Source organism: Solea solea, chromosome 19 (assembly GCF_958295425.1).
Source record: "Solea solea chromosome 19, fSolSol10.1, whole genome shotgun sequence".
Classification (NCBI taxonomy): Eukaryota; Metazoa; Chordata; class Actinopteri; order Pleuronectiformes; family Soleidae; genus Solea; species Solea solea.
The window spans coordinates 17,227,925-17,513,586 of NC_081152.1; the positions used below are offsets into that span (position 1 = coordinate 17,227,925).

At 39.2% G+C, this 285,662-nt stretch overlaps 11 protein-coding genes across 17 annotated transcripts; 5 read left to right on the forward strand and 6 right to left on the reverse strand.

The window, feature by feature from the left end:
* Window positions 1–68,647: 68,647 nt before the first annotated feature.
* Window positions 68,648–94,345, reverse strand: galt (galactose-1-phosphate uridylyltransferase). 2 transcript variants are annotated; one of them, XM_058616460.1, is made up of 12 exons: window positions 94,209–94,345; window positions 93,214–93,383; window positions 93,062–93,137; window positions 92,900–92,948; window positions 91,779–91,908; window positions 90,213–90,269; window positions 85,722–85,844; window positions 81,916–82,048; window positions 79,439–79,522; window positions 69,748–69,902; window positions 69,179–69,284; window positions 68,648–69,082 (listed from the first exon to the last, which is right to left on the reverse strand). In XM_058616460.1, the coding sequence occupies exons 1-11, from the start codon at window positions 94,249–94,251 to the stop codon at window positions 69,192–69,194; spliced, it is 1,113 nt and encodes a 370-aa protein (XP_058472443.1). In that variant the 5' UTR covers window positions 94,252–94,345; the 3' UTR covers window positions 68,648–69,082; window positions 69,179–69,191. The 2 variants fall into 2 exon arrangements, with proteins under 2 accessions (XP_058472443.1, XP_058472442.1); XM_058616459.1 differs by having other exon boundaries at window positions 68,648–69,284.
* Window positions 94,346–94,695: 350 nt separating this feature from the next.
* sigmar1 (sigma non-opioid intracellular receptor 1) lies at window positions 94,696–98,521 on the forward strand. The gene is made up of 5 exons (XM_058616509.1): window positions 94,696–94,936; window positions 95,055–95,106; window positions 96,440–96,588; window positions 96,734–96,826; window positions 97,179–98,521. Exons 1-5 carry the CDS (start codon window positions 94,792–94,794, stop codon window positions 97,406–97,408), a joined length of 669 nt encoding a protein of 222 aa, XP_058472492.1. The 5' UTR covers window positions 94,696–94,791; the 3' UTR covers window positions 97,409–98,521.
* Window positions 98,522–99,892: 1,371 nt separating this feature from the next.
* On the forward strand, window positions 99,893–108,269 carry katnal2 (katanin p60 subunit A-like 2). Of its 2 annotated transcripts, none has more exons than XM_058618202.1 (15): window positions 99,893–100,219; window positions 100,795–100,865; window positions 101,242–101,408; window positions 102,067–102,094; window positions 102,294–102,384; window positions 102,474–102,563; window positions 102,803–102,886; window positions 103,652–103,750; window positions 104,582–104,645; window positions 105,666–105,784; window positions 105,875–105,966; window positions 106,143–106,253; window positions 106,825–106,987; window positions 107,914–108,016; window positions 108,115–108,269. In XM_058618202.1, exons 1-15 carry the CDS (start codon window positions 100,166–100,168, stop codon window positions 108,252–108,254), a joined length of 1,476 nt encoding a protein of 491 aa, XP_058474185.1. In that variant the 5' UTR covers window positions 99,893–100,165; the 3' UTR covers window positions 108,255–108,269. The 2 variants fall into 2 exon arrangements, with proteins under 2 accessions (XP_058474185.1, XP_058474186.1); XM_058618203.1 differs by having other exon boundaries at window positions 100,169–100,219; window positions 100,795–100,873.
* A 95-nt stretch (window positions 108,270–108,364) lies between these two features.
* Window positions 108,365–112,587, reverse strand: hdhd2 (haloacid dehalogenase-like hydrolase domain containing 2). Of its 2 annotated transcripts, none has more exons than XM_058618204.1 (9): window positions 112,518–112,587; window positions 111,044–111,182; window positions 110,841–110,943; window positions 110,409–110,514; window positions 110,055–110,139; window positions 109,782–109,947; window positions 109,567–109,617; window positions 108,873–108,936; window positions 108,365–108,729 (listed from the first exon to the last, which is right to left on the reverse strand). In XM_058618204.1, the coding sequence occupies exons 2-9, from the start codon at window positions 111,142–111,144 to the stop codon at window positions 108,626–108,628; spliced, it is 780 nt and encodes a 259-aa protein (XP_058474187.1). In that variant the 5' UTR covers window positions 111,145–111,182; window positions 112,518–112,587; the 3' UTR covers window positions 108,365–108,625. The 2 variants fall into 2 exon arrangements, with proteins under 2 accessions (XP_058474187.1, XP_058474188.1); XM_058618205.1 differs by having other exon boundaries at window positions 112,411–112,545.
* Window positions 112,588–114,074: 1,487 nt separating this feature from the next.
* ier3ip1 (immediate early response 3 interacting protein 1) lies at window positions 114,075–116,607 on the reverse strand. The gene is made up of 3 exons (XM_058617420.1): window positions 116,457–116,607; window positions 115,384–115,485; window positions 114,075–114,959 (listed from the first exon to the last, which is right to left on the reverse strand). The coding sequence occupies exons 1-3, from the start codon at window positions 116,545–116,547 to the stop codon at window positions 114,904–114,906; spliced, it is 249 nt and encodes an 82-aa protein (XP_058473403.1). The 5' UTR covers window positions 116,548–116,607; the 3' UTR covers window positions 114,075–114,903.
* A 146-nt stretch (window positions 116,608–116,753) lies between these two features.
* Window positions 116,754–227,418, reverse strand: skor2 (SKI family transcriptional corepressor 2). Of its 3 annotated transcripts, XM_058616442.1 has the most exons (14): window positions 227,245–227,418; window positions 220,184–220,271; window positions 169,394–169,454; window positions 160,730–161,036; window positions 145,584–145,780; window positions 133,298–133,369; window positions 123,350–125,354; window positions 122,800–122,866; window positions 121,985–122,062; window positions 119,577–119,642; window positions 119,375–119,473; window positions 119,200–119,267; window positions 118,354–118,421; window positions 116,754–118,167 (listed from the first exon to the last, which is right to left on the reverse strand). In XM_058616442.1, the coding sequence occupies exons 6-13, from the start codon at window positions 133,318–133,320 to the stop codon at window positions 118,365–118,367; spliced, it is 2,463 nt and encodes an 820-aa protein (XP_058472425.1). In that variant the 5' UTR covers window positions 133,321–133,369; window positions 145,584–145,780; window positions 160,730–161,036; window positions 169,394–169,454; window positions 220,184–220,271; window positions 227,245–227,418; the 3' UTR covers window positions 116,754–118,167; window positions 118,354–118,364. The 3 variants fall into 3 exon arrangements, with proteins under 3 accessions (XP_058472425.1, XP_058472427.1, XP_058472426.1); XM_058616444.1 differs by lacking the exon at window positions 121,985–122,062; XM_058616443.1 differs by lacking the exons at window positions 133,298–133,369; window positions 145,584–145,780; window positions 160,730–161,036; ... (1 more) ...; window positions 220,184–220,271; window positions 227,245–227,418 and adding an exon at window positions 126,858–127,104.
* A 2,594-nt stretch (window positions 227,419–230,012) lies between these two features.
* On the reverse strand, window positions 230,013–249,434 carry smad2 (SMAD family member 2). Of its 2 annotated transcripts, XM_058616950.1 has the most exons (11): window positions 249,262–249,433; window positions 243,873–244,400; window positions 239,207–239,296; window positions 238,322–238,515; window positions 236,799–236,933; window positions 236,574–236,648; window positions 236,409–236,462; window positions 236,101–236,313; window positions 235,843–235,980; window positions 234,625–234,769; window positions 230,013–233,780 (listed from the first exon to the last, which is right to left on the reverse strand). In XM_058616950.1, exons 2-11 carry the CDS (start codon window positions 244,127–244,129, stop codon window positions 233,657–233,659), a joined length of 1,425 nt encoding a protein of 474 aa, XP_058472933.1. In that variant the 5' UTR covers window positions 244,130–244,400; window positions 249,262–249,433; the 3' UTR covers window positions 230,013–233,656. The 2 variants fall into 2 exon arrangements, with proteins under 2 accessions (XP_058472933.1, XP_058472934.1); XM_058616951.1 differs by lacking the exon at window positions 239,207–239,296 and having other exon boundaries at window positions 249,262–249,434.
* A 1,658-nt stretch (window positions 249,435–251,092) lies between these two features.
* On the forward strand, window positions 251,093–256,049 carry si:dkey-175m17.6 (N-acetyllactosaminide beta-1,3-N-acetylglucosaminyltransferase 2). The gene is made up of 2 exons (XM_058617570.1): window positions 251,093–251,239; window positions 253,405–256,049. The coding sequence occupies exon 2, from the start codon at window positions 253,434–253,436 to the stop codon at window positions 254,784–254,786; it is 1,353 nt and encodes a 450-aa protein (XP_058473553.1). The 5' UTR covers window positions 251,093–251,239; window positions 253,405–253,433; the 3' UTR covers window positions 254,787–256,049.
* Window positions 256,050–257,607: 1,558 nt separating this feature from the next.
* On the forward strand, window positions 257,608–258,569 carry LOC131446458 (heat shock protein 30-like). The gene has a single exon (XM_058617687.1). The coding sequence runs from the start codon at window positions 257,678–257,680 to the stop codon at window positions 258,353–258,355; it is 678 nt and encodes a 225-aa protein (XP_058473670.1). The 5' UTR covers window positions 257,608–257,677; the 3' UTR covers window positions 258,356–258,569.
* A 3,300-nt stretch (window positions 258,570–261,869) lies between these two features.
* Window positions 261,870–262,966, forward strand: LOC131446428 (heat shock protein 30-like). The gene has a single exon (XM_058617646.1). The coding sequence runs from the start codon at window positions 261,917–261,919 to the stop codon at window positions 262,700–262,702; it is 786 nt and encodes a 261-aa protein (XP_058473629.1). The 5' UTR covers window positions 261,870–261,916; the 3' UTR covers window positions 262,703–262,966.
* A 1,661-nt stretch (window positions 262,967–264,627) lies between these two features.
* On the reverse strand, window positions 264,628–265,549 carry LOC131446425 (heat shock protein 30-like). Its single transcript, XM_058617642.1, has one exon. The coding sequence runs from the start codon at window positions 265,408–265,410 to the stop codon at window positions 264,775–264,777; it is 636 nt and encodes a 211-aa protein (XP_058473625.1). The 5' UTR covers window positions 265,411–265,549; the 3' UTR covers window positions 264,628–264,774.
* Between the last annotated feature and the right edge of the window lie 20,113 nt (window positions 265,550–285,662).

The following is a 285,662-nucleotide window of genomic DNA, read 5'->3' on the forward strand; positions in this document are numbered from 1 at the left end:
TTGAATTCATAAATCTAAAAAACGAGGCCTTAATTAGTATTAGTAACTCTTTCAAAATCTTGAAAATGTTAACACATGGGAAGTAGGATTTTATGATTCTTTTTGGAATTTAAAATCTCAAAATTATTGGTAACAGTTATTTAAAAAAAAAAATTATTTACCGAATGCCTCTTGCAGAAATATAACACAGATTATATTTTCTGCCTCTCTCTAAATGACCCACTGCAAATATCTAACTGCTCGAGAGAAACACACAGCTAGTTGTTTCCTTTCAGAAATCTGTAAATTGAAGTTTCTCTGTCTTTTTTTCCCCCACATGTACAAACACAGATATTATGTGGGGCTGGTGCAACAGTCTGTGAAGACAAACACACTGTGCTTTTATTGAAGTGGAGAAAGGAAGAGACACACACTGAGCTTCACAGCTGAAAAAGACCTGAAGGGACAGTGGAAAGGGGAAAATAGAGTGGTAAGGAGGATGACAAACACGGATTCACAGGAACACATGACCTCCTTGGGGAGGGGGGGAGAGAGAAAAGAGCAGAGATGGAAAAGGAAAAACAAAGGACAAAAAAAAAAAGGAAAGGGGACGATTAGAGGAGGACAAGCACACAGCTTCATAGTTGACAAGACCACCTGCTGAGGCCCACAGGGGAAAGGGGATGTTTGGGGAACACAAGCAAACACAGGAATGGAGAGAAGCTATGACAGATGTGAACCAAGCTACTGCTCAAACTCAAGAATATCAATATTTTTTGAAAGCAAACTTGAGAAATACCTCTTTTATACCCATGGATTTATTTAAAATTTGAATCTTAAATTATATTCCTTCCACTGACTTCACTTAACAGTAATTCTTATTATTTTACACTTAATATAGCATGTACTTTCTGTCATTTATCTAATATTTTTGTCAGTTTTACTACATCAAAATATTCTTTTAATTGCTTCATGTTATTTACTGTATTGATATTAATTTATTTCGTATATTTATTTATTGCTGTTCTCTGGTAATTAATGAGTATTTTAGTCTCAGTGCTGAAATTTACATTCCACACCCCCCTTTTTCTTGTATTTTATTTTGCTAGATGTGTGATCTATTTTAATAAGAATGGGTGGTTTTTGTCCTGTGAAGCACTTCAAGTTGCATTGCTTTCTATAAAAGATTCTATTAAAGATCAGGTTTTCATTTCCTCTCAAAGTAAAAAAAATATGACATTTCGAGGAAACCTGTACAGACAAAAGTTCAAGTCAAAGTTTGTCATCCATTTCTCCTCTGCACAATTGCTGTTGTGCGTTAATCATGTGACGCCACAGCTCTGCTCAGCAAAAACAAGTGCCGTGCATAAGCAGAGCGACGGCGAGTTTACAGCCTGTAAAGCTGTCTCCAGGCTTGTTTTCGCTCCGTGTGGGTGTGTTATTAGGAGGTCAGCGACGGGCAGATTGAGTAACTGAGCCAGCGCCTTTGTAAACAAATAAAAATGACAGTCTGCGCGAGCTGCAGACGGGTCATAACAGAACAGTAACGTGGGATAAGACACACTTTTAACTGGGTTATTTGGGCAAACCACACACGGAATAATTTAAGACCCAACATCTCCGTCACTGAGGTTTTATTCACATTCACACATGCTGTGTAAGAAAAAAAGTAAAAAAAAAAACAAATAAAAAAGCAGGTTATTTATTCAAGATTTCCATTTAAGGGCAGCAGCGTACAGGTTTAGTCTTTGTGCTGTTGACACCTGATCACTCCTCTCTTTCAGGACGGATTATGGCGGAGATTTAGCTTTGAGCGCTGAATTGCTTCAATGTTCAAACAATGACAAGAGCTCAGTGTCCTAATCTGTATCCTAATAAGCGTGTTTGATATAGTTTTAAGTCTCTGTCATGGCTGCCAGCTGTGCTCTCCAGTGCCAGCAAGAAGCTGTAAGACTGTGATCAGGACAACCACGGAACAGAAAAGCAAAGCAGGAAATCTCTTTCTTTGTGTAAAAGAAGAGAAATATGTGTGGCCTTAAAGTCTGCAACGCCTGAATGAAGTCTCTAGTTCCATCCCCTGGAGGCTTTGTATTAATAATAGGAGCTTTTCTTCAGAATTAGTTTCCAGACAATAGAGGCTGATGAGACTCAGTGACAGAGATGATGGGAGGACGACATAATGGAAATGAGCAGGAACAATTCAAATGCTGCATTTTATAAATAGATACGTCCTCATTAGGGGACTATTACGCATGAATCCAATGACGTACACCTGCATTAAAACCGTATTTTGTATTTACTTGACCAAAATCTGCAAGAACCAGACGTACATTTTTACTTTCTGTATTAGTTACTTTTTGAAGATTGACAAACTCTCACAAACCAATTCACAACGCAAAAACGTGACAAGAGCAAATTCGGTGCAGACAATTTCTGACAACTTTACTGCCGCTTCAACAACACCCATTATAATGTTTGAATAGGTAAATCAGCCAGAGATATAATCTTGATAAATGGATCACATATTTATATTGAATAAGTCTGCAAATTAATTTGACAACCCAAAATAAATCTACCACTGACGCCTCCATTGATCCCAACCAAATCTTTGGGAATGACTGCGTTCGTCGTTCGTTGCTCTTTGGAAAATAAAGTGACGCACTCATGAGCGGAGCTGTTTACAGACATGAATGAGCTGAGTCATCTCCAACGCCGCACTCACGCATACACATAAATTTAATGCCTCATAGCCCGATGCTTGGCGGCTATCAGAGGATAGCAGAGCAGTGTCTGTCGTGGCAGAATCTGCAGCTACCGTTTTTCTCTTTCTCCAACAGAAAAACTTCAGTAACTAGAGAAGATGACAACCTTGTCCAGAAGCTCCATTTGAGCTAAACATGATTTGATGACTGGCCGGCGCCTGTGCTGGATTATGTGCACGAGCATCATTTGATTGTCTGTTGCTTGATCTGTTCTCAACTTCTGCCACGTACAACACGAGCAAAGTGAGGCAACAGGCCCACAAGGCTTGCTTTATCATTAATATTTTACAAGTAAATATAGCCAGAATCTTATCACAACCATTAACTTTTAAGTTATGTGTATGGTAATGTTGTCGGACAACATGTGGTGGACTATAAAATAAAAACTTTGGCAGTGCAGCAGCTTAGAAAAAAGTAGCTGTTACCATTATATAGTCTCCATGGGTCATGTTTCAGTCACTGCTTTGTAGTTTGTTTTCCCGGGTTTGACAACAGCAACAGAATATATAAGATGCTTTATTGAAATACTGTATACAGAAGCTGAGAGAAATGTCATTATAGGATGTTATGTATAAAACTTAGTAAGTAACATTTTGTGACTTCCATCCCTCCATTGTCTACCACTTTATGCTCCACTACTGGGACACGCTGGACGGGTCAGCAGCCCATCACACAGAGATGAACAACTATTCACTCTCACATTCACCCACTGACCGCGCCATGAACCCACAGGCAACAGTGCTAACCACCACTCTGCTGTGTGGCCCTACATTTTGTGACTTCTCAAGCATAATTCAGCCACTTTCCACTGAAACCACTTTAAAAAAAAAAAAAAATACTGCCAAGAAAAGAAAAACCAAACAAAAAACACATGATTAGCACCTCTGGACAATTTGAAACTAATAATAGGTTCCAACACTATGATTAATTTTTCTTTTGCTGAGTGCTTTAGTCATCACTGTTTTTTCACAGGCAGCATTAGTGTAATAAGCAGAAAGCAGGGTCTGAGAGTTCAGTTCATCTTCTTAATTCTGTTTTGATTTATCTTGTCATCACACCACAACGTATCTGTCAAAAACCTGCTTAAATCACATGAATCATAATCTCAGAAATTATACCTGTGCTTTACTGGAACTCTGCTGACGAGGTGTGATCATCCGCCGTGATTGTGTATAACTATGATGATGATGATGATGCTGCTGTTGGCAAGTGCCAACATTTTCTTTGCTGAAACGTACTAACACTCCAACCAGGTGATTACACTGATGAGCACCTTTAAACCAAACGATGACGAGGTAATCACTGGAATTAGCTGCTACCCTTGTTTGGTTGGAATTATATCCTGTCTGGACTTGGATTTCCTTGGCATAATGTTTCAAACCACGAAAGGGCCAAGAAAAAGAAGAAGAAGAAGGAGCGAAAACATTTACAGAGCAGAATCATTTTTGTTTGCAAAAGCACTGTCAGACCAGAACACGGCATTTAAGATGATTTTAAGAAGAAGAAAAACTACAGGTACAAAATGTTTGTCCCATTTCAGTTATTTGCTCTGTTCTCTGTTATTTCTCTCATACTCACTTTTAATGCTGCATAAATGAGAACATGACCTACAGACATCACGTAACTGTACCAAGATTTTAACCGTTTCACGATAGGTTTTGTTTTTAAAGAGGCCATAGCATGGTCCTATCTCACTTGTATGTGAGATATGGAGGTTTACTTACAAACATGAAGTCGTTTTTATGGTCAAAAACGTCCGAGTCGCTACAAACGAGCTGATGTAAATGTCTCATCACTGACACTCTCGTCAGCCGTGCTGTTTCAGACCAAAACCACACCCGCAGAACACGGACTGTCTTGTGATTGGCCAGCCAACGAGAGCTTTCCCACTGTCTTGTGATTGGCCAGTTACCTGGTCAGCTCTCAGACCCGCAGCGCCCCCTCTGGAAAGGCAGATGCACCGCTAGCAATTATCAAAACATTGAGTAATGCCGTAATCCCTTACGCATTTGATCCGGAGTCTGACCCAGAGTCAGAAGACACTGTGACCAGTGAAAGACTGCTGCAGGACGCCTGTAGCTTGGATAACGTTGTGGTTACCGAGATGATAAACACACATGCAAATGAAACACGAGCGTAGCATGTATCCAGCTATCGCTAATGCTAAACGACAAAACAAGCACACAAAGACAGTTTTACGGTTTGTAAAAATTGTAATATACGTATTGTTGGCACTGCTCTTTCCTTTAGGTGAAGTTTGGTGCTGTGTCCTGCTTTATATTGCTACTTTCAACCGTAGAAGAAGAAGAAGAAGAACGACTCTCGTAGCTGCTGAGCATATCAGTTGTACGGAGCTCAGCAGCTACACAGGAGTAGTTCTTCTTCTTCTACGGTTGAAAGTACGTCACCGGATGTGCCCAAACTCTAGTGCCTGGACTAGGAGGCGCTGCTGTTTAGAGGAGAGGTGAAATTCACCAGTGACGTAACTAGTCAACGGAAGTGCTGTTCCACTTCGTAGAGCTCAGGAAAACAATCAAACCCTGCGCTCTCGGCGGTGGCTGAACTGATTGTTATGGCTTCATAAACGAGGTAATGACGCAGATACACACCAAAACGCAGTGTTAATTGGCACTTCCGGGCTATGTCCTCTTTAACCACTTTAAATATCTATTGTGAAAGTTAATTATGTTTTCTGATTAAACTTAGTTTTTTGGTTAATTATTTAGACAATAGTAAGTTTTCCTTTACCTTTATGTTAACCAGTTTTGGCGTCTGTCTTCCATCTTCCTCAGAACTGTCACCTGATCTTCCTGTCACTGCAAACGGCAGAACCATAATGAATTGGGAAGAGGCCAGAGTCTTTGGCACAGAAGAAAAACAACGGTGGATCACGGAGGCAGTGGAGATACGGAAACATGTGCAAAGAAACTGGAAACTGGTCAACTGGACAGCAGGAGGCGTGACTGACCCGTCAAGTCTGACAGGAAGTTCACACCTCTGTAACATCAGCTGATAAGGCACGTCGCCACCGAACATCAGGTGACAGTTCTGAGGAAGGTGGACGATGCACGCCGAAACTTGTGAACAAAGGTAAAGGAAAACTTACCATTGTCTAAAAAACAAACACTTTAAATATCCTTAATTAATGGGTGTCGCACAATAGTCCTTTACTATTTCAAAAACTTGTGAATGCATCCTGCAAGCATTGAGCATATCAAGGATTACGCCCTTCTTGCTCAGGTGCACCCATGTTAAATTGTTGTGGGAGTAATGCACAACTCCTTATATGGATATCCTGGGGGCGTGTGTGTTTATAGGTCACATATTCAGGCTTTAAAAAAATGTGTTCTTTTTTAAGTTTCTTATGTGTTGTTGAGTCAAAGTTATGAATTATTTTATATATTGCATTTTTACTACTGATATAAAGTAGCAAGTCAAAGGATATAAAAAAGGATATAAGACATTCTTATACCCTCTGTATATACTGTACATTTAAACATAGGAATGGAAAAAAGCAGCAGAAATGCGCTTAAACCTGGATGACACATGTCTACTTCTCCCCACTTCAAAAACATAGCAACATTTCCTTGATACGGGTGCTGGCATCTTGCATTTAGTGTATAATTTAAGAGCCTGAATCTCTTTCATACACCAATCCAATCAACGGCAAATCAGTGTCAGTCGCGGTCTTGATAGTATCCACAGCTAACTAATGAAAACCTAATCTATCTACTTGAATGTACATCAGTTCTCACTTTAATTCCACTCATGTCCCATCTGCTGACACAGAGAGTGCCGGGGTTTATGACCCATAACCTTCACCTGCAGCCAGCCATCCAGATGGTTCAGCCTGCACATTTTTGGGGGGAGCCGTCACGTTGTTCATCTTCATTAACAGTCGATGGGTCGTCCCAAAACCCATGCAGTGTGTGCAAGTAGACTCCAAATATTGTCCAACAGAGAGTGCTTGACTGGGCGATCAACTCTACCCCGAGTGGTATTCTGATGTAATGAAAACATCACGAGGTCTCCCTGTTGAAGAGGGACATTTCAGGTAAGCTGTCGGGCAAAGATGCAGAGACAGGGTCTGGAGAAGTTACCAAGAGTATCTAGTAATAATACTAATATTATACATACAAGGATTGCATCTCAAAGTGCTTCACAATAAAAAGAAAAGAACATTTAAAAAACAAATACAACAATAAAACACAAAAATTAAATTTAAAAAGCAAATACAACAATAAAATACAACCCGGTGGAATGAGAAGGGAAAAGTCTAAAAGTAAAAACAGTTTAAACATTGAGATAAAAACAAAAGATGCAAATAAAACTGTAAAATACAACCAAGGTGGAATAAACTAGGAAAACCCTTTATTTTTTTTACTTTAAAATAAACTGAAAATGCAAATAAAACAACACAGGGTGGAATAAAAAAATCTGCTAGTCGAAGTAAAAAGATACTTCTATTTATAGATAGTCTTTTAAAAATCTAGTGATAAATGATATCATTTAATGGAGGCTGTACACTCAGAGAGATGTGCTTTTATCGCCTCACGATGCTGAATGTTGGATGGATTTATATTGATTTTATGACTGTAGAATTGTCAAAAAAGTGTATTTTCTGCTCCTTTTTCCAAGATAACTTTCACTTTTGATATCGGCAGTTATACAACCATTTAGGAATGAGCTGACGTCACAAACGTGTGGCGCGCTGATGAATCTTGTCTGTGAATGGACGGTCGTTACGTGGAAGGGAAGTCCTGAGGTTCCTACTGTAATGACAAGTATATGGGCGCAAAGCTCTATTTCTCTGCTTTCCGGTATCTATCCATCCGTCTTCTACCGCTTTATCCTCCACATGAGGTTCGTGCGGGGGGTGCTGTGCCAATCTCAGCGGACATAGTTTTTGAATCTTCTAGATATCATAAACCGTCTAGGAGTTACATTAATGAGAAGTTCCTACTAGGTTTCACTCTCTGGGTGCCGCTACTTCATGTCTCCTCACGGTGGCGCTGCTCAAACTTACCTGCCCAAAGAATCAGAATGAGCAGGAGGACTTTCCACAGATGTTTTCTTCAGTTACACAGATATCGTGATGTATGACTGTATGACTGTCATTGCTATATCGTTGTATCGCGATTATATTGGTATCACGGACCGCGTAGCGCATCGTGAGGTTCCTTGTGATTCCCACCCCTGGTGGGAAATGTACTTTAATCTCAACTGCGGTGAATGTTTCCACTGATCGTGAAGGTTTGCCGAGCGAGTCCCACAGTATATTCTATCCGTCCTCTTTAATACAGAGAGCTGTCCTCAGCTGCTGGTGTGATTTCATGCAGCGTGACGCTCTATAGTGATGTGTAAAGCTTTGGCAGAGCTCCGTATCACACCCACAAAGGAGCGGTGATAAGTTTCTGCCCTTGTGGCTTGTAAAAAAAGAAAGAGAGAAAGAAAGAAAGAAAAAGAGCAGCATAATAGATGTAATCATGGCCAAAGGACTGTGAGTGAAATAAGTACCATCTCGAGGTCGATGCCGCAGCAGATAAATTGTGTAATAGCGTAATATTTCCGAGTGATACCATTAAATCTAAGACTTTTCATATCGCAGGTTTACTCTACAGACTGATAGATGAGAGCGTAGTCGTGTCTCACAGACAGCTGCACGCTGAAGCTGAACGTTCTATTATTCTAAAAAAAAAAAAATGTGTTCAACAAAGCCATTTGTTACCCGGTTATGACTGCTGAGTCGGTATTCACGTATTTATCTCCATCTGTGCTTCGCTATGTCTGTCCCTGACCACAGGAACATTCACACAGATCACCTGATCGCTCACTTTGAGTTTTAAAAGAGGAAGAGTCTAGTTTCTTTGCATTGTGTGTGGCTCAGCTTTTTCTCATATCGTCCTCTATGTGACACAAAGGTTTGCCTACAGTTTAAAGAACCTTTACTTCACCTCAGTGCTGTTTCTCACTTTAACCTCCCATAATGCACTGCTTTGAGTGATTTTACTCTCTGTTGTCCTTAGTTTTTCACGTCCGGACGTAGTTTAATTAATCTTTGGAGTCTGTGAGGTGAGTCCAGCTGGTTGGACTAATTGCGACATCACCCATAAGAATCTTAACTCTTGTTTTGAAGCCTCCAACCACAACTTAAAGGCGACATAGACCAGAAGCTCCAATTAACGCTGCGTTTGTGTGTGTATCTGCGTCATTACCTCGTTTATGAAACCCTAAAGTTTCAGAACAACAGTTTAGCCACTGCTGAGAAAATAGTGTTGTATTGTTTTCCTGGGCTCTGCGAAGCGGATCGGCACTTCCCTATGCTGATGATGTCATCAGAAATCCTCACCACTCCTCTCACCACCGTAGCGCCTCCTGGTGCTGGCACTCGTCTGGGCCCATCCGGTTGCGTACATTCAACCGCAGAAGAAGAAGAACTACTCTCGTTGTAGCTGCTGAGATGCAGAGCATCCACCGTGCCAGAGGGGGAGCTGTGTATCTGAGAGCTGGCCTATCTATTACGTCACTTCCAGGTACCTGGCCAATCACAGGACAGTGGGAAAGCTCTCGTTGGCTGGCCAATCACAACACAGTCCACGTTCTGGGGGTGTGGTTTTGGTCTGAAACAGTACGGCTGACGAGAGCGTCAGTGAGGAGATATTTTGATCGGCTCGTTTGCAGCGACTGGGAGGTTTTTAACCATGAAAACAAGTTAATATATGTAAGTAGACCCCCATAACTAACATATATGTGACGATATCACTTGTCCGTCACACTGGTGGCCACTTATATTTGCCTGTTATGACCCTCGGTCTGAACTGTCCAGGGTGTACCCCGCCTATCGCCTGATGTAGCTGAGATTGGCACAGCACCCCCCCGGGACCCTCTGGTGGAGGATAAAGCGGTAGATGATGACTGACTGACTGACCCTCGGTCTGTTTAGTACTTCCTCCCAACCTTTCCAAACAAATCCTGTGTCTAACGTTGCTAATGGGTATGGTGTAATAAGTGAATTCTGAAAACTAAGGTAAATAGATTCTTTGCTTTTGAGTTTTTCTTGTTTATTTAAGATAAATAATAATTGTAATATTGTTTGAAGAGAAATTGTTCATCTTTAAGGTAAAATGTAGCCGTAGTAGGAGAGTGAATCCATTTTTGTTTCATCTTTCTTCCCCCCTGTTTTGAGTTAGGAGATTAGGTAAGTTTTTGTGTCAGAGTTGTGTCAAGTTTTGGTTTGTTATTTTTTGGCATGGATCCTCTCTGAAGTTAAATAACACTGCTACACTTCTGAACAGACTTTGGATTTATGTTGGCTTTGTTTGGAAAGACGAGGTCGAGGACACACACGTTACCCTGGGTTTCCCTAGGACAGGGCAGTAACATTACCATACTTTATCATCTGTTTACATTAGTTACATTACATTAGTAATTAGTAGTACCTGAAACAGAACACACAAACTCCAGCATGCCTTGTTCTGAGTGGGTCCAGAAACTGGGTCTGGGCCTTTATTCACATTGTTATTGAAGTAAGAACCAGGCTAAATTTCCCTTCTAATTAAAAAAAAGAGTTATTTTTGCAAGCGGTGGAGTCGCCCCCTGGTGGCTATTAATTATTAGTCTATGTCTATGGTCTATGGTTTCAAACTGCCATCTTTGGCTGATGCAAAGATGTGAACTGTGTAGTTTCAAGTCCATTGTTTGGGATTCTTGGTAGATAAAAAGTACATTGATCCGTGCAGGTTTTAGCTCATTGCAGAAGAGACTAAGTAAATAAGTCCTGACTTTGTTAAAAGGAGATGATATAATGATATTTGCATGCACAAACTGTTATTTTCTATGGAACAAGGGCAAATTTCTGGCTGCTTCCGTATCTCGTCTGTCCGTCTGACACTGACGTGTGTATATTATAAACATTTAACCTACCCTGGAGGAATTAGCAGGTATGATTTTAGAGTCTACCTGACTGCAGCTTCCTTATTAACTGTGTTCACACTAAGAATGATTGGTACTTTGTGAATTGGCTCCTTTTTCACTGGCAACCCAATGCTCTCACATTACCATTAGTTTCCACATTTTTCTTGTGTATTACTTTGGAGCTGTCCGGCAAATTCGTCGGTTTATATTTGTGATGGTATCATTTCCTTCTTTTTTTTATCCTGCGCCGTAGGGTGAATTGTTACATAATGAATAACCGTAACCTTAAGAGGAGCAGCGAGTAGGTGAAGCCAGTAATAAAACACCTGCTCCGGTGTAATCTGCATTAACAGGATGTAATATATTACACACTTGATTTCTAATGCTTCCTCCCACGATAACAAATAAACTCAATGTTGCTACTTTGTGTCAGCGTTTAAAAAGCATATAATGAAGAACAATGTTACTTGTTGTCACCTCATACATCACAATGGCAGTCGGTTGAATTTAAAGGAAGCTTCTTGTGCTTAAACAAAGAAAAAAATGGTTCCTTGACAATTTTACTCCACATTTAGACATTAAGATTTCACACTTCAAACTTAAAAAGAGGCTTATTGAGATTTAATACGGCAGCAGAACTGTCGTCCATTTGTAGAGAATGGAGCCTTCAAATCATCTCTGTGTGGTTAAACTAACAAGACCGGGAAATTAAACCGGGACATTTTCTTTGTTTCTTTGCCCCATATGACAAAGAAATCGTTAAAACTCAATCATCATCAGTTCGTGGACAATACAAAGACAGTTGAGAACATCATCACCATTTTTTAACGTTTTCTGACATTTTACAGACCAAACGATTACTCGATTAACCGTGGAAATAATCGACAGATTAATCGACATAAAATAATCATTAGTTGCATCTCTAACCATATATATCTTTCATTTATAATCCCTTTTTTTTAATTTAGATTAAGCGTCATCTATGGAGTTAAATGTTACACTATGTTTTAAAAACAACATAAGCTTAGTGAGATAGGAATACAGATGATAATTCTCTTTATGTCCATTTCAATAAGCAATACTTTATCACTATATAAATAGATTGTTGTCATAGACAATATTGATATAGGACATTTTAAAGTTTTGCTGTTTGGGTAAAAAAAAAAAGGGAATATGAAAGCATTGTAGTTTTGGAAGTAGTGCTTGTAAGTTGATTGATGAGTTGAACATTGTGACAATATAAATGTGTTCACACAGTCACGTCCTGAACCATGACCAAAAAAAGAAAAGATACTTTGTATTAAAATGTCAAAATCCAATTTGTTGTGGCATAATAAATGTTGTGCAGCGGCATTTATTTTTTGCCATGTACAGCAACATTCACAAATGACTTGTCTTCGCCGGTCAAGTCGTACGGAGATGAATTAATTCCAGTTGTTTGTTTTGGATTTGTTCATATTTGTGTTCCCCGTGGTGAATGACTATTCTTCTTCCTATTTTTTTCATCATCACATCCTAAACCTGCTCCAACATCCCCCACCCCCCCGTCCCCCCCTTACTTTATACTTTCTTTGCAGGATCTGTCTCCTCCTCCTTTTGCTCTGCTTCCTTTCATTTAGCTTGTTCTATACCGGGGCCAGGTATAAGCTAAGAGTGAGGACAGGACATGCAATGACAGCAGAGGCTCATAAAAAAAAGACATCATCATACTTCAGCTCTGCCATTAAACGTTAATGGTTCATTTGAACCTGCTCTTTAATAATAATGCTGAGGTGTAGCTGAGCCTCCTCTGAGCCAGGCAGAGGAGTCTTCACTTTATAGAAAGCCTACAGGGAAACCATCTGTGTGTGTGTAACAAAGAGTGGGCAGTCTGTGAGCAAGTGGAAGGGAATTCAGCTTGTAACTGGAGGGTTTGTCGTTTTGAAATCTGGGACAGGTCTAGGGGCTGAGGTGATCAATGATTGGTGTGTGTGCAAAATGAGAAATTCTAATTCACTTTCTACAGCCTCCACAACAGTGAAGAAACAATGCCAGATACTTTGGAACAATCGGCATGCGCAAACTGAAGCTCCACCCCACCGGTAGGTGGAGTATACGCCCCGCTCACCAAGCAGAAACAAACAAGAAGTAGTCGCCAAGGATAGTCATCCGAGCCTCGACCTGGCGACCCTTGAACCGGCTGACACCCCGACTCCCCTGCCTGATGTGTCCCAGGGAGCTGTAGCATCGTTTTCTTCTTCTCTTCTTCTTAGGAATGCGTCATATTCCCTGCGCCCAGACTTGTACAGCCACCCGATGGTGAAGTGGGATACTACAGGACCCTGACGCGCGAATATACCAGGGTCTGCGATATTCGACGGGCAACGCTTGGAATGCTGGGGCCTAAAGACCAACATTGTTGCATTATCAGGTGAGATGTCCAATGATGGAGTCTCTGGGGTCGGTGATGAGTTAAGTGGAAAAGCTTTATTGATGAAAGCTCAGATCCGAGGAGAATTAAGACGATGCCAAACATGAACGACAAGATGTTACCAGTTAGGCGTCTTCTCTCATTGTGCCAGTGAAACCTGGAGTTTTAGGGTATATAACTTCAGAGCTTAGAGGAAAGTTTATATCAAAATAATGGGAACCAAGGTTGCACAGAGGTCTTGTAAGACTATGTGATTTGTGAGTTACAGCTGGTTTATTATGAGTTTTTATGTGGAAGTTATTAATGTATTATTTTCCCTTACAAACACGACCATGGGTGAAATTTGCTGTTAAAACAACATGATGGTAAAAATGACAACTTCTGCCACTTCTTCTCCTCCCTGCGGGACCTTCTTCCAACCTCTTCCTCCTTTTCTTCCCGTTTGTCTCTTCTCCTCTGCTCTGTGGTCAGAGCTCTGCTCCGTGACAGTTTCTTAGAGAGGGAGCGAGTTAATTGGTCAGGGGGAAAGAAAGTTGCTCTGCGAGAGTCCCTGCAAACATTTAACTCAAAGCCGGAAGCCACAATCAATACAGATTTCTTTATTTTCTTTCTTCTTTTTGAATATTCCTCTTCGGCTGCATTTTACTTCATCGTCTCCATTTCTCTCACTCACTTACGCCTCACTACTTCTAATTAGGCTGCTGTTGACACAGCAGTGTTGCCTCCATGTTTGTATCATATTCACAGACTTGTGTGTGTGTGTGTGTGTGTGTGTGTTTGCTTCAAGCACAGAACAGACAGTGTTAACAGGTCGGCCAATTAGATAATGAATGTGCCCGAACACTAAGACTGCGCTTGTGGTGGCGCCGTGTTTGGAGCACAACTTTGACTAACATTCAGATTATTGACTGGAGAGATGAAAAGAAGCCAGACAGTGTGTGTGTGAGTGTGTGTGTGTGTGAGTGTTTTTGAATGAAGTGGGAGGTAGCACAGCTGAAAAGATTTTAATTATGAATCGGTTTCATTTCATTTCTGAAATATTAGTGTCAGTGATATGGAAAATATGTGGAATAATATTAAGAAGCTTGGGGGGAGGAAACTTGATTATAACCAGTAGTCCTTGATAGTAACTTGATATTATTCCTGCAATTAAGCTGGTGGGCCTATAAACAAAGGATTTATTCAAAATGAAATGTCTATGTTGTATCAAGGTTGTCATATCCTGAACTTTACTTGGGGTTAAGCTTAATTAAGTACTGGACATAAACAGTACTAGAAAGTAGTCCTGATATCATCACTATAAATGTTTTAATTAAGTCTCCAGTTGGCAGTTAAATTAAATATTTAAAGTGTAAAATAAATGTTAATTTAGTTATTTGGGGAAAGTGAAAAATTACTGGCAGAAAAAATACAAGTTTTTAATGTGTGGAGTTTAATTTGATCATATAATTCTGCTATATCTGATTTATTGTTTGTTTGTTTTTTATTTAATTATATATATATGGATATGCACACACAAATTGTTTTCCATCTAATGAATAATGACTTGCAGACATTTTTCCATAATTCCTAATTGAGCTCCAAATGAGTCAAGTATCTCGACTTGTGGACGGTGTTTGTTATCATTAGCCGTTTGACTAGATGACTTTAATTATTCATGCCACATATACCATACTTAGCACATTAGAATTAATATAATGGATGATGATGGATATATATATATATATATCATATGTCAAACACTACTATAATATGTGTCTTCTTGAAAAGACACGACAGGTATAATTCATTACCACACGCTGTCATTCGTCTTCATTTTTAAATGAATGACTCTTAATAGATGATTTAATTTAAATGCACACTCGTGCTATTCAGTGAAATGACAAGTGTATGTATAGAATAAGCATAGGTGGCATGAGCTGAACTGAAGTTTGCGCTGTCACCAGCACAGCTGCACGGATTGATTTCATAATTACCCTTTCATCCGCCACCGTTCTTACAACAGTGTATTCCGTGGCTGCTAATAATAAGATAATTTCATGGAAATGACTTTCCTCTATGTTGAAAGGCTCATATTATAGGTGCCCATTTCCATTTTTTTTTTGCCTTTTTGTGATGTGTAAAGGTGAGCTAACAACTTAATTATAGGCCCCGTGACCCCACTGCATAGTGATTCATCTGTCTCACCAGTCACACTGAGCGAAATCTGGGGGAAATTCAAGTGGAAAAAAGTTGATAAGGAGTGAAGAGAGACACAATCAGTTAATATAATTATTCAGTATAGAACGAGTCATTTTCCTCTTTTTTTTCCCCCTCCCTCCACTTAGAGTCAGTTTGAGTACAATTTCACCTTCAGCTTTGACCATGAGTGCGTCACCTAAGGGACAGTCTCATTCACGGTGAGAGAAGCTGCCGCAGACGCTTTCCATTTAAATAAAACCTCAGGAATGTGTGTGCTGCTTTTTAACACATTGGTGAAAGAAAGAAAAAAAGAAGATAACCAGATTGTCGGCAACCTTGAAGCTAAAATAAAATGAAATAACTGTCCTGAAAGTTAAATACAGTCAATCTGACCTTCATGAGACCATAATCTTTCGTTATTTAAGTTTAACCCGTGTTATTTCTTTATATATATGGTTTAAACTAGGTGTTTTTGGGGTTTCCTATTCGTTTTTTGATGTTATTCTCTAGGAACCGAAGTCGTTTTCAACACATTTTGTGAGCTTCAGTGTGCTATCTGACCGTTTCTGACCTCCATAACTTCTCCTTTGCTCTTGAATTGTACATCTAACTCAAGTGGCAGTTGCTCATCTTGACGTCATCTGTAAGAATATCAAATCCTGTTATTAATCCTCGAGGTAAGCGGTTTACAAACGTGAGTTCAGAGGCGCCACCTGCAACCAGGCTCTTATAGCACGATGCTAGCCGTCAATCACACTGGTGTCCACACAAATTTGTGGAACATAATTTATTACAGAGTTACCTGAAAGCCCTGACACTAGTGACTGAGACCATGACTCTTCAGGAAAATGAAAAATCAAGTGAGACGTAGAAGCTCATTTTCCTATAGACTGATTTTAGATGTTTATATACAGTCTATGATGTAACCTCTTGTGTGTTCACACACTGAGTGTCAGTTCTTAGATTCTTTACATTTTTTAAGGTCAGGGGAGTGTGAGAGAGACGGAGAAGCGGCAGGATTAATTTACTGAGTTGCTCTTGAGCCCGTGGCTTTGCGAGGACACGACGTGAACCATCAGCTGAGCTGATGGGACATCCCAGGAGCTGCCACTGGGAAGAAGAGGAGTTGTGATAGGCACACACTCTTCATCCTTGGCGGAGCTGGTCCTTTTTTGACCGGAGCTTATTTGCCACAGCCCGAGGCTATGAACACTTTCTTCTCTCCCTCAGACTCGGTCTGTTTACCTCTCGCCACGTCTTTTCACCTCTGTCTCACCTGCCCCCTCCCAACACCCACCCTCCCTCATTGCACTCTTGTCCTTTACAAGAGAATTTTTTGCCATTCTCCACAGCAGGTAATGAAACGCATTCTCCTTCATCTAATTCATTCAGAGGATGCTGTGTGTGTGAAGACTGTTTATGAATACATTACTTTATTGCCGAGACAGGATGAAAGAGGAAATAGATAGCCACTGTAGCCTTTTTTTCACTCTCTTAACACACACACACACACACACACACACTCTATATGAGCCTGCAAGGCTTTTTTAAATAATAATATTAGAGAATTAAAGAAGTTCAGTCATACTCTCAAAAAACAGACGCCTCCACATGAATTTAAAACACGTCTCTCTTTGAACTTATATGCCCTTAAACAAGTAGTTTTGGCTGTGTCTCAATTTCATATTCCATATTAAAGCTGTAGTGCGTAACTTTCGGTGGTGTTTGTTGCAGATGTTATTTTTCTGCCTGTGTTTAGTGTTCATAAACAGAAATAATGTAACATTACATGCTGAATCCTTTCTCTGAAATTGGGCTCTATCAAAGCCCTGTCAGACCTGACTACGGTTTTGCAGTCATCTCACATTACCATCCTCTGTCTGTCTTGTCTTGATAATAATTCACTTCCTGTGGGCAGCTGTGACAATGTCCCCAATCAACATGAGATCTAAACACTGCTGTACTGAGAAACACAGAGAGTGAGGTGAAGCTGACAGGCTTAATCTGGATTTTATAAACTCATTTGACAATGGTTTGAATATAATATAGACACACACTATAGATTTAATTATGTTGAGTTTTTGAAGCCAAACAGGAATCATAAGACACACATTGACCGACATCTGTTGAAATGCAACAAACGTAGGGCTGCTGTTTTGATAATCTTGATCATTTTCTGGTTTTCATTGCTCCATTTGACAAAGAAATCTTTGAAACTGAAACATTTTTTGAGAAAATCATCATTTCGAGGTTTGGGAGACACCAGTCAACATTTAGTTTTGATTCCTAGGTTGTCTTGAAGTGTTGCCCGATACACAGGAGGCAAATCATGTTGAATATTAGAGAATACTATAAATAAACCAGGTCATTGTAAGATTAAAAATAAAAAACCTCATCAAATCCATCACTTGTTAAAATTCTAATTCCAGTGTCAGTCAGTTTGAATCCGTCAGCTTCACCGTCTCCTCCTTTCACCTCTTCAGTCGAGTTTTACAAGACAAACATAGCTTTTTGTTTCAGAATCAGCAACAGCGAGGCATGAATTCACTGCCCTTCAACAGAGGAAAACTTGAGCATGACTGTGTTTCACTGCCTCTTTTACTCTACTTTCTTGCCAGAGGCCTGAACTCAGGAACCTTAATTGCGACTCCTTTCACTGCAAAATATGCCACCTTCTTGCCCGCCTTACTCTGTCCTCCGTCCTACACTTATATGCTTTGCTGCTGTAATGACTCAATTTCCCCTTTGGCATGCCTGGTCCTGAGGGATCAATAAAAGTTAATATTATGTTCCTTGCCTTATCTCACCTTGAATCCCAGCCTCATTGGAACTTTCGCCATATGGGGAACTGCATAAAAATTGGGCCTATTTGGCTGTAAAAACAAGTCTATGGGTGTACTTCTATTGGCAGCAGTGGCAAAGTGTTTACATAAATCTTGATATCAGCCTCGAGGGAAGTGTATTTCTCATTTGTATCTCTGACTGAAGACACTTTAATATCCCTTGTATTGTGAGTTTGTGGAAGCTTTGTGGCTTCCTGTTCATCTGTCACACAGACAGCTGTTCATATATAAAAAAAAAGAAAAAGAAAACAAGCCACACACTTCTCTAAGTAGTAGTAGAATAGAATATAAGACCAAGAGATTAACTGTGAGATCATTTGAGGTCTGTCTTTTTCGATCTTACTACTGCTCTGACAGGTGGGTAGAAACCTATCACGCTGCTAACGTGCATGAGTCCAATAAAAAGCAGTCAGACCTCTAAAAGCTCTTTTGGCTACGCCATCACTTGCAGTTAAAGCCTTAGGTGAGTGGATAAGTGGTGTATTGTTATTCTTAAGACCAGGGGAAACAACAAATATAGTTCTGTTCCATATTAATTCTGAATATATTGAATCATGGTGCCAGTACTAAAAAATAAAAAAATCCTTATTTTCCCAAATGATATATGATAGATCATTATTCTAAGAGTTTTAGTAAGTAACTGGAGGATTTGTTGGCTTTATGATCAATATCTCTTTGTTGTTAATACTATACTCTCTTTTTGGTTCATTTTTGTCTTCACAGCAATAAGTCAAGGAGGCTTATTAACCTCTCCTCTGCACACACACATTATTAGACAGCATACTCAGTAAAGACATAGACATAATGCATACCCTTACCCTTACCTTAAAGGAATACTTCACCGATTTGCGTTTAGCTTTGTATTGCTAGAATAGGGGTTGTATTTTTGAAAAATGGTGCTTTCCAACCTCCGTTTCCCCTGAGTTATTTTTTGTTACATGCCCACCAGTGACACTTGGTCCGAGGCTTAAAACTGCAACACCAATTCCGCATATTTAGACCCACTCGTAGAGGGACAGGACCTCATTCCCAGAATGTAAACAGTGTCCACCATCTTTGCTTACAGTTATGCTAACAGGACCAAGTGTCACTTGTGGGCACGTAACAAAGAAAAGAATGAAAATACTTCAACTCAGGGGAAACTGAGGTTGGGAAACACAATTTTTTAAAAATACTAGCCCTATTCTAGTAATACAAAGTTAAATGCAAATCGGTGAAGTATTCCTTTAACCATCACAACTAGATGCCCAACCCTAATGCTAACACAACCCTAACCCTTAAAGCAAGTCTAAACCCTCAAAAGTCCTTTTGAGGGTTTTTTTTTTTTTTGCTCACAAAAATAGGTTAGAATCAAGATTTCCCTCACAGCCTGCTAGAGAAACGCACACATGGGGTATCACGTGGGGTATCCGTGCATGCATGAGTTATCCCATCAGTGTGATTGCTGTCTTTTGGGTGCTAATGTTGGACCGCGCCTCTCTCAGGTCAGCTGAACCCTGCCCCGCCGTCTTGGTGAGGAGTCAAAATGGCTAATCTTCCAACTCCCGGCTTCCAAAGTCAGCACTGGCTGCCTCCTTGATTTAGCTCATTAGCTAAGTGACAGGGAGCTGAGCTGTCTGGCCCGCAGCTTAAAGGCCTTAATGAGTGGAGGGCCTTGTTAGCGCGGTGTGGACGGCGAGAGACAAATGAGCTTGTTGAGCCAAAGCAATGCATATTCTTAATTAGCCTTTTTGTAGTGTGTTTGATCATTCAGTGTGTGTGTGTGTGTGTTTGTGTGTGTAAAATGTTGTGAGAGGGACGGCGTGTGTGTGTGTGTGCACATGTGTGCAACATTACAAGCATTTAAAGCTGATGAATAACGGCCCTCATGTTGCCGTGCTGTAATATGGCACCTTCAGGGCAGACGTTTATTATCTGTAATTGTCTGATCTCTGCTTTTATGTCTGTGAGATTTGTACAAAACTCACCACTGTTAACAATTTACTGAACAGATCTTTTTTTTTTTGCTATGAATATTTTATTACATAGTCAATTAAACACAGAGACATATGCAAACTTCACAGAGCGGCTGTTGCTTTTGTTTGTAGCAGCATATGGGCTTCTACGTACGCTCTTAGCAAGGGCCCAGGAAACAAACGAGGAATAACAACACCTTATTAATATCATTGATAGTAATAGTAGAAGTAGCTAAAATCAAACAATGAATAAACCTTTACAATTCAGATTGGGAAACAAGTATGTAAATGCAAATGAAATGCATTTTGAGAAAAAGGAAAATGTTATTAATATTTCAAATTGCAGACAATTTTGCCTGCACTGTGTTTTTATGTATATGTAGCCTATGTTGTGAACAAATTAGGATGCAAACAGAAATAAAAAACAAGTCAAAAATATATGATGAAAGTGACGTTTAAAATGAAATTTAAGGGAGGATTTGCCTGTCTGTGATTTCCCGGCAACAACGTTCCACAGCTAACCCTCTTACGAATCCATAAAATCTATTTAAAGTGTATGCATAATTGGTACCAGGCTTTACTGGGACATTTAATCCAGCGCCGTACATGTAGCAATGTAAAAACAATGTTATCATTCTGCATGGTTTGCCACAGGGGCATCATGTACATGGCAAATACAGGGGGCCCAAAATACACCCTTGGGGCACGCCACAAATTAAAAATGCATCTAAAGAATCTTCAAGCATTAAAGAAGATGACCTTTCTGACTGATAAGACTATCATGACACAAAATGGCAGTTACAAATAAATATGTTGTTTAGCATTCATTGTATTTTTAGACCAAACTGACACACAATTGTGTGAAACAAAAGATGTAGAGAGGTGAATAACCTCAGCAGAGAGGATATGCAGATTAGTGTGTAAACTGACAAATTGTTCCTCTAGAGATGGATAATAAAAACAAAAGAGCCTCTTTCAAATTAGCTGAACTGTTGGTGCAGTCGCTTCTCCTGCTGGCAGCTGCACAGCTCATGGGATTGAGACCTTTAACTGGTTTCACTGTAGCTGGATAATGACGTCCTTGGAGTCCCAGCTGGCTTTAAAAACTAACACCACACTGCCTGTTAGCAAAATAGTGTCTTGTATGTAGATAGATTATCCAACTGGACCTCTGCATATGTAAACCACCTATCTATCATGTACATAATCATTCAGTTTTTTGATAACTGTAAATGATTTATCTTGGTGAGCCGTCCCTGCTCTCAAACAATCTGTACTACTGTGACTTCCTTCCTCAGTGTTTCCTGATATAAAGATGGCAAATGATGGTGACCCAAATCACAATATAATTCATGATAAGAGCAAAATTGTACATAATATAGGGACTAAAAGGTTGGAAAAAATTAGTTTGGGGACCCCCCAAAAAATCTCCTCTGGCCCATCTGTGGGTCCCTACCCAGATTTTGGGAGCCACTGCTTTATATTGTCACCTGAGGACAATTGCCTTGTCTTTAGAAGAGTCACATTCTTATATGCAGCACCATGCTGCTTTCTACTTTTGTTTTGGTTTGATTTTTCCTTTTTTGCCTTTCTTTTTCTTTTGTTTTCATTTCTTTTCTTTTTTTGAACATATTGTGGACAAGCTGTCTGGCAAGTGCTTAATGCTCAAACAGTTGATGGCAGGCTTTTCCCCACAATCAACAGTTCTCTACATCCTTTGTTTGAACAGCTTTAGGTTGATTTCTAGTAAATAAATAACGACAAGAAGCCATTCTAATCAAACAAAATGCATCAGCTGGCAGCATATTTATTACTGACAAATGTACTCTCCACTATAACTGTACTGTTGCAGATAGAAACTAGGTTGTAAAAACCTGCTGTGCCAATTTTTATTCAGTATTTTTGTGGGATTTTCTTTTTCTGTTTGTGACAGTTATTGACATCCAGTAATTGGCCCCTTTTGTATAGAATCAACATTTGACGCAAATAATCATTAAATCCTCCTCGTATTTTACATGTGATTCAAGTCGATGTCTTCATTTTCAGAAGGATGGGATTAAAATTAGTAGGGATGCATGATATTGGACTTTTTGATGATATGCCGAGTGCTCGTGCCAATAAGCGATACCTATATCTTTCCTGGTGCCCAACTGCAGAGGTCATTTAGTCTCTTCTGTATTGGAATTAACGTGATATGTTGCATACTCAAGGCACAGCAAATGTAGATATATGTTCTCTTTAGTGTGCAAAATAATTGTTGGTGACGGCGCAAGCATAGAAGTCAAGGAAGAAGCAGACTATTCATATACCGATGTCGTTCCGGTAATATCGAGCCTACCTATAAATTTGTATGACCTATTTTTTGCAGCTCACAGTTTTACAAGTTAACAACAGGCAAAATATTAAGCCTGAAGCTAAAGGCCCTGGTAGCGTGCGCAGAAGTATAGCATAGCATAGCATAGCATAGTAGTAGCATGGTTCTCTTCTTCTTTGGTAGGAATGTGTCCTGTTCCCTGCGTCCTGACTTGTACCGCCACCCAATGGGGAAGTGAGATACTACAGGACCTTGACGTGCGAGTATACCAGGGTCACAACACATACTTTGGCGCTAAGGCACACAGCGCTGAAGTATACCAGGGCCTTAATGTGTTTGAAAACACCAGCTCTGCAAAAGTATCCTTGAGCTAAACACTAAACCACTGTCAGTGTTGGTGACAATCACTCGTGATTGTTTGCCCAAAAAGGCTAAACTTTTCAATTTCAAATAAATCAGTATATGTTACATATCAACAGATATAATGGATATTACTTGCTAAAAATACCTTTTTTGGCAATTAACCGTATTGTTCTAACTGCAACAAGGAGGTGGGTAAATGAGCAGTTCAGTGACAGTTCAGTTTAACTGGACTTTGCTCAACGTACCCGAGGCAAGAGCTTGGCAAGCATGTCTAAGTGTTTAAACACTTCACATTTTAAACTGCACTTAACATTGTCCCGGTGGCAAATTACTGTCTGTTGGATTAATAAGTAATATATCAAATTAAATAATTGATAATGAGATTCCATTAACAGTTTCACGGTAAATTGACAAAGCAATTAGCCATCTGTTGATGGAGCGGATCTGTGGGCGCACGGCGACTGGTCTAACCCCTACACACACACACACAAGGATAGAGATTGGAGGATACAAACTTGTGTGTGTGTGTGTGTCAGGGAGTACCATCTGTTGTCGCAGGTTTAGGACCACGGTTTGTGTTTTAACAATTATGATCTTGAATCAACAACGCGGTTCTCTCACCTGTGACCAAACCACCTGACAACAGTGCTTAACACCGACAACGGTAAATGACATTGAACTGCTCCTGTGTGCGTCGTTGTGTTTTGCAGCGTTTCTTCAGTGGAGATCATTATACTGTATTTTCCTGGAGTTTTAAAGGTCTGGTGGGGAGAGTTAGAAGAAGCACAATAACAGTGAGGAGCTGTGTTTAACGCTGGCAACAAGGTTATTGTCCTCCAACTGATTACAGGGGGGGGAGGGGGGGGATTATTACACACAATAAAGCTTTACGAGTAGATTTGAATCCACACTGAGTTCAAATATGACCATAACTTCACAAGGTTGAATTGGCTTTTATAAGAGTGCGCTGATAGAAAGTCTCAGATCTGTTAGTAAGTCTGAAAACAGAAGGCTGACATCTGCATAAAACACAAAAACTAACACTTTTTCTGCCAAGATAAAGTTCATTGTCCTGCTGACAGAGGAAGCCAGTTGCCCCTTTAGGTCAGGGCTGCCCAAAAGTGGGACCTGGGGCCAAAGTTGGTCCACCAAAGGGTTTAATTTGGCTCGCCAGACTTATGTTTAAAGATATTTTTTAAAAGGTATTCATTCATTCTAAAAAATAATCTAACCTTAATACCACTGTTTATGTTGGTCTCTTTTTTTGTTTGATCGAAATGCAAATGCAATCAGAAATGTGCAGAACGACAGAAAAAACAAAGCTGCAATCCTTTCCATTTTCTGTTTAATTTACTGAGGAGGGAGAAAGCAGAAGGCACAGAACCACAGCACACCTCAACAGCAGTACCTTGAAACTGAAAATACTCTACGGGGGGAAAAAAATAAATAAAATATTCAGGCATTATTAAATGTGGCACTTTCCTGAAATTGTAGTGAAATGCAGGTGTGATCAATAGAAGACCTTCAACCCTCTATTTCATTTTAGATCTATTTATAGCTCTGTCTGAGCAGATGTGTCTCTTTACAGGCTCTGCTTCTTTCAGCTGCGACAAACAGTATAAAAATGTTGATAAATGGCACAGCAACTGGACATAAAGATTTTCTCATCATAATTCGGGCATTTTTTTATTTCTAGTTTTTGTTTCCATTCGCGAGTGACCTTGACGCCAAAGTCCTGCCCCTGAATTTGCGCCCACTCAACTTGTTTTTTTATCTGCACTTCCTTGACACTTTTCCTTCTCTGCTCTGCTCTTTCTCCTGCTCCACGTTCATCTCTGTCTCCTCTCGAAGAGCATTCGTTCTTCATTCTGTCGTCATTTTTTTTCCCTTTACTTTTGCTCTACTCTGCCTTTTTCATCTGTAACGACTGCTTCCTATTTCCTCTCCTCTCCTCTCCTCTCCTGACAGCTAATTAATCTTGCCCGGTGCTAATTCCTCATGAGTGCCATTTAGTGGCAGCTCAGTGAGACGATCCATAAGGATTTAATGTGTTTATTAAAAGTTTGACTGCTGGTCGATGGAGACTTCTCTTTCCCCCCACAGCCAACTCTCTCAGTCTCTGCAAGCAGGACAATGCTTGTGTCAGAATGTTCGTCTGGAGTGTAAATTCCTCCGGGCTGCTTCTTAGTAAGTGATTTTCAATATCTGTGACACGTTGGGTGGTTGAAATGAAACAACGCTGAAGCGTCTCGACACGACTCATTTTCTTCAGTTTAAAGAAAAAGTAATCGCAGAAACCAGGACATTAACTTGTGGGTCATTCGTTGTTTGTTTCACAATATCAGCAATCGACAAAACGCTGATGAGATTTTAAAAATGTTGTGACACTTGAGGATCAGAGGGTTTTATTGTATTAGTTTATCTCTGCAGTCACTTAACATCTAAGTAGTTGTTTACCGTTTTTAACAGTTAAACATGAACCCTGCGTCTCTATCAGTGTTAATGTATTATTTATTATTTCGTTTTAATTCTATGGTTTTCATTTATTATTTGTTATCCATTTCAATAAAACTGGTTAAAATCTATCCTCCGTTATGTCCTAAAAAACATTTTTACATTTTATTACTTGGGGGGATTAGAAATAAAATGGCATTAACATAATATTACTTCCCAATAAAGTGTTAAACATTCAATTTAAATTCATAGCTGTGTTTTCAATAGGTCAATTATGACCATAGCTTATATCCAATAATTGTGTTTTAAAATCACTCCAATAAAACAATAATAATAAATAATACTTTACTACTAATACTAAAAAATGTGATTAACAACAATAAAATGACTCTACAGTGTTCGCCAGCGTTCACTCTCAACATAATATACAAAATTAACCACAACGCCAATTGTCAGAATGAGAAATACCCATTTAATACTATTAAATGGGTAATAAAAATATATAATGTAGAAATATGAACACTCCAGGAGGAAATTAAAACTTAAAAAGAGAAATTTCCAAGCGTCCTCCAACCTGCTGCCTTGTTTGACTGTTTCCTACAATGTTTGAATGCACTTATAATGAATGAATCTCCTCTCTGAAAGAACCAGCACTTTCTTTGACACGTTATGTGATTTGTTTCATTGTACTTCGGCATAAATTTTGCTTTCCATATTTATGTAACTAAAGACCCCGCTCGGTGACCGACAATGTCTTTTTCTCGAGCTATTAATCCCTCGCCGTGCACCGGAGGCCACAGACTCACATTTTCTCCTCACTTCATTTCTGAGCTGAAACAATGCCAGAGCAAGAAAGTTGGCAGACGTGAAGAATGAGAGTGGGCAGCGGGAGGCAAAAAAATAAATAAGTGCTCATATTTCTTAACTCGGTGACAACGATTTGAGAATGGTTGTTACCGCAGAAGAATTGATGTTCATTATCTCACCGTGTTCATTACAGACTGGTATTTGTATTGAAGCTAAATGGATAAATGATTGATTGTTATTGTTGTTCCAGAGGTAGATAAGCATTTACACTTATTTTTGCCGTCAACACGGAATGATTCATTGACATTTTATAGTCACAGTATAGTCATGACTCAGAGAAGGAGTGGGATTTCTGACTCAAAGTCACCTCAGGCTGTAACTTTAGTCTTGCATCTCTCCCTTCAACTCCCTGAGTGTGGGCCTTCCATCCATTGTCTATCAGGTCACTGGAGCCAATCCCAGTTGACGTGGGGTGAAAGGCAGGGTGCACCGTGCACAGGTCGCCAGTCCATCATAGGGCAAACACCTACAGGCAATTTAGAGTCTCCAGTTAAACTCTGCATGTTTCGGGACTGTGGGAGAGCCCACGGAAAACACACAAAAACAAATCCAAAATGTACTCTTGCCTTTGCAGCAAAAAGACCTGGGTTCACGACCCGGTCAGAAAACAAGGGCCTTTCGGGCATGGAGTTCTTTCCATGTTCTTATCGCCTATCCCACCTATCGCCCTGAGATTGGGCGATAGGAGGGATTGGCACAGCAACCCTCATGGGAAGATGAAGCAGTATTAGATGGATGAAGATCCAAAAATGTCTTTGATCCCACAAACCGTTGCATTTTTCCACTCGTACAACTATGATGTTCAGCTGGTCTGCGTTGTGGAGATTTGATCAGGTGAGAAGACCAAGGATGGAGTTTCTGGAGTCAGTGATGAGTTAAGTTGAAAGGCTTTATTGAAAAACAGCTCAGATCATAAGAAGAACTGAGACAATGCCAAACATGCACAAAGAGATGTTAACTGTTGGGCATCCTCTGTCAGTCTGCCTGTGAGTCCCAGAGTTATGGTTTTTAAAAGGTTATCGGAGAAAAGGTGGAGAGGGGAGAGACTTCAAGTCCAGATGTCTGGCTAGTTGTGCAAAGTGCATAGCTGAGATATCGGTCCTTTGTCCCACTTGGTTTATGTACAACAAAGATATAATGAGGCGCACTCTGTAAACAAATGATGGGTGCCAGGGTTACACAGAGGCCTTTGTGATTTGTCAGTTCCAGCTTAGGAATGCCAATTGCTAATTTAAAGAAGGCCGAATTCTAAATTTTTCCTCTTACAGTTTGTACAAAGATGGGATGTAAATGTGAACAGAGTCGCTGCAAACCCAATTTCCCCATCAATCGACTGAGTCAACTCACTGGCTCAGTGAGATGAAGCAAAACTCAGCAGATTTCAGAGTAGCCGGTGGTTCAGCACCATGGACAGCTCCACCATGCGAGAATGCCAGAGCGAGCTGCTGTTCTTCAGAGAAATCTTGGAACTGGACTGAGACATATTGTCCTCGTGTGACTGTAGTCACCCTGGCTTTTTTCTCCCTCTACACTGTGCTTCATTCACACATGTCTGTCTGTCTGTTAAACGCCGAAATGTTGTTATCCCCTCGGTGACGGGGTTTAGTTGAGCAATATTATCCGCCAGAGGGACAATCTGTCAAAGTCAGGACAGGAAGTTGGCAAAGGAAAACCCATGAAACAATTCCAGATAACTGAGAGGCTCACTGCCAAGATATAGTGAGGGAGTAAACCAGAGAGAGAGAAAGCAAAAAGTGAAGGCAGGGGTGAAGTGAGGGGTCAGGGGTGAAGGGAAAGAGACGTGAGGGCAATGAAGTGGGAGAAAACATTAGAGATAAAGAGAAAATACAGTGAACATTTTCCTCCATGTTTATTTGTATTCAGGCAGTAGTATCACACCTGGCTGAGGGAGTGTTTGTGTGTATACAGCAGCAGCACAGAGTCAACCATTTATCCCGTCAAACTGCTGAATTATTGTTTTATTTAGCAGTAGAAAATAAACCTTTTCATGTGTTCTCCTTTGTGTTTTCAGTCATTTTCAACCTGTTTGCAGTCGCTTCACTTTACTAGCACAATGTTGCTGTTGCCTCCAGCTGTCTTTACATAAAATGAATCACTTCCTGTGTGCAGCATGGGAATAAACACCACTATACTAAGAAACACAGAGAGTCGCGTAGAAGCTGGGGGACTTAATCGGCACTGTGTGAACTCATTTGACATTTGTTTCAATTTGAAAGTTACACACTACACTTTTCAATAATCCCTGCATTAGTGCCACAGTTACGGTCCACATTAAGATTTGTGAAGCCACATGTTGGAAGTTTAAAAAGCACTGCATTAAGAAAACATGCTTTAGGGGCTGTTCAGGCTGTTCATCTAAATCCGGGAAGTGAAATTAACATTTTAAACTGGATTTCCTGATCATTTCTCCTCATTGTTTTTTTTTTTTTTAATCACTAATGCATGAAGCGAGGTCTGCGGTAAAACTGAGCCCGGCGCTTATACAGTATAAGTACAGCAGTGAACCACATCGTATGGGTTGAGTTAATGCAAAACATTGCACTATTTCCCACATTTAAAGAATAAAATATATGTGATGTGTTTATAAAGCTATCATCACCTCAAAACCCATTTCTGATCATCATATTTAACATTTGACTGTCAACATCCTGTTGTTGAGCCTCAAAGCCGCTACATAGCACTGTTTGTACAGGATTTACACAAACTGAATACAAATAAAAAGCACAAATCACTACTGATAAGGATAATGAATGAAAAAGAATAATCAATAAGTAAGGTTGAATTAAACTTTCATCTATAATCATCTGCATTTTCCTGGGGCTTCACCTGCCTTTCGGTCCCCAACATGACTGAGCGCTTTTTTTTCCCCCAAACACTAATTTTATTCACGTTGCGTCCCACAGCGAAAAGATCCAAAACATTGATTTCACACTTTCTGAGGGCCAGTAAAAGTTTTCAGCTGAGTCATTTTCCCCGGTTCAACCTTGATTTGTCTTTGAACAACCTGCAGTTAAAGCTCCTTAGGGTAAGGAAATGCACATAACAAGTTCTCTCTCTCTCTCTCACTCACACTCACACACACACACACACACACGCGCGCACTCTCTTAAAAGCTTTAAACCAATCCACGCATAACATTTGAGACAGTTGGAAAGTCATCACATTCTGAGATACCATTTCATGGTCCCATGATTTAATTTCTATTTTTATTCATAAGTGTAATTTACTCAGCACTCGTTTGCACACACACTCGCACGCTCGCACCTAAAAGTCCCTCAGTGCAGACTGAAGCACTTAAAGAACTCTTTCGTGACACTGTCTGTCAAAGCCGCGAACAGGAGAGCAGCTCCAGTTTGTACTCAACAGCCACTTTATTAGGTACACACTGTTCAAGCGCTCGCTAATGCAAACATGTGATTAGACGATCACGCGGCAGCAACTCAGTGCATTTAGGCATCTAAATGATGTCCTGCTGTATGTATGTTTATGTGGGGACATGCTGGACGTTACATACGCTGCATATCGTCTTTAAAATTCTTAGTTGTAGTATTACGTAGTTTATAGCTAATTCTATTTGGAACTTTGGGAGGTGTAGCAAATTTTGCGTGTCTTGTATTTTAGTTAAATTGGACACTCTAAATTGACCGTAGGTGTGAGACGATGGTTGTTTGTCTCTATGGACTGAGGATCTGTCCAGGGTGTACCGCGCCTTTCGCCCTATGTCAGCTGAGGTTGGCACAGTGCCCTGCACGACCCTCATATGGAGGATTAAGTGGTAGAAGACAGATGATGGCTCCAGGGGTGCAAAGACTAGTAGTAAATGAGTCAATAATTAATTGAAACGTGGAAGTGGCTGAAGTGATGCTAATCCATCCATCTTCTACTGCTTTATCCTCCACATGAGAGTCGCTATGCCAATCTCAGCTGACATAAGTGGACACCCTGGACAATTCGCCATTCCATCACAGGGACACATATAGAGACAAACAACCATCCACAGTTACGGTCAATTAAGAGTGACCACTTTACCTGATCCCCATATTGCATGTCTGTGGACTGTGGGAGGAAGCCGGAGAAAACCCACGCACACACAGGGAGAACATGCAGAAAGGTCCTTGTTATGACCGGGTCGCGAAAGGCAAGAGTGCTAACCACTTCACCAGCCGTACGACCCAGTGTTTGGGAACCTTTCATACTCGAACCACAACTAAGACAAGATTTGTAAGATGACCCTCGTTCACCACGGGGTCAGATCAGCTATGCATGAAGATTTGAACATTTTGGAAGATTCAGACGCACCTCAGTAAGGACATTAGCTCCTATGCTAGTGTGCAGATGGCGTTAAAACAAGAAAATAACATTTTCTTAACAGTTTCTTAACAGTTTTTTTGTGCAATTCATAATCTGACTAGTCGTTACAGTAGTCAGTGACTAGGCAGTTGCAGTTAGTTGCAGCCCTAGTTGTCTCATAACTCTCCATATGTGTGTTGTGAGTGTGTCATTTCAACTGTAGATACTTGTGTCCAAGAAATAGATCAGATAAGATTTTCTATTTTTTTATTTTTTTCCTAGTCCCTTATCTCTGTAGCTACATCACTTAGCCCATAACTCTTAACTTAACTTTCAAGATTTCAATCTGTGCACATTAGTCCAAATTTAAGCAAGATTGGATAAAAGCCTGAAAATGACTGGAGTGGAAGTCATTAGGTATGTCGTACTAATACTGAAATACTGACTGCTCAGTGCGTATGTGTGGTTTTTTTTACTGTAAGTTTGTATGTGTGTATATATATATATATACTGTATATATGTAGAGAGAGAGAGAGAAAACAGCCAGGAGCTGCACTCCATTATCCTCAGTCAGTCTCTAACAAGCTCAGAGACCCTGTACAACCCAGAAGCTGCCATTTATTGTCATCTAAGCACACACACACACACACACACACACACACACACACACACTATCTAATGTACCGAAACACACCCATACATCTCGCTGTGAACACATGCACCTTTCCCGCTGACAACCTCCGTCCCACATACACACGCACGCACCTCTGCAGTCATCTCAGTTGACGGGCTCATCAATTTTTTAATCTGCATTGTTCTTAGGACAGCAATTACTGTCCTTCCCTCTTGTCACATTGCCCAATAAAAAATTGGTCACACAGGGTGAATAGCTTGTTATTGCGGTAATTATGCACAGCGGTTATAATTCTCCTGTCACCATTCGACTGCACTCCCCTGTCTGTGCATCTTCCTTCCTCCTTCACACTCGTACTTTATCTGTTCTCGTTTTTTTTCTGGTTGTTATCAGCAGCTCGACCAGATCTGTGCCGGAAAACACGATTTTGTTACATGCGTGTGTGAAAGTGCGGCTACTTCCTGTTACCGCTGTTGTTTTACCACACGGAAAAGTAAAATAAAATGTGTGGTTTTTTGCTGAGCATCACTTTAGAGCTGCAACTAACGATTATTTTCACAATCGATTAATCTGCCGAGTATTTTCTCGATTAATTTTGTAATCGTTTGGTCCATAAAATGTCAGAAAATGTGGAGAAACGTTGATCAGTGTTTGTCAAACCTGGAAATGATGATGAGCTCAAATGTCTTGTTTTGTCCACAAACCAAAATGATTCAGTTTTAATGATTTCTTTGTTATATGGAGCAAAGAAACCAGAACATATTCACATATAAGAAGCTGAAACAATCAGAGATCTTGTTTTAAAAATTTAAAAAGCTTCAAACCGATTCATTGATTATCAAAATAGTTCACGATTAATTGATTATTAATCGATTACTAAATTCATCAAGTAATTGTTTCAGCACTTCATCACTTTTAAAGAGGAAAGACGCATATTTGTTTATGATAAGTACTAAAACAAAAAGTAACATAAAAAAAATGCATGTTTTTGTTTATAAAAACTTCTAAAATAGAATATAACATTTGATATACAATCACTGATACTGCTGAAAAGTTGTTTTGACAGGAAATAGCTTTGCACTTTGTACGTAGGGTTTCTGGTAACGATCGGGGAATTATGGTATGTTTTTCAGCGTCTCTGTAGAAACAATTTGCTGTAATTTCTTTGGATTTGTCATTTTTGATTTAAATCATCCTGGTTTAGCATAGAATTCTTGCTCCAAATTCTTGATTTGTCTTCCATTATTTCACAATCATTGGACTCTTATTTTGTAGTTCACTTTTTTTGTTTTACAATGGAGTATGTACCGTGAAATAATCAACTGCAAATTTATGTCACGAATATAAAATGTACGTATATAAATCATTCAATATTAAAAGAATTAATTACATAGTGATGCAATGGGCAAAAAGTCATTGCTGCACCTGCATATGTATATAGTTTTAGGTTTTTTATTACCTCTATTATTATTATCTTTTTGTACACTGAAAATCCCGCATTTGAACCTTTCCATTAGTCCATAGTTTGTGTTATAACGTATAACACAAACCTCTGTGTCTAAGAAGTCAGGAAACCGAGGTTACGAGCAGTTGTTGCAGTATGGCTGTAATGGGAAAAACAAGGATTTAATAGCTGGAGACTCATAAAAACTCACAAAAACAATCCCAGTTCTTGCTTGTTTCCATTCTTCCTTCCGTCAACTTGTTTGTTCATTTGCTCAAAGATACAAAACCCAAATGGTTCACACTGAAGCCACGTCACTGTGAAGCTTCAGCTTCGAAAACGTAGAAACTGAAAAACAGCCACTTCCTAAAACGAGTATTTACTTCTTGCTCTGCTCAATAACATCTGTCTTCTTGACTTTAACCAGCCAAACAAGTTAGCCTCCCTCGCTATTATTGCTGAGATGTTTGCTCTAACTGCTTGAGGTGAAATGAAATTTAAACCCTAAGTGCTCACTTTATCAGAGCTGTCACTTGTGATTGAATTTTTTTGTCAAAAAAAAAAGAAAAATGGCCCTTGAATGCAGCACATGAAGAGAGAGAGCTACAGTATATCAGCGCCGCAGACAGGTAAGTGTTTCTCCGTCTTGTGCTCCAATCGCGTGTCAGTTGTTGTAGCGAGAGGAGAAAATGACCAGTGAGATTGGAAAGTGTGTTTCAGATCGTGGACATTTTTTCCACCGCTGAGCCGGAGTGTTATTATGTCACGTGGGATCCAGAGGTTTGTGCAGTAAGAACAGTGAGAAAAAAAAAACTCAGCCGTCCAAAACAAGTAAAAGAATAGTCACAAGTAGGGTTTTAGTCATTTTTTTCCGATTTATCAGAGCTTTTTCAGGCTTAAGTATAAGTATTAAGTATTAAGACCACTTTATTGTTGGTGTTGTCATCGTACAACACGATCCAGTCAAAATGAGACCAGTGAGAATAGTCAGTTGTGTGAGGTTGAATAAAAACTGCAAGTTCAAAAAAAAAAAAAAAAGATTCACCAAACAAACTTTTTATTTTAACTGCTTCTCCGTGTTTCATCAGCCTGCTAAATGCTTTGGATCAGAGGTGCCAAACTCGCGGCATGCGGCCCTTCAATTGATTTCATGTTAATAATTGTTTGTCTTTGATATTTGTAGATTCATTTGCATCATAAATATGTTTTAAATATTGTCACAAATGTTGTTATTGCTACAACATGAGGGAATATTGTGATATAACTTAACGCTAATATCACCTACCCCTACTGAACTGTTGTTTTCCTCCACACAGTTGGACGTGTTTTGCCACTTGACTGGCCCTTCCTTACCAGACGTGAAGCTCATGTGGCCCCCAGTTCACTTCAGTTTGAGACCCCTGTTTTATATCATACCTCTGCTATAAGAACATTTTTGGACGATGTCCACGAAGACCCATTTCCTCATGGTTGGCCTGGGCAAACACGCCATAAATCACAAGCACCTTGCTGGTGCAGCAGCGACCCGTCTTTCTTCACCTCACACTCAGTCAGGTCGTCCTTGTGACCCGTGGCATGGGTTCTTCCCCGTCGGGCCGACAGATTGGTAGAGACCTGATAGGGTCCGGGGCTGGCTGTGCAGGCGGCTGCTAACCGGCTGCACTCTGACTGTGGTGTCGGTAACCTACAGCTGTCAGGCTGTTGGACGTAGCCCAGCTGCTGATTCACTGATTGGCTTGTTCTCACCTTGAGAGAATTAATGGCTGCTCAAAAATGAAAACGGAGCATGTGACCCTGAAAAACTTTACAAGTGACCTCTATTGGCAAGGGAGCATATGGTTATACAAGCACATGATGCATATGGTGCAACACTTTTTTGCTTATTTTATCAGTTACTTGAGGGATTAGAGGAACTTCTACCAGATAAACTTCACTTTCACTTTTGTGGTTTGATTTTGCAGCTCACTACTATTAAAAACTAAATTGAAATTGTTTGCCAAATCATTAATCAGTAATTTTAATGACAAAATAAGGTGGAACTTGGGGCAAAGGGTTCTGTTTAAAGCGTAACTTTGCAAATCAGTCAGTTTTTCACTTTTTTCTCTATGATTATCACAGAATCGTTGTATTGTGATATTATTGTTATCGTGGACCATGTATCGTGTATCGTATCGTGAGGTCCCCTGTGATTCCCGTCGCCAATACCCAGTGGATTGATCGCCAATCAAGTGGTGAAGTAATAAACACAGTGCAACAGCAGCGAAACAGGAAGTAACACTGTATGTTGTCGTAGCATGTTAGCTCATGTTTAGCCACCATTGTTTGTATTTGAAGTGGTCTGAATATTTCTTGCTTCTACCTCAGCATTTCATTATTGCAGTTATCGAGACAGCCCTACGTCACAAACCTGAGAAACTCACAACTCTTCCACTCTCCCTCTCACTCTGCCATTCTTACCATCTTCTTTGTTTGCTAATGCATTGGACTTGTATATGTACATTTACATTTAAGCATTTAAGCATTTTACAAAAGAGGAGTAAGCTACATAGCAGTAGTGTTGGATAGAACTCCACTAGATAGGAACAGAGGACTGATAGAGGGTGAGCGTGCCGAGGTGAATCCGAGTGCAGAAGGAGATGGTGCAGGGGAGGGGGTTAAGAAGATGCTCTGGGTTTTTCAGAGCTTCTTGAAGAAAGACAGGTACGCCCCTGTTCCGGTAGTGCTCGGTAGGTCCCTCCACCAGTAGAGCCATTGTTTCTCGTTCCTCTTCAAAACGTGAATTACACATGCAATCAGGCTGGTGTAGGAAAATAGCAGAACAAGATGGAGGCCTAATCGTACAGCAATTATAAACAAAAAAGTACTCAGGGTCAAGTATATTCAATTTCTGCCGTTGTACATCCTCCAAAATGTAGGATGAAATAGACCAAGGATATGACGGCCAAGTAAAGAAATCTCTGGCTACATATGTGTATTCCTTAGCACCATGTCAGAAAATAATGATTAATGTGGGGGAAAAAATACAGAGAACGTTTTACAACTGTTGGTTTGCATTAATCTTAATCTTAATCTATCCACCAAACTATTTGGAAAATTGACATAACTGAATTTTCTGACTGACCTGTCTACAAATTACAGCTTCTGTTCACAGGTACTAGAATTCAAATTGTCCACCCTTGTAGCAACGTTTGAATATGTAATGAATGCTACTATCTCTCTGTGCACCTCATCTCTTCTTTGAAATACATTTTCCAATTAAAATGAGTCCATTTGTCTTTCAAACTGTGTGTTTCCCACTCATAGTGATCCAAGCAGCACTGCTAGAGCACGCCATGCTACATAAAGCTTGATGCTGCGTAGGGTTGTGGGTTAAATCGCAGTAAACAGTGTTAGAGGAGGCACTTTGAAGTTAGGGCTGGATGAAGGACCGATTGGGGTCAATGTGAACAAATTAGTGGCTGTAATTAAAGTTGGAGCAGCAGTTTGGGCCAGCAGAGTGTGATTAATACTCTGGTTGTGCTGTTGTCTTCGCGGGAGCCAACTGGAAAGAATATACAGTCTCTTTCAGCTACTGTGTGCAAACTTATGATCACACTGGGACACAATCTCCCAAGCCCACGGCTCCCGGGCCTGTGCTAATCACAAATGTCCTGTCACGGTCTTTGTTGCTGCAGTTGGCTTCCTCTGCCTCTTCTGGTTTATGGTAGACTTTTCCGCTTGTCTGCCCATATTCTCTGTCGTCCTCCTGCTCTGTTCTCCTATTTAGCTGAACCATGTAAAACCATAAGAAATCAACCCTGTCGGCCTTTTATTGTCCCGTTGCATGTGTCCTCCTGTCTTGTTTGACTTCCCTATAATAATCAGGGTCAAATATATGGAGTTTGGAAGACGGAATCAGTTTCATCATTAAAATCCACCCTTAACAGCAAATATAATTTATTTTATTAACAGAAAATTAAATTAATATGCAGTATGTGCTTCTTTGTACTTGCAGAACCATCCATTTATTAGTTCCTTATCTTTTAAGGATAAGGGTTAAGGGCCTAATCCAAGCTGACTGTGGGTTAGAGGCCATCAAAGAGTCTTCTCGTTTCCTCTGTGAAGTCAATCAGGAAGCAAGTATATAGTGAACAGCCACTAGAGGGCAACTCTTCAATAGAAGTTTATTTCATACATTTTGCAGCCTTTAAGAGGATTGTTTAATTCCTATTGCCTGCAGGAAATGCCTCTTTAGAGTTCCCCCAACAAGCTTGAGTTATACAAATAACTTTCTAATTCGATTAGATTATAATAGAACTGAATAGTATCTGCTGTAATTTCTCTTTTGGTTTACACATAAAATTATTTACATTAGGCCTGGGAATCATAGGTTACGTCACGATACGATACCAAGATAACAATAATATCATGATACAGCGATTCTGTATCATATGGCTATACATTGCGATATCTATCTAACTGAAGAAAACAAAGTTAAAGTGCAGGATTTCTCTGCTTTTTCTCAGAATAGAGAATAAAGTGCATAAAATCTATGTATTTAACGTGGACGGCGCATCTCTTAACGTAGCCAGGTAACTTCCACCCAAGTTTCATTCATTTGCCGCCATGAGACATGACGTAGTGACGCCCCGCGAGTGAAACTAACAGGGACTATTTACTTTAGATTTGTCAATTAAAATACCGATATTTGCTCTGGCGTATCGATTATCATATAGAAAAAGGAAGGATGATGATTTATCACCAAATCAAAAGAGAGTACACAGCGCGTAGTGATGTAATGATCAGGTTTTTATAAAAACTGTTTTGTCCAAAGTTTGACCTTTATCATGCATCATCCCATCTCTATATATCTTCATATTTCCCGCTGCTCTCCACTGTCTTTGTATACTTAAAAACAAACAACAACTAAATGTCATAAGAATAATCATATTTGTGTCTGATCTATGATGAATTTCTCCACAGCTTCACCGTTTGGGAACATTGGCGCAAAAACAACTGTCTGCTCTCAGACGGACGTCGCTCTCATTTGCGTTTATAAGCGGGTGACATTTGCAGCCGCCGCCGGAGGAAGTAGCAACATGTCCCGCTATCAGAATCAATCACGGCTAACTGGAGACATAATGTCACACAGTCTGCGCCCGCTTGTTTCCCGCGGTTGAATGTGAAAATATCACCAGTAAATAACAGCGTTGAAACCTTAAAAACAGCTGCGTATCCTCTTCCCCCGTCGACCTCTCGGCTCCGCAGGTGAGTGGAAAGAGATCTGAGCTCTTTTACATCATTTGCAGTGTAATGAGGAACAATGCGCTTCTGTGGCAGGAACAGTACGGGCTGTCTGAAGGTCACCTGTCGCACAGGTGTGTTTGTGTGTTTGTGTCTCCGCGCCGATGCAGACGGAGGGAGGCTGAGACTCAAGAGTGTGAAATGCATCTACAGCGGCAGGCAGTGTATAAATAGACCGCGACGGCCTTGGTCAAGGCAGAGAAGGATAATGTGTTTCCCATACGGCTGTTTTCCTTTTGTCGCCGTGTTCGGATCAATAAAGGGTTTACATCGCTGCACATTCCTCACTTTGTTAATTACAGCAGCAACACGAGGAGCATTTACATTTGTTTTGGTTTAAAAGGATTTTGGCAGATTTATGGGGGGGCGGGGGGGAAAAATCTCTTTCCTAATAACTTTTAAGCCTAAACACTTTGGTGATGTGTCTGACGTACTTTGGCTTCATCAAGACATCATTTGTTTTTGTTATTTTTCACACGGTGAACTTAAAGACTCCACCTGACGTCTTGGTTAATACACAGTTAAAAATGTCAACTCATATTCTTAGTTTTAAACGTCAGATTTGATCAAACCGTCATCAAAGAAAGCGAAAATATGACTGAAATTTGCCAACAAATCAACGACAATTTGGGAAAAAACTTGTTTTGCCTGCATCGTTTCTTTACCCACAGATTGTCATTGATGTTCGAATCAAATGTTCTACCCCCGGAGTAATCACAAACTTATTATGCTTACAAAACTGTGCACGCACCACAATTGCTTCTAAACTTTTCTTTATTTTTTTCCCCGCAAACTTTCTTTATTTGAAGTTAGTTTTGGGGGAAAAACTAATAACTTTTGATCAAACGCTCATTTTTAATGACTTCTCGTCAGCTTGAAGTTTGAGTTCTAATCTAAATCGTGACTTCAGACTTGTCGCTAAACATTTATTTGACTTCACTTCCTTAAGTCTCCTCCTTCCAAGTAAAAGAAAGTTGCGTTATTGACACGCTGTGTTTTAAACACGTTGTCTTTGGGCCAAAACTAGAAGTTTAAAAAAAATAGAATTGGATTTGCAGAGTCACAAAAACTGTAACGATCATGGACAGAAGCACTCCCATTCTCACCAAATACAAATACAACACATTGTTTTTAACCGTGATTAATACCTTGGAATCCTTGAAGGTTTGTGAAAAAAAATAGATATTGGGTCATTGAAAGTCCTCGAATTTTGTGCAAGAAAGAAGTTGATATTTAGGTAAATGTCTCCCTTTGTTTTACGACGCCACCTACTGTTTCATGTCCTGCATTGCTTCATGTATCTAGACTAGAGTCGTAATTACTAGCAGTGTTTGTGGATGCTGTGTGTCTCTCCGCCGTTGACGTGAGATTCCATGCAGAGCAATGAGCGAGTAAAGTGAAGCAAAGAGAGAGAACAAATGACAACGTGATGCCTGGGAAATAAAAAACATTCCAACATCTCTGTCTCACTGAAAGACAAATTACAAAAGACTGACTTTGAACCAAGATCCCAAGGACGATCACTTTGTCCAGATGCAGTAAGCGTGCTGCAATTCAATAAAAGTGGACGCCATCATGGGCGAAGCGGCTCTTACAAGTTCCCCTTGCATCTTAAGGACACATTCCGTTCTTGAATTTTAGGAAAAATGGTCCTGGAAAGTCCTTGAAAAGTGGTGTTATATCTGATACCTAATTTGACAAAGACTTTCTAATAAGAAGCGATTGACCGTTTTTACTTTCTATTGAATGTCACCTGCACTTTCTGCTCTCTTTTAAAGCCTTAAATCAGGGACAGGAGGATAATTTGCCAGTTTGACTGGTTGTTGTTGAATTCCAACATAACATAACATTTAGAGGTGCCGCATGTACAGATCACCATCATTAGTGTCACTTATTTCAAAATATCTGATGGAGGAAAGAGGAGAAAAAAAAGAGATCTCATCTCTCAAGATATTATCGTTTCTCTGGATGAGACCAGAGGGAAAGATTTAGGGATATATATATATATATATATATATATATACATATATATATATATATGTATATAAATATGCGTGTGTATGTTGTTCTAGTATTATATATATATTATAATCTGGCAGCCATTTCTACAGTTTTTATGAGGTGGAGTTGAGGGAGTCGTCTGTGTGTGTGTGTGTGTGTGTGTGTGTGTGTGCTGATCTGCGGCAGCAGCAAAAATCCATCTGCTCGTGAATTCTCGTGGTGGCTGTGAAGCCTCTACATCACGGCCCTGTGGGGCTATTGATTATATCTATAGAAAGAAAGAAAGATATAACAGCTGCATAGTCAACACTTGTTGTTTTGAAGGATGGAGGAGGAATGAATCAAGTATTAATTGATTAATTGGTTTGTGTGGGTTGTTTTAAAGACATTTTTCTGCTTTTTTTTCTTTCTTTTTTTTTTTACCTTTTATGGACAGGACAGTGGAGCATGAAGCTGGACCCTAACCCGGATCAGTTTTGAGTGTTTCTCTCTGATATTTTTACATTTCTCTGCTCCATATGACAAAGAAATCATTAAAACTGTCTAATTGTCACCTGTCAACAACAAGTCTGCTAATGAAGTTCCCTTGTCCTCAAACTCCTCAGTGCTGTGTTGCATTTTTAAGTCTCTTACTGCCCTCTGTTGTCCGTGTGTGTGTGTGTGTGAATGGAGCAGGTCCACACCCTGTTTTTCTTTTTTAACACACTTTAAGTGATAACACTGCCTCTGGGGTGTGTCTTGTTTTCAAAGTGTTTTATTCTTTCCTTTGTCGCACCAGAGAAGTCTGCCCATGCCATGAAAACCGTCGCTCTTTGTTCGCTCTCATTACAAAAGCGCTGCGAGACTCCAGGACCCAACTGTGAGAGTTTTCAGGCTCGTTTGAAGTCTGCTGCTGGTCTGATTTAAAAAATAAAATAAAAATAAAAAAAACATGGCTTCAAGGCAAAGCAGAGTCATGGTTGTTGTGAGGAAAAACTCTGTCAGAAGAGAGTGATGCATGCTCCAGAGTTTGAATTTTAACAAAGTTAATTTAGATCAACAGATAGTTGTTACACCCTCTGTGCATTTTTTTTTCATTTTTTTTAGAAAGTTTGTGCGACAGCAGAACAAGTGCCGTGGCGATGTTTTAAACATGTTCTGGTCGCTTTTATTTATTCTTTCTTGAAGCTCTTACTCGAGAGCCTCCCTGTGGCAAGAGGAGAAAGCGTCCCCTGTTTACTCCCATTATTCCAGCACTGCGTGGTCGTGGAGGCTAACTGTGAAAGTGTTTGTTTGAAGAGAGTTTTTGGGGGTTTTTTCAAATAAAAACACAGACTTGTGACTCAGGGAAAGATTTAATTTCAAGTTCATGGCTGTTGCCTTCTGGGTTTTTTTTTTAAGGGAAAAAGATAGATGTCTTGGACTTAAAAATACACATTTTGCGAGTTTGAAAGTTGAATCTTGATGCACGTGTTTGCTAATTTAACAGCAACTTGATATGCTGATAATGCAGTATGGAGAATAACGAGAATAATGCATCTAGTTGTGGTGGAATTACGCTATAATTTAATCCTGAGATGAACAGCCTCACATAATGCTAAAATGTTGTTTTGTATTGTTGAGTTTTATCTATGATCAGTTACCCCAAAAAGTCTCTTTTCAAAACTTTGATACAAGACAGCTGGAGGTGACAGATTAATTGAGGAATCATTTGGCTAATTTTCTGGATTTTCTGAGGTTGCACTTCATGTTTGTGTTGACACATCATGAGATTCTACTGTTTTTGACATTGTGATAAGTATGCGGACACTTCCCCATGCATGTGTGGGGACAAATTAAACTATGTTGGCTCTGTGATGGACTGGTGACCTGTCCAGGGTCCAGGGTCAGCTGGTATTGGCTTCAGCTCCCGCCCCCACTCTTAAAGTGAAGGATAAAGTGGTAGAAAAGGAGGATTTTAGAATGTTTTGGGTTGTACAGAAGGAAAAGTACAGAGAGGCATTTGCTCAGGTTCCTTGACCTCTTTTGGTTTTTATGACATATTGTGGCACAAAAAGGCTTTTAAAATTTTCTTTAAAAATTCAAATGAGGTGTCCTCACTTCCTTCTGTGTACCAGACGTCATGTTCTGTTTTTCTGTTCAGATCTCTCTTTCATTTTCTTCCATCGTGCTCATTTTAGTATGTACAGCAGCCAGTGAGACAAATTAGCGAGGGACAAGCTCACTCACGCCTCCGTCTAATCGAGTCTACTGAGCTGTTGGCTGTGTCTGCATTTATAGCACACTCACTAGTCAGAAGAGCGGTGAAGAAACAGAAAGGAGACGGATTAAAACTTCTGTTGGCGTGATTGTCAGTACCATAGTGAACCAAACACATCTTTATATAACTTAAATACAGATGTTGAAAAAGTCAGTGACTTGTTTGTCAAGGGCCTAGCGGGGACTCTCGAGGGTTCGAATACCTGACTTACCCCGTGGCGCGCCTGAGAGCGGTCCAGATCGAGGTCGACAAGTTCTGGAAGCGGTGGAGCCAGCTGGCGGGCCCGGGCCTCTTCGTTCGGCAGAAGTGGCACGCACCCGCAAGGAACGTCACAGTGGGAGACTTAGTGTGGTTGGCTGACCAGAATGCACTGAGAGGCCAGTTTAGAGATGTGAAAGTGAGGACGTGCCAAAGTTGCCCGGTTTTCAGTGGACAACGTGGGAAAGGCAAAGAGAAGGTGAACTGTCCCTCCACCATCCTTCACAGAGATGTCAGAAGGCTGGTGGTTCTGTTAACAGTGGATAGATTCCCCACCACATGATGGTGTGTTTCGGAAAAAGGGATCAAGACCCCCCCTCCACCATCCTCCACGAGAGGTGGTGGTGTGTTTCGGAAAGAAAAAGGATCAAGACCCCCCCCCCTCCACCATCCTCCACGAGAGGCTGGTGGTGTGTTTCGGTAAAGGGCGCCACTGTGTCGTCAAGGACAATGTGAAACCTTTATTTGTCATTTGTATCTGTCATTCATATCTTGTGTAATACGTTCGTACCCAGCGATGTAGCTTTATGTACCCATTTGAAAGGTGAAGTCGTGTGTAACACATTCGTACCCAGCGATGTAGCCATTTCGAAAGGCAAAATTTGTGGTTGTTGTGGCCTACTTGGATTTAGGAATCAGTAGGCCAAGTGGGAGGTGTAGAACGTTCTAGCAGGCAAAGCTATTTGTCTTCCATTCTATTTATCTGTTCATTGTTGTAACTGGCATCAAAGCACCGTTGCCTTTAAAGTGCCTTTAAGGTGCATCGTCAAAGCCATGTTTTGTTATATATTGCCTTCGTATGCGCCTTTGTAAATCTATCAGTGATGGTGAGATGAAGCCTCATGAGGCATTGAACCACTTGAGCCAATTGGTTCGAGAAAGGGTTCATTTCTCGAAGCTTCATGTGCACACGAAACCACCTACTGGCCAAGTGTATAATCACAGGCAGCTGTATCTGAACCACATAATGTGTGATGAATTGAATTGTTGTGTCTGTTAGAAATGACTATGAATTACAAAAAATGTATGACCAAACAATTTCTGTTTAATACATTGTTTGAATCTATTGTGTGTGTATATCTTCCCAAAATGGTAATATCATAATATGGCAGGTTGTGCAATGTTTTTTCTGAAAATGGCATCGGCGTAATCAGGCAGAGGACAATGAAAGTGCTTGTGGAACTAGGAAAAGGGCACAGATTATGCTTGTGTAACTTGGACAATGATGAGCCTCGCTGGCTCCATCCTATATCACCTATCCTACTCTCCTCACTCTCCTAAATCTCTCTCTCTCCCTCTCTCCCTAAACTCTCCAAACTATCTCCAAACTATATAAACGCTATCCAAACTGTAGTATCCAAACTCTCCAAACTATCCAAACTCTCAACTGACCGCAACTCTCCTTCAAAAACAGTTTGAATGGAGCCTGAGGGGTCTATATAGCTGTAAAACCTCGCGCAAAATCTGAACCACTTCACGAAGCAATCACGTGGTACAGCCGGGCAGCGAGGCTTCGGACGTCATCATTTTTGGCTCCTCCCCTAAATGAAGCAAGCCTCGATACGCGCATCGCGGAAACGCCCCCTCCCCTACTCGGCACACGCTTCGAAGCCTCGAAACGGAACGCCACATCACTACTATCTATCATTAGAACTTGTACGACTAAGTACAGTCAGTTAGACAGTCAGTTAGACAAACTGACTGTCTAACTGACTGTACTTAGTAGCTAACAAGATGCTGTCTAACTAACTTCAAACTAATTTCAACTTAACTTAACTGCTGCTTAACTGTGTATGCGGAATAAACCTTCAGAAAGACAGTCGAGTTTTGCCCGCCGTACTTGTTCTGGTTACCCTTTCCAGAAGGGAGCATTGAGCTGGAAAGACCAGCCAGCAGAAATCTGGACATCCAGGGTTTGTTGAACTGCGTCCGTTTGACAGCAAAATCCTGTCTAAGCAAAAGTATGACTTTTTTGTCAAATTGTGGACAACGTGCAATAGTATGACTTTTTTGTCAAAATTTGGACGACAAACTATACTATGACTTTTTGTCACATTTTGGACGACATACTAACCTATGACTTTTTTGTCTCATTTTCGACAACAAACTATACTATGACTTTTTTGTCTCATTTTGGACGACATGCTATAGTATGACTTTTTTCACATTTTGGAACACATACTAACCCATGACTTTTTTGTCAAATTTTGGACAACATACCATACTCTGACTTTTTTGTCACATTTTGGACGACATACTAACCTATGACTTTTTTGTCAAAATTTGGACGACATGCTATAGTATGACATTTTTGTCAGCTTTTGGATAACACGCTATAGTATGACTCTTTTGTCAAAATTTAGACGGCATACTAACCTATGAATTTTTGTCAAAATTTGGACCACATACTAACCTATTACTTTTTCGGCAAATTTTGGACCACATACTAACATCTGCCTTTTCCATCAAATTTTGGAGGACATACTAACCTCTGACTTTTTTGTTTCATTTTGGACAACATACTAACCTCTGACTTTTTTGTCTCATTTTGGACAACATACTAACCTCTCACTTTTTTGTCTCATTTTGGACAACATACCATACTCTGACTTTTTTTGTCATATTTTGGACGACATACTAACCTATGACTTTTTTGTCAACTTTTGGACTTTTTTGTCAACATTTGGACAACATGCTATAGTATGACTTTTTTGTCAAAATTTGGACGACATGCTATAGTATGACTTTTTTGTCAACTTTTGGACCACATACACATTGACTTTATGTGAAAATTTGGACGACATGCTATAGTATGACATTTTTGTCAACTTTTGGATAACATGCTATAGTATGACTTTTTTGTCAACTTTTGGATGACATGCTATAGTTTGACTCTTTTGTCAAAATTTAGACGGCATACTAATCTATGAATTTTTGTCAAAATTTGGACCACATACTAACCTATTACTTTTTCGGCAAATTTTGGACCACATACTAACATCTGCCTTTTCCATCAAATTTTGGAGGACATGCTATAGTATGACTTTTTTGTCAAAATTTAGACGGCATGTATGACTTTTTTGTCAAATTTAGACGACATGCTATAGTATGACTTTTTTGTCAACTTTTTGACGACATGCTATAGTATGACTTTTTTGGCAACTTTTGGATGACATGCTATAGTATGACTTATTAGTCAACTTTTGGATAACATGTTATAGTATGACTTTTTTGTCACATTTTGGACCACATCCTATGGTATAACTTTATGTCAAAATTTGGACAATATGCTATAGTATGACTTTTTTGTCAAAATTTGAACGACATGCTATAGTATGACTTTTTTGTCAAAATTTGAACGACAAGCTATAGTATGACTTTTTTGTCAAAATTTAGACCACATACTATAGTATGACTTTTTTGTCAAAATTTGGAATACATTGTATAGTATGTGGTCACATGGTATAGTATGTGGTCACTTGGTATAGTATGTGGTCACATTTTGGACCACATACTATAGTATGACTTTTTTGTCAAATTTTGGACGAAAATTTGGACGACATGCTTTAGTATGACTTTTTTGTCAACTTTTGGATGACATGCTATAGTATGACTTTTTTGTCAAAATTTGAACGACATGCTATAGGATGACTTTTTTGTCAAAATTTGGACGACATGGTATAGTATGTGGTCACATGGTATAGTATGTGGTCACATTTTGGACAACATGCTATAGTATGACTTTTTTGTCAAATTTTGGATGACATGCTATAGTATGACTTTTTTGTAAAAATTTGAATGACATGCTATAGTATGACCATTTTGTCAAAATTTGGACGACATACTAACCTATGACTTTTTTGTCACATTTTGGACCATATGCTATAGTATGACTTTTTTGTCTCATTTTGGACCACATGCTATAGTATGACTTTTTTGTCAAATTTTGGACGTCATACTAACCTATGACTTTTTGTCTAATTTTGGACCACATACTTACCTATGACTATTTGTCAAATTTTGGACCACATACTAACCTATGACTTTTTCATCAAAATTTGAACGACATGCTATAGTATGACTTTTTTGTCAAATTATGGACAACATGCTATAGTATGACTTTTTGTCAACTTTTGGACGACATACTAACCTAGGACTTTGTCTCATTTTGGACGACATACTAACCTATGATTTTTTTGTCACATTTTGGACCACATACTATAGTATGACTCTTTTGTCAAATTTTGGATGACATGCTATAGTATGACATTTTTGTCAACTTTTGGATAACATGCTATAGTATGACTTTTTTGTCAACTTTTGGATGACATGCTATAGTATGACATTTTTGTCAACTTTTGGATAACATGCTATAGTATGACTTTTTTGTCAACTTTTGGATGACATGCTATAGTATGACTCTTTTGTCAAAATTTAGACGGCATACTAACCTATGAATTTTTGTCAAAATTTGGACCACATACTAACCTATTACTCTTTCGGCAAATTTTGGACCACATACTAACATCTGCCTTTTCCATCAAATTTTGGAGGACATGCTATAGTATGACTTTTTTGTCAAAATTTAGACGGCATGTATGACTTTTTTGTCAAATTTAGACGACATGCTATAGTATGACTTTTTTGTCACATTTTGGACGACATACTAACCTATGACTTTTTTGTCACATTTTGGACCACATACTATAGTATGACTTTTTTGTCACAATTTGGACGACATACTAACCTATGGCTTTTTTGTCAAAATTTGGACGATATACTAACCTATGACTTTTTTGTCAAAATTTGGACGACATGCTATAGTATGACTTTTTGTTCAAATTTCGGACCACATGCTATAGTATGACTTTTTTGTCAACTTTTGGATGACATGCTATAGTATGACTTTTTTGTCAAAATTTGAATGACATGCTATAGGATGACTTTTTTGTCAAAATTTGGACGACATGGTATAGTATGTGGTCACATGGTATAGTATGTGGTCACATTTTGGACAACATGCTATAGTATGACTTTTTTGTCTCATTTTGGACCACATACTAACCTATGACTTTTTTTGTCACATTTTGGACCACATACTAACCTATGACTTTTTTGTCACATTTTGGACCACATACTATTGTATGACTCTTTTGTCAAATTTTGGATGACATGCTATAGTATGACATTTTTGTCAACTTTTGGATGACATGCTATAGTATGACTCTTTTGTCAAGATTTAGACGGCATACTAACCTATGAATTTTTGTCAAAATTTGGACCACATACTAACCTATTACTCTTCGGCAAATTTTGGACCACATACTAACATCTGCCTTTTCCATCAAATTTTGGAGGACATGCTATAGTATGACTTTTTTGTCAAAATTTAGACGGCATGTATGACTTTTTTGTCAAATTTAGACGACATGCTATAGTATGACTTTTTTGTCACATTTTGGACGACATACTAACCTATGACTTTTTTGTCACATTTTGGACCACATACTATAGTATGACTTTTTTGTCACAATTTGGACGACATACTAACCTATGGCTTTTTTGTCAAAATTTGGACGATATACTAACCTATGACTTTTTTGTCAAAATTTGGACGACATGCTATAGTATGACTTTTTGTTCAAATTTCGGACCACATGCTATAGTATGACTTTTTTGTCAACTTTTGGATGACATGCTATAGTATGACTTTTTTGTCAAAATTTGAATGACATGCTATAGGATGACTTTTTTGTCAAAATTTGGACGACATGGTATAGTATGTGGTCACATGGTATAGTATGTGGTCACATTTTGGACAACATGCTATAGTATGACTTTTTTGTCTCATTTTGGACCACATACTAACCTATGACTTTTTTGTCACATTTTGGACCACATACTAACCTATGACTTTTTTGTCACATTTTGGACCACATACTATTGTATGACTCTTTTGTCAAATTTTGGATGACATGCTATAGTATGACATTTTTGTCAACTTTTGGATAACATGCTATAGTATGACTTTTTTGTCAACTTTTGGATGACATGCTATAGTATGACTCTTTTGTCAAGATTTAGACGGCATACTAACCTATGAATTTTTGTCAAAATTTGGACCACATACTAACCTATTACTCTTTCGGCAAATTTTGGACCACATACTAACATCTGCCTTTTCCATCAAATTTTGGAGGACATGCTATAGTATGACTTTTTTGTCAAAATTTAGACGGCATGTATGACTTTTTTGTCACATTTTGGACGACATACTAACCTATGACTTTTTTGTCACATTTTGGACCACATACTATAGTATGACTTTTTTGTCACAATTTGGACGACATACTAACCTATGGCTTTTTTGTCAAAATTTGGACGATATACTAACCTATGACTTTTTTGTCAAAATTTGGACGACATGCTATAGTATGACTTTTTGTTCAAATTTTGGACCACATGCTATAGTATGACTTTTTTGTCAACTTTTGGATGACATGCTATAGTATGACTTTTTTGTCAAAATTTGAATGACATGCTATAGGATGACTTTTTTGTCAAAATTTGGACGACATGGTATAGTATGTGGTCACATGGTATAGTATGTGGTCACATTTTGGACAACATGCTATAGTATGACTTTTTTGTCTCATTTTGGACCACATACTAACCTATGACTTTTTTGTCACATTTTGGACCACATACTAACCTATGACTTTTTTGTCACATTTTGGACCACATACTATTGTATGACTTTTTTGTCAAATTTTGGATGACATGCTATAGTATGACTTTTTTGTCAAAATTTGAATGACATGCTATAGTATGACCTTTTTGTCAAAATTTGGACGACATACTAACCTATGACTTTTTTGTCAAATTATGGACAACATGCTATAGTATGACTTTTTGTCAACTTTTGGACGACATACTAACCTATGACTTTGTCTCATTTTGGACGACATACTAACCTATGACTTTTTTGTCTAATTTTGGACCACATACTAACCTATGACTTTTTTGTCTCATTTCGGACGACATACTAACCTATGATTTTTTTGTCACATTTTGGACCACATACTATAGTATGACTCTTTTGTCAAATTTTGGATGACATGCTATAGTATAACTTTTTTGTCACATTTTGGACCACATGCTATAGTATGACTTTTTCGTCAAATTTTGGACCACATGCTATAGTATGACTTTTTTGTCAAAATTTGAACGACATGCTATAGGATGACTTTTTTTGTCAAAATTTGGACGACATGATATAGTATGTGGTCACATGATATAGTATGTGGTGTCAAGACTGGCTCAGATGACTTGACAAAAACAACAGGTACAAGAGAGATGCCAGCAATTTAACATTTATTTATAATCAAAACAATAATCTAAACCAAACATAACCTATATCTGTAATCAGGTGAATCAGTTGTAAATGCAAGTGCATGGATGTGTGTGAGTGTTGGATGTGAAACTAAGAACAAAACAATGTGAGCTGCAGGACGCCAGCCAGGCTGGAAATGGTGAGAGAGTGAGCACGGCTGGACTGTTGGGCTTTAAAGGCACAGCCCCGCCTCCTTGGTCACTGCACACACCTGTGATGCATAGGCTTGATTGCCTGCCTGCCTGTGTGAAACAAAGAGAAAGGGAGAGAGGCACACCTACACAACCCCACCCACTCGGGGTCGTCACAGTGGTCACATTTTGGACCACATACTATAGTATGACTTTTTTGTCAAATTTTGGATGACATACTAACCTATGACTTTTTGTCTCATTTTGGACCACATACTAACCTATGACTTTTTTATCTCATTTTGGACCACATACTATAGTATGACTTTTTTGTCAAAATTTGAATGACATGCTATAGTATGACCTTTTTGTCAAAATTTGGACGACATACTAACCTATGACTTTTTTGTCACATTTTGGACCACATACTATAGTATGACTTTTTTGTCTCATTTTGTACGACATACTAACCTATGACTTTTTTGTCACATTTTGGACGACATACTAACCTATGACTTTTTTGTCACATTTTGGACGACATACTAACCTATGACTTTTTTGTCACATTTTGGACCACATACTAACCTATGACTTTTTTGTCACATTTTGGACGACATACTAACCTATTACTTTTTTGTCTCATTTTGGACGACATACTAACCTATGACGTTTTTGCCACATTTTGGACGACATACTAACCTATGACTTTTTTGGCACATTTTGGACGACATACTAACCTATGACTTTTTTGGCACATTTTGGACCACATACTAACCTATGACTTTTTTGTCTCATTTTGGACGACATACTAACCTATGACTTTTTTGTCACATTTTGGACCACATACTAACCTATGACTTTTTTGTCTCATTTTGGACGACATACTAACCTATGACTTTTTTGTCACATTTTGGACCACATACTAACCTATGACTTTTTTGTCTCATTTTGGACCACATACTAACCTATGACTTTTTTGGCACATTTTGGACGACATACTAACCTATGACGTTTTTGTCTCATTTTGGACGACATACTAACCTATGACTTTTTTGTCTCATTTTGGACGACATACTAACCTATGACTTTTTTGTCTCATTTTGGACGACATACTATAGTATGACTCTTTTGTCACATTTTGGACCACATGCTATAGTATGACATTTTTGTCAACTTTTGGACGACATACTAATCTATGACGTTTTTGGCACATTTTGGACGACATACTAACCTATGACTTTTTTGTCACATTTTGGACGACATACTAACCTATGACTTTTTTGGCACATTTTGGACGACATACTAACCTATGACGTTTTTGCCACATTTTGGACGACATACTAACCTATGACTTTTTTGTCACATTTTGGACGACATACTAACCTATGACGTTTTTGGCACATTTTGGACGACATACTAACCTATGACTTTTTTGGCACATTTTGGACGACATACTAACCTATGACTTTTTTGTCACATTTTGGACGACATACTAACCTATGACTTTTTTGCCACATTTTGGACGACATACTAACCTATGACGTTTTTGGCACATTTTGGACGACATACTAACCTATGACTTTTTTGGCACATTTTGGACGACATACTAACCTATGACTTTTTTGGCACATTTTGGACCATATACTATAGTATGACTTTTTTGTCTCATTTTGTACGACATACTAACCTATGACTTTTTTGTCACATTTTGGACGACATACTAACCTATGACTTTTTTGTCACATTTTGGACCACATACTAACCTATGACTTTTTTGGCACATTTTGGACGACATACTAACCTATGACGTTTTTGTCTCATTTTGGACGACATACTAACCTATGACTTTTTTGTCTCATTTTGGACGACATACTAACCTATGACTTTTTTGGCACATTTTGGACGACATACTAACCTATGACTTTTTTGGCACATTTTGGACCATATACTATAGTATGACTTTTTTGTCTCATTTTGTACGACATACTAACCTATGACTTTTTTGTCACATTTTGGACGACATACTAACCTATGACTTTTTTGTCACATTTTGGACCACATACTAACCTATGACGTTTTTGCCACATTTTGGACGACATACTAACCTATGACTTTTTTGTCACATTTTGGACCACATACTATAGTATGACTTTTTTGTCTCATTTTGTACGACATACTAACCTATGACTTTTTTGTCACATTTTGGACGACATACTAACCTATGACTTTTTTGTCACATTTTGGACCACATACTAACCTATGACTTTTTTGTCACATTTTGGACGACATACTAACCTATTACTTTTTTGTCTCATTTTGGACGACATACTAACCTATGACGTTTTTGCCACATTTTGGACGACATACTAACCTATGACTTTTTTGGCACATTTTGGACGACATACTAACCTATGACTTTTTTGGCACATTTTGGACCACATACTAACCTATGACTTTTTTGTCTCATTTTGGACGACATACTAACCTATGACTTTTTTGTCACATTTTGGACCACATACTAACCTATGACTTTTTTGTCTCATTTTGGACCACATACTAACCTATGACTTTTTTGGCACATTTTGGACGACATACTAACCTATGACGTTTTTGTCTCATTTTGGACGACATACTAACCTATGACTTTTTTGTCTCATTTTGGACGACATACTAACCTATGACTTTTTTGTCTCATTTTGGACGACATACTATAGTATGACTCTTTTGTCACATTTTGGACCACATGCTATAGTATGACATTTTTGTCAACTTTTGGACGACATACTAACCTATGACGTTTTTGGCACATTTTGGACGACATACTAACCTATGACTTTTTTGTCACATTTTGGACGACATACTAACCTATGACTTTTTTGGCACATTTTGGACGACATACTAACCTATGACGTTTTTGCCACATTTTGGACGACATACTAACCTATGACTTTTTTGTCACATTTTGGACGACATACTAACCTATGACGTTATTGGCACATTTTGGACGACATACTAACCTATGACTTTTTTGGCACATTTTGGACGACATACTAACCTATGACTTTTTTGGCACATTTTGGACGACATACTAACCTATGACTTTTTTGCCACATTTTGGACGACATACTAACCTATGACGTTTTTGGCACATTTTGGACGACATACTAACCTATGACTTTTTTGGCACATTTTGGACGACATACTAACCTATGACTTTTTTGGCACATTTTGGACGACATACTAACCTATGACTTTTTTGGCACATTTTGGACCATATACTATAGTATGACTTTTTTGTCTCATTTTGTACGACATACTAACCTATGACTTTTTTGTCACATTTTGTACGACATACTAACCTATGACTTTTTTGTCACATTTTGGACCACATACTAACCTATGACTTTTTTGGCACATTTTGGACGACATACTAACCTATGACGTTTTTGTCTCATTTTGGACGACATACTAACCTATGACTTTTTTGTCTCATTTTGGACGACATACTATAGTATGACCCTTTTGTCACATTTTGGACCACATGCTATAGTATGACATTTTTGTCAACTTTTGGACGACATACTAACCTATGACGTTTTTGGCACATTTTGGACGACATACTAACCTATGACTTTTTTGTCACATTTTGGACGACATACTAACCTATGACTTTTTTGTCTCATTTTGGACGACATACTAACCTATGACGTTTTTGCCACATTTTGGACTACATACTAACCTATGACTTTTTTGGCACATTTTGGACGACATACTAACCTATGACTTTTTTGGCACATTTTGGACACATACTAACCTATGACGTTTTTGCCACATTTTGGACGACATACTAACCTATGACTTTTTTGTCACATTTTGGACCACATACTAACCTATGACTTTTTTGTCACATTTTGGACGACATACTAACCTATGACTTTTTTGTCACATTTTGGACCACATACTAACCTATGACTTTTTTGTCACATTTTGGACGACATACTAACCTATTACTTTTTTGTCTCATTTTGGACGACATACTAACCTATGACGTTTTTGCCACATTTTGGACGACATACTAACCTATGACTTTTTTGGCACATTTTGGACGACATACTAACCTATGACTTTTTTGGCACATTTTGGACCACATACTAACCTATGACTTTTTTGTCTCATTTTGGACGACATACTAACCTATGACTTTTTTGTCACATTTTGGACCACATACTAACCTATGACTTTTTTGTCTCATTTTGGACCACATACTAACCTATGACTTTTTTGGCACATTTTGGACGACATACTAACCTATGACGTTTTTGTCTCATTTTGGGCGACATACTAACCTATGACTTTTTTGTCTCATTTTGGACGACATACTATAGTATGACTCTTTTGTCACATTTTGGACCACATGCTATAGTATGACATTTTTGTCAACTTTTGGACGACATACTAACCTAAGACGTTTTTGGCACATTTTGGACGACATACTAACCTATGACTTTTTTGTCACATTTTGGACGACATACTAACCTATGACTTTTTTGGCACATTTTGGACGACATACTAACCTATGACGTTTTTGCCACATTTTGGACGACATACTAACCTATGACTTTTTTGGCACATTTTGGACGACATACTAACCTATGACTTTTTTGGCACATTTTGGACGACATACTAACCTATGACGTTTTTGGCACATTTTGGACGACATACTAACCTATGACTTTTTTGGCACATTTTGGACGACATACTAACCTATGACTTTTTTGGCACATTTTGGACGACATACTAACCTATGACTTTTTTGGCACATTTTGGACCATATACTATAGTATGACTTTTTTGTCTCATTTTGTACGACATACTAACCTATGACGTTTTTGCCAACTTTTGGACGACATACTAACCTATGACTTTTTTGGCACATTTTGGACGACATACTAACCTATGACTTTTTTGGCACATTTTGGACCACATACTAACCTATGACTTTTTTGTCTCATTTTGGACGACATACTAACCTATGACTTTTTTGTCACATTTTGGACCACATACTAACCTATGACTTTTTTGTCTCATTTTGGACCACATACTAACCTATGACTTTTTTGGCACATTTTGGACGACATACTAACCTATGACGTTTTTGTCTCATTTTGGGCGACATACTAACCTATGACTTTTTTGTCTCATTTTGGACGACATACTATAGTATGACTCTTTTGTCACATTTTGGACCACATGCTATAGTATGACATTTTTGTCAACTTTTGGACGACATACTAACCTAAGACGTTTTTGGCACATTTTGGACGACATACTAACCTATGACTTTTTTGTCACATTTTGGACGACATACTAACCTATGACTTTTTTGGCACATTTTGGACGACATACTAACCTATGACGTTTTTGCCACATTTTGGACGACATACTAACCTATGACTTTTTTGGCACATTTTGGACGACATACTAACCTATGACTTTTTTGGCACATTTTGGACGACATACTAACCTATGACGTTTTTGGCACATTTTGGACGACATACTAACCTATGACTTTTTTGGCACATTTTGGACGACATACTAACCTATGACTTTTTTGGCACATTTTGGACGACATACTAACCTATGACTTTTTTGGCACATTTTGGACCATATACTATAGTATGACTTTTTTGGCTCATTTTGTACGACATACTAACCTATGACTTTTTTGTCAACTTTTGGACGACATACTAACCTATGACGTTTTTGGCACATTTTGGACGACATACTAACCTATGACTTTTTTGTCACATTTTGGACGACATACTAACCTATGACTTTTTTGTCTCATTTTGGACGACATACTAACCTATGACGTTTTTGCCACATTTTGGACGACATACTAACCTATGACTTTTTTGGCACATTTTGGACGACATACTAACCTATGACTTTTTTGGCACATTTTGGACACATACTAACCTATGACGTTTTTGCCACATTTTGGACGACATACTAACCTATGACTTTTTTGTCACATTTTGGACCACATACTATAGTATGACTTTTTTGTCTCATTTTGTACGACATACTAACCTATGACTTTTTTGTCACATTTTGGACGACATACTAACCTATGACTTTTTTGTCACATTTTGGACCACATACTAACCTATGACTTTTTTGTCACATTTTGGACGACATACTAACCTATTACTTTTTTGTCTCATTTTGGACGACATACTAACCTATGACGTTTTTGCCACATTTTGGACGACATACTAACCTATGACTTTTTTGGCACATTTTGGACGACATACTAACCTATGACTTTTTTGTCACATTTTGGACGACATACTAACCTATGACTTTTTTGTCACATTTTGGACGACATACTAACCTATGACTTTTTTGTCACATTTTGGACGACATACTAACCTATGACGTTTTTGGCACATTTTGGACGACATACTAACCTATGACTTTTTTGGCACATTTTGGACGACATACTAACCTATGACGTTTTTGTCTCATTTTGGACGACATACTAACCTATGACTTTTTTGTCTCATTTTGGACGACATACTATAGTATGACCCTTTTGTCACATTTTGGACCACATGCTATAGTATGACATTTTTGTCAACTTTTGGACGACATACTAACCTATGACGTTTTTGGCACATTTTGGACGACATACTAACCTATGACGTTTTTGGCACATTTTGGACGACATACTAACCTATGACTTTTTTGTCACATTTTGGACGACATACTAACCTATGACTTTTTTGTCTCATTTTGGACGACATACTAACCTATGACGTTTTTGCCACATTTTGGACGACATACTAACCTATGACTTTTTTGGCACATTTTGGACGACATACTAACCTATGACTTTTTTGGCACATTTTGGACACATACTAACCTATGACGTTTTTGCCACATTTTGGACGACATACTAACCTATGACTTTTTTGTCACATTTTGGACCACATACTATAGTATGACTTTTTTGTCTCATTTTGTACGACATACTAACCTATGACTTTTTTGTCACATTTTGGACGACATACTAACCTATGACTTTTTTGTCACATTTTGGACCACATACTAACCTATGACTTTTTTGTCACATTTTGGACGACATACTAACCTATTACTTTTTTGTCTCATTTTGGACGACATACTAACCTATGACGTTTTTGCCACATTTTGGACGACATACTAACCTATGACTTTTTTGGCACATTTTGGACGACATACTAACCTATGACTTTTTTGTCACATTTTGGACGACATACTAACCTATGACTTTTTTGTCACATTTTGGACGACATACTAACCTATGACTTTTTTGTCACATTTTGGACGACATACTAACCTATGACGTTTTTGGCACATTTTGGACGACATACTAACCTATGACTTTTTTGGCACATTTTGGACGACATACTAACCTATGACGTTTTTGTCTCATTTTGGACGACATACTAACCTATGACTTTTTTGTCTCATTTTGGACGACATACTATAGTATGACCCTTTTGTCACATTTTGGACCACATGCTATAGTATGACATTTTTGTCAACTTTTGGACGACATACTAACCTATGACGTTTTTGGCACATTTTGGACGACATACTAACCTATGACTTTTTTGTCACATTTTGGACGACATACTAACCTATGACTTTTTTGTCTCATTTTGGACGACATACTAACCTATGACGTTTTTGCCACATTTTGGACGACATACTAACCTATGACTTTTTTGGCACATTTTGGACGACATACTAACCTATGACTTTTTTGGCACATTTTGGACACATACTAACCTATGACGTTTTTGCCACATTTTGGACGACATACTAACCTATGACTTTTTTGTCACATTTTGGACCACATACTATAGTATGACTTTTTTGTCTCATTTTGTACGACATACTAACCTATGACTTTTTTGTCACATTTTGGACGACATACTAACCTATGACTTTTTTGTCACATTTTGGACCACATACTAACCTATGACTTTTTTGTCACATTTTGGACGACATACTTACCTATTACTTTTTTGTCTCATTTTGGACGACATACTAACCTATGACGTTTTTGCCACATTTTGGACGACATACTAACCTAAGACGTTTTTGGCACATTTTGGACGACATACTAACCTATGACTTTTTTGTCACATTTTGGACCACATACTAACCTATGACTTTTTTGGCACATTTTGGACGACATACTAACCTATGACTTTTTTGTCACATTTTGGACCACATACTAACCTATGACTTTTTTGTCACATTTTGGACGACATACTAACCTATTACTTTTTTGTCTCATTTTGGACGACATACTAACCTATGACGTTTTTGCCACATTTTGGACGACATACTAACCTATGACTTTTTTGGCACATTTTGGACGACATACTAACCTATGACTTATTTGTCACATTTTGGACGACATACTAACCTATGACTTTTTTGTCACATTTTGGACGACATACTAACCTATGACTTTTTTGTCACATTTTGGACGACATACTAACCTATGACGTTTTTGGCACATTTTGGACGACATACTAACCTATGACTTTTTTGGCACATTTTGGACGACATACTAACCTATGACGTTTTTGTCTCATTTTGGACGACATACTAACCTATGACTTTTTTGTCTCATTTTGGACGACATACTATAGTATGACCCTTTTGTCACATTTTGGACCACATGCTATAGTATGACATTTTTGTCAACTTTTGGACGACATACTAACCTATGACGTTTTTGGCACATTTTGGACGACATACTAACCTATGACTTTTTTGTCACATTTTGGACGACATACTAACCTATGACTTTTTTGTCTCATTTTGGACGACATACTAACCTATGACGTTTTTGCCACATTTTGGACGACATACTAACCTATGACTTTTTTGGCACATTTTGGACGACATACTAACCTATGACTTTTTTGGCACATTTTGGACACATACTAACCTATGACGTTTTTGCCACATTTTGGACGACATACTAACCTATGACTTTTTTGTCACATTTTGGACCACATACTATAGTATGACTTTTTTGTCTCATTTTGTACGACATACTAACCTATGACTTTTTTGTCACATTTTGGACGACATACTAACCTATGACTTTTTTGTCACATTTTGGACCACATACTAACCTATGACTTTTTTGTCACATTTTGGACGACATACTTACCTATTACTTTTTTGTCTCATTTTGGACGACATACTAACCTATGACGTTTTTGCCACATTTTGGACGACATACTAACCTAAGACGTTTTTGGCACATTTTGGACGACATACTAACCTATGACTTTTTTGTCACATTTTGGACCACATACTAACCTATGACTTTTTTGGCACATTTTGGACGACATACTAACCTATGACGTTTTTGCCACATTTTGGACGACATACTAACCTATGACTTTTTTGGCACATTTTGGACGACATACTAACCTATGACGTTTTTGGCACATTTTGGACGACATACTAACCTATGACTTTTTTGGCACATTTTGGACGACATACTAACCTATGACTTTTTTGGCACATTTTGGACGACATACTAACCTATGACTTTTTTGGCACATTTTGGACGACATACTAACCTATGACGTTTTTGGCACATTTTGGACGACATACTAACCTATGACTTTTTTGGCACATTTTGGACGACATACTAACCTATGACTTTTTTGGCACATTTTGGACGACATACTAACCTATGACTTTTTTGGCACATTTTGGACCATATACTATAGTATGACTTTTTTGTCTCATTTTGTACGACATACTAACCTATGACTTTTTTGTCACATTTTGGACGACATACTAACCTATGACTTTTTTGTCACATTTTGGACCACATACTAACCTATGACTTTTTTGGCACATTTTGGACGACATACTAACCTATGACGTTTTTGTCTCATTTTGGACGACATACTAACCTATGACTTTTTTGTCTCATTTTGGACGACATACTATAGTATGACCCTTTTGTCTCATTTTGGACCACATGCTATAGTATGACATTTTTGTCAACTTTTGGACGACATACTAACCTATGACTTTTTTGTCACATTTTGGACCACATACTAACCTATGACTTTTTTGGCACATTTTGGACGACATACTAACCTATGACGTTTTTGGCACATTTTGGACGACATACTAACCTATGACTTTTTTGTCACATTTTGGACGACATACTAACCTATGACTTTTTTGTCTCATTTTGGACGACATACTAACCTATGACGTTTTTGCCACATTTTGGACGACATACTAACCTATGACTTTTTTGTCACATTTTGGACCACATACTATAGTATGACTTTTTTGTCTCATTTTGTACGACATACTAACCTATGACTTTTTTGTCACATTTTGGACGACATACTAACCTATGACTTTTTTGTCACATTTTGGACCACATACTAACCTATGACTTTTTTGTCACATTTTGGACGACATACTAACCTATTACTTTTTTGTCTCATTTTGGACGACATACTAACCTATGACGTTTTTGCCACATTTTGGACGACATACTAACCTATGACTTTTTTGGCACATTTTGGACGACATACTAACCTATGACTTTTTTGTCACATTTTGGACGACATACTAACCTATGACTTTTTTGTCACATTTTGGACGACATACTAACCTATGACTTTTTTGTCACATTTTGGACGACATACTAACCTATGACGTTTTTGGCACATTTTGGACGACATACTAACCTATGACTTTTTTGGCACATTTTGGACGACATACTAACCTATGACGTTTTTGTCTCATTTTGGACGACATACTAACCTATGACTTTTTTGTCTCATTTTGGACGACATACTATAGTATGACCCTTTTGTCACATTTTGGACCACATGCTATAGTATGACATTTTTGTCAACTTTTGGACGACATACTAACCTATGACGTTTTTGGCACATTTTGGACGACATACTAACCTATGACGTTTTTGGCACATTTTGGACGACATACTAACCTATGACTTTTTTGTCACATTTTGGACGACATACTAACCTATGACTTTTTTGTCTCATTTTGGACGACATACTAACCTATGACGTTTTTGCCACATTTTGGACGACATACTAACCTATGACTTTTTTGGCACATTTTGGACGACATACTAACCTATGACTTTTTTGGCACATTTTGGACACATACTAACCTATGACGTTTTTGCCACATTTTGGACGACATACTAACCTATGACTTTTTTGTCACATTTTGGACCACATACTATAGTATGACTTTTTTGTCTCATTTTGTACGACATACTAACCTATGACTTTTTTGTCACATTTTGGACGACATACTAACCTATGACTTTTTTGTCACATTTTGGACCACATACTAACCTATGACTTTTTTGTCACATTTTGGACGACATACTAACCTATTACTTTTTTGTCTCATTTTGGACGACATACTAACCTATGACGTTTTTGCCACATTTTGGACGACATACTAACCTATGACTTTTTTGGCACATTTTGGACGACATACTAACCTATGACTTTTTTGTCACATTTTGGACGACATACTAACCTATGACTTTTTTGTCACATTTTGGACGACATACTAACCTATGACTTTTTTGTCACATTTTGGACGACATACTAACCTATGACGTTTTTGGCACATTTTGGACGACATACTAACCTATGACTTTTTTGGCACATTTTGGACGACATACTAACCTATGACGTTTTTGTCTCATTTTGGACGACATACTAACCTATGACTTTTTTGTCTCATTTTGGACGACATACTATAGTATGACCCTTTTGTCACATTTTGGACCACATGCTATAGTATGACATTTTTGTCAACTTTTGGACGACATACTAACCTATGACGTTTTTGGCACATTTTGGACGACATACTAACCTATGACTTTTTTGTCACATTTTGGACGACATACTAACCTATGACTTTTTTGTCTCATTTTGGACGACATACTAACCTATGACGTTTTTGCCACATTTTGGACGACATACTAACCTATGACTTTTTTGGCACATTTTGGACGACATACTAACCTATGACTTTTTTGGCACATTTTGGACACATACTAACCTATGACGTTTTTGCCACATTTTGGACGACATACTAACCTATGACTTTTTTGTCACATTTTGGACCACATACTATAGTATGACTTTTTTGTCTCATTTTGTACGACATACTAACCTATGACTTTTTTGTCACATTTTGGACGACATACTAACCTATGACTTTTTTGTCACATTTTGGACCACATACTAACCTATGACTTTTTTGTCACATTTTGGACGACATACTTACCTATTACTTTTTTGTCTCATTTTGGACGACATACTAACCTATGACGTTTTTGCCACATTTTGGACGACATACTAACCTAAGACGTTTTTGGCACATTTTGGACGACATACTAACCTATGACTTTTTTGTCACATTTTGGACCACATACTAACCTATGACTTTTTTGGCACATTTTGGACGACATACTAACCTATGACCTTTTTGTCACATTTTGGACCACATACTAACCTATGACTTTTTTGTCACATTTTGGACGACATACTAACCTATTACTTTTTTGTCTCATTTTGGACGACATACTAACCTATGACGTTTTTGCCACATTTTGGACGACATACTAACCTATGACTTTTTTGGCACATTTTGGACGACATACTAACCTATGACTTATTTGTCACATTTTGGACGACATACTAACCTATGACTTTTTTGTCACATTTTGGACGACATACTAACCTATGACTTTTTTGTCACATTTTGGACGACATACTAACCTATGACGTTTTTGGCACATTTTGGACGACATACTAACCTATGACTTTTTTGGCACATTTTGGACGACATACTAACCTATGACGTTTTTGTCTCATTTTGGACGACATACTAACCTATGACTTTTTTGTCTCATTTTGGACGACATACTATAGTATGACCCTTTTGTCACATTTTGGACCACATGCTATAGTATGACATTTTTGTCAACTTTTGGACGACATACTAACCTATGACGTTTTTGGCACATTTTGGACGACATACTAACCTATGACTTTTTTGTCACATTTTGGACGACATACTAACCTATGACTTTTTTGTCTCATTTTGGACGACATACTAACCTATGACGTTTTTGCCACATTTTGGACGACATACTAACCTATGACTTTTTTGGCACATTTTGGACGACATACTAACCTATGACTTTTTTGGCACATTTTGGACACATACTAACCTATGACGTTTTTGCCACATTTTGGACGACATACTAACCTATGACTTTTTTGTCACATTTTGGACCACATACTATAGTATGACTTTTTTGTCTCATTTTGTACGACATACTAACCTATGACTTTTTTGTCACATTTTGGACGACATACTAACCTATGACTTTTTTGTCACATTTTGGACCACATACTAACCTATGACTTTTTTGTCACATTTTGGACGACATACTTACCTATTACTTTTTTGTCTCATTTTGGACGACATACTAACCTATGACGTTTTTGCCACATTTTGGACGACATACTAACCTAAGACGTTTTTGGCACATTTTGGACGACATACTAACCTATGACTTTTTTGTCACATTTTGGACCACATACTAACCTATGACTTTTTTGGCACATTTTGGACGACATACTAACCTATGACGTTTTTGCCACATTTTGGACGACATACTAACCTATGACTTTTTTGGCACATTTTGGACGACATACTAACCTATGACGTTTTTGGCACATTTTGGACGACATACTAACCTATGACTTTTTTGGCACATTTTGGACGACATACTAACCTATGACTTTTTTGGCACATTTTGGACGACATACTAACCTATGACTTTTTTGGCACATTTTGGACGACATACTAACCTATGACGTTTTTGGCACATTTTGGACGACATACTAACCTATGACTTTTTTGGCACATTTTGGACGACATACTAACCTATGACTTTTTTGGCACATTTTGGACGACATACTAACCTATGACTTTTTTGGCACATTTTGGACCATATACTATAGTATGACTTTTTTGTCTCATTTTGTACGACATACTAACCTATGACTTTTTTGTCACATTTTGGACGACATACTAACCTATGACTTTTTTGTCACATTTTGGACCACATACTAACCTATGACTTTTTTGGCACATTTTGGACGACATACTAACCTATGACGTTTTTGTCTCATTTTGGACGACATACTAACCTATGACTTTTTTGTCTCATTTTGGACGACATACTATAGTATGACCCTTTTGTCACATTTTGGACCACATGCTATAGTATGACATTTTTGTCAACTTTTGGACGACATACTAACCTATGACTTTTTTGTCACATTTTGGACCACATACTAACCTATGACTTTTTTGGCACATTTTGGACGACATACTAACCTATGACGTTTTTGGCACATTTTGGACGACATACTAACCTATGACTTTTTTGTCACATTTTGGACGACATACTAACCTATGACTTTTTTGTCTCATTTTGGACGACATACTAACCTATGACGTTTTTGCCACATTTTGGACGACATACTAACCTATGACTTTTTTGGCACATTTTGGACGACATACTAACCTATGACTTTTTTGGCACATTTTGGACACATACTAACCTATGACGTTTTTGCCACATTTTGGACGACATACTAACCTATGACTTTTTTGTCACATTTTGGACCACATACTATAGTATGACTTTTTTGTCTCATTTTGTACGACATACTAACCTATGACTTTTTTGTCACATTTTGGACGACATACTAACATATGACTTTTTTGTCACATTTTGGACCACATACTAACCTATGACTTTTTTGTCACATTTTGGACGACATACTAACCTATTACTTTTTTGTCTCATTTTGGACGACATACTAACCTATGACGTTTTTGCCACATTTTGGACGACATACTAACCTATGACTTTTTTGGCACATTTTGGACGACATACTAACCTATGACTTTTTTGGCACATTTTGGACCACATACTAACCTATGACTTTTTTGTCTCATTTTGGACGACATACTAACCTATGACTTTTTTGTCACATTTTGGACCACATACTAACCTATGACTTTTTTGTCTCATTTTGGACCACATACTAACCTATGACTTTTTTGGCACATTTTGGACGACATACTAACCTATGACGTTTTTGTCTCATTTTGGACGACATACTAACCTATGACTTTTTTGTCTCATTTTGGACGACATACTATAGTATGACTCTTTTGTCACATTTTGGACCACATGCTATAGTATGACATTTTTGTCAACTTTTGGACGACATACTAACCTATGACATTTTTGTCAACTTTTGGACGACATACTAACCTATGACTTTTTTGTCACATTTTGGACGACATACTAACCTATGACTTTTTTGGCACATTTTGGACGACATACTAACCTATGACGTTTTTGCCACATTTTGGACCACATACTAACCTATGACTTTTTTGTCTCATTTTGGACGACATACTAACCTATGACTTTTTTGTCACATTTTGGACCACATACTAACCTATGACTTTTTTGTCTCATTTTGGACCACATACTAACCTATGACTTTTTTGGCACATTTTGGACGACATACTAACCTATGACGTTTTTGTCTCATTTTGGACGACATACTAACCTATGACTTTTTTGTCTCATTTTGGACGACATACTATAGTATGACTCTTTTGTCACATTTTGGACCACATGCTAACCTATGACTTTTTTGTCTCATTTTGGACCACATACTAACCTATGACTTTTTTGTCTCATTTTGGACAACATACTAACCTATGACTTTTTTGTCACATTTTGGACGACATACTAACCTATGACGTTTTTGTCACATTTTGGACGACATACTAACCTATGACTTTTTTGTCACATTTTGGACGACATACTAACCTATGACGTTTTTGTCACATTTTGGACGACATACTAACCTATGACGTTGTTGGCACATTTTGGACGACATACTAACCTATGACGTTTTTGTCACATTTTGGACGACATACTAACCTATGACTTTTTTGGCACATTTTGGACGACATACTAACCTATGACGTTTTTGTCACATTTTGGACGACATACTAACCTATGACGTTTTTGTCACATTTTGGACGACATACTAACCTATGACGTTTTTGTCACATTTTGGACGACATACTAACCTATGACGTTTTTGGCACATTTTGGACGACATACTAACCTATGACGTTTTTGTCACATTTTGGACGACATACTAACCTATGACTTTTTTGTCACATTTTGGACGACATACTAACCTATGACTTTTTTGTCACATTTTGGACGACGTACTAACCTATGACTTTTTTGTCACATTTTGGACGACATACTAACCTATGACTTTTTTGTCTCATTTTGGACGACGTACCAACCTATGACTTTTTTGTCACATTTTGGACCACATACTATAGTATGACTCTTTTGTCACATTTTGGACCACATGCTATAGTATGACTCTTTTGTCACATTTTGGACGACATACTAAATTATGACTTTTTTGTCAAACTTTGAACTTAGTATAGTATGACTTACTATGATGAGTTGTCCAATATACAGTAACAGTACCAAAAAAGTCATAGTACATTGACAATAGACACTAACATGGTTAGAGAGTGATCGTGTGGTTACTGTGGAGCAGTAATCTGACCACCTGTGATCGGTCAGATGTTAACAGCAGGTGTGAACAAAGCGTCAACAGAAAATCTAAGAAATGTGTGCATCATTGAAGCAGCAGTTATCACGTTTGTCCCCCGCTGGTCCTCGTCCTCGTCCTCTTCCTGCTTCCGTCTCCTCCATGGCCTTTAAATCAGTAGCACCTGTAATTAATCAGTGTCCGAATTGAACAAATCCACAATGGCAGCTGAAATTGTAGTCAGTTGGTGACAATATAATGCACAGAAGAATAAGGCAATAACAATAATCGAGAAAATAGGGAAAAAAAAAAGTCACATTTCTCCCAATATCACTTGCATTATTTAGGTCGAGGCAGATGACTGCACATCTCTGAGCCTGGTTCTATCAGAGATTTCTTCCTGTTAAGAGGGAGTTTTTTCTCTCCACTGATGCCTAGTGTTTGCTCATTGTGTGAACTGTTGGGGTTCTCTGTTCTCCCAAATAAAATTGAATTGAATTGAATTATCCAACAAACTTTAAAGTTGGCACTGGTGTCTCACTCATTCAACACTTGGACAGACAGACAGATGCAACTTCCATATATAGACCAAAAACAATCTTTAAATTTGTTTTTTTTTTTAAACTCCACCATATGTTACAATGTGGACGTACAGATTTTCCCTTTTTTTACAGCATTATTGGCGTCATTAGCTGCACTGGGACAACAATCCTCTACCACAACCGAGCTGGAAAAGACAAGCGGCAAGAATTTGGCCCGAGTGTAGCTCCGTCTGCTGCCAGTGAGCGGACACACGGGGACAATTCACAAACACACATTCCTCGCTGTCTCGGGAAATGGAGAGATGGAAATATAGTCTATATCTTGAACACACACACACACACACATATATATATATATATATATATATATACACACACACACACAAAGCCACAAAGGAGTGATGAAATAGACGAGAAGAGGACTACTGGGTAAACAGTAACCTGAATGCATGAGGTCCGTCACAGTTTATATAGAAAAGGACACAGAGAGACAGAGATTGAGCTCATACTCTTTACCAGCACATGAATCAGTCCCATTTCTCAATACTCCAACACTTCCATCTTGGAACTGATGCAGCCTTAAAAGTAGCTGAAACACAGTTCCCCCCTTACATGCTTCTTGGATAAGACCAAACGGTAACAAAGACAATAAAGGAATTACTTACCATTCGTGATGATTCTTGTCGTACTCGCCTCCATCTTGAAATGTCAGGTCATCTCCACTCGGGAATCTAAATTTTCTTCCAATTTCCCACTGGAAATCATGACGTGAAGGGGTGCTCGTGCATTTTGCACATTGGGAACCCGTATTTACCTCAATTCTGGTAGCACCTGAAGGCAGCACGACTTAAAAGGAAACCCACTTTTTTCTAAAGTGTGGCTACTTCCTGTCACTCCTATTGTTTACCACGGTTGTGGTTGCCACCCTCCATAAAACAAAAGAACAAACCCTGACCTCTAACTTGCATTTATTTTGGAAGAGTAACTACTAACACAAAATATAAAGTTTTATTCCTGACAGGAAGTAGTCTGTGTCAACAGGAAGTAGACTTTAGTTTCCATAGAGTTGGTTAATCTGGGGAAAAACACTGAAGCACGTCAATGAAAAGTCTTTATTTGGAGAGTTAATTATCCCTCTGACTGGCCCGAGTATTGAAAGCAAGGAGCAAAATGGCAAAAAGTACATAAACTTGCTCTTCCAGCAGACTCTGACGTCTGACTTCCTCGCTCTGGGAGAAGTGTTCACTGACTGAGGAAAGTGGGGGGAAAAAAAGCCATGGAAGGGTTTTAGTTAAGGTTCAATTCTGAGCTTAAATCCCAGGTCGTCCTCCCAAACTTTTTAAGCAACACTACCATCTGCTGTTGTTGCCGTGAGTAAACATATCAAGAGTTACCATGACATTTTGAGTTTATAGGATATTTCAAAAGTGCAGACTAACCCTGAGACTAACTTAACATTATGTTTTTGTTGTCTCTGGAAAAACAATGCTGGTGATGATTGGACAAGTTGACTTTGCCTTTTTGCATTTTAAGTTGTATAAATATCAGCTCAAAAAAACCATGACAATCCAAGTTGAATTTTACATTTATTTTTTATGTTTTAATCATTTCAAACCCTGACAAGTGTATTTTTCATGTTCAAAAACCCCGGCATGTATAGAAATGTTCATTCTTTCAAGGTATTAAACTTTACACAATCTGTGAAGCGGGTCGTTAATAATTCAAAACATTTAGAGGGAACAAAGGCTTACATTAGAATCACAAGTGTGTAAAAAGCTTTTTGTGGTTGAAGGCTTTGCCAATGTAGAAGCAAGGGAGAAAAACAAAAAAAAAACCCTTTGCTCGTTATCAAACCATAACACGGAGGAGAGGATCAATTTCATAATTAGTGCGAGGAGCCCAGTATCAGCTCTGTGCACACAGAGAAGAAACAATGGGCTGAGATTCACTTGAGCGGAAAAAAATATGTAAGTGTGAATACGTTTCAGGCCTTTGTTGGCAAAAATATCTGTCGAAGACAAAAGAAAATCATGAATCATGACATACCCTGACGTCATACTGCTGATTAAAAGTGATCATTTGAGTTTATTATTTGTGTATTTGCCTGTTTTCGCTGTTCACTTCATTCCTTTTTTATCTTCTCCTCCTTTTTCCTGCTTCCCTCTGGTTTTATAATGCTCGTCAGGCAGGTTTCTAAGCTTCTCCGCAGCCTGAAAACACAAACACACACACACAAACATGGCAACCTTGAGCTTTCGTACAGTTCTGAAGACAAACACGGTGACAAAGAAGGGGATTCACTGCAATCATGGATTTGCATTATAATTAGTGTGCGGGGAAAAGTCAACTTTAGCTGTCATTTTGAGGAAACTTCTGCACTAGAAGTGCATCTTGGCTCTTGTAATGTCTTTTTTTTCATTTGGATTTTTATTTTAAATCTAATTTATCATCTATTCAAGTATTTTATGTGTTTTATTATCATTATCTATTATTATATCATTATCTACAGGGTTTTTTTCCCCCTTTGTGACCCACGTTCAGTTTTCTACATCTTCAAAAATAATGTCCTTACCTTGATAATGAAAAACACTTCTTTACAACACAATAGTGGGGGGTTGAAATATTCATGTCTGTGTCGTATGTCGTGTGTGTTACGTGTAATAAATGACTCACCTGTTCAGGAGTGAGGTCTCTCTGCTCCAGGGCGAGCATCTCGTACCCGACCATGAACTTCTTCACCGACGCCGAGCGCAGCAGAGGAGGGTAGTAGTGAGCGTGCAGCTGCCAGTGGGAGTTGTCGTCCTTTAAGTGGGGGCCAGTGGGGGCTCCTGGGTAAAGATGGCAAGACGTGAGAGTTGAGTTGAGGATTGGAGCGAGTGGAGAGAAAACTCTGTTTCCCTCACATCCGCCTCTTGTCTCTTAGCTGTAAAACATACAAACTAACAGACTGTTTATCACATCTTACATTTTAGAGCTTTTACCTGAAAGTCTGCAGATGATGTTTATGTTGTGATCAAGTGAGGAAGATCATAGAGGAAATTTTAATTTCAGAGGGTGCGCATAATACAGTATGTATTCGAGTGTATGGCAGCTTAGTTATTGCCCCCTTCCAAAGTTATTTTTAAGCTTGTACTTGTCAAAGATGTCTATAATACCTGAATGAAGAATAAAAACCCTATGTACAGTATGTTAGAGCATTTGGTATTTATTTGAACTTTGAATTGAAGGGCACAATTGACACACAAATGTCAACATGGGTAAAGAGAAACAAAGGAAAAATGTAGCCTTTCAGTAGTGCAAATCTCTGTATCTGTATACCATTGCACAATAAACAGGGCACTATCCAACGCTTAAAGGTGACATGGAATGCTGGTATAGCACATATATGTTAGTTATGGAGGTCTACTTACATATATTAACTTGTTTTCATGGTTAAAAACCTCCTAATCGCTGCAAACGAGCCGATCAAAAAATCTCCTCACTGACGCTCTTGTCAGCCGCGCTGTTTCAGACCAAAATCACACCCCCAGAACGTGGTCTGTGTTGTGATTGGCCAGCCAACGAGAGCTTTCCCACTGTCCTGTGATTGGCCAGGTACCTGGAAGTGACGTAATAGATAGGCCAGCTCTCAGATACACAGCTCCCCCTCTGGCACGGTGGATGCTCTGCATCTCAGCAGCTACAACGAGAGTAGTTCTTCTTCTTCTGCGGTTGAATTTACGCAACCGGATGTGCCCGGACTAGTGCCCGCACCAGGAGGCGCTACGGTGGTGAGAGGAGTGGTGAGGATTTCTGATGACATCATCAGCATAGGGAAGTGCCGATCCGCTTCGCAGAGCCCAGGAAAACAATACAACACTATTTTCTCAGCAGTGGCTGAACTGTTTGTTCTGAAACTTTAGGGTTTCATAAACGAGGTAATGACGCAGATACACACACACAAACGCAGCGTTAATTGGAGCTTCTGTGTGGCGTTAGTAAAGCCGTTATATTTAAACGCCGTTACTCCCAACACTGGTGATTGGTAGAGTTACTAAAATGCAATTTTTTGGCTTTCTGATCTTAAAGGAAGGTAGAGAGTTGACCAGGGGAACTAAAACCAGCTGTCTTAAAAATAAAAAGAATAATTTAAGAAAAGAAAATGACTGAATTTACATTGAAATATCATCTTTAAAGATGCTTTCCAGAGGCTGATTAGACACAGACGGAGCTGACAGAGAGTTTGACACAAAGGAAACTAATGAATAAGAAAAGGCAGAACAAAGACGAGACTAATGACTCGAAACAAGGGTGGACGCTCCTATTAGGAGACAATTATGTCCTTCTTAATTGTCTTTGGGTGTATTTGTTCGCACTGCAAAGCGTGTGGTCACATGAGTGTGCGCCTAATTCCCGACATTTGCATAAAAATAAAAAGGTACAGAGAGCTGTTGTTGCAGTCGCCGGAGTAAAAATGCTCAGGGATGAATCATGACAAGCATTAAAGCAGGTATAGCTTTCCTCTAATCCATGATTTCCCAGGTGACTCCAACACCATCCAACCACGTCTCACGCTCCTCTCCAACATTAATAAGCCCTAAAAAAAACAAAAAAGATGGCTGCTTCTAAATGAGCCAAAATAAGGCAGCAACACAGATGGGGAGATAAAGATACTCATTATGCGAGCCAGGTCTGTCTGTGAGTGTGTGTTAGCACTCTATTTTCCCTAAATCCCAAATGCTAAAGTTCAAAAACCACTTTTAATCTTTAGCAGTTCCCTTTAGGAATTGGAGAAGCTGTGCATTAGAGTATTTTCTTGAGCCACTGTTAGATTTGCTGTTGCTTTAATGATCATAGAGTATAATCACATTACAGGAACACATCCAGAAGACGCACGCGCACACACACACACACACACACACACACACACACACACACACACACACACACACACACACACACACACACACACACACACACACACACACACACACGTTGTTGCTGATAAAATAAGACCAACTTTCAGTCGTCAATCGTTCCAGTACAAATGCCAAAGATCACGGAACATAAAAAAAACAACAAAGCTGCGGAGACGTTTGCACAATACTGTATATTTTACCTCCAACTCGTCAGAGGATTGTCAAACAGCTTTGGTTCGTCAATATTTGGACACATTTCCCACAGTAGTTGAGAAGTGATTCCATTCTAATTAGAATTTTTAACAGTGCAGATGGCATATTAAAATAATTGATCCATTGGAGGAGCGTGGTGTGGTGGTGGTGCCGTTTATTTCTGAAACCTCACTCCTCCTCGTCCTCCTCCCACTTCCCTCTCATAAGTCTGCCTGGTAAAAGAAGACGCAGCTGGACATGTACAAATATACGAGCAGGCCTTGGATTTTAATGTTTACACAACATTAATCAGACAACAACTTTATAGATTTAAATGTAAGATGATCACAATAAACGTTTTGCCAGTTTCCACTTCAGAGATTTGCCATCCGATGGAATAAAAAGCTCAAGGTGAACCAGTGACCGCCTCCCACCGTTTGGGAGGGAGTGTATCATCTCTCCTTTTTTTTTTTTTACAAAATCTATCTTTCATGCTGTCTGGCTCTGAGTGTCAGAAGACTGACAGCTGCAACAAGTCAGTGACCCGGGCAGTGAGCTCAGAAAAGATACAGATTTCAAATCTCAGAAGCAGATGAGAGGATAGAAATGTGGTTCCTCTGGTTTCTCTGAAATATCAGACAATGGAACTGTGGACAAATCAGAAAAAGGTTGTTTTTTGTCCAAACAGCCAAACAACTAAAAATGAAGTAAAGCCCGCCCCACACTAGAGGATACTTGGCCCAGATTTTGGTCCCAAACTGGCCCTTCTGACAATCGTGGGTGTCTTTCGATTTTAGGCTGATTTGAACAGATTATCTGGCCAAATTATCCTCTAGTGTGAGGGATTAACAGACACACATTTAACATCACCGGACACATCAGAGTCTTTCCGATTTCAATTAAACATGTTTGATATTTTTAGGACTGAACAGCGATTGGGTCGTGAGCAGAACTCCGCAATAACCAATGAGAGCAAGTTGACCGGGAAATGGATGGTGTGTACTTTAGTTTAGAACCGTCAAGTTGATTCCATTATTCAGCTCAAAACATCGTGCGCACACAACAACTATTGATCGACGACGCCAACAGTCTATATTCTGAAATCAGGCTAAATCACGCGTGGATCATCTAGTTTGTAACCGTTTTTCAATGTTTTTAATCGTGAGAAAGCACAAAGTCCGTTGTGTCTGTGGTCTCACACGTTTTTAAAATCACGTCAGAAATCCTCTAGTGTGGGGCAGTCAAAATCTTTCCAAACGTTGGCACGTATCAGATCCTTTTGGATGTTTGTTTGATTTAAATGGACTTCCCTCCTCATCATTAAATGATTTCATACAGAAAAAACAACAAAGAATACTTAACTATACTATAAATAACTTACTCTCTTCTCTGACGCCCGTTTCCCGGTACGTTTGGTTTATTATACAACTGTGTGTTGTAGGTAGTTCTGCGATTTTTATTATAATGAGTCCATTTGTCTCTCAAGTTAATTGTGTGTGATGTCTTGACTAATTGTTTGTTTCACGTTACCTGCCTTAGGACGACGGATGTAATGAAGCAATTGCTCTAATTGCAACATATTTACGTTGAGGCTTTCTGCTGATTTGTTGATTACTGTGTGTTTGTTCTAATTCAGTAAAACTCCATATTTAACTCAGCGTTTTTTTTTTTTTTTTACTTCTCCAGACTGGTGTGCAGTCAGCGAGCAGAGAGGTTTCCTCCCTCTCTCTAAAAAAAGTCAGCAGGACGGCGCTGCTGCTGCTGCTGCGGCTGCCTCCGTCATACATCACCTCTCTCCCCGGTGTTGTGTCAGGGGCTTAACTTGCAAACTTTTAGCTTCTACAAGGATCACTCTGACCGCTCAGCCATAGTGACACTGCCCTCTATGCTGTCACATACCGCATCACTGCACTCTGCTAACCTTTATTCCACTGCCTGCCAGGTGTTTCCCTGACACTGTGCACAAAAGCATTTCCAGTGCAGGGATACTACATCAGGAAGTGCATCTGCTATGCCTCAGTTTAACAAGACAGATGTGGAGGTAAAGTACAGTTCTGTGTGTTGATGCATGCTGCGTCTCTGCAGCGGCCCAAAATCTTGACTTGCTCAGACACGGAAACAATTGAATTTCTGTTATTATTTTTGTACGTTTAGTTTCAGATCTGTTCATTATCTGGGACATTGCAGATATTTTAAGATTTTAAAGCCACATAGACCGGAAGCTCCAATTAACGCTGCGTTTGTGTGTGTATCTGCGTCATTACCTCGTTTATGAAACCCTAAAGTTTCAGAACAAACAGTTCAGCCACTGCTGAGAAAATAGTGTTGTATTGTTTTCCTGGGCTCTGCGAGGCGGATCAGCACTTCCTTAATTTGATGTCGTCATCAGAAATCCTCACCACTCCTCTCACCACCGTAGCGCCTCCTGGTGCGGGCACTAGTCCGGGCACATCCGGTTGCGTACATTCAACCGCAGAAGAAGAAGAACTACTCTCGTTGTAGCTGCTGAGATGCAGAGCATCCACCGTGCCAGAGAGGGAGCTGTGTATCTGAGAGCTGGCCTATCTATTACGTCACTTCCAGGTACCTGGCCAATCACAGGACAGTGGGAAAGCTCTCGTTGGCTGGCCAATCAAAACACAGTCCACGTTCTGGGGGTGTGGTTTTGGTCTGAAACAGCGCGGCTGACGAGAGCGTCAGTGAGGAGATATTTTGATCGGCTCGTTTGCAGCGATTAGGAGGATTTTAACCATGAAAACAAGTTAATATATGTAAGTAGACCTCCATAACTAACATATATGTGTGATACAAGCATTCGATGTCACCTTTAAGTTTATTTGCCATGCACAAACAGTAAATCCAGGAAAAAAGGCAAGAAAAAAAGAACTGCACGATACAAGAAAAATAAATATAAATAAACACTTAATGCTCAGTAGCTCAGAATATATATGTACGTATACATATATACGTACATATATACATATATGTATATATATATACACATACTTACACATATATACATACATATATATGTATCTATATACACATATATACATACATATATGTGTATATATATATATATATATACACACACATATATACATACATATATGTGTATATATATATATATATACATACATACATACATACATACATACATATATATACACATTCCCTGTTAACATAAATATACAAAACCTAAAAAATGTAAACAAAGTGTTAATCAAGTATATAGTTGTATAGGAATGTCTACAAACCCTTGAAGAAAAATGGTAATATTTATTTATATTATTGATCACTCTTGTCTTTAATGTATCTTTTTGTAGTGCTTGTTTTATCCGTCTCAAAAAATTTATGATTTCATGTATTTATTCCTTCTTTCAATTCAAGACTCAGTGTCCATTTGTCCAACACTTGAAGACAAACATCACTTTGCAACAGCAGCCATTTTAACAGATTTTAACAGGAAGAGCACAGGTGTTACTCATCACTGTCACTACTCTACTACTTCCTGTTGCCTCTAACAGTTGTGGTTACCACCCGCTGTAAAACAAAAGAAGAAACAACACCCTTATAAAGATAACTAACAACTAAAACTAAATATCATATTGTTTTATTTTAAATCCTGAACAAATCCAGTTTCCGGTGTGGATCAGGTAGCAACAGCCACATTAACAATGAGTAGGATAATATGACAGTAAACCAAGCAAGCTAAATGGAACTCAGCCATCATTATGGACACCTGTGATGTTCCTACTGTGACCTGTCAAAGTGGCTGCTGTGCAAAAAGGGCCCATTCATAACTGCCACATCCTCCCTGTTGTGATTCAAGTTACTCGAGCACAGACTACGTGGATGTTGTTGTCTGTTTCTATGTAAATGCGTCCGTCTCTCTGCATGTTCTGTCACAATGAAAGGATAATTTGGCCTCCGATAGCAAAGGTGATAAGCGCCTCGTCTTCTGCGACATTGTTTTCACGCTCCCCTGCTCGTTCGCTCACTCCGCGCGTCTCGTTACTGCTTCGTTTCCTCTGACCTGCGCTGTGTTTCTGTGATGTCAAGTGAAAGACGAGCGACACAGAAAAACAGCCCGCAGGATCAAGAGACATGAGTTAGTAGTTCAGATTAGTTCAGATTCAGGATTGGAGAACTGTGGAAAACTTTGAAAGTAGCAAACCCTGATAAAATTCAGTTAATGCGTCAACATAGTAAAAGGCCTGTTGTAAAAGTGTCTTCCCTCGCTGTGTTAAATCACTATAATACAATCTTGCCCTTTAAGATCATAACTCCTCTGCAAAAATGCTGTGGTTTCAAAAGCAAAACGCTGACAAAAGGAAATGTTCACATCCATACGAATCCCTGTGATATAAAGGATCTCATTACAATCACTATTTTACATATTTCTTTTAACCTATTTATGTCACTGCAACACTAAAAAAGTGTGTAAATAAAACAGTTGTGAGAGTCTGTGCTCTTAACTGATGACAGCTCATTGTTCACTTGCTAAAATACACGAAGGAATAGGAAGAGTAAGCAATACGAGGTTGGAAAGTTAATATAACATTTAAAATGTACAGTAAATTCAGATTTTTCTTTGCTACGTTAAAGGTCCAGGGTGTAAAACTTAGAGACATCTAATGGTGAGTCTGCAGATATGCAGATGTTCACTCACCCCTCCATTTCACAGGCAAATCAGGAAACTACTGTTGTCTTTGTTTAAAGGAAAGTAGGGCTGTGCAATTATTGGAAATATTTATGGCCCCAAAGGATTACAAAAGCCCAAAAAAAATCTAAGAAAATCTAAACAAAAATGTAGGGGCTTTTATTCTGAAAATAACGCTTTTAATGTCGTAAAAAGGTGTCTGACTTCCTGTCCCGCGCGTCAACTGACAAGAACACACGCATTCAGTGGAATACCCAGGTTACACACGCATCATGAGTAAAGATATATACAATAATTATAACTATCACTATAAATAATACAATTCTTTTTAGTAATTTTAAGGTAAATTTAAAAAGTTCACTCAAAATTTCATGTTTAAATCTACTCTGCGTGCAATAAATTCTATTTGTTTCAAATTCAAGGTCAATGAGTCATCATTTGAAATAATTGTGGTTTAAATTTTGACCCAAATAATCATGATTATAATTATTTTTTCCATAATCAGACATCCCTACAAGAAAAAACGTAATTAGTTTTTTGTGTAGAAAGCTTATGCTTCTAAACAAATGGTGGCATTTATGTAACTAAAAGGCTTATTTTAAAGCCATGTAAACCTAAATCATTTTATTTTAAGGGTAGTATATTTAATTTCTTCCAACACATCCTCCTAAATATTTTACACTGGCACACACTGCATGTGAAATGATATCGATCTCATGTTACTGAGAGTGTAATGCACAGTGAAAATTCACTTGAAGGAGAAAGAAGGGGGGCGGGGACGTAAAGGACAGAAGGACGGGGACACGAGCAGAAGGTGTGGTTAGAATAGAGATGGAGTCGTTCTTTGGACGATAATTAATGCTGATTTTTTTTGACAAAATAAAACTGTTTAATGGTAACAAATAATACAGAAACTTCATTAACTTGCAGTAACCAGTCATTGAACATTAAAGGTTTGCCTCTTCAATCTACATTTTACTCTATATACAGTATTTTGGATGAAAAAATAATGTTTTACTGGGTTTGCAATATTTCTAAAGCTTCTGAGAACAAAAGTGCATAATTTGTAATAATTTGCAAAAGAATAAATCATATTTGGGAGATGCTGATTATTAAGAAATGTCAGATATTTGCTAATTGGTCTCCCCCTAGTGAAGATATAAACTAGAGAGGAAGAAGAGTAAGAATGTTGGACAGAGAAAAGCTAGAGGTGGCATTTTTTCTGTTGCTTAGGGACATACAGTAAGTAGAAGTAGAGGTGGAAGATATTTTGTGTATTAAATTTTACAAGCCATCATAAAAAACCACAGGTGATATTTAGTGCGAGTCTTTCCTCTTTATGCACTCGTCTTTTCCCGTTGAGGTGGAGGATTTTAAACGAAAAATCACGACCGATCTTTGCAGATTACAGTCACATTCGATGACACTGCCTTCAGATTCCTGTCAGCACAGCTCAGTCACATATTTCACTGACTATCTTTATACTTTTATGCCACTTGGATTTATTATTCAAACAATGCCAAAGTCGGCATTGCGCACCGGTGCATATATATATATATATATATATATACATACAGTATATATATATATATATATTATAAGCTCTTGTATTTGTTGCTTTACACAGAGCATTTACACTGCTTTTTTATATTACTACAGTGTTAAAATGTACAGTATATACAGAGGCTATTAGAATGTGCAATATAGTGTCATATCCTTTTTACTATATAAAGACATCTAATCAGAGGTCGCTTGGCTCGTTTTTCATATTTTTATGAACAAAAATAAAATAAAACTGCACAATTATTGTAACATTATAAAACTACCAAAACATGTACCATAACTTTGACTCAACAACACATAAGATGAAAAAAAAAATGCATTTTGTAAAGCCTGACTATGTGACCTATACACACACAAACACACACACACCCAGGATGTCCATATAAGGAGTTGTGTATTATTCCAACGGCAAATTTTCCAAGGGTTAAATCATGCAGCCCCCTTACTTCTTAATATTATGGTTCTCCACTCTCAGCTTTATCACTCATGTCTCTTTCCTTTAAAGTGTCCTATACATATGTATATATAGATATATACTGTATATCTATAGTGCCTCCTCTGTATGTTATCCTCCATATTCAAATCTCCCCACTATAACTTCACACTGCACTCACACACACACCACCAAACAGTTAGTTAGTTTTGTCCAGCCTGCCTTAGTTAGTGCTGCCATATTATGGTGTATTATCATGTCTTGCTACACGATTTCTTTTAAAAGAAGCCAAAATGCATTCATTCATATCCCGTCTTGTATGTGAATGGCCTCCAGTTTGTATAGCAGCACATTCTCATGTCTTTAATCCATTTTTTTTCCTCCTTGATCTGTCACTCGACAGAAATTGAGATATTTCTTTGTCCTTTATTGGACAGGAAAGTAAAAATGTGAAAGAGGGAAGACACGCAGGAAAGCACCACGGGTGGAATTGAACCTGGGTCACTGTAAATGGGCCCTTTGCCCAACAGGGCGCCAGCTTTGAGGAATGACTTTGAATACGTTATCACCTTAACTTCCCTTTCAACTCTCTTGCCCTCCCACTGCGAGTCTTACCGTGCCAGCCCATGGAGTAAGGGAAAGAGACTTCAAAGAGATTGTCGTATTTGGTCAGCAGTCGCTTCATGATGTCAGCCAGACCTGGCAAACAGACACAGAGACAGAGATGAAGTGAAAAAAAATAATTGATACATTAGATAAATATAACATGCAGACGTGGCTTGGAGGGAGAGAGACGATGTTTATTAGTGGATGTGGTTCATAATGAATGTCGTGAGGAAGAGGAGCTGCAGGTGAGCGGGAAACGTGAAATAACTGAAAGTGAAAAATAATCTTATATGAAACTTTTATTCTTCTTTAGGGGGAAATTAAATATGAAGGAAACATCTGAATACATGATAAACAAGTCAGGAAAAACTTGCTGTGCTGTAGTGGCTACAGTGGCTAAATTTTAAGTATACACAAAGTATTAGTAATCAATAAATCAGCAACCGCACGCTATTGAATCTTTAATTTTTACAAGTGATGTGATATCGACTGTATGAGCAAATTGGTCCAATGTCATTTTATAGATGAGATCATATATTGGGCATTTGAATAATTCACACAATAAACAGTGTAATAAGTCTGGCTGTGTGATATGACAACATAAGTCATGTGACAATAGGGAAATGGCTATAGTTTCATATTATTTGCTATAATATGCGCTGAAACAAATCATTTCATGATACATTTTTGTCATCAGTGGGGAATTTGCATGAAGGAATCATCAACAAACACGAGTGTGAGAGAGAAGGACAAAACAAGGAGCTTCACGTAAATAATATTTGGGTATGTTAATAAAAAAAGAAGATGTAATCTACTGTAACTTCTCTCTATTTTGGGTTAATAACAGCTCTAGTTACCAGGTAACTTCTGTGACTTAAATAGAAAGTAGTGTTGTCAATTAAGTTACAGTTACTTTGCGGTAACTCACATTCACCAAAAACTTGTAATCTTATAAAATACTTTAACTATGTTTTACAGTAATTACCACTTTCTTTTTACTTCCCTGGCAACTCATTTGGCAGATATTTGCTAATATATATAAAAAAACAATAATTTACTTTTTGTATGTTTGGAGAAATAACAGCGTTAGTTGCTAGGTAGCATCCTAAATACGAACAGAACACGATAAAGATAATGTTGTAAACTGAGTTATGGTTAATTGTTTGTTTTCTGATAAAAACAATAAGTTGATGTAATTGTAATACAACAAGAACTTCTCGTCTGTAATCTTGTAAAATAGAAATCATCAGTAATTTTACTTCCTTTTTAATTTCCTGGCAATTTCCTGGTGTTTTGTAAAATCCTACTGACAATTAGTTACAGTGTAACCGGATACGAAAAGTCTTGATGTAGAGAAGAAGAAAAACATCTTTTTTTGGGGGAGGGACCGACTTCTCTTAATGGTAATTAACTGATTACTCTGACATCAGACTCAGCGTGAATACATTAAACTGTTATTCTACCAGCTGCAGGCAAACGACAGGTATAAATTGTGGATTCACAGTTTGATATGATGTCAAGTGTTGAGAATGAGAGACGACACAAACATCATCCCCTCTGGGGTTCACTGACGGCAGGAGCTGATTTCAATTTGTTATTTAATTCTGATGCCTCTCTCCTGTTCAGTGTGGAAAAATATTCTGCAGTTTTCTGAGGATGACAAACTACTAAATTAAGATTTAATTTCTGTGTTTTTTGTTGAGTAGTGTGCGAAAACACTGAATAAATAGAAATCTGTATTTCTACTTGTGTTTCTTTAATTTACATCATCCTATTTACTCATCAAACTCCTTATGAAAGGAAGGATATATTGGGTACTACTAGCTAGAGTGTGTTGTCTTTAGTTTTTTGGTTGTATTTGCGTATTTGTCACTAAAATCATTGACGTTTGCTCCTCATTCTGCAGCCAAACCTCACCCCATAAGAGTAAACCAAACTAAATAAAAAGACACCAACTCCCATGATCCCACGCTGCATCCTAACGTCATCAAACTAAGTCTTTTGTGACAGAATTTACAGCATTTGTGCGTTTGAGACAACAAAAACCTTTCAGTGAGTCCTTGGTTCATTTGCCAACCTTGAGGGAAAGTGGTGAGTTATCTTAACCAGAACACACTGATCCCATGAGAATCAATTTTCATCAATGTCAAAATCAAATATCACCCATTAAGAACACGCATCGATTCACTTCAACCTTCAAGCTGAGCAAACCTCTGAGATATATTAAACGTCATTTACTGGATAAATTTAAACTTTCTCGCTCACAGAGGATTTAAAATAAATGTTTCCTCGTCTGGGAAGCTTGACTGAACACAGAGGGTGACACACAACACACACACACATACATAGCTGGGGATCAAACCTGCAGGCTCCCAACTGAGCTGCTGACTTGCCATAGACGTCTCTAAATTGTCTCATTGTTCTCTCAGTCACTCACTCTGTCAAAACACACACACACACACACACACACACACACACACACTCACCCTCCTTCTCATCTGCTGTCAGGTCACTGATTCTGAGGATGTGTCGTCTTGGTAACAGCAGTGTCTGGTAGGGCCACGTTGCCCAATATGGAACCACTGCCAGCCAATCAGAGCTCTCCACCACCACACGCTCCTAAGAGGAGAGACACAATTATGAATGCATTTTAATGTTTTGAGGAGAAGGCACTGTCTTGTATTTCACTCGGTGTCTACGGAACAAGCCTGTGGGGCAGAGTTATGATCTCTAGTTGCTTCAGTTGGTCACGTAGTGTTTTTACAGAGGCAAGCACAGGTTCCCCTCCAGGCTCTAGTTCCATTTGGAACCTCGGTGCTCGCAGGGAACCAGTCTTGTTTTCACACCAGTCGAGCGGTGCCAGAGTTCAAATCGCATCAATGTACCCCCATGAATGGAAGAAAACACAACGTGAGCTTCTGTGAGGATTTTCTCCTCTGGAATTTAAGGGGTTGCCCACAAGTCCTCTAATCACTTTGTCTCTTACGGAGATACTGCATGTTCTTTGTTTGTTTAATAGCGTAATAGATTCCTAAAAAGCTCAGTTCTCTTCGGGTGCTTTCATGCCTGTATTTCGTTCCGATTCAGTGAGTAATGTGTTACTGTTGTTGGACTTAAACCGTAGTCTGATTTGTTTTCACACAGTTCTCTGGATGGTGATATACCAGTGTTTGGTATACAAATGTTTCCAATTTGAGTGAACAACTAGGCTACGCCGGTAAAACGATGCCATATATGTGATGATGATAAGAAGACACATCCAGAGACCTCATCAACAATGAACAATATGTTTTCTGGAGGCATATAATGACTGGACAGCTGACTCTTTTCAACATGTAGCTCAAACTCTGTTTACCAAAGTTGTGTCTTGCAGTAGCACAGTTGCAACAGCGCTGTTGGTCGTACCAGTTCATGGGTGAATGCCACTCGTAAATTGTGTACACAATGCAAACAAACCGTTCTGTGGAGCGATTGAAACCGAGTTGAGACCACCCTCTCTAGGTTGATTTTTGCCGCTTACTAAGTGCTGATTGCTGTGTTCACACAGGCCCATTAGAACCGGTCTAGGGGAGAAACAAGCTAGGTATGAAAGCACCCTTAATGGACTGTACTCAGAGCACAGGATTCAAGGAAATGAGAAGGGAAAAGCAGGGACCTGAATTAATATTAGTATTTAACAATAACAAAAAAAAAACTTTGATAAGATTAATACTGGAAAACCAGGGTGGAGAGACCATTTTGAAGAGGAGTGAAGTGGACGATGTCCATGAAACACACACCACCTCAGAGAAGTCCTGAAGAGGTTTTATTCAATTAGCTGAGAAAGTTTTGGTTTCAAAGTCAAGTGCGTCACCTGGGAGCTGAACTCCAATTCAAACTCCTCCAGACGCCTCTGTGTGCCAATTTACGGTCCTAACCTTAGGTCAGACCGACAGAGGCAAAAAGAGAGGAGCACGTACGCACAAGAACTGGCACAAGTTGGTAAAGTCATTCCTGCAAACCACACACACACACACACACACACACACACACACACACACACACACACACACACTTCTGCTTCCACTTTGATTTTATAAAATCCCCACGAGCAGCTGTCGAGGAGACTGTAAGTGTCAACTCTGCTTTTCTCAGAACCTATGCCATTCTCTCCGTCTCACACACACACACACACACACACAACAGGTATCCGCTCATTCCCTGAATGAATCAGTGGCAGTATCTTTTTTTCTTCCCCTCCTCCTTCTTGCCCTGTGTCTTTGTTTCTGTCTCCACTTGTCTCACTCCCTCCTCCTCTTCTCTGCTTCTGTCCTACTTTGTACTCAAAACCCCTCTTTGGTTATTTTTATATTCTCTCATCAAGCTAATTCTCCCTCTCCAGCTATCCCCGGAAGAGGAGTGAAACACTTTTTTTTCTTCAGTCACACAAAAGAATGGGCTTTGATTCAGAAGAAAGGAAGCGGCCTTCCTCTTCAGATCGATGTGACGTGTGAAGTGGCTAATGAAAAAGTGTCTGTTATTTCTCACAGCAAAAGAGAACAGAAAAAGTTTTGGCTACAAAAAAGGCCAAAGGATTGTGAAAGACTGTTATGTTACTTTATGCTGATCTATGTTAAAGCTCCAGGTAGGGCTATCTATCGCCCCCTTATGGAATTTGAAGTAATTACCAAACACTGCTAGCATTTCCAACTGACATATGCCTTGGTCCATGTTGTGTATTATGCTCGCCATGCCACACCGTATGTTGCGCTGCGCGTGCATCTCAATACAACAGTGGAGCAGGGGGTGTTTTTGTTTATTTGTTCTTTTTTTTTTATTACTCTTTTTTTAATGAGCACTGTTGTGAGGAAACACAGATGAGGCTCGTGCTGCTGCTGCTGCTGCTGCTGCTGCTACTTCAGGCTAAAACTCTAACATTCTGACTTTGACAAACAGGTATAAAACACAATATCACTCAGCTTTGGTCCAACAGCTCACAACACTTCACATTAATGATTTATTGTCACTGCTAACTGTGGTGCTGTCGACAAACACACAACACAATTCTCTCTGTGTCTTATACACAACACAATTCTCTCCTAACCTTAACCTAACCACAATTCAAATCTTAGTTAACCAGTTCCTCAGAAATAAGAAAATGGTTCAGCTTATAAAGACGCGCAGATTTCAACAGTCCACCATGTGTTGTTTTTTTCTGTCTTTGAGTGTAACATTACTTCTCAAAGCTGCAGGCAGGTGGTTTTTTAGGGAGAACTTGTTTTGCTTTGCCTTCCTATGGCAGACATTGTGATTTTTATTTTTATTTTAAAGGGAATGTATTTGATAATGGTTTGAATATGATAGACATTTGTTTGTATTTAAAAGGTACGCACTACAGCTTTAAACTGTCTTCACCACACAGACATGACAGTTCTTCTCATCTTCAACACTTTCTGAGCAAAAAGCTGTAGTTCACAACATTTTTCTTTCACATAAACATTTTAAATATTTCTTTTTCTTATTGCATAACTACAATAAAATAAATGAAACCCGCAAACCCAGTTTCAAGGAGGATTTAGCTGTAAATAAAGAATAAAGTGACGAAAAATAAGTCTCACTGTTCTTTCAACAACAGAGACAAAAACAAGTTCTGGCTCTGTCAAGTTTAATAGAAAGTTCATCCATCTGCTCAGTAATAATAATATGACTTTTTCCAGCATACTAATCATGTTCAGACCCTGTCTGCATTACTGCACACACACACACGCAGGTTGAAGATGCACGCCACAGCGTTATGCTAATAAGCATCACTGCTGTCCAATCACACGGTTCACTGACCAAGAAACAGGCAGAGGATGCTGATGAAGAGAGAACAACGTGAAGGAAGGAAAGGAGGAAAGAAGGAAGGAAAGAAAGAAAGATTAAAGATCATATTATTCATTCACCCATTGTTTACCGCTTTATCCTCCACATGAGGGTCGTGAGGAGCTGGAGCCGATCCCGAGTTCACCGTGGACACGTCACCAGTCCATTCACTCTCACATTCACACATGTGGTCAATTCAGAGTGTCCAAATAACCTCTGAGTGTTTTTGGACTGTGAGAGGAAACTGGAAAATATCAGTGAGTGTTTAGTAATATAAACCGCACAGTGGTATAGTGGCCAACCTGCTCTGACCGAGTGTGTGTATGCAGGTGTTTTGGGAAATGTAGAAACCAGCTTAAGGAGACTGAATTACAACTTTCTATGTGTGAAATCGATTTAAGTCAATACTTTGGTTATATGACGTGTCTCTGTGTTTGTATGTGCTCACCTTCCTCTCAGCCTCTTGTTTGGCGTATTGCAGCAGCAGCGGCTCTCCGTGTTTCTGATAGTACGCTCTCTGACAGCGGTCCGACAGAGCTGGCTCATTAGGCAGGAAGTTGCTGGCCCACACCTATGACATCACAGGAAACAAAAAAAAAAGAATCATACACGTGCTTTGTTTGCTTGGTTTTACCTCAATTCCAAATGTCTGTATCTCTAATAACATTATAGATAAATGTATCACAGATTCCAAATTTCAAACCTTTAATTACATTTTTTCATTTAGCCATTTCAGATTGATGAGTCTGTTTTCCGCTGGCAGCCACCATTTTCATTTATTTCACTACAGTGTGAAAACCAACTTGCAGACACTAAAATTTAATTGCGACAGGTAATTCATCACAGCAAACAACATCAGCTGCAGTTTCATGCGCAAGCAATAAAAGCTCTCCTGCCCGGCTACGTGTTTTGCAGAATATCAGCATGACATTATCTGTCAAAAGTGGAAAAAATTAAACTTGTATCACATGAGAAATTGTCTGTTTTCTCCTTTATTAAGGTCAATGTGCTTCAGTGTTGAATACAAACATTATTTTGGTCTTATTGGAAAAAATTTTTAATCATGTTGATTAAAAAGATTTTTTTTTTTTACTTTTATGTGATTCATAAAAGTAAAAAAAAGTGCATATTATTATTATTATTGTTGTTGAACTCTGTGAAACAGGACATTCTGTCTCGATTTTCTGTTCTTCAGTCACAAAACCACTCTGTTCCCTAAGCAACTGCATTTTCTGGCAAAGTTTAAAAACTCTCATTGACCTGATTTGAGTCTAATCTGATTTAGAATAATATAATAACATACATTGTTATTAAAAACCATGTTCCCATGTTTGTGACAGTGGGGTTTCTGAATGTCTGTTGGTAAAAAAAGGTTCAAAACCACTCACATCCTGGTTACTATTAGCAAATTAAAGGTTGGGATAAGAACCTTATCCCAAGGATATGATGTTTGCATGCACAACAGATAATTGAAATCACTTCAAAGACCAGATTATGACAATAAAAATAAGTAAAAAAACATTCGATCCATCAGGCGCCCTTGGAGTTTTCAGTCGTTTACTCAGTAAACAGCCGAATGTGCAGTAAAGCAGCCGTTTCCTCCCTTCAGCCAGATTGTCTATACCACTTTGTAACGTGAACGCACACACAAATGCACAGCGTGATTAATAACTGCACAACAAAAAGATTTACACATTTAAAAACAGCTGTTTCCGGATCCAACTGAGACAAACACATTGTTCACTCTTCGCTCTCATCAACCACCAGCTGCTATTTTGTACCAGACAGAAGTCACACAACGCGAGGAAAGATGGTTTTAAACTGTGATTGAGGAGGTAAACATCCCCGGAAATCGTAAATAAATCTCTGGCGCCCTAAAAACAGATGAGCTCTACAGCTGATTTAGAATAATGCTTTTATTCTAAATCAGAGTAAAGGCTGCACACATAAAAAAAAAGGCTGGAAAAATTAGCTTTGTTAATGTTCTTCTACACTATTTTAGAAAGCTTTTTATGGATCGCAGTGAACGTCATGACAGACATTAAAATAATTATACTTTATTGTATTTTAAATAAGAAAGGAACTCACTTGGGCTTTGACTACAAGTTCCAGCGAATGCACACTGTATATTCATGGTCTGAGAGCGAGACCTTCAACAAAACACTCATTATTGTTGATTACTGAGGACTAAATGTGCACATAAGTACTAACAAAAGGAGCTCTTTACTTTGCTTTACACATCCACAGTATAGTTTCACGGAGAGTAAATTATTTATGCCAGCGAGAGAACTTTTCTTTTAATAATCAGAGGTGTTTTCTGCTGCTTTTAGCTGCACTGCTTCGGGCTGCATGATAAATTTCTGTTTGATTAAAAACCCAGAATTCAGTGCAAGAATCACACTGTCATTGATTGTTATAAATGACTAATTTTCCCTTTTCAAGGGGAAGGGTAAAAGAAAAAGTGTTATGCAAGTAGCTTGACGAGGGTCATCTTACAGATCAATAGCTTTGGCTTTTTTAATATTTTTATTATCTTATCCTTCTGGTATTGGCTCTTAGGTACTTTAACTCTAATAATATTATTAAGGCTGCAACAATTAATCAATAAATGGATGATGAATCAATTAATAAAGGAAGAGTAGTTTATTTTAAATAATTAAACCAAGTTTCAGCTTCTTAAATGTGAATATTTTAAACCAAAATGAATCAGTCTCAATGATTTATTTGTTTATATGGGGCAAAGAAACCAGAAATCCCTTCATAATAGTTGAGTAATCGATTAATCATTGATGACTACATGTGTTCCCCAACACACTTGGAAGGGAAGGCGGAGGTGAGAAATACTCAGTTGCAGCAACTTCACCAATAATGTTGCTAACTTTAACGCACTGTACCTTTGAGAGTGAAAACACTGTTCTCTCTATAACGGTCCCATTCTGAGGTGCAAATGTTTTCAAACACTTGTTTTCTGTGCACTTCTCAGTATTAATGCAGTATATAAACACTGGGCTACTTATATTAAAACATGATATTCCAGAGGCATAAATGTATTTTCCCTCCTCCACTTACATGAAAAAATACAAGTCTTTCCAGTGAGATTACAGTTAACAGAAGCAGCGCTGCCTCCAGAACATGATTAACATTTTCTGTTAGTTGTTCCTCAAACTTTTAGATCTATTTGCATTGCATGATTTGGCCTGAAGGGGTTTTTTTTGGCGGCACTCTCTCTCTCTCACACACACACACTCACTCACTCACTCACGCACGAACAAACACTACAACATTCATGAACTTTGATGTCTTCAGAAAGTAGAAAGTAAAAAAGCTGCTCAAAAGCTTGGATACGGGATCGAGTGTAACATCTGTGAAATACCATGAAAATAACAACAAAACAAAACAAAACTTTTAAAATAATTCATGCCTGGTTATGTATGTACATTTTAAAACAAAATAAAGGGATTTAAAAACATAAAGCTGATGTATTTGTCTTCACAGAAGCTATATGTTCCTTTACATTAAAGAAACAAATTAAAAACAGCTTTGAAAAGTAACAGGTGTGTCATATATCCTGTGATTATGAAGCCTCACACTGCCCTCTGCTGCTTATATTTATACATATTATATATGTATATATATATACATATATATGATATTTTATATATATATACACATTTACACAAATATATGTATGTATATATATATATATATATATATATATATATATTTATATATATATATATATACACACACACATATACATAAATATATATATATATACACATATATTATATAGGCTTCATAATCACAGGATATATGACACATCAGCTTTATGTATATATATATATATAAATACATATATATGTATATATATATACATAGAGTACATATATATGTACTCTATGTATATATATATATACATAGAGTACATATATATATGTACTATAATTTCCAGGACAACTACAGGTTTCCAGGCGTAGAATCAACCTTTTCTTTTATTTACAGTTAATCAATGTGTTCTTAAAAGGAATAGTTCAACAATTTATGAATAAGATATAGCCTGTGATAAGTGAGCTTTGTTTGTTTGCTCCAATTTTTCAAAGGAAAAAAATAAGAAGCTTATTGAAAAATGTTAAATGGTCTGCTTTAGTTTGGGGATTTTTTTGTGCTGCCTTCAGCACGAATGAGACTATTTTCTGATTACGTCTAAAGCCAATAGTGGTTTTCATCAGTTTGACATTTTTGTGTATTACATTACTGGATTGTCACACAGTAATGTCCTCATCTCAATCTATTATCTCCAAAAAAAAGTGGGAGTGTGTGAACAACTTCTGTAACTGAGCATAAAAGCCAGTCTTCTTTTTTTTCTTCTTCTTTGCTGCGCAAACAACTGAATTATTTTTTTGATATTCAGCATATCACATCGGTCTGCCACTGGCTTTCTCTCTCTCCTGATTGTGCTCTTTCTCAACATCTCACAGTGAGAAGAGAGTCTGACAGGAAACGTCTCCGTCTATCTGAGTTGTTAGGTTTGCTTGAATTACCTCAACGAATAGACTGAAAATGAAAAGACATGAAAGCAGCCAGGCAGCAATCCAGGTGTGACAATATATGAAAAAGCAATAAGGGAGGAAAATAACAGACACACAAATACGCACTGACACAAACTGTGGCATAGTCGCTCAACTTCATCTTCTTAGTGAATCAGAAAAGCTTTCTCTGAGGTGCAAAACTGTGGATAAGTGATAAAAGCATTTGTTGTTGTTGTTTTGTGTGTGTGCTTATGCTGCATCTTAAAAGCAGCAGCACTGAGTGAAGGACATTTTTCTTTTATCCTTGTAGGAAGAAACATAACAAAAAAAAATAATTATAATGTTTACACATTTAGCCAAAGGTTATAAAAGAAGACCTTGTATGTGAGGAGTTTGTGTGAGTTTGTCACCTGGCAGTGAGGATGTGGATTGGAACAACCCATCATGGCTCCTTTATTCTCAAAAATCTACAGAGACAGAAAATAAGAGGATTGGTTAGTTTTCCTCTGGCTGAAGAGTGAATCAAAATATGAATAGCAAAATTTCATTCAAATATGAACAATAATTTTAAAATCTAAATTGAAACTCAGAAGACTGTCTTCATGCAAACGCTACAGGGCTGCAGCATCAACCAAGAACATTTAGAAACCAGTCTTTCATACTAAATGCAACAACCAGGGTTCCCATGGGTCCTTGAAGTCATTAAAAAATTGTGAATTTGCAAAAAAATTACAAGGCCCTTGAGAGTTTTTCAAAATCACCCTTAACAGATGTCATTGAAAGTGCCAGAAAGAAGTTAACTTGATATTTTGCCAAATTTCTCCCTGCTTTGTTACGATGCTACATACTGTTTCATGCCTTGCATTGCTTGATGTACGTAGACTAGGCCTTCGCAAGACAATCGTCAAGTCAAAATTACTAGCCATGTTGTGGACATTGGCCACTGTCTCTCTCTCTGTCGTTGACGTGAGATTCCATGCAGAATAATGAGCGAGTAATGTTAAGCGAGAGAGAGCAAATGACGTGATGTCTGGGAAATGAAAATTCCAAGATCTCTGTCTCGCCAAAGAGAATTACAAAGACTGACTTTGACCAAGATCCCAAGGACAATCACTTGTCCAGATGTAGAGCGTGCTGCAAATCAATTAAAGTGGTCACCAAGGGCTTAGAAGTTGCCCTCCCATCTATTAATAAAGTATTCTGATTCTGATTCAGCTGTGTCAGCACATTCGGACCTTGAATTTGAGGGAACTGGTCCTGGAAAGTCCTTGAATTTGATGTCAACCAAGGTGTGAGAACCCTGAATAACTTTTCTGTACTTGTCCTTATGAACATAAGATATACAACTATAAGATATTTCTGAAGAAATGTTCCCATATTGTGTTGATCTATAAATAAAAGATAAATATTTAGACACAATACAATGTTTACAGGTACATATTATGGGCTGAAATCCACAGTACACAGCATAGATTGGTCATGCGATCGTGTCAAAAACTAAGAAAATAAAATATGAATTTTGGATGAGTTCAGCAGCGATAGTGCAATGATTTATTCATTATTGCTCAGACTGTTTCTTGGCTCTTCACATGAACATGTACTTTACATCAGCTTGTAACCTCAGAATCCATAAAAAAACATAGCATCTTAAGATCCCCGGCACACAAAGGAGAGGAAATGATCAATATTCGATGGAGAGGTAATATTCAAATGCGGCTCATATTAATGTTGACATCTTATTTTAGCCCTACTTTCCTCACTGCTGCTACAATTTGGCTTTGTGAGTTTGCCCCGGAGCTATCATTAAAATTTAATCTAATGCAATACAAGACACACGTTAAAATGAAAAATCGGAAAGAGCAGAAAACTGGATGATCAGTTCGAGGTGAAGAGTTTATCTTTTTTTTTTAATTCCTTGTGCAATTTTACAAGCATCAACCACTGAGAAAAATCGAATCTGTAAAACAGTGTGTTACCTGAACCCAGGGGTACGTCGAGCCAAGTTCCTCAACAAGCTCTGTCCACTTGTCGATCACTTTGACAACCTCGTCTTTTTTCATGAGAGGGAGGGTGACATCAGACCAGGGATGGAAACACATGACCTTACTGTAAAAGAGGAGGGTGAAAGAGAAGACAGCAGGAGAGAGGTTAGATATAGCCAGGTACCCTGAAACCTGAGGTTTTAATTTCGGTTTGGTTAGATTATCTTAGTTTAGGTTACCAACATAGCAAAAGCATACTCTGTAAGGCTTTACATGCTTAATGATAAAAGACAGAAATTGTCTTTTATCATTAAGCAAACATACATGTTTTGGACGTAATGGAGTAGAATCTGCCAAACACATGCGATTAAAACTCCAACTCCAGAGTTCGATGCACACATGCTGCATAATGAGTCTATTCAATCCATTATTCAGTTGTTTTCGGGTGGTTTGTTCAGGAATATCTTTAAAAATGAAACAGCTTCACTTCAGGCAAAATACTCTGGAGGCTGTCATATTTATTATTAGTATACTCTCCTTTGTGTTGTTGCATGTAAGTGAACACATAAGGCTTATTCAAGCAGCTATGACTTTGAGTGCAACTGAATGCCAAAGTCAATACCTTAGAATCACTTTTTACACAGGGAAAGCTTCCTTACTCCCTGCTCAGCACAAGTACACCGGTTCTCAGATAAATATGATTATACTGGATTTTAGTGTTTGAAATCATATCATATTTCCAGCAGCTGTGGATGTTTTTACTGAATAGTGTGGAGACATCCCCCTCTGCTGGTGGTACATGAGAAACACACATCTACTGTATAATATATAATGTATACAACATGACTCAGCTTCAGTGGGCTGATCAAAATGAGTGGATTATGATGGTGATGATTATTACAATTAAATGAGAGCTGAATGAACCAGAGCAAAGTAATTGCACTCATCTGCTCATTTATAATTAATCGTAAATTTGAATGCATTTTGTTGCATCACTCGATAAATTCTAACTTTCTAAACACGTATTAATTAATAATAATATGTGTTTGCACAGTATAAAAGCTGATTCTGAGAGACAGTTGAAATTTCTGTTTGTCATTAAGGTTCACTCTTACCAAACACCCCTGGCAGCTTTAGACTGGAATAAAGGGTGTGGACACGAACCTGTAGAAAACAACAGAACAAAATATACAAGTAGTTTAAAAATATAATGATGTGTAAATGTAGTTAACTGATCAAGATGTTAATTGAATAACGGCATCAGAATTGACACTCACCTGGATCTGGAGCATGAGGCTGGAGAGCAGGGAAGTCGTTTTCAAATTCAAAAGTGCTGTCATAGTCTGGATTTACCTGGAGGGACATAACATTCATTCAACAGAAAACCAAGAGGCTAGAAGAGTTCATCTAAAGATCTACCTGGTCTTACCTCTCCATTTGCGCGTGTGTTTCCAGGACAGAGTGGGTTGTGGGGGTCAAATCTGGGAATGTGCTCCTCGGGGGGTTTTTCTACCTGACCCGCCCATGGTCTCTTCATGCGGTGGGCCGACACCAGGACCCAGCTGTCCCGCAGAGGGTTGTAACGCAAGTGCTGGTGCTCTGTGGTTTACCAGACATGCAAGAAGACAAGACAAGGCAATACAACATAAAACATGGATCTTTTTAATAAAGTACTAGTTCCAAAAGTGTTTATTCTTGTTCTATATAAGTAATGAACCATTATTAACCACACACAAAGCACTGAAACTTTAAAAATGAGGGAAGCACAGGATGGATGTTTGCTGTTGCAGCAGGAGCAGAAATTCAAAACAGTGAAGGCAACAGGAACTCCAGTCACGAGGTTGCACAGCTGTCTAGGTGTGTACACAGTGAACAGATCACGATTAGTGCAGTCTGACAAATCAGCGTCATAATTACCTGATGTCACTGAGCAAAATCAACCTGACATCAAAAATATACTGATTCCAGCAGACCTAAGCTAACAAATATGCAGTCCTTAACAAAACTCCATTGAAAGTTGTGCCAATTAGACACTGACTCTCATATTGAACAACGCTGCTTCATGGTAGAATGGAGCCACAGACATTTTATGAATTGCTTTGACCTACCAGTAAATTCGGCAGGCAAACGATTCACGAAGCATCGCTGTGATTCGCAACATTACTCACTTTATAATTATTTGCTCGCAAGTTCTATACATTTTGATATAAGCTAATGGAACAGTAATTCTACAAGCTGTCAATATCGACGGAACGAGTCCAGGAGAAGTTCAACAGTAATGGGTCTCACTTATTAGTCTGTTCGTGTGTAGTTCAGCAACGTGAAGCTAAACTGTTAGGTTTTAAATGGGGGTCTGGATTTCTGCTGTTACCCCTATCTAAATAAATTAGCTCTTTAAGTTTGTTTTGTCGACAGCGTGCCTACCTTTTGGGTCAAAACGGACTTCTTCTGTGCCGCTCGTATTCATTTTGAGAGTTGTCACCTTTACGTTAAATCACTGAACTCGTTGTAACTCTTTGTAAACTTTAGGTAGCAGCTTCATTATTGCCCATTGGTTTTGTCAACACCAGCCTACTTCCGGTTGTTAGACAAGCGGGGGGGGGGGGGGGGGGGGGGACATGCTGTTTGGGACGAAGTTACGTGCGGAGAATCCTACAAATATCCAGAAACACTTTGCGCAAACGCCACCACAAGTCATGATAGCAAAGAAAATATTTTTTTTAGATGTATATTAGAAATATCCGTTGTGACGTATTTATAATGTAAAATTAAAAGCGATTTTTAAAAATCAGAAAACGGGGGATTTTACAGAATGCTGGCAACCCGAGAGTTACCGCTGCTTGTGCACAGAACTCGGCTGCTGATTGGTGCAGCAGCGACGCCCCGCCCAGAACCAAGCAGGAAGAGCCTGTCAGGCTGATTCCACGCCTCCTGAGCTGATGGTGTGTTTTCACATGTAGTTAAACCTGCTGCGTCTGTTCCACTGTCTGTACGCGCCGTCTCAGTCATGTCTGTGTTAAAAAGCATTTTTAAACTGTTCGTGTTCGCCTCAGTCGCCGTCGTGGTCGCACTGCTGCTGCAGCATTGGATGGCCACCAAGCAGTACGTTTTCAACAAAGACGACGTCGCGAAGTTGGCCAAACAGTATGCAGGTGAGCCTGGTTGTTGTTGGTTTATGTGTACAAATTGAGAGCTGCACGTCACTCGCATGGTAAAGAACAGTTTCCCTCCCTGACCTCTTCAGTGACTGTAAACATGTGTGCTCCTCAGGACAGGACCATGAGCAGGCCTTCTCCAAAGTGGTGGTGGAGCTCAGGAAGAGGTGGCTATTTATATCTCCTTTCACTCATAACCTTTATCTTTATTACCTTTATTATGCATCAACTGATTTGTGTATTTCAACCTGCTTCATCTAAGGTATAAAAGATGCAAAAAAAAAAGGCTGCACAAAGGTCAAAAGGTACTGGTGTTTGAGCTGATGTAATGATAACAACTCTGAGCAGGATAGTTTATGTGCTGTTCACTCATTAATCTTATACCGCTTCATCCTCCACATGAGGGTCACAGGGGGGCAATCCCAGCTGACATAGGGCAAAAGGCGGGGTACACCCTGGACCAAATAGAGACAAACATCCATCCACTCTCACACCCATGGTCAATTTAGTTTGTCCAATTTGCTTAATCCCCAAATCTGCATGTTTTTGGACTGTGGGAGGAAACCGGTGAACCTGGGGAAAACCCACACACACACACACACGCAAAACTTGCAGGCAGAAAGGCCCTTGTTCCAACCTGGTTGCAAACCCAGGTCTTCTGTATTTTGTTTTTATTTGCTTTCACATTTAAAATACACACTTTGAACTTGTCACTTGTTTTTTTCCATTATAGTTACTGAACCCGTCTTTCAGCCTGTGTCTTTAATCATGTTCTGTCATGTTCATACATTTGAAACCACTTGCAGATTTGCAGCAGGGCCTTGTTTTGAGCATAAATCAAAAATAAAAACGGCAAATTATAAAGACTGCAGATGTTTCAGGCTAATTTAAGAAGAGTAATGTCACCTTTAGGTTCTCATTCTTGCATGACATTATAGAAGTTAATATTTTGACGGTAACTCGTGGTAACGCTCAAGCTTGAATTAAATAGTGAAATTAAATCAGTCAACACGTCTGTCAGAAAAATCTTGACTGGATATTTTGTTTTAGTGCCCTCACTTTTTCCACTTTCCTCAAGATTACTTTTGATTATGTCAATGATAAGTTAAGTATCATTAAGATGTTACTTAATAATGTCTATCACAGGGATTAGGAAAGAAGATTAAATCAAAAGAGGTGGTGTGTTTCTCTGTTAATCTAACAGATCCAGGGTGAACTTTGTTATTATTGTAAGGCCTTTCAAAGTTAAGTAACTACAACTTACTTTTCAAACTGGTGGTGCAACTTTAATCCCTTCTTTGCTCCCAGTTTTATGAAGCTATGATCTAAGTATGGAAAATACAAATAAGCCAATGAGATCTGTGGTCAGGGAGTGGAGATAATTAAACCTCATGCTCCCTGAGGCAGTGAATATGTTTTTTTTAGTGGATTATATGAGTGTTTGTAGTTGATGCTTTGTGTTTTTAAAAAAGATGGGATAACTGAGTGTGAATGACACAGGTATCCGGGCCATATCCTGCCTGACGAGGACCTGCAGTGGGTGTTTGTGAATGCTGGAGGCTGGATGGGCTCCATGTGTCTGCTCCACGCTTCGCTCACAGAGTACGTGCTGCTGTTTGGTACTGCAGTGGACACAGGAGGACACTCGGGTGAGGAGTGAGGGGGTCAAAGGTCGGGGGAGGTTTTGTTGTGCCATACATTCAAGGGAAAAACAAATGGGCTGTATAGGTCATTTTCATGACAAGAATGATCAAAAACTTGTTTTACTCACTGTCCACTCCTTGTTTCTCGCAGGTCGTTACTGGGCCGAGATTTCTGACACCATCATCTCCGGCACTTTCAGACAGTGGAAGGAGGGCACGACAAAGAGTGAAATATACTATCCTGGTAACGTATTAACATATTAATTTCTATCTGAATATTGGTCTATTAAATAATAAATATTAGGATAAATGCATCTTAATGACAGAAACAAGAAAGACTTGCTATTGATTGAAAATGCTTGATGCAGCAACAATATCAGTGTCTGGACTTGGGCACTTATTTTTCATTCAAAGTTTCCATTTTAACAAAGTTCTGTCAGTAGCACAAAAGAAATGAGGTTCGATACCTACTCCCAAACTCACAAAAGTAGCCTTAATTTCAGTTGATACAACAATATTGAAGATCCATACCCAGCCCCGGAAACATGGAGTGTTGTCCTTTCTTTTCCCTTAATGTTACATCTCGTGTCCCACAGGTGACACTATCGTTCACACTGCAGGCGAGGCCACGTCAGTGCAGTGGACCGCAGGGACGTGGATGGTGGAATATGGCCGAGGTTTCATCCCGTCCACGCTAGGATTCGCTCTGGCTGACACTCTGTTCAGCACCCAGGACTTTGTCACAATGTTCTACACTGTACGAGTCTACGTGAAGGGAATGCTGCTGGAGGCAGGTACACTACTTACAGAAGCTGGAGTTTTCTGAGGCACCCTTTTTTTAAGGCTCAGAGATCTACATATGGACAGTAACATCAAAGGTTTACTTTGGGATGCTGTTCTATCCAGGATGATGCACACATCTGTGCTGGATACTTGCAAGTTTAGTTTTAAAAAATGTACTACAATTTCTAGACAATCCAAATTAGCTTCAACACCATTGATACCATTATCATCATCAAAGTGCTTTCCCCTCATTTACGCCTTTACATCACACTAATGTACTTACTTACCAGAAGAGTCAGCATTCCTCTGAGAGCACAAACTGCCTAAACATTCTGTGAGGTCTTCAGAACCTTGCAACCACTTGCCCAAATGTACGGTAGACAAACCTTAATTTGGCTCATAAATCAAATGCAATATTTATATAGTACAAAACCACTATTTTCTTAGTAAATATCTATTTCCTTTTTATGTGCTTGTTAATTCTCTGTAAATTAAGAACGTGTTTGTATCAAGCTTCATTAAGACCATTTCCTGATCATCACTGACCTGTTTGTACTATATGTTGTAGTATATGTACCAAATATACTTTATAACTGATCATAAATGGGGAATTAGCTGCTCAATCTCCACCCTTTCTGATAAAGAGGTTTCCATGGGATTGAGAATATACATAAATGACCCCAAAAATATCCAACTTAATTACAGCAGCGACTGCTTGGTGTGTTCTCAGATGGACTGTGGACAAAACAGAAAAAGTGCTGGACATAAAAACCTCAGTGTACCTTAAAGCTGACAAGCAGATGTGCAATTTACTGTAAGTTAACGATGGAAACTGTGCTGGAAGAAATAAATATTTCTGATGGAAAATGATAAAAGTCTGTTGATCAAGATCGATATGAAAGAACTGGCCAACAGTACTGACCATTTATTGTCAGTTATTGGCATTGAGAGGTCAGCTGATGTTCACTCTTTCATTTTATACAGCTTTATCCTCCACATGAGGGTTGTGTACAAATACTTTGTTACTGTATTTAGGTACAAAAGTCACATATCTGTACTTTGTTATATTTATTTCTAGCAACTTTTACTTTAACTCCACTACATTTCCTCTAACTGTCTTTGTTACTTGTTACTACCAAATAAAATCAGCAGAAGAGTTGGTATTATGGTCTGTATTTATATAGTGCTAGTAATAGTCTTGATGAGCTGCTTTACACTAACACTTTTAAGACTTTTAAGTAAGAAGTATTATAAAAAAGGTGACTTCATCTTCTACCAAAGTCATTTTCTGGTAAGATACTTTACACTATTATACAAGACTAAATGCAGGGCAAACAAAGAGAGGAACAGCCATTCACTGTCCTGTTCAAACCTATGGTCAAATTAGAGCGTCCAATAAACCTCTGCATGTTTTTGGACTGTGGGAGGAAACTAGAGAACCTGGAGAAAACCCACACACACACTGCACCCTGTGGCCCACTTATAACTGGCACCCGCTTCATTTCTACAGGTGCAAATACTACTCTGCAAAACAATCCCAGCAAGACGTTCATGATTACTCTTGCTCTGCTAAACAAACAACAACTACAACAAATGCGGGTCATTTTTTACGAGGTAAACAAAAGGTCAGTAAGCTCACAGAATTGAACATGCGACGCATGGAGTTTTTGTGTAAAGCTTGGATGAGGTGTGAGTCAGTGAGGAGGAGGTGGAGGTTATTCAATGAAAGTAAATGTCAACACAGATACAAACAATGTGTATTCTGAAAAGGTCTGGGTGATGAGAGAAAGTGTATGTATTTTATAATCATGCATACACAAACCACTGCTCATGTATACACACACACACACACACGGTGATGTCCCTGCCCGTCTATCCATCTGTGTATGTGTGCATCGCCACATTATCCCAGATATAGATTTAATGTCAGTCTAACAAAGTGGCCTGACCTCACTGCTCCCCTTCTCTTTAAGCTCTTTAAAGGAGATGTATTCAGAATCGAAGATAGGTGACCGGTGCTGAAATACCAAGCTGCCCGTGTGGCAGACGCACCTTAATGGGAGCGACGACGGCCTTGTTGACTAATCTCCTCACTTCTTCCAGGGTGATAATGGCCTCCCGCCACATGCTGGGACTTTATAATTGAACACACACACAAAGAGACACAAACAATCAAGGATGTAATTAGAATATGTTACACAGGGTGGAAACAAACATGGTTCCATGTCTGAAAAGTCACATAACATAAGAAAACTCAGTTCACTCGCAGCAAAGATAGTTACTGCTCTCTAGTGTCACAAACTGAACAATTCAGTTGAAATCAGCTGAAAAATATAGGAGATAATGACTCAAAAACAAACAAATAAGTAAATAAAAACAAAAACAGCAGAAACAGGAAAACAATCGCTGACTCTGCATTCCCAACTAAATATGGGCATTTTTATATTTGTAAATGAATATATTTTTTAAATATCAGTGGGATGTGAATTCCCTATTATCCTCCAATCCAGTAGGCGGCAGTGATACATGTGATTGCAAGACGTCAAAACACCTCATTAGAAGAAGAAGAAGAAAAACGGCATATCTGTTTACTGGGTGTAACCATGGCAACCAGAGGACCCGGACCCGAACTAAAGAGACTTGTTTGACTTTGAAGTCATGGCATGACATAAAAAGGAGAAGAAGGAAGCAACAATGCAACACTGTGCATGCAAATCACCGTAGAAAAACAATAAAAGAAGAAGAAAAAGGGGAAGAAGAGGAAGAGGAGGACTCGCCGCCTCTCGAACCTTCCAACATCATGATGGAGTTGTCATATCAGTCCATGAAAATCGCTAATCAAGTCCGGGAGGCGGTGAGAGAATAATGATTTATATCTAGAAAGTTGTTTATTTTTTTAAGTCACAGCAGCACACAGGTCATAAAATGTCACCTGAGCCATGACGTCACTGTGTTATAGATATAATAGTGTAGCAAACGACAGCTAAATCACTGCAACGGAGCAGTTAGCGGTTAGCAGTTAAGCTAACTAGGCTAAGGATACGGAAAGTCATCGGCGTTTCGTAGTTGCCTAGATACCAAGATATTTGCGGCAATTTGTCGCCCTCTAGTGGCTAAAAACGTTGCTCCCCTTGACAATTTGTCACGCGGGGTGGAAAGGGGATTACAATTTTCCAGTAAATATACTAAGTAAAAGTACAATTACTTTGATATTTTACTAAATTACAACTAAAACATGTCTAAAACTACATTTAAGTTAAAGTCCTACTACTTTACTTTCTTTTTAAAACCTGCTCGTAAAAGTGCAATGACCTTGATTGTATTTTACGTGAGTAAACAGGTCTTAAATGTACTCAGAAGTACTATTACTTTAATGACATTGTAGTGAAGTACAAGTAAAAACCTTGTGTTTTCCACTGTCGTCAACAGGATGATGTAAAGACTGAGATGAGGAAGAAGAGTCTCCTCATCCTCATTCACCACCACCTGCTGGGACAAGGGTCAGTATGTATGTTGGCTTTGTTGATTTTAAATATTCTCTGAAATAATTCTGTTGTATAATTTCGTTACGGTGAGGGTTAGTTTACGGCCAGTTTACCCTCAAACAAGAGTTTTCTCTGCCTTCTGTTCTGGTAAAATAAAAGCTAAAAATAAAGTGTGTCTACTTGATGATGAGTGAGGTGGAGACTTTGTGGTGTTTTCACAGTAAATGCTTTAGTGACAGGTTAAATAACACGAGTATGGATACACCCAGTATCCATATAAAATGAAAACGTAAATCACGTTCACTCACATCATAAGAAAGAGCAGAACCATTTAGTTGTGTAACTGTTTGATCTTTGAAATTGTGTGCCTGTGTGTATGTGTGTGGACCAGCTACATGGACACAGCAGCAGTCTTGGACCAGGAGACGAGTGGGAGTCTCAGGAAGTTTGATGTCTGCGACAACATCGACCTGGAGATGGTGCTGATGGAGTTTGAGAGCTATCAGTACGTCAAATTCCAGAAATATCCCAAGCTTATCAGAAAAACACTGGAACCAGGTACGTGACCACCACTCAGACACTGAGCAACATACACAGTTGGTGTAATTTAGTTTACTTTATTACATCATAACAGCAGCTTCCTGTCACACATCCATTCATATGGACATCCTAAACAATCCCTTACCTTAACCATAACCAATTAATGCCTAACCCTAACTTAATCACAAGTCAAAATCTTAGCCCTAAACTTAACCAGTTCCTCAGAAATGAGATTCTGCTTCATTAGAACCAGGTTTTGGTCTCCCTGAGGACGACTGGTCCTGTCAAGGTTAGTGTTTATGCCAGAAAAAGTCCTAAAGAGGTGACAAATACAAGTACACATACACATTTGTACACCAAATTATTGGTAAGGACACTCACTGACATAATGAATAATCCTAAATGCCACACCCTAATGCCAGCATAAACCTAATTCTAATCCTAAAACCCAGTTTTAACCCTGAAAAAGACCCTTAAAAGTTGTGAGGATCAGCAAATACTGTATATCTTTCCCCTGAATGTCCTCACTTATTATGGATTGTCAGAGGTTTTTTTAGTCCACCAAAGATATGCACACACACAAAATTCTGTCATTAATGTATCAGATTGATGTTTATGTCTGCTCATTGTGAAATATTTTCTGTTGTATTTGGGTTTTTTTATGGTCACGGTCAAGACAGATCCAGAAGTGGTGGAGTGAAACGGTAAGATTGTTATCTCACGTCCAACATATTAAAGTCATACACTGTCTCAAAGTGTCTACAATTACATTTTCAACACAACATTACAAGTTGTGATGTTTTAGCAAGTGCAATACATGTGAGCCACTTCAAACAATTTCCAATAATCCCTCACCTGGTTTCCTCCATTGATGGATGTCCTTTGCGTCTCTTTGTCCCTCAGGAGTCCCTGCTCAGCCTTGAGGCGTCTTCCCAAAATCAACGCACCCCAAAGCTCGCAGTCTGGAAGTGGATCCAAAAAGACTGCAATCAGTGTATGTACAGCATATACAGCATTAAACACGTCATAAAGCATATTTAAGTCCATTATATTCATTTAATTGAACTGTTTTTCATTTTCCAGGAAAATGTCTCATCTGCTCCTCCAGAAATGTCAGACTTTGGTCTCAACGTTACCTCCATCAAAACTGGACCAACGGGGGAGGTCAACATGGTATTATTTATAAAATACACAGACTTTATTGTAGTGGGAATTACTGGGTTTTGGGCTTCAAATCTGTCAAGAATGAAAACTACACATTTATTCTGAATGACAAACTGAAACTGTGTCCACTTTGTTCTTATGTACACAGTATATTCACTTAAAAATTACAAAAATAGCATTTTCTAAGGGTAAACTTTTAAAACATGACATTTTTTCTAAACGGCATAACATACTTGTATTGATCTCAGGTTCAGGAACGTCTGCTGAAGCCCCTCAGTGGCTTATCCGCCATGGACGGTGAGATGGCGGAACTGGCCGCAATCATCAGCAGGGTACGACACACACACAAACACACACTTAAATTCTCTGTTGTAAACACAGGAACACATAAATGCTCAAACACAAACATATACAGTGCTTAACCAATTTACCAGACAAGAAAACATTATTATTTAGTTGGCAAACTAAATTCACCTTTTTATACCCAAATTTGAGTTGGCAAAATAATTTTTCTGTTCAGGAATGCAAGTAAATAACTATAATTTTATATCTTGAATCAATAAATAATGAATTCTGGTTCTTGTTTGTAAAATAGTTAATTAGAAAATTAATGTATAACAATAATACTTATATTTTAGCATTAAAAATATCAGCGGTTAAATAGCTTCTACATACTGGTGTATTAATCATTACAGAAACATAAAAAATTATTTTAATCATTACCATTGCTGTTAATTTGGGGTGGCTGTGGCATAAACCTTACATTATTAGATGCTCAAACTCAAACACGAATACATAGATGAGTTGATTTTCACATAGCTTAGATGCCAACATTTCAGAAAATATCCTTTAAATGATATCTGTGATCCCTAATATGTCCACTAGAGAGCAGTAAAAGCTTTGTTGGGAATGAATTGATCTGTTGTATTAATGAAGGCCCATCAAGGCTCAATCTATTTCCCTTATCTGATGTTTCATTCTAAAGGACACCTATTTAAGCCTAAATGCACAAGGAGAGTGTGTGTGTGTATCTGATATCTCCCACATACATCCCTCACTCTGTGTGTGTGTCTGTGTGTGTGTCCTTACCCCTAAAGGACATCTATTTGCACAGCCCCAACGTGCACTGGAAGGACATCATCGGCCTGGAGGATGCCAAGCGATTAGTCAAAGAGGCCGTCGTCTATCCCATTAAGGTGCGGCCCGCTGCCCGAGCACGTTGGTATTTCAGCGCCGGTCACCCATCTTCGATTCTGAATACATCTCCTTTAAAGGGCTTAAAGAGAAGGAGGGCGACGGGGTCAGGCCAGTTTGTTAGGCTGACATTAAATCTATATCTGGGATAATGTGGCGACGCACACATACACAGATGGATAGACGGCAAGCGGAGCGCACGTGAAATGCCATGAAAAATTCACATTATAGTTCACAAACCGGCGTTTAAAACAATAATTGTGCATCTGCATATAAAGATGATTCACGTGCAATTAAAAGGCAAACACATGAGCAACACACGGGTAAAATACATACATACACATCTATTATCATCACTCAGACCTTTCTCATGATGACAACAAATCAGGACGTCTGCATCCTGTTGACATTTACACACAGAGATGAGGACTGATGTGTCTATCTCCTATTCCACCGCAGCCTTTTATTGAATAACACCGTCCCCTCCACCTCCTCCTATCTCCATTATTATTCATTCCCTGCGATATAAGGTCAGTTTGGCCTTTTTGAGTCGGGGGGCCCTCCTAAAAAAAAATTCACTCTTGATTTGTGGCGTGTGGTATTTGCAGCACTGACTCAGCGAGCTCTACATTAGGTAAATCAGGTTGCTTTGCACACAGCTCAGCAAGAACACAGAAATGTATGTCACGCTGCCGAAAAGGTGATAACGAGTTCAATAAATTCCTTTCATTCTGACATTTGTTTAGTTTTTCTTTTCACTTTATTATTATTTCCCTTTTTTTCTGTATTATTTGCACATTTTTGACACTTTTTTCCTCACTCTGTCTTTACAGTATCCTCAGCTGTTTACAGGCATCCGCTCTCCGTGGAAGGGCCTGCTGCTCTACGGCCCCCCAGGTAAGACCTCCAGTGCTGTATGGCTTTGTCAGGGTCTCTGATAGAGAGAAAACATGTTATTGTTGTTGTCTTAGCATTTCAATCATAACCAAGCTCCTTGTTCCTTGAAACAAGGAGCTTCAATTATGGTGCGTTTCATTTACAACGGAAGTCGGACCTGGGAGAGGCATCACCTCCGAGTTGACTGCGTTCTATTTGAGAACTCAGAGAAAACATGGAACCAAACGTATCTCAGATTAGCCACCGTTAGCAATACCACTCGAAAACAGCGCTCTACATCAGGCGTCTCAACCTGAAATGACCTGGGGGCCACTGAGTGTCTCGTTTGGTCAGTAAGGGGCAAAAAAATAATTTCACAGAATTTCAAAATTTCAAATTAAAGTGTTTGTTTTGATGTGGAACGATAAATAGTTCACAATACGAACATATTAATGACGCAAAATGAGTCTATCAATTTACAGAAATAACTCATATGTAGCGGGCTGCATGAAATTGATTTGGGGGGGGGGGGCGCAAGTTATTTTGCAAACAGTATTTTGTAAATACAAACAGAATATCAACATGTCCACAGAGAAGAATCTGAGCAGTACTCTAATGTGAAACAAATGAGACAATTAACAGTCAAAGTAGCAGAGTCATCTTCATTTTTTAAACTCGCGTTCAAAAATGTTAAGACCTTTTTTTCCGAGGAACAGTGAGGCACTTTGGATTCGGTCACGTGAGGCAGAGCAGCAAATTAGCTGAGTTTGACTAACTCTTGTGGCAACTTGAGAGTCAAAGTGCTATGAGCTGCGTTATAAGGCGACCACAACAAAAACTCCAAGTAAAAAAAAAAAAGGCAGCGGGTTCAGAATAAATTGCCGGAACCACTGTTGTCTGTGAAGCCAGTATATCAATTTAACATGTTTTCTGAATCTCTGATGAAGTATCATGGCTTAATACACTATATTTCTTTCATAATGTACCATTAATTTGTGGTTGAAAAGTAGAATTGTAAACATGTGGTTCATACACACACAGGTACAGGTAAGACCCTGCTGGCCAAGGCTGTGGCCACTGAGTGCAAGACGACCTTCTTCAACATCTCTGCCTCAAGCATCGTCAGCAAGTGGAGGGGAGACTCTGAGAAACTGGTCAGGGTAGGTGAGACAAAAGTATATTAATAAATAATAATAATAATGATATTAATACAATGTCATGTAACATACTTTGTGCATCCTTCTGTACAGGTCTTGTTTCTGCTGGCCAGATACCACGCCCCATCCACCATCTTCCTGGACGAGCTGGAGTCAGTGATAGGCCAGAGAGGAGCCGGCATGGGGTGAGCTTTGACCACAAAGTGCGCTAAATGTAGCTGTGGCTGAAGGTTTGGGCGTACTGTACTGTACTAAAAGTGTTTCTGACCCCATCGTTACCCTGTGCTCGTGTCACTGTAAAGAGCTTTAAATTATTCATGTGCAGTTGATGTACGAGTGGACTGATTCTTGTTTCTTTCAGAAAAGAACACGAGAGTAGCTACAGGATGAAGACTGAGCTGCTGGTGCAGATGGACGGACTGGTGAAATCAGAGGACCTGGTGTTTGTTCTGGCTGCCTCCAACCTGCCGTGGTAAATACGTACCTAATAATTTATAATTTGCACATAAAATCACCAAAGACTTCACTTCTATCAAGTTCTTTTCCAATAAAACAAATACAGCATATTCATTTTAACATTGGCTCCATCTTGTGCTAAATCTATAACACAGTGAACATTGAGCTCAGGCTTGACTTAATAAAATCACAAAATATGTCAAAAACCCCAACCAGAATTAGATTTTTTTTGCCCAAATTGTTCTGCTCTTTTATAGATCTGTGCTGTCAACATATTAGTGAAGAAAGAAAAACTTGTTTTTAAACTTCCTACTGATTTATGTCCCCATCTTTGCACACATTTGGTGAAACAGTAATAGATGTCATTATCATCTTAAACATCCAATTTGAAGCCACTGAGAATCAACATTAAAAATAAATTGCACGAAGAAGCAAGTTGGTGATAATAATGACACTTTTCTTGCATCCTAGAACAGGAACTTAAATTTTTATAATTGACTGTAGTTTGTTAAAAAATAAAGGGGAATAATGGCATTTTAGGGAAAATGTTTACCTGCTGTGTGAACAGGTTTGTGCTCTTCCTGCAGGGAACTGGACCACGCCATGCTGCGGAGGTTAGAGAAGAGGATTCTAGTGGGTCTTCCCACATCTGGAGCTCGACAAGCCATGATCTCTCACTGGCTGCCTCCACTGAACTCCACACAAGGAGTGGAGCTACGGACAGAGTTGGACTATGAAACCCTGGCAAAGGTTAGGGTTATTATTAGCAGTTAGTCTTTACACACACCGTTTGCTTCTTCTGCCTCTCTGCAGACACGGACACCAAACCAAGTGACACAAAACAGCTTTAAAAGTTGTTTATTTCTGTTTATGATCTGTCCAGTGTGTGACCCCGCCTATCGCCGTATTACAGCCGAGATTGGCACAGCGCCCCCACGACCCTCATGTGGAGGATAAAGCGGTAGAAAATGGATGGATGTATAGATCTCTCACAACCTACTGTAGTACACCTTCACGGCCACCAGGGGGCTGTCGCAGCCCACCGCTTTGGGAATCACCTAAAAACCTTACCCACGCTCAGTAGGAGTTTAAAACTACATACTACACCAACAACTGCCCGACCACGTGCCTGCATGTGCCAATCACAGCTGCTGCTGTTTCCTTCAGCATACAGCTCCAAGTTTTTTGGATGTAGTCTGGATGAGTAACTTTAGAAAAAGACCGATAAACACATAAATTAATACTTAAGTACTGCAGGAAAAACTTAATTCTCTTGCAGACAACACTGCTTTGTTACTCAGACGTCCACACTGTAGCTTTAATATTCTTTTTTGTAATTACGTTTCAAGCAAACATAAAATATCCTTTAAGAAAAAGAAGTAATTTTTCAAATTGTCATTTATAGATAATATCTAAATATATTTAAATTATTATTATTATTATTATTATAAAACAATATTTTGTATCTTAAATATGCCACGGCCTGGCTCAGGGTTCCAATTTATTTTCAGTCTGTTTATGAAAATACAGTCTAAGTACTAAGTAATCTTTGTTGTTGTTTGTTGTTCAGAGTTTTGGTTGCAGACGATTCTTAGAGATTATGCTTGTTTTGTTTTTTCACTAGCTTCCCTTTAGTAGAGAAGATTACAGTAAAGTGTTTTTTTCTTGTGTTTCAGAATACGGAGGGTTACTCTGGCTCTGACATCCAACTTGTGTGTAAAGAAGCTGCCATGAGGCCAGTGCGCAAGATTTTCGATGTCCTGGAGTCACATCAGCACGGTGAGACGACGACAACATACGCAAACGCCAACAGCTGCTAAATTATGATAAAAATGCACGTTTTAAAACATGACCTCGTTGTCCCTGTCCGTCCACAGAGACCACTGCCCTGCCCGACATCAAGCTGGAGACTGTGACCACAGCGGACTTCTTAAACGCCATCACACACACCAAACCCTCAGCCCGGAACCTGATGGACAAATACACAGCGTGGGAGAGAGAGTACGAGTCTGTCTGACACAGGAATGAAACTAAACAAGACCAAAAAAACACTTCAAGAGAACGCAAACATTCGCCAAGGCTGCTCTGGGCCATAATCTAAATCTCCAAGGAAATGTCCTAAAAATCCAGTGTTTACTTTTTTGAGTTTTATTGCTCATGAACAGACAAACATGGACAAAAACACATATCAAGAAAAAAAAACACCCAGACTGTCACGTATGTTCTATGAACCACGTGCTGATGAGGAAGATGAGGTGTTTAGGATGATGAGGATCCTTTTAGCGCTTCCTCCAGTGATAACTGTGTGTGGTTAGAGTGTGGTCTTGGTTCTGTGCAAATCAGTGCATTTTTTAAAAGAAAACGGAATGTTCTGCTGTTACTTGTCGCTCATAGCAACTTCTGCAGGATGTGTTCAACAGCAGCCGGGAAGCTATCACAGGTCAGGTGAGGAGGAGGGTTGATTTTATTCTCGTCGCCTTCTCTGTATTTACCTGGAAAAACGACGGGCAGAGACAAATGGAAGGACGTTAGTCACATGACAGTGAGGATGAGAAGATTCGGTTTCATTTGAGACAGAGAGACAAAATTAAATGAGGGAAAGGAGGAAAATAAACTGAAGAAATAACATTCTCACCAGTTCTGACTAGAATACCCAGCATCCCTACATTCTGAGCTCCACTCACATCATCTCTTGCATCCTGTAGGAAAACATCAAAGAGACACAAATCACTGCAGACGAACAAAACACAAAATGTAACATTGCTAGTACAACTATACTCAGATCTGCATGCTGTTTAAACCACTGGATAGTCCGTTATGAGTCTTTCGGCTAAATGCAGAGAGCAAAAAACAATTATTTTCATAAATCGGTTAATCTGTCGATTACTCTATCGGTTAATGAATAATTGTTTGGTCCATAAAATGTCAGAAAATGTTGTGAATCGGTGTTTCCAAAATCTGGAAATGATGATGTTCTCCAATGGAGCAATAAATAATTGGAGCAAAAAAATTCACATTTAAGAAGCTGAGAAATCAGGAAATACTCCAACAGATTATCAAAATAATTGACTATTCATTAATCGAATAATAATTGCTTCAAATCTTAAGTGTAGTCATTGAGGATAAAATAATAATAATAATACATATTACTTACAAGTGTAAAATCACCTGATTTTGGACCATCATCTTTCGAGTTTTGATGCTACACAGTTTCCCCAAAACACTTGGTACCTATTCAGCTTGAACTTCACCAATATACTGTATGCTGCTACATTTTACACACTGTACCTTTTAATGCGCTGTTAATAAAAACAAATAAAAATACTTACATCTCCTATCATGACCGCTTCATCTGGACTACAGCCTAAATCTGACAGAGCCTGTTTGAAGGAAACAACCAGAGAAGACATGTTTTTAATTTAACAGTTAACAGTTAATTAACTCTGAATCCAATTCAGAAATACTTTTTAAAAATGAATAACAAATAGAGGGAAAACTTTACAGTTGGTTTAGCAAATACTAGAGATTTATCTGACTTTCTAACCTGTGTGAAAAAGGTCTTTTCTGGTTTTCCCACCACAGTAGCTTTACAGTCTGCGGCATACTCCAGTCCCGTCACAAAGGGCCCAGGACCGAGGGCCAAACCGTCTTTACGTTTGTAGTAACGGGCCTTATGAATGGCAATGAGAGGAGCGCCGTCTAAAATCATTCTGTTAGAGAAATACAGATGTTAAAACAGACTGAATAATCTTATCTAAGAGACAATAAGTGATGTTTCCACATCTTAACTGGAGTCTAAAAATGTCACGTGATTCACCTGAAAGCCTTGTTGAGAGTTTGGTAGTTGAAGTGATCGGGAGCGAGTCCAAAGACAACAGCGTTTGGTTCTGACGTGTCAATACCTGTAGATACAGAGTGACTGATTATCTAATTATCAGTTAAATATTTGAACTTGACTTCAATCATCAAGTCATATCTAAAGAGACATAATAAGCAACCTGCAGTTAAATTAAATATTTGTTTGCTCTTGTTAAAACAAACTAGTTTGGGCTGTGATTTCATTTATTTGGGTAATAACTGACTTTCAAAAGTTGAAAATGGGTGGGAAAAATTAACAGTTAAGCCTTTAACCATTCTTTTTCTCAAACACACTTCACTTTGAACCCAGTACCTGTGAAGTCCTCCAGTGCGCTGTCATCCACCAGCAGCAGTGGCCTGTGTTGTTTCTGCTCTAACAGACTCCTCGCTGCACTCAGAGATGTGAAGATCTCCTTTTCCTGCAGAGTGAAGTTCATTCGACAGAACACGCAAAGACAAACACACGTTAAGACCTCCACCCTTAAGTTTTTACATTTTTACATATTACATCTGGATCTGTATAAAACTTAACCTGTTTCTAGCTATTATAATCTTACAAAAACATGACAAAATTCATCCTGATCAGTTAGGATGTCGCTGAGCTATTAACATCTGAACTTGTTTAATGGGACTGAACCAAGTTAAATCTAATTCGCAGCCAAATCCATAATCTGGACCAGATACGGAAGAAACTTAGTAGAGTCTGATCCTTGGCAGAGAAAGTTAAATAACTCTGGCGTTTTACCTGAACGTCAAAGTTGAGACGTCTCAGTCGATCCAGTAAGTGCCTCTTACTCTCTTTGGTCGTGTTGGTGACAAATTTCACAGCGACAGGCGCCTGTCGTAACCTGAGAGGATGAGACAAGAATAATTATACACCTGAAATACTGGGATTTTATCAAGGTATTGTTGTTTCTTGTCCCTGGTTTTGGGACAAATGTTTCTTACCTGTTCAGTGCGTCCTGTGCTCCAGGAACCGCTGTGTCCTCGATGTGCAGAGTTCCACTCAGGTCAATGAGGACAGCCTTCAGAGCTCGTCTTCCTGCCATGCTGCTGCAGTGAAGATGAGCCCAGCTTAGACTGGTGGCTTTTGGGGGACACAGTAGCATATGAGCATGTTAGCATTGGTCTCAGATTGACATTCAACACTTTCTATATACACGGTTGGATTAGAGCTTCCTGTACTTCAGTCTCTGATTATGATTTTCTAAACCTCTAAATAAAGTATGACTACAGTTCACTTTAAATAGAGCTTCACTCAGTTTAAAAAAAAAAAATCCATAATTTTAGAGATTACACACATTCGTAATCATAATTCACATCAGTGATGGCAGAACTGATCAGATTACTGCTTTATTCAAACCTACATTGGGACAAACTGACGGGATTATTGACCGGATTGTCTCAAGTATTTATGAGTTTGCTGCCTAGAACACAGATTTTTGTATTTTATTAGTAAATGATTTAGATTGTGATCTCCTTTTATTTAGACATGCTTGGATTTCTGTCATGTAGTTATCAATGTGAGGGCACATTAATGCTCTTAATGCCCACACAGACACACACTCAGTCTGTACTTGTACTTAGTGCAACAAAGTCAGGAAACTGTCAGACATTTATCTGATCAGTGCAGTGATAAATGGCACTATTTTAATGTTGTTGTTTTTTACTGCACTTTATAGTGACATTTATACTTTATTTATTCAGTTTTTAATTGTGATCAGAGGAGGAAAAGTACTACTACCTTTTACATTTTATAGTGAGATCTTGTTGTGAAGAGTTGACCAACAGGGTCAGGTTTTAGAAAACAATCTAGGTATGTTGCAATAATCAGTATTACTAGCACTAGTATCAGATATTAATCAGTTACTAAATTAATGGATTATTTTGGTTTTGTGGTCAAAACAAGACATTTGAGAACATTATCGTGTAGATTGTTCAACATTTTAGAGACCAAACAGCTAATCAATTAATCGAGAAAATAATCTACAAACTATACGACTATGAAAACAACCGTTAGTTAAAGGCCGACTGCAAGTCGTGAACAACTATATCAATATATTACACTTATTATTTTCAAATATTCTACAGATGTGATGTAGATTTTAAGACACTATTAAATGAATAGAAATGCAAGGCTGTTACTTGTTTTATACGAGCTTCTGCTCCGTCATTGCTTGAATGTTAGCTTACGTTTTAACATTTTTCAAACGCTGTTACGAGTAAAAACTGTAGCTACACATGATAAACTGTATTTAAAAAAGCTGTTAAACATGCAGCTATTTTCACTCTTTAACGAAAAAATGAAACCTTACCGAAGCGAATTCACTTTTATTTCAAACACACTGCTGGTTTCGTTCTATAAAAACAACATGACAACACATTAATTTTAAAATAATTGAGATTTAAATGTGAGGCTAACCTTTAGCAACAACAGCAGCCGCCCCTCTGTTTTCTTCTTCGTCGGATAAATTTTAGTCTTGTTTGATTGTGGTCGGTGCTGCCTCCTGCAGGTCAAAACTTGCAACTGCTCCCCCTCTTTACTACAGGAATGTGCTCAAACGCGTTGTTTTCTTACATTGTTTGGGGAAAAATAAGACTTTTAATGTCACTTCTCTTTTAATATCAGTCTTTCTTTTTGATACAACTCTACCGTTCATTCTCTATTATTCAAATTTTATTCCAATTTGTGTGTTATAATCAGATAAGAGGCTTATTATTCTTACCCACTTAATCACTCATTAAAATAAATAAATTAAAGAAACATATGTGTACAATCCCACTAACAAACTAACCACCAGCAGATGCATCACATTAGTGCATCTCTCTGGTCAGATAGATTTAATAGATTTAATATGGTGGGAGGTATTATTAAAACATTAAACCTTCTCTCTCTGCGTGACACCAAAAAAAAAACCATTGATCAAATCCTCTTTTCGCCACGTAGTGAATAACACTGATGTTTTTTTGCTCCTTATAATTTTGTGTTCGTAAATATTATGTAGCTCAGATCAAAACGTTTTGATAAAGGATGAAAAAGTCATTTTTTTACTTGTGAGGACTAAAAATCAAAAATCTGTTGTTTTGGGGTTAGCTTGTAATTCAACATTTTTTCTTAACTTATTTTTAAGTAATCACATTTATTACATTAAACATTCTACATTTTCTTTTAAAGTGTTCAACTGGTGATACTGTTTTAGGATTAAATTCACACTAAAATCAAACACTAGTCATGAAAAAGCTTCAGTTCATGTCACAACACTGTGTTTCATGGTGTTTAAATGTGGTTTTTAAGATCTTCTTTTCCTCTTTCATTGTGCATTTTTTTCATTTATCAACCTCTATTCACTGATGTGTTATGTGTGGTTGTTGTTGTGCAGGATACTTACATTTATCCAAAGGAATGAATAAGAGTGTCTGATTTTTCCCGACAAAACCAACATCCTGACCTGTGAGGAGCAGACACTCATCGCTCACATCCACCGGCCTGTGATCGCTGACTGATTTCCCTGCGATTCCACAGCTCAGCTCGGGACTAATCACAGCTCAAAGTGGCTTTTCTGTGCAAATCTCTCTGATAAACATATGCTGCTAATTCCAGCTGATCCCCATCTACTTTTTTCCCCTCTTACTCTTCCACCGATGCATCACATATCAAATCAAACGTTCATAGAAAATATTTGTGGAGATTAGATAATGGCAGGGGAAAGTGATAATTCACAACATATGTGGATTATTAATGAGGATGTGCAGAGATAAACGGACAAACACGGTGTTTATCGTTACGCACAAAATGGTGAGGAGAAAAAAAAGAGAATAATATGAGAATGTCAGAAACTGAAGCGCATTGTTATTGTAATTATTTCTAGATCTGCTAATTAAAATCTAACATTATTTAAGTTGAGACAGTATAAATTGTTATTTAGTTGTTTTTTTTTACTTCATCCAAACCTAGATTAAGACAATAAAAACAACTTAATTCTTTCAAAAAGGTCTAAATAACACTTGTTTTTTTATTATTTAAAAGCCAGTGAGATTTGTGGCTTTGAGAAGGTGTTGATGTGTAAACATACAGCGTTGAGTTGTGTTCGGCCATATTGCCTAGTTACATTAAGTTGGAACAAATGCTAACAGGAGAAAAAATAAAACATAACTTCTTTACACTTCAGTGAGTGAAACTTAAAATTAAACTTCAGATTAAAAGTGTTTTTTTGACAAATCCTGACCACCTACCTCTGTCTTTGCTGATGTCAATAAAGTCCAGTTTTAAAATCTATGTATGACAGAAAGACATATTATAAAATGCTCTACATTTAGGTACAGAAGACTGCATTAAGCTGAACTCTTACAGGAAATAAAAAAAGGGAAATAATGTCCAGCTTTTCTGCCGATGAGACCATTTTATACCATTTATAAAAAAAGTAACAATCTCTCACTTGCAAGACTAAAATAAAACATGACACAAATCATCATGAAATCAATGAAACTGATTCCCCTTCAATGTGTCTGATGATAAAAAGGTTGAAGACAAGCACTGCGTATTATTTTGATGTTTTGACCTTTTGTTGCCACGGAGGTTTTCGGGGCCAACACAAGCCATTTTTTTATGACCTTGTAGCCACTAAAGTCTTAAATGTTTCAGTTCTGAATATCGTTTTTTGTTGTTTGCCTCTTTTCTGGATTCCTCTGCCAAACATAGTGAAAAACCCTTTTTCCACATGGCTGTAAACTGGAAAAGGTAAGCGTCCCGTGTGTTTCCGTGCGTGTGTAGTTGTTCCTTGGCTCATGTCTGGTCCTCAGGCACAGAATTAACCAAACAGCAGCAATAGGACTATGCAGCCTGAATTCACTATAATTAAAGGCACTGTAAAGACAAAAAAGAGAGAAAGACAGATGAATAAACAAACCAAAATGTATATTTTTGGTTGCAAAATCAACAGACTATCAGTTATCAGGTTTGTTGCCATATCTGATGGAATATATTTAATTTCCCTTATAACTTATATCCCTTATAGACCTTTTAGAACTCTATGGGCCAGGCTTCAAAATGTGGGTGTATATCTTTGTTCCACTCCTTAAGAACGAAAGAATTGACAGAAACTCTCAGTGGCTTAGAGTCTCTTAAACCCTTTTTTTCCCCAGGCAAAGTTCATGAATGGTTCATGTAAGTTTAAACACATTTGAAAGCCAGTACATTTGAGTGAAATAAAACAAATGATCATTTCCCTTAATCTTAGATGATCAATTACTGCCATAAGGAAACAGTATCTTATTTTTTCCCCACAAACCTCTCATGACAGTCCGGACTGAGCGGATGAGGTTGAGGATCTGGGCTTTGACTCCCGGATCATCCCCAAAACCTCCAACTCCCTGCTCAACGCCCCAGCCGACTGAAGGAGGCAAGAAAATAACAAGAGTTAACAACACAGGAGGGAGTAAAGGGTTAAAGGGGTTAAGCATATTGCAGACTTTAACCCCTTAACTATGGCAAGCGGTTTTAACATTTAATCAGTACACAGGATATCTTGGAACGTCATTCTTACTAGTCAAAACTACAGTTATAGATATGTACACTTCAGTTTCTACAATGGTATTATGACTAGTCATAATACCAGCTCCAGATACCTTTAATTACACTCAACTCAAGAGATCTACATTGTCCTTTATTAAAGATATCTTGAATTAAGTATCAGATAGTCAGAATTAAGTTGTATAAAACTGAAACTGGAATAAGAGTTATCCAAGTGTCTATACAAGGACAAACCCCATACACATGAACGGCAAAAGTGACGTCATTCTGACTAGTAAAAAGTTTTTTTAACTGAAGAGTTAGACATGTACAACATAACACAATCAGAGGTAGAACATGGGAACATAAGACGTGCGGTATACATACAATAACAGAACAAAGTTTAATATAGTTGAATATCTTTAGAAAAAGCAAGAAATAGAGGGTTTTTTCATTGCCAAAATTTGCATTTATGCAAATACTTATAAATACTTAAAATACTTATGATAAAGACGCATTTCGATGAACCACATTCTCCCATAGCAGTGCAAAGCCTTGACTAGTCTTTACAACTAGTCCAAATGACGTCACATATATCGGTAATGGTAATTCCAGATAGTCGAACAATAAAACAAAACGCTTGCCATAGTTAACCCCCTGATATTTCCCTTTAGAAGTAACTTTAAAGCTTGAAAAAAGTATTTCCTTTTAAATCACAACAGAAACTGGTGATGATGATGACGATGTACTGTAGTTCCACTCCTTGCTAGCTGCCATTAGCGCGTTAAACGCTTAATTACTTCACATAAAACACACGCTATAGTTTGTGTAAAACGTGGCGGAAACACTTACTCTTGCTGAGAAACCGCTCTTCATGCAGCACAGCGACGGCATTAGTGCATAAAATAGCGGTCTGGATGAGAGTGTAGAGAGTAAACGCCATGCTGGCAAAAACAAATTCTCCTCCTCCTCCTCCTCTTCGTCTTCTTCTTCTACCACTCCCAGAGAAACAGCAGCTGCCGTAAAGCAGCAGCGGAAGTCGTGCAACAAGTATGCAACGTCTTACGAAAAAAAACAACTCTTCTGGTTATTGTATAGACTTTTAATTTACACATAAATAAATAAAAGAGAAACTACAAGAACATATTTAAATACATTTTCATTAACAGTTCATAATGGTAACATTTGTTGTTGTTGTTCGTTTTTTTCCTCATTAGGTGACAAATTTATATCCATTCAGTCATTTCATTTTTATAAAGAACTTGAATTTTAATTTTTATTCACTCACTCTCTCTCATCATCATCATGTCTCTTTCTTTTAACAATGCCATAAATAATATTCTCACAAACAGGGTCTGATACTTGAATGAATGAATGAATAAATAAATAAACAAAGAAACACATAGACAGACATAAGAATTTTTTTTTCTTTTTTTTTTTAGTGGTGTGAAATAATTTACAGGCAAAACAACACGTTCTTTTAAAGAGCAAATAAATACTTGGAGTTGGACTGTAATTTCCTGCCTTAAACACAGTTTAGAGGCAAATCCGGCAGCCGGTGGGTGCTGCAAATTTAATTTGTCACCCTCAAATAAACAGTGTAAATGTGATATGATGTTTTATTTTAAAAGTAAAACAGCAGCATTGACACTAACACTGTAGGTACTTTTTCATTCACAAATAAAACAAACTATGGGTGGAAACTCAGTCTGCATAAAGTGTGACACCACCGGTCAAAGTGCAGCTCCGTGAGCTTTAAATCCTCCTTTGTGCTCAGATCTCTTCGCTCTTTGTTCTTCATGTGGCATCTTCCAGTTGAGGGGACAACTAAAAAGTCTGTGTATCGAGTCTCCAAGAACTTATCCTCAGTGTTTATTGATCATGTAATAATGATTTTTGTTCTTTTTTTTTTGGTCGGTCAACACAAATAAGACACGATGAGCAAGAATCCCTTTGGGACTTAATACTGACGATAATAAATAAAAGGTGGAGGTGTTTTGCTCCTCTTGATGTTTTCAGTGAAAAAGTCTCGTGTGACGTCCTCATCCTCGTGGTGATCTGGTGTATGAACTGTACAACAGCAAAGGTCATAGTCAGACTTGAATCTATGATCTTTTTTTAAGAGTTTGAAAAATGTTTGCGGGGTCATTTTTCTGCCATCTTGTCGGTCTTCAAAAGCCCGAGTGAAAAGGTCACGGTCACTTTGGTCCTGTTTGGGTAAAGCTTTGAGTTTTTTGACTGTGCAGTTCAGTCGGTCTGGAAACTTAAAACGTCACGAAGACGAAAGATGAAGCAGAGCAAACTGGTCCAAATGAGTTCTGACCGTGGTCGTTACCCGGGGTTCAGAGGGAATAAATAATAAATGTACAAATTCTGAGACCAGTTTCAAATCATCAAGGTATTGGGAAAGAGTGACTGGTCCCCACTGGTATATATTTATATTTACAGTATTTATGTACAAGTTTTTGTGCGAGTTTGTTTGTTTTTTATTCATGGTTCTTGGAACATTCACAGAAATCCAAGCAGCTTCTCCCTCGTAGATGACGTTTTTTTGACTCCGAGTCTAAAAACAATTGTAAGAAATAGCAGAATCAAACGTTAGTATCATAGCTTTTTGCAACACAAGGTGTACAAAACAAACACATGTAGATAGAGGTTAATTTCCAGCTGTTACATAGCAAAAAAAATTATTTTAATAATCTATATTTAATTTAACAGTTTGCACATCTAAAAATTAGAGAACACTCACCTTTTTTTCCGCTACTTGTTGAGATGTGAGCTGATCTTTTCTTTTCTGATGATGTTTGCGTAGGGAATCTGAAAGAAACGACAGTAAAACAGTAAAGTTAGTTAAATAATGGACGGACAAGACTTGGACCAAACCACACGAGAAATAAGACAGAAACAAAACAGAATTTAGATTTCAGCAACATAAAAATCAATAAAGTTGGGGTTCATTTTAACGTCTTTGTGAAAAATGAAAGTCACTTTTACTCTCAGACGCTTCCATCTGCTCCGTCTAGACGCGTTTGTGTCCGTAAATGAGTTTGAATGCATGTTCAGCTGCGTAACTTTGTGGTTACAAGAATGCAGCTCTCTCTCTTTGTATGTGAGTGTTCTTTGCGATCATGTGCACACAAGCGTGTACTGTACTGTAGTGTGTACAGTGTGTGTGTGTGTGTGTGTGTGTGTGTCAGAAACAGCCAAAGACAAACACCGTCTGTCAGCGCGACTGCCAGCTGCTCGCGTGATTGATGTGGACGGAAACGCTCGGCAGAGGAACTCGTCACCCGTGAAAGACAAACTAGATGATTGCTTCTGTCTTTTGATGGACAAATAAGCAACAACACAAGTGTCCCCCGCTCAGTCCTTTTGACTTTATTTTGTCTTCATTTCCAACTCGACTGCAGTTCTGAGACACGGCTTAGAATTCACAGTCAATTACGAACGTGATATGTGCAGAATAATAAAGCCACATTTACGACGGAGGACTAATTTATTGAGATGTAACTCATGAAATTGTATTTCGTCTCAAAATGAATACCAATATTGGTCGTTTTATGTGTCAAATAAAGATAATGATCAGCAGTCTCACCATCTGTAGCTGTTGGACCATCTCCTCTCTATAGGCAAGCTCCCGTTTCATCTGGTCTTGGAAATTATCTGGAATTAGCATAAAGAGCTACGATAAGTGACTCATCAAATACAGGAGAAGACAGTTAAGAGGAAGAAAAGAATGGAACTGTTAAAACGGTCCAAAGGTGACTTACGGAAGACGGGGAACGGCGTGGTGCCTTTGAGAGCGTGGAACTCCTGCTCCAGTCTCCTCCTGAAGTCGATCTGCTCCAGCAAAACCTTCTGAAGCTCCTCTGAAGAAGAGAAGAGAGAGAGACGGGAGGTTTCTGTTAGAAATAAATTCAGTCGTACCGTGTGCAGATGAGGGAGAACTCAGATTAAACGTCTTCACTGTACCTTTCTCCATGTTCTCCACGTCCTTCTTTAGTGGAACAGGAGAGGCAGCTCTTTGGCTCTGATCACCTGCAAACACAAAGAGATTTAAACTGTTATAAAGCAGATTAGCACAAAGAGAATGATCCTCATCATGACACCAGACGATACATTTCATTTAATTTAAAACAATGTCTGAGACACAGGAACATCCCAAAATTCTTCTTCAGACTGTATTTATGCATTAACTGTGTGAAAACAGCTTCATTTCCGGAAACTTTCTCAGTCTGTTTATGATATAGATAAGGGTTGTAATTCCCACTTTGGCCTCTGGGTGTCAGTGTAAGTATATGCTACACTATATATATACTATTACACTACATGTTCAGGGTCCTGAACCGGTAAGATCATAATATATAATATAAAAATAAACATTATAAACACCAGCAAATAAAAAAAATTAACATAAAAATGGAATAGGACGAAAAATATGAAATATCATGGTAATAAAAATAGAAAAATATGTATATAATATAGCCAAAATATAAACATTATGGGCATGAAGTTTGCAGGTTACTGTACTCTGAACAATTGCAACTATTTTGTATCTTTTTTTGTTGTTGAATGCAGCTGCCAAAGCTGAAGGAGCCGTAAACAAGAGTCTACAAGTGGAATACTGTACAGTATTCCACTTGTAGACTCTTGTTTACGGCCCCTATTTTATAATCATGTTTATTTCTGCTGTTTAACGCTCGACGCGATCACTTGTTGATTCCACAACGTTGTCACCAGTCTGAAAAGTGTTTGTGTGTGTGTGTGCAAACATTAGAGCCTTAAATGAAGCAATCCAAACCCCGTCGATATGTATATTCTCCTCCAGTTGTTTCATGTATCGGCTCCTTAAGCCTCTCTCTCTCTCTCTCTCTCTCTCTCTCTGCTTCTCTCCCCCTCTCATTTAGAGCAGAGAGATCTCTCCTCTCCTCTCCTCCTCTCTCTGTCTCATTTGACAAGCAAATTTGCAGACAGTGCCCGAGGATAACAACCTCGTTTGACAGTCAATTAACCGTGAATAGTCAAAGCCAAGGCGGTTTGCATTACATAAATGGAAAATTAGATTATTTTTTCTCCCTAGAAACAGAGGGAGAGTTTAAAGACAGTGGAGGGGGGGAGGGTGGGGGGGGGTAAGGTGGTGGTGGTGGGACTCGTAGGAATCAGGCCTTCTAATCACGTAGAGCTTCCCACCGCCCAGGGAGACGTTTGGCAATCAGGGGAAAGGTGGTCTCATTTAATTTGTTTCGTGTAATTTTTCGAAATACATTATACATTATGCGCGGGGATCATTACGCTGTGTGTGTGTGTGTGTGTGTGTGTGTGTGGAGGGGGGTGTAAGAGGGAGTGTGTGTGTGTGTGGGTGGGGAGGGAGGGGGGGGTTGTAGATATAAATGTTGGCACAGATGTCATAAAGCACTTTTAATGTCTTCCTGACAGATATAAAAAGGCAATAAGCTGTGATCTTTTTCAAACAGGAAAGGGTTTTTTTGCGCTGAGGAAGGGGTAAGAAGAAAAAAAAAGGCAATTACGTGTCGACGGCAATATGGTGCCCGGGATGAAGATTGCTAACGCGACTGCTTATCTCTGAGCTGATGTTTTCTTGTTGAACTATAACGGCCCCCCAAAGAGTAACAGCCGTGGCAGCGACGACGACGACGACGACGCTGCTGCTGCTGCTGCTGCTGCTAAAGAGAGCGACTGTGGCAGGATTTGGATTTTTATAAAGTTATAGCTTTGTTTATTTTTTTTAACAGTGTTTGTCCATCTATAAATCTGGTGTTTTAGTCAATTATTGTACTTATTTTATTCTCATCTTTTTTTAGCCTGTTTGAAATGTAGTGTTTTAATTTTGAGGCTTTATATGTGTGATTTAATTCTATTCTATTCTATGTGTGCCGAAGGGAAAATTAATTGTAGCTTTTGCTGCTATATCAAACAAATTTAATATATTAGTGTTGGTTTTTATGTTTAACTTAACTGTATTTCTCATTTGCCAACGTCTGTTTTGAGACAAACGTCACTTTTACTTTGAAAGATTATCTTTAGTTATTTAATATAAATTGTGTAAATTTGCTGCTCTGGGATACGAGATTCAAAATTACAGAGGAATTTTTTCACATTTTGCTTTCTTTTCTTCATTTATTGTTTTGTTGTTTGGTACAGATGTTCTGCAGCCACGATAGAAATAAATAAAAACATAAGATTGTCTTTAGTTATTTGATATAAATCGTGTAAATGTGCTGCTCTGGGATACGAGATTCAAAAGGACAGAGGAACTTTCTTTTGCTTCTCTTTTCTCTTCACCTTGGGTGCAGATGTTCTGCAGCCACAGTGGAGATAAATAAGAAAAACATAAGCGAGCACACAGTACAGTTATGTACCTGAGCTCTCCCTCCAGTAGTCCGGTGCTGTCGTCTCGCTCTCTGGTGCAAAGAAACTACTCTGCTCTTTGTTATCGTCTGAGAGAAAATGAGAGACACAGACAGGAGAAGGAGAAATTCAGTAAGGCCCATTGGTCGAGCTGCTTCTTCCAGACACGTGGAGATAACTAAGTGTGGGCACGGCGTGTGTCTCCTTTCCTTTCCCCGCGTGTATATGCACATGTGGGCCAACGCGGTCATGCGTGTGTGTGTGTGTGTTTGTGGGTGCAATGTCACAAAACACAGAAATAAAAGGGTCAGAGTGAGAGATGAGAGGAGCAAATGAAACGTCACAGGAATACGAGCCTCGCGGGGACGCGGCGAAACACTATAAAACCACTCACTCAGACAATAAATGAAACAATAGACGCTATAATACACCTGACTCGGGCGTCTGATCGGACGGAGAGAGCGTAATAGTTTGCTGAGATAGATTCTGTAACGCTGCTTTGATCAAACGCTGTAAAAAAATCTGATCGAAACAAGACACAGTAAAACAACTGCAGGCTGGAAGATGTAGTGTCTGTATATATATATGTGTGTGTTGTAAGTGTTTCAAATAGGCTTTTAAAAGCGCTGGCCAATAAGTCAATATCAATTTATCACAATATAAGTTTTTCACTATCAAGATAACAAAGGTTATATGAATAAAATGTTTTTCTAACACACTTTGAGCCACAATACAAGTTTTACAAGAGAATTTTAAAATATGATTTTTCTTTTTAATCTTATTTACATGAGGAGAAACAAATAGAATGTAAAAGGTCTGTACTCACCCGAGATGCTGGAGCTGTCTTTGGTTGTTGCATACGAAGGTAGACCTTCGTCTCTGTTTTTGTGGCTCTGAAAGTCACATAAACAGTCAATCAGCATTTTTGTATAACTACACAACACGGCAGAAGATTATAACTGTCTTATAAAGTCAGAGTAGCCCCTGTGTGGTGTAAAAATGGAACTAATTTAACTGGTTAAACTCATCTCCCTGTGAATGTATTTGCTCTGTGTTACTCCTCATAAGTCTCTGTCTCACTCCCACCTCCTCCTCCTCCTCCTCCTCCTCCTCCTCCTCCTGGTTAATGTGGGAGTCGACAGGTTAAAGATTAGAGTTGCCCTAACAGGCTGAGGTGACAGAGGGAGAACAAACACACCGTGGCTATTAAACAATCCACGCCCGGGCCTATTAGGCGGGATCAGAGTGGGGTGACTGTTTCAATTTCTGCAGGGAGGAAAAGCCGCCTATCAATCTGCTTATGCAGATCACATCACTGCCTGACTGCAGCACCATTTAAATAATAATTAGCTAAAGTGGCCTGGGGGGATATTTACGTTTTTGTAAGCCAGGTCCTCTCGGTGTGGTGGGTTGGAGCTGGAGAGCGGCAGGCTGGCTGGAGGGGAGGCGGGCAAGCTGGGGGACTCCTGCTGGATAGGGTCCGAGGAGGAGGAGGAGGAGGGAGGAGGGGAGGCACTGGGATACGTGACGCCGCCGCTCCCTCGCTCCTTCCCTCGCTCCTCTCCGGCGCTGTCGCTCAGCACGGGGAGGTACAGGTTGGTTTGAGTCTGTGGTGGCCTGCTTGTGAAACTCCCTCCCTCCTCCTCCTCGTCCTGCTTCGACGACTCCACGTCCACCTCCCCCTCCTCCTCGCTGTCCCCTCCTTCCGCTTCTACCCCGCTCTCACTTCCGTAACTACAGCTGCTGGTTGGCGATAGCCGGTGATGGCGATCTGACCCAGCAACGACGACCCCAAAGTCCTCATCCGTTGCCACGGTGACTCCTCCACTGTTGCTGTGGAGTTTGGCGATGCTCTCCGAGTCCTTGACGACGGGACGGAAGGCTGAGCCGTAGCTCGGCTTCCTGGTTTGGAGGGTCGGGGTGTCCAGGAGTTTGAGCCAACCCTCTGATGTCACAGGGCGGAGGTCAGGGGTCACCGCTGAGCAGTCGGGGTCAAACAGCCCAGGTCTTGGTGTCGTGGCTCCACTGCCAGAGGCTATGGTTGCACCGACACCAGTTCCACTCCCAACTACAGCTCCAGGCTCACTGGGGTCTGACAGATCCAGGAAGGCCTGTCGGAGGGAAGGGTTTTCTGCCAGGGATGAGAGCGCGCTGGGCTGAGGCTGGAGATAAGTAGGGACGGGGATTCCTCCGGCTGCTCTTGGTGGCCAAAACATGCAGAAAGGAGGATAAAAAGTGTCTTTGCGGCCGGGCCACAGAAGACCGGACAGCCCTGCTCCTTTCTGCCCGGTGGTAACATCACTGTCCTCTTTTTTCTGCTGGCAGAGGCCGAACGCCGGGAATGGGTATGGCGATGGGAAGAGTGACGTGGGAGGGAACTTCTGCAGCATGCCGAAGCTTTTGCTTGGGACGGGGATGACCGGATAACTGCGTGGCGCTTTACGGGGAGATATGCTGCCTCCATCCAGATCGTCGTCGTCTTCAAAGCGGGCTCTTTTCTGAGCGCTCAGGTCGGGCCCCATCATGTGACCACCACCCGACAGGCTCTTCATCTGCCCCAGTGAGGAACAGTGTGATGACGAGGGCAGCGCTCTCTTCCTGCTGCCTCCGTTAAACATGGCTTTGACGTCCTCCCACGCATAAACCAACTCGTCCGCTGGGATTTTGTCGCTGAGTTTGAGATGTCGTCGCCAGGAGTTGAAGTTGGCGGCGTCGGGCTGCGTGTACTTGGCGTCGGGCGTGCGGTGGGAGTGAAAGATGAACTTATTCGGGGAGAAGTACATGTTACAGAAGGAGCACTTGATGCACTTTGCTCTGGAGCTGTTGTAGCGTGCCGGGATAAAGTTGCCACGGCAACCCCAGGCGCACTCGTGCGTCACATCGAAGGCGAAGTTGTCGGGCAGTTTGGGCGGCGCGTTCTCTCCCAGGAAGGACTTGCACAGGCGCTCGGCTTCGCGCTTGGTGATCATGCCGCAGCGGCGCGAGGAGATGGGCATGGCGCCGGCACGACGCAGGATCTCCAGCTGCACCGGCGTGCACTGGACGCAGGTGATGCCCAGCGCCACGCGCCGGTTATGGATCTCATTGTAGCTGTAGTTCTTCAGGAGCGTGTTGGAAATCTGTGCCAGGCAAAGTCTCTCGTTGTTGTCGATGACCAGGGACACGATGGGGACTCCGTACAGGATGACCTGGCCCACCTGGTTGGGCTTGAGGGGTGAGGAGGAAGAGGAGGGCGAGGAGGAAGATGAGGAGTGGTGGTGGGTGGCTCTGGGCGGAGTCAGAGGTTCCTGCTGGTAGGAGCCTGTTGAACCTGTCATGATGATGTCACTGGAGCCGGAAAGGTGGGATTTGTCCATGCTGGGAGGAAAACTGGGGAGCGACCTGGAGAAAGAGAGAGAGAAAGAGGAGAAGAAAGAAAGAAAGAAAGAGGAGAAGAAAAAGAAAGAAAGAAAGAAAGAAAGAAAGAAAAAAGAAAGAAAGTTAATCAACATGTGTTGGTGCAGCTGTTAAAAATGTACATTTGTGTGATTAACAAATAAGTATTAAAACAATAAAAAAACTATTCATTTTTATATGAAAACATTTAATAAACAGCATTCATTTAATTTCCAAATTGTCAGCCAAGCACCACCAAATAAAAACCTATATTTAATGAATAATTTAACATCAATTGAAATTTAGAATATTATTTGCAATTATTAAAAAAACAAACAAAAAAAACTATTTTAAAAACAATCACAACATTACATTCAGTGGGGAGCTTTGCTGTTAATACTACATAAAATGCATGTATTAATACACGTTAAAAATATTACAGAGCTATTTGAAGTTGAGTGAATTGCTTTTCCTAAAATCACACCACACAACACATTTCCATTCACAGCTTCAAAGGTATGTGTCTGTCCGTTATTTATTTTATTTAAAAAAAAAAAAAGCAAATTGTCATGAAGAAAATCATGAAATATGATGATAAACATTTACATGGAAATACATTTTAGTCTCACACACATATGCCCCAAAACATTAAAGGTACAACTTTACACATCAATTGACTCTCGAGTCTTAAATCTCACTTGTAAAAATTAATTTCTAGTTTTTAGGTTGTTTTTTCCCCCTTTTTTCTTATTGTTTTTTCAATAATAAAAGTGCATCACAATAAAATAATATGCTTTCGTTTTTTAGCCTTTCTTTACAAGACTATAGAAGAGAACGTTTGTAAAGGCTCTACTGTGATTGACTTCAATAAATGACACTGAGTTTACAAAATAATTTTACAATGATTTTTGGAAAATTGGTTTTATGATCAGTTTTTCATAAAGACTCCGTTTTATTTATTTCTGAAAATGATCATTTTATTTCTAACAGTTCGAGCATCACATTTTTAGCGTGTTAAAAAACAACAACAAAAAAAACTATTACAGGGGAAAAACATACAGGAACTGCTGTCAGTTTTGTTTTGTTCTTTTCCATTGATTATTGTTGGAGAGATGTTTGTTATTATTTTATATTGCAGAGTAATGACAAGACGGAATATGAAACGAAAAACAGCGTCTGTGTGAATTAACTTGTGACTAAAAATTACGTAGCAATATATAGACTATAATAACATAATTTTAATGATGTGAGCTGACGAAAGACAACTAAACTAAGTTCAGAGCGATGAAAATATTAATACAGAAATACATTACAGTTTAATAATTCAAGGAGAACAGGCGTTCAATAAAGAGCTGCACGAATACCGTAGAACTTAAAGAGTAGAACGAGACACTAATAATAATATTAATAATGATAATGTCACTGCTGTTAAAGCACGCGCACATTCAATTTCCTTTCTTTTTTACATTTCATACAACTTTATATCTGAAAATGTGGACCAATTCTTACCTTTGACTCCAGGAATAATCCCAACTGCGTCAAAAAATTAATAAACAAAAAATAAAAACAGACAAAACAAACAAACTACGTCACGGCAGAAATCGATGTTTCCTGGACAATTTTAAAACACGCATTTTTATCACGTGAACAACAAAAAGGACCTCGGTTAATTATATCCGGTATATAAAAAGAAGAAACGGAACCAGCTCGTGACGGACGCGTGCGCTCCTGCTGCTGCTCGTGCGAGATGTGAGTAAACTGCGCCGCTCGCGCCGCCTTTATTCGCCTTTCAGAGACGCCACGCGCCCTCCTAATCTCTCTCTCTCTCCCTGCCCCTCGCTCTCTTTCTCTCTCTCTCTCCACCTGCCTTGAGTTTGATTGGCGTGCAGCGGGAGCTCAGCCCACCATTCACCACACACACACAGCACATACACACGCGCTGCCACTCAGAAAAGTCAAACTAACGGCACCGACAAAAAACCCACGAGCCGTGGAGGTGCAGGAACGTGCACATTTGCGCGTGCACGAAACGACCCCACACACCAACACATAAAACCCTTAAAATGTTATTTTGTTTAATAAAATGTTTTAGCAAATGTAATAATCACCGTATTAGTGAATGAATAGATTAATTTTAAATGAATTTGACACCAGAAGAAAGTGACTACACACATGCACAAACACAGCAAACGTGTTCTCTTTTCAACACAGACAGTGTGGACCAACATTAGAGTTCACATAAGTGTGTTGGACACAGTCTAAGTTCCATTTTATTTTTATTATCATAATATTTATATATCTATATTATATATTCATTAGGGACATCACTTTTTTGCGTCTGATACCGACACCGATATCACAACCCTCGACTTTGTACTGATATCAGTGCAATTTCAGTCAACATTGCAACCTTTTTAAAGCTGTTAAAAAACGCATACTTCTCCGACTGTGTAAAACAAACATGACTCAGCTAAATTGCTGATAATTTTTTTTATCATTATGAATATTTTCAGTCTTTCTCTCAGATAGATAGGCGACGAGTGATACCGATACTAACAGTATCGTATCGGCTCATCTCTAATACTCACTCATACATGTTAAAATGCATGGTTTATTATATTGATTATTGATACTTTACTTTTGGACATGTCTTTGCTGTTACATTGTGAATCCAAGGATCTTATATTGTGATATCCTGACTGTAAGACAGACAGACAGACAGACAGTGAGACAGACAGTCTGCACAGGGATCAGAGTAAAGTCTGTCAGTACAGCTGATACCAGGCACATTCAACGCTGAGGAGGCTTTTTTCGAAACACGACTCTCCTGATACATCTGCAGGTTGTTCCCTGGAGATGAGCAGCAGCAGCAGGAAGCACACACACATATGCATATACATGCATGTGTGTATATATATATATATACACATATATATATATATATATATATATACATATATATATATATATATATATATATATATACATACACACACACTATACTATGCTGCGTTCAGCTCTATATTATCTGTTGTAATTGAGGGTCAGGAGAAAGAAGCTCCCAGCTCTGTAACAACCTGTGCTATAAATAGCAGTGACAAGTCACCTGAAGACGGCCTCAAAAAACACACACACACACACACACGCACACACGCACACACACACACAGTGTGGGATTATTTAATGTCACAGGAAAAAAGAACAGGGGGAGTGATTTTCCATCTACTCGCTCACCTCTGCTACTAAAAATATCCATATGGAACGTGTACAGGTAAGTAATGCAGGCAAATACTGTATGATGTCTGCAATAAGAGAAAAATAAAATAAATAAATACATAAAGAAGGGATCTCTTTAAAGTCTGAATAATGGAGTGAAGACTTCTTCTGTGAAGTGCTTGGCCTTGTTAATTAAAACAACTTAATTAAATTCTTTCCAGGACAGATTATTTTTGGACCATGTTTCATGTCTGGGACAGGGAAGGGAAATGTGATTTTTTTTCTATTTATATTTATAGAATAGAGCAAAATAAAAGTACTTTTAAGGAATAGTAGAGGTGAGAAGTTGTTTTTAAAAAGTGCATGTTTAATGATAAATAAAGGTGGAAAAACTTCCTCTGCTGTTATGTTGTGCATTCATGTAGAATAATAAAGGTTCTTTTGGGGGGACAAATAAATCATTTCATTAGAGTTGCTGCAATCTGTAATCCCTATTCCCACCCTGGATTGTTACTTTACAATTAAAAATTAAAATAAAAGATTTAATTTACTCGTTTGCTGATCAGTTATATACTTTTACTCCAAAGTTATAAATCAATAGCTTCACTTTAATATGACCTAATTAAAGCCAATAAGACACTTCTATTGAGTATTTTGTTTTGATTTAAAGTGTAAATGTGGTTAAAACGTTGGCTATCAATTATTTTTCTGACAATCTTTCTCTCTCTCTCTGAGGCGCTTTTTTAAATCAGTGCACGTGCGCGGTGTCAGTGGGCACGAGCCCCATCTGCTCCGTTTCAAACCAATTTAAAAAAAAAAAGAAAAAAAAAAAGGAAGGGGTTGTCACCGCCGCCGCGCGTGCTTTTGTCTCGCGGATGAACGCCACGGGAGCACACGCTGCGATAAAGTGTGTGTGTGTGTGTGTGTGTGTGTGTGTGACGTCACAATGGAGAGATGAGAGCAAATAAAACAGGTAGCTATATATAAAAATATGACATTTTAAATGTGTTATAGAAACTTTACTAATGTTGTTTTATTCATGTCACAATATTAAGCCTAAATAAAATGCTATGGACATAATCAAATAACATAAAAACAATAATTGGCTGATGATCTCCCTGTTTTTTTAACGAAAATAATAAAATTTAATTTATTTAATGACACGTACTTTTATGTGTGTGTGTGTCACGAATATGTGGTTTATTGTGAAAAACAATAGAGATAATAATAATAATAATAATATTAGCCCCACTGGAATACATTTCACTGTTTTTTCGTCCTACTGAGAAATTAATCATGCGTTTAAGAAAAGAATTGCTCGTGTGACCTCCGTGGGTCAACGTGTGTGTGTACGCGCGCGCGAGCGTGCGTGTGCAAAACATAACAAATTAAGAGCTACAACACTAAGTGAGCTCGAGACATTTCACATCAAATCTGTCAATAAATGGAACGTAGCCCCGGGTGAGTGATTAACATATACTGGAATACACGCGTCACCTGCGCGTTCACGTCCACACAGCATCTAAAGTAAGTTCAACATTTTAACATGAAAATAATACACGTCTAAAGATTTGATCTAAATAAAATAAATAAATAAATACAAGACACGTGCCACGTAGCAGAATCGAGTGGACATATTTGTGGATTTAAAGGCAGATGTAGGCTACAATATGGCGCAGCACTGTCTGTCCCGCAGTTAATCCTGAGTTAATGCTGTGCAAACACACACACACACACACTGAAGATTTACTGTGCACTACAATTAACACACGTCTTCAATAAAGAAAATATACATCATAATAATCATACTTATTATTATTTTGTAGTTTAATCCGCTCATGCATGCACTTCTTCAGATGATGATGGTATTGGGGAGGGAGTCTGGGTCGTGCACGCGCGCGAGTTCTGCTGTGCACGCGGATTATCAGCCTCTAAATAAACTTGCAAAAAATATTATCATTGCTATATTTATTTATTATGATTGCAATACATCAGTCCTGCAGGCTGCAGGCATCATGTGTTCACAGAGAGTGAACACATGATGAAGGTGTCACCCCCCCCTACTCCTTATTTGGTTTGTTCCTGATTCACGACTGTTACATTTGTTCGCTGTCCATGGTGGAACGAGCTCCCCATCGACATCCGGACAGCAGAAAGCCTTACTTGTACATCGCACTTATGACTAGCACTTTATAGTTTGGCCTACTTTGTTGAGGGTCTAGCTCCACCCGTACTTCGCTTTGGATAAAAGTGTCTGCTAAATGACATGTAATGTAATGTAATGATTGATTGATTGATTTTTTATGTACACCTTTTTGTTTAAAAGTAAAACTGTTAATAACAATAAAAAAACATCCGTCCTTACTAGGGTTTCAAGATTAATCAATTATTAATTGATTCCTAAACTGACGGCTACTTATTTTTGATAATTTACTAAATCCAGTGATTTCAGCTTCTCAATTGTGAATATTTGCTCCAAATAAGACAGAAATCATTAAAACACAATAATTTTTCATTAAAACCAGACATTATCATTTCAAAGTTCTGACATTTTATGGATCAAAGAAGTAATTGATTATTAGAAAAACAGAATATAACATATTTTATGTATAATACCCTTCCAGCACATAATGCATGTATTTAATTGATTGATTTTTGTCATGTTTCTTCTCTACAGTCTCCTCATGCCAGAGGACAGAGAGACAGCTCTGATGTGACTGAGACTGAGTTTTGCCTGAGGACACTTGTACCAATTAGCACTGTGGACAAACCACTAAAGATTCCCATATTTCATCAAATATCTGGAACATTAGTCAAAATGAATTATTAAGAAATAAATCCATTAATCATAATGGCTGTTTTTTTATCACATTTGCCTTAAATCCTCCATAAAATAATGCAAACGATTCATTTGTTTCTTTAAATCAGATTTTTATCACTATTCATTTAAGAAGCAAAAATGTAATGGGTATTTTCCCCCCTCCTCAGACCTCTACAAAATTATTAATTTGACCATAATGTAATGAAGACAATGTAAAGGAAGGCCAAAGATTACCATTATAATTATTATTACTAGTTTAAATGAAAATAATGACTCCAGACAGAAGATTAGATTTGTGAGTGTTGTGCTGTAGCTGTGATATTCCTGCATGAAGAATTAAGACGTAAAAATAAACAGATGTTTACATCAACGATTTAACATTTAGGTTAAAAAAATTATACATAAACATACTGTTTGACTGCACGATAATCTTAATACCATTTTACTTTTTTTTTTAAATATTAAACATTTATTTTAAGATTATATAGGCAGAGATTGCACGCACAAGTTTAAGATACTCATAAATTTCATGAGAGAAATCCCACTGTGTCATTAAATGTCCTGTCTAAATGTATAACTTAAGAGACAGCTGTTATATATATTGTATATCTGAATAGCTCCTGATCGCTCTCTTCTGCCTCTACCTCACCTCCCTCTTTCCCTTTCTGTCCCCCATTTGTCCTTTCACCACAACCGGTCTAGGCAGATACTGTACATTTTTAAGAGATTTCATCCAGTTAAAATTGAATTTTGCACTGCATCTGCACTGATGCCTAGTGTTTGCTCATTGTGTGAACTGTTGTGTTTATTTTCTCTCTATAATATTGTAAAGGTTTCTGTCTTACCATGTACAGAGCCTTGAGACAATGTATTTGGCGATGTACAATTGAAAATTGAATTGGTCCATTTAGAGTGTCCAGTCAACCTAATCCCAAATCTGCATGTTTTTGGAATGATGGAGGAAGCCTCCATGTCTTGACATAAATAACTTCCTGTGTGCATGTCACCGGGCGAGACAAGATCTAAATACCACTATATTGTGAAACACAGAGCTGAATGTAAAATTTCAAAGTTTTAAAGTCTCTCTGGGGTCAAAATGGTTCCTGGCATGCAGTTTACATGCTTAAAATCTCTGGAGCATACAATACTGTCATGATGCTTGGACCCAGGGGTCTTCACTAAAGTGAAACGTGGATGGATCAAGCCAAAACCAAGTTGCACCAAATTAAACAAAACTTGGTGGAGACATTTTATAGCCCAAGATGAACAAAAAAGTCTATTGGGACCATGGCCAAAACTCAACAGGAAGTCGGCCATTTTGAATTTGGTGCCCATCTTTGGTCAATTTGCAATCTTTGTAAATAAACAAACTAGTCTGAGCATTTATTGTTGTCATTGTACAGCCCTTTCCGCAACTGTGTTGTTTATTAAATGTGCTTTATTGGATTGGATCGCTCCAACATAAAAAAAAAAGTGTCAGTTTGTACAAGTTGATTTTTATTCTCCTTGAGAATTGTGACCTTTAGATCTTCAGCAGCACTTCTGTACTCAGAGCTGCACACTCGAGGAGCAGTTTTTCCAGGGGACGGACTGAGGATGCAGCACAGTCAGACCAGCTGGGAGATGCAACTTTACTTACTGAATGATCCCGGTTTGTAATTAAAGGCTTGCTTGACTTTTAACGACCCCTAAACACAAGCAAAGTTGTGGAAGTTATTATGATTATAAGTGGAATGAGTAATGAGACGGTTAAAAGTGAACGCTGGGCCGAAGACAATTAGCTACAGAGCAGACAGACTGCTGGGCGCTACAGTGCTCTTTAAAGGCAAGCTGAGAGACGGCAGGGTCAGAGGGGGCAGGGCACTCTCGCTCCCTCTCACTCTGTGTGTGTGTGTGTATTTGTATTTGTTACCTCTTTAGGACCCCATCTGCCATAAACACTGATCTTGTCAGGACCAGTAGTCGTCCTCATGGAGACCAAAACCTGAAAACCAAGATGCAGAATGGAACTGGTTAAGTTTAGGGCTAACATTTCAATAGTGGCAAGGTTAAGGTTAGAGATAACACTTTGGTGACACTGGCCCCATTACATTACACATTAAAACACATTACATTAAAAATATTTGTGGCTTTGTGAGGACCAAAAAAATATCTAAACTATAGGGAGTGAGAACATTTTGGTAAAGTGAGGACATTTTGGCTGGTCCTCACTTCTTTAACCCTTCTGTTATCAGTCCTGTCATCGCTGACTGGAATTTGGAATGCGTACTTCTCATTGCCGTAACTCCTAAACCATTTGTAATATCAATTCAACAATTCAAAAACAATGGACTGGCAATCTGTGCAGGGTGTGACCCCAGCGAGGGTAAAGTGGTAGAAGACAGCGAGCTGGATGGATAGATACCGGAAAGCAGAGAAAGAGAGCTACAGTAGAACCTCAGGACTTCCGCAGAAACAACCGTCCAATCATGGACAAGATTCACCAGCGTGTTGCATGTTTGTGACGTCAGCTTCTCAGTAAGTTATCTTGGGGGTGGAGTGGCTCAGTGGTTAAGACCGGTACCCTGTGTGCGAAAGACATCATGGTTGCAATGGTCGCAAGTTCGACTCCACCCCTGGCTGATTATGCTCAATTCCATTGTAAGTCCCTTTGGATAAAAGCATCTGCTGAATGACATGTATGTATGAAAAAAAAAAACGCTCACTCATTGAACATTTTTGGCAATTCTATAGCCATGAAACCATGCCTTTTTGGGGTTTAAGACCTGATTTTAGGGTTAGGGTTAGAATTTGGTTTAAGGTAAAGGTTAGAGTTAGGCCTTTAGTTGTGATGACTAAGGAGAGGGATTGCAAAGCCTTTGCTAGAAATCCTATATGCGAGGACATTTGTTATGTTAGTCATAATGTTATGATGTATTTTTGCACTATCCCTGACAAATAAACTAATAAACAAACAGATAAACATTTGTAGTTATTTAGAGTATTCGCAGTCCTCTACTTTCAGCAGGGTGCACAGCAGTAAAGTTAAAGCAGTATGGTCAAAAACCTAGATAATGACAATGAAGTCATCCTATTCTCTGGCTTTCAACACCATTTAAGTTGATCAAACAGATTGTTACCTCCTATTATGAGGTTATTTTAGGCAGATGGCCAATAATGATCTCTGGCTTTGTATTCCCCCCAAAAAAATAAAATATAATATGCCCATTGTCCAGCTTGTGTTTCTCAATATCTCTCAATATATTATTATATACACATTAATCCTCGATCCACCAGTGTTTTGGAGTGCTTTAAACAGGAAGAAACTTTCCCTTCTACAATGAGCATAAGGTTAATAACAATGACAAAGTGCAGTTTTCACACACGTGCACACGGCAAGAAAATCCTGAGCACAGGCCTTATGGGACGACATTTGTGGTAATTCATTCAGAATCCATTTCGACGCATTGTGCAGGCCTAAGTGCCAATCTTCCTTTTTGGTGAGTTTCCATGATTTTATGTCCCATATAAAACGATGCAGTTTTCTCCACAATGGCCTATTTAAGTTACATTACCGCCGAATATTCCCCAGTAAAGAAAATTAAGCCGCGATACTGTGAGATCATCTCGGTTAGTTATCTTCTCCCTGCCGAGATGTGTCGCTTTGACACCCCGCGGAGAACTGAATGATTCTCATGGACGAGAGATAATAGTCCCCATACAGTGTGATGCTTGCCTACGATCTCTCTTTTTTCCTTTGTGCCATTTTCCTCTCTTTTCAAATCTGATCCGGAGCTTTATATGTTTGTGTTGCAGGGATAATTAGGTTTAACATGGCTTGAAACAACAACAACAATGAAAAACAACAGTAAATATGTGCGGTACAGTAACTTCTACCGAACCCTTATATTCAGTAGCAGCTTTGGTTAACAACATGAGGAAACATGTAAATATGACTTAGGTCAAACACTGCAAAATCCTCAGGTTTATAAACAAGAAAGCTACATTTACACAATATTTAACCCATTAACCCTAAAATAGTTTTGAGTATTCATTGTGGTTTATAATACATTTTCTGAACTTAAACAAACAAATCAAAACAGCTCAAAATAAAACCAATTAATTATATTTTTACATATATTATTATACAATTAGTAATAATTCATGAGTATAAGTGTAAGTGTGAGTATAAGTTTCAGGATAATTGTAAGAAGGTCTTTCCTTCCTTCCCTCTCTCTCTCTCTGTATTCTCATCTTGCAGGTTGCAGGATCAAGATCCAGTTTTCGAGGCTATCCATATCACACATATCATCACCATTATCATTGTGCTATAATTAAAAGTCAATATTAGTATAATTTTTATCAACACTCTCTGTTGCTGCTTTATAAATTACATTGTATTGCTATAATTAAAAGTCGATATCATTGACTGTATAAACTTGTAACTTGATACAGTTGTTGTGTATCTGCTCCTGGTCTCTCTCTCTCTCTCTCTTCTGTCTCTACCTCATGTCCCTCTTGTCCTTTCTCTCCCTCCTTTCTGTCCCCCACCTCTCCGCTGTCCCCCATATTCCTTTCACCACAACCGGTCGAGGCAGATGACTGCACATCTCTGAGCCTGGTTCTGTCAGAGATTTCTTCCTGTTAAGAGGGAGTTTTCTACCTCTCCACTGATGCCTAGTGTTTGCTCATTGTGTGAACTGTTGGGATTCTCTGCTCTCCTTGATGTTGTCTATGTACAGTGCCTTGAGATAATGTATGTTATGATTCAGCGCTATACAAATAAAATTAATTTAAATTGAAGTATAAATATAACTGAGTATAGGTGCAAGTAAATATCACTATAAGTATGTATAAATAAGGGTGTGTTCACACCTGGTTCATTTGTCTACAGCTGATGAATATTTGATACGTTGTTTCATTTTTTTTTTAGCAGGTTCAGTTTATGTTCGCAAAGGCAAATCTCAAACACCATTATAAATTGCAAAAAAAGTATTGAGGAAGGTTCTTCCTTCCTCTTAGTAGCGGATATAGATGACAACACGGTCTGTAGCCATAAATACTACACTTTCAGTGAAAGGTGTGTATACCAGAGTTCATTGCAAGCGGTCTGAAGGTACCTTGAATGTGTGGTCCACATCAGAAGTCTGGGACCCAATTCACACCGACCCTAACAAACCAGTGTAGAGTTTGATTCATCCACACTAAACGAGGCATGTCTGAACACACCCTGAAGCTGTGTTTCCATCAAGGTACAGTTCGGTTTGGTACAGTACTGTACGAATTGGAACGTCAAAGCCCTCAGTCAGGCTTGCGTTTCGAGTCGGAACAGTACCTTTACCTGGCCGTGTCAAAGAGATACGGAGCGTGACAACAAACAACGACACTGATGAACGTGACACGGCAGACAACAACGGAGGACATTTTCCTGCTCGGTTTTTGGCTGTTTATCTCAACAAGACGTCAAGATTGTTATAAGAATAGACTGCAGGCGGTGAAGAAACACTGGTCGCAAGGGCAGTTTTTCTGTCGCTCAATCAGCTGATTGTTGAGGGTCTAGCTCCACCCATAGTGGACCGTACCAGTACTCTGGTACCACAAGGGAAGTGTACCCAAAAATGGAATAGTTGGGGCCAGTTATTTTGGTAATATTCGGAAACATGGCTTAAGTACATGTACTGTATGCATAACAAAGTACATGTATAAGTAAGTATTAGTAAGTAGAGGTACAAGTTAGTATAAGTATGTTTAAGTAAGTACAAGTAATGATATTTACTAATAAATACACTTGTCTTGTAAGAGCTTTGATTGCAACCCTACATTTAGCAGCTTCAAGTCCCAGCAGAGAAAAGTATTACAAAAACCCTCCCAAGAGAAGTGTCAATCACTTAGTTTGGCCTCACAGTTTTACATCCATGTGAGTTTATGTGCAGATGATTGATGCATTTATGTGTCACATCGTTCCACTTTTTTTTCCATCTTGTCCGTCCATCTCCATTCCAAGTAAACAAGAGCTACATTAATGTGAGCGTTAAGGGCTCTATTAGTGCTGCAGACAGGAAGCGGACGAACCAGGGCTTTTTCTATTTGTCTATTATTGATGAGGACTGGAGGTTAATCTAGTGCTTAATCACCAGGCAACATAGAGAGTGATACCGATGATGAGAACAGAGGGGGTGAGTAAAAGGGGGCGAGTGGAAAGAGTTGATTTCCCACAGAAATTAAACAGAGGAAGTGAGAGAGCGATAAGAGGATACTGATGACCTCATCAACCATGATATCAATCTGTGGATGTGTTATAAAAACACAACAACTCTGTTACTGTCCATGAGACAATTAGTAAAAACATGAGATCATCCCATTAGTGCACTGTGGAGTAAAATGTTGTCCCACTTAGGTGAAAACAAGCAGGATTCACAGAGGCGAAAAAAAAATGGCAAACCTCAGAAAATATTTTAAGGTGCAGATCTCAACATTGCTGCAATTATACACATAAACAAAATCTTATGATAATGCATCAGTTTTTTTACACTGATACAGGAAAACATTTCTTCCCCAAACACTCATAAAAGTAATTAAGTCAAAGTTAAAGTTAGTGGCATGAATGTTTGCCGTATCTCTCAACAGTTATGATACAGCACATTTAAGAAGAATGTGAATTGTTGAAATTGCCTCAGGAAATGTGCGTGGAGGTAGAGACCTAAAATATCACAGAAATAGAAAACAATCCCAACTAATAATAATGATGCTAAACAACTGTGGAACTATATGTCATTTTGAGCCAGTGAAAGATGAAGCTATTAAAGCTCAGTGTTGATTTCTAGGAATAACTCATGTAATAGCATCTTGCATTTGTTTACCTCTTTAGGACCTTTTCTGGCATAAACTCTTGTGTTAAAAGTCCAATTTTAGTCAGACTAAGACAATAATTCAGTTTTCTTAATGTCATGTAAACATGTTAGTCTGACTTGAATCGAGCTAGTCTTAGTCGGACTAACATACCTGGATAATGCGATTCATAGTCCGATTACTCCTGCATGTATATGCTTAGCGGGACTGGAGTCAGCGCGATCCATCTCACCATTCGCTGTTTGTATTTCTGTGAGAGATATGGAGAGATACAGCGCCACCTCCGGAGGCCGAGTCAGACAATAAATAGATTTTCTCCTCCAAATGTATAGTCAGACTAGGCAGGTTGTCTTAGTCAGTCTACACCTTAGCTCAATTAAACTGTGCATGTAAAGGTACTGACTGACCTTGTCAGGACCAGTAGTCCGCATGGAGACCAGTTTAGGGCTAAGATTTGAATTGTGGTTAGATTAAAGTTAGGTTTAGATGTAAACTGGTTAACACATTGGTTACACTGTCCAAATGACTGGAAGTCATTGCAGTGTCCTGAGAAGAATAACTGAGCAATCCTGTGTGTGCGTGTGTCACAGTGTCACATCAGCGTGGCCTCACTCACCCTGGACAGGCTGTAATTGTGTAATCCTGTGATACAGCTTGTAATCCCCTCAAACATCCATACAGTGCAGACAAGATCGCTGACAGATTATACTGTGAGGATTTGATCTCTATTTGTTGTTCATATTTTGTTAAAAAAAAGAGACGAAAATTTTCTTTTTATAAAATGCAAATTTTTTGACTACAAACTACATTTAATAGTCATTTTTTGAGATTTTCAACTCTCAATGTCATTGTAAAATAGGAGTTTAAAGCCAGAACCAGTTCACGTGTTTAACTAGCAATTAATGTTCAACCCAGGCAAAAAAAAGCACTTTTGTTTCTCAATTATTAGATTTTTAATTATTTGATATTTGTGTTAAATGCATTTCTGCTCAAGGGCTCGCCATTATAGATAGAGGCTCAGGTTTAAAGAGAAGCCACAAGGCAAAATGGTAAACAACAGAATTAAATGCTAATAATTATTGTTCCAGGAAATAATTATTGTTCAGCTGCCCTATCTGCTCTGGTGTTTAAATAACAACAAATATAAGCGGTCTTTTTTTTCTTTGCAAATGTGTGTGCGTGTGGTTGCTTAGGCTGAATCACAAAGGCGCAGAGCATACAATAACACATACATTTACCTGTACACAGCAGGTTATAAAGATAAATTATACATTTTATGTATGTTATTTTAATGAATTTTTACTTAATTTAATTAAATATTTGATCATTTTTGTAGAAATTGTAGTAAATGCATTTTTTTACTACTTGAGGTATTAAAATCATGACACACATTGGAAAAACATGGCAAAATTTGGGGATTTTTTAAGAGCACAATAGTAATATTCAAGTTTATTTCATTTTCTTTTCATTCATGTCATTTCCCACTTAGCTCTTTCCCATCTATCTGCAATAACTTTTCATTAACAAAACCTTTTCTCCATCGTCCAAACACAATTCTCTCCTGTATTATTGTTTTTGCCATGTTAACCTCACATTAGTAGATCAAAACAAGCCATAATCCTTATTATTGTTAGTATTATTATTGTTATTATCATGCTTGATCTGCCACTGAATTACTGCTGATCCATTGATGCGTAAATACCCTTCTACAACAGTGGGAACTATGGGATTAGCATCGGGACTGAAAGAGACACGGACGGCGTTAAACATCACAGAAATGTGAGCCTATGTTGTTTTTCCATGGCATCACATGACCAAATGTATAAACGTGCAAACAATGTGTGCCGGCTGACGCAAACACCATATACCAACAGACTGAGCTTTTGACACGGTAAGATGTTTTTCACATCTGTTTTCGGGTTAGGATTAAGTTTCTCCCTGTATAATCTATTTTTCACAACCTAATGACAGATGTTATGAATAAAAGACAGAATAAAAAAACATGGTTAATACTAAGCACGGTGTAAAGGCACGGAGGTTCATTCATACAACAACAATATCCTTATTTAATCATCAGACTTAAGTTTGAATTTGATCACATTGTGGATTGATAATCAGGGCATATGTAAATATACAGTCACTCAGATTGAAGAAAACCTGTTGTTGGGCATTAATACTAAATCTTAATTTGGAATTTAAGTGACTTACAATATAGGCCAGCCAAGCTGCACTTACAGCGCCCTCTATTGAATAGCGTGGTTATTACTTCTGAGGTACTCCTAGGCTGTATATTTAACCTTAAAAAACAGTTTTTTAAGAACTGAGTTTGAACTTTCTCCCCCAAGATTGAATGGATATCTGAATTTGGAATTCATTTAGCCCTATCACCTACCCATTAAAACATACCATCATACCAACCACGTGGAACCCAATGTCAAGTCAGACACTGTCTGAAATGATCGAGACGTTCTGTTTTTTAAGGTCATTAAGTCTCTATCATGAGGAGTAATATATTTGGATAAAAAACAAAAAAATAAACTGATCTGAAGGCTGGTCTGGTTAGTTAGATAGTTACGTCACTGATTGTTAGAATGAACTGGATATTTCTGTGCAACACATTGAGAACAGTGTAAAATGTTGATTTCAGCTCTGTTGGCCTGAATTGGCATCACTACCCTGCCTCTGACTCTTGACATACTCGTCCTTTACCAGCTTTCACTCTAAAACATGGATTAAAAAGCGTCGCTCAGAGCATAAATATGTTTGTGTCTTTATCGTGTCTACTGTATTTGGGTTTTTATGAAAATCCCCACAGCATATTACACTTACAGGGGCTCTGCGCGCTAAGTAAGAATCACTGAGTGTAAAATTGACAGATGGGGCTATTTGGGTTTTCTTAAGTGCTCAGGGACACTCGCAGAGTTTGGGTGGGTCTCTTGTCATCAATGGTACTTTGGTTAATAATGACAGCTGCACTCAGTTGTGACTTATTTTTAAAAGAGAGAGTTATCCCTTCAATTCCACCCACCCTCTTTTCCTCCATCATATGAAATTAAGAACATGTTGACTTCTAAATCTAAATATTGAAAAAACATATGCATTGCATTAGCATAGTCCTCCAGATGTTACAGTGGTAATCTTCAGCCCTCTGCCTTTCTGATTGGCCCACAACTTTAATCATGAGATTCTTAAAGCACAGCTCAGGAAACAATGAAAGTGTTCTGTGTGGCAGGAGCAGTGACACGCAGAGGTGATTTTCTTTTTTAAAGCAGATTATCATGAAAAAAGTAAAGTGGCACACACACAATGATGGGACATGATATGTGGCCAATGGCAGATGGTTGGGAGGTTGTGCAGTTTCACTTGTTGTTTAAAAATACCATTGATAACAAGGCCTTTAACAATACTTTTAAAGTGGGAGGGTAAATTTGGTTGATTTGCGTTGTGGTGTTCCCCAGAGTTTCGTCCTGGGTCCCATTCTGTTTGGCTTAATCATGCTTTTCAATGGGTGGGAAACCCTTTATACCAAATATTCATATCACAGTTAGTGTATATATATATATATATATATATATATATATATATATATATATATATACATATATATATATAGATATACATATATATATATATATATATATACATATATATACATATACACAAGTAAAAATATAGAATGATTTTCTTATCATTCACACTGTGCTATAGTGGCTAGAATTGTTGGTCCTGTGATTGACTGCCTATGCCAGCTGGGATTGGCTCCAGACCAAACAACTCTCATGTGGAGGATAAAGCAAAAGAAAATGAATGAATGTTCATCCTACACAGCTGCATGAACTGTCTTTTAGCTTAATTAATCTCTGTTGTTTTTGCCTGAGCCTGTATAGGTGACAGAATGTGTTGGTTTTTATCATCACTGTTGCCAAATGTCTGCCTCTGAAATGTAGGTGGCACCACCTCCCAAAGACCTTCTCTTGACTACTATCTAAAGGATGTTTACTTCATGCTATAAGATGAACATTGTGAAACTCTATACTATACTCTATACTATACACAACGGTACTATTCTAACCCTTCTAACCACTCCTCTTGCTGTAGAATTGCACTCCCTGGATTATTTACTTTTCAGAAGGGAGGGAGCTCATATAGTGCCCACTGCTCAGGACTGAGATGCACTGAGCACAAGTTCAGCTCAGTTCAGGAAATGTGAGGTCGTGTGGTGCAAAAAAATAAATACATCTTAAGGTGATTTAAAAATGTGTTATTTTCCAGACACATTTTTTTTTTTTAAGTTGATCTCTTTGAGTGTCTGATCTCTAAACGAACATTACAGATTTAAATATCTCTCTTCTTCCACTCTCTCTGATCCCAACTTTATGATAAACCTCTGAGTTGTACTTTAAACCCAGAGGCCACAAACAAGATATTTAAGCGAGCGCAGATCTTTAAATATCCTGCGTGTGTGTGTTGCAGCCATTTGGTCGATAGCTCCTAACAGATGGAAATGGAATGGGAAGACCTCAACAACCAAACAAAAACACAAAACTGTGTTTTCTCTCACTTTGTGCAGTTGTGGAGGTGCTGTATCTACCCAGAAGAACAGTATCTAACAACATATACAACACAGCACAGTGTCCTGTGGTTCTGATCAGAAAATAAGGACACCCATATGTACCTGTTTTCTAGAAAGCAGACCAAAGTACAACTTGTACATTTTAAACAGAACTAATGGCAAGTAGTAATCTCATTACCAGTCACACTTAGTGACTGCCAGAGTGTGAATCCTACATTTCAGAGATGAAGGATTAGTTTGATGCAGATCACAGTTTCATAAGCCCTTGAGATGTACTTGAATCATAAAGTTCACCCTCGGCCACAAGGCAAACACACTCCACAAATAGCTGCAGTATGCGTATGTACAGTATATGTAACCTATACATCATTCCCTGTATACTGTATGCATCGTATGTAAAGGGTAGGACTGGAACTGATTATTAATATCACACATTGTAATCTAGTTAAAGTCATGTTCGCTGCAAACACCATATTAATTAAATGCCAAATGTTCCTGATTATTTCTTACTTGATTAACATATTGCGAGAATTAAATATTGCCTTGTTAATAACTTTGTGTGTATGCTCCCTTTCATGCCATGCCCTCAATTACAAAACCCTGTCCATAAACAAACACAAGCAAACAAATGCTCGTCTGTAACTAGGACTGAAATCATTAATCAAATAGTTGATCAATGGACACATCAGTCCTGAACAATTTTTAATAGCAAAACAATTGCCATTTATCTATTTATGTAATCATTTATTTATTTACTTTAATGGTCACCATAGGGAAATTCTCCCACTGTACATTATTTAACTATCTTCTACAAAGGTTCTACTAAGAAGCTTACAAGAACGAGGACCATTGGGCAGATACTGAGTAAAGCCCAAAGGGGTTGGGTACCTTTCTCTCCAGCCCTTTACCTGTCAGGATTTGAACCAACAACCCTCCAGGTACAAGCCACATTCTTGTTTCCACTTGGACAATATCACAGACAAAGTCTCAACACTTTAAACAAGTTTAAATCAAGTTAAAGTACTGATTATGTTGGATTTACTGGCACACAACAACATGGGTATAGATGCATTTGACAGTAATGTGGTTCATATAGGTCAAATAGGCATCCAGTCACTTAGCTGCTGTACTAGGTAATCTGCAATGACTGCTTACTGTATTAATGAGGGCTCTCTTTCTGTCTCTGTACATTAAGACTCTATGGTATTTACAGCAGCTTTAACTTATGGCATGACATCTGTACAAGAAAGTAATTGAGAGCCGTAACAGGATAAAGGGGCCATGACCAAGAGCGGATTTCGATGCCAAAGGGTTAGAGGCAAGGTTAAATGTTTCTTGATCTTAGGGGATGTAAGTAATGTTGTTTGTTTATGTTACTTGAGAATTCTATACAAATCTAAATTGAGGAGATAAAAAAATAAAGAAATAGGGTACAAGGGGCATCGAAAGTGATTTGCTAATACTAATGTAGTCACAGCTTAGCGATACAAGCTAACTCTCCAAATGTAAGTAAAAAGAAATAGGAATTATTGGCCCCAGATGTTTCGATGTATTACATGGCATAGGTTTCTTGGGATTAAGATTTAACACATAGGCAGCCCATGTTTCAGCATATAACAGTTGCATATTCCCATAAAATACAATTGCTTAAGAAATTCAATGTACTGCTTGTTTTCAATTCATATTTAGTGGACAGAATATTGGTTATAATCCACAAACACTGGATCAGTTTGTTGACATTTTCTCTGGAAATATTAAAGATTTTATCAGGACAAATAATGTGATTACCACGACTATGTCAACATAATGGTAAATAACATAATGTGGATGACAGCAGTAGCTTGGACTTCTCTGTCGCCTTGTTGTTCACTCCTGACTCTAAAGTTGAGGGCAGCCACTGTGCAATAGAAAGTCACTGCTCACTTGAGAAAGCAAATTTAATCAGGTGGTGACAACTGAAATCCCATGAACCATATCCTGTCTGGTCTCAGACTTAGAGAGCCAACTTTTATACCCAACATTTACCCTTGGCAACAAACCATCCCGACACATACTGAAGTATTGTTGTGCAGTGATATCAGCAGAACAAACTCAAAATATTCACTTTCTTTTTGGGTCCATTTAAAAAAAAAAAAAGAAGGTGATTAATATGATTCCCATTATCAGTGGGTGGTCTGTGTTTCTTTGTTTCACCCCAGCGTCGCCAGTTTGTGAAATATGATGTCACAAATTTGTCAGATGAAAATAAAAACAAGAAAACAACAATTACAACACAATGAAGCTGAAGCGTTACAGGCATTAATTACTATTTGACTCATGTGACCTGAGAATGAATGCTGATAAAATACATTAAATCCCTAGTTTAAACATTTTTGAGCAAGCTTTTATTGTCTAATATAAAAACTAGCTTGTGGTCATTTCACTGGCTCACAGGGTGAAGCTAATTTTACTTAATTTTGAGTGTTTGGCCCAAATTTGCCTGTAAAGGAATAAAACAGAATGTGGTATACTTAGTTAGAACAAACCGAGCCTAGAAGCATAGGCTCGGTTTGTTAAACTTTTAAATGAACTATTTCTATGATGAGATAGAGAGTGAATTAAGCCATTCTCTGTGGGGTATGACGTCACTATAAAAAACAACTACTTATGTCACAGAGAGGACGGAGGTCCATGACCCAGTGTGTATCTCATTGCAAAGAGATTATAACTGGACTTAAAAAGGAATAAAGATTTTTCAGGTCTCCATAATTTTACCAATTCCTGTGGCGCCTTTAAAATTACACATATTGAAACTTACTTTTGTGAAATCCAGCAATCCAAGCCTCAATATCCTTGAGGGATGCTTTGGTTTCTAATCCTTCCATCTGTGTCACTGGGCGTTCCTCTTGAACCTTTGGAGAAGACTTGACTGACGTTCACATGCCCCTCTTCCTCCGTCTCTTTGCCTCCCTCCTCGTCTCTGTCCTTCCTCCGTCACGTCACACACAGCAAGTCCTGCGGGATCCGGGAAATGATTAAGGAAGACAGTTTCAAATACCTTTCAAGTCTCTCCCTGATGGCACCACAAAGTAGGTGGGCACAAAGAAGATGGGAGCTGGTAAGAGGAGCATGCCAAGCTGCCCAGTCGAGACAATGTGAGAGAAGGTGATTTCTTTTTTATGTGCAAACGTGTGTGTGTGTGTGTTTAAGTGAAAGGGATCATTTTTTTATAGCAAATTGAAAGAAAAAAGACAAATTCACAAATTTGACCTTTTGACTTGTAGCACACTTCACATAGGGAATGCTTTCATCAGTGACATACATACAGAATCCCCTCAGAGTGACACCCGGCTCGCTGGCGTGTGCAGGAGGGAGTGCACACGTCTTGAGCGTGCGTGTGTATGTGCTCGTGAATGGGTGCGTGTGGGTCTTTGTGAGGGGGAGAGATAATGAGATCTTGTTCAGCTGAGGCCTGGTCTTGATCCCCAGAAGCCCTGGACTCATTTCAGTGAGAAACCTCTGAACAGAGTGAATACGAAACTGAGCACCTCTGGCAGAAACACAAACCTGGTCTCAAGTACTCCGATACAAGCACACGATAAGCCCCGTCGTGCACTGTAAAGCTGGCTGGTCTTTGTTCTTTTTGTTGGATAAACCTAGACTTAGTTCAAGTACTTGGGGTTTTTATTTGTGTTCGCTGGAAAACCTCCTTTGCTGAACTGCACTTCTGCATCTCAGCCACTACTGCAGAAAGAACAGGGTGCAGATACAATTTCATTTTCACAGAAGTGTTTAGCAACAAGGGAAGCATCTAGTTGTCAACTGACCAACTGTTACAATATTTGAAAGCACAGAAGCAACGTGATTGTATCTATATCAATCAGTTTTCAGATTCCTGTGTCTGCAAGACAGCAGAGCAAGAATAATAAAGGAAACATGACTTGTACTAGTAATATTGTAAGCTAAGATAACACACAATGACATATTTCAAAAGCCAATTCGGTACGGTGCGGTACGTTGTGTTTCCAATAGCAATAGTACCAAAGTAACCGGTGCCAACCATTCTGTACTGTACTGTTCTCAGTCGAAACACAAGCCTGACACAGGGCTTTACCTTACTAAACCATACCATACTGTACCAAACCCAACCGTGCCACGATGGAAACGCAGCAAAAGTAAACACACAAACGGTTAGCATTATAGCTACTCCTTACCAACCAGACACATGCAGTTGCCTGTCACTAGAAAAACAAATGGAGTTGACAGATTACATTACAAGGGCAGCCGTGGATCAGTGGTAGAGCGGGTAGTCTTCCACCTGGAAAGTCAGGGTTTGATTTCAGGCTCTGGTGATCTGCATGCCGATGTGTCCCTGGGAAAAACACTTAACCCCAAGTTTCTCCATGTAAATGGGTAGGGCAGATGTGTGACAGAAAAAGAGCACTGTGGTAATGTATGAGTCAATGAGTGTGAATGGGTGAATGGCAAAACTGTAGTGTAAGGGCCAGGTCATACTGCTTGACGTATATTTCATTATCTGTACATTTCAATAGCGGTACATGCATTGACTGGACATGCTCCCTCAGTTGGTGGCACTCTCTTGTTTTGGTCAAAGGAGAACACGAAGAAGACGGTAACCAAGGAAACTTACTTAAGGTTATATGAGGAAGTCTTATTGTAACCACACATGTACAACTTGTTGGTTATAGAATACAAGTCGATACAAAAAAGATTAATAAACGACTTCACGTGTGAGGATTCCTTGAATGACACGGAACCTCTTCTAAGTTTGAATGGAACTGCAGGTATGAACCCAAAATGCAGAAAAGTTAAGCAGACCCAGCACTAAAGTATTTTTAGTGATCTTTAAGACTAGAAAATCACAACATTAATATAGATATTTATCACTTACTGTAGTAGTTTAGTGGAACTCTGTCACCTATGGATACTAAAACACCTTTTGTGATGCAATAACTTCACAAAACAACACAAACTATACTAATATTCTACTCCTGATAACATCTCCAGCCCAGTCTGCAGTGACTCAGTTATGTAACCAAAGGTTTACGTAAGACTTCTTCCATATTATTGTTATTATGGAACATCTACAGCAGACTCTGTGGTATAGGCTGCAACATAAAGGCCATTTTGCTGTCGCTCCCTATATTATTGCTATAATTATTTACAATACAATACTTAACCCGCACTGGTAACATTAACGCTGCTGCATTAAAAACATTTCACAGCTGGTAGGTCTTATCCTACAGAATTCAAACCGATGTGGAACATTTTAATAACCTCACTTTCCCCTTCCTTCTTTCCTCTCTTTCACTCATCCCTCCCTCGCTGTCATCTTCATTCCCGTCAGCCAGCAGCACCACGTGAGTTCGCCAAAGCTATCACTGTTCCCGGCACTTTTTTGGCATTGTTCAAACTAAATGGAAACAAGGTAATTAGCTTGTTACAATTAAAGCGAGACGAGCGGATGAATTGTAATCACCCGCAATGGAGTTCCTGCTTTCTCCCCTGCAGCCTCCAACAGGCCAGCTGAGCTATTCTCATTTGCATAATTAAAATATACAAATGATAATGGATTTTGTAGTCAATGTCCAGAGGCTGCAGAGGCAGGGATGAGAAGGAAATATGAAATCACAATAACAAACCACGTCGGCTCTGCCTGGAGGCGACGGGATGGTAAAGATGGCAAAGGGGAAAACGGGGAAGGCGATGGGAAGAAAAGAACGCGGTGCCACTGGAAAAGACGGAATGAGAGAGAGAGATGTAAAGATAAATAAAGAAGAAAGAGAAGACGGCGTGAACATCGGGTGGAGCTGAATAAAGGTGGACCAATTACATTTGGAAATAGCACACGTCTGGCCCTGGCCTGCGTTGCCCTCCCTCTAGGGAAGTCTTTCGCCTGATTACATGAAATTGGGATAGAATTAAACATCTATGAGTTGTCCTAAGACAAACCAAAATGAAATTAGAACCCGACTTCCTTTTTACCTCGGAGCGCCACAGAGCCGCACGACAGGGAGGGAAGGAGAGATGGAGGGATTTTTGCAATTAGTAGAGGGACAATGTCAGTGAAATTAGGCCTTAGAGCTGAGTTCTCACTCCTCCTGCCTTTTTTTTTATTTTTTATATATATATATATATATATAAATCCCCTCTCTTGGATTTCTCTGTAATTTCCTTGCTTTATTTCGCTGTGAAAGTTTGGGGGTGAAACATCTGTGATCTCGTGGTGCCAGTGTCTGCGAACACATACGACCGCCACTACACCAAAACACATTTACACACACACTTGAGCCCTGTTGCTTTGGCCTGCACAGCAGCTCGGTGCACAAAGAGTGTGACATTAGAGTGGTGTGTGTGTGTGTGTGTGCCGTGGGCACCGGGCATGGGCCCCAGAACACCAGCACAATGGCTCTCCAGTCATTGAACAAACAAAATTGTTTGTTTTCTGCAGCAAAGGGTTTGAGGGGAAGGAGTTCTTCTGTGGTGAGGGGCCTCTCTGAAAACACAAGTGTTACTTTCCTTGTCAAACAGAAAAAAAACCATGAAAGAAATGTGTATGAAATGTTTGCTTTGGGGTTGAATTTGATTCTCTGCCTCTTGGAATTTACAATTAAATTGTATTCCACCTGGTAGAAATATCAAATAAACCAGTAATTCAAGAACACATCGCATAAGATGAGCTTGTTTGTAATTATGATAATGACACAAAAGAAATACAAATGCATGCACATTTTCTTCAGCTCCAGTGCATTCAGACTTTCTTCTTTCCACAGGGATTAATAGAGCTGCACTTAATATAATATATTCTGAAAAATGCTTGATTAACAATGTGCTGTTTTTGTTAGGGCAATAGACCGGTTCTTCCCGAGGACGCCAATGTGGAAGTAAAAATTATAATGAATAACCACTAGGGGGCGTCTACTTTTGTGGCTGCATAAAATGTATTTAATTCATTCATTCATTCATTCATTCATTCATTCATTAAATAACCAGTGGTGTTATAAATCCTGCCCGACATAGAGACTAAAGGACAGCTGTCGTTAAATTTGAAGGGCTGAAGAAAACTCAAACTCAAGCGCTCGCCTCTTTGCCTTCTCTCTGCCTTCGTTTGACGAAAACTCCCTCGAAAACTATATAAGCAGCATGGTGTGCAATGAAATGAAATGTTCACGGTGGTGTTTTCGACAGGTCCCTCAGTCTCTCTGTTTAAACAGTCATTTCCTCTGTTCTCCTGCATTTCATTTCCTCCATGTGTTGGGAACGACGCACACAAACACTTCTCTTTAATCTCCCCTTTCTTTCCTCCTCATTTTTTTTTCCTTCATCACACTTTATTCTTTTGTTAAGCGTTAATATGCGTGTGCTTGTATAAACTGTACGTATAACTCTGTATGTGTTTCCCCGTTAGCATTGGTATCCCACCTCTCTCTTTTTCCGCCCGTGTGTATGTGTGTGTGTGTGTGTGTGTGTGTGAAGCAATAACAGTGGCAGAGCTGTAAGTAAATAATGAGGAGTAATCAAAGTTAATGGAACCCAATGGGAGCCACAGCTTCTGTGTGTGGCAATAATCTCATTTAGAGAGAGAGGCAGATTTAGTGGATAATTGGGGCCTAAGTACTCACTGATTCCCCTGCTAACTAACTGACTAACGGAGCTGCCGACGCTCGTTTTGTTTGCAATCACGCCGACACAGATGGAGCACAAACAAAGAGGAGACGCTCGATACATTCCCTCATCTTTGCTGGCCTTCTTGCGCTCTTCCTCTCCTTTTTCCCCCCACTTTTAGCCCCTTACGTCTTCATTTTATTCTTCCTCGTCATTCCCACCTCCTTTCCTCCTCTCCTACCACCTTGTCACATCACCTTCGTTTCCACTTTTCTTCCATCACCTTTGTTTTTACCTCTCTCAAAAGCTATATCTTCCTTCCTTCTTCTCCCCTCCATCTGTTTTCTTTTGACTGGTTTTCCTCTTTTCATCATCTTCTCCCTTTAGGGGTCGCCACACCGGATCATCTGCCTCCATCTCGTCCTTTCCCCCTTGTGTCCTCTTCTGTCTCACTAAGTGTCCTCATGTCCTCCTTCACAATATCCATGAACCTTCTCTGTGGTCTTTTAATTTCTTCCCCCTTGCTGCTCTTGTCTCCTTATTATGTTTCCTTCTCCCTTCCCCTCTGTCTTCTCCTGTTTTCTTGTTTTTTTTTTTATCTCATATCATCACCTCTTCCTCTCACCTGTGTGTGTGTCTATGTCATCACGAGAGAGACATGTACTTATGTGTGTGATGGGGTTAATGGAGGATGTTGTCAGTGGCCCAGCGGGGGTTCCACTCGCTCTTGGGGAAGCCCTGCCATGCTTTGTTGCAGGTGTGTGTAAATTTCTATGGCACATTTGAAAACAATCAGTGGGTTCTTTAAAAAAAAAAAAGTACTTTGAAAAGTCAAAAGGTACAACAAGGGACATAAAAAAGTAAAATATTACAATAATAAAGTGGTGAAAATCAGGAATGATGTGTCCGGATCAGAGTGGGGGGGTCCTTAAATAGGGATCATTTAATTATGGAATATCAGTGCCATCGAGTTCTTTTCCTCTCAACTTTTCCTTTCCCTCTCACTCAGATGTTTATGAATCTCAGATGAACACACAGCAAAATTAACATGTGAAATAATTAACAAACAGATAAAAATGTAAGCCGCCATCTGATTTCCCTCCCGTCTCTTTTGTTTGTTTACACCTTTTTTTTTTTTACTTCAAATCTCGTATTAGTTTTCTTACCTTCTTTCCCTCACTTTTTTTTTTTTTTTTAACTCTCATCGCCGTCTATCCTTGTTCCTCTGCAACGTTGTGATTAAAGTATGATGGAGTAATCCCGATCAGTCCCACCTCCATCACAACACACAGTATCATAATGGACAACAGCAGCTAATGGACGGACCTGCTGCATTATCAGACCTACTGTATGGAAGAGTCTAACTCCAGGTCCCAGTGGCAATTAAATCTGCAACTGTGGCAGCATTAGCGCCTTGCTCTTGCTCTAATCTGCAGAGAGTCATTACTCTAACAGGTTTTTTTTCACTCTCCGTTCGACTGCAGTGCAGAATTCGATCATTCCACGTTGTTAAACACTCATCAGGCAGAGTAATATTTCCGGGGTGCCAAAGAAAGCCTCGCAGGTCAGGTCACATATTTAAAAGTGCAATTTTAAAAAGCCTTCCAGCTATGTTTAATATTTTTAAGTATGGTTATGGCCACTGTGATTATAAATATGTGTTTACAGTGTGTGTGTGTGTGTGTGAAGACAAGGAGGCATCTAACGATGATTGTGTGTGCTTGTATTTGTTGCCTCTTTAGGACACTTTCTGGCATAAAAACCTGACCTTGTCAGGACCAGTAGTCCTCATGGAGACCAAGACCTGGTCCAAATGAGGCAGTACCTCATTTCTGAGGAACTAGTTAAGTTTAGAACTAAGATTTAAATTGTGGTAAGTTTAGGTTTAGGCATTAAATGGTTATGGTTAATATGAGGCGTAACACTTTGTTTAAGCTGTCTAAATGAATGGAAGTCAGTGCAATGTCCTAAGAAGACTAGCTGCACAAACCTGAGTGTGTGTTTGTTATTGTGTGTGTGTGTGTGTGGTGGTGGTGGTGGATGGGGGGCGGGGCACACACCAGCTTAAAGCAGCACAGCAGGGTAAAGCCAGACTGTAAAAGATGTATTTAATCAGAAGATATTCAACTCAGGTTATTTTTACTTACCATCACTTGGTATTAAAAAAAGCACAGTTACTGTTATTGTAGAGTCAGGGGGTAGTTATGATTATTTGAGGGGACCTTAATCACTGAGCACGCCCCCACACACACACTCACTGCATTTAAGGCCTCTAGAAGCTTATGCACAGTGTCTCAGTAAAGTCCCCCATTACATAAATGAGCAGGATAAGATGCTTAAATATTATTTAAACACGGGGCAAGAGGGGATTAAGATGGAGCCCAGTCCATCCCTCCTCCTTTTGTTTCACCCTCTTTTCATCGTTTCTCATTTTCTACATTATTTCCCATCGTCCTAACTTCTGTTAAAGGTTTTACAGATTTACCTCCTTCATTTCCAGTAGTATTTGTAGGGTTGTTTGGCAGTCATGGGGCAATATGAACATTTCTTTTAACTTTAAATGTTGTTTTTTTTAATATGAAAATGTAAAAAAAGCAAGGCTTTTTTACAAATGGTAAACAGAACGTCCTCTACACTGTCCAACTTGCATTGATACATTATTACAATATTTTCTGGTACCAATCAAGGGTTAGTACCAAAAAGAGAGAATAAAATGTTGCGATAAGTTTGTATAACGAAGTAAAATGGTGCATGGGATTTTCTGTTTGCTGTTTGAATCCTACTGCAACAAAACAATTTGTTTTTTAACTGAACAAAATGTTGTAAAGTTGCAAAAAAATCTTTCAGGAAACATATTTGTAGTGAACATTCTGAATTAAAGAACATTTTTAGAGCATTTTTTTAAATCACTCAACCGAAATTTTAAAGATATTACGCAACTCACAATTATACCAATAATGAAAATTCACCACAATCCACTTTTATCAAAATAACTGTATTTGTAGTCCCACATCCTGTATGATGCAAGTACTGTTTAATCCTTTATTTGCTTCAGTAATTGATATATAAGAGTAATATAAAGTAATATATGACTATAACAGAAAAAACTGGGTGGTATAAAAAAGTACCGTTGTATGGACTTTGTCGTACAAACAGTACAAAGTCCCGGAGTGAGTCAGGGAGTAAATCGACCTCTGTGTACGAGAGCTAAATGGAGCGACCAGTCATTCTGTCAGAAGTCCTGATTGGCTCATTTAAATAACGCTCAGGTGTAATTGGCTGGCAAATTAAACTGTCATTATTGGACAGGTGAGGAGCGGGGAGGGAAAAAAAGTGCACGGAGAAGTGACAGGACAAAATAGCCGCTTTTCTCCCAGGGGAAAACTCCGGGGAAATAAGAGGAGACAGACCTATACACACACACTCAGAGGCCTCATTGTAAAGTACATGCATGAACTCACTCAGACATGCATAAATACATGCGGGACACTCCAAGTATTTTCCAAGACAGAAACTATACATAGGATGTGCTTTTACTTGAGATGAGCTGATACGATACTGGACAAAAATCGAAAGAGTCAAATTTGACATGATCTGTAAACATGAAGTAAATGCTCCACTAAACACTACTTTAACCGTCAAATGAACTGGGGGGCCTATGATTGTCTAGTCTGGTAAAGAGGGAATAAAGTGGGGAAAACAACCATTAAATAGCAGGTGGGTTTGATATGATCTTCAAATTATGACACAATATTCCATCGTGATATTGCAATAAAGATATATACGTGATGATATTTCACAGATTTCAAACTAAAAGTCTTTGTTTTGATATGGAATGATGCACACTTCAGGATTAAAAACATGTCTATGATGCAAAATAATATGACGCTGAGATAGTTAGTATTATATTCTGAAGAGGTTGTGGGCCATGTTTTCATTATAACATGATATTAAGTGATGGGCCACATGTGGACCACCAGTTTGACACCTCTGCCTTAGGTACTCCCGTGGAACGACCGCCCAATCACAGATGAGATTCTGCAGCGCGGAACACGTTTGTGACGTCAGCTTCTCAGGACCGTATATTCCTAAACGGTTGAATAACTGCCAGATATGGAAAGTGAAAGTTATTTTGGAAAGCATGGCAGGCCTGATGAGGGTGCGCCTGAGGGTTAAAGAGAGACCACCACCACAACTGTCATGTGACAAGGATGTGAGTGAGGGCGGCAAATGCCGACCAATGTGGGTTTTTCTATGGCCAATAACAAATTTGAGAAATTAGTGCTTAGTGTTAAATTAAAAATATACAAAAAAAAAAACATGTTTTACATAAAAATAACCAAGAAATCAGTCTAGTATTAGTTGCATTATAATGTTTTAGGTTGGTTAAATGTATCAGTACAAATGACTGATATCAGGAGTATTGTATTGGACACAAAATAAGTGGTATTGAGTTATACCTATTTACTTAACTTGGACTTCATTGCTTTCATTTCTATTTTTTTCCAGGCCCACTTCCCGAGGAGTCTCCATTTCAAATTCACTACACTCCGTCTTGCGTCCCTCATCCAGTCTGTGTTTTGACACGAGTCAGTAATAAAACTGATGGATGGATGGTGGCCAGAGCTTCTCCAGGTGAACCCTGACCTCCCAGAGTGTGTGCGCTACTATGACCCATCTGTGTGGGCCGTTAAGAGGCTCTCTTTCTTTGCCCTCTTTTTCTGACCCACATCCTCAGCGGTCAACACTGAGAGCACTCAGACCCCGGGGAGTGTGTGTTACTGTGTGTGTGTGTGTGTATTTATTAGTGTCAGTACACGTAGGGGTGAGTCTTGGGAGGGCAAACACAAAAAGGCGCACACACGCGCTCACAAAGAGTTTTTCATGATCTCATCAATGGATTGTGAATACAGTATTAACGATGGCTGGGCGGCCCCTGGCCACTACTTACTGAATCAGATATGTGACATCTGATATGGCTTCAATTCAAAATCCATTTGTAATGCAATATTGCTGTGTGCTTCATCTGAAGGTCAGGACCCAAAGTTGGATCATTGAAAGACCGTAATTATTTAAAAAGCCATTGAACTGCCTCAAACCCAAAACCATTTCTGCCTTATTCAGAAATTTGGGAAGCGCATGGATGCACTGTCTTATTGAAGCATTAAAAAACACTATTATTGATGGAATATCAAGGACATAATCATTTTTAAAAACCTCATTTACAGCTTACTTTCAGTTACTTTATTATATTTATCTACCAGTAGTTTTCTCCATTAATCATTTAAAGGAACATTTAGGAGGTTTTATCTTTGCAAGTGTAAAATGGCTTTAAAATAAAAATATTTTGGTGTCTGTAGCCTTAGAATCAGCCTTTTATATGAACAGAAAAAACTAGCCATAGAGTGTGTTACAACATCCTTTCTGGTATGTGAAGGCCACCGTAGTTCCCTGAGGGTGAGCAAAGGAGTTGTCTATTGGTTGTAATCTGCAGTCTCACCCTTAGAGGTCACTAATTCTTACAAACTGGACCTTTAATAATTTAAAATGACCACTTACAGGTTTTAAACAAACTAGTTTTGCTGATATTGATACTTTCATGTCATTCATGTTTCAATATCACAATTCTAAATAATAGTTACAACTTTTAATATGAACAATATTACTTGTGTAATATTAGTGTAGAGAGAAGAAAATTCATCACACACTATTTCTTCAAAATGCGTCAATTACGGTTAAAAGTAGACGTCAAGTCTCACCCACAAGCCATCCACGTATTTGTAAGATGACCCTTTACGTGTCTTAAAAGGGGCCACTAAATAAAATGTATTATTACCATTATTACTAATACTTCTACAGTTAAATAATTACTTTTAAAATGTACACCATCAGGTAAACTCACAGACTCCAAATCTCTTAGCTCGTGGTGCTCATTGCTCAAGGACACAAGGAAATGGACACAATTTCCTTCTTCAAGTTTCCCCAAAAGAGATTTTCCCGGTCACAGATGTGACTGATGGCACTCTGGGCTACACTTACACTGTTATGGCGTATGCAAACATCACAAAATTAAACCTGTGAGGTTTAATCGGGGACATTAAAATGTTTGTGTCTGACTGCCAGCGCAGTAATTACATGACTTTAACGGCTGTGACGGGACTGACCCGATCTCGGATTCAGAGGGAACAGAATGTTTTGGTTTTTTTCCTTCCTTCGTGATATTGTGTGCTATTAATACGCGGTATTGAATATGACATTATAATGGCCGACTGTATTCTGCTAATGACACGGTCCAGTGAACCATCTGTCTGGGGAACGAGAGGACAGCAGACATTTAGATCGGCTGTCAGAGGTGACACACTCACACACGCGCACACACACACACTAGTGTTTAGAATGAAAAGCCTTGGTGTGTGTCTTTATGCACAGAACTCAAACAAATGGATTCAGTGTGTACTTGTATGTGTTCCCTCTTTAGGACTCTTTTCTGGCATAAACACTGACCTTGTCAGGACCAACAGTCCTCAGACCTGTTCCTAATGATGCAGAACCTCTTTTCTGAGGAAGTGGTTAAGGTTGGGGCTGAGACGGAGATATTGTGGTTAATAACCCTTTACACCGAGCATATCGCAGACGATGCGTTCGATAATTACGTGACGGTTTATGCTATCGGAAAGATTCCAACGGTTTCTGAAAGCGGAGAATTGGTACGTCAAAGTCAATGTGTGGTTATTAGGGTAATTTCACTTGCATGCTGTTGCAGGAAGCAGGCAAATAAGCGTCTTTGGCGGCAGAAAGGGAAAAAGTGGGAAAAATGCCCATTTTTGGCAGTTTTGGATTGATTGAGACAGTAACTCAACATTTTTTATTTTAAATATGTTTTACACTGTTCAAATTTCAAATTTAACACAAAAAATATGGTGTTCATGTACAACTACAGTGGGGTTTTTTTCAATAAAACTCAGTTTTTCTTCATTTTAAATTGTTCATACACTATTTTAACATGCTGTAAATTGTAAATAACAGCCAGATATTGAAAGTTATTCTTGGAAAAATGGAAAAATGGAAAAAAAAAAAGTCATTTTGAGGGTTAGGTGTTAAAGGGTTGTTTAAGATTAGGGTTAGGTGTTAGGGTGGTTAGGGTTAAGGTTAGGGACAGTGATGCTTAAACAAAATCAGAGGCCAAACTCCAAAACCATTCCATCTATTTATAACAGGTGGTGCTGGGACAGGCAAATCATATTTAATAAAGGCTATTCACTACTGGAATAGCTGCCTTCAATTGTTCAAATGAATGGAAGTTAATACGAGTCCTTAAAAGTACAGCTGCACAAACCTGTGTGTGTGTTTATGTCTCAAAGGCCTGTGCCCCTGTTGTGACATCATCTATGAATGTCATAATTGAGGGTCTGTAAATTGCCGCTTTTCTCCCGCTCAGCGTCGCCCCATGTGTCAATACCGAGGTTCAAGGTGACGGTGCGGATCAATACGCAGAGACAGGAGCCATCCGCTGAATTTACAGCCCAGTAACAAGAGAGCCATGAAATGACGCCGCTGTAGCCTTCAGCGAGCTGCTGGACGAGACTGCAGCGCCGCTGGCCAGCATTTGTCAGACACTCACACACACACACACACACAGCAGTGACTCTCTGAGGAGTTTCACTGGTGTTGTTTTGGGGGATAATTATTGTTTGAGTTTTGCATCAGTCACAACTGTGTGTGTGGTGTACTTGGTTGTAGCTGTGAGGGAATCAAAGGCCATTATTAAACTAAATATATTAACTATGCTCCATTTACCCAGTGAGCTGTCAGGTCAGAGGAAATATCTGAAGCTATAATGACAAATCTAGTTAACTGATGTAGATAGCAAAATAGATTTGCACAAACTAAGCAATAAACTGTGCAAATATGTTTTCTTTTTACCAAACTACTGTGGAATCTTTGCTTTTCTTCATAATATTTAACTAGCTTAGATTAAACGAGTTGGTTTAACCTGACGACCTGAAGGGCACCCAGTATTTTTATGTTAAAATACTAAAGTAAAAACATAAATACAAGGCACAGTAGTTCTGTGCTTGCGCTTAAAAGACGGACCATAACAAATCTAAATGCAATATTCACCTGCATATTGGAAATGTAAAAAATGCATTCTGAGGCAGAGACTATAGCCAAACAAATAAAACAAATAAAGTGAGTATTGTTATTCAGACTAGTTTACTGTCTGTGTTTTGTCTCTTAAATAACAGTATGAATGTATGTATTCAAAAGTGGGGGAGGACTGTATTTTACGCATCGCTTATTCTCGTATATTGGAGGTGCACAGTGGAACGCTTTATTTAAGCAAACTTAAAGTAAATGTAGAATTTGAATTTGAGTTTTATATGCACACACAAACCAATCAGTGAATGATAGGGAATCCTGGACACATGAGTGTTGGGCAGCACTTATCTGCGCCCAGGGAGGAATAGGGGATTGGATGTCTTGCTCAGGGGCACCCAACCCTTGACCCCTCTAAGGATGATACCACTTTTTTATGTCAATGTTGATATTAGTCCAATATAGTCATTTTAGACCATTTATGAACATATGAAGCTGTTAAAAATGCTTTTGCTGATTTTTGTTTACATTTTTACAGTCTGTGCATAGTGAAGCGTGCAACATGTATGATTTTTGGATTGTTTTATCAGTCCGATATCCGATCCAGTGATTTAAACCTGTCCTAGGACTTGAACTGGCAACCCTCCGATTACAAGCCCAATCCCATGCAACTATGAAGTTACTGTAGAGCTACAAACGTAATAGAAAATAATAGACCCAAAAGGTTTAAAAAGCATCAATGTCACTTCAGCAACTGTTGGTAACGGTTCTTGTTGAAAAGCCACAGGATTCAACATAGAAAAGATTATATTTAGAATTTTTGCACACGCTTATTCAAAATTAAATCTGTATCAATAATAATACTACTGAGCAGTGTCGGCATGGTCACTGTACATGGACATGAAACATGTCTGACAGCAGAACAGCTGACATATAATATTAGGTAACATTATTATTATTTGTCTGAAAAACTGATGAAGACAATCTGTTTTAGTAGTCTGAAATCATTGGGTACGTGCAAATGCCGTGAACTGAAAAACAGCAAAAAATAAGTCAAATGTTTTATGTGCATGATTTCACATGTATGCATGCGTGCGTGCGTGGGTGTTCACACACACACACACACACACACACACACACACACACACACGCAGACGTGTCTGCATGCATGTGTGTGCATTTATGAATTCATCACAGCAGCTACAGCAGGCGTGGATGTCCAGCAGGCATGGATGTCACAATGATAGTAGGTGAGCTGTGAAGGTGACGATGCCTGCCGTGTGTATGTATGTGTATGTGTGTGTGTGTGTGTGTGTGTGTGTGTGTGTGTTCCAGGTGATGGATTAGCTTCATTTCCAGTGTAAGCCCTCTGTTTTAAGTGAGCAAGAGAGTGTGGGTGTGCGTTTGTGTGCTTGAACCCGAGCAGCAGGAAGGAGTGCTGGACCATGTGTGTGTGAGAGAGAGAGAATGTATGTCCATCACTTACTTATGTGTGTGTGTGTGTGTCTGTAAGTGTGTGACAGTAGCTGAGTGATGGGTCCAGTATAGCGTGTAGTATAGCGGACAGACGCTGGGTTTCTATATGGCCGGGGGCGATGGCGAGGTGTGTGTACAATCAAACGTGTGTTGACAGGCACGATGGACATCACACGGTTATGATGACCCAAACCTGCTGCAGGTGACACCCCCCACCTCACATATACACACAAACACACACACACTAAATGACTGTACTTCTGGAGTTACTTTTTAACTTATTATAGACATTTTCACAAAACTACTACCATTTATGAGGCAATATCAGATTTTTTTGTGTCTGATACTTAGGTCACAAACTTGAGTGTCTACCTATAACTGCAGTCTGATTTTTTAAAACAACTATGATGCTAATAAACTAATAATAACAGCATGACAGACATGTGGAAACCTCACTCAGCACACATTTCTCTTTACTGCCTGTGCTTACTGAGTTATTTAAGTCATATTTAATCTGATATTATAAGTGTTTGCAATTTATTCTAATGATAACATGTGGTTGAGTAGAGTGTGTTTTTGCCTGCATACTCGTGTGTAAATGCTGCGGTGCATATGCAGACATATGGGTATGTGATTTGTGTGTACACACTCTTTCTTTTTTAGTCCCCCCTGTGAGTCCACAACAAGGTAAACGTACAATAATAACATCTTCAGAATGTATCTCCCCTTCTTTCTCCCTTGAGCAAAACAACCCACACAACATACCTCCTCCCTGCCTCCTCCCTTACGGCGGTGCGAGGAGCGTCCGGGTGTGAAATGTAAAAGGGAGAACGCTGTCGTTCAAACTGTCCTGACCACCAGTGTCTCCCTCCATCTTCCTCTCATTCTTTTTCTCCTCCTCTCCCTGTTCCTCCCTCTCTCTCTCTCTCTCCTTCGCTCAGGTGGGCCCGGCTGCTGCAGGTTGCAGGTGCGCAGGACCCCTCAGCCAATGAAAAATGAGGGCCGTCGCACGCTGTGACTTTGATGAACCTCACCGTACGTCGGCCTATCACTCTTCTCCATTTGGCTTCCCCTGGAAAAAAGAAAAAAACTGGCCTGTTATACACACACACAAACACACAGGTGGCGAGCACCACGGACCACGTATTTGTCTTGTTGAAGGAAGAGGCTGCGCTTGGGTAAATACGCAGTCAGGAGTGCCTGTTTGTCTGTGGGTGTGTGTGTGTGTGTGTAGCGTGTGCTCACATGAAATGTGGACAGTGCTCGGGATCATCTTTTTCAGTGAAGTGATTCCACTTTGATGTTACACACTGAAAAGTTAACTTCACGTAAACATATAATAATTACAACTAAAGAATGTTCTGTTCAGTGATGCAGCAAAAAAAATATACCTTCATAATGAAATTTAAACCCTCATTTCTTTCAGTTTTTATAATGATTATAGATCATATGGTCTTTTTATGTCCTTTACACTGTCTTATATTTGACTCCACTCACTCCACCCTCATGGAGGTGCAACACTTACTGAGGACAGTGATGACACTAGAAGACGAAAGAGAGTCTAGAGGTCACGGCATGAGTGTGTAACTCTTCACATGTGGCTGTCTGTGTGTGTGTGTGTGTGTGTTCAGACATGACATTGTGAGTCTAGTATCTGCTACGTAAGCAGCAGCAGCCATAAGAGTCGGGGGGCTAATCCCTCCCAGTTGGTCCCTAATCCTGTTCTAATCCCTTTAAAACTCTCTATCAGCCTCTCAGGACCTCAGCGGGGTTAACACTTGTCAAGTGGTGCGCCGCACACACACATACACACACACACAGGTTTACAGAGCTATCCTCTTAAGGACTTTGCATTGACAAGTGTTAACTCACAATTCACATCTTGGCCCTAACCTTAACCAGCTCCTCAGAAATGAAGTCCTGCCTCATTAGGACCCAGTGTTGATCTTCATGAGGACTACTGGTCCTAAAAAGGTCATTGTTTATGACAGAAAAGGTCATGAAGAGGTAACAAATACATGTTTGTGTATAAGTCATTAACTACTTAAACTCAGATTCCTTCTCACTTTTCCACAACTCAAAATGGGATAAAGCACAAATGATAACTTGATAAGATGGAGGTAAATATGATTCTGTGAGTTTTTTTGTGTTGATAAATAATGCAGTGCATTATGGTGATATGTTGGTAATTTACACATAAAATATGTATATGTATAATAATGTGTTTCCAATAAGTTAATTAATTTTTATTTATTTTTTGCTTATTTTAAACATAAAAGGGCCAGAAAATGTCCTGTGAGTAAGTGCTTTTGTCCATTTTTCCAGGAAAACTTTCAATATCTGGCTGTTATTTACAATTTACTGTGTGTTAAAATAGTGCATTAACAGTTAAAAATTAAAAAAACACTGTAGTTGTACATGACCACCAGATATTGCATGTTAAATTTGAAATTTGAACAGTATAAATCATATTTAAAATAACATTTGTTTGAGTTTTTGTTTCAAATGTCCAAAAACAGGCAGAAAAACAGCTACCTTTTCCCCTTTCCGGTGATAAAGATGCTGATATTCCGGCTTCCTGCAACAGCATGAGTGAATTTACCGTAATAACCACACATTAGCTTTAACGTGCAACTTCCCAGCTTTCAGAAACCATCAGAATTTTTCCACTAGCACAAACCGTCGCATAATTACAGTAATGCAAATGTCCCTCAGTGTTAAAGGGTTTTAAATGTAAAGCAAGAGCTTTTGTTGCTCATACTGAAAGAGGTTCAACCCTTAACCCCTGAAAATCTATACCACATCTAAATTTGATGTTGGCATCTTCAGATTTTTCAGTAAAACACACAAAATGTTACTTTTGTTTGTCTGTAAAATGCACTTTCATTACACACACACACACACACACACACACACACACACACACACACACTCTTTAATCCTCTGGTTCACCCCCACCCTTCCCAACCACCATTACTTCCCAAATAGACAAATGCATTACACAAATGAAAAACAAGTGAGAGGCTTGGAGAAGAGGCAGGGAGGAAGAGGGAGGGTGAGTGAGATTTTATTTAAGTGTTCTTGTAAACCATCTAAGATATTAATGTTGCAAAGCTACTTATCAATATTTAAGAACATAAAAGGAGTGTGAGGGCAGAGGGTGGTTGTGCGTAAGGGAGGGCAAACCATGAGGGACCTGCACTCTCAAAGTTGTGTGCGTGTGCTTGTATTTATTGCCTCTTTAGGACCTTTTTCTGGCATAAACACTGACCTTGACAGGACCAGTAGTCCTCATCATGGAGACCAAAACCTGGTCCTAATGAGGCAGAAACTCATTTCTGAGGAACTGGAACTCAGGGTTAAGATTTAAATTGTGGTTAGGCATTATTACTGGTTATGGTTGAAGTTTGGGAAAACGCTTTCTTTCGACTTTGCAAATGAATGGAAGTCAATGCAGTGTCCTGAGAAGAATAGCTGCACAAACCTGTGTGTGTGTGTGTGTGTGTGTTTGCCAGAAGCACAGCACAGCCATCAGAGACTAGATGAGGTCTCTCTGACAGTTAGAGAAGAGGAATTGCTTGGTCTCTGTGCCACTAAAAGCTTTTACACACCTACAAACAAATGTGCATACACTGAACACAACACACACACACACACACAGAGTAACTGCTGTTAAATGAGGCCCCGGATAGTAAATACAACTGTTAATGCCTCATAACAACATACACATGTTATGTTGTGGTTAAAATTCACTGATTTATGTGTATGTATGCATTAAGTGCATGTACACATGTACAGTATGTGTATGTTGTAAATGCACATGCATAAGGACAAGCATGTTTTATAAAGTCTTATATTCTTATCATGTGACAGGCACTGTTCACATGACCTCACATTAAGTAGTTCATTCAGGAGATGGGATGTTTAACGACTCTCGGACAGCCATAGCAGTGATTTTGACGTTATTTAAATAATATTTGAATAATCAATATGACAATCTAAGAATAAATAGCCCTGTTATGTTAGGATGTGTAATAACATTTATTATTTCATTAATCTAATGGTGAATACTGAATTGTTTTCTTTGCTAAGGAAAAAAAAATGTTTTCCTCAAACCATGGGTTACACTTACTGATTGCACACGGTCACACATTTATACATGATTTCTTTTTTTCATTAAGGTCAAAATTGTCAAAATCGTTATGGAACTAGTGTTAAAAACAGTTACTTTATCTGAAAGTAACTGTTTTTAACACTAGGGGCCTCAAAGTGGCCCCTAACACAAATGACCTGGAGGCCACATGAGCTTCATGGGCGATATTATCTGAACTTAACTATATCATGGTATTCCACCGTACGGAGTATTGGGGCCACATGTAGAAATGTTTTTCTCAGAATTCTGACTTTTATCTCAGAATTTCCTCCAAATTCTGAATTTAATCTCAGAATTCTCCCAGAATTCCGAGTTAAATCTCAGAATTCTGACTTTTTCTTAAAATTCTGACTTTAATCTCAGAATTTCCTCCAAATTCTGACTATAATCTCAGAATTCTCTCAGAATTCGGATTTAAATCTCAGAATTTAATTCAAAATTAAATCTCAGTCTCAGTCGGTAAAATTGAGTCACATAAATGTCAGAATTCCCTCAGAATTCTGACTTAAATGTCAGAATTCCCTCAGAATTCCAACTTAAATGTCAGAATTCCCTCAGAATTCCAACTTAAATGTCAGAATTATCTCAGAATTCCAACTTAAATCTCAGAATTCTCTCTGAATTCTGACTTAAATCTCAGAATTAATGCCTTTTTTATTTTTTTTTCCTTTCAAAAATCTTTTTTTCACTTCTGTATCACTGTGACATCATCAAAAACAAAGGTTTAAGAGGCGGGCCACATGAGATCGAATAAAGAGCCCGCAGGCCACAAGTTGGAGACCTCTGCATTAGGCAGGAGTGTGATGACACCAGAGAACACTGAAACTCAGTGAGGCGGTTTCCTGTTCTTATCCAAATACTGCGACACATGGAGAAGATGTTTTCCCAGGCAGAGCGACTACCACGGTTGGTGCAGCCTGCATCACCTGCTTGTAAACTTTGGGTTCTCCTATTGAATTTTAAATGAGTTTTGAGGAGAGGGAGGGAGAGGAGAATGATGAGTGGACCGGCTGCAGAAAGATACACAAGATACTGCCGAGGGAGAGAAAGAGAGAGAGCGAGTGAGCAAGAATCATTTTTAATTCTGCTGCCATAAAATAATAATAAATAAATGAATAAATAAAACAAAAATAACCTTTGTCTAAAATATACAATCTAGCATTTAGTGTGCGTGCCTATGTTAGTGCACAGAAGAGGAGGACAGTGAGGGTAGAAGAGCATGAACAACGCTCCGCAGGTGTTTGTCACCTCTATAGTTGGAAACCATTACAGTGGCACACACACACACACACACACACACACACACACACGCACACACACCTCTGGACAGTGTTTTGTCTTCCTTTGTCTTCCAGTGTCATCTCTAGTGTTACACATCCAAAACACTTTCTGAACACAAACCACTAAATGATGGCTGCAGGGCACACACATAGGTGTTTGTGTGTGTGTGTATGTGTATGTGTGTGTGTGTGTGTGTGTGTGTGTGTGTGTGTGTGTGTGTGTTTTGAAGGAAGCACAACAAAAGAAAGAATGATTTTTGTGTGAGTATGAACGCGGTGTTTGTGTGTGTGTGTGATGACCCTAGGCTGTGGTAGATGAATGGGTGTTCTGACCTCCCTACAGGGGTGCAGGCATGCTTATTTACACAAAGCACCCTTAGGTGTGTGTGTGCGTGTGTGTATGTGGGTGTATGTGTTTCAACTCCACAAACTTCTTACATGTCTTTCTTTCTTTTTTTTAACTATAGAACAACTTCCCAGACACTTTTTATTTCACTTCTCCATTTATGATGATGTGTTTGGACCATTATTGCTTCAATATTGTAAAAGAAAAGTCAAACTTAATGGAATGTGAGAATATTACTGTTTATAGCTGCATCTATAGATGGTGTAATGAACTAGTGTCATTAGGGGGGCACGATATATCGGTATCTGCTAAAATATATTATCGGATATCCCTGAAAATCAAGAATTACTGAAGGAGAAGACAAGACAAACAAATGAACGAAGAAAACTTGCTCATCTGTTGGTTTTAACAGCCATTTCTCCCTGCACGTTCACACCTCCACAAACAAACCAGACTTTTGGAGCAAACGAACTAGGACTCGATTTAGAGGGAGCTGGTATGAATGTACCCTCAATGACCTCTGCAGTTGGACAAAGAGAAAAACATATATATATATATATATATATCGGTATCAGTATCTGTATCCAGATATATGCGCTCCAGATATATTCGGCATATCAGAGCTCTGACCAGACAACTCCTCGTGACAACTGATCCATGCGGTATTATTATAAATGAAGAGCTTTAATAAGTATATATACAATAGCAGATGGAAATGTAGTCACTAATACTTTAAAAGCCTCAGCCTCACCTGTAAAAAACCTTAAGAAAATTACCATTCTCCCATCGAGAAAATGTAACAAAAGTCAAATGAAAGATATCTGTAAACATGCACCACACACACACACACACACATACACAATTAAGAGATGTTAATTGCTCTGGAAAGCACTGAGCACTGTTTAGGTTTAGGTTTTCCACGTTAAATATTCATTTCGACAGAACTTTTAAAGTAAATAAAGTCTGTACAATTATTGCATCATTAGTTATTTAAAGTTAACTTAAAAATTTAACATGTTTGGCTTACAGTGGTAAAATTAAATAAATTCAAATTGCACATTGCTTATTCAACCACGCCGTAAAAGAAGATATTTTTTTTAATAAATTAATTTTTAAGACTCTTTCAAGCAGCAAATAAAACCCCCTTTATTTACTCTTTATCTACTTAGTGAGTCCTGGTCACAATGCTTTTAACTATTTTACATAATCAAGACTAGATTAATACTCAAAGTGCAGTCAATCACTTGTTTCACGTTGAAATAAAGTTTCACAGTTGGACAACACTCTTTAAAATATGCTTGAATAACAACCTTCTCCATTTTTATAGTGGATGAGAGAGAAATGTGTTCTGCCACTGTAGAATCGCATTGATTCACCCCTGAAAGGTGAATAAATTGCATGTGTTGTTTTATGGAAACAGGAAAATCCATGCCACTGTTTACAACGCCTGCTGCCTCTGTAAATCAAAGAGGTGATCAATGTGTGTATCAACGGAGCCATCGCCTCAGTACATGCACAGTGATTGTGCATGCAACAAAGTCTTTTAGATTAGTTTTCTTTCAGTGTTTTAGGGCTGCAACTGACTTTTAATCTCTATAATTACCCGATTAATCGTTTGGTTCACAAAATGTCCAAAAAATTATGAAAAATGTTGATCAGTGTTTCTCAAACCTGGAAATGATGATGTTCCTAAATGTCTTGTTCTGTCCAATAATCAAAATTATTCAGTTTTAATGATTTTTTTGTTAAATGGAGCGAAGAAACCAGAAAATATTCACGTTTAAGTAGCTGAAAAAGATGCAAACTTGTTTTAATTCTTTATAAAACACTCAAACTGCCTAATCAATTATCAAAATAGTTGGTGATTACTTAAGTAATGGATTTGTAATTGACTTAATCAAGTAAATGTTTCAGCCCTACCGCCAATTTTTTTCTTAATTAACCGATGACTTGTCAGCAAAATGTCATAAATGTTCAACTATTGTTTCTCAAACCTGGAAATAATGATGTTCTCAAAGGTTTTAACGATTTCTCTGTTCTGTAAATCAAAGAACCCAGAAAATATTCACATTTAAGAAGCTGAAAACTTGTTATACACTCCGATTAATTGATTATCATAGTAGTTGACAATTCATTTAGTGATCAATTAATTGAGTAACTGTTTCAGCCCCACCGTTGATTTTTATTTCAGTTAACTGATGACTTCTTTGGTCAGTAAAATGTCATAAAATGTTGACTGTTGTTTCCCAAAAGGAAATGATGATGTTCCCAAATGTATAAAGTTTTAATGATTTCTCTGTTATATAAAGCAAAGAAATCTGAAAATATTCACATTTAAGAACCTGAAAACTTGTTTTAATTCTTCCTAAAACATTAAAACCATTAATAGATAGTCAAAATACTTGACAATTCATTTACTAAGTGATTAAAAATTGATTTATCAAGTAATTGTTTCAGCCCAAGGGTCAATTATTTTCTCAATTAATTGATGATGACTTGTTTGGTCAGTAAAAAGATTGTTCACCATTGTTTCCCAAACCTGGAAATGATGATCTGATGATTTGGCCGCAAACCAAAATGATTCAGTTTGAACGAAACCAAAAAATATTCACATTTAAGAAGCTGAGAACACTCAAAGTTATTATCAAAATGGGTAAAAAAAGTAGTTTTTCCTGTTTTTGAGTGTGTGTGTGTGTGTGTTTGCATCCATGTTTCTACATCAGATAGTGAATGTGTACATGTGTTTGTTTGTGTGTTAGTGTGTGTGTGTGTTCAGCCCTGCAGCAGAGTCATTTCTGTATTGACAACCTGCTTGTCCCTGTCATACAGAGAACATGAGTAGAAAGGCCATTCTCATTTAGCCTGATAAAGCGCCTGTAGCATCATAACGACCTCTAGCCATTTATAAATCATACTTTCAACACGAGGGAGCCCGTCCTCTAACTGCTGACTGATTGCACAATTGATCAAAATTACTTATTCATGAATCGGACAAGCATTTTTTTTCTTTCCTTCTTTCTTTGTTTTTTTCCTTTCCTTTTTTCGTGTGTGCTGAGCAGAATCTCACGGGATTATAAAAGTTGAGACTTTCATGTCGGTAATAAAACACAATCTGTTATGGTACGATAAATAAAGTTATATTCTGGCTGATGTTTTATGTTGTTATGACTTTATACCAGTGTATAAATCTGAAACTTATAAGACCTTTTAGCCCTTCCCTTGTTTCCTCTCCTCTTTTCCTTCTATAACTAAGTCCATCTCTTTTTATCCATCATCCCCCCCTCCCCATCATATTAATCTGCATAGGAACAATCAGTGGCTCATGTTTACTGATTCACCCAATCAGGTATCAGCTCTCCCTCGAGGTTTTAAGTCCCCATCGACATGTGTGTGTTTGTGTGTGTCTGTGTGTGTGTGTGTGCATATGAGTGTGTGTGTGTGTGTGTGTAAGACAAAGGAGGAAAATCCCTGCGAGAGCAGCACACAACGTGTTGATCGATCCTCTGCAATTACCAGCCAATCGAAACGTGATTTATTTCCCAGGGAATCATTTCAATATCAAGAGAGCGAGTGAGTGAATTGTGCGTGAGTGTGTGTGTGTGTGTGTGCGTGACAGAGAGTGAGACACTTGTCAATAAACTACCACTTACTCCTCCATTCTCCTCTTCCTCTGTCCGTCCGTGTGTCCATCTGCTCTCATCCTCATCAGGGCTGCAACAATAAGTCGATTAATCGATTAGTAAATGAATCATCGACTTTTGAGGTTTTTTTTTTTGTAAAACAAGACATTTGAAAACATTTTATTTCGATGATTTGGGAAACAGCTTAACATATTTCAACATTTCAAAAATCCTCATCTGTGTTTCACATTCTCTCTTCCCTTCCCTAACTTCTTCTATTTTCCTTCTTCTCTGAACGCACTCATCTTGTCCATCCCTCCGTCTCCACACTCATCACTCCTCTCCTCTTTCACCCCCTTTTCCCTCTCCAGCTCTGTCCCCCCCCCCCATCTCTCCCTGACTGCTCCCCTGTGAGGCTATCATTCTGAGGCCTTGTCAATATGACCAGTCAACCAAACAAAAAGACCAACTGACCAATTGAGGTATTTTGACTCTTAATCCCCCCCAACCCCCAAAACCCTCCTCCTCCTTTCTCACCTTTTCATCATCGCCCCCACTCCTCTCCTCCTCCTGGTTTTTTTGCACTTAATTAAGTCGCCAAGTGGCTGTCAGGAATAATTTTTTGCTGTGGCGCGAGGCCGAGGGCCGCCGTGGACTTGACATTTCATAATATTGCGTCTCCACGTTGATTGAAATTGATTTTAGGGAAGGGGGGGAGAGAGAAAGAGAAGGGGCCCCGTGCTCGCTGCCGCCGTGATCGTTTGACAACTCTCAGCCAATCAGCCCCAAGGACAGCCCATGGAAATCCCCCCACCCCCCCACCCCAATCTTTCACGTGGCAACTCATATTCCTACGAGTGATGGCTGGACACTGCATGTGTGTGTGTCCGAGTATCAAGGGTCGGACATGGAGTACCGTCGCAGGGTCATGGAACTGGCAGTCACATTTCCCATAAATCAGCTGGTCAGTGCAGAGGGAAACGTACAAGTCTGTGTGTATGTGAAGTACTGCTGGTTTAGGACCTTGTCAGGACCGGTATAAATACCAAAAATCTGGTCCTAATGAAGCAGAATCTTTCAGAGGAACTGGCTAAGTTTAGATAAGAGATTTCGAGAAAAGATATAAGGAATAAAACATAAAATCAACAAAAATAGAAGTAAAACAGTAAAATATGTGACACAATATAACTATAAAATATAAAAAAAACTACATAGAAGTGTCTGGGTTGACTATTTTCATCCTGAAGTGAAGCCAAGGAGAAGAGGTGGGTCTTGAAGAGTGATTTAAAATGTTCAAAGTTGGGGGCAGATTTAATTTCCATGGGTAACTCGTTTCAAAATGTAGGGGCAGTTACAGAAAAGGTTGGGATTTTGGCACTAAAATCTAAAAGCAGCCTGTAATTAGACCTCAGAGCTCGGAATGGAGCGTGAAGACAAAGAAGTCCAGAGAAGATAGGATGGTGCCAAACCGTTAAGAGCTTTAAAAACCAACAATAAAATGTTTGAAATAAATCCTTAAACAAATAGGAAGCCAGTGGAGAGAGGCGCAACACAGGTGTGATGTCGTCTTTTTTTTCCTGTTTCAAGTCGGGCAGAAGTGTTCTGGTCCAACTGGTGTCGCTGGACAGACGACTGGTCTAAACCACCATACAGAGAATTACAATAATCCAGCCGAGATGTTGGATAAGCATGGATTAGTGTCTCTAAGGAGAACAGCAGTGTAAATCTGTGCGTGTGTGTGTTTGAGCAACCTCTGCCCCCTTCAGCTACATTTTTCTAATAGAGGGTATAATGTTAGATGCAAATGACTGTTTTAATTGTTGCCTTATTAACAGGGAGTGGGGGTATTAACTAAAGGACGTCATGATGAAATGCCACTCAAAAAGTAAGCTGCAGTCAGAATCAATCAGGGTAATTAATTACAAACGCCACCATCAGTGTTTCCATAATGTTTACAATCAGACTCCGACACACACTCACACACACTTACTTCACTTTTCTCTCTCCGTCTGACCTGAAACACGTGTCGGTCCTCGTTTTCCCTGTACGGGGGTCAGCGACGCGTTTACCGCTATCTTTTCACGAGCTGTTGTCCCAAGGCCAGGCTTAATTGTTATTTTTGTTGGAAAGTATTTCTGAGCGCACGCACACACAAATACTGATTTAATTAGTTTTAACCAATTGTGCATTATTCTGGTTTTCAATTATAATTAAATCAAGCGACAATTTATTCATTTACTTATTTATTTATTTATTTTGTACAGTTTATCTTACTGACAGTTATTTATTGTTATTCAAACAGGTTTTGCAACTTTAATGGAAAAATGGAATCCAGATAAGGAGAGCGGCGTCATTAAGAAACAACTTATTGATGTGGTTGTTTATTGGAGGCAGGATTCTAAGAAGTCATGACATGAGCTTGGTGAACCTTTTTCAGTGTTGGTCGTTACTAACTTTAAGTAGTGCTGTTTCTGTGCTATGATGTAATCTAAAACCTGACAACCTGAAATCTTCAAACAGGCCATCAATGCGCAAATATTCACATCCTTGATTAGCAACTGCCTTTTCTAAGATTTGATATATATATATATATATATATATATATATATATATATATAAAAAGCGACCCTATATATATATATATAGGGTCGCTTTTTTTGAGAAGGGGTATATATATATATATATATATATATATATAGGGTCGCTTTTTTTGAGAAGGGGTTTAATAACTGCTACTTTCAAGGTTTTGGGCCATGGGTCTCCTCTATCCCCCATTTTTCCCTTTCACCCCAACCTGTCATGGCAGATGGCTGCACATCGTTGAGTCTGGTTCTGTCATTTCTGAGATTTCTTCCTGTTAAAAAGGGAGTTTTTTCTCTCCACCGATGCCTAGTGCTTGCTCATTGTGTGAACTGTTGGGTTTCTCTGCTCTCGATGATGTTGTCTATGTACAGTACTTTGAGATAATGTATGTTGTGATTTGACGATATACAAATAAAATTGAATTGAATTGTTTTGCTTTGGAATGTGTTGGACAATGTATAAATAAAATTAAAACTAGGCTGACAAAATGTATTCTCAGTATTGGTATTGGCCCGATACTGGTCAAAATGTCTGGATCGACTGGATCGGATATCGCACAGGGTAAACATGTGAATAGGCAACAGCATTTTAGCCGAGTCACCTTGTGGGCCGAAGAAACGAGCCGAGCATCACAGTGACTCGAGCCACAGCCACGTTAGCTAATGTTAAAAGCTAGCCATAGCCTTCTTCTCATTAATGTTCGCTAAAATAAACCTGTCAGATAAAGAATGATAAGAAATGTTATGCTTGTCGATATCTGTATCTATCAACAGAGAGACATACCGGCCGTCTGGTTTAGTCAGTCGTTAATATTTAATCACGATAAAGTCTGTCTGTTTTTCTTTCATACTTTTCCTATATTCTGGTTGAGCGACCTGTCAGACCAGATCATGTGACACCTCGAAGAATATTTTCTGTTACACAGTTGGAGAATTATGTCTTTGAAATGGCTTGAAATGTGTTAACAACCACATAGTTTAAAACATCTATTATCTGATATCGATATTAGCCAGATAGTGCCATCCCTGATTCTTACAGGAAACTTTACATTCTTGTGCACAAACACGCAATTTCTCCAGAGTTCATCATATATTAATATACTACTTATATTTGAATTATTTTAGTCTAATTTACAAACAGACTGTATTTTTAGCTGTGGGATTGTCCCTGAATGACAAGACTGTGGCTCACTGCCAAAGACTAATGTGTGAAAATCCCTTGAGCAAGGCACTCATCTTTTACCCAAACCTTCAGATCTTCAGAAGTTTACCCAAAATCCACCTTCTCTGTTAGAAATACAGAGATTCATGTTTAATTCAAATCTATTGTTTGTAAACATTGCAGAATTATTTGCGAGAAGCCAATTCCTCATTCAGTCTTTTCACATTCTCATTTGCTCCTGTTCTAATTGGGTTACGAGTGTCACTTGCTGTGTCTCTGTCTGTTTCTGAGAGCCGCTCCCATATTCCTGATGAGGTTCAGTGTTCTAACCCCCTTTTTTTTCAGACGCTCTAATCGCCGCTCAGTGCTCCAGGCAACAGACAAACTGTACCAGACAAACACACACACACACACTGAGGAGGAGAAATTGCTTTTATTTTGCAAGGAGCTAGTCTAAATTAATTGTGATTCTTTTCTTTTTTGTTATTATTCACCATCAGTTAACTACAACAGTTGCTCTGGTAACATGGCCTAGATAAAGAAGAAGAAAAAAAAGTGGCTGTGGTCAACTTTTCACGACACACGCCTTTATGACTCATGATTTTCTCTTTTTCTTCTTCATTTTCCACTGCTTACATCCTTTACATGTCATTTAGCAGACGCTTTTATCCAAAGCGACTTACAATGAAATTGAGTACAATCAGCCAGGGGTGGAGTCGTACTCGCGACCATTGCGACCATGATGTCTTTCGCACACAGGGTACCGGTCTTTACCACTGAGCCACTCCACCCCCTCCTGTCTTCTGTCGTCTCCTCTCCTCCCCTCCCCCTCCCCCTCCCTCCTGCTCAGCCGTCTTGTCCGACAACACAGCTATTAACCTCTGGCCTTGTGTCTCTCTTCCCATCACCGCTGCAGTAATTAGGAGGTCAATCCAGCCCTCCTCTATCATTTACTCTGATACACACACACAAACACAGAAGCTTTCTGATGACATGTGATGTGACAGATTTATTGCAATCCCAGCTAAACCTTTTAAAAAAATATACATATAAATGCTCAAAGACACACTATAAAGAGAGTCAACCTCCTCTAAACATGAGCCATTGTCTCTTATAATTGATTCTTCACTACTGATACATATAATACCATTAGATTTCTGGCATTGCTTGGTGGTGGCAAGTTGTTCTTTAAATTATTAATTTCACCTAAGCACTGCCACTAGACTGAACAGTACATTTAGACCAATGGTGTTAAAAGCGTTTAAAAAAGATATATAGTAAAAAAAAAAAAAAAAAGGGAAAATCAGGGTTGGATAAATGTGATGTTTTGCTTTGAAATCAAGGTCAATCGAGGTCAACTGATACAGTTTTTCTAAGGCTGACACCAAGCTCTAGAAATCAGTGCAGCCTATAAATGGCTGATCAATAGGATGCCGCTTTTTGACAGGGGGTAGATTTCTTTAGGGATGAGCAAAAATAAAAAATAAAAACCCAATACCACCAATAACGATATACTCTATTTACTTTTTTCCCTGAGCCCAACTGCAGAGGTAATTTACTCTATTCTGGAGTGAAATTAACCGAATATTTTTCATACTCATGTCTCAGCAGATGTAGATAGAAATTTTCTTGCAGAAATAAATAAGCGTAAAAATGAACATTTGTAGAGGATGCCAGCATAGAAGTCAGGGAGGTAGTGGCATATTTAGCCTACTATTGTAGTCATTAGTCATATTGGCAGATTGAGGTATGTTTGCCAATATCCAATAATACATTTTTAAGCCAATATCTGCCGATACCGATATTGAGCCGATAATATTGTGCATCCCTACTAGGAAGTAAATGCATCAGCACAGATGTCGTATTATTGATTAAAGGCTGTATCAGGCTTATATTGGTAAGGGTACATGCTCATTGCTCAAGATTTTGATATGCATGTATGATATCGGACACAAAAAAGTGGTTCAAGCCGTCCAATTTTCTTTCTTTGTTCCTCCATATCAATCAGTTGCTCTAACTAACAAATGATCCACAACATGTTTTAACTAAACTAGACATTTATTGACTAATATGTACTATATGGCTCTCTAATCTGTATTTTGTGTCTCGACTGGAGTGCATATATATTGTATAACTTCAATAAAAATAACATATATATAAACTAAATATTACATGAAACTGGTGTAAAACATTTGTAAACCTACATAAATAAACAATGAAATAATGCCCACATTGTTCCAAGATTTTAAAATTGTTTAATATTAACGCTTGAATGAAAGCATTCAATATGTTAATTTGATGCATAATTTCAACGTGTGTTATAAGCTAATCATGCATTTTAGAATATGTTCATCTCCATGTGACAATCACACACACACACCTCCACATGCACACACACACACCCACACACACACAGCAGGGCTGACAGGACTGGGCAATGAGCTGTCAGAGCAGTTTCTCTACATCACACAGGTCATTGGCTGATCCCTGTCCGTCTCTTCCTCCACCTCTCTCTCTCTCTCTCTCTCTTTCCTCCCATCCCTCCCTCCCTCTCTCCCTCCCTCCCCGGCGTGTCGTTAACACAACATACAATTAAAGTGTGTGTATCAGTGTCAAACCCCTGCTATTAGCACCTCAGCTTAAATGGCACTTGGCAGAGAGCTGAGTCGCAGCTTCCTCCTCCCAGACAAACAATTACAGGCCTCGCACACGATCCACGCCAAAACATGTTAACAGCTAATGAGCTCGACACAGCGGAGCGGCGTACAGCTGCAGTGTTTCTGTGCGTGTGTGTGTGGACTGACACTGTTGACTCTGTTTGAAGACATACTGTCATTATGAAGTAAAGGGCGATTGCATGTAAGTGCTAAAGAATAAGAGGAATAAGCAAAATGAAGATTACAGTCAACTAAAACAGGAAGATCATAGCATTTCTGAGGCAGCGGAAATGTGGAATGTTAGATGAAGCCAACAAACTCTTCACGGCAAAAGAAAGTGAACGACAAAGAAGGAAAAATTATATGGCAAAAGAGACTTGAGAGGGTTCAAAACAGCATCAGACTTTCTTCAGGGTTTCCTACACAACAGAAGGACAAAACAAGCATGTCATTTTTGGTTTGATTTGATATGTAACAAGTTCTCAACACGATAAAAGCTCTACTAGGTAGTACATGTATCAGCACTGATGTCATATTACCATAAAGGCTATATCGGGCTTATATCGGTAACAATACATGCTCAAGTTTTCAATATCTGTACGATATCGGAGACAAAAAAGTCCAGTAACAAATAAACTAGACATTTATTGACTACTTCTTTCTTTTCTGAGAAGCAGAAATGTTGAATGTTAGAATACGCAAACAAACTCCCGAGCAAAAGAAAGTGAATGAGAAGGAAGGAAAAATTCTATGACAAAAGAGACTTGAGAGGGTTCTAAACAGCAGGGTTTCCTACACAACCGAAGGGCAAAACAAGCATGTATTTATTTCATCTGATACATAACAAGATGCCTTCTCAACACCACAAGAGCTCAAAACAGCAGCGTGGATTGTAAAAGTGGGAATCCAGAAATCAATAATAAAGATTTTTCCATGGTTATAATTCATAAAATTTCAAACCTTTTCCAAGAGAGGAAAATTGATTATTTCTGACACGAGGCCTTACAAAAGTATCTTACAATAAAAGGTGGTAAAGTTGATTTATTTATTTATTAGTTTTTAATACAAGTCCAGAAAAAGAGAGGTTTAATTCCACAGGTTTCGACAAAAGAAAGGGCAGAAATGTTCTTTTTCTGACTGCAGTGATTCCCACACAAACGCTAAATCAGTCTCTCACACACACAGTGTACCACACCTTCTCCTGCAGCAGTAAATATCTGACATCTAAATCCTCTTCACAGCTTTACCTAATTACTCCCAACAACATGGTAGCTGATTAACTTGTAATTGCTGCTATGAACGCAGCCCGTCCCTCTCTCCTCGTTAGGGTTATTACTGACTATAATTACCGCTAATGTGCGGAAAGGAACACACACACATACACACAACCTCGCATGTGCACAGATACACATGCAGGTGCCCGTGCACACACACAGATGCTGTATATTCACACACACACACCTCACCAGGAGGATACTTTGTTTCTTGGAAACTATGACTGAAGCCCAAAGCAATAACAGTGAAATTTTTAGGCAACTAAATTCATTTTCACTGTGTTGCCTCATTTAAGGAGCGCATTTCACAGCAGCCAAAAACCCTTGTAATGGCCTTCATATATCACTTCATTTCTCACAGGTTCCCTCATCACATCTTAAACCAAATCACAGAATCTGACAATATTATTCTCCCCTCGGTCATACGACATGTGCTTCCCACTGCCGATGTTGTGAAACAACAACAAAGTTCTTTTTTTGCCACAAATGAGCAAAAGCAAATATTCCCTTTAATGGACGGAGACAATCCCACAAACAAACAACCTCACAAAAACAATCAAATAATGTGTGTTTATGGCCACATTTTTTCAAATAATCCCCAGCAAGCAAATGATTACAAAAACATATTTTTCCCCCCCGTTTTTGTGTAAGTGTATCATCCTGTCATCGTGCGGATCACGTCCCCGAAATTGTTTTGATATCCTGCAGGAAACCAGATAAGTAGCGACATATGTTCGGCATTTCCATAAAAGCAACATTTGCAGAGTTACAGTAACCATCCGCTTGTAAATCCCAAACAGGGAAATGAGACGCTAATCTGTTTGTGAACTTTTGTTGTTTGTGAAGTAATATATTTACTATAACTACAACTGAAATTAATTTAGAAACTGTTTCAGTTTATTAAAATGACAAAAAAGTAAGCAGTTTCCAGGTGATGTCTGATTGGAAATAACATGCAAATCCAGCTTGTGTCGTTTTTTTTTTTAATCAAATAAATATGTTGTAAGCTGTGTGCGGACTCCATTATTGTTCATCCTCTGTTAAACGTCTCTCCTTCTGTGTGCGTGAATCAAAATCCGGCTTAAATCGTAACTCTCCAACTAAACTTGCTGTGGAGAAAGCTGCGAGCGCAAAGCTCTCTTTAACTTCATAATCACTCTCTCCTTTAGCCGGGGATAATGGTACTACTTGTGAGAGATTTAGCCCATGTCTGTCTTTCCTTCTCTTTCTCTCTCCCACCCTCCCTTTTTCTTTTTTTTTCCTCTCTCACCAAACACTATCTCTCTTTCTCCGGACCATTAGTGATATTGCCGGGCCGCAGACCTCTGTGTTAAGTCACTTAATCAAAAGCAATGGGTTGAAAATCTTGTTTGGCCTCTTACGTCTGATTCATTCCTGCAGACAAGAGCAGCGGAGAGACGGAGAGAGGGCCGGGGGGAAATAAATGGAGAGCGAGACAGATAAGTAGAGGGAAGGGAGAGAAAGTAAGTGAGCGAGGGGTTGATAGTAAAGTGAGATGGCGCGAGGGAGCGTGGAGTGAGCGAGAGAGAGGGAGAACAGAGAGGACATTAGGGTTGGGGTACGATGTGTTATCAGCTAAGCAGCAGCAGAAAGGCCATCATTGGCGCTTTCAGCCTCCGGGGATGAGGAGGCCACTGTTCCTCTAACCACTTCTGACCGCCTGGTTCTCTAAAACACACACACACACACACACACACACACACACACACACACACACACACACACACACACACACACAGACCACATCCAGACATCCAAACGTAAACAATCTTTTTCCTCGCAATTTTCAAAAAGTTCCCCATAACACAGCACCGTTTCAGGAAATATCTTCGACCACACGGAAGCCCCAAAACGACTTAAAACTATTTATTATTTTATGATTCAACACTTTTCTGTGTTCCGTGTGTGAAATCTCTAAAGAAAGGACCTGTCCTAGTGATATCTAATGTCTGACTTTAGTTACTTTTCACTGACAGTAGTTGGTAACACTGTCACACAATCTCCAAAGACAAGACAATGAATGACAAGAGAGAAAGCTTGGAATGTGACGTCATCATTTTCCTAAAGTAGTGTATTCGCTGTCAACACACAAACGCAAGGCCAGGTGTTGAAAATTTTAGGTCCCCTAAATGTGTATTCACCCATTTCCATGTGGATGGCCCAATAGACAAATCCCTACGTTAAAAATGTACATCATGGTGACTTGCCTTTTTTTCTTCATAAAGAAAATCAATACCCATAATGTGACGCGGCCTTATCGACACAGAAACAGAACTTTCCTTATACGATTTTCTTTTTCTTTGTTCAAAAGTTTGACAAAAAAATGTCTTGTCCAAAGAGTTGGTAACATTGCTAAAGTGATAGTGATGTGATGTCTGCCATTGTGGGGAGCACTTTGTCTGACAAAAAAAACTCAAAAACATAGTCAACTATACGGGTATTTGTGTATCCGATACGGATACCAATCAATCAATCTGCAATAGTCTTTTATTACTAATAAGCACTTAACATCACCATCGTGTCGATGCATTTACCACCTAGCCACAACCAGCCATTTCAAAAACATGGCGCTCCAACAATGTATCAAGTATTCTGCTGCGTCATGCTTACCATTTGGGTTCAATATTTTTATTTTTGGATAGATCCAATCTAAGCATTGTAGTTGGAGAGTGGTTCACTAAATTTGAACTAGTGTTGTGTATCATTTGTTATTATTCAACAGTTATATGTGCTGGATAGTTGTGTGTATTATAGCAAGTGAAAAACCAAAACACACAATAGCAGATCAAAATAGAAGAGATTCTTCAAATGAGAGATCACAAGGCTTTGTCAGACTTTTATAGAGTGATACACGTTGCTGATCCAGAGACTGCACCGCCTCAATGAAGGTCCTCACAAATATACAAGAGCAGATACTGTAAGTACAAGCTGTGTGTGTGTGTGTGTGTGTGTGTGTGTGTGCATGTGTCGGGAGGAGAGACGATGGGTAATGGAGGGGGGCTTCATGCTCGTTAGGGGGGCAAATGGAACATACGGAGCACCAGACCTCTTTGACACACACACACACACACACACACACACACACACACGTTACATTCATGTATTAATTCAAAAGAGGAAAAGTTTAGTTCCCATGCTCAGTGCGGCTGACAGGTTTAAATAATAGAGTGTTTGTCTAGTGCAGCATGTGCGACAGAAGAACGGAGGAAACACAAAAAGGAAGTAGTTCTTGTCACTATACATCCATAAAATAAGCTTTCATTCACTGATACTTGACGCTTTGTCCCAAAGAAAACAGAAAACACCAGCTGTAAAAGTTAAAAGTGCCAGTTTGTTCAAAGTTGGACCTGCACATGATAACAAATGGGGGAAAAATAAATAGATTTTTAGGTTAAGGCCACACCTTATGTGATTTTTGCAGCTTTTAACCTGAAGGACTTTTAACCGGAAGAAAATTATTGAGAGTGGTGTGTAAGGAGAAAAAAAGTACTCCTTGCTACTTAAATTAGACTTTAAAATGAAAAATATTTTCAGAGGACAAGGACTCAAAACAACAAGCAAAGAGATCTTAAACTCTGGCCTTCACCAGGGAAAATTCAAAAGATTTGTGATGGTTTAAAAGTCCTAAGTTAATTGAATTTTCTTAATTATGGTGAAAGTCAAAACATTGTGTATTTTAGGGAGAATTACCCTACAGTGCAGATCAGGATCAAAATAATCTCCAACCTCTTTAAAACTATCACCGTTTTCATTTCCTAATTGAGGGAGAGTTGGATTGAGGGACAGATGGAGGAACCGGCATAAAAGAGAGAGAGAGAGAGAGGTATAATTCTCATTTCTTTCTCTGAATAGCCTTTTATTTCCATGTTATTATCCCTCTTTTTCCTGCTATGGCTCATAAACAAGTGCTCAAAGTCTCACAGATTTGGGACATTATATTGGGGATAGCACAAGTTATAGCCAAGTCAAGCCCTTTTTAAAAAAATACCACCAAAAAGTGACAAAAAATCCTTCTACAACCAAATCATCTAAAGCACTCCCATCTCTCCTTTATTTCAGGTGTGCAGTTAAAGACCTAATGGGAGAAGAATACAGAGTTTAATCTGTTTCCCTGATAGATGTGTTTTAACAAGTGAAAGTCCTTTAAAAGTGTGAAACAGCAATAATAATGTATCTTCAAACACTCCATACAATCTCAGGTCTACATGTTTTCATAAGCACAGAAAAAACAAGGCAAAATAGAAGTGGGAGATTGAAGGAAAAAAATCTATGTCTGAAAATGCAATCATGCAACTGTTTGACGCATTGATCCAGAAACAAATTGTTAATTCTTTCTTTAAAATGTGTTCTGAAACCACTACATTATCGTCTAATTGCTCCTCTAACCTGTATTACACATAATTGATGCCAGAGAGCTGTGGTGTTCAGTTTAAAATTTGAGACAGGCTAAATCCACATTACGCCGTTTTTGTTTGAAAACAATTAAACAACAATTAAGTCTGGACGAGCAGAAATTAAGACCCTGGCAAAAGATGTACATTAACCGCATTCACTTGCGACGTTAAAACACACTTCCAGGCTCAGTTTCACCTCGGTGTCCGTCTCACAATAGCAATCCTTGTTCTTACTTTTCACAATTAGTTTGTAGAAGTTTCTGAGAGAATCACATGTGCAGAGTAGTCGAAATGGAATAGTGGAACCTTTGGTTATGAAAGAACATAAAAAGAATGCAATGCAGTACTCTGGTCTGGGAAAATATATATAGCATAACATATGGTTCTACGCACCTTGTGCTGGAACCCTAAAATAAATAATTTCAAAAGAATAAATATGGAATGAGACCTATAAAACCCACGAAACAGCTATTTTGTCACTAAGAGAATGGTCACTCGCAACCCACTCGCACACACGGGAAGAACGTACAAACACAGAGAAACTCAACCTGTTGTTCAAAACACACACAATGGAGCATCACTACATGACAAACGGGTTCACAAAATATGAAATGAACTGCTTCCTATGTGTATAAATTGCATGTTTTTAATTGAACACAGCACAAAATAAAATAATAAGATAACATATATTTTATAATATAATATAAAATAATATATAATATAATAATAAAAATAATAGGACTCATAACAGTTTTGCCCTGGTTCATATTCTGAACGCAGATCTTTTTTTTTATACAAAAACGCCATATTCAGATAAAAATGCACTGTATAAATGTATTTTCACTTTTTTTTTTCAATCAGATGAGGAGTATTTGTGACATGTGACGTGTGGACACTTCACATCAAACACACACACAATCTGCCACAGGTGTACTGTAAGAACACGCTCGCTTACAAACACCCCTCACACCTTTAAGGACACCCCTGGTTTTCAATTAACACGCTCGCTCACACACACACACACACCAGCCAATCTCACCAAACAAACACACACACATTTCAGATTCAATCCGAAATCAGAGGCTACTGGGTTCAATTAAGACACAGTGAAAACACTTCTTTTGATGTCAGTATTGGCTATCAGGCACACACACCTGATGCTTGCAGCACTTGTGGCCTCATAGTCTCCGACACAATGCCACTAAGAGCTATCATCATCTGGCTAGCGGTAACAACAGATATCAAGCAACAGCGATGTTTTTCTGAAGGCACAACAGCGGAGAGTGTGCTGTGAATTCAATTATCCTGCATTGTACTGTGTGTGTGTGTGTGTGTGTGTGTGTGTGTGTGTTTTGTGTCCACAAAGGCAATTTTGTTTCAGAAGGACAGACACACAAAATTATTTTGTTTTACAAAAATAAATATCTATTTGAGTTTCTATTTGATTTTAATTGTAATTTAATTGATTTCATTTTTCATTGTTTGGTCCAAAACATGTGTTTTCTTTCTGAAGTGTTTGACTGACAGAAGCAATGTAAAGGATTAAAGAAACACTGGCTGAACTAAGATGATGATTTTTGTATATCATTTATAAATAACAAGTCAAAAGAACAACTGGATTCATGATAAACAAAAAGGATGTGGACTTTACACCTACCCTTTACAAACCATAATTCTTACTAAAAATAAAATAAAGTACTAGTTTTGGCAAGGTTTTTGACCTTCAATCATGTTGCCCTTCTTTAAGAGATAAAATAAAGGGGACGAGGCTGAAATGAGATGAACACTTTTTGGATTTTTAAAAACAGATATTGTGTATTTAATTTATTGCTTTATCTTTGTACCCAAAATCTCTGCAGTAGAGTTGATAAGTGATGGATAATCTTAGCTTCTGGTTAAGGAAATTATGCTCTTTATGATGGTGACTATTAAAGCTATACATGGTAAATGGAAACAAGTCAATGGCATTTATTCCATGAGTACTGACTGCTGACAGTGGAATCTGCTCATATGCAAATTACGGCGGCAATAATCAATCAATCAGACTGGAAACTAGAAAAACATTTTTGGTTTCTTTGCTCCATAGGTCTTTTGGTTTGCGGACAAAACAAAGACATTCGAGGGTGGAGTTAAGACCGGTACCCTGTGTGCAAAAGACTTCATGGTCGCAAGTTCAACTCTACCCCTGGCAGGTTGTACTCAATTCCCTTGTAAGTTGCTTTGGTCAGCTAAATGACATGTAATAATGTAATAATCATCATCATTCAGGTTTGGGAAACACTGATAATTGATTAATCATGAAAGCAATGGACAGGCTAATCATAATAATAAGTCATTGTTAGTTGCAGCCCTAACGTGAAAAGTGCAGATTTCCTGCAATGGATATACAGAACTTAAGTGTCATAAAATGTAATTTTCCACTTAAAAAAAACTCTTAACATACATATAATTGTACATATTTATATTAGTAATGAAACTCTGCAGCAGATGACAGTCATGGCCGTCTCACTGGCAAGGAAATGACATTTTTGATTGTGGTGCCTCTTGTGTGTCTCTACATGAATACACAGCAGAGGATTTTGCATATGTAAGGTTAAAGTGGCGAAGCTCATCCCGTTGTATTCAATCCTTAAAAAAAGACATTTCCTCTTTTTCCCACCCAGAGGCTCTGTATGTGTGTGTATGTGTGTGTGTGTGTGTGTGTGTGTGTGTGTGTGTGCGTGCGTGTGTGTGTGAGGTGCATGCATGCATGCATGCAAAATAATTTGTGTGCATATCGTGCACTCGTCACTCCCTGTTCATCTGAATGGAGATTCATTGGGCGGCGATTTCGAAATTAAACGCTTTTGGTGGAAGCAGATTGCTTTACGTCTCTGTCATGTTGCGGTGAATGGGATGCAGCTTTGATGGATATGGAGACTGACAGCAGAAACTCCCTCCCTCCCACCTACACACACACACACACGCACACACTAGATTCACCTTCACCCCTTTTTTTCCCCCACCAAAGAGTCTATGACCCTCTTTTATTAAAGGAATGTTTTATATTTTATATTTCTGATAAGATAGAGTGATAAAAGTACAAATGACAAATCACCACACACTGTTGATGTAGACGTAGTAAAGCTGGTACATAAAAAAACTTTACTTTTTTATGTTTTGATTCCAGTTTAATACAAATGCATTTCCTGTTCCAGAAAAACAGCATGACAAAACAACACAGTATAATTCTACAACATAGGTTGCATATTCTAGTGTCATTATATTTTAAGGATTAGAGTTTTGTTGTTATTTTTTTGATTAAAAAAGAGGCAGCTATATAATCTCCTTGTACTGTATGTCGTATGTGTATGTAAAGCTACAAACCTGTTCTGTTCTTAACTTCATCTTAAAACAGACATTTCCGTGTTTTTGTCCCCAACTTTTTCACTACTTCTACGTCTTTACTTCTTAAAATCAAGTTTCCATGAAGTTTCTCTCACACAAACACACACAGCTGTAATAAGAGCTCTACAGATGGTCCTCTCAAATATCCGACACACATTTCCTTTTAAAAAACAAACTTCTACAGAGTTGGTTTAAGAACTAAATGCAAATCCTCCAGACTCTCTCTGTGTGTGTGTGTGTGTGTGTGTGTGTGTGTGTGTGTGTGTGTGTGTGTGTGTGTGTGTGTGTGCGTGTGTGTCAGACAGATGACGTGAACCACCAAGCGCAGATGCAGACTGTCACCAAGCAGGAAACTCAGGACTGGAGACAGGACTGATTGTGTTTAGTTATTACTGACACAAACACACACAAAGACACACACACACACACACTCTATAATTCCATGTCTGTGAAGACACTCATTGACAGAACAGTCGCTTCTAACAGTGCTTCCTCACATTCATTCAGCAGTGGTGCATCACTGCTGCTAGATTATAGAATATAAAGGCTGCACAGTATATAACATAGATGTTCAGATTATATTAGATAATAAGAATATACTAGACTTTATTGACCCCCAAAAATTGGAAATTCACTTGTTAGAGCAGCAAGGGGTAAGAGTATGGATAGAGGAAGCAATAGAAAATATAGCATAAAGAATAAACATTATTATATTAATACCTATACAATATGTAGGTAAAATATAAAAGAGGATATTGGAAAAATATAACCAGGATATTCACAAAATGCACAAAGTGCAGGTGCATTGAATTATAGGACAGCCTAAAGTATTTTTTGTTGTTGTGCAACTGGGTATGTGTGCGCACAATGTGTAATTCACCTCAGATGCGAGGACTTCTCACTCGACGAGCAGATGAAAGCCACCCAGACGTAATGGAACCTCTGTTGAGACGGGCCAGCCAATCTGCAGCTCACCAAAAATACACGTGTGCACACACATACACAAATACACACACCTATCCAACACATTTGCATCTGGAGTGCCTGGCAGCTACAGCTAGCATGTGAGACAATTCAAGTCTCAATTGAAACCCGGAGGCAGCGGTTGTGTGATCCCCGGAGAGAGTGAGGGTGGAAAAAGAAAGAAAAAGAGTAAGAGTGTTTTTCTTTTTTTTTAGGAATATGCAAATACTGCTCTGCATGGGGAATCTCCCATGGAATGAGGTTTGTATTGGAGTTGCTTAAATCAAGAATCACTTAGGTTCACTGGTGTAAACGGAGTAAGTTTTGCATCTGCAGATGTTCGTATGAGCAACGCGGTCGCTCCGACATACGGAGGAGTTAGCGACAAACAGGAGCAAAGAAAAAATGAGGGGAAGAGTGCAAAGAACAAAACTACGACACGTGAATTATAAGAAGTAAAATGAAGTATCCAAATCATTCTGAATCCTGGATACAAATGCACTGCACTGATACGTTTTATCATTGACTGGCTGTTCGTAGGTCTAGAGTTTCATATTTAGATGAGTTTATGGGCAGAAATTGAACATATAACCCATAGGCATGTTTGTATATGTTTATAGTAGGTTTTAAATAACAAAAAAACAACATGTATGAATTTCACTGCAAACAAATAGTAAAAAAAATACTTTTCTTCCAATTTTCAGTGTTTATCTTTTAAATTTAAACACGTTCCGGTTTCAAAGTAAAAGCACTCTGTTCAGTTCATTAATTCAATACATTTAAAAAACAAAGTTGTAATGTGAAATATGAGCAGGACCAACAGATGCACAGTTTCATACTGCAGATTTGTGATATAGAGTACAGAGAAGTATTTAAATGATATTCAAAGCAAACTCTATGCAAAACATAGGAGAAGATGCACAAAAGGTGTACTGGACGACACGAGAGACAGCAGATCTGTCAAGTAGCCTACTGCACACGCATCCACGGTCTTATATGCAGGAAAGGGGCTTGCATTAGAGAGGTCACCATCTACAGCAGCCAGAATGGATTTACTCTGTGACAACATCACAGGGTATCTCACGGTAAGATACACGTTACATGGCCCACGATACCAATAATATCACGATACAACAACTCTGTGATAATCAATATATTGCAAGACAGTCATATAGCATTACATCACGATATCTGTTAAACTGAAGAAAACTAAATGTCTGTGAAAATTAAAAAAAGCACAGGAGTTTTATTTATTCACAACATAGATGTGAAAGTGCATAAAGTTTATGTATTGAACGTGGATGGAGTATCTCTTAAAGTAGCTTTCTCCACCTTTATCCCACTGTAAACTTCAGCCAGGTAACTTCCACCCAAGTTCCCCTCAGGGACTGTTTACTTCTAGAGCGCCTTAATTTGTCGATTAAAACATCAATATTTGCCCTGGTGTATCGATTATCGTATCGCACGAGGAAGGAGAACGACATGTCCCCAAATCGATATGTTGCCCCACCTTTAACAACAGGGGCAGAAAGTGTGGTACACTGCAGAGAGTTGTGAAAGAAAACTATCATGTTAGAATTAAGATAAACAAATCCACAGCTCAGACAAACAGCTTCTCTTTAAAGTCGCCCACATTATGCTTGACTGCAGCGGTGCTGTAATAGATGACAGTTATCACACTGACTGTGGCCAGAAGGACAATGAGAGACTTGGGAGAAATGTGGACTCTTTCTCTAAAAAAAATACCTAAACTGTTAAAGTGTCATCTGACTGGAATATGAGATATTTTTTTTAGAATATCCACTGTAAAGCTCATTCTGAATCAGCAAGATACTTAGCACTATAATTCTGTCACACCGCTCCGTTTCCACAGAGAATGTTATTACAGTGATTTGTTTGCACTGGAGCTCTCCACAGTTGCCGATATCGACGCACTCTGCCCGTAAACATGTGTTTATGTGCGTACCTGAGGCGTTTGTGTATGCGCTGTTGCCTGCGCTCAGGCCGGTGTGTCTATACTTTCATGTATGTGCATAAAAAGGAGACTGAGAAACCAACGCGTTTGTGTACAGTACGAGTGTTAGCGTGTCGTCGCTCTGTTCTCTGCGGGTCATAAAGTACATCTAAGAAGGCACAGAGGGTCGATGGAGAGGGGATAAACTCCTCTGTGTAAAACCTACAGCTGTCTGATAAACCAAAAGAGGCAGAAGCAAGAGTCAGAGACAACGGCGCCGTAGATCACATGCAGATGCGCTCACTGTAACGCCGCTCTATCCCCTCCAATCCCTCATCGTAAAAGTTACTTATGGCTGTTTTTAATTCTACCAGGGATGAAAAGACCCTGGTCGACACTTAACTAACTAACGGCATAAAAGTGCAGGCCAGAGATTAGCCTGATCCAATCGCGGCTGTCGAGTGAGGAGAGTTACACTCGCAGAGGCGTTGTAAAACAACGCCACTGGAGTGTAATATACTGTGTGAAATAAACATAAGGTCTAAAAAGCCTTAAAACACTGAGGATGGAGGACGTTTGCTGTGAGAGAAGAGACAACTTTGACATGTTCCAGTAGGGAAAGGGAAGGTTTATGATAAAAAAAGAAGGCAAAAAATAATTCCATTACAACACGGCTAAGACGTTAGATTGGTTCCACATCATCTGCTGCATTTCTGGGACAAATATTTGACACCTGAACGACTTTTTTTGTGTCCGACACCAATAGCACAACCTTGAATTCCTACTGATTTCAGTCTTTCAATGCTTTGAAACAACTTAACTCTGCATTTAGCACTTTTAGTGCAATTTATTTATCCTTTATGTAGCCAGGAATGTCACACTGAGATACAAGATCTCTTCTTCCAGGGAGTCCTGATCAATGCTGCAGTTTGTGCATCTGTCTTATAATAGAACAAACTATTTCCTATGTGCAGCGAGGGAATGTTGCCAGGTGACACAAGATCAGAACACAGATGACTAGGTTTAATCAGCCAATTGTGTGAACTCATTTGAACTAAAGCTGTGCCCGCAGTAGCGCAGTCAATACAACACCTCAAATCGAGGATTTAATTGATGTGTGACATTTCTGTTTTGTTTAAATTGTGTTTATGTTTTTGTTTACAAGTGCACAGCTATCTCTTTTTTTTTTTTTTTTTTAAAAAAGGACAGAAAGCAGGTGCACAAGAGGACAAGGTGCATGCAGGGGAAGAAAGGGATGTCGTAAACACACGGGGGAGGAGAAAAAGAGATTTAAAAAAGAAGAATGGAAAGAAAGACCTGCAATATCAGCTTCCTATTTAGATGATGATTAAAATTCATAGGCTCCCCACCTCTAACATCCCTTTACCCTTCCATTCATCCCTCTATCCATCCATCCATCCATCCACACACACACACACACACACACACCCCTTTGGATGTTGAAGCAATCTCGCAGCAGTCACCAGCTTCTCTCGCTGCAAAATTAATTTGACAGGTTTGCATTAAGGCACCTGATCAATACCCACTTAGAGCTGTGAGGGCTAAAGCCAAGAAAAATAACGCACCCTCCTCTCCCCTCTGTACCAGATGAGAAAAAATGAATCTTGGACACTTTTTTCCACCCTCCCCTCCCCTCTCGCCTCTCCCCCTTCCCCCCCCCACGTCCCGTCGCATCTGCTCGGCAGGCCTAAGCCCTGCTCTCGATCAGACAGGCCGACGCACACAAATAAACACTCACGCAGACACATAAAGCATCCACAAATGAACACGGACGCACATGCAGCGACGCACACATGCAGCTCCGAGCTTCTCCATCACTGGACTGACCTCCTGCCATTGATCGGCAGCCGTTAAGTTGTCAGAAGGCCTGGAAGGTGTGTGTGTGTGTATATATATTTGTATGTGTGTGTGTGCGCTGTGGGACTTTCACTTCACTAGGGAACGATCAACTACTACACAACCTTCATAGAGTCAAGACTCTGTGTGTGTGTTTGTGATGAAAGCGACCAAAAAAAGAGTGTAATTTCAGTGGATTTGAAATGAAAGTGAGTCTGAGTTTGACACAAAATCACAGGTCGTCAATCTCAGCAGGAGGAGGAGGAGTCAGAAAGAAATAAGGAGCACAGACACGAGACAGAAAGGCCAACAAATAATACGGAGAACATTTAATCCGTTTGCTGCCTTGAAAAACATCTATATTGGTCATTATTCTCATTTTATTTCTTGCTCAAAAGGCTGATTATGTCACCTGAATGACAGCTATTATATCGTACCGTGAATATTCATGTGGGTTTTCTTATGTGGATGACACTTTTGTGGACAAACTTGATCAAATAACATGTTACACAACTTATTCGGAGGTTGATAAGAGGGTTGAGGAGAATCAATAAACAAAGGTGTTGTCCATGTCAACAGAAGTGTGATTATAGTTAAAAAAATAAATAAAAATGTAAAAATACACCAATCTGTGTGATAAGGTAAAATTGTAGAAAACCATGAAGGGCTTTGTTCACAGTTGGGAGAATTTCAATAAAAATACTTAGTTTGAGTTACTTTGTATAATGACAGTTGTTTGGTTTGCTACTTTTCTTCTTCATCTAGTGTTTTATTACTTTAATTTTCCTTACAGTCCAACTATCGGTATTTTCTGTTGTATTAAATTCAGATGGGTATCAAGTCTTGTCACAAGCACAACTAACCATTTGTTAAATTTTCTCTTGATTCAGCTCCATTTTGGTTTTAATTCACCCAAAACAATATATAAATATCAGTCATCTATAGTAGCATGAAGCAGTCTCAGGGTTCTGTGACATTTCAATCAGCCAAACTGAATTTTAAATCCACAATATTTTTTTTTTTAAGGAATAACAGTATGTGGGGGTCAAGGAAAAGTTAACACTTCTAAACGATTGCAGCCGCCTCTGTGCTGGGACAAGAGCTACATACACTCCTCCACTTATCCCTCCGTTACTCCTCATCCATCCGTCACCGAGTCTTCCAGGGCTATCCCATCTCATCCAGGCAGAAATCAATACCTGGCCCACGAGACAGCCCTCAATAAACAGTGCGGGGAGAAACATGGGCCAGCCTGCAGAGCTAAAGCCTCCCCCATCTCCCGCTCTCCGCACAACACAAAGTAAATGAAGTCGCTACTTTTCCCTCCAACTTCATCCAACCAACGGCAGAGAGACCTGCGTGCAATGTTTCAGCCCTCAAGGTCGCGGCGATGTTTCAATCCCTGCTGTGATGCATGGCTATGAAGGAGCATTTTGTTTGGAAAAGAGTTTGCAGGCTGACAGATGCCAGGTATGAAGGTGTGCGAGGCGCGTTGTTACAAACAAAAAGATCAATGCAGCAGCAAAAAAAGCACAGAAAAACAATACAATACATGTCCTTTGTGCCACTTGCAGAGGCTTTATCTTTATCTTTGCCTGAACTCACTGGCTTTGTTTCAGTATCAGACTTTACTCATTTGTAGTGAACAATGGTTTTATTATCAGCACATAAACCACAATATTGAGCATTTGTATAGAAAAGAGAACTAGCTTCAAGTTAGGAACTGGTCATGCCTTTGCTTTTAGGGAGCTATAACCTTCTATAGCTGCCTAAATACTAGGTACTGTAATATTGTTTCAAAATATAATTTTAGATTAAATATTGTCTTGATCAATACACATCTTATTCTACAGACTGAAGAAATCTTTTTTTCAAATGAATATGAGAAAAAGTATGCAAAAAAAATACCATTCCCTCTGATATCGCAAATCATAACGCAGCTGCAAAAATCCCGTCAAAATAATCGCAATTAGATATTTATTCAAAATCTTTCAGTCCCACTAAATACAAACACTATCTCCCCATCAACCTCTGCTTCCCTAGTACAAAATACTGCTTAATTTTGTACGTTTTTATTTTCGTAAAGCAAGAAACCGATCATCCTGTCACTTCTTCGTCAAATCTAAAACATCACAGGTCCAGAGTGTGAGAGAATGCGGACTGATGACAAATCACTCCATCCTTTCTCAGGTGCATCAGGGAACTACTACTCTCCTCACTCTTCCACTCTCCAGCTCTTTCAGTAAGCACTAACGTGCTTATAAAAGGCTTATTCTGAGAAGAAAATTCTATTTAAAAAGAAATTCTGCACATATACAAACATAATAACAGGTGATGCACTCAATTTCTACCAATTAACCCTCCAAAATTATAATTTTTTTGTCTCTAATAGTCAAGGGGACACCGTCTGCAACATGCGCTTCTTCTGTACTTTTGCAAATGTTGAATTAGCGCCTGCAGAGCTCAACTTCTTTCAAGTTCTTTAAAGGCAGGAGCTGTTGCTTTAACTCTCCACGCCCCCCTTGGGCTTTGAGCCTATAGAAGAAATAATGCTCATTTCACAAAACTTCAATCACTACTGCTATCGAACCTTTCATCTTTGGGACGCGGGGAGATTTTAATGCTCTCAAATAGATTTGTCTTAAATCAGACTTGCATATTTCCCCATGCGCTACAACCACTCACACACGAGGGAGAGAGAAACAAAATAAGAAACTGCTTTGTTTTGCTGCTGAACTTTAAAAAGATTCTCGAGGTTTCTTGCCAAGGATATTACCCAATTCTCACTTACGCAGCTCAGTGCTTCACTTGTTCACTCACGTGAGTGTATGTGTGTTTCCCCGCCTCCCCCCCGTGCTTAGTTGATGGTTTGTTCGACGGTGAATTACTGTACACACTCTCCTCATTTTTCTTCTCCTTTTAGCATAGGGTTGAGAAAGAAAAGACAGCGGTGGGATTTTACTCGAGAGGAGCCGAGGAACTGCGCACGCTGCGCTGCCGCGATGCAATTTCACCGCCGCGTTGCCACTTTCGGGCCTATTCATCCCTCCCCGCTGAGCTCCATTAGAGGAGACAGGCAGGTGAACAAGTGCACATGGAAAACAAGTTCCTCTAGGCGCTGCTGAAGCCCCCGCCACCTCACCCCGTTCCCCTCCTCCTCCTCCTCCTCCTCCTCCTCCTCCATCCACACACCGCACAGTCCTCCTTATCCAGATGTAGATTGGAACAGACATCAATAAATAATTTAGAGGTCTTTAGACTTTTAAGTAGGAATCTATGCAGTGTGAAGCGCAGTTTAATCGAGTAACTTATAATGTTGTATCCATCAAAGTGCGTTAAAAAGCTGCTAACTTCAGCAGAACACGAAAAAAGAGGGCACAAGAGGGATGCTTTGTTTTATTCCATCACCTTCTCCTTTGCTGCCTTGGCCTCTTTTTTTGTGTGTCCTGTTGATGGGACATTAGGTGACATTTGTACTGTGGTATTCATCAATTGACCCTCATCCACTGGATCGACAGAGTGAGAAGCAGATTAAAGGAGAAAAAAGTCTCTGGTGCAGTGCAGCTCATGCTAATGCGATAAAAGAAGAAGAAGAAAGGAGGCAGATCAAGACTCGCTGCATTTCGGAAGCCGCATTTTTTTTTTTGAAGATGGCTTTCAAACAAGGCAGACGCCTGAGCACAGCACAGCCAATTTCTTGTTAAAGGGAAGGAAAGGTAATGAAACGTCAGAAGACAATTTGACTTCTTAATTCTCACAGGCGCGACGATGCGCTGATGTGATAAACAAATGAAAAAAGAAAGAAATACAAGAGGCTTGTGTGCAAAAAACTGAGCAGTATCAGACTTGGCCAAAGATGAAGTGATTTGACAAATACTTCTGCTTCATATCACAACACCCCTCACATATTTGCAGTTCATTTCACAATTCACATATTCCTTTACATTTTGATTGCAATAACTCCCCTGATAGATCGGAATCTCGCTCCGCGGTGAAGAAGAAAAGAAAAGAATCCGCCTTATATATTATGTGTATATATTTTTATCAGCTGTTTTACCACAGCTGAGCAATTTGCCTGCGAGAACATAGGCTATCAAATTATAATAATATTGGGAGTCTCACACACACACACAGACGCACACACACAGAGAAGAAGATGAAGGTGGGTCTGAGATCAAACACACACACACACACACACACACACACACACACACAATTCTCTGGTGTCATCAGCAGATGTGTACATACCCTCATCTCAATACAATACAGATGAGCTAATAGCCTTGGAGGCTCCCCAGCCTGCCACTGATCTCCATAACACACACACACACACACTCCACAAGCGAGAGAGGGGAGCCTACCTGGCTGCACAAATCCCATAATATCTCCATACCTGCCTCTCTGTGGGGAATCAGATAGACCTGGTTTACATTCAGAGGACAAATATGATCACTTAGCAACACGTTCAGAGACTAACACGTGTGTGTGAATGGATTACCGCCACAAATACACTCACATGAACCGAAACAAAGACACGCACGCACCATTAAAGGTGTATATAGAAATGTAAACTTAAATTTTTTATACTTTGGCGAGCTACATTTGTGTACTGTGTACACGTAAAGGCGCTATGTCTTCCAACTTAGGCTGGGTATTGATTAAAACTTTTTAGGACTAAGGAATATTGTTTGTTTTTGGTCATAAATCCAGGTAAAAACTCAGTCAGACTGCTTCCTGCATGCTTACTGCCTCACTGACGCTGATGATGAGATTCTCATTAAGTACCAAAGTTTAGATATTGAATGACAAAACACTTTTGGTATTAGGGTGATACTGTGGAAGTTCGGCAGCCAGTTAATTATTTAGTTGTAATGATTTCTTTGCTATATGGAGCAAAAAAAAAAAAAACTAAAAAATATTCACATTCACAAGAAGCTGAAAAGTCAAGAAAGCTTGTTTCAATTATTAAATAAACACAAATAATCAATTAGTTGCCGATTAATTTACTAATCGATTAAAAAGTTCTAACCTACTTCCAACTCCTATTCATGTACATTTTCCATTCACACACATCCTAAATGATAGGAAACCATTTTGTTTTGCTCTAACAAAAACAATTCAAACCATGTATTTCTTTAACAAAAGCTTACAAGAATGATTCTTGATCTAAAAATGATGGATTTAGTTTATTTTATTTGTTTCCCACATGGTTTGGAGTTGTCTTAAGGTGTGAACCGGTCGGTGTGTGTGCGAGCTCTCGTGTCTTCGTCGTTCCAGTGCCAGTAAATAAAAACAAAGTGAATTCCACTTCAGTCTGAGGCTTCAAGAGGATCTGAGGGGATCACCTTAAAGGCTGATTATCACCACGAGGATTTGTGTGTGTGTGTGTGTTTGATCTCCAGCAGTGAGATGAGAGGGCACCAGTGGGACACTCCAGTCAGAGGAGCTCAATAACACCTAATTTCACCACACACGCACGCACACTGCAGAAATTATTGGAGTCATGTAAAAAAAAAAAGACACATGCCAACACACACACACACACACCAACAGTAGATTACGACCACAAGGGTCCTATTACCCTGTAATAACTGTGTAATGTGTAATCTGCGTTTACTGTGTAATTTCTTTCTTTTAAATCAAATCATGATAATATGAAAACTTCCATTACCGAAGCAACAACAAAGGACAATTTATCAGGTAAAAACACAACTGGGGCAAAGTAATGACACAAACATTAAATAAATCGCTGCTGGAAATCACGTCTGAACTAAACTGTGGACAAAAACAAATAAGCAGACTTGGAAGAATACATGATTGGGACTAAATTACACTTTTTTTCCTCCATTTACATCTAGCGAATTTGAACCTGCATCTCGGGGGCCGTCTTTAGAGAGCAGTCGCAAATATTAATATTCCTCACAGGAGGACCATTCTCCTCTGTCGCCGTGAATATTGAGCACATTTTAACCAGCACGTGAGAAAATGAGAAACTAAAAAAAAATAAAATAAAAAGAAACAAATGACGAATAATATGAAAATAAATGTGGAGCTGACAATCACAACGGAGCCAATCAATACACGCCTCTTTTACTTCCCTCTGGCTGCTGTGTTAGAGCCAACATCTGTCAATTAACACACACACACGCACACACACACATATCCATGCACACGCAGAGTTACACACACACACACACACACACACACACTGTTTATACCAGCCAAAGGGCAATAACCTCCTATGAAGCGTTGTGGTTTGGATCAGCAGTATTGACAGCTCTCACATTAGACCTATTGAAATGCATTGTTGCTGCTGCTGCCACACACACACACACACACACACACGCACACACACACACAACACTGTGATACGTACAACAAATCAATCTAACGCTACAATCGCATTCTTTCCACCTGCTTAAATGGAGAAAAAAGAGGCGGACGGGCCTCGCAACTCTTCAGTGTCACTGATCTGACCCGCAGCCTTGACCGCTAACCTTTAGAGGTGGTGGTCAAGGGTTTAAAGGAGGGGAGGAGGTGTGGGGTGGATGAGGGATGATCAATAGATATGTTGTGATGGTCACGCCTGCTTTAGGAGAATAAAAAGACATTATACATCAATTAGACTTGACATCTGTTTAGTTACTAATCCATTTGTTTTTTTGTCTACATTTTTCTATCAATGAGAGTCATTCCAGCGCAATTAAAAACTAACAATAACCCAATGGTTACTGGCACCTGGGAGATGTTATTTCTCGACGCACATAGAATTAAAAATTAAACAGTGCATTAAATGACGCTGTTAGGTTTTTACAGATTAATTAGTCAATGGCTGATTTCTTTTAATGAAATGTGTAAAAGAAAAAAAAACGAGTTTAAAGGAATTGGGTGGATTCCTAAAGAAAGTGTGATGGAAAAGAGATGGAAGATAAGCAGTAGAAGAGAGGATTATTTGGAATTTATCTTATTAGAAGAAACCCCTGGGAGAGCGTCATTTTCTTTTCTTTCTTTTTTTTAGGGAGTCCAAAATAGGATTTAAAGTAGGGAAACAAAAAAGTACAAAAGCAAGAATGATGCTGTTGACTGTAGAAAGGAAGGTGGGAACAGAGAAAGAATGAAAAAGTGGCCAGATCAGCCAGATCACGATGGTGTAGTAGGTTGTGTTAAAGGTCCAGTGTGTAAGAATTAGTGACATCTAATGGTGAGACTGTGGACTGTATACTCCCATTCTTTATTTGTGTAGAAAGCTTCCACCTCAAAACGCAAAACATACACTATGCGCACATAAAGGTCTTCTTTTAAAACCCAAATGATATTTGCTTAAAAAACTTATATAAATATAGTTATAGGTTGTTTATTTAATTTCTGCCAGTAAACCCTTTCTAAATGTTACACACTGGACCTTTAATGCAAATGCAAAGTGACAAAAGAAAGACAGGGTTCCCACACCTTGGTCGACCTCCTGCTTAACTTCACTCACTCATTGCTCTGCATGGAATCAGTGTCTAGAGCCACCACTAGTTATGATGACTCAATGTTTGTTCTGAGTAGGCCTAGTCTATGTACATCAAGCAATGCAAACAGTAGGTGACATCATAACAAACAAATTTACTTAAATATCAACTAACCTTCTTTTTTGCACAATATTCAAACACTTTCAATGACCCATGTCTATTTAAGGCCTCTTTCAAGGACTTCAAGGACATGTGGGAAGCCTGGAAAGAGCAAAGGTGACCCAAGAAGAAGAAAGAAAGAGTTGCCACCACAATGCAGCAGGTCTCTTCTAACACTGCAGTATTCCACTTTGTCTCCGAACATCGACTACATATGCACATTGATTGTGTAGCGTTGATGTGACTGAAATCAGTGTTAAAAGGTCTTCACATTGTGGCCTTTCCCTCAACTCGCTGCTGCTGCTACTGTTCCAGTCACTAATTTTCACAGAACGATGGATAAATCTGCAGCATTTATCGGTCACACTGGTCACTGTCAGTCACAGCCATGAGCGTATATGCACCCGCAACCCCCTCAACCCCCCCATCCCATCCCATCCCCAGAGGCACTGTGTTAGACATATAAAGACTCATTAACATAGTACCAACCCTGAGACACACACACACACACACACCTCAGGATACTCATGAATAATGAGCCTATGGAGAAGAGAATAGAATCAACCCAGATCAAGTCCATGGGAAAATAACTCAGTGGAGGAAGTGAGGGGAAGGTGAATTAAGAATGTAGAATCGTTTTCATTCACAAGATACACTTGCTTTACTTTATTTGGCCTGTTTTAAATCAGTGTCTGCTCCTCTCGATACCAGAGTCCAACTGAGTCTGTAACATCCAAAAATACGGAAAAAGACAAGTTTGTAACCCAACCACAATTCAAATCTTAGCCCTAAACATAACCAGTTCCTCAGAAACGAGATTTTGGTCTCCGTTAAAGCTACTGTTCCTAAAAAAGGTCCTACAGAGGTAGCAAATACAAGTAAACACATGCGCACACATCAATGAGAGGTGTCTTACACCACGATAAACATCACACCTCCTCTCTCCTCTGTCTTTCTTTTATTGTATTGTATTGTATTACATCCAATTCCCAGAGGACTGTGGGGTAGCATCCCTCTCCCTCACATGCTCCACCAGCCGCTTGGCACATCTGTGTGTGTGTGTGTGTGTGTGTTGTCGTGTTGTCAGACGGGTAAACGGGGAGTTAAACAGATATATCCAAGCGTAAAATCTAAAAAGGCTCCCCAGCGGGCGCCGGAGGGGGTTGCTGGGAATCAAGCACATATCAATTGAGAAGCAGAAAGAGACCCAAGTGCTGTCGTGAGAAAGACGGCGGAGGAAATAGAGACAGCGGCAGCAGCGGTGGCAGCGCTTCCATGGTAAATTCTGCTCCTCTGACAACTATAAATTAAAAGACTTTTTCTGTGTCCTTTTCCTCCTACTGCACCTCTTTCTTTGGTCTCCTCACACTTTCATCCTCCTCTCTTGTCTTCCACTTCAGGTATTTTTCTTTCCCCAGAGAGATGTAAAGACACTGTTTTTATCCTGTGAAGCACTTTGAGTTGCACTGTTTTTTTTATTATTTATATAAAAATGTATATAAATAAAGTCTGATGGATTAACTGAAAGGGGAGTTTATTCAGAGACAACAGACATTTTATTTATACCTTTCGTTTGCCTTCTCTCTGTCTCCTGTGTAATTGCATGGGGAGCTCTAATAACTTCATATTACACACAGAAAAGGGAGATAATTTAACACAACGGCATAAATTGTGTGTTGTGAATGAGGGGCAAAACAGGGACACACTCATATATACACACACACACACACACACACACAGCGTGCTTTGCGCTGTGCAATGTAATGCTCTACTTGATTATCTCATTGTTGTCTGTAAGTACAAGCCCAAATTGAATCAGCCTGCACTCCATTGTCTCTCTGCAGCTGGTGTGTGTGTGTGTATGTGTGCGTGTGCGTGTGTGTGTTGGGCTGGTAATGAATGGCCAATCTAGTCTATCTAGAGAAACCCTTCTCATTACATTGCTCCCATAATTACTCGCTCTCTGTGAAAACTATGCACAGCTTTATTACTTTGTACGCAGTGCAGTCGAGGCTTTGGGACTGAAGAGATGAGATAAAGCGCATGCAAAGTGTGTGTGTGTGTGTGCGTGTGTGTGTGTGTGTGTGCGTGCACACGCGTTCATTTTATATTCAAGTCATTTACTGCAGCTGATATTCGCAACTATAGTGAAAGCTGACTGATTTACAGCGTGCACAGCAGAGCCTCGGTGCCACGACCGCTGACATAATAAACAACAAAGAACCCGAGCACAAACACGGTCACACGCGTCATTCCACTGTTCAATCAGACCGTACTAAAGGATCAGCACTGACGATCAGTGCATGTGTTCTTTTAGTCATTTTATTTAAAAAGTAACTGTACTGTTTGTGTTTGCGTGTCAACACGTCTATACCTATTAATTACACTCATCTTCTTGATCCTTAAATGTATTAATCCTAAAAAATATATATATTTTGATTGTTTACCATTATGTTATTTGCACATTTGTTAATAAATAAAAAAGTTATAAAAAAAGTTTCAAGTGTTTTCTAGGATTTCAAATATTTCACTTCCATCTACGAATGCAATAAGTTGACAAATCAATGAATTACTTGATTTAGAAATTAATTGCAAACTAATAATCGATTAATTGGTGTCTTTGCTACAGTATAACAAAGAAATTAATTAAAACTGAATAATTCTGGTTTGTATATAAAAACAAGACATTTCCAGGGGTTTTGGAAACACGGATCAACATTTTCTGACACTTAATGAACCAAACAATTAATCAATTAATCAAGAAAATAATCAACAGATTAATCAAATAGTAAAGTGTGTGATTGTTGCAGTCCTATGTTTCTCAAAAGTTTAAAATTTATTTTACATCGAAGTGAAAATGAACCTAATCTATCCCGAGTGCCTTTGTTATGACAGACGCATAGAAGTGAAAACCAGCCGTACATATGCTGTGATACATCGTATAGATTGCACATATTATTCACTTTCACATGAAAGGTCGACTGTATGTAAGGGAAAAATACTACCAAACATTGCACCTTTTTGGCCGTTGTAAAGAAAAGTTAACCACGGAAGTGAAACTGAATTATTCAGAGCCGTCCTGTGACTACACCACCACATTATTTAGCATGTTCCCACTAAACCTGCGCCCATGAATCCGCCCTCCTGCTGGGAGCCATCAGACCAAGGGACAAGCCCGAGGCACCGGAGGAACCGTGAAACAGACAAACACAGGGTTGAGGATGGATGGATAAGACAAGAGAGAGGAGGAGGACGGGTTGAATAAGAGATTGAGACGATTTGGAAACGGGATACAAAATTAAAAAGACAAGACAAAAAAAAGCCCCCCAGTTAAGCCCCCGAGGCTTCTCCTTCACTATTACTCTTCTCCGTCATCGAACCTGAGATAAATCGGGCTTGAATAAAGACGAAAGCTATGTGGTTGTGGCAGTCAGGTAACGAGTTAGAGTATGATATTGTTTGCTTTATTTGCTCATCATTTAACAACCAATTGCATAATATTAACAATTAATTTGTGTAATTGAATTTAGGACACAAAACAGAGGTTCCATATGTATCAATATAATGTTTACGCATGTCGCATGTTTGTTTTGATGTCTGTCCATAAATACCTTTAAATCCTAAATTAGCTGACATTTATTGTGATTATCATTGATATCAACTGATTTGAACACGTTTCATCTCATGTTTCCCAACCCTTAGTTAATTAACACTAAAGAAGCTGCCGGAAACTGAAGCGTGTTGGTATTTCACCTTGTCTGGTCAAAAAAACAAAACAATAATGAATAATTATTTTTGATAGAGCTTTAATCTGAACATATATGGTAATATAACGCAAGAAAAAGAGCAAAAAATAGTGCAGAATGTGAATGTGAATCATTTATGAATTAAACACATATTAATGTCAAAGTATTAATGAAGTACTAAGGCAGTAATTGTCTACTACTTTGTTCTCCCACTGGGAATAATGCATTTGATTTGATTAATACATCTGTATTAACAGATCAGATTTGAGCACAAACACACTCAGTGTTCTCTTTTTTTCCCAAATGGTAAAATAAACTGTGTGAAAACCAGATTAATCCGATCTGCCACTTAAGAAAATCCACATGCTTTTCAGAGGAAAGGGACAGACAACACATATATACTATCCAGGACGAGTCCATTAGGAGCTGCTTAGGTGAAGTGATACGGCTGTAATAGTAGTGATTAGTAGAAACCCAGTGAGCCGTACAGGATGACAAATGGCACCTGAGACAGAGCATGATTACAAGCGTTTATATGAGCAGAAACAGTATCAGCGCAGAGTATGATGGATGACGCCTGGAGCACAGTCAGAGCTGCGGCTCATAATTAGACCTTGATGGCATTAGTTGCATTTCCTAGTGGGGTATGTCACAATAAATGTGCCAGACTTGTTAAAAAGGGGGACACCTTGACATTCTGAATTTGTGTCGGTTTGGGTTTTTGTAACGCTGCAGGCGACTGTCGCGGGTGGGACGGAGCTTCTGTTAGATTACTAAACGATAATCGCTAAAACTAAACATCTATTACAGTAAATTGCTAACAATGTGAGTATAAAAAAAAGGCTTGAATACCCAGACGACACCACGGTGCGGGTCATCCGAGCGCTCAGTGTGTCTGTGTGAGGCTGAGTTAATTATTGCGAAATCTTACACTGTGTGAAGGTAAGGTAACAGAGTGGAAGGGAGTGCAGGGTGCCTTTCTGGTGTGTGTTTCACCTGTCTGGCCATGTACACAAGAAGCTAGGGAAAGTCATAAAGTGTGTGTTTGAGCTCATGTGTCTTCTTTTGCTGCCAACACAAAAAATCAGTCAAACTCCAGATTAGGGGGAAAATTCAATCAGGAGTTATTCAGGTAATATTTGTGTCTAGTGAGATGTATACTTGTCTCATTCTACATAAAATACAATATAGACCATTAAAATCATAAAAAACTAGGATAATAGTTTATTATTATTATTATTATTGTTATAACTTTTATTTTACCAAGAAAACCTTATTTAAGTTAAGCATCTCATCTGGCCAGGACTGGGTTACAGGCAAAATAAGACAAAACATTAAATTTTTAGACACATAAAACACATATTCGTAAACTATGGTTGCAATGATGGCAGTTTCCCAACCTTAAATCCCGATTTATGTGTATAAGTTTTAATTAATTGACTAAACATCTCTTGGAAATAATTCAAAATGGTATGAAGAGTTACAGGCATGGCTGTAAATGATGCACAAATCTGCTTTTGTCACAATATATATTGTGATTTGGGTCACGGTGGTTTTCCATCTTTAAAAAGTGGAAATAGTAGTTGTGGCAACAGAAGCATCATGAGTTACAGTGACAAAGGTAACATTAGAAGTGTGTCCGTGTGTTGTTTGACTGTATAATAGTGATAGAGGGAAAAATGACATCACATTTCAAGTCACTCACCTTTCTCCGGCGTATTTGTTTACTTTCATCATATTATACTATCAATCAAACACTGCTTGAGAAATGAGCGCACACATTACCATGTTGGAAAACGTACCACGTACCATCTGTGTCCCGATTAAACACACACACACACAGACAGAGGAAGCATGGAGCCTCTCTGCCCTTATGAGTCTGCCTGTTCAATTAATCAGTCATAACGCCGAGCCGCGGTCGGGTCGAGATCATGTTCCCAGTCTAGTCGTAACACAGTCAGATCAGACAGGTCAAATACCTGTTCAGATAACACACCGCCCTGTTCCCCGATAGTTTCCCACCTCAGCTTACAGACAAAGGTAACACTCACCTCTCGCTACCTGCTACATTTGAATACTGTCTGGTCGGGCTGAACAAGGAGTCTTTGTTTCAAATGTAAATCACATTTAGAAACAAGGCTACCTGAAAACAGCAAAAGCTGCGATTTAGCACATAAGTAATGCAGCATATCTGACCAGGTTTTATCATCAATTTGTGCATTTAACTTCTCATCCTGGAGTGGGAGATTGACAGGCGGATGGGTGTGGCTTCGGTAGTAATGCGCACACTCAACCGCTCTGTTGTGGTGAAAAAGGAAGCTAAGCCAGAAAGGCAAAGCTCTCGATTTGGTGGCGGTCATAAAGAACGAGATCGCAAATACAAGCTGCCGAAATTAGTTTCCTCCGCAGGGTAGCTGGGCTCAGCCTTAGAGGGTGGGAACATGCGGGAGGGGCTCAGAGTAGAACCGCCACTCCTCCATTTCTAGAGGAGCTAGTTGAGGTGGTTCAGGCATCTGGTTAGGATGCTTCCTGGACGCCTCTTTGGAAGTGCTTTGGATATGTCCTTCCAGGAGGAGACCTTGTTTCTCTCCGCTGGCCTGGGAACGCCTTAGGATCCACCCGGAGGAGCTGGCAAGTGGCTGGTAAGAGGGCAGTCTGGGCTTCCTTGCTAAGGCTGTTGCCCCCGCGACCTGGACCCGGATAAGCGGAAGACAACAGAATGGAACAGAACTTCTTATCCTTGCATAATAATATAAAGTAGGTCACCAATCGCAATTAGGCATCCCAAAAAATCAGACCCTTCTTGAAGCATCTGTTGTGTAATCAGGTACATCTACTGCATTAACCACTCACCTCAACTAGGGATGCACCGATACCGATATCGGGCCGATACTAGTCTAATATACTCATACTCGTTAAAGTTAACCGATACTGTCCAAAAGATCATACAACTTTGTGTGCTTATCACCGCACATGGGAATTCCCACCCTGCTGAGGTCCTTGAACGCACCGTTGACACTGCTCGGAGCGTCTGCTGAACGATCTTTGTGGTGTGCGCGTCCATGAAGCCGTGATTTGCAATGTTTTGCTTGTGTGTTGCATTAGTGTTTGGGTTTGTCCATGGGTCTCTTGATGACCTGGCAGTTGTTTTTTTCTATCTTGTATGTGGTGTGATGACTAATTAGTCACGAATGAGTGAAGTGGAGCTAGCTGCTAATTAACAACAATCAGAGAAGTCCACGTTGCTGTATTGTTAATCCCTGTTTATGTGTTGATAATTGATTAGTTGTACTTTACTTTCTAATAAGTCAGTATTGTGTGCAGCAAGCACACACCCTCACACAAATTTTGATAAACAGCTTGAACTGTAGTGAAGGAATCTGCCTCTTCTTAATGCACTTATCAAAACCAGTATAACGGTGTCCTGACCCAACACCCTGAAGTGATTGCTGCCACCTGAGATCCCCACAGTCTGTAATACAGATACCAATTTATTACATGCAATGGCTTTGCATGACGACCACGATCAGAGGGTGGCTTGTAATTGTTGTTGTACAGCTAGGGGAGATGTCGAGCTAATCAGGAACAGTGTGGTTAGGCTGTGTGTGACTGTGTGTGAGACTGACTGTGTGTGACTGTGACTGTGACTGTGAGACTGTGACTGTGTGTGACTGTAACTGTGTACCTGTGTGTGTAACTGTGTGAGACTGTGACTGTGTGTAAATTGCATTTTTTTTGTGGTAGAAGTATCGGCATCGGCATCGGATCGGTTTGAAAAAAGTGGTATCGTTGCATCCTTAACCTCAACAATATTTGCATGTGTGTGTGAATCCCAGTCCTCCGCCACTTTTAAATCATGCAATCTCCACATAGACTTCTTTCCATGAGATTTGTTTGCATTTCTATTTCTATATACAGTACATTATTTGGGTTTATTTTAAAACCAATTGCCCCCAAAAGCCAAACTGCACTGAAATCTCAGCATGCAGATTGGTAGTGTATAAATACAAATAGAAGAGTGCAGTGCTATTCAGAATCGACCTGATCATCTCATAAGAAACATCTGTTTGATGTTCTGTCCGCCAATTCAAAAGAGGCTTTGCCCTTTTCAAATCTTGTTTTTGGCTGCGAGAAGCCAAACTCATTCAATCACAGCATCACCCTCACACACATTACAATGAAAATACTTTATTTCATTACCAACATGATCTCAGTTTGATGAGCTCAGAGTTGAAATCCAACAAAATCTATGAGAGTCAGACGGAGGATTGAGTGATTGTTTTTTTTTGGTAAAGAGGCTTTAGGTTCCATATCACATTTTAACAAAATGACAACAGAATACGACAAGCTTCACTAATGTTTTTGTATTTTTACCCCCACAAACACTCACAATGCGTAAACGTATGACAAATGATTAATTCTAGAATCATCTGATAATGTTTGGATGAGGATTGATTTGGCCATTAAAGTGTGTAAGAATTCATGACATCATCACATATTTTAAAAAACGATGAGACCTCTACTCAATCCTCCCTTTTCCCACACATGCCAGGGAACTACGGTGGCCTTCACATACCATAAAGGATGTCATTCTTCTTATTTTGTTTCTTCTTGCGTGTTTTGTCCATTCAGGATGCCGTAGAAACAATACCTTTGACTAAATTACACATAAAAGTCTTTTTCTTAGACCAATAGGTCTAAGCCAATAGGTTTTTATTTTAAAGCAATTACCCTCGTGTGGAGGATAAAGACAATGGATGAATGAATGAATAAACTTATACAAACATACTTATGGATAGTATATTAAATTTCTGATAATAAAGCCTCCAAAATGTCACACACTGGAGCCATAAAATTGAAGATTAGTGAAAAATGCAGACAGAAATACTGATCCTGTGTGCATGTCACGCACTCTCATGCTTGCGTCAAAGCAGCAAAGTAATTTATTTGGTTTCAGTTCCAAGTTAAAAAAAAAGTACCCAAGAATATTTTTTACTTTAAATATTACATACGGCATCTTTAATGACCTTGTTAACTGACGTCAGAAACAAAGCTAAAAAACTGTAAGTGGAAAAGATTGGAAGACAAAAATAAAATGCAGAGGAGTTAACAGTGACAGTCAAGTGCGTGTCCATGAGTTTTTCACCTCTCTCAATCTCTTTCTCTCACACACACACACACACACACACACAGTAATTAATTTGGTGGCTTCTGATTGCCAGGGTTGCTTACTGGTTGGAGAAGCCAGATCAGAGGTGTCACCTGCAAGATTGACTCTGTGGGGTTTGTGAACAACAACACACAGACGGCACACAAACCAATGAACACACACACACACACATTTACCAGGGAGAAGTAGAAAAAAAAACTTGGAGTAAGAAAGTACAAGAAACAAAATTGATGGAAAACATAAAGATGAAAAAAGAGAGATGAAAAAAGGAGAAAAAGAGTCACTGTTTCAGTCTCTCACACACACACACACATACACAGATATGCAATGAGAGTGACAGGGCCTTATTGTGGGTGTAAATTGAGGCTGTGAGGTGTGTGTGTTGTTCGTTAAAGAGGAGTGAATCTCTATTGGGTTTCATTAAGGGGCCTGACCACACCGACGAGATGGTTAATCTAGACAGCTACGTTCTTCTGCTCTCCCCATCTCCAGTTTTCTCCTTCTCTCACACACACAAACACACACACACATTTTAAATCTGGACAAAACCAGATTCTTATTTATTAAGCAGAGGTGACAGGTACTGAATAAGTTGTTTCCTGGTACACTGTGTGTGTGTGTAGGAAGGTTTATTAAAGTGTATGTATTTCAAATAAAGAATACCAGTGTACCACAGCTGTTCCATGTCCACATAGATGAATCCATGTAACGTGTGTGTGTGTGTGTGTGCGCGCGCACGCGTCTTTGTGTGTATGGAAGGACAATTGGTGTCTGTGGTTATGAGTTTAGCCTAATTTCCAGGAGGCCTGTCCTGGCTAAGCAGAGCTGACACAGTGCTGCTCCAACCACTTATCTGTCACTGGGAATTAGACACTAACACACAACCTGAGAGATGAGCTGAGGCGCACACATACATACAGACACACACACACACACAGTTTTATACCCTCTTCTTTACATACAGTGCATGCACTTGCTATGATGTACATCAAACGGCTAAATGTATACAAAAACACCCCAAAACGTCTCAACTATACGCATCGACTCAACTCAACAAGACTTGTGGACATGGCTGCAGCCACAACATCAGTGAGTCTGTAATGACATTTGTGCTATGGTCGCTAGCCCAGCTACTGCAAGCTGACATCATGAAATAAGGATGGGACAATGCCGATATCATACTAACATATTAGTCGTGTAAATTCATTGTAGACTATTTATGAACTATGAAGCTCTTAACAACACATTTATGCTGAGTAATTTCAAAGACATAATTCTCAAACTGTGCAAAAAGAAGAAATAAACAGCCCAAACATGACTCAGCTAAAATGATAGTGTGCATAGTAAAGCATGCGACATATGATTTTTGGAGTGTATCGGATTTTATATTTTTTACCTGTCCGATATCCAATCCAGTGATTTTGACCAGTATCGGACTGATACCGACACTGGCCAATACCAAGCCCCATCCCTATCCATGGAACACTCAAAACCAAAACAATGCCATTTTGGCAGGAAGACGCGCTCTTTTGCAGGCTGTATTCATAAAAAAAAGGGAAGATGGTGGATAGCTTTTATGTCCCTGCCCGAATAGCAAACAAAAAAAGTCGGGGACCAGCAATTTTAACAGATCACTAAAGATCCTGAGAGACGGCAGATTCAGATCACTGCTAGGAACACACTCTCAAAGAGAGCATTGCATAGACAACGGAACGACTGGAAATCGACAGGCAACAGATTCCACTTGCAGAGTTCACCACAACTTCATATCTAATGTCTTGTTTATCTTACATGCTTTTATCGTGGTAAGAAATGTGAGTAAGCATTCTCTGAAATAGGGAAGTTTGCATATACTCATACTTGGAAAGCATAGATAAATAATCAATTACTTGTTTCTGACTTTCATGTGAAGTGACAGGCCATAATTTTCCCCACATAGGCAAGGCTGGTAGTATTTATAAAGCATGTTTATACACAAAGGTAGACTTAAGATTCTGTACAAGACTTTTAAAAAGAACAGACTCAGGACAAAGTTGGAAACATACAGAATCAAATAGTGTTAAAGGGATAAAAACCTGAAGAAGTATAAATAGGGTAAAGGAAGTAAAGATACATATATAAACTAAAATAGAAAATGCATTAAATTTGTTTGATTTTGATGACCAGACTCACTCAGACTGGTCCAACAGACAGCCTCGCACTGTTAGGGGGAATGTGTGTGAACTGTGAAGTGTTTACAAGTGTCTCATAACCCAGTTGGGTACCAGGAAACACAGCTCGTCTTCTTATCTTCCCATCCCATTATTGCCCCTTTCTTTCGCTCTCTAACTCACACGATGGACCTTTTAAAGAGTGTGTAAGAAAGATGGTTTATGGATCCCATCTGCACTGCCCCAAGTGGCTAGGCACCACAGATGGGATTGTGTTAATACAGCGTCTGATCTCGCTGTCTCATTATTCCGCTTCAGACACTCGGCCTCTTCAAGTGGTCTTGCTGCACTTTTAGCCAAGCCTCAATCCAATCATCCCGGGTCTATTGTGTGCTCTAAAGGAGCCGTGCTGTCATTCTCTTGGAGGCTTTGAACATGAGCATGCAGACCAGACACTGATGAAAAATATAAAATTACATCTAACACAAGTCTGTTTTATGTTTTACTCTGCGGTCGTGTAAGAATGGGAGAGTTCTTGAAATTCTACAAAAGAAAAGTGGATCTTTGCTGCTTTTTATATTGATAGAAATAGCAAGTTGAGTGTGGTGGTATATCATTTTTGAGCCAAAGGTTTTTTGTTTATTTTGAAAATAATTTATTTCAACAGAGTGGATATCTCTTGATGGAATTCAAACAAATTACTTGTATAGAACTTCGATATTTGGATAAACTTTTAGTACCATCCCGCATTTATATTTTTTACTTTATAGCACAGAATTAAATATGATTCAGAAGATGTTCATATATCACCAATGTCATTTTCTCCCAGCTTCAGTCAGTGCTGGGAAGCCTTAAGAAGCTGTATTCTACTGTATTATGAATTCAAATTCATAGTCTGATTTTCTTTTCTTTTTTTTTTTTTTTACAAATATTGAGGGTCATTGTGGTTTTTAAACAAGCACAAACACGTTCAAATAAACTCCTGAAACTTTGTGTTCTGCTACAGCCTTTGTGCCAAATCCTAAAAACCCCTGAAGAAAAACCATTAAGTACACAATAAATGTAAAACATGTTCATTTTGGTGTGTTTGTAGGGTTAAAATGGTGCAAAAACAACAGGAGTAGAAAAGGGAATCGAGAAATAAAGCCTCTTTGGCTTTGAATGCCATGTCATTTAAAAAGAAAAAAATACTGCTGTTGTTCCTGAATCAAAGTAACACATTAGAGAGAGATTGTACTGGGCTGTGGCTACTTGGAAAGACGAATTAACTGTGTGTGTTTGTGTGTGTGTGTGTGTGTGTATTCCCAGGGCTTGGACAGACTATCAAGCATCTATTCGTCCTTTGGATCAATCAATATTTATAAACCCCTCAGGACCTGTGGTATGAAGCATATAAACAAGCAATGGAGTAGAGCAGGACAGACCACAAAGCAAACACACACATACACACTGTGTACATACATTATATATATATATTATATATATATATACACACACACACACACACACACACACACAGCAGCAACAGATTGAAGTGCACATGCCATAGAACAATAATAAAAATGACAGAATGTAGAGACAGAGAGAGAGAGAAAAGTTCAGATTATTATTTGAACGTTTAGCAAATTTCAGAATCACAGAATTCTGTAATTAGTCTGTGTTATTTGCTTAAAGGGCAACTCATTCTGTATGTGAAATTTAGTGAAATGATGACTATTGATTTTCATGTTTTTATTACTTGCTTGCTTGGTGATGTGACGGTGTTGTGTAAGATAAAATTAAACAGTTTAAAAAAAAGCAGTTTGCGTATGATTACTACCCGTCTGTTTAGTGTTTGTATATTATCACTTTCAATTCCTTTTACTTGATAACTATTCATGGGCTCTTTACTTTGTAAAGTTTAAAAGCAATCTAGAGCTGAAACGATTAATTGATGAATAGATTATTAATTGATTACCTAATTAAATCGACAACTATTTTGATAATCGATGAATCGGTTTGAAGCTTTATTCATGATTAAAACAAGATTTTCAATTGTTTAAACTTCTTAAATATGAATATTTTCTTCATTTCTTTGCTCTGGATAACAAAGAAATCATTAAAAGTCAATCTTTTGGTTTGTGGACGAAACAAGACATTTGAGAACATCATTATTTCCAGGTTTTACAAACACCGATCAACATTTTTTAAGGTTTTCTGATATTTTATGGACCAAACAATTAATCGATTATGAAAATAATCGTTAGCTGCAGCTCTAAAACAATGGAGGTAAAGCAGAGGGCATGAAAGCCACTTTTCGTGTAGGTGTAAATTTGGGTCTTTGTGATTTTTTCTGTTGTACCTTGGGAGAAACCTCTTGAAACATTGGAGTGCAAACTTTGTTTTAAGAAAATCATGTCTAACTCACCAACATACAGTCCTTGTTTTTTTAATGTGCCACCAAGAGATCTTCAATCGAGACTTACTAGAATCTAATTAAATTACTTATTTTTCTAATAAGTCTTTCAAATCCCAGGAAGCCAACATTTCTTAAATATAACGAGATATAACGAGTACAAAACCTAATTTTTAAACTATCATCTAATTCCAGATCTGTGTATCCATCAAAATAGTCTTTTTTCTTCTTTCCATCTCCATCTGTCCTTTACTTTTTGACCTACTATTACAGTCAAAGAGACAAACACAAGTAAAAAGCACAACATTCCTGGCATGAGGTAAGAAATCCCATGATGCCGTGTGTTATCGCTGATAATCAAATACATAAGTTGCCTGCAAGTGAATGAATCCTGGCTCGTCACCGCCATTACTACAACATATGACACGACTCATCATCTCCAGCTTTGGTCTAAACTGTTATATGAGCCGACACACACACACACACACACAAACATCACATATTCACAGCGTCTCTGTCAAATGTGCAACTCATTGCGGTCTCATTGTGCGTTCACACACAAACTCACAGTCAGTTTCCCCCTCTTAATGTGCGTGTTGTGCCATCAGAGCAGGTGGAAACATGGTGTGTAATTAACATGTCATAATCAATGTGGGGGAGTTTGACACCTTGTAATCACTGTGAGGAGATTAGCAGCCATAGCCCCAGGACACACCCACACACACTAGGAGAACAACATTCTCAACATGCCCACACACACGCACAAACATCCAAATACACACAGAAGCACCAATATTGACAGCGCACGCACACTCACACACATACACATGCACGTGTTCATGGGTGCTCAGACACACACACACACACGCACACACGCACACACACCAGAGAAAACATGCACACACACACAGAGGGCCTGTTTAATATCATTTACATAATGAGAGAGCAGCCACAGTAATAGCTTTCCCTTTCTCTTATTATCATAATTTCACCCTGGGCACCAAATGACAGAAGAAAAGAGAGACAGAGAAAGAGAGAAGGTGAGACACACACACACAGTGAGAGAAAGAGAGAGAGTGAGAGAGAGAGAAAAATACGGCAGCAGTGTCTCGTCCTTGTTACTCAGAAACAAGTCTTCCTCAAAGTCAAGGCCAACTACCCTTCTGTGTGCGTGTTTCACTCTGACCACTCAGTCTTTGCGTCTCGTGTTTTTTTCCCTTTTTTCCTTGAAGGTGAAACTTTAAAATAAGACAATGTCTTTTTTTTTATTTTACATGGGCTCTTTTGATTAGGGCAGAAACTAATGATTATGGTCCATAAACGTCATAAAATGTTTCCTCAAATCTGAAAATGATGATGTTCTCAAATGACTTGTGTTGTCGACAAACCAAATTTTTGAATGATTTCTTTGTTATATGAAGCAAAGAAAGGAGGAAATATTCACATTTAAGAAGCTGAAAAAGCTAAAAAATTGATTTAATTCTTCATAAAACACTCAAACTGATTAATCGACTATCCAAATAATTGATAGATTAATTTAGTAATCGATTAAATCAAGTAGCTGTTTCAGCTATTTACATGATGTGCATCATTGTGTGTGCCTGTCCTGATTAATATGAATAAAACATGTCAAATAAAAGAAACAGAAAAAGATACGAATCAATCCCTAACTCCTCTACAAATCTTTACTTCTCCCTTATTGAATTCGTACATTTGACACTTCACTACCTAGAAGAATTCAAGGTAAAAAAAAGAGGAAGTTCAGCACAAATACAACCAAAAAAGAAAAAATACATAATTCCTACATAATTTAAAGCAAGTCCTTCCTGCTCATTTTTTCCCTGATCACTCCGTCTGTGTGTTATTATGTGATATATGTAACTATATCACCACAAAACCACACATACCACAATCTAAAAGAATGCAGGTTTTTTTAAAAATCAATGCATAAATGTCTTGTCATGAAGTTTGTTTTTTTTTCTTCATAAAGCCCCGAGAGGATCGTGGGGTCATATTCGACTGAAATCTAAAGAGTAAAAGACATATCAGACTCCAGAACGTCATCGATTTCTGGCAAGAATTAGACGAGAAAAAGCATGTTTCATCCGTAAAAGACGGATCGGGTGTTGGGACGCTGAACAGAAAGTAAAGCAGGGGGAAGAGAGAGGAGGAGGTGGAGGAGGCACTGCAATCTCATATTTATGCCGGAGATTCTCCTCCTTGTCCTTTCCTTCTCCATTCATGTTCTCTTCGTCCATTATCATCTGAATTTGTCTTTCCTCACTTTCTCCTTCTCCCCCTGGTTTCCTCTCCATTTCCCTCTCTGTTTTTTTTAACATTTTCTTCATGTTTTATCCCACATTGCTAATCTCCTTGATCCTTCATGTCTTCCTTTGACTCTACTCCCTTCTTCCCCAATCTACCGCTTATCTTCCTTGTCCCCTTAACTTCTCCTTTCTCCACCCCATAATTTACACACATCTCCTCGTCACTTGTACCAACTCTCTCTCCACCTACCGGACCTCCATGATTTGTCCTGGTTCTCCTGATCATCTAGTTCGTCTAAAAAAGACTCAGACAGGTTTCACAGCAGGTTTCAGGCTTTCTACTGGAATGCTTTTGTTTCCCAGACCTAATCAACATCTCATACGTGACACGTCCTGCTGAGACACAAATTTAAGCCTGTTCCCGTGCTAAAATTAGCGTTTATATGAAGTGCCGGTGATTTGTCTCCCTGTGATGTTTTATCACTTCTGCTTCACCCGAAGAAGAAGAATAAGGAGAAGGAGAAAAGAAAACAATGTAGTTCAATGATTATATCTAGAGTCATTAACTCTTTTGTATCTTTTACTTAGGTGCCTCACTCAGACTCTGCAGTGAGTGAGTGGGCAAATTAAAGCTCTAATAAAATGAGATAAAAATGAAATGAGAGTTTGGTGAAATGGAGACGATGAAATAAAAAGATTGAGTGAGCGAGTGAGTGCTCTGCCAAGTTGTTAAAAACTAAGTTTTTAGCCGTGCTAATGGCCAGAAGATGAATGTGAGGTTTTGCTGACAAAACTGAAGTAGATAAAGAAGAAAATCATGTTTTCACACGTGTCTTTCGTTGCCACTAACGCCAATGGAAGTCAATAAAAACCCCACATGTGAATGCCGACTAATGGTCAAAAACACATTTACACCCTGGATTAAACACAGGATCTACATCACCTTTCTCCTTACTTAGTCCTTCCTCCCTTCCTCCCTTCCCCTCCTCCTCTTTCCCTCCTCTCTTCCTTTGTATCGACAGAGGAGACATGCATTTTGCTAAAACATTGGCTGATGAATCATTGATGTTGCTGTTGAGGTTTCAGTGGCACAGGGGCAGCCGGATGTAAATAAGTGAGGACTATGAGGTATAGCTAACTGATATTCAGCCCTGCCTCTGAAACATTGATGAGATATACTTATGTGTGTGTGTGTGTGTGTGTGTGTGTGTGTGTGTGTCTGTGTGTGTCTGAGTGTGTGTGCAACTGTGAAGGCTATTTAAGAAGGCCAGATATGACAGTTGTTTACAACTTGGGCCAGACACTGAAGAACTCAGGGAACAAGAGAGAGATCTGATGAAAGAGAGGGATGATGAAGGATAGATGAATGTTACCAAATCAGGGTGAGGAGAAGGAAAGGAGGAGAGAAGAGAGAGGAGAGGAGAGGAGAGGAGAGGAGAGGAGAGGAGAGGAGAGGAGAGGAGAGGAGAGGGAGGTGAAGGGAGGGAAGGGAAGCAAGGAAGGGGGGAAAAAAGGAAGAGGACAAATGAGGGATTGGGTAGTAGGTAATGTTACTCGTCTGGGGAACAAATGTTAGACTACAATGACATGAAGCAGACAGATATGTCAGGATAAGAGAGCAGAACACACACGCAGTCTGGTTTCTATGACTTTAGAGGACATTACATTGACTTTCATTCATTTCCTGGAGACTTACTCTAACCTTAACCATAACTACTACTGGCCTGACCCTAACCTTAACATCTTCACCTTAAAATGAGATAATTTACGTTATGGGACTTGTGTTATAAGGAAGACAAACCCCAATAATGTGACTGTGTAAACCAGTGTAGGTCCCCACAACATGAGTAATACCTGGAACACACACAGCCATCTTTCTACATAAAGACTACATAAAGACTTTATTAAGACTACTACAGTAGTAGTAGTAGTAGTAATAACCCCTTAACCATAACCAGTTAATGCCTAACCCTAATAGGGCTGCAACAAGTATTTGATTATTAATCGATCACTAAATGAATCGTCAACTATTTTGATAATCAATTAATCAGGCTGAGTGTTTTTTAATATGCTAAATATGTTTTTTTGCTCCGTGTTGCAAAGAAATCATTAAAACTGAATCATTTTGGTTTGTGGACATTTGAGTACATTATCATTTTCAGGTTTGGGAAACACCAATCAACATTTTTCTCACATTTTACAATTTCAAACAAGTACTCGATTAATGTCCTTACTACAATTAAAATGTTACCCGTGAACTTCCTCAGATATTAGGTTCCACTGCCTCATTAGGACCAAGTTTTGGTCTCCAAGAGGAATCCTGGTCCTTACAAGGTCAGTGTTTATGCAAGGAAAGATTCTAAAGTGGGTAACAAATACAAGTGCACACACATTACCATGTACAAGCTTCACAAGCCCATATATACACTGCAACCTGCTCTGCATGCAACAAACACCTAAGCAAAGATTAAAGTGCGACACACCTCCAAGCAGCAGAGAAAGCCATAACTGTAGATCATGTGAAAATATGCCGAGCAACTATAACAGTTACAGGAACAACAGTAAACAAGCATTTCCTACATTAAGGAGTTATGTTTAGCTGTTGACTCTGCAGCAGACATAAAAGCCATTGGAACATTAATGCGGTTCTTTGCTCTTAATGTTGAACGAAGCGTAAACACACAAAGCACCGTACTTAGCTCTTACTGTACCAGCCATCTTATAAAAGACGTCTGTATTATTAATAGCGAGAAATCGGCAACGGGAACAATAAAGTAACGGCACAGACGAAAAGGGAAGGTTTCACTGCAGAAAATAATAAAAACTCTACTGTACGTATATGCACACATTAAAAGCAACCAGGTGTCCAGAGTACCTGGGAACTAAAGAGCAAAAACTTGATTTAAGTGACTGTGAATGTGGCATGGTTGTTGGTGGTGTGAGTATTTCAGAAACAGCTGATTTATTGGGATTTTCATTCACCACCATCGCTAGGGTTTAAGGAAAATGACTTGTTGAGGTCAGAGGAAATTGGCCTGACTGGTTCATTATCATAGAAATCCATCATTAAGTCACATAACCAATCATTACAACCAAGGTATGCAAAAAAACATCTCTGAATGTGTACCTAATAAAGTGGCTGGAGAGCATAAATGGGACGACCGTTTTGAATCTGTATGTGAATGGGTGAATGTGACTAACAGTGTGGGGCACTTTGAGTGTTTCTTAAGACAACTGATCTTTCAAGTATTCAAAAACACAGTACACCCGTACACAGGACACACACACACACACACAACAATTGCTGTTCCACACGTTCACTTAAAGCACTTTTCAGGCCTCTTAGTGTCTGCCTCCCTCACTGCATTGAAAACCATTAATACGGTCATTTAGTCCACTAATACATCAGTGTGGTCAGTGCTGTTACATTATGCATCAGCTGGGGTCAGTGCACACTGAACTGTGCTGGTCTTCACTCTAACCACACATTGTAAAGACATTATCTGTTTCCCACAGAAAACAACATCGACACACAACGGTGAGTGATTTAAAAAGACGTATGCATAGATGTCCCAACACACACACACACACACACACAGTAATGTTTGGTAAATAGAGTAATGGTTAAATGTAAATGGGAAGAAGCTTTCACTGTGATTCAGCATGCTTACACCTACTGTACGTATATGCACACATTAATATATACTGTACTTACAGTTTAATTCAAAACAGTGCGTAAATTGCATATTTGATCACTTTTAAATTAAATATGTATACACATACAGCCTCTGCAGCAATTCAACGTCAAAAACAAGCCTTTTGTGAATGTAAATAGAGAAAAAAAAACTCATCACTATACCTAAATTAAGGGAAATTTCGAAGTCAAGACAATACCAAGACAACTTCAGTTAACTGCTATCAGCAATAATGTTTAACTGGAATCTACAAGAGATATGAGGAGACCTTACATCATCATAAAAGACTGCCAAGCCAAGAATATAAAAAAACATCTGGATAAATTATTTTAGAAACAAGTGCTGGACAAGCTCAAGTGTGCATAAAGGTTGTTTATTTTCCATAGCATTAGAATAATCTTTTTATATGTTCTTTAAGAAAAGGACATTTTGTGCCACCATGTATCCTACGGCGGCACAAACGGACGAACCAGCTGGAGTTTGTGCTTCACATTTAGAAACGGAAGTGTAGTCCCTTGACATGCTTGTAAAAGGGAGGGGATGATCGGATGAGCAGGTGATCTATCTGCAGACTCCCCCTGTTACATGTCACCAATTCTTACACGCTGGACCCTGAAGTATTCTATGCCAAGAATATCTCTTGTTTGGTGGAAATACAGTACGTGTTTTGGAGGCTGTGTAGCAGCAGCAGCAGCAGCAGCATGATAATAATTGAAAGCATAATAACCTTGAATTCAATTTCAATCAATAAACCATTTAGTAATTTATCAATTCTCAGCTCAACACGGGTGTGAGTGCTGTGGCACTGATCTCATAGCATGTAGCAAACAAACACAAACACAAAACTCTTTAACCACACAGTAAAACCCCATTATCTTTTAACCACAGAATACAACAGCACCTTAAGGTTAAAAAAACCAAACTCTCTGATGCCCATTAGCTATTCACCGCAGAGCAGAGCACTTTAGACTGGTGTTTTACAGTTAACCACTGTTTCTCCAGCACATTACGCACTCACCGCAGTGTGTGTGTGTGTGTGTCTCTCATGTGTATGTGCATGTGAACATCTGCGCGAGTTACTGACTACCTAAGTGTAATTGTGTGTTATTGTTTTGCAGGCGGTGTGTGTGTGTTTGTATGTAATATGACACTTTAATGAAAGCGAGAAAAGGACGAAAGTAAGAGGCAGAGGCACGACAGCAGAGCGATGACAGAGGAGAACAGTATTGAGCGATGTAAGGGGGGAAAAGAAGTAAAGATTATAAAGACATACATGGATATCAATACTGCCGAAACAACAAAATCACACTGAGTGGAAAAAGATAATATTCTGACTGTTTTACAGTGAATGACAGATAAAGGAAAGAGAGAAATTATCTATTTAAAATTTATTAATTCATTAAATACTACAAAAATGTCCAACACTGACGGAGGAAAACAGAAGAAGGAGAGAGTGAAATTCAAAGGCAAATGAAAAAACAAAAAGGACAAGGAGACAGAGAGAATAAAGAGTGGGAGAGTTAACAGTGAAATTCTGGGAGAAACTGTGACGAGGCGGCGGCAGTACATCTTGATCAACAGATGACTGATCATATCAGCGCCGGCCATCTTTCACCAGCCGCCGTTTGACGACACGACGTGACCCCCTGTACACACACACAAGCGCACACAGGCACGCTGCCGCACACGCACACATCCATTTCCCCCGACGTACCCCGAGGCAGGAGCATCAATAACGTATGGCCTGACCAGGGGCCTCCATTCATTCAAACGCGCACACACACACACACACACACACAAATACACTCCCATATGTGACACTTTCTCACATATTCATGCATTCATTTGAACACACACATGCACACAAAAGGTGGTCAAGCTCAAGGAGAATGACTGCGACACACACACAATAACCTCTCAATATGGCTCTATGCCCTCAGGCCCAGAGGTCTTACCCCCATCCCCGGACCCAGCGTCCTCCTGCCGACCTACTGTCGCGCCTCGGTGCAACAATAAGGAAATAAGAAGTGAATTACTTGGAAATGAACCACATGTCTCCATGATAGCACAAGTAAAATTGGAGAGAAGAAGAAAGGGACACAACAAAAATCATGTAGCAAGGAAACAGAAGGAGGGAGAAAACTCTAAAAAAAAATAATAACACTTAATAAGACTTTTTGTCAATCTGTTTCTGTTGACTTAATGGATGGGTGTCAGAAATTCATAATTGAAGGTTTCACAGTTGAGAGAGTCATCACAACCAATTTGACCACATTCCAGTTGAGAAGCTGGGGAATAAAATTATAAACGGGCTACAAATTGTTAGCAATACCCGTTGATAACAATGCCACACACCACGTTTTGCACACACAAACATTGTAGCAACATGTCAATGGATTAAAATTGAACAATGCTATATGTAATTTAGTGTGAAATAAGTAAGACAGAAGTGAAATTAACAGGAAAAGTACCAGAGTGTTTTGACTATTGACACAAGTGGCAGGGTTGCTCTGACTTTCCAAGAAATGTGACTTCCTGTTCCTGTTCAAGGAACGCCCCTGAACTCTGAAATTCCGACTTCCGACTACAACTGGAACTCAAAAATATTTGCATTACGTCTTCTTTTTTTTTTTTTTTTTTTAAACAAAAAACGTATTTTAATACCCATTTTTACTCTTTGACTTTCAACCCAGTATGATACATTGATATTACCGGTTTTATTGTTTTAATTGCACGACTTGTTCATTTGCGTTGTTTTAATATATTATTTTATATATTCTCTACAGTATTTTATTGTTTTATTGTCCATTTTATTGGTTTTGTTAGGTCTTTTAGGTAGTATTTTTCTATATTTCATTGATTTTATTTATCTCTCTGTACAGTACTTTGTTTCAGCTGTTGTTTTTAAATAAAGTGGGATTGGATTAGGTGATTTGATTGATTGTCGCCTGGAAAGTTGAATGTTTCACAACTTCTGCCAAAAGCATCATAAAGCAAAGCAGAGCAACGGACCCACAATGCAGTTCCGCAACACGTGATGGCACCCCATAAAAAAGTGAATTGAAATACCTCCATCGTGTACGTGCGAGTCCCATAAACAGTAAATTCATTCATTACCCAGAGTTTTGTTGTATTATCAACCTTAATCACTAATAATGAGTTTATCAAATTTAATAAAAATTCATGAAATGATATCAACATAAGAAAGGAAAGGCAGTGGATCTGGGTGCGTCTCTAATAGGACAGTACTTTAACACCTGAGTCCACCACATGCAAGCACACACTTGTTCATATCAGGTTTTTCACTCCTCATTCACTCACTTTTATCTTTTATTTATATTACAGTCTTTCTGTCTTTTTGTCTGGATCTTTTTTCCCCCTCTGTTCCTTTGACAGTATTAAACAAACACACCTGGTGTCGAGTTATTTGAAGGTGCTCATGGCCTCTGTTCACTCTTCAAAAAACACAAGAACAGCACTAGAGCCATTCTTCACAGCACAAATCCAATCATCGTACATCTTTCCTTTCTTACCTCAGCGTATATCTCTCTTTGTTCGATGTTTCTCCATGTCCACTTCACTCACAAACAATGTCCAGAATGAAGTTCAATCAAAGCAGCGCTGAGGAGAGAAGAGAATCAAAGGGATGAGAGAGTCAAGTCTCGATGTAAGCAGATGTTGTCATAAGAAATTAATAACAATCAGTAGGAACTTTAGCCAAGATAAATAATAATCCACAAAATAATTTTTATGGGACCCACAGATGGGTCACGGGAGGTTTGTTGGTTATTTTTTTCAACCTTTTATTTAAGATTTATGTGTATAGGATTTAAAAATAACTTCCTGAAAATGAAGTTGTAATTCATTTGCCAAAAATCTCCTGAAAATGATTAATTTGCCCTTGAAAGAAATGTGCTCTCGTCAAGATTGATATTGTGAGTTTGCTTACAATAGTTTTAAATATGGGTCCCCGTGTTGAAAGTTTTGCAAGAACAATTACAATCTTACTAAATAAAATAATCCTAGCATGAAAAGTATTCGTAGAATAAAATCATCACTCTGTTTTTGGGATAATGATCAATATCGAATGATTTAAAAATCCGGGGTGAAGTGAAAAATATGCATACTGGAGCCAAAATAAAGCTGAATGACGATCTCCTTCACTGCGTCTTTTATAAACAATGATAAAAATATGAGAGAAAATCCTCAACACATATTACACACGTCTTCAGTCACTGTAAACAGAACAAAACCAATAATAAAAACACGCATAAAGTTACTCATACTACAGGTTATTAATGACCTGTAGTCTATAATTCTGTATTTTAACTGCAACAACAGGGCGAGTGCATGTCAGACATCTGGACCCATAACTGTACAAAATACAGTCTGGGAAAATCATAATAACATCTGTGAAGACATGGGGCAAATATACAATTGAAAAGGAAAGGAAATCATCAAAGGTGCGTTTGATTTGGCAAAATATAGCCACAGTGCGGCAGCAAAGTGTAGACATGAAGGGTTGACCTGGTGCCTCTGAACAGAATATGCACGCAAAACACTTGTAGTTTAGCATTTTACCAAATTTATCACCGATACACAAACAAATTAAAATGATGTATATAGTAGTGGAGGCACCTCTGGGGAAACACGGGGCCACCCGTGACTACTTAATAATAGAAACAAATTTGCAGCACATAAAGAAGACTCCGCGTCTTAATTGGACTCTTTAGTTATTCCTGTTAATGTTAAATACTGGCAGAGAAGGGTTTAAAGACTCATTAACATCACAAAAACGATGCTGTAGGTGAGCCTGCACACACACACACTCACAGGATAATTATTACCTTCATATGCAAATGTCGTCAGGCTGAGTTTTTTTTTTTTTAAGTGTTAAAGTGTGTACTTTTCTTATTTAATTAATTAAAACAATTGTCAATGCACTTTAAATGTGTCCTGTGTGTGTGTGTGTGTGTGTGTGTGTGTGTGTAAGAGAGTGTGCAGTGATTGTGTGAGTGTGTGTGTGTATGTGTTAATAATTAGCAGGCAGTAAAGCGGCTATGTTAATTGCATTTAGGATCCTGCCTCGGGAGAGAGAGAGGGGAGGAAGAGAGCAAGAAAGAGAAAGAGAATAAGGGAGGGAGGGAGAGAGAGAGAGAGAAAGAGAGAGGGGGAAACAAAGTGCTGGTGCGAGAGAGAGGCTGACTATCTCTCATCTCTTGTTCCTGAAATAGAGAATTCCCATGTATTCAGAGATATAAAATGGAGCGTGGAGCCCTCAGGAGCAGGAAAACACACATTTACACACATCGCATGCACGCATGCACACACACACACACACACACTATACACACGCACACACAGCCCCTGGGAGGATGGCGCTAACCTTAATTAGCCTAACACTGTGGCGAAATTGATTGAAATGCAGAACATCAATTATTAAGCCTAACTGTTTTCATAACCCCACACACACCCCGCCATGTAGCACATGTAGGGGGGAGGGGAGGGAGGGGAGGGGAGGGATAACAGGGAGGTGGAGGGGTGTGTGTGTGTGATGATAAGAAAGGACAGGTGTGAATATGAATTTGTGTACATGTGTTGTGTGTCTGTGGTGCTGCAAATTTAAGGAACGCGCGTTAATTAATTCTCCCACCAAACTTATTGAATCAGTTCATGCCATCACTTAACGCTTGTGTGTCAGGAAGTTTACGGATTACAGCACAGACACACATCTAAAGATACAGAAAAAAACAAAAATAAAGTTTACGGAACAGGAGCAAGTTGCAACTTGACATGACATGTGTGCTTAATTTTAAGATGTTTCTGTGACAGCTGAAATGCATCAGCACAATCTTAAGGTTGACTGATGAGTTTAATAATAATAATACTAAAAAAAAAAAATAATCTGTGCATTATTAAATCAATACAGGAGGGAGTGCTACCATGCCATTTTGCTAATCTACGACCTTGAGCTAATGACTCCGGGCCAACAGTGCCAATACTGCACAGTGTAGCGCAACCGTCGAGTGTATTATTGTTATTGAGCTCGTTTCACAACAGACGTTTTCAATGCTTTAATTGCAGGAAAAACACGGGTGTAATTAATTTATAACATTAAAGATGGCCACATTCCATTAAGGTGGCTCTAATAGTGTGTGGGCTAGCTCTCTGGCAGAGCCTTTAAGGACACTAAGTGGAGAATAGCCTTGTTGTTAGATGTACAATACATACTGTAAGCTTCTTGTACTGTGACCAGTGAACATTTCTGCAACATAAAAGGACCACAGTAAAAGGGATTTCTGGTTTTGTAGAATCAGCAAAATTACATATTGTATCAGCTTTTTATCAACACAGTAGCTCAATTTGGGAGACCTAAAAAGTTTTGGGATTTTTTGTTGTTTTTTTGGGAAAACAGGAGAACTTCAAATCACCACTCTTGAATTCTGTGTATACAAAATTCTGATGCCATAGCAAAAATGTTATATCCCTGTCATTTTCCAGTGACCTTTTGAACCCAACATGAGTGCAGGTCACAAGCAGGTGGCGTGGACGTCATTTCAACCCACAAACACACTTCCTGCTGGTTCATCTTAACGGTTGTGGTTGGTTGGAGTCGTTAGTCTTTAGTAAAAGACAGAAGTCACTGGTGAGCAATAACAACCTGAATTGATTTGTGGCAAACTCATTTCAAACTGAGAATGGCCGACTTTGGATTCATCCACTTAAAAACTGTGAAGCAGCTGAATGGCACTAAAGTGGATTTGTCGTGGGTTGTATAGCGGCTTTGACAGCGACACCTCCAGGCCGAAGGCATTTAGTGTGGTCTTTTTTAATTTTATGAGGAGTATCAGAAAGCGGGATTTGCGAGAAGCAGCGACAATTGGACTTTGTATTTTTTCAGTTTCTCAACTGAACCAAGGGTCAATGATACGCGAGCCGTAAAATGTCAAGCTGATGTTATAAGCACATTGTACACAGGAATAGTATGCACTTCATCTTGACCCGACTAATAGTAAATAAATAATAGAAATAATATATTTTAAAAAAGAATGTAAGACTCTCTTACAAGATTACTTCTTGTCTTTACTGTGGGTATTTTGAAATGACATAAGTCATGGTAAATTAATCTCCTATGACATTGCAAGCTGGTGCCATGGTGACCTGACCTCAAACAGGCAGAAGGAATTGGATGGAAAAACATTCAACTTCAGGACGCTGAAAATTCAGCGAATAATTCAGCCATTGCCAATTTTAGTCTTTACATACGTCGGGTTTTTGCTATTGTCGCATGTGTTTCATATGTTCAAAGACATATTTAAGTCAAATCATATGTTTAGAGCTGCAACCAGAGATTATTTTCACAATCGTTTAATCTATTGATTTAAGTTTTTCAATCCATGAGATGTTAGAAAATGTTGAAAAATCAAGATTGAACGCTGAAATGTCTTGCTTTGTCCATAAACCAAAATTATAGTATAGAAAACTGTCAAAATTGTTGTTGTTTAATTTAGTAATCAATTAATCCTTGCAGGCCCTATTTTTGTCTGCAGAGCCTTTTGTTGAGAGTTACGAGAACTGTTCCTCTGTAGCTCCTCGTGAAAGAAATCTCATTCGCCTAAAAATCTCTCGTTGTGCAAGTCTCACAAAATCGTCACCCCAACTCCTTGACTCCCTGACCTCCAGCTGTCTCTCTTTGCCACAGTGCCGAATCGCCACGACCCACTGACAGAGTGGAAAACTCATTCAGGCCTAATTACAAGGGCCAGGCTTCTGCCTCTCCCTTACTTTCTTTCACCGAAGAGGCACTTTCTTTCTTCCAGCCCTTCTCTTTTCTACTCCGCTCCCTCACTGTCCTTTTCCTCTTTGTTCTCTCGTTTCGTCGCTCCTCATGCTCCAGTTACCAGATCAAGGTACCCCCTGCACCACCAGCCAGCTAGAACACACACACTCGCGCACACACACACACACACACAGAGAAGACATCCAACACTCCAAGAGGCCACAGGTACACAGGTACAAAAGCTTTTCGACGGAGCATTGTTATTTCCTCGAGGTCAGCCATAGGTTAGAGACCAGTCTTAATTAGTTGACATAACTTATACATGATTACCCCTCTTCAGGTCCTTTGGCCCCCGAACAAACACAGACAAAGTGCTTTTCTAAGACCTAAAGCCGGGTAGTAAAAAGGGTTTTTTTTCCCAGCGTATGTTTTCTGTTCCCTCAGCACAGCCCACTTAACCCTGTCCTACAAAGAAACACCAGCAGAAAAGAGTAGATACACACATGAGGCACAGCATGACTAAGGTTTAGAATCAAAGGGGTCAGCAAGGTAATGTGTAAGGAATCTTACTCCGGGAACGTCAGACAGCACAGAAACAACGTCAGAAACAAAAGTCATATTAATGATGGATGACAGTCGGGGTCAGCATACAGGTCGTATGTCAGGACCTACGTTGCACACCAGGAATTGAAAATGTCAGACGGGGAGAGTTAAATGTGTTTTTAAAAGTAGTCCCCTGTGTGTGTGTGTGTGTGTGTGTGTGCGTGTGTGTGTGCGCGAGAGAGAGAGAGATGTTTGATTTTTTTTTTTACAACAAACACAGCACAAATAGTGCAGATGATTTTAATCTATTTTCAGTAAATGAAATGTGTGATTTAAGATGAGCGGTGAAGCTGAAAAAGCTGTGTTTCTTTTACACAAAAACCAATATAATTACACTCTTACAATCTACTCTTATTGCGATATAGTATTGATAGAAAAATTGTCTTCCTCAGAAGTGGATGCCTACCAGTAAAGATATTTGAACCTGCTCTCACTCACTTGGGCCAGACAACCTCATGTTCATATAAAATCTATAACACACTGTAGCCTAACAGGCTCGTGTAAGCTCAATCTTGCAATATGTATGCCGCTGACTGTAATTTACCAACCTGAATTACTCTCATAGTTATTGGAAAGCATTTTGCATTTGCAGCCACTGCACGAGACAGAATGGTTACAGCAAGTCCGATCGATACCAAGCCCATAAAGCAGACGCCACAGTCACAGGAATTAACATGCTTGCGTCTATAAACCATTCAGAAAATATAAACCTGAACTGAAATCCGTTCTGCAGCCACAAGACATAAAAAAAATGACTGCCACCATTACCAGTCTATGTTACACTTCCAGAAAGTTTAGATACACTCAGGATATGGTATTAATTTGTTTGGGAAATGCTTACTGCTCTGTGCTGTAATAGGGCTCAGGGGAACGGATGATTTCCAAGGCCAAACCATAAGGAAGCAGGGCAAGCCTCAACAACAACAACTTAATGATGCTCTGGTAATGGAGTACAAGTGAAACACTTAGAAAGAGTACTCACTCTGGCAGCAAGAACACACTTTGTACACAAATAGCAACATGTACATCAACACAAATGCAACTGTTAAGAGAATAGTGGGAACCAAAGATGAACCAAGAAAGGTGAAACAGCGAAATAGAAACGCCCGTAGTTGTCCAATGAGACCTTTACACCCAATTTTGTTAATGCATTTTAATGCCGGAGATGTTTAACTGTCAGGCCACCATTTTGCTTAGTAGCCTGCTTCATTGTGCACAAACAAGACTGTCTTCTCTCTTACTGACAGTAAACAAATCTAAATAATTCAGAGTTTATTTCTTATTAACAACGTAAAGGTTGTGATCCAATCGTTCATGGACACACCTTGCACACACAGGGTCTGTGCAAATATTATGGAAGTCGAAATTAGTGTTATTCATTTTATTTTTTAAGAAAATACTACAAACATATAATTTTAAATTTAAGTTATGATGCCTCAGGCATGTTAGACTGACATGGAAAAAAAATTCAAGAGCATCCCATCTAAAAAAAAAAGGCAGTAATCTCAAAAAATGCCACAATTAATGAATTAAGAAGATGTATATGCTAAATTAAATGGTAAAGAAAACATGTACACCAAGCACCAAAACGTCTTGAGCAATTACAGCATTTAAAGAAAACGCGTGCTTTCAAAACATCTGGAAAACATACCAGTTCTAAATATTCTACGCCTTCAGAAGCTGAATATATTAGATAGATTTGAATTTGGAGCATACGACCACAACTGTTCAGGCTTTCAACTTCAATGAATTCATGACTGTTTATTCGGTGCCTTTTCATTAGTGTGCTTCTACCGCCCTCTACAGTCTTTCAAAACGCATTACACCAATATTATAAAAGCAGCATGAGAAAATTTGCCTCCAGCTGTTTATTTTATACATTAATGTAAATACAGCATTCAGCTCCTCTGTGGTTTAGAATAAAAGTATAAGTTCTTGTTGTTCCTAAACTGTACATATCTCAATTAAATGGCCTACATATACAGCAAGCTGGACACTTCCACAAGGTTTTCAGTTGACAGTTGACAGTTTCTACACAAAATACAACCATCCTTACCTTAGATAATTTAAAAACAATTAATGTTCATTACGTAGCTGTAATGATTAATTAGACACAAAAACTCGGGTTAGATCACTTTGCCAGAAATCTTGAATTTACTGAGTTGTACTGTGTGTATTTCATATATTGGCATATATTATTTTAGGACTTACGTATATGTTTTAAAAAAGGAGCAGCTTGTAGTAGCACCATCAGTCGCTGTTGAGGTTAATCCATAGATGGAACGAACTTTAGACTTAAACCGTTTTTCATAAACACGACAGTTGTAGCTCCAGTTGTAGCTTCGCGTTAGCTTAATCCCAACTGCCCGCGCAAACCACTTCCGGTGTTCCACTCCGTCACACCTGCTTCCCACTCAATTACGCTCTGCCCTCTACCTGGCGCGCAGGTAGGTTTAAAAAAGTAGTCCCAGTAATTTTATAACTTTACCTGAAAGTTAATTCAACCACATATGAGCTTTGGTTGCAGTGAAACAGTGTAAGTTAACTTGTTAGCTTCGAAGTTAGCTTCTTTGACTACTCAAATTGTAGGTCAGGACAACGCATCCTCATTACCTTGCGTCATATCACTCCGCCTGTATTAACTGTAATATTACAGAGAAGATGGATGGGAAAGACGTCCAGCAGGTTCGGGTGATTAAGAAGAGAGGGACATGTGTTGACAGGTGCCACAGAAGTAATGGGAAGATGGAAAGAGTACTTTGAAGAGCTAATGAATGAGGAAAATTAGCAAAAAGCAAAGGGTAGAAGAGGTGACTACTGTGAACCATGAAGTAGCAGAGATTAGTAAAGATGAAGTGAGGGGGGCACTGAAGAGGATGAAGAATGGAAAGGCAGTTGGTCCCGATGATATACCTGTGGAGGTATGGAAGTGTCTAGGAGAGGAGGCAGTAGAGTTTCTGGTTAGACTATTCAACAGGATCTTAGAGAGTGAGGGGATGCCTGAGGAATGGAGAAGAAGTGTGATGGTGCCAATTTTTAAGAATAAGGGAGATGTTCAGAATTGCAGTAACTATAGAGGAATAAAGTTGATGAGCCATACAATGAAGTTATGGGAAAGAGTAGTGGAAACTAGACTGAGAGCAGAAGTCAGCATTTGTGAGCAACAGTATGGTTTCATGCCTAGAAAGAGTACTACAGATGCAGTATTTGCTTTAAGAATGCTGGTAGAGAAATACAGAGAAGGTCAGAGGGAGCTGCATTGTGCCTTTGTAGATCTGGAAAAAGCCTATGACAGGGTGCCGAGAGAGGAACTATGGTACTGTATGAGGAAGTCTGGAGTGGCAGAGAAGTATGTTAGACTGGTGCAGGACATGTATGCCAACTGTTAGACAGCGGTGAGGTGTGCTGTAGGTGTGACAGAGAAGTTCAAGGTGGAGGTGGGACTACATCAGGGTTCGGCTCTGAGTCCCTTCTTGTTTGCGGTGCTGATGGACAGACTGACAGATGAGGTCAGACAGGAATCTCCATGGACTATGATGTTTGCAGATGACATTGTGATCTGTGGTGAGAGCAGAGACCAGGTGGAGGAAAAGCTCGAGAGGTGGAGATATGCTTTAGAAAGGAGAGGAATTAAGGTTAGTCGCAGCAAGACAGAATATATGTGTGTGAATGAGAGGAACCCAAGTGGAACCATGAGGCTACAGGGAGTGGAGATAAAGAAGGTGGAGGATTTGAAGTATTTAGGGTCAACAGTCCAGAGCAGTGGAGATTGTGGAAAAGAGGTGAAGAAACGTGTTCCAGCTGGTTGGAATGGGTGGAGAAAAGTGTCAGGGGTATCGTGTGATAAAAGAGTATCAGCTAGAATGAAAGAAAAGATATACAAGACAGTGGTGATACCAGCGATGATGTATGGTCTAGAGACAGTGGCACTGAGGAAAAGACAGGAAGCAGAGCTGGAGGTAGCAGAGATAAAGATGTTGAGGTTCTCTTTGGGAGTGACGAAGATGGATAGGATCAGGAATGAGTCAATCAGAGGAACAGCACATGTTAGATGTTTTGGAGATAAGGTCAGAGAGGCCAGAATGAGATGATTTGGTGATGTACAGAGGGATAGTGAGTATATTGGTAGAAGGATGCTGGGGTTGGATCTGTGAGGCAGGAGGTCTAGAGGGAGACCAAAGAGAAGGTTTATGGATTGGTGAAAGAGGACATGAAGTTTGTTGGTGAGAGAGAGGGGGATACAGAGAACAGGGTGAGATGGAGGAGGTTGATTCGCTGTGGCGACCCCTGAAGGGAGCAGCCGAAAGGAAAAGAAGAAGATACAGAGAAGATGGTCCATGTAATGTAGCTCCCAAAAGAGCATTATCGATGCTAATTCAATTTCCTTAAGTTAGCTGAAGAATACATCTAAGAAAATGAATAAATCTCACAAAAATATACATCTAGTCTTAAACACACTTATGTATGCCAGTAAGTATAGGTTTAAATTAAGACCCAGTTCTTTCCCATTTTCTTGTGACAAAAATGACAAAGAGAAATTTGTTTTTATAAATTTAAAAAATAGGGATGGGTCTTTTCTTCTTATATAAATGTACTTTAAAGATTATTTTTTGGACGAACATATATCAGATGAAAACTAGTAAAGACACAGCTAATGCTGTCTGGATTCAGTTGTGCAACATAAAGAAGACACAGTTTCCTTTAGAATTAAAACAGCTTTATTAGTGTACACTGTAATAACTTGTATGTATATGTAGAATAGTTGGAAAGCCTATGAAGATCATCATCAGTGTTTGAAGAAGACAGAAATCCTAACAGCTTTTAGTCTAAAAATGGAATATAATCTGTCGATAGCAAGGAAAAAAACAGAACAAAAAAAAAAGAAGCATGAATGGTCAAGTAAAAATAAAACTATACAATAAACACCACTAGTGACATGTAGAAACTTCACTTTCTCCAAAAAGCCACCTTCTAGGAAATGTATCAGAAAAGAGGCTTTATTGGTAAAATACACAATTGTCATCACAATAAGAAAAAGAAAAATACATTATGCGAGCTGTAAATAGGAACGTGGAGCCTCAGAATGGGTAGTCGCCGACCACGAGGCCGCAGTGGGCCATATGTTCCTCCTCCAAAACCAACACTTCAGGAAGTGAGAAAAGGTGGGGCTTCAGTTTCAGGTGGCACTCGTTTTAAATAAAGAGAAGTCAATTTTAAAAAAGGCTCTTTCCTGGACCCTGGCGATATATACTCTAAACCATAGAACTAACTATCAGAAAGTACACTACTTATATTTCCCAGAGGGGAGTATCAAAATCTGAACAATTAGATGTCGCTGCATAGAACAAACATGTATGTTAGCAATGATTTAACAACCTTAGGAGACACATTTTTCATTTTAGCGCGTGTACAGACATTGGCAAGAAAAAAGAAAAAAAAACAGCAGCAAAGAGACGGGACAAAAGACAAGTTGGGAAGATAGATATACACACAAGCGAAGGACAAAAGACAAACATCACTGCATTTGGCTGGTTTTTTGTTCTGTTCTAGTTTTTCCTGAAGAGAAAAAAATAAAAGGATAATGATATTTAAAAGATGCCCTGGGTCACCAATATTTCGAAAACCTTCCTTAAAAATGTACATTTTCCACACAGGTAGCGGCTAAGATTGAACGTGCGTGTGTTTACATGCACGTAACCCTCGTTAAACTATATATCTGGAATGTGACAGCATATGACAAGTATAGTCCCATTTACAGTTGTTTTAACAAATTCCTGCTCATGAACAGTATAAAAGGCCTGGGATTTATCGTGACACCTGCGTGCATATAAACACAATCACTGTCAATTCATAACAATACGGAGAATCAAAGCGCTAGCATACTCGAGTTGACATTGGCAGCCACTGGAATGTCCCAAAGTGAGTAAAGAAAGGTTCGGATTCAACTAATTCACCTACTCCCAAAGTCAGACTGATGTGATACGGAACATTAATACTGAACTGGCCAGCAGCAGGAATTAATCCTAATTTTAATTCTCTAATTACGGAAGATGGACGTCTTTTTAAGAGAGCACTGATCATTGTAGAGGTAAACAAACCCTGAAATGACATATAAAATTCTACTTTTTCACCATTAAGTATGCAATACCTCACACTGTAGCCATTAGGTATGCATCAGCAGTGTACTCTAATATATTTTAAATAAGTCTTTGGGACAGCATGATAGCATAATTTGGCTCACACTGCTAGAATTAGTAAAAGTAAGGCAAGAAATTTAATTTTTAGCAGCCAAATGTGGTTCTTGAAGAAACGGGGGGGGGGGGGGGGGGGCAAACCATGACGACTCTACCGCTCAGAGCTGTTTCCATTGGTAAACATCTGATCCTATGCTACATACGTCACATTCATCGTTGAGCTGAGATTGTTCTCAAACACAAGGGCGCGTCTCTACAAAATATTGACTTCTAATAAAAAGGAAGAGAAAGCTTTTGAAGATTTTAAATATAATTATATATGTGTAAAAAAATACATGGAAATACAAAAATGTAGCTAAAAGAACAAGTAAAGAAAAATAATTGTGTCTTATAACTAACTAGCTCGTCAAATACTTAAAGCTTAAATACTTTTGAGTTGAAAAGATTTGGACTCTAAAGATACCGATACAGGTATCAATCAGCTGGCTTCTTTTATTTTCTTCTTTTTAAATCAGGGCAATGGGGGATTGATGGGAATAAATGTTCCAGACACTTTCGATGAGCCAATTCGGACAATATATCAACAACATTTAATAGCGAATATCCTAAAATTATGAAAGAAATTCTTGTAATTTTCTTAAAATTCAAAATTGGATTTGCAACATTCCTATCTGTACATTTCAAAGCATATCTTGCTGTATTTTTCTTTATTTTTTTTTACATAAAAGGCATCTTTCTTATTGGGTGCGTGATTAGGGGCAGTGCAAGTACAGTATAGGGGCGTTATTTTTTGTTTTCTTATTCTTTTTTTAAAGTCCACTGCGGGACTTTTCCTATTCAGAAAATGTCAACAGTGGAGAAACATTTTTCTTCATCTGGGAACCGATTGATTTAATCTTATTGTCTGTTAGACAGCAGGGGGCGACACTGAGACTTAAGACTCCTGTGCAAGGCCGACAAGGGACTCGTCTTGATATCAGGGATGGGTGGATACGACTTTTTCGAGTTCTTCTTTTCAAATCACTTTAAAACACAACACATTTTAACGTTCTCATCGCCATGCCGTGGCGGCGCACTTCTCCCTCGCATGTTGCTTCGTGAGGCGTTCGTGTCCAGTGATTTTGAACCGTACTGGACCGATACGGCATATCGAATCGGCTCATCCCTACTTCTATACAAAAGATGATGTACTTGTAAAAATGTAAAGAATGTAAGAGAGAGAGAGAGAGAGAGAGACAGCAGGAGCAAGCATGCAGGAGGGTAAACAAAGATAGTGCATACTTTTGGGCCTGAAAAACTAACAGAACTGTAGATAAATCCCCACCCCCCCACCCCCCTCTAAACTAAACGTCCAAAGACTTGAGCTTGTGAAGCTCCACAGAGGTGACATGTCAAACATTCTCGCTCTGAGGACGCCTCAGCTTTCTCATTCCAGTTATCTGTCATCTAGCAACAAAGCACACTTTCAAGTGAGAATTCAAAGACTCTGACCCCACTGCACCCTCATTGTTGAATAGGACCAATTAACTATCAGCACAAAGAGGACTTTCTTTCTTCTTCTTTTTTGGACTCGGTGAAACTTGTTGTGTTATAGCAGCAGCAAGACGGGTGATGTGCGAGCTGCACAACAGTGTGCGTGCGTGTGTGTAAGTAAACCTGTAATGACGGCAACTTTTTCTCTCAGCGGAAGACCGCTTAGTCTGTTCTGCGTTGGCGACAGAGCAAATTGGGGAGAGAGAGCAAGAAGAAGAGTGGACATAAAAATGACATGACTGACATTTTTGGTCACCAAAACCCAGGAAAATGCTAAGAAGAAAATCATGTCCAGGCTGTAAAAGTTAAAGTTGACTTTGGTTGAAGTTGGGGCCCAGAGTGGCAGTGGCAGTACTACTACTTGTAAGTCAACCATTGTGTAAACAGAAATAATGAGTCAAAGCTTGTGCTGTGGTAGGTAGCGACGAGGCAGGGTGGACCGGTCGGTGGTAGGTGTCCGGTTGCTGAAAGGTCACGTGTTCGCTCTCAGGAACGGCGGCCACTGTGTCCGAGCCTCGTTCAAACACCCCGAAAAAAGTGAATGCAGTCTGATCCACTACGACGTCACTTGTCATTTTAATATTGCAGTGTGATTTTCAACGATTAGGTCCGTGATTACTGAAGCGTTACGTTGATCCAACAGAGCCAAAGGTAATCAGGTCCAGTGTGACATCACTGTTAACATTCCACTATTGTCCATTACTCAGGTCATTCTCTCCTCCAGGTCCATTGTGTCATCTTTTTTTTTGTTTATTTGTTTGTTTTTTAGTTTGTTTTTATAAGTTTTGTTTAAAAAAAAAAATGTTAATACATCAGTTTAAGACCATGTGGTTGTCTTCTTCAGAACATAATGTTCAAATGTCTGCATCAGCACGGAGCCCCCCCTCCCCTCCGTTTTAGGACATACTGGAGCAACGTACTGAGGGTGAACCCATCTGGGTCAGGACCTTATCCAACCACTGGAGGGGGCCATTGAGATGCAGCTCAATCCAACAGGGGGTGCTGGTTACTGTCTGACGCCTGTAGAGATTTAAAAAGACATAATTATCAGGACTTCCACTATCCAGCTGTGGCTCAGTAAATCCTACTTCAAAACTGACATCATTTAATAGAAACAGTCACATAAAAAGATGTAGTACTTAAAAAGTGATTAATAAAAACAATACATCAATGATGGGAGTAACACATGATGGACTGTAGGAAGACTGGTGCTCAATATGCAAGCAGAACATGTGTTGGTTAGATGGCCAAAGAGACAGAAAAGTGCAGACAAATGTCCTATAATCGGATATTTAGCAACAGAGGGAGGATAATAACATTTGTTGTGTTTGATCTGCATCTAAAGACATGATTATTCAATCTAAAATTGTCTTTTTAGGATCACAGCTTGTATTTTAAAGCTGAACCTGATGGGAAGCTGACGAGGCCTGAAGATGCAGCAAGATTTGGGTGTTCAGAGTATTCAAAGTCTCTCTCACTCTCACATTTTAATTCAATTGTTGCCTAATACAGAACCTATAAGAGCCTAAGCGGCTCTACCCTTTGCAGATAACTAAGCAGAAGGCAACGTGACATCAGCTCGTGAGTCAGTGTTGATGATACACTCGCTCGCTGCATCGAGCAGCATTTGGAGCATCTCCAAGTGATGGTGTGATCGAGGCACGGAGACACAACCTCATGCAGTCCAGGCTGAAGTAGCAGCTCAGTTTAAGGACATGGAGAGAGTATCCATATCTGTGGAAATCCATATTGGCTGTTTTTGCATTTCTACATAACCCAACACAAGTGCCTTTTTTTTTTAAAATCTCTTTCACAACAAACACAACATGACACCACCACGTTTCAACAAAAGGTGGAAACACACCTGTACTCTGCTCCCCAGCCCTTGACGAAGCTCATCCTGATGGTGCACATCCTGGTTAGCTGGTAAACCGCCTCGAATCCCTGATTGACCGACTGCGCCAGCAGCGCAGCAAACTCTTGGTTGTTAAAAATCTTCAGATTGCACCCTGGGGCAAAAAAAGAAAAAAAGAAAGAAAAGTTTCACCATTAAATCAACAAATTCTAATCCATTCACTGACGAGTCCTTGAGATTGAGATTTGACCTTGACTTTTGACCCCACCAAATCTTAAGTTTAGGTTAATGTTTGTGCCAGATGTAATGAAATTCCCTCTTGGCGTTCCCAAAAGATTCCATTTACTTCACAAGAATGTGGGCTCACCGTTTCCCGTTAATTACCCAACCTGTGGCCACATAAAGATCCTTTTTACCCTGTTGCTTCATAGTAAAGCTACACAAAATGCTCTCCATATTAAAAGAGTTAAAAGGAGGTGCCAATGCAACACCAAGGATGCCAACTTCGAAAAACACAAAAGATGAAAGTGGAGTGGATTTAAGCAAACATTGGATTTAGCTTGTTAGTTCAGTTGGAAGTTAGTTCACAGAGTTGAGCAGTGGGTGGAACAAAAGCCTGTGTCACCACAGCCGAAAAGGGAAAAAAAAAAAAAGGCTCAACTTGATGTCAATAAAGAACACCAAGATCAAACAGGAGGCTGATTAAAAAATGTGTTTTGTTGCTGCTTCAAATCTTTTCATGTTGTTAGAGTTGTTTCTCGCTCTGTGAGAAAAGGGAATTGTTGTTTTTGACACACACACACACAAACCCACAAACTTAAACTCCACAAGGTTTTGCAAGATCATTGTTGTGTTTTTGGCACAAAACAATTCTGCACCTCGGTAATGATACTGCTGATTTGTGCGGAGACACAGTGTTTCGAAGTTACAGATGAGTCAGTGCGTGTGGGTGAGTCTGACAGAGAGAAAAAAAATGTCACACTGGGTATTAGTTTTCTCCACAATCTAGTCCTCAAGTCAGGGTTGCTCTTTACAACAGAGACATGGTGTACCAAGAGTTATGGGGTTTGTTTACCGACAGTCAGATTAGCCGTCAGATAAAAGCTTCAGAAGGCGCTGAACAATAAATGTCAACATAGTCAACCAGATAGAAGATTTTCTTTTTATCAGATGGAAATCATTTATCTGCCTCAGGGGCAGGAGTAAGAAATACTGAGCAGAACAAACCTGGCGGTATCTTGCAGACTGTGGCAGGATGCCAGCCGTATCGCTGGTTACAGTTGGGACTCTGGACAAAAATGGCGCTGTCGCTGAGGCACTCGGCGAACACCTCCCCGCCGATGTAATACAATCTCACACCGCGGCCTGCGGGGTGTGAGGAGAGTGGTTTACGGATACAATCTGAACGTATAATTGATGGATTTTTATACACAGGAGTCTCTCCGTGTAAATGATCAGGGAAAACGACTACATTTATATTCATACCTATGTGTCTCCTTGTCATTTCAACAGTTGCGTTCCTGTTGACGTTGCTGAGAAGCCCTAGGCAGAAGCGCTCGGAGTTGGAGGGATCGGTGAAGCCGTCGACGGTGAGCGACGGCTGCGAGGCGTGGAACGTCTCTCCGACCCGCTGGTTTAGCTCGTAGTAAGCTATAGAACACCAGAAAGCTGGCTCGCTGTACGTGACGGGCTGAAGGTCTGTATTTCAAAACAGAAACCGAGGGAAAAGATGTTATATCCCCTTTTGAGAATTTTGAAAATCAAAAAGGAGACGACATCACTCGCAATCTTACCCAGGCTGTGACTGACGGGGGACAGAGCGCTTGGTGACATTTCTGCTGGTGAACCTTGTGAGAGGAAAAAGGAGGACACAACAAATCAGGCACACTGCAGATAAAAAGATAAAAAGATACACAATGCTGAGAGGTTGAGTTGTTAAAAATATAAAACCTATCTACCTGATTCAATACTTTGATTCATCTGCTGGTCGCTGGTTTCTCCATCTTCGCTGATGTAGCCAGGTGGAGGAGTCTCTGAGCAAAATAAATGGACGTAATTAATTGTTATTGTGAAAGAATTGAGGTCAATGTACGTGCGATCTTTATGTGAAGGGGAATGACATCTACTAGAAACTTTTAGGGAGTGAGTGATTGTACCAAAAGTTTAGTTTCCTGCATACAAACCTGGTATATAGTTATTTGGAGGGTCTATGCCTGCAGGGAAGTTGGTATTTTCCGGGATGGAGTTGGTAAAATCATCTAGAGGTGGAAGCTCTGTCAGAATCTCTGAATGGCGCGGCACCAACACCGGAGGTAGCACTGGAGAGACAGGGGGGGGGAAAAAAAGGAGTTAATTTCAACACATTTAGACTTAAAGTGGACATATTATACCCTATTTCCCCCATTAAAATAGTTCCCTGGTGTCCTAATGAACATGTCAGTGACATGCTTTGGTCAAAATACCATAAGGATGAAGCACCATAGCAGTTCAATAACCCTGCTAAACCCGCCCCTTTCAGAACACTCGGTTTTCGTGCATGGTCCCTTTATATGCAAATGAGACACAGGCAAACACACACCCACTTCTTCCAGGGGGTTTCTGATTTGTCCTCGTTACAGCGCTTTACAGCTCTATTCGTCTCCCCCTTCCTCCACTAGTTCTCTGACAATATCAACATGGCAGCGTGCGCAGAAAACAGCGAGAGTGCCATCACAGGAAGAGACGTCCTACATAAGGATCGAGCCTAACAGTGCCGAACTGTAAATCAGTTAAAAACACTTAGGAACAGCACCGCTGATCGCCACCGCTGATCGCCAGCGGCGCGCGGCGAGCTGAATAAAACTGCCGCTGTATGTGTCTGCATCAGACCGGTGACCTCGCCACCGCTGATCGCCACATACAGCGGAGATCAGTGGTGGCGAGGTCTCCGGAGCACAGTCAGTGCTGTCCCTATGTCTTTTTAACGGATTTTCACAGAGAGTGCAGCACCGATGCACAGAGAGTGCAGCACCGCTGATCGCCAGCTGCTGTATGTGACTGTATCAGACTGAGTCTGTGCTCCGGTCATGGAGGACGTACTGAACAAATATTTTTAATTAGGACGTGTCAGAATGGTCAGTTATGAGCTCTATGTGACCTTTTCTTAACAATGTGTGTGTTTGTACGTCGGTGAAATACGTTCGCTGACTAAATACAGCGACCGCTGGCCGCAGTCTGATGTGAAGTGGTGCGAACACACGTTTGCTGACTTTATCCGGCACATTAGCTTCATATATAAAATCCTCTGAGGCTGGAAGTTTGTGTAAAACACTGTGCTCCACTGTGCAGCCACCAACAGCACACTTGTCCCTCCGCGTTGACATAATACCACTCTTCCTCCCTCGCCTGCACTCTCGCAGGGACAAGGTGGAGCTAAGGTGGAGCTCTCGAAGTTAACTTACTGGTGGGGCGGTAACATTCGAGGTGAAATGCGCATGCTGCCGTCATAAGCGCAGGGAATTCGACATGGCGTGTTTTATCGCCTATACTTACACTAAGGGGAACCACGAAAACATGACTGAGTATTCTTTTTACACACTTTGGCGACTGGTAGGGCCTCCAGAGTCCCAAATATAAGTATTGAAATGGTTAAAAAGTTGATTTTGCATAACATGTCCCCTTTAAATAAACAAAAAGAAAAGATCACTAAAATCTCAAGGCTCATTACCGGGCGTCTCCACTCTCTGGTAATGGTAGGGGTTGACGCACACTTCATCCTTCTTGAGGTTGAAGGCGAACTGGCAGGTGTCAATGGCCCTCAGCTCGTGGTGGCTGTGAAGGTCAGGCCATCTCCAGAGACGGCAGTAGATGACGTGAGGCAGACCTTTACGGTGAGACACCTGAAGACGCCCGTCCAGAGACCTGAGGGGGGTTTGAAGAGCAAGACTTGAGGCATGTGCTTATGTCTTGGAGGAGGCTGTGCTTTCATGGCTATTGCGTTTTCTATTAGTTTAACTGACAGTAAATTTGACGAGGAACCTGCCAAACTGTTCTCTGATGTTTCTATGTCCTGTTCCTCTGTACTAAGCATGGGACAATATCAAAAATACCTGTCACAATTACTGTGAACAAAATGACTGAAAAATGTGCTTTAATATATTTTGTGATAACGTAGTAATTGGGCAGATTCTTCTCTCCGTTGCCAAGTTTTATTTGGTTCCTGTCCTAAAGCTTGTACATGACAAAAATTAGCATCTTTTATTTAAACAGATTAACTAATATTACTAAGGTTACAAATAAAATCACTGTTAAAGTGGAACACAAACATCTGAAACCAAGCTTTCTAACTCACAATAATCACGAAAAAGGAAATTTATCACTATCGACTTATTATTAGTGCTTGTTTATCCCTGCTTTGCACATGAAGTTATAACTGCATAAATAAAGTATTTAATTAAAATCACCATGAACTTATTTTTGATCACTTCATCTGTCAGCACAGGCGGAAAGTCATTTATAAATATGATACATTTTCATTAATTAACACAATGACTGTCATGACTGTGTAACCTTTGCCGACATTATGAATGCATGTGCACGTGTGTGTATTCACCTGCTGTGGTCAGGGTATCCATACATGCCTGCAGAGTCCCACTGCTCTATCGTATGACCTGAGCCTAGACCCCATAGATCTGAGCAATTGCTACACACACACACACACACACACACACACACACACACACAGACACACACATACAAGACATGCACACACATGTACAGACAGACACAGGACAGATGTGAAAAGAATAAAAAAAATAAAAAGCAAAAATAGATGGTTAACATGAGATGTTTCATTCCAAATTAGTGGGTTGAAATCACAAATATTGACACTTGGTCTCCTTACTGACATGAAAGAGGGCTAAAAACAGCATGAGACCATGACTGGATGTCAGGTGATCAAATGACAAATTGACAAATCTGACAGTGGTGCAGTCAGTTGATGCAGGGGGATTAAGTTGCAGCAGCAGCAGCAGTCTGTTAAAACTTTTAAACCGAAAGGTGATCCCAGGATGAAATAATCTTCGATTTCTGCTTTTCTGCCCACGTGATGGAAAATAATGCATCTTATCATTTCCACGTGTTCTGGAGGGCATTAAAGAAGCGAGCCAACTCCTGCAACGCCTGACTGCACATGCGATCTGAACCACACGTACATATGATTCACATTCCTGTATTATATTTAAACCATGAGGGGGAGTGGTGTGATGTGAAGTCACGTGCATGTAATATATGCATCTAAAAACAACAATGGTATGTGAATGAGGAAATCAATGGAACGACACACAACTAACATGTTTACAGATATGTATGACCATGTAAACACACACCCGCAACTAAATCGATACTGAATACAGTGCCTTGACTTTGGTACCAGTATCTTTTCTGCCCTTACATTCAGAAAAACTTCGTTTTTTTGCACTCAGAGACATGATAAATGACGTGATAAAAAAACGTCTTTTTTTTTATCGAAAAGTTGTGTGTTTTTTGTTAACTGATGACCCGTTTCATGTATTTAATATTTAGTTGATCATTACTTGTCATGAAAATACTGTATATAATTAAGTACTGTAGTGCAGACACTAAATGCACCATTATATTTGTTCCATCTGGTTTTACAGCAACTTTTATGTATTCTCAGTTTTCATTAAACACATACATTTTGTCAGGTGTGGGTGAAAGAAATTGGCTAAAAATTATTTTATTTGCACCAATTACCAGCCATCAACTGCGATATTTAAAAATCTGCATTGGCCATAGAAAAATCGGTCAACCTATTGTTTAATGTCCAACCCTAATTCCAAATGTTGGAGATGAGACTTGACCTTAAACTATTCCTTCAGTAATTACATTTTTACTTACAACACAAAACTATTGTTCAAATGTACATACACATGCAGGATGCTGATCAGAGAAATGCACCCACTTCTGTGCTGTATTTGGGACCACAACGCTCTGATTTTACACCTGTCCATAGCCAGATAACCACAGCTGCAGCAGCAGCAGTGTAAAGAGAGGAGCCAGTCTGGCACAGCCAAGATGCTGCTGGAGATTCTGCCATCTGATCAGAGTGAAGGAAGTGCCAGACCTGTCCATACAAGACCTGCTCTCTGAATATGTATCATCCCACTCGAGGACTTCCACAATAACAAGCTCATAGTGAGTGTATTATATCTCACTATCCAGACCCAAGCTAATGTCGTGGCTTCTTCCTTTCTTACTTTACAAGTGCAATCAGTGCAGTGTCTGCTCTCTTTGCCAGCAAGACTCGTGATGCTCATCGAGCTAAAAACCTAAGAAATATAAATCAAATTTGTGTTGTTATCAGTTTTAACTGCATTATTTGCAAAACATCATGAGGATACGTTTCACCCCGGGGCCCGTGTGCGCAGTTTCAGAAACCGTTATCTTTCTTTGAGGTCACTTGGGTTCCCATGCCTGCAATCGCAACGTGCAGGAGGAGTCGCCGCTGCTGCACTCTTCCTCTGTCACAGTCTCCACATCGTACAGAAACCTATCGAGCCTCGCACCTGCCACTTCCTGACAATCCTCCAGAACCCAACAAAGACGAGAAACTACAAGAGTGGAGCTGATTTATCGCAAGATTTTTATCAACATCACTTCTCTGTGCTCAAAGGGAAGTGAGCGATGCATCAAAAATGCCTGTAATGTGATCTGTGCAAAAAAAAACTGCTGAGTGCTTACAAATAATACATCCACACCCACAGCTCTTCCTCCTAGGGAAGCAGCAGCAGCAGCAGCAGCAGCAGCAGCACTGAGGCCTGTGTCTCACAAGAACCACCTTATCAGTACCACTTCTGCAGCTATCTAGCTTACATTCCTCAGAGCAAAGAAGGGGCCGTCTGTTTCAGATAGTTCTCCTTTTCTACTTTAATATGCAGCTGTATATGTTGTTATATATATGCTGAGGTGTTGTCCTGTAGAACTATCTACCACAATCTCAAACAATGCACTATTTTCTCTTTACAAGCCGCTGCGCTACACTTTTTAGCCTTCCTCCTGCCCCACGGGGACACAAACTTGGTGCTCACTTCAGTTTCATCAAACACAGAGAGGGACTGCTGCAGTGGCCACTGTCATTAGGTACCGTGTGTTCCTCGGACAGACGACTGGTCGGAGAGGATGCCCAAAAGCTTCAATGGGAATCTTTTTTGATATTTGTAGTTATCTATGTGATGTGTGCAAAGTGGAGAGGGCCTGTGCATCTACCTGTGTGAGAGAGAGTCTATTACAGGTCAGTGGCGCGCACAGTCAGGATCATACTTAATTGCACAGGATTACAGCTGCTGGCGCCACCGTTACAGGTGGTCTACAAGTGGTTATTGACAGTGTTGTGTGTGATTTACTTGAAGTTACAGTTGATCACCCTCAGTGCTCACTCTGTCAAAATGACAGACAGCATTCACACTTTCTTCAGAATTCTTGGTTAATGCAACCCAAGGTCTTTGCAGAACTTTTTTTCTCTACATATTAGCAGTTGCAAGCAGAAGCAGCTACTCTGTGAAGAAGCTCCACAGACCTGATAATGATACACTGATGCATTTAAGAGCGCAGTTCTGCAACTTAAGAACGTCAACGCAAAGGTGAAGATGGCTACGACTTCAAGACCAGGAAGACCAGGAATGTCATCATCTGATATTTCTTCATTCACAGATGACGACTTAACTAAACATGCAGCGCAATCACTTCTGCTAAACATCTGCCATGTTTGGTTTCCTGGCATCCTTCAAAGCTTTTCAAGCCGTCATAAAATGAGGTCAATCCATTACGTCATCAGATTTAAGTCTATAATAAATAACATGTTTATTTGAACTGCATTACAACATCAGGTATGAATGAGGTCTTCTTTCTGTCAAATATTAACCTGATGCATTTTCTTTAGTGAAAGGTCAGAATTCAAGAAACCATTTTAGAGGTGAGCTATTCAGTGAGTGCACGTCAATGTACTGTTCACAAAAGCAAGTAAAAAGGAAATTCTCTTTTAGGGACAAGTGTAGATTTCAATTTGAGAAGAGAAGCTCATTAAATCTTCACAGAGCAGCCGAGTTATCTCCATAAATTGATTTTCAAAACATAAACAACACAAACTCCAACATGCCTTCTGTTCCTCGAGCATTTATCGTCAATGACAGTCATAAAATAAGTGCGTTTACAAATAAAGTGTGTTTGCAAATGTTTTTCAACGGGTAAAAACGACTAATTGCTAAATTTGAAAAGAGGTTTTCTGAGTCAGGGTCAACCTTTTAATCCCAAAGCAGAGGCTGCAATCAATTTTTGGCAAGTGTAAAACTGCATGTTATCTGTTCCACTGGCCCCTTTACAGAAGACTTGAGTGTAAAAGTAAATAACCGGGCAGTGGTCTGTCCAATATAACCCTCAGTATTGAGGTCAAATCATTTTGAAGCAGTCACATTGTAAGTTGCCGTCACTCTCCCTATGAATTTACCAGAACAGATATCCATCAACAAATCTGCACACACTGAACACACTGCTTTTTCCTCCATATAGTCAACGTTATATAAGACAGCGTTAGGTTGGCATCGTATGTTGGACGTCCGTTTCCTCCTATATAGTTTCACTTCAACCGCCTGGTTGAACTGCAGCACAGCAGAATGGGGAAGTGAACCCAGTTTTTCTGCACAATATGGGACTTTTTTTCTTTTTTGCACACCAGCGGGTGCCTGTCAGCTTCTTTCATGTGTGTTGACACGCCTCAGTGTGCAGAGCTTTATTGATGGGTTTTGTGGCATACCAGTGCAAACAGCGAGCGGATGTGTGGATGTGAGCGCAGCCCCGAGGTGTGCCCGAAACATGAGCTCAAAATCAATTCACAGAACAGTTTGGATCAGCAAACACTTTGGGTGATCAATCATTAACCGAGCACAAAAAAAATGTTGCCCTTTTTCTCGAAATGTGACACTTTGGGTGCTTTTGTGTGCTTTAAAGTGAAGTTGTTTGGAAAGAACAAGCATGTAGGGGGCATAATCTTGGCCTCAGAGAATCTGGATGTCGTTTTTTTCCATACCTCACGACTTTTACTAGCCATATTGCCACGTGTGGAACAGTCCATGTTTGTCTTTCTTGAGTTTAAACTTGCAATTGGCAAGTTTACACCTGTGTGTGTGTGACCAAGTGTCCATGTAGGTACAGAGCAGAGAAACACAGAATAAAGGGTTGTGTGCGTGTGTGCTCAAACTTACCTGGGTATGGTGACACACTTTGTGTTGCTGTTCTGTGTGCTGATGGCCTTCTCCAGCTCGTCGAGCTGCCCCGTCTTCTTCAGCTTCTTCACCAGGCTCTTCACCGCCTTTTCGCACCACTTCTCCTCTTGTCCTCCTCCATTCTGCTCCCCGACACCTCCGATTCCTCCTCCGGCTCCCCCACTACCTGTTGGAGTCTTCTTCCATCCCAGGAGGCGTTTCACTACTGGTGGAGTGAAGGGAAGGATGGAGGACATGGTGGCCTATGTACGCGTGTTTGTGTGTGGAAGTGTTGTTTTGATGCCTCTCTTAATCAGAAGTGAGAAGAAAAAGGCTCAGGGGAAACAGGTACTGCTATTTTAGGACTTAATTCCAGCGGCAGAAAATCTGCTTTATATTCAGAATATATGTCCTTATTTGTGAATAATGTCTACTCAAATGTAAGGCATAGGATCCCGGGGAGTCTTTGGAAATATCAGATGGAAAGCACAAAACATAGGGAGCGGAGAGAAGCACATCCAAAGAACCCTAAGAAAACAGAGAGCACACATGAACATTTGTTGGCGAAAGACAAGACGAATAAGAAAAAGAAAACTCAAGAGTATAACATTCATTTCTGCAACAGCGTGAGACCAATTGTATCCATGCATCCAGACTGATGAAATGAAAATGTATCCAGATCCATGACTGTGTTATCAATCATAGGCCCCTGCTGCCAACTCTCCCTCCAAGCAACATGCTGTATATCAACCCGACTGCATTCATACCACGACACATCACTTTAAGGATCGACTGATAGTGTTTCATATCCATAGGGCTGCAGAAATGAATCAATAATTAACCGATTAATACATTATTTGGCAAGTTTTCTGATTTTTCAGCTTTGTAAATGTGAATTTGTTTGTCGTTTCTTTGCTCTATACGACAAAGAAATCACTATAACTGAATCATTTTGGCTTGTGGACAAAACAAGACATTTGATAACGTCATCATTTTGAGCTTTGGGAAACACTGATTGTCATTTTCTGACATTTTATGGAGCAAATAACTATTGATAGATCAGTGCATCATGAAAATAATATCTAGGTTTAAATTGGGGAGATGTTTTCTTAATTTACAAAAGCAAAAGTTGACACAAACGGCAAGCATTTCGCAAGACATGCCAGAAGCATGGATCACAGGTCAGGGGGCAGTTACACAGACATAAACTAATATAGTAATTAAATCCTGAATTAAAACTACTTCTTAACAGATAATTATCACAAACACTATGTTAAAAAAATCTATCTAACTATCCACATAGCTTCATTAGGCAAGTACTAATAATATTCTTACTAGAGAATAGTTCCAACAGATTTACTGTACTATGACTATTGTTTCCCATCCTTCCTTGTTATGTGTTACTCTTCTTTTTATAGAGCGAGTGTGTGTGTGTGTGTGTTCTGTAATGTCTTGCCTCTGGTCAGCAGGCGTGTGTGGACTGACGTAAGAATCGTTGAATCAGATTATTTCCCCGAGCTGGTGGAACCAGGTGGAAAAAGGAAAATACACAAATGAGTCAAATTTCCATTGTTTTCTTTCATCATCTGTTCACATGTGCAAATGCAAAGCTTAAGCCAAGAAAAGTCCACGCTAAGTGAGTAAGGGACTCGCTCCTATCCTCCAAACATTACTCTTATTTCTGGAGGTTAACCTGTACGGCTTTCAGTGAGTCACAGTTTGTTTTTGTACAACTGAATGACTGTATCGGGCTATTCCTAAAGCAAAATTGGAGCTGGCCTGAGACCAGTCTATAATGTCTTTGTGAAACCAGCTTACGGTACTGATCTGTTTAAACACACATACCAGTGTCAAAATCCTTTATATTTGTATGTAGCCAACCTTCAAAAAGACACTGAAGACAACTTAAAATATATAAGTCATCATGTTCAAGAGTCTGTTTTCAAACAAGGAGGAGTTATGACCATGTAGCAAGTCAATATCTATACGAAACCCGAGCTAATCCTAAAGTAAACCTTTCCTATTATTGAAACCGCTGTTCAATCTCTCCGTAGGAAAAGCTGAGCAGTGTCAAACAGAGTTAAACCCTGGTCGGGAGCTTAAAGCCTCACCAGATGAAACATGCAGCACTGTTCACACCAACTTGTTTCACAAGGTCCTTCCTTCACACAATCAAACACTATGGGCAGGTGAGATATTCCACTATTTTTCTTTTTTAAAGCTTGTGAAAATGAAATTTAGAACATAATAATAGCAAAAAAAAACACAGCTGGTTCTTGGTGTTGACAAGACATCTGACTAGTCTGTGTGACCTTAGTTTGCTTTGTGTCTGTATAATGCAGTTCTAGTCTCGCAGAGGAATAACACATTCATAAAACTAATTGAGTTATTGCATCAAACTTGAAAATGTATATCTTCCAGTCTGCCAAAAGAAAGTGATTGAATTAGTGTAATAGATTCTTTATCACTTTACTAAATGGTGACTAAAGCACTCAGAGATTCAGCTATTTCAGCTCAGCTGAGAGGGAAGAAGGGATCACTATCCTCAGCATATTACCCCGAAAGTCCAAGCTCCTTCTAAGAATTAATTTCGCAGGATTAACCCATGAACTGCTTACTGTTAGTGCTCGTGTATGAGTGGCTTTAGGAGCTAGCTAGCTCCTGAAAATAATTAAATGCACTCGAAGTCCATGCAGGGCTTTGATTATGTCTAAACATGCAAGCATGCCATCCCTTATAGTCACCGTACACTTTGATGTCAGGATAAGAGACATCGTCGGGGACAAAAATATCTCGACAAGGCATTCCTGTCATGCTAATCCTGAATAATTGCTATTTACAAAACAAATTGTAAAATGGATTAAACAGGTGAGGCTTTCTGTTCATACTCTACTGCCGTTTTAAATCCAGGTTATTGTTTCATATCACATTCTATGCTCTATTTCAATCTACCTTTTTTTCCCTTATCTTTTCCTTTTCATATTTCTGTACTGTTCTACTTTTATTACACTTGGTTTCTGTTCAAATTGTGTTAAAAAAGTGTTTTAAAGTCACCAGTTTGTCGCTTTGTGATCATGTAAAGCACATGGAGTTGCCCCTGTGTATAAAATGCACTACACAAATAAAGCTGCCTTGTCTCCATTTGTTTTGTTGTATTTGTAAGCTTTCTGTCAATGTGCAAAAACACAGAGATTCATCCATAAATAAGCAAAAGCTCACAGATATAGAGGACATGCATGGACGCATTTTAACGTTACATAACAAACATGTTACATAAGGTTATGTACCGAGTGTGTTCACACTATCACGTCGTATCTATTGCCTGTGATAAGACACCGGATCAATTATGTGCAAAGGGACGCAATGGCTAAAGTTATTTATGCTCCTAGTAGAAGTCATGGAAGATGAAGTGTTGTAGATCAGTGGTTCTCAGACTTTGTACACCAAGAACCACCTGAGAATGTATTGAGCTCTTAAAGTAACTAGGCCGAGCAAACTCAGCTATGGACTTTTCACAGGAGGCAGATTTATTCCCAATAAGATAATTTGCTCTCTTCCTCATATATACTTCACACACTGGTATAGTGAAATAATTAGATTAAGATGGAGCGAGAGATAAGGTTATTCCTCAACTCCTCAAAGAATCACCAGGCGGAAGCGCACGTACCACAGTTTGAGAACCATGGCAGTAGAGCTTCTGGTGACCACATACCACAACTATCATTATAAAAAAATGCCATGACGTCAGTAAAACCCCAACGCTGACTGGTCATCGCAACAATGAAACACATGCTTTTAATGCACAAGTGAAAACAATCCAACTTGCACGTTTGGTGCAACAACGTACCAAGAACGCCATCTGATGCAAATGACGTGTGTGGCACGTCTTTAACTCTTTAAGTCCAGTTGGGCTCCACCTTGTCTTTCAATTACTTGATTACGCGAGTAATAGAAATGTCAGAAAATTTGGGAAAATGTTGATGAGTGTTTACCAAACCTGGAATATGTTGTTTGTCCACAAGCAAAAAGGATTAAGTTTCAATGATTTATTTGTTACTTGTTAAACCAGAAAATATTCACATTTAAGAAGTTGGACCAATCTAAAAGCTTGTTTTAATCATTGAAAAAACACTGAAACCTATTAATCGATGATCAAAACGGTTGACGATTCATTCAGTAATCGATTAACAATCGATGTTGGCGAGCTAGAGATCATTTTCACATCCCTTACATAAGATGTTTACAATGATTTCCCATTCACTGAGGCAATTCACCACGGTTAACTTAATTTGAGAGCGATATCATCACAATGCCCGTATCTCCTATACCTGGGACACTGGATCCCACACAAATATAATATACTACATAGCGGAGAAATGCATTCTACTCAGCTGAAATCAACAAGACACCCCACATTTAAGTTGTTTAAACAAATTCTGAATGAAACTCTAAAGACTGGAACAACGTTTTTATCTTAATAAACAAAGGGGACACCTTCCTCAGAATATGGGAACTGACACCAATCTACTGCACTTGAATTCCATCTACAAATGAAGACATATGATGTGTAACCATTGCCTTATTTGATTTGATTTAATTTGATATTTACTTATTTGCTTAATGAGTTTTTACTTGGAATGTGTCTTTAGTTTTCTGTTTTATTCTACCCTTCATCTCACTCTGTTAGAATCTAATAAAAAAGGGGGAAGAATAAAAAGTAAAAGACAGTTTCAAACAAGAAAAGACACCGGAATCTGTTCTCGTGTGAGAGCACTTCAAACTTGAACAGAAAGAAACAAGCCAAAAAAAAAGCACAAAACGTGCTGATATGACCACAATGCATTTGTCTAGTGAAAAAAAGCTGACCACGGCTATCAGGGCCTTGTGGGCAAAATAAGCATTCTTTGTTTTGTCTAAAACGTCGTGTCCCTTCGCTATTTTCCTCTTTCTCTTTTTTCTCTTTTAGTGAGAAACTGCCTGTTTGGGTTACTTCTGCCCCCACGAAACCATACACACAATAACAAATGCACGGTTTGGAGAATAAGCTAAAGGCTACACTGACGGCGGTTTGGGACTAAACCGGGCTGTGAATGTGGACTTAAAACAAGCCACATACGCGAGTCCGGCTTCAACGCTGGCTGTCACTAAACTGCGATATGAAGACACCGTGAAAACATTCCGGTTTCTTTTGTCTCGAAATGACTGATAGTCGTCCTCCCTCCTCCTCCCTCCTCCTCCTCCTCCTCCTGCCGCTGCTGCTGCTGCTAGCCTCCAAAAAATCCGCTAGCAAGCTTGCTACTTTTGTGTCACAGACAAATAAACACGTCTGTTGCATGTTTCCCCTCGCGTGCATAAAAATCCAAACGTACGCCCGTAGAAACTCGCTTACCACACGGGGCGGTGAGGGGACACTGACGGGTCGTCCGCGAACCTGTAGGGGAAGCCTGCTTGTTCATGGTAAACGCGCCCAGGGAGACTTTAAAGTGTATTTTCCACATCCGAGGCGCCGGGGAAGATGATGATGATGATGATGATGGTGGTGGTGGTGGTGGCCCCCTCATTCAAAGCTCAACCAAACGTGAAGGAGCAGCAAAACAGAAGCGGGCAAAAGCGACGAGAGCATGTCCCGCCTTTTGCTCGTTCCCATTGGCTGACGACGTGGGACCGCCCATAACCTGTTGCCAGGCGGCTGTCCTATTGGCTGTACGTGTTACGTCATCGCGTACGTCGGCGATGTCTGGGTACCTTGATTGTCCTTTTCTCAATTGTGTAACACGGCAGTCAGTCAATAAAAAACAAAAAACAATAAAAGGAGGAATAATTGTCGCCTCAAAAAAAGAAATATAGTGACATATAACACGTACCGATTATTTCATAATAAAAGCATTTGATAATAAAGGTAATGGATCTTGATTTATGTATCTTTTCTGAAATGCATAGATTCCTAAAGTGTGGGCTCGGGTCTCCTTGTGGACCCTGTAGGTACTGCAGGTAGACTGAGGTCAATAAAAATAAAGAAATAAATCGGTTTTTAATTTACAATCTTGTCATGTAGCAATGGGAATTATACATTTACGTGGGTGGAATATTATTACAGGACAATTAACACAAAGTATGGATAAGTTATGTGACGTTTTGTACCCTACACATGGAAATACCTGGTTATTGTCCTCTATTTTCAGATATTTTCATTTATTTCTGCTTTTTATTTTTTACTTTATGTACTTCACATACATATAAATAGAAGAAAAGAGGCGAGGGTGCGGTCAAAACACATGAAAAACACATGGAAAAAAAGAAGAAAGAAGGTTAAACACTGGTTAAAATAATAGATATTCAAACGTCAATAAGACATGCAAGATAAATTATAGTGTGTATGCAAATTCTGGACCCTATAGTCTTGTAGTCGTGTTTGTCAGAGACATTTATTCTCAAGTTTTGGAACGACATAAGCTATATGAGTAAATAATACGTAAATCTCCATTGTTTTTTTGTTTTTTAATCTTGAAACTGTATCCATATCACCACCAAAATCTAATAAACTCATTCTCAGACTATAACTTACATCCCCAGAAAATGTCTTCACAATCTGTTCTTCACTTGCACTGCACAAATGTTCCTACTTTGAGCAACATTTATGTGTTATGTTATGTCAAAGTAATGTACATAACGTGTACAGTTTTAATTAATATACCAAACATTTCTTGAAAATGGTTTGTTTACCAATTAAAATAATGATAATGTATGTCACAGATATGGCTCTAAATGGACCACAATAGTTAAACACATGCTTTAATCAATGTAATATATCACCCTGAAATGAAAATAGCGGTGTACTTGTAGCGCCCCCTGCTGGTCTTATGACAGCCAGACACTTCTTAACCAGCTGGTCTTTGGTCTTTTATGTGACCACAAGTATGCAAATGAGACGAAGTGCACATGAGTGACACCTGTATCCAAAATCTCTCTCTTTGTGTGTGTACGTTTAATTTAAGACCTTTCCATGGAGACCAAAACCTGGTCCTCTTGAGGTAGAACCTCATTTCTGAGGGACTGATTGTCACTCACGCTTCCTTCACAGTACGTCAAACCTGTCTTCATGTGAGTGTTTTCCCTCGAGACACACACACACACACACACACACTCACGCCTCAGTGCCTCGGTGCCAGGTGCGCACGCGCAGTGCGCACAGTCTCGCCTCACCTGGGACCTTTTGTTGCTCAGCTGCGGATTTCAGTGGCAGAAAGTGCGTTTGAAGACTTGATGAAAAGATGATGCTCTTCTCTCAACATCGCCACCGTCGCGGACATGAATGCAGACCGGTCGTTTTGTAACGAGTCCGTAAACAAGGCCGACTTCACTTACATGTAAGGACTTTTGATTTTTATTTCAAGCCTATTATAGGAATGTGTTGTCACTGTCGATAGGAGAAAATCAGCAATAATCATCCATAATTTATGTTTGTAAAACATTAGAAGTTCATTATTAACAATATAATTACACTTGTGAAGCACTGTGATAACACTGCAAACAAAATATCACAGCCTCATTAAGTTTCTCATCTTTAACACCACTTATTATGACATTTTTGGACTTTAAACACAAGCTTTCAACAGTTTTGAGTGGTCAAACATGAATTTATCTCATCTCCGTTTAAAATAAATTGTGTAACATTATTATTATTATTATTATTATCATTATTAATATTATTAATAAAATACATGTTTTTAAATCATTTTAATAAATGAGTTGTATGTTTATTAAGTGTGATGAAAACCTTGCAATTGATATTAAACATATATTAAATGAGAATAGAAGTAAGACAAACATATTTGTAAGTAGGCAACTGTTGAGAATTGAGAATTGAACTCAAATATAATAAAAAACAAACAAACAATATATATGGTTAATTAAGTTGAGTTTATCTGCATTTTTAGTTTAACCACTTTGATTTTACACAGTTACAGTGAGAGACTTAATGCACGTCATTGCACACTTCATGTTCCACAGTGTGTGTGTCTACAGGGGCTGTGTGCTTAGCAGCAGGTAGACAGTGGGGGGGCGGGGATGATGCTCAGAGTGTGTGGACAGGAGCAGATAATAATCCTCGCTGGACTGTCACCAAGGAGACAGAAACTCCGGAGGGTCCACGCGCGGCAGTGTTTGACATAGAGAAATCCTCTCAGGTAGACCCATCCATACCGCTGCAGCTTTATGAGCTCGGTGAGGATGTTGTGCAACGTTAAAAATAGTCTTTTTCATCTTTTACGGAATTTAAATCCCCAAATGATGTATTATTTGTTTCATAAATGGGGGGAACTTTTTGGAATCAAGCCACTGCATATATACAATATATACAATATAGATAGAATTACTTAGTTTTACTGAATAGCAAGTTTAATTCTGTTTTAATGATGTCTCGTGGCTCATCTGCACCTGGACTGGACCATTTCTCTCTGGATGTCTTACACCTGACATGTAACAAAAGACTCAAGCACCAAGGTCCGACAGGAATGTGATCCATTGGAGTTTATAGCTTGCAACGAGTCGTAAACACTAAATGCCTTGTCCCAGAGGATTTGAAAATAACAAGAGTCAGTATAGATAAAGTCAGCAAATTTCTACTTCTCCCCTTTTGTTCCTTTTAAAGCAGCTGTAACAGATGAAAATGAATAATATGATACAAAAAACTAAGGTATTTAAAGGATATTAATAGTGTAAAGAGCTGAAAGTCAACAGAAAGTTATGGAGCCAAACTCACCATCATTGTTTAAAAACTACCATGTGCGCGTCAACGGGTGAATTTATCAATGAAAACCACACCCCTGTGCCCAAGGGACATCTGAAAAATCGAGAAATTTAACAAGTTTGAAGGGGATCACACAAAAGTTTGTTCAAGTTTGCTGTGTGAAATCCCCAAAATCACCTCTGAGTCGGCATTCAATCCAAGTTGGCCGACTTCCTGTTCCTGTTGCCCTTTCGCCGAACCAGACGTACATTTTCACCAGGTCTGATGCGGTCACAAATTTGTGAGTTTTGGGGTATGTTCAGGCCCTCAAAAATGCGAGGAAGAAGAAGAATTCCATGAGTTTCAATAGGCCTAACTTTTATCTCCTACACGGAGGGCTAGGGTGTAAATAAAGGCACCCAACCTTTATAGCTCCAAGTAAAATTCACTGTCACTTTTTGGTGTGTGTGCTTTACAAGTACCAGCTGGTGACAGTTCTTCTCCTATAGAAGAACTGTCACCGGCTGTACATTCTCTCTACTGTATGTACAGCCTCAGTAGTACTTATGCTTTCCCTTTTATGAGACAGCAGGGTGCCCTACTTGCTTACCCTAGTACATGCTTTCTGTTGAGCCGGCCCTTCGTCAGACATTCTCAGCAATAGGGTAGTTCAACAAAAACACGATTGTGTTACTCTTTTTATGGTCCACACCTTTGGGAATCACTGACCTACACTACTTCCTGATTTTTGGAAATCATGCATATGTGTGTGTGTGTGTGTGTGTGTATTCTCTCTCTGTACAGGTGTGTGTCTGATCTGTTCACTGCTGGCAATGGGCAGATGCTGCAGATGCTGCAGATGCAACGGGAGACTGCTGTGCATGTGCCTGCTGCCCTGCATGATGACCGGCCACCTGCTGATCTACGTCATGGTGTCCATCTTTGTCACCATCTCCTACTCTCCCCCGAAGATAACCACGCACTACGTGGCCCCGGGATTCTCGCCTAACTCCTCCACGCTGGCCTCCCACCCCCTCAGTCCCTTCTGGAACCTCCGTCTGCAGGACAGCGCGCTGTGGAACCGTTTGCAGCACGCCTGGGACCGTCAGCACAATCCCCTGCTGCGGGGAAACGTGACCGGCGTCATGAGGAAGCCAAAGGCCAACACGGACACAGAAGTCGAGGACGACTGCGTCTCCGACTGCGTGTCGCAGAAGTGTTTGCTCCCTCGTATGAACGATTTTAACGGCCTGCCAGAACAAATGAAGGCGTTCATCAGGTCAATGCACTGCAGGGAGTATCCCCTCCTGATTAATCAGCCTAACATGTGTCGGAAGAACAACATCAGCCTTGATCTGGAGACTCCCATGCTCCTCATGGCCGTCAAATCTCAAGTGGGGAACTTTGAGAACAGGCAGGCCATCCGCGAGACGTGGGGGCGCAGTGGTTTTGTGAAGGGGGAATCGAACAGGAAAGGCGGATTAGTGCGCACAGTGTTTCTTCTCGGAAGACAGGACTCGAGCACGGGCCCCCACCCAGACCTCAAGAACCTTCTGGATCTGGAGAACCAGAAATACGGCGACATCCTGCTGTGGGATTTCAAAGACACTTTCTTTAACCTGACACTGAAGGACCTGTTGTTTTGGCAGTGGATGCAGATACACTGCCCCACCGCCATGTTCGTGTTCAAAGGCGACGACGATGTCTTTGTCCGCACCGGCGCGCTTCTGGATTACCTGCACAAGCAGTGGCAGGAGCTCTACCAGTGGAGACCCCATACCAACGACAGTGGCGTCGATTTGTTTGTGGGCGACGTGATCAACTACGCCATGCCCAACCGCGAACCGTCCACTAAATACTACATTCCGGAGCGCTTCTACAAGGGCGTGTACCCGCCGTACGCAGGCGGAGGAGGCGTGGTCTACTCTGGCTCGCTTGCATTGCGACTCAAGGAGGTCTCCGAGAGGGTTCGTCTGTTCCCGATAGACGACGTGTATCTGGGGATGTGCCTGCACAGACTCGGGCTCTCACCGAACCATCACCCGGGGTTTTTGACATTCGATCTCCCACAGACAGACAGGGGAAATCCGTGTGCTTACAGGTCTGTGCTGCTCGTTCACAGACGGACTCCCAAGGAGATGCTGACGCTGTTCCAGCAGCTCCAGAATCTGCCCGGGCAGTGCTGACGCTCATTTGCCTGCCAAATGAGCGTCACTGAGGGCAGAAGTGAGGCTATTCCTGCACCACAGGATATATTATATTATGTATATTATAATGAACTCTCTTGGTCTTTTGAAGTCATTTTATGTTTTGTGTTGTATTTCTACTCTGGATTAAAATGAACTGTATCTTCTTGTGGAGCAGGTGGTAATGTCTTCAAGTACCTTACGTCATAGAAGTACCTAACAGGTGTATCAAGCTATGGCCGTAGTCTGACTAAGAGAGGCAATCATGGAGGAGAAAACCGATTTATTGGCCGCGTACGTCTGATTCCACCTGTGTAGGTGGCACTGTATCTCTCTATAAACTCACATAGTCAATCAGGCCAGTGTCTGTAAAAACATCTACAAAACATCCTTTATTCCCTCTGCAATATCCACCTTAAACAAAATCAAACAGCCATCACACCGTACGTGACGTTATCTGTCGTTGTTGTTGTTCTTTTAACCATGTTTCCTATTTTATTTGACTGCGTTTATTTTGTGAGTGTGAAAGTGTCTCGAGAGTGTTGAATGTACTGTATTTTATTGTTGCAGCCGTGTCAAAGAAACATTTCTGTCACTGATTGGGACACACAAAGAAGTCTATCTGTCTGTCTGTCTGTCTGTCCGTCTGTCTGTCTATAAGCTAGTGCATTGAATCAGTTTCCTGTTTACCTTTGATAAACAGGAAACTGTCTATCAACAAATGATAGATTGTGCTGTGGTTGTGTATATTTACATGTTAATCCTGATACAAATTAGATGGCGCATGGCCTCTTGTGGTTGCTTTGGTGTCCGAAGAAAGACGCCGCCGCCGCCGCCGCCGCCGTTGTTTATACGTTATCTTCTTCTACTTCCGGGTCAAAAACCTGGGGAGGGAAGTAAGAGTAATTGGACTATGAATCCAGGTATGTTAGTCTGATAACTATTGTCTTAGTCCGACTAAAATACAGACTTTTAAGATGGGTTAGGGTTAGGGTTGACTGAGCTATAACAAGACTGATCTACCTCAAAGGGTCTCTTTGTTTTGAGGGCATTACGCTGGATTCACCGGAACTATCGGATGTCAGCATGTCGGCCATCGTTGGGTGCGAGTTGCCCGACAAAAACGTTGGTAACTGCCTTGTCTGAGAGCTCCGTCAGAGTGATTTGATTGGCTGACGCTCGGAAAAAGTGAACATTTTTCAACCTCTGCCACTTGAAAGCAAGCAAAGCAAAACGAGCGAAGGACTGCGATGTAATATGTTGACGCTTCTTTTATTCAAAGTGAATGTGAGTTGATGCCTCCACTGCGCATTAACCTTTTATTTTACTATAAAATATAGATTTAATACTTTTTTAAGATTTTTTTTTTTAATATATCTCTTTGTTTTTTGCTGAAACTGACCCCGACCACTAACATAAAATATAACTAGCCAAATACTAAGAGCTTGCATACGCCGTAAGACTGTGATGTGTCTTATTATTGGACATAATTATCATTATCAAGCCAAAACAAATATGATATCTTGTTGCTGTCATCGAGGATTGCTCTGAAATGTGTGATTTCTTTTTTTTTTAAAAAAGGGCAAATAAAAACTTTGAATGTCATTATGTGTTTTTTTGTAATGAAATTCTTTATTTATTCAATAAAGCTAATATGAGAGTAGGCGGGTTACACCCTGGACAATTCGCCAGTCCATCGCAGGGCCACACACATATAGAGACAAACAACCATTCACTCTCACACTTGCATGTGGGTGTTTAAACAAATGAGGGATATGTTCTTTTCCTTTTTTTTAATAACCTGCAGTTTGTTTTGACTGTCTGATGACAGAGTGATTGTGCAGAGGAGAATGACATGCAAATTAGAGTTGTCACGATACCAAAATGAGTAACCACGATACTATACCAGACAAAGTATCGCAGTTCCGGGTAGTATCACGATACTGCAGCCTTTTTTGATTATTATTATTTTTATGAACTGCAATGTAATTTGTACAAGTTATAAATACTTATTAATTACTTATAATGTTGTTTGGTGCATGATAAACATATAATCATTCAGTTTCCTTTGCACATTCATTTATGTTTAACTAATATAAATAATCAACTTAGGATAACAAATCCACTGCCTTTAAAAAAGTCTTTGACAAAAATGCTTATTTTCCAACATAATAAACCATAGAGAACAAAATACAATAAACAGGAACTGATTCCCTGTGAAAACTCTATTTGTATGCCTTTTCTATGTGCTTTATACTTTGACATCCTTTAACTCTTCATTCCTCAGCCTGTACACGGAGCATATAGCCTAATATTAGCCAATACTACCCTGGTATTCGATATATAAAGGTGTTTTATGAGGTTGGACGTGTTCCCTCCTTTGGCTCCTATAGTTTGGTGACAGAAATCACTGGCAGTGTTTATACTAAGCAAAAATTATGAATATATATAACTATAGTCTTTACATTTGTTATAATGACATGGGTGTAGTAGTTAAAGCTTTATAAAGTAATTTGTTGTTCTTATTATGAGTTTCTCCTTCAATAATAATAAGTTAAGTGAGATAATATTCTTATTTCCTTTAAAGTGAGGGGACACTTTACATTTGCTATAATGACGTGAATATTAATGACATCTAGTGGTGAAGTCCTGCAACTGCAGGAATGCTCCTGAAAGTTCCAGCAACGTCTGGTATCTGTAAAAACAGCTCCTCCCAGTGGAGAGGTGTGGTAATGACTGGAAAGTTCCAGAAGACTCTGGAGCTCCTCCAGTTAGAATATAAAAGCGTGGACAGTCCCACAGCTGAGACAGAAGACAACACAAGAGGAACAGACACTTTAACAGTGTTCCATCTCACAACAAGAAGAATCAACTCCAAACCCACACTGAAGATGTTGTGCTCTCGTGGATCCCAGTCTGGCCTTAGTCCACTCATGCTTGTCCACTGGCCTGTGCGCAGTCTGTGGCCAGAGGTTAGACCTCAGCTCTACCAGCAGCATCTACTGCAGAGACACCTGCAGGAGCTGTGCAGCAGTCTGGAGCTGATGGACACACTTCAACAGCAGATCCTGGAGGAGGAGAAGAAGAAGAAGTCTGTCCAAAGCAGTGAGACCATGCAGCCAGTTTCCTTCCAGCTGGAGAAACATGGAGACAACTTTGGCCTGATCCTGAACACTGAAGGCTTTTCTCCAGAGGAGCTGTCTGTCAGGCAGGTGGGCAGGAAGCTGAGAGTCAGCGGCAAGACGGAGAAGAAGCAGGAGGACGGGAACGGCTCCTACTCTTACAGACTCCAGGAGTTCAGACAGGAGTTTGATCTGCCTGAAGGTGTGAACCCTGAAGCCGTCACCTGCTGCCTGAGTCCAGACGGGAAGCTCCACATCCAGGCAGCCAGAGCTCCATGTGCTGAGGAAGCTGAGAGAGAGCTGAGCATCCAGAGGAGCACGGAGGAGAAAACACAGCAGAGTGAGTCTTCACACACAGAAGACAACAACAGCAGCAGCAGCAGCTGCAGCAGCAGCTCTGAGACACACAACAGCAGCACACAGGACAAACCTGGACACATGGACTGATCACAGTGTTACTGTGTCTCTGTCAAACATCATGTTTTCATACTAACGTTACATATTGATGGTGATGGTGAATTCTGATTCTATTAATGAGTAAATAAGTAAAATAATTATATGTAAATCTACGCAATTGAAGTGAAACTGTTTTCAATAATTGTTTGTTTTATAAAGGGAAGTGTGATCAATAAAAATATATTTAAAATAAAATTAAACTATCTATTGTTTTTTCCATTGTGTATTTCTGGTGTTTTTTTTTTAAATGTATAATGCAAAGTTGTCTTTTTTTAGTTAAAGTAAAAAGACCATGAAATTTAAAACTTTTGCCCTGTTAATAGTCATGTCAAGTCTAATGTTACATAATTTAATTTTCATTTTCCTTTATTTAACCAGGTAAAAAAACTCATTGAGATTTAAAACCTCTTTTTCAAGAGTGACCTGGCCAAGATAAGCAGCACAAACACAGAATGTTACTCTAAACACAGAAGACAAAAGTAAAATATGATCACATACTGCAGGAAAAAGGAGAGTGGGGTTTACATGATTACACAGTGCAATCACAAGAACCTATTGAGCTTATTTCTCTGTCTTTATAATTGACTTGAATTCCCCCAGAGCTACAAGATGTGTCAATTTCAAGTCCTTCTGCACAGACGGGGCAGAAAACTTAAAAGCCTTTTTGCCCAGAGCGCAGGCCATATCGACTGTGGTTGCTACACATGTGTAAACACAAATATGTAGGCAAAAGTCCAAGAATGGATTTATATATAAAAGTCAGCCAGTGAGAGAGTCTACGGACATACAAAGAAGGACAATGTGCGACGGCATATAAGGAACAATGATGCACACCATAGCTGCAGTCAGTAATAAAACGCAAAGCACAGTGGTATACACGATCCAATTTCTTTAAAAACTGATCAGGAGCGTTCATAAAAAGCAGGTCTCCATGATCTAATAAAGGCCAAAACGTTGTGGTGATCAAATGTTTTCTGACCTGCAATGAAAAACATGATTTATTTCTAAAAAAGTAACCAAATTTCAATTTCAGCTTAGAAACAAGTTTATCGATGTGCAGTTTAAAGGATTCTCATCAATGAGAATGCCTAAGTATTTATAAGACGTGACCATTTCAATTTCAACCCCATGAACAGGAAAGTGAGATGGAAGCCATTTGAAAATCTTTTCAAGGTCTTTTGATTTATCTGCATTCAGCACTAACTTGAGCTGAGTCAAACGGAGCTGAACAGTGTCAAAGGCTGACTGCAACAACTCAAGTGATTTTAAAGCTGAAGATGATGAGCAATAAATTACTCTATCATCAGCATACAAATGGGACACAGCGTCAGACACAATTAGCACAAATATCATTCACCTAAATTGTGAACAACAGTGGCCCTAATATGGAACCTTGAGGCACGCCCTTTACAACAGGGAGGAAAGAGGACAAAGACCCAGCGGCCTGGACACACTGCATGCTATCTGATAAATAATTAGAAAACCAATTTACAGCCTGGTTAGATAAACCAATCTTGTGGAGTCTATCTGCCAGGATGACATGGTCAGCTGTGTCAAATGCCTTTGACAACTCTATAAAAAGAGCTGCACAATATTTCCGTCCATCTAGTGCCTCTATGATGTCGTTTACCACTTGAACAGCGGCAGTTATTGTACTGTGCTGTTTAGGAAAGCCTGATTGATATCGTGAGAGAAGACAATGAGCATCTACAAGGAATTTAAGTTGTTCACTGACCAACTTTTCTAAAACTTTGGAGAGAACACACAATTTAGAGGTTGGCCTATAGTTGTTAACTGCAGAGGGATCTCCACCTTTCACCAAGGGAAGAACAAAAGCAGATTTCCATATTCTGGGAATCTTATTTTCAGAATTAAAAATATGACACAGAGGTTCTGCTTTAAAGTCAGCAGCTGACCTCAAAAAGAAAGGCTCAACATTATCAGGTCCGGCTGATTTACTTAGATCCAATTGCTGTAGATCCCTGTGGACCTCAGCTACATCAAAAGGAGTCAGATCAAATCTAGGAGTCATGGCATTAGTAGGTGGTGATTGAAGGCAAGCCCCTTGCACATTAGATTGATGTGGATGTGAGGACTCAAATAGAGATCCTGAAGAAACAAAGTGCTCATTAATATAATTAAGAATGGCTGGTTTTTCAGCTAAAGTATGTGCATCTTTTACTATGCAAGCAGGCAAGTTGTCTCTGGTTTCATCCCCAAATGCAGATTTGACTACTTTCCAAAACTTCTTAGGATCGTTCAGGTTACGGGTAGTTTTATCAACATAAAAATCTGATTCAGCCTTTTTAACAAGGGAAGTAATGCGATTTCTGAGCTGTTTGAATGTCAGCCAGTCGTCCTGGGATTTAGATTTTCTGGCCTTAGCCCAGGCATCATCCCTTGCTTTAAGGAGACTAGACAACTCAGGGGAGAACCAAGGATTGTTTCTACCCTTCCCTCTAAATTTGCGCAGAGGGGCATGTTTATTTAAAACAATACTAAAAGCATCATAAAAGTACTTCCAGGCCAGCTCTACGTCATTAAAAAGTGAGATCTTGGACCAATCAAAGTGCCATAATCATGATGAAAACCCTGCTCACAGAAATGTTTAGAATCACGTTTAAAAATAATACGTGGCCTTGCTTTTGGGACCTTAGCTCGTCTGATAGTGGCTATAACACAATGATCGCTCATATCATTTGCAAAAATACCAATATCTGAATCACACATAGATTTAAAACCGTCAGAAACAGAAGATAATCCCAGTTCAGATCTCCTGTGAGAAGAATCTCATTGAAGTCTAAAGTCAAAAGTTGTTTATTCAATGAGGATAAAGTCTCACCACTAGCAGAGGGCGCTCTATAGCAGCCTACGATGGTGAGAAAGTGGCCATTTAGAAGCTCCAACTTCAGAGCAAGAAATTCAAATTGACTGCTGAGGGAAAGAGATGATTGAACAGTAACATGAAATTTCTGTTTGACATGAAATGTCACCACCTTTTTTGGGACGATCACAACGATAAACATTGTAACCTTTAATAGCAATGTCCATGTCTGTGATGGATTTCTTTAGCCAGGTTTCAGATGGGACAATAATGTCAGTATCAGTTGATTTAACCCAGATTTTAACTAGGTCAAGTTTTGGCAATAGCCTTCTAACATTTTAGTGTACAACACTAAGCCCTGATCTGGATTTAAAATCAATTGGAGTACTCAGACAGTTTATATCTGGGCCGGGGTTGAGTTCAATGTTACCAGACAGTAAAAGCAAAAGAAAAAGAAAACATTTCCTCCTCATAGAGTGTGTAGGTACTGGTTGGATAGAACTATGCCTATTCCTTGGACTAGTAGGACATGGAAGATAAGAATAAAGAGATAGCTTTAAAATAAGTTTAGAAATGATAACACACTATTAAAACAAATTTAACACAGTCACTGCTCTTAGTTCAATGAATATTAGTGACATCTAATGGTGAAGTCCTGCAATTGCAGGACAGTTCCAGCAACGTCTGGTATCTGTAAAAACAGCTCCTCCCAGTGGAGAGGTGTGGTAATGACTGGAAAGTTCCTGAAGACTCTGGAGCTCCTCCAGTTAGAATATAAAAGCGTGGACAGTCCCACAGCTGAGACAGAAGACAACACAAGAAGAACAGACACTTTAACAGTGTTTCATCTCACAACAAGAAGAATCAACTCCAAACCCACACTGAAGATGCTGTGCTCTCGTGGATCCCAGTCTGGCCTCAGTCCACTCATGCTCGTCCACTGGCCTGTGCGCAGTCTGTGGCCAGAGGTTAGACCTCAGCTCTACCAGCAGCATCTACTGCAGAGACACCTGCAGGAGCTGTGCAGCAGTCTGGAGCTGATGGACACACTTCAACAGCAGATCCTGGAGGAGGAGGAGAAGAAGAAGAAGTCTGTCCAAAGCAGTGAGACCATGCAGCCAGTTTCCTTCCAGCTGGAGAAACATGGAGACAACTTTGGCCTGATCCTGAACACTGAAGGCTTTTCTCCAGAGGAGCTGTCTGTCAGGCAGGTGGGCAGGAAGCTGAGAGTCAGCGGCAAGACGGAAAAGAAGCAGGAGGACGGGAACGGCTCCTACTCTTACAGACTCCAGGAGTTCAGACAGGAGTTTGATCTGCCTCAAGGTGTGAACCCTGAAGCCGTCACCTGCTGCCTGAGTCCAGATGGGAAGCTCCACATCCAGGCAGCCAGAGCTCCATGTGCTGAGGAGGCTGAGAGAGAGCTGAGCATCCAGAGGAGCACGGAGGAGAAAACACAGCAGAGTGAGTCTTCACACACAGAAGACAACAACAGCAGCAGCAGCAGCAGCAGCTGAGAGGAGCTCAGAGACACACGACAGCAGCACACAGGACAAACCTGGACAAATGGACTGATCACAGTGTTACTGTGTCTCTGTCAAACATCATGTTTTCATACTAACGTTACATATTGATGGTGATGGTGAATTCTGATTCTCTGTATTAATGAGTAAATAAGTAAAATAATTATATGTAAGTCTACGCAATTGAAGTGAAACTGTTTCCAATAATTGTTTGTTTTATAACAGGAAGTGTGATCAATAAAAATATATTTTTTTAAATTACTGTCTATTGTTTTTTTCCCTTGTGCATTTCTAGTGTTTTTTTAATTTATATTTCAAAGTTGTCTTTTTCGAGTTAAAGTAAAAATACCTTGAAATTTAAAGCTTTTGTCCTGTTAATAGTCTGAATTGCTGTTTCTTAATTTATTAATAATTCTCTAACTTTTATCTGGGATATTATGTTACATGTTCTGTATATATTTCTGCTTATTTAAAATGTTTTACTTTCACTTATTTTTATTTTTAGTGCTGCGGATAGTGCTTCCCATTGTTTTTAATATCAGCTTAAATAAGCTAATTCATTTTCCTCTTTCCCATTACATGAAAACACACATGATTCACTGATCATTTGTATTTACTGTAAAAAAACAACAACAACATGTGCTTAAACTAAGGTAAATAGAGTTGAATAAGAATAATATGAAAAACAAATAAGAATAAAAGTCTTAAAGGCAAAAGTAAAAATGGAGTTAAATAAATGAGTCAGAGAAAGAAAGTAAGACTATTACTTACAAGTAATACTGTGGGAACTAATGATAGTTACTGTTTATAAGAATGACATAATACAAACATACATCAGTCACCTTCAGAATTAAAGGCAGTGACTGTATTAAATTTGAGGAATAAAAATGATTTCATAGTTATTACATTCATTATAGTACATTTACCTAGGTTTTAAATAAATGTCTATTTAAAACTATTTAAAATATTGCCATATTTATAGTAAAAAAAGTCATCTTTTAAACTTATTTTAAACTTTAAACGTTCATATTTTATGTATTTATGTCACTTATTATGTTCAATTATTCTTTACTGATCTACTTTGAACAATAAAAATTGATCTTCTGTATACATTCATATTTATATAGATATATATAGATCTATAGATTCGTTTTTTCTTACCAACCTAAGATATGAGGTAAAAAAAAAAAAATAAAAAAAAAATAAAAAAATGAGAGCTCCAGTCTTTTCAGGAAATTTAGAGTCACTACCACACCTCTCCACTGGGAAGAGCTGTTTTTACAAATACCAGACGGTGCTGGATCTTTCAGGAACTTTCCTGCAATTGCAGAATTTCACCACTAGATGTCACTAATATTCATTGAACTAAGAGTAGTGACTGTGTTAAATTTGTTTTGATAGTGTGTTATCAATTCTAAACGTATTTTAAACTTTAAAGAGTTCATTTTCTATTTAAAAATCACTTTTCAATCATATTTCATTATTGCAATATTGTGACAAGTCCATGTGTCATGTGTTCACTTATTCTTCACTGATACTTTTACTTTTAAATACATCAGTTTAGTTACTTTTCTTACCAACCAAGGATATGAGGTACAAAATAAATAAAATCACACTTTAATTTAATTTATTTTCACATATTTATTATATTAATTTACTTATGAAAATAGATCATCATGATTATTATTATACAAATCAACACATATCATCATTATGTAACATTAGACTTGACATAACTTAACAGGGCAAAAGTTTTACATTTTAAGGTATTTTTACTTTAACTCAAAAGAGACAACTTTGCAATATACATTAAAAAAACAATAGACAGTTTAATTTAATTGTTTGTTTTTATAAAACAAACAATTATTGAAAACAGTTTCACTTCAATTGCGTTGATTTACACATAATTATTTTACCTATTTACTCATTAATACAGAGAATCAGAATTCACCATCACCATCAATATGTAACGTTAGTATGAAAACATGATGTTTGACAGAGACACAGTAACACTGTGATCAGTCCATGTGTCCAGGTTTGTCCTGTGTGCTGCTGTCGTGTGTCTCTCAGCTGCTGCTGCTGCTGCTGCTGCTGCTGTTGTTGTCTTCTGTGTGTGAAGACTCACTCTGCTGTGTTTTCTCCTCCGTGCTCCTCTGGATGCTCAGCTCTCTCTCAGCCTCCTCGGCACATGGAGCTCTGGCTGCCTGGATGTGGAGCTTCCCGTCTGGACTCAGGCAGCAGGTGACGGCTTCAGGGTTCACACCTTGAGGCAGATCAAACTCCTGTCTGAACTCCTGGAGTCTGTAAGAGTAGGAGCCGTTCCCGTCCTCCTGCTTCTTCTCCGTCTTGCCGCTGACTCTCAGCTTCCTGCCCACCTGCCTGACAGACAGCTCCTCTGGAGAAAAGCCTTCAGCGTTCAGGATCAGGCCAAAGTTGTCTCCATGTTTCTCCAGCTGGAAGGAAACTGGCTGCATGGTCTCACTGCTTTGGACAGACTTCTTCTTCTTCTTCTCCTCCTCCTCCAGGATCTGCTGTTGAAGTGTGTCCATCAGCTCCAGACTGCTGCACAGCTCCTGCAGGTGTCTCTGCAGTAGATGCTGCTGGTAGAGCTGAGGTCTAACCTCTGGCCACAGACTGCGCACAGGCCAGTGGACAAGCATGAGTGGACTGAGGCCAGACTGGGATCCACGAGAGCACAGCATCTTCAGTGTGGGTTTGGAGTTGATTCTTCTTGTTGTGAGTTAAAGTGTCTGTTCTTGTTGTGTTGTCTTCTGTCTCAGCTGTGGGACTGTCCACGCTTTTATATTCTAACTGGAGGAGCTTGAGAGTCTTCAGGAACTTTCCAGTCATTACCACACCTCTCCACTGGGAGGAGCTGTTTTTACATATGTCTGAATTCACCTGATGTTTCCTGCTTTTTCTGGAAGTTTCCTGTCTGACACATAATGCTGAGTCAACATTGAATTTCAGAATAAAGCAATTTTTTAAAAATATATTAGGCAGCATCTAATTATGATTAGGATTATTTGTTAAATTATTACAAAGATGTAAGTGTGTGGAGATAAAATCTCAATAATAATTTTTTTTTAATAGTGTTTAACTAAATATATTCCAGGTCATTTTCAATTGATCAGAAAGCTCAAAACACTATTATTATCGCTTAAAAAGTTAATATTTAACACCAGTTTGTACTTTACATGTTGACATCACATGCATCAGTGAAGAAAATGTGAATTTTGAAACGTTATACTTTTTATTTTTTTATTTTTTTTAGGGATACAATGTCCTGATATTAAATATGTCATTATAAAAATATTTTGTATTTTACTTATATCTTGTAATAGTTTCTGTGACTTTGGTGTAATATGCATATCTTACCACTAGATGACAGCATTCCCTTCCACTTGCTAGAAAAGCTCACTTCCACAACTTTGCTGTTATCTCAGCACTTTCCCCCACTTTTGTGTCATGTCTAATTGACCGATGTATTCACTTTTATGGCGACTATTGACGATGGAATATTTTTCATTGTGAATAATTAATTCAAAATAGCACTGATGCAAAATTAAGCTTAATTAAATTAAACTTAATGAGTTTTACACTTGCATCTTGTCGTAAAAATGCGTTGTTGCTGCATTTATTAATTAATTCACTTCTTAATTACGGTGTGAACCTCTCATCTGCCACTTTTACACTGTCTTTCTCTCTCTCTCTCTCTCTCTCCGGATCAGTGTACAGCAGAGTCTGTGCAGAGAAGTAGGGCAAGAACAACACAGGAGGCAGGATTTAGAACCCACAGTCTTCCTTTCAACATATTCCACCTCTCAAAAAAAAAGAAAAAAAAGAAGAAGAAGAAAACAGGGCTGGATGATGAAACCTGTGCTGGCAAACACACAGAGCTTGCTGCTGGGGGATGTGATGCCGAGGCTGGTGTCAATATTTTTGACACATAAAGAGAATGTATAAGAATTTTTGAGGAGGGTAGAGGAATGTTTTTTGTGTGTGCATGCGTTCACCTTTGGATGAACTCCCCAAAGTGAAGGCATCATACCAGTGAGGAGGAGGAGGAAGAGGAGGAGGCAGCAGAAGAGGAAGAGGAAAGGTAACGAAAACTAGGGTGAGGAGGAGAAAGTGAGGCTCAGCTTCATGTAAATCACCCTCCGCATTGTTCTGCTAATTCTGCTGGTGTGCACAAATATACACACGCACACACACGCACGCGCACACACACACACACACACACACACACACAGCATGTCAACCACATGCTTGCACTTCCTTGTTCCTGTCTTAGTTAGTCCCTGCTGGAGATGCTTTTTTTAATGCATCATAATCCCCCATCTTTCCCCCAGAACACATAAAAGAGATATCCTTCTATCTGTGTAAGTGGTTCTGACGGCCACCAGCTCATCTCACACACACACACACACACACACACACACACACACACACACACACACACACACGCAAGCTCATCAACATGCAGTTATTCCTTTGGCGCTGGATTGCAGGTTGTTAATTGGCTGCCAAGCAGAATGTGTCTGTTTCTGTGTGTGCGTGTTTGTGTTTGTGTGTGTGTGTGTGTGTGTGTGTGTGTACTGCAGAGCCTGGGGTCGCTTAGACATTCCCGTCACGTCTCTGAGCCTCGATTAAGACGTTGCTCCAGTTTCGAACAGACAGACATGTGGGGAGGAGGGAGGAAGAGGAAGAAGGAGAAGAGCGGTAGACGGGGAGAGAGAGAGAGGGGAAGAGAGGATACAGCATGGGGGTTTGGGGGGTAGCAGAGATGAGAGAGGGAAGAGAGGAGGAGAGGTGATGAGGCGGGACTCAGAGAAGGAGGTTTTGGTGGGGGGGAAGTGAAGGGCGAGAGGGAGGAAGTGAAATGCTGCAGTGGTTCTGTGTGTAAGACCTGGAACTGATAATTCCCCCGTACTGCCTTCCTTACTCCCTTCCTTCCTTCTTTGCTTCCTTCTTTCCTTATCTGTACTGGAGTGATGCAAAGCAGGAGGAATTTTCAAGCATCGACAGTATATATATCTACTTCCACTGGTGAAAAGTTCATGTCCTGCATTGGCAATTTTATAGGTTTCTCTGTCATTAACCGTTCAGGATTAAATTTACCTACAACGTAGGAGAATCGGCATTAGAGAATTAGAGCCCTGGTTTAAAAATGAACACATTTCACGTGTTTTTTTTTATTCTAAAAGGAAAGAACAGAAGTGCTAAGGATTTTTCTAGAGTGCTGATTCTCCTCCTGAACTTCTCTGTAGTAAAGGTGACTCATATGATGACAATATATTGGGAACTAAGTATCACTTTACAATAACTCTATTCTTAAATTATGTGTTAATTTAATAATTAGTTTATTAATTAGACCAAGTGGCAAGAATGTTGCTCAAGCTCTAAGAGGTCACCTGTAACCAGGCTCCTATTGGATTACAATAAATAAATAAAAGTTATTTTGTGCTATTTATAAATAGTAGTAACAGTAATATTTGACAATTTTTGCTTTCAAAGTTAACAACAATTTAAGCATCTAGTGCTAGAGAATGTAACTAATGTTAGACATCAAGTTAACAACAGTAAAAGCTAAGTTAAAGACAGTTATGTTAATGGATAAGATTTGCTGTCGAGTATATCAGCTATAAAGTTAGCTATCACGTTAACAACAGTAAAAGTGACTAATATTTGCTATCTATTATCAAGTTAATTGTAAAAGTAGATAATTAGAGAATGATAGAGAATGTAGCTAATGTTAGCTATCAAAGTAACAACAGAGAATGTAGCTAATGTCAGCTATCAAAGTAACAACAGAGAATGTAGCTAATGTCAGCTATCAAAGTAACAACAGAGAATGTAGCTAATGTTAGCTATCAAAGTAACAACAGAGAATGCAGCTAATGTCAGCTATCAAAGTAACAACAGAGAATGTAGCTAATGTCAGCTATCAAAGTAACAACAGAGAATGTAGCTAATGTCAGCTATCAAAGTAACAACAGAGAATGTAGCTAATGTCAGCTATCAAAGTAACAACAGAGAATGTAGCTAATGTTAGCTATCAAAGTAACAACAGAGAATGCAGCTAATGTCAGCTATCAAAGTAACAACAGAGAATGTAGCTAATGTCAGCTATCAAAGTAACAACAGCGAATGTAGCTAATGTCAGCTATCAAAGTAACAACAGAGAATGCAGCTAATGTCAGCTATCAAAGTAACAACAGCGAATGTAGCTAATGTCAGCTATCAAAGTAACAACAGAGAATGTAGCTAATGTCAGCTATCAAAGTAACAACAGAGAATGTAGCTAATGTCAGCTATCAAAGTAACAACAGAGAATGTAGCTAATGTCAGCTATCAAAGTAACAACAGCGAATGTAGCTAATGTCAGCTATCAAAGTAACAACAGAGAATGCAGCTAATGTCAGCTATCAAAGTAACAACAGCGAATGTAGCTAATGTCAGCTATCAAAGTAACAACAGAGAATGTAGCTAATGTCAGCTATCAAAGTAACAACAGAGAATGTAGCTAATGTCAGCTATCAAAGTAACAACAGAGAATGCAGCTAATGTCAGCTATCAAAGTAACAACAGAGAATGTAGCTAATGTCAGCTATCAAAGTAACAACAGAGAATGACGACTTGACGCCACATGTAAGTTCTTTGGGCCAGGTTGGTCGGTAGCTTAACTAAAATTAGCTATTAGGTTAACATGACTAGTCACATGACTCAGCTTTCCTTCATTTAATAATCTTTAACTTTTACTCTGGTCAAAAAAATAAATCTAAATTTGGAGATGCTGTTGTTGACGGACAGTAAGATCTTAAATAGTAAAATACCAGTGTATGAAAGCTGTTCTAACTCATTAATGTTTAATAAAATGCCAACTAATGATAAAGAGTTTATAAATCATTCATAAGGCTACAGTCTTACTGTATAGAAGTACCAGTTAGGAAAAGTTAACCTTACAAGTTATTCTCAGGAATAATAGATGAAGAGGTAGCAGAGGACTGTGACATACAGGAAACCTATAGACATCAAGTATTGTTAAATTATGCAGGAGACTGCTGTGTGGAGCAGCTCGGAGGACATCTGCAAATGTTTAAAAAAATATATATGACTCACACAACCGGCGGACGCCCTCCCTCCTCGCATACGCTATAGTACAGTATAGTATCTAAAAACTGCATATTATATAGAAGGAGATGACGAGAAAGTGAGCAAAACAGTGACACACAGAAAAAAAGGACTTGCAGACACGGCGGCACGATGGGAGTAGAGTGATAATTGGAGGGTTATAGATTCTGAACTCATGGTTTATGGCCTAATGAAGTCATGAGAGACTCTTCGACGTTTCTAGGCCACACGTATGCGCCGAGGGTCACGTGACACACAAACACACACATTTCTGCGGCAGATCGTCTGTTATGTAATCATACCAGCACGAGATAGAGAGAGGAAGAGGGGAAAAAAACTGGAACCTAAGTCTAATCAGCCTCCAGCAGATACACACACACACTTGAGCTGTCACTCAGACGCCGACTGAGGCCATGTTGCTCTCTCGCAGCTGCAGCATCCAAAGAGCCCGTCGTTGTTGACAAGTCATTATGATCGTGAATGAATATTTTGTTTGCAGGCATTTTATTTCTGCGGAGTCATGTGCACGGCAAAGATGTCAGCTGTTTGTCGCCGACACAAGCAGAGAGCGGTGTGAGGTGACGCTCGAGCAGCTGCGAGGTCAATGGCAACACAGCGTTAGAAAAAATTTTGTCTACACTGATGCTGAAAGTAGCCATTAGAGAGGAATTAATTGAAAATCAAGTATCACTTCATTGACTAATTGGTCTCATTCGTCTTTCTACAAGAACCTGCAATCTTTGTTTTTTTTCTCTTGACCTTGATTCTCCTTTATTTTATGAGGCAGTAAAAGTCTCAAAGTCTGTGAGCCTTTTCCTCCATGGCGGTTTCCCACGGGTCCTTGAAATCCTTGAAAGTTGGTAAATTTGATTGCTTTTCAAGGCTCTTGAAACTAAATAGACATGGGTCATTGAAAGTGCTTGATTTTTTTGGATAAAATAAGTTGAGTTGATATTAAGGTTGAATATCTTCCTTGTTTGTTACGACGCCACCTACTGTTTCATGCCATGCATTGCTTGATGTACGTAGGCCTACGCAGGACACACGTTGAGTCGTAAACTACTAGCGGTGTTGTGGACACTGTCCACTGTTTCCAATCCGTGCAGAACAAATGAGCAAGTAACGTTAAGCAAGAGACAGCAAATGACAACGTGATGCCTGGGAAATGAAAATTCCAACATCTCTGTGTCACAAGAAAATTACAAAGACTGACTTTGACCAAGATCTCAAGGGCAAATCATGCGGCAAATCAATAAAAGAGGACGCCATGGGAGAAACAGCTCTTACAAGTTGCCCTCCCATCTTAACTTGTGTTCAGTCCTTGAATTTGAGGGAATTGGTCCTGGAAAGTCCTTGAAATGTTATGCCAACCAAGGTGTGGGAACCGGCCTGAGGCATAAGCGAACTAAGCAGCTGCTTGGGGGGCCCCTGATCACCAGGAGGGGCCCCAATAGTGTGACGGTAGAAAAACTAGATATCTTCAGATTTCAATTCACGTCCAGTATCACCATTTTACTGCCTTCTAATGTTAAAAAAAAAAACCCAAAGAGTGACACTGCTTTGGAGTAAAAACTCCAAGGTCGTGGGAGGGCCCCCCCCCAATCAAATTCAATTTAGGGCCCCAAAAAGGCTTGGGTCGGCCCTGACCCTTTACAATAAGACTCTCTTACTGTAGGGGATTTCTAAATGGTGTATATTAGGTTATGCATTTGGTAATAAATTAGCCATCACACAGTTTTTATACATTGACATAATCTCACCACCAAGAAGGAAGAAAATTACAGTAAAAAAACAATATTGAAGTCAATAGAAGAACATTACAACGATACATGCAAACCAAGGGCCAGTGTACAATAAACTCGTCATTTAATTTAAATGTTTAGATAGAGAGAATACAGACTTTAAAAAAATCCTTTACGAGCAGTTGACTGTTTCTGTGATGACGCGAGTACAACACGAAACCAAACCACTGCAGTTAGGAGATAATAATTGAGTTGTAATTAGGGTGAAGTGATCCTTTAATTCAGGTCAGTCCACATTAAACTCAGCGGTTTTGCAGATTTGTGCATCAATGAGCGTTCCAAACTAAGCGGAGGAATGACCACAGGCGTTGAATTCGCTGGAATAATTGGTTTGCACAGATCCATCTTGTTTTTATCGCGTTCACCTCTTCGTGCAGCGCCACAATCGTGTGGAGGCTTGTGATGGAGGGGACAAGCAGGATTATTTGATTGATTTCTTTTTTTTCTTATCAACAAAACACTTTTCCGGTGACAGAGTGAAGTGTATGGATTTGTGCGGCCACTGATGTTAAGAACGGGTGTGGGCGGGGCCGAAGGATGCACCGGGCGAGCGCGGATTAGGTTAAAGAGAGCCATTTAAACATGAAAGGCCGTTGATAGCTGATGTGGGAGTATCAGACATTTCCCTCTTAGAGACCAGGGGCTTTAAAGCGGCACACACACACACACACACACACACACATACCCACATGTGAGTAAATCAATAGTGATGAGAGCAGACTGGTATCTATTACCTATTTAATTATCCTCCATCAAACAAACACGATAGCACCTTGAGGTCATTTGGACCACAGTGCACACACACACACACTAGTGTATGTAGAGCAAACTTGAAAGTGTGCATTCATGTGCGTTTCTGTCCACTTCTGTTTCATGAATATTGGGGATTACTTTGCTCAGATAAGCAGGGGGAGGCACAATCATCTGGGTCTCTATAGAAGCAGCTTAAACCTTCTTATACAGCGACTTTCAGCCATCTTAAATCTTCACTGCAGACCCCCGATTTTCTCCCCTGGTTGCAACGTTTTTGAGATGGGTACTGAGGCTTTTTAGGTTATGTAACTTTTCACATTTTCTTTTTCTTCTTCTTCTTGTTACATTCAGCATTATATTATATGACAGAGTATTTGGGCCGAACTCCGGTGTGTCAAATGTACGGCCCGTGGGCCAGAACCCACCAATGTGTTTAATCCGGTCCTGAGGATGAATTTGTGAAAACTTCATGAGCATCAGGTATTTGGAAAATATTTATAAAGAAGGAAGAATCACACAGATTTTGAAGAAATCATCTCTTTTGCTGGTTAAATCTGCGTTCTGATAATAAGAATATATGTAATTAAAGAATGATAAAAATCTCATAATATCAAGATGTTTTTCTTGTAATATTGACTGTTTCTCATCATATTACTTTATTCTTTAAAGATTTTTTTTTTTCTCTCTTAAGTTAAATCAATACTCATAATATTGCAATTCCATGTTCAAAAGTATAAAGCAGACATACATGCCACTAGAGGGCACTCCATAACAGTCAACATCCCCCAAATGTCCATAATTAGTCTCAATAAGTTGGGCTGGACATTTAATTGTCCATTGGCCGTGGCCAAGCAGGCAGGTACATCATCATAATCATCTTTTTGGAAGCGTTTTCAATTGTGATATGTGGCTATTGCCTTCAAGGTCACCTGGTGCTAAACCTAATATAAAATAAGGTGGTGTGTATTTAAACATCTCTAATTTCACATTTTCTACCCTTTTTCTCAGGCATCAAAGTGCTATGAGCTGTGCTAATGGTCACACAACAGACACCAATCTGGCTGAAACCAGTTAGTAGTGAAGCCGGCATTTTCATTTCATCAAATCAGCATTTCCTGGACATTTTATGACTTTATATAATACATTTTTGACATATAGCCCCTTTTAAACCTCATACTGACATGTACTGCTATTTATTCATTTGTACGTTTTACTTACTCATTGTTTTTGATCTCATTCCTGATCCTTGACCTTTGACCTTCATGGCTCAGAGCAATGTGCCATAAGTGATAAAAAAACAAATTTTTTTTTTTAAAGAGATTTTGATAAAATCCAATATTTTCTTCTATTCCAATACAAATGTTTGTACTCATGTACATCACATCCTCTACAGTTTAGTGAAGAAGAATCCACACGCACACACACACACACACACACACACCTTGTGCATGTGGCATCTGTTTCCTCTGTGTCTGTCGCTGCCATGCGCAGCGTCGTACAGTGGAACACGGTGTTTCCGTGCTCCACCGTGGGCGCCTTTGTTCCCCCCCGAACACGCGTGTTTGCCTTTGTTCTCCCGTAATGTGCATTGTTTGTCTGCATCATATCTGTATGACAATGATTAGCCGTGATGGATGAACGTGACCCGATAATTGTGACAAGGACGCGGCATTAACACCGAGGCAGGGACAATGGCAGTGAAGCTGCGCGGCCACTGCATTATTCAGACTGGGACGAATGAATGAATGAATGGATGGATGAGTGAATGGATGGATAGAGAGGAGAGATGGGAAGGGGAGGATGAAATGAGGGAGGTGAAGTGGAGATATGTACGGAGCGGTTTATGGACTCGTTGGGGGGAGGGCAGATGCAGGTTTTCAAAAAAGGAATTCATTATTATTATCATTTATTTTTTAACAACTTTATCTATATCGGGCAATAAATGTTGGGACTTCACGGTCAACCGTGTCCACACATCGTCCATGTCACACATGTTCAATGTTAGAGGCTTTTTTCTAACAAAAATGCTGTCATATGCAGGTTCATACCCCGTAATTATTTCTTTTACTGTGCAATTAAGTAAAGCAATTGATTCAATTCAAATTGTAATAAATACAGTTTTTGACAACAAAGAAGCGTCAATAAATCCTGGTTTCTATAAACTCTCAAATATATACTGAAAACATTCGATTTGAAAATAGAATTTGGTGTAATTATCTGCGCCGAGTGCACATTTCTGCACTCTTTGGCGTGATAATGGCGACGCGGCGACAGCAGAAACTCATTATTTCAGCCGCTCGCCAGCGCTTGACTGGCACATTCAGAGATGTATTAAAAGAACAATGACACCATCACATATTTCCCCCCCTTCCCCCCTGTCCCTCCTACTATAGAAACTATTAGTGGAGACACCACAGGGACACATACTGTATATAAAAGACGTCATTACCACAGCACTGATCTGTAATCACCACTGTCTTCTAAAAAAGGGACTAACTGGACTCAGAGGTCTGAGGTTCATCGATCCTGAAGCAGCATTTGTTGCTGTTTCGTCCACGGCGACTTCATAAAAAATGTGGAACAAAATGTAAAATATATTTCTAGACCGTGAATAAAAGAGCTTAAAGAAATAATAAGCATTACATTTACATTTTAAAAGTGAAAATACTGTAAAAAAAAAATACACAATTCTTAACCTTACTGATACATTTCCAAGTATTTCAAAATAAAAGCCTGGCTGTGTTTCACTTGTAAAATGCTATTGTGGGGGTTTTATTGTATGACTTGTTTATTTGTGTTGTGTTTTATATTTTCTACAGTATTTTATTGTTTTACTGCCGATGTACGGCACTTTGTTTCAGCTGTTGTTGTTTTTACAGTGCTTTGTAAATAAAGTTGGATTGAAGTTGGATTTTCTTAGCTCCGATTCTGTGATTCTCCAATCACTAATATCACACACAGCGCTGAGCGAGCAAGAGTCAACTTGAGGTGACCTGTGATGGCGCTGCGGGCCGGATAAAAGTGGTTTGTGGGCCAGATTGGGCCCCCGAGCCATATGTTGCCCATGTGTGTCAAACTCATTTTAGTTCAGGAGTCACAAATAATAAAATAATAATAAAAAAAAATGAATTAATTAAAATTTAAAAAAAATAATAGCATAATTACCCATAAACAACAAGATATCCACATTTTCCCCTTTGTTTTACATTTAATAAAGTATCTTTTTATGGATAACCTGAAATTTCTTGGAGAAAAAAAAGGGGGCAATTTCAACAAAATTATGCAAAAGTGTGCATAACAACGTACAGATCACAGTGGATCTGCAAATGCACAAAACATTCAAATATATCGTTTTCCCACATTACGAGCAGACCATAATCCCCCTTGAGGTGGGCCAGTTCTGGCCCGCGGGCCGTATGTTTGACACACCTGGTCTAGACTAGTCTTTTGTAGAGTCTGATACGCCCAGAGAGACAGAGTTTATCTGCGAGAAAGAATCACACGTGGTGAAACTTGTGTTTTTGTTTCTTCTGGCCCGGCTATCATGGCCTATTTTAAAGTTTTCGCTCCGTGTTAAAATGTTCGGTTCCGTCTTCCCTTTGGTGTCGGCAGGCTGATAAAATATGCATGCTTTGGACTTTTCACCTTTTCCGATTTTTATTCCTTGTATAAATCAAAGGAAAATGGAGCCTTTTATGGTTGGAGCTCATCCATGTTTGATGTGCAGCCAGGAGGGAGACCTAGATAATAGAAGCTATCAGAGTCTCTCTGTGTGTGTGTGTGTGTGTGTGTGTCCTCTGTCTCTTTCTCTTTAATTCCCCAACATTAATGGACTTGAATGTATTACAACACTTCCGAACGCTCGGACGCCGCGGCTAAATACTTTCACGCATCCGCGCACACACATTTGTATGTATTTAATATCTACATTAAAACATCTTTTACTGCAGTGAAGGAGCGACAACACAAGACAGAGAGACAGAGAGAGACAGAGAGAGAGAGGCACTTGAGATGTGTCCTGTAATCTACTGTAACCTCGTACATCATCCGTCCATTCATCGCACATCTATTCAGACAAAAATCATCCATTTAAATGAATTCAAACGTTCATTGATTTGTCTGTCGGTGAAAAAAAAAAGAAGAGGAATATTACTAAAGGGAAAAGAAGCTGAAACTGATCAAAGTAGAGCGCAGTGATTTATCACCAGCTGTGGAGAATCTGCAGGGACCGTCCCAACAGAAACTTCCCTCACATCTTCATCTGTGTGGCCCGTGGCAGAACACACACTCCACTGTGAGGAGGGGAGGGTACAAAAAGAAAATCAATAGTCATTTCAGAAACATGTCTTAATAATGACTTATTACACACTGCAGTGAGCACGACTGCCGCACTGAAGGTCAGACGGAGAAAACGGTTCCTTGGAGATTTGTTGCTGCACATTTGCAAGCGCTTTGCATCTTTTAAAAAACCTGCTTCACCAAAAAAAAAACTAAAAACAAAACCACAGCAAGAAATGTTTGTTCTCTGCAAAATAAAGTCCAACCATGAGCTTATACTGTAACTAATGTCAGATCTCATTAGGAAGCTAAGACAGGCCTTGACAAGCGACTTGATGGGGTTATTAAAGGGTGATCAGCACCCACTCTAATGGATTTACAACATAGGTGCTAATTATGGAGGGTCACATGATAATTGGAGGGTCATGTGATGGTCAGAGCCTGGTCAGTGAAATCATTAGGTCATTATTGGGCAGATAACGCCTTAATTATGTCACAAAGATCCATCTCTTTCTTCCCAATGTTTGCTTGAGTTAACAAAACTACAGCTATAACAAATACGAGAGAGTATTTTAGGTGAAGAATATGAGGAAAGAAATAGCAAATGTCAAGTTTAAGTCATTTAATCTGAAATCACACTTGGATAAATGGGTGTAAAAAGTGCAAATAATGACATGTGGTCATCAAAAAAAAACAAGATATATAAATAATATCTGGGAAAGTAGCAGTAAAAGTTGCTAGGAATGCAAATAAAGTAAATGTTAATGTAACAAGTACAATATTTGTTATTTATTTTTCTAGTAACTTTTACTCCACTACATTTCTGTCTTTGTTACGACCAAATAAAAGTTCATATTATGGTGTGTCTTTTTAAATAGAGCTTTTCTAGTCTTCGTGACAGTTTTCACCCATTCATGTGTTCTTTGCTCAAGGACACATATAGACGAGCAGAGCCAGGAACTGAACCCACAACCTTCCAGTTGAACGACAACTCGCCCTACCACTGAGCCACCATGGCTCAATCAGTCCACACCTTTTTAATACTTTTACTTCTAAAACTATATTTATATACTATATTAAATTATATCAGGAAAATGACTTTTGATAGGTAAGTACAGTAAATGTCATAAACTTTAAGACTTTTATGAAAAAAAAGTGACTTCAACTTCTACCAAGGTCATTTTCTGGGTAAGATACTTGTACTTTCACTCAAGTATCACCTTTAAGGTACTTTATACAAGACTGAGTACAATAAAAAGTATTTGTACTGCTCATGCATAACCTGCTTCCCACATTCTGTTTTTTCCCCTCTATATCGATGATGTCACACATCTGTCTCCTCTGTGTGTGTGTGTGTGTGTGTGTGTGTGTGCTTTGGCAAATGAATGTGCATTGGCACAAGTGAACGTGGCCCACAATTCAAATCCAGTGTGTAGGCAGCAGAGTCTCTTCATTACACAGTGTATGATGCATTACACACGCGTGTGTGATACCATTAACAAATGTGCAGCAGTCATACAGGGAGACTGAGAGTGATGTACACGTACACACACACACACACACACGTACGCGCACGCACGCACACACATTTTTATGCTGAAATACAATATCCAGGTGATGCATTGCGGCCATTAGTTTGTCTACGCAGAGCCAAGTGAATATTAAGACAAATGGACCTGTTTTTTTCCCTCACAGAAACCATCGCACACTCACAACACAGTCATTAACAGCAGTTAATATAAATCTGAGGACAACAATAAAAAATTATATTGTGTCGTATTAAAAAAAAAGTAGATAAAGTAGAGGCCATTTGTTTGCTTTTTTGGGTAAAAAAGAAAGAAATAAAGTACAGAACCATCATTCTGTTATAAAGTGATTTAATTTGGATTTGAAATAAAAGACTGTTTACCAAAAGAACCCAAAAACACTGTATTATTATTATAAATTATACAGCGCTCAACAAATTTATTAGACCTCCAACACGAGGAAAAAAATATTTTAGAAATCTTTCAAACCGAGCGTATCTTTTGTGTTACCGTAATTATGTGAAAGTCAAAGCCAATGTGTGGTTATTATGGTAATTTCACTTGCGCTGTTGCAGGAAGCGAGAGAATCAGCGTCTTTGTCGCTGGAGAGGAGAGAGTTGGAAAAAAAAAAACCTGTACACAGTTTCCATTTTTTGGCCTTTTTTTTGGACATTGACAAAAGTTATTTTAAATATGTGCTACACTGTTCAAATTTCAAATTTAACATGCACAATCTGTTATTCGTGTACAACTACAGTGTTTTCTTTCTCAATAAAACCTTTTGAATTGTTAGATATCGACACTTATTCTGGAAAAATGGGCAAAAAAGGACAGTAGCATTAAACTGGTGTATTAAAAATGATTTAGATAATTACCAATGCTGTTAATTTAAAGATACATTTCTGTGGTGGTCTAATACATTTGTTAGACATTAATGTTAGTAAGTATTATAATGAAGTGAATCGAGCGTGCACACTTAAATATCCAGCAATCAACTTCTCAAATAATAAATAAAAAATGTTGTGTCTTCATCAAGCTGTGAGGAACATCTGGCCCTGCTGCTGTCTGTCTGTCTGTCTGTCTGTCTGTCCCTTTGGACTCCTTCCACTGTGCTGCTGCTGCTGCTGCTGCTGCTGCTGCTGCTTTGCATTAGTGTAGGAAACATGTTGAACCCGGTGAGAATCACGAGCAGGTAAACTGTGCATGAATCACCGTGAAGGAACGACAGTATGTTTCCGAGGCTTTTTCTTGCTCGTGAAACAGAGCAAAGATCTTTACACACTCACAGTAAACAGGTTACAGCGTTTAGTGCCATTACTCATCATATTAGCGTCGCATTACACGACAGAACAATCGGCTACTTCTCCTCAACATTACAGCTCAATTAATTTGGCAGTAAAGGCGATCGCAGTAATGAAAGACACTGAAGTGCGCACTTTCACAATTGGATTAGGAAAGGCAACGTGATTAGTCAAAGTGAACCGTGCGTCTTTATTAAAAATAATAAAGAGTGTCCATTTGTAACGTGTTACCCCACTGTTTTGTGGGCGCATGCACAGGTTTTTTCCACGTGTGAGCTGATTACAGCGAATCCACGGCGAGCAGCAGACGCCACGGAGCACGATTCCCTTCCAGCCTCTCAGTGCGTAATGTCAGAATAATTATCAGATGAGACAGCTCAGTGGGCAGGCAGCACCTCTTCATTATGGAGCCAGGTTGAAAGTGTGTGTGTGTGTGTGTGTGTGTGTCTATATAATAACCTCCAAATGAGTCAGTGCACACTGTCTTACGTACTGTCACTCCACTACATTCCCTCTAACAGTCTTTGTTACTCGTTACTACCAAGTAAAATCAGAAGAAGAAGAAGAAGAGTTGGTATTATGGTCTGTGTTTATATAGAGCTTTTCTTGTCTTGATGAGCTGCTTAACGCGACAGTTTTCACCCATTCACACAGCACCTAAAAGATCTTACCCAGAAAATGACTTTTAGAAGTTAAAGTCACTTTTTCTTTATAATATTACTTAAGTAAAAGTCTTAAAGTTCATGACATTTACGGCACTTAAGTATCAAAGTGTAAGTTTGTGATATAAAATGTACTTAAGTTTTAGAGGTGAAAGCATTAAGAGTTAGGATTGAGTCATGGTGGCTTAGTGGTAAGGCGAGTTGTCTTTCAACTGGGAGGGTGTGAGTTCAATTCCTGGCTCTGCTTGTCTATATGTGTCCTTGAGCAAAGACACCCCATGTTGCAGCGTGTGAATGGGCAAAACTTTAAGACAAGAAAAGCTCTATATAAACACAGACCAAAATAGTTGGTATTATGGTCTGTATTTATATAGAGCTACAGTTACACTACACTACAGTTTTCACTGATTCATACGCTGCAAAAAAGTGTCTTTGCTCAAGGACATATAGACAAGCAGAGCCAGGAATTGAACCCACAACCTTCCAGTTGAAAGACAACTTGCTTCCTTACTTTTTTTTAAATACTTTTACTTCTAAAACTTAAGTATATTTTATATCAGAAAATGACCTTTGATACTTAAGTGCATTTTCTGGTAACATGCTTTTACTTAAGTATCCCTTTAAGGTTCTTATTTATACAAGACTGTAAAACGCTCAGTGGTTCACAATCTTGCCTCACAGCAAGAAGATGCTGGGTTCGATTCCCAGTCTGGGTGGAGTTTGCATGTTTCCTTCCCTGTGGACACTTAGTCGCAGTGTCTCTGATTAACTTCGTATTAAACACAAAAACAGGTATCACTGTGTGAAAAGGTACAACTAGCATATCAAACATATGCATACATGGTTTAGCTGTGTAAATCAATTTATTATGTATATACATCTAAAGAACAGTAGGTAAGAATTATTTGTGTTATCTGGGATGATCTAATGTTTTTGTTTTAGTTAGAAACAAATGATGACGTATTCTTCTTTGCATTGAGCGACGTGCATTTTTCATCACTTTGATTGCAGTTGATTTCATCACCAGACATAGAAATAACTCACGTGTGCGTGTGTGTGTGTGTGTGTGTGTTCCAATTTAGACTAGATGCTTTATGTTTGTGTGTTTTATGAAGGAATTATGGAATAAAAAGTGTGTGGTCGTGGGTAGTCTATGCGTGTGAGAGCGACAGACCTCATTAGACCAGATTAATGGCTAATATGTGAGTGTGCTATTGTAGTTGTGAATTATAAATCACCTCTTCGTGTCTCAGGTTAACTGCACTTTCATTTCACCTTGACCGATCTTCCACGCACACACGCACACACACACACACACACAGGTGCACGTACACAAACTTAAACTCTCACACACACACACACACACACACACACACACGCAGAGACCTGCACCGACGGGACTTCACATTAGGGACATTTTTGTTCACATGATTGACTGCTTCGAATAAAAGGACCTTGGAAAAACATCTGGGCGAGTGACAAATACGTCCCTCTGGCTGCCTTTGTATGAAGGAGACAGATACTGTGTGTGTGTGTGTGTGTGTGTGTGTGTGTGTGTGTGTGTTATCTCCAGTGCTACACAAAGACCTGACAGCCTGCAACTGCTGGCTCCCTCTCTCTCTCTCTGTGTGTGTGTGTGTGTGTGTGTGTGTGTGTGTGTGTGTGTGTGTGTGTCCTTGCAGAAGCGGCAGAATGGATAAGGCTATTTACCAGCGGCTTATTTGGTCCAGGTCAAACCTGTGCTAACAGTTTAATGGGTGTCGAGGGCGGCTGCTACACACACAGACACAGAGACACACTGAGAGACAGAGGGACATCATCTGTCCACACACCTTGCGCTTGAATCCACATAAAAGGAAAAAAAAGATTAAAAAAAAGACAGAATTAAAGCAAGAATTAAGATTGAATTATTGAAATTTTGTGCTGACACTTCATTGTCTCGCTCGTGCGCTTCGGCGAGCGTGGCGTGTAAACACCGTCTAATCCCTGCTGGATTTCTTAATTTGATGTTATAATTATAGAAAAATAAATACATAATCACATGTCACACAGTAAAGGTTATTTTAAAGTTAAAGCAACACCTGCCAGTATAACTGTAGAGTTTGATTTCATTGTGTTTTAAAGATTCTGTGTATACGTGTGTGGGTATATAATGTGTATATAATTATACCCGCCCCCCAATCTAATCTAATCCCTGGGTCAAATGACTCTGCAATGCAAGCAGGTTTTTTACCCCCAAGACCCTCAGTGAATGTGTTCATTCCTTTGCTCTATTTTTTGCCAGTTCACATTTTTTAAGACTTGGAACTAGATATCAATATCATTTATTTCCCTAATCAGATTAAAAGCAGGGGTATTAATCTCAAATGACCTGGGAGGGTCACTGTCCTTCTAGTCTGGTCAGTAGGGGGCAGTCAAGTGAAAAAAAAGATTTAAATTATGTCATGATTTTGCCATCATGACATAGCAATGTCAATTTAGTTTTTATGATATTTCACATGATATTATGGAGCGATGTATAGTTTACGATAAAAATGTCCCTATGACGCTAAAATAGTCATGAAAACAAACACAAACTGTGGCACGTGTACCACCAGTGGTACGCAAGCTTCCTCTGGTGGTACCCGGAGGAAAATCAGAACTACTGTTCTACACTATATATATACCAGGGTATGTGATCGGAGTGGAGCTTGCTGGGAACATTGAAAAATAACCAGTGGTGGCTCGACAATAGGGGGCGCTGTAGAGGAGTAAAAAAAACGAAAATAAAACAGGGCAGAACAACCACTGGCAATGGGACTGTTTGAAAATAAATCACCTTTTTTGTGTTCTCGTTAACTTTAGTGTAAAAGAGGCTTCAGTGACATCTAATGCTTGGACAACAAAGAGCAACAAATGCCATTTTTAATTACGGTGGCTTTCTCATATCAGAAGAGATCTAAACAATCTCTCTGTACTTCCAGATGTATGTGGCCATTCTTCTGCTTCAAAAAAGGAAAAGTGTGTCTGTTTGAGCCGCCGTAGACTGTAAAACATAAACATCAAAGGCTCATTTTAAGGCTATAAACACCAAACAGTCTATTTCTGATGATAATGACTGCTGAATGTTACACTCTGGACTCTTTAATATGCATTTGTACATCACTACAAGCACACACAGGATGGGCGACGGTGGATAAGTGTGTGGGAGGTTGTGGGTTCGATTCCCGGCTCTGCTAGACTACACGCCGAACAATTAAAGCCCACGTTGCTCCTGACTCCTCCTTACTCCTGTGCCAATGGGTGAATGGCAGCGTACAGCAGCTTTGAGTGGTCATGAAGACTAGACATTCTAATGTATGTTATTTTCAGCTCTGACGAGGAAACAGCGTCCTTAGAGCTGCGTGTCCAAGAAAAGCAGGGGGCGACCATAACCCCCATGGAGCTTATAATTCCCCTACAACTTTAAAAAAGTAAAGAAAACTAAAGAAAGGAGTCGAGGTCAAGCCTGCGTTGCAACAGCACTGACACACTGAACACGCGGCTCACAGGAAAATCTGCACCGACGCCAGCTTTAGAATACAAAGTACCTGCAGCAGCACCTTCCCACCTCACCATTCCAGCACATACTCAGTGCATATATATATATATATATAAAAAAAAACACCACACACGCTTGCTTGTGTTATACATACCGGCTGGAAAAAAGAAAGTCCATAAATTCGCAGACACCCAAACAATCCCACCTAAACTGACAGCTAAGGTTCCGCTCAAGGTCACTGGTAATGATTTAGGAGGCGTCTCCACAATGATTTTCAAATGACCCTCGGGACGTCTCGACCACTGACACCTCTTCAAGAGAAAATTACTTTATCGTGCCCTGGGATGTCACTGACAGAGTGACAATCTAATAGACAGCGAGAGAGGGGAAGCAGCGGCCGATAGAGGAGGAGAGGGGACACGTACACGCAGGCAGACGTACGTATGGACGGACTTAATAGAGTCGAGGACGTACAGTCTGACTATGTGAAGACATGAGTTCATATAAAGAGACAAAAACACCGGGGGCTGGAAAACCTGTCCATCTGTCCAAAAACAATCCTAGTCAGCACCGTGGGGAGCGTGGCCCCAGTGCAATCTCAACACACACACACACACACACACACAGCCTGCAGCTCTTCTCCCTCAAGCCGCTGATACAGAGGTTTTTTTTTTGTAATAGCCGCGCTGATGGTGTGAGGGGCTAATTTCACCTCCATTCACTTTTTTTTTGTGTGTGAGCGTGATAATCACCCAGAGCCATGCAGGCAGCGGATTCCCCCAGAGATCAGGTGATTTGACATCATAACACACACACACACACACACACACACACACACACACTGGTTTCCATGACTTCAGAGGACATTACAGAGATGTACTCTGACCTTAACCATAATTATGACTAATTTTAAAACACGTCTTTACCCTAAAATGTAGTCATTTATGTCATTTGTGTCCCAATAATGTGAGTGTGTGAACAGATTTAGGTCCCCGCAACATAAGGAACACACACACACACACACACACACACGCGATCCATTGATGACATTTACATACAAACTACTGTAGCGGCGTCACAGGCGTCACCTTCACACACACGACTCAAGGTTATCACATGCATTTTGACGCATTATAAATGCACCTTTTGTTGTAAAAGTGGTTCGGGAGCTTAAAGAGGAAATATTCTATTCCATAATGTATGTTTCACCACACGCTGTATGAATCAGACCATAACGGCGACATTGTCAGTCGGCTCTTTTGTGTCTCTCTCACACACACACACACACACACACTAAAAGCAGAAACTGCTGACATCGGCATCTTATTTCTCCCCCGCGTCTGACAGACACATTATTGCCTGGTATTTCATCATCAGGTTTTTTAAACGTCACACACATTTGTTTTTTTTTTAAAAAAAAAGAAGAAAAGATAAAGCCCTCGTAGCTCATTATGTTTATAACCCAGTGATAAACAGTATATTGTGCTTGATTGTGACCAGATAGTCCAGCACAAAGAAGGCAATATTGGTTTGATTTAGCCCTGGCATTAAAGGAATACTTCACCGATTTGCATTAAACTTTGTATTACTAGACTAGGGCTAGTATTTTTGAACCTCAGTTTCCCCTGAGTTCGAGAAATATCTTTTATCTGCCATCTTTGCTAACAGTTACGCTAACAAGACCAAGTGTTACTGGTTGGCACGTAACAAAGAAAAGAATGAAGCTGTGAGTAAATTGCCTTGCTTTCTAAATAATACATAAAACCGAAGATGCGGGCCGTACAAAATCTCACAGAGGGCTGAGATTGGCTCACGGGCCGGACTTTGGACACGCCTGCTCTGTGGCTTATGTTCGCCGGTTCCGTTGAAAACAAACGCACATGGTCAGGAGAGGGGAAAGGGAGGATGGGTGTGTCAGTGGTGAGTATAAAGTGTGTAAACATTGGTTGGATAGATGTTCATGATGGTGTAAATATGT

Excerpts from the sequence above, each read along its gene's own strand:
- galt (XM_058616460.1), bottom strand. The coding sequence starts at position 94,251 with ATGAATACGAGCGGCACAGAAGAAGTCCGTTTTGACCCAAAAG. Across the intron at positions 93,384-94,208 it reads AGTCCGTTTTGACCCAAAAG|AGCACCAGCACTTGCGTTAC; the intron begins GTAGGCACGCTG and ends GGTAAACCACAG. Across the intron at positions 69,285-69,747 it reads GAGACCTCACTCCTGAACAG|GCTGCGGAGAAGCTTAGAAA; the intron begins GTGAGTCATTTA and ends TTGTGTTTTCAG.
- sigmar1 (XM_058616509.1), top strand. The coding sequence starts at position 94,792 with ATGTCTGTGTTAAAAAGCATTTTTAAACTGTTCGTGTTCGCCTCAGTC. Across the intron at positions 95,107-96,439 it reads GTGGTGGAGCTCAGGAAGAG|GTATCCGGGCCATATCCTGC; the intron begins GTGGCTATTTAT and ends TGAATGACACAG. Across the intron at positions 96,589-96,733 it reads GGACACAGGAGGACACTCGG|GTCGTTACTGGGCCGAGATT; the intron begins GTGAGGAGTGAG and ends TGTTTCTCGCAG.
- katnal2 (XM_058618202.1), top strand. The coding sequence starts at position 100,166 with ATGATGGAGTTGTCATATCAGTCCATGAAAATCGCTAATCAAGTCCGG. Across the intron at positions 100,866-101,241 it reads CACCACCTGCTGGGACAAGG|CTACATGGACACAGCAGCAG; the intron begins GTCAGTATGTAT and ends TGTGTGGACCAG. Across the intron at positions 105,785-105,874 it reads ACTCTGAGAAACTGGTCAGG|GTCTTGTTTCTGCTGGCCAG; the intron begins GTAGGTGAGACA and ends CCTTCTGTACAG.
- hdhd2 (XM_058618204.1), bottom strand. The coding sequence starts at position 111,144 with ATGGCAGGAAGACGAGCTCTGAAGGCTGTCCTCATTGACCTGAGTGGA. Across the intron at positions 110,515-110,840 it reads GTCTCAACTTTGACGTTCAG|GAAAAGGAGATCTTCACATC; the intron begins GTAAAACGCCAG and ends TTCACTCTGCAG. Across the intron at positions 110,140-110,408 it reads CGCACTGGAGGACTTCACAG|GTATTGACACGTCAGAACCA; the intron begins GTACTGGGTTCA and ends CTGTATCTACAG.
- ier3ip1 (XM_058617420.1), bottom strand. The coding sequence starts at position 116,547 with ATGGCGTTTACTCTCTACACTCTCATCCAGACCGCTATTTTATGCACT. Across the intron at positions 115,486-116,456 it reads AGAGCGGTTTCTCAGCAAGA|TCGGCTGGGGCGTTGAGCAG; the intron begins GTAAGTGTTTCC and ends TGCCTCCTTCAG. Across the intron at positions 114,960-115,383 it reads AGTCCGGACTGTCATGAGAG|TGCCTTTAATTATAGTGAAT; the intron begins GTTTGTGGGGAA and ends TTGTCTTTACAG.
- skor2 (XM_058616442.1), bottom strand. The coding sequence starts at position 133,320 with ATGGCAGATGGGGTCCTAAAGAG. Across the intron at positions 122,063-122,799 it reads AGACAGCTCCAGCATCTCGG|ACGATAACAAAGAGCAGAGT; the intron begins GTGAGTACAGAC and ends ATTTTCTCTCAG. Across the intron at positions 118,422-119,199 it reads TGGTCCAACAGCTACAGATG|ATTCCCTACGCAAACATCAT; the intron begins GTGAGACTGCTG and ends CGTTTCTTTCAG.
- smad2 (XM_058616950.1), bottom strand. The coding sequence starts at position 244,129 with ATGTCCTCCATCCTTCCCTTCACTCCACCAGTAGTGAAACGCCTCCTG. Across the intron at positions 236,649-236,798 it reads TCCAAATAACTATATACCAG|AGACTCCTCCACCTGGCTAC; the intron begins GTTTGTATGCAG and ends TATTTTGCTCAG. Across the intron at positions 235,981-236,100 it reads AATGACAAGGAGACACATAG|GCCGCGGTGTGAGATTGTAT; the intron begins GTATGAATATAA and ends CACACCCCGCAG.
- si:dkey-175m17.6 (XM_058617570.1), top strand. The coding sequence starts at position 253,434 with ATGGGCAGATGCTGCAGATGCTGCAGATGCAACGGGAGACTGCTGTGC.
- LOC131446458 (XM_058617687.1), top strand. The coding sequence starts at position 257,678 with ATGTTGTGCTCTCGTGGATCCCAGTCTGGCCTTAGTCCACTCATGCTT.
- LOC131446428 (XM_058617646.1), top strand. The coding sequence starts at position 261,917 with ATGACTGGAAAGTTCCTGAAGACTCTGGAGCTCCTCCAGTTAGAATAT.
- LOC131446425 (XM_058617642.1), bottom strand. The coding sequence starts at position 265,410 with ATGCTGTGCTCTCGTGGATCCCAGTCTGGCCTCAGTCCACTCATGCTT.